This window comes from Centropristis striata, chromosome 2 (genome assembly GCF_030273125.1).
Source record: "Centropristis striata isolate RG_2023a ecotype Rhode Island chromosome 2, C.striata_1.0, whole genome shotgun sequence".
NCBI lineage: Eukaryota > Metazoa > Chordata > Actinopteri > Perciformes > Serranidae > Centropristis > Centropristis striata.
Genome location: NC_081518.1, coordinates 6,332,300 through 6,620,657, shown reverse-complemented (window position 1 = coordinate 6,620,657; position 288,358 = coordinate 6,332,300). Strand labels below are relative to the sequence as shown.

At 38.0% G+C, this 288,358-nt stretch overlaps 6 protein-coding genes and 1 long non-coding RNA gene across 11 annotated transcripts; 2 read left to right on the top strand and 5 right to left on the bottom strand.

Moving 5' to 3' along the window:
* Positions 1-38,070: 38,070 nt before the first annotated feature.
* On the top strand, positions 38,071-44,240 carry cilp (cartilage intermediate layer protein, nucleotide pyrophosphohydrolase). The gene is made up of 8 exons (XM_059358126.1): positions 38,071-38,137; positions 39,651-39,704; positions 39,794-40,063; positions 40,193-40,372; positions 40,588-40,893; positions 40,990-41,098; positions 41,217-41,365; positions 41,532-44,240. Exons 1-8 carry the CDS (start codon positions 38,071-38,073, stop codon positions 43,889-43,891), a joined length of 3,495 nt encoding a protein of 1,164 aa, XP_059214109.1. The 3' UTR covers positions 43,892-44,240.
* Positions 44,241-44,502: 262 nt separating this feature from the next.
* On the bottom strand, positions 44,503-50,481 carry eif3jb (eukaryotic translation initiation factor 3, subunit Jb). 2 transcript variants are annotated; one of them, XM_059358138.1, is made up of 8 exons: positions 50,363-50,481; positions 50,127-50,215; positions 48,284-48,347; positions 48,065-48,159; positions 47,859-47,955; positions 45,968-46,138; positions 45,792-45,865; positions 44,503-45,436 (listed from the first exon to the last, which is right to left on the bottom strand). In XM_059358138.1, the coding sequence occupies exons 1-8, from the start codon at positions 50,373-50,375 to the stop codon at positions 45,308-45,310; spliced, it is 732 nt and encodes a 243-aa protein (XP_059214121.1). In that variant the 5' UTR covers positions 50,376-50,481; the 3' UTR covers positions 44,503-45,307. The 2 variants fall into 2 exon arrangements, with proteins under 2 accessions (XP_059214121.1, XP_059214129.1); XM_059358146.1 differs by having other exon boundaries at positions 48,290-48,347.
* A 39-nt stretch (positions 50,482-50,520) lies between these two features.
* LOC131989897 (uncharacterized) lies at positions 50,521-57,706 on the top strand. The gene is made up of 3 exons (XR_009396000.1): positions 50,521-50,557; positions 56,340-56,418; positions 57,299-57,706. It is a non-coding gene; the product is annotated as an uncharacterized LOC131989897 (long non-coding RNA).
* strc1 (stereocilin 1) lies at positions 51,603-79,492 on the bottom strand. The gene is made up of 21 exons (XM_059355252.1): positions 79,252-79,492; positions 78,661-78,776; positions 77,588-77,717; positions 77,298-77,483; positions 75,606-75,644; positions 75,344-75,514; positions 74,292-74,432; positions 73,056-73,117; positions 72,253-72,388; positions 72,054-72,142; positions 71,110-71,245; positions 70,833-71,029; positions 68,425-68,515; positions 66,726-66,897; positions 65,017-65,192; positions 63,005-63,160; positions 59,033-59,175; positions 58,768-58,916; positions 57,285-57,382; positions 55,485-55,635; positions 51,603-52,384 (listed from the first exon to the last, which is right to left on the bottom strand). The coding sequence occupies exons 1-21, from the start codon at positions 79,405-79,407 to the stop codon at positions 52,278-52,280; spliced, it is 2,802 nt and encodes a 933-aa protein (XP_059211235.1). The 5' UTR covers positions 79,408-79,492; the 3' UTR covers positions 51,603-52,277.
* Positions 79,493-95,227: 15,735 nt separating this feature from the next.
* ctdspl2b (CTD (carboxy-terminal domain, RNA polymerase II, polypeptide A) small phosphatase like 2b) lies at positions 95,228-111,114 on the bottom strand. Its single transcript, XM_059354117.1, has 13 exons — positions 110,954-111,114; positions 106,072-106,262; positions 104,923-105,061; positions 104,679-104,828; positions 103,890-104,138; positions 103,275-103,371; positions 102,285-102,396; positions 102,071-102,157; positions 101,063-101,125; positions 100,886-100,965; positions 100,527-100,653; positions 99,255-99,350; positions 95,228-98,332 (listed from the first exon to the last, which is right to left on the bottom strand). The coding sequence occupies exons 2-13, from the start codon at positions 106,237-106,239 to the stop codon at positions 98,267-98,269; spliced, it is 1,434 nt and encodes a 477-aa protein (XP_059210100.1). The 5' UTR covers positions 106,240-106,262; positions 110,954-111,114; the 3' UTR covers positions 95,228-98,266.
* Positions 111,115-112,122: 1,008 nt separating this feature from the next.
* On the bottom strand, positions 112,123-128,317 carry golm2 (golgi membrane protein 2). 4 transcript variants are annotated; one of them, XM_059355856.1, is made up of 10 exons: positions 127,233-128,317; positions 122,195-122,249; positions 121,927-122,029; positions 121,491-121,581; positions 121,073-121,196; positions 119,887-119,970; positions 118,519-118,797; positions 117,108-117,245; positions 114,435-114,602; positions 112,123-113,186 (listed from the first exon to the last, which is right to left on the bottom strand). In XM_059355856.1, the coding sequence occupies exons 1-10, from the start codon at positions 127,557-127,559 to the stop codon at positions 113,110-113,112; spliced, it is 1,446 nt and encodes a 481-aa protein (XP_059211839.1). In that variant the 5' UTR covers positions 127,560-128,317; the 3' UTR covers positions 112,123-113,109. The 4 variants fall into 4 exon arrangements, with proteins under 4 accessions (XP_059211839.1, XP_059211847.1, XP_059211855.1 ...); XM_059355864.1 differs by having other exon boundaries at positions 119,887-119,967; XM_059355872.1 differs by lacking the exon at positions 114,435-114,602.
* A 1,280-nt stretch (positions 128,318-129,597) lies between these two features.
* fam189a1 (family with sequence similarity 189 member A1) lies at positions 129,598-288,097 on the bottom strand. Its single transcript, XM_059354913.1, has 12 exons — positions 287,193-288,097; positions 219,084-219,140; positions 164,268-164,378; positions 159,562-159,726; positions 146,060-146,167; positions 143,064-143,224; positions 140,623-140,758; positions 136,568-136,646; positions 134,807-135,577; positions 134,287-134,358; positions 133,339-133,661; positions 129,598-130,446 (listed from the first exon to the last, which is right to left on the bottom strand). The coding sequence occupies exons 1-12, from the start codon at positions 287,496-287,498 to the stop codon at positions 130,249-130,251; spliced, it is 2,487 nt and encodes an 828-aa protein (XP_059210896.1). The 5' UTR covers positions 287,499-288,097; the 3' UTR covers positions 129,598-130,248.
* Between the last annotated feature and the right edge of the window lie 261 nt (positions 288,098-288,358).

Below are 288,358 nucleotides of genomic sequence, written 5' to 3'. Positions count from 1 at the left end.
AAATTTAAACCAAGCGGCAACCTCCGGGTCTGAGCAGGGAGGCAAACCAGGAAGTGCCTTAAGCTGTATTCTACTGAAAATTCCAGCGGGGGCGCTCAGTGTGGCTGCAAAAACATTTCTGTCCATTCATTTCAATGCAAAATGAGAAAACTTCTCACTTGATTTATTACCTCAGAATTTTTCTTTAGGTGGTTTTTAGGTTTTTTATGGTCTCAATCGCTAGTAAAAAATCTTTTTCAGGACAATTTCATGTTAAAAGTTTGAATAATGGCCCCATTTAGAAGAAAATAGAAGATAAAGAATTGTATGATTTTGGGCGCGGCTAGCTTTGATTGACAGGTCACTAACAAGACGAGCTGAAATATTTCTTTGTTTCTTGGTTGTTTATTGACCAACCTTTAACAGTGGATAGTTCTATTACTTCCTACAGAGCAGTATGTAGTTTCTGGGGCTCGGGGATTTTTTTTTATTTTTTTTTTAAATACTAGTAATAAGTAATTTAACTCTTTGGAGGTTTTGGCTAATTTTTGAGTACTTTTCATTCTGTCTGTAAATACCACTTAAATATGTTTTTACCATTCCGTTGGTATCATTGTTTTCAGCAAAACCTCGTCTATATGACCTGATCATTATTATTTCACTTTGACTTACTTACTGGATCAGAAAACCGAAAACAATCATTTTGAATTTCTAATAGCTTTTCACTTGCTAAACATGATCATGCTCAATGAAGAATTTTAAATGTTGCAAATGTGAACACGGGTCACAAATACAACATGTAAGAGGTGAAATGAGGATAACATGTAGTTTTACATTTGCATCTCAATAAATTAGAATATCATAGAAAAGTTTATTCATGTCAGTAATTCAATTCAAAAAGTGGACATAACACATTATATAGATCATTTCATGTGTTAATTTATTTCATTTCTTCTAATTATAATGATTATGCTTACATTTAATGAAGACCTAAAATTCAGTGTCTCAAAAAAATGTGAATATTACAAAAGAATTTTAAATCAAAATTTTAAAAAGTATGTTTAATATGGAAATGTTGTCCGACTCAATACTTGGTTGGGGCTGTTTGACTTGAACTACTGGAAATGGACTTTTCCATCATATTTAAATTTATTGAGATGCAGCTGTATATTTTTATACTAAATCTATTTTACCTTATCTCCGTTTTACTCGGCCTATCATCATCCATTTAAAACTTGCATGGAGTTCAAAGCCAGTGCTTTAGAGGGCAAGGCTCGACGATGCTTAATTTTTTATGTTGTGACGTCAAGAAGAAGTAATGCGATTTGATCTTGCAGGCGTAATTGGTGGCTCCAGAGGGTTAAGGTAAAGGCCATTCAGTGGGTCAATACTTAACTCTCTAGATAGTGGATGTCAATGGGACAGTTTCCAATGCTAAAATTAGGTCATAGACTGCTGGGAATCATTGTCTTTGGCAGTGATGGAAAGTAACATTTACTCAAGCACTGTACTCGTGTAATTTTGAGGTACTTGTACTTTACTTGAGTATTTCCATTTTATTTAACTTTATACTTGGACTCCACTACACATTCAAAAATTCAAACACTGCCTACATAAAGGCATAAATCATAATAATGCAATAATATATTTGGAATATATGAAACAGTCCGAGTGGGTTCTTTCTGCATAATGAGTACGTGAGTATAAGTTTTACTTTTGATACTTTAAGTACATTTTGATGCTGATACTTTTGTACTTTTGCTTCAGGACTTTTACTTGTAGTGGAGTAATTCCACAGTGTGGTATTAGTACTTTTACTGAAGTATGGGATCTGAATACTTCTTCCACCACTGGTCTTAGGCAATCAGGACACGAAAATGATCTTATCTTTTCACTTTGTATTTAGCAATATGTGAGTTCCTACCATCGACAGTTCAGAAGCAGGTTATCTAGCTATAAAGCAAGAAGCATCTGTGTGTGTGTGTGTGTGTGTGTGTCTAGGGCATATTTCGCTGACCGTTAGTCAGACTAACCTCAGATTTCGTATGTGTCTTGCGCATGGCACGAAGGTGTGCATCCTCAATTTTGAAGATTTTTGAATTCATTTTTCGAAAATATCCGCATTATTTACATAGGACGTGGTGCAGCATTACACTTTTTCTGACCGGACGCCGTTTAGGGGAGCTCCGCCCCCTTTTAGTGGAGCTCCGCCCCATTGTGTGATAGACCTACACCTGGTCAGTAACACAATTCACTCTGGATTTCCACCCTGACTCATCTCATCTGTAAGTCTATTTAGCCTACCTATCTTTAGGAGTTTTAAAGTGCGCTACAAGGTTCAATTTTCCAATAATATTCAAATAGTTTCCAGCGAATATCAATGTTCAATGTGTATGTGCTGGATAGTGTGCGTACCTTATGAAAAGTAAGTGTTTTATGGGGTGGCAGACGTTGTAGTGGTCCACAATGTAATGTGCAAATTCTGTTATTCGCGATTAGCATGCTAATCGGAGATTTAGCTTTATTCACTTCTTATGTTGCATTACTATGTAATTCAGGGATGACATTCATGTTGCTTAGCGTAATGCCCATAATCATTTGGTATGAGACACTTACATGCAATATACTATATCAGCTAATTAGGTTTGTATATTAACACTATGCAAGAGTATTCCATCCCACTTTCATACACAACCTTATTTGGCCATAATTGAAAAATGTACTTAATCTCCCACTATACGAATACATACTGTACCGTACTGGTGGTTCTTATCGTCTCCAGTGTGTCCATTCTGGATGATCTGTCGCCTTTTTTTACAGTCTGTCCCCGGGAGACGTTCCCCTCCTGTCCTGCACCCCCTGCGTCTCTCACTGTGGGAGACGTTAAGGTCAACACAAGTGTCACCGTATAACAAGAAACCTTTTTCCACATGCATATCTCCACCTGCTCCCCCTCTCTTTCTGTCAGGCAGCACAATCACACAAGACACTGCCTCACTTCCTTTACTGCGCTTAAATGCAATTAAATGATGGCACATACAAACATGTCGCCACCAATGTGACTAAGCATACATCGTGCACGTTGTGTGTGTGTTTGTAAGGGTTCATGTGTGCATTCAAAAATGAAGTGACGTGATTTTCAATAACGAGCACATGGATATGTTGGGTTGCGCTACAAAGAGCAGTTGTCCCTCCCCTCACATCAGTTACAATCACGCTGAAGGTCCTCCACCTTTATTCAAATCAAATCATAACTATCTCCTATAATTTACATACACACACACCTTGAATAATTCATTATGCATAACACCGGCAGAACTGTTCATATGGAGATGGAGAAAAATTCAAAGCCTTTTCTCACTCGACTCTACTTGTTAATTCACGGCGCGCATAATTACATATGCTTCTACGGCGCAGAACAAAGAGCAGCAGGTCCTGCATCCACATTCAAATGCCCCAAGCAATTTTAGTTTCCGACAAAAATGTTGAATGATTGAAGTCGTTTGAGTACAAATAACGTGACAGCAAAACCGTACAGGTAATTACTGTGTTCTCATTTAGCACTGTGTTAAAACGAGTGTGCTGTCACGTATTTTAGAAAAGATGAATTCATCTCCAGAGGATTGTGTGTGTCCCTTAAATCTCTCTTGCTTTGACCTCATCATCCCAATGTTTGCTCTCGTTTCTCCTTCATGTTCTGCCGCTTCTTGTTTCCACCCCCCTCCCTGTCATCAAATGCAATTATGAAAATATGTGGACAGTTTTGGTGAAATTGAATTGAATGTAGTAGAGAGGTGTTGTCTGCTGATTTAGATCACATCGCTGATCCTCTGGGCGGAACACAGTAGGATATCACGCTGTCCTCTGCCCCTCAGCTTTAATATGAGAAATATGCTGATGTTTGCCACCCCTGTAGTGTTTTTCACATTAGCATTTCAATAGCTGAAGGTGCCACATGTAGTTTCGGGAGAGATAATGCCTGTCAAGCACATGGCAATAACAGTGAATGAGGGAGTCTTTCCTCTTCTGGTTATTCGCTCTGGTTCTGAATGGAGACACTTGACTGCCAGAGTCGATTCCACGGCTGGAGACACATCCAGGGATTGTCTTCTGCTGCTCAGTATGTATGAGTATTCATAATTACCAAGTCTTCAATTAGTCACTAATGCTTCACGGTCGGGCTGAGCATTGATTTGAATATGCCTGAGGAATGAGACATGTGTGTGTGCATGTGTGTGAGTGTGTGTGTGTGTGTGCATTTTCTTGAGAGCTTCATTGTCTTTCAGAGAATATTGTTCCAACGCCTCCATCTCTGTCCGTCTCCTAATTTTAAGGCTCAAAACACCAAACCTTACTGCTCCCAGGTTGATTTTTTTGTGGGTATGTTTTGGGTCTTTTTGTACCGTTTGCTTGTAGGAACGTGATAAAAGTTTGCACCCTGAGTCCTGTGTATGAACATGTTTGGGCAAAGAAAACAGTACAGGTTTGTTAATCCTTATTAACCCCCTTTTCTTCAGGGGGGTGGGGGACAGCGGATGTTCAGGGGAAGATAAAAAGTCAACAGCTGGAAACCTGAAGATTAATTTGTGATGCTCAGAGCTTAGCACTGTTTGTTAAGTCTTTCTACAGGAGAACATTATGACTGGAGTATATGTTGGTCATTCTCTATGCTCAGTTGAGTCTCATAAATTGTTGCAGCAATGTTCAGGTTGATTCCACTTGTTAAACAGATTTGGTTTGCAACATTTTACCATTATTGACAACTTGAATATTTATAAAAATGGTCAAAAATCCCTCTATAAAACAACATTAAGACACCAACACCTTGAGGAACACCCATAGACTGTATAAATACTGGATGTATTGATTCATGTTAGCATTAACTGAGATGTTAGATATGGCAAAAAGAAAAACAAAATGTATGTTACTTACCTCAGAAAACTGAACAGCGACTCCTTGGAGTGTCTGTTAGTCCAACCAAACGCTGAACAAGACATTTTTTAATTAACAAAATGTTCAAATAAACTGTCATTAAGTGAAAATACAGTGAAAGGGTCAAAGTTATGAGACCAAACCGCTAAACGTCCTTTTTTATATGTATATAACTGCAGCCACCCCCTACTGGAATTTTTGGTAGAATGCAGCTTAAGGCACTTCCTGGTTTGCCTGCCTGCTCAGATTGCCGCCTGGGAACACCAAAGAAAAAATCCATGCTTTAATTTGGTTTCAAAAACCTTTGACATGTCAGAGTTTTCTGCAAGAACTGCAATTTGGATGGCGATTGGATGCAGTGCACTTCTACTCTGGAAACCGCCTTAATGTGAACATACCTAGGAAAGCAAAACATCCTCTGAATCCTCTAGGTTTGTCTCTAGTTTGTGGTTGAAAAGTTTCATCGGGCTGTGATTATGTGAGAGGTCACAGCAGTTCATTTCATACAGTGAAGTTTCAAAAAATGGTCTCACTGCAATGAAATGGCAACATGAGAGTGCTATCTTTCCATCTAACTCTCTGCAAAACAAAAGAAAAAGCATATTTCCCAAAATGTCAAACCTTTCTTTTCTTTTATATTAATCATTTCTTAATCAAAGGAAATGTATTTCCCATGAGTTATTTGCTGTTGCAGCTTGTATAAAAATTAGGGCCGGGACTTTAACGCGTTAATTAAGATCAATTAATTAATTACACAAAAATGAACGCGTTAAAAAAATTGACGCATTTTAATCGCACTTAATTTTGCACCGCGGAACGTTTCTCACTGGATGAGTTTCAGGCGGACCGATTATACTGGAGCACCAACTAGTGTTCATGAATTCAGACAACAACAAACCACAGTGAACATGAAGGAAGAAGCTGATGAGACGCTTTGGTTGGCCCCGTGGATGATGGGACATTACTAAAGTTACTAAAAACCAACGGATGGAAACGTCGATAAGAGCATGGTTGTGTTGCTAGGCAACAAGGAATTCACATATCACCGCAGCACATCGAGCCTCAAGTATCACCTCAATGCAAAACATATAGCAGCTAGCGGCTAGTGTGGTAGCTAGCGTGGATTGTGTTTAACTTAAAAAACCGAAGTATTATAGTTTACAGAAGGTCGACCTACCTATAGGCTACCTGGATTTCTGAAATGTACTATATTTCTAAATATGCTATTGCTACACTTAATGGCAAAATTGCACTGGTCTGTTGGACTTGAACAAAAATAAACAATATTTTTGTTGCTTAAGCTTATGTATTCAGTCATTATTCAATGGTATACTAAAAATCCATGTGAAAAAAATTACTTCTCACTGTTCTCAGGTCAAATATTTATATTAGATTCATTTTTTTAATCGAGTCCCGGCCCTAATAAAAATGTAATTTCAAGGGGACATGCTTACCATCAAGGCCTTGAAAAGGAGAAACGGATTTAATTGTGCACTTCTTCACATGGTCACAGCCGTGAGTGTGTGAAGAGAAGATGTGAGGAGAGCTTGCAGCGCTGGAGGAGCAGAAGGAGGCGTGGCACTCAGGTTATTATTGTCTGTCGAAGGTCTGCTGAAGGTCAGAGCGTGGCTCAGCAACAGATCTATTCTCCCTCTTTCTCTCCCCTCCCTCCCCTCCCCCCGTCGCCTCAGAGTGATGTCGTTCAGTCTCCAGCGTCTCTGCCGACGGACAGGCTGTCCCCTCCTGACTTCCATCAAATGGCTGAGCTGCTGCCTATGAACAGGACACCGCTCGGCTCAGATCAATTCACCTCCAGCCCTTCATGTGAACCACTCAGGGGCTAATCAAAGAAGAGGCGGAGCCTGGTCATCAGCCACTGTACAGGATCTGGTCTATTTTACGAGGTGCTCAGACGCCCAAGTGCCATTTATCAAATCAAAACATTGGACGATTTAATTTGACTTCTCAGAATATGAAGCACAAATATTGCCGTCTCTTTTAATGAGGTGTCAGGGATATTCTTCAACGTATGCTGCTTTAATGGAGCGCCTGGGACCAATTACACTGTCACTGTCACAGCCCATCATTCACTCATCATTTTTCAGTGGCATCAGATTTCCTCTTACTCTCACAGGGTCTTGATAAAAATGGCTATCAGTGTCAATTTACAAGCTCATTCTTTTTAAAACAAGATTTTCTGAGCAATAAAACTGATGAAACATTTATTCCCCAATATTAAATAGCCCGTTGCTGTGTGTGTATAGTGTAAAAAATCTTTATTCCTGATGGTATCTTCAAGGCCAACAAAGGTCATTCTTTCAGTCTCTAAGGTAATAAAGGAGGATCTTACAAACTGTGGCCTCTGACAATTGGAAATCCATCATGATTAATTGATCAATACGGTCCAGGGAATTTAACCTTGTCGTGGAATCAATTGGCCCGGGCCAGAGACGGACAGGCATTGACCAAACTAATTTTGGCCACTTCGACTGCTGAGTTGCAAAATCTTCTGAAAATCAATAGAAAAATTAAAAGCCAACTAAACAAAGGCAATAAGGCCATACAGATTAATTATGTTCTCAGTTTCCATAGCTGTCTGTTATGTCAGGTCAGTCAGGATCCTCGTTAAGTAATCACAGGACCTGATTACCTGACACATGCACCTGATGATGGACCGATTTATCCGTCCACACAGCCGCGAGGAATAGTCTTCTAATGGGCTTCCTGAGAGGAGGATCCATCTGAGGAGCCCTGCTGATGGATGGACAGATGGCCTGAAAAACTGGGGCGAACAGATTGGAGGAGATGAAATGTGCGAAAAGAAAGGAGGAAAAGGTAAAAGACAAGACAAGGGAGGAAAAGGCAAAGTAAAGGGGAAATAAATTATAGAAAATGAAGAACAGGAAGTAAGTGGGAAAGAAAAATTGGAAAAGAAAATTAAGGAAGGTACGACAGAGTATTAGGGCCACATTTAAAAAAAGAAAAAAAAAGCTAAATAATTAAAAAAAGTCGTAAATATTGAATTAATTACGAGAATAACGTTTTTTTTTTTAACATTTAACTAATTAATCAATTATATACGACTTTATTCTTGTAACAGATTAAATATTTTTGACTTTATCCTCGGATCTAATTCAATATTTTTTACTTTATTCTCAGAATTAGTTCAATATTTACGACTTTATTCTTGTAATTAATTAAATATTTTTAACTTTATTCTCGGATTTAATTCAATATTTTCAACTTAAATCTCGTAACTAATTTAAAAAAAAATAATGTGGCCCTTATACTCTGTTGTAGCAAGGAAAGGAAATGAGAGAAAGGAAATAAAAGGACATTAAAGACAAGTTTAATAACACTGTACCGTACTGTATATAAATGGATGACAACAAAGTCTCTTTTTTATTGGTTTACCCTTGAATTAGCCTTTGGCTACGGTTAACAGAAGGCTGAGGAATCAGGCTTTTACTCCCTTCAGGTGCTCGATTTTCTAAATCCTGAAAACAGGCAAGAGGAGGTGCAAGATTCGAGGTTTCTCTCAGACCACTTGAACTGCAATATGCTGAAAGGTTATGGTAAATATAAATAAACATCCTACCCCAGCTTTAATTGGCCTGCTGTGACAATGCAACAATTGATTTGGTTTTTCTTCATACATACAACTGTCTTGCTCTTGTGATTTGAGAGCCTGTGACCTCTACTGAAAGCAATTTGATCAAAAGACAAACTGCATTCAGAGAGTGGACATCTGCTTCAATGGAGGTTCAGACGGACAAAAACGAGAAACTAAAAGGCTGAAGGTCAGCGTCCGTGTGAGGAGGTGAACATGTAGTAGAAGGAGCACTTATGAAAGAGATAAAAAAAAAGAGAAAAGAAGAAGAAGAAGGGAGAATGAAGGTCAGACGGGTCGGACTGAGCGGGAATTAGAGGCTGTGGATGGTTGAGGCCGTTGTCCGCGCTGCATTCAGGTCAGACTTGTGGCTTCAGGGCACTCAATCAGTCCTTATAGTGCGTAGCCGATCCACAGGCACAAGGACAAAATGAAAAGCTTTGAAAGTAATCTAAGAGATAATAGACTCCTGCTCTATCCAGAGGTGGATCAATGCTGGACTGGACCGGGCAGGCTGGAAGAGAGACGTTTTCCTTCTTCATCTGCTAGAGATGGGGCCACTTGCGCTTTAACCTCGTCCATTATCGAGACGAACGCGGGGCGGTGTAGTCCAAAGGCTTCAATCTCTGTCTCCATGATATTACTGCGAGTCCGTACTTCATCCTTTCTCTCTACTGCACGCTGTGTCTCTCTGTTGCACGGCAAAGATAGATGGAAAGTGTATAAAACAGGGTCACCCTCTCCCTTATGAGAGTTCATTATCTTACACGCAGAGGGAGAGAGGTGTTCACCGGGGGGATCCCGTCCACGGCGGGGAATTTCTCCGAGCTCTGAAAGAAGGGCAGGAGGGATGCTGGTCCCAAAAAATGCAGGTCAAGAGTGTCAGACAGAAAACACAACACAGCATTCATAGCAGGCAGACACCTCCACAATGCCGGAGAGGAAAGAGAAGTGTACTTTATTGTACCAGCAACTGTTCCACTGTTATGGAAATGCACGTTTAAAAAGGTGAATTGTAAGTTTTGTGGAAGCTTTGTTATCCTCCCTGACACACACTTAAACTAAGCAGGAGCAAAGTTGATCTCTCCCTGTGTGTGTGTGTGTGATGAGTGTTACAGCATGGGTATCTGCGAGGAAATTGTGTGTCGGTGAATGTGCACAGACCGCTGTTTGTCCCCTATCGGTATGCTGCCAATTGTCAGACTGGAAGCTGGCTCTTTCAAACCGGCAACAAAAGGCTCTTTCCCAAATGTTCGCTCTCTGCAGATACACTGCTTTCCTCTTGAATGAAGCAAAGCCAGTAGTGCAAAGACAAAGCGTGAATAAACGAGAGCAGACAAAAAAGGATTTATCAACTCATGTAAGCATAGCTATCTCAAGAGGTGTGAAGAAAGAGTGAGATCCAGAGAGAGGTGGGAGGGGATGGGGGGTACAGAAGAAAGAGCGCCACTGTAAGTAGAGAGGGGAAATGTTCCCATAGTCGCTGCCGTTATTTCTTCCCACCCGGACGGTTATTATGGTTTGGAGAGGAGTTCTGGCTGCATCCCGTGTGGTCGCTGCTACAGTGTGACCCAGTCCAGATGGCCTCTTCTCTTTCTCCTCTGTGTCTGCAACACACTGCTGGGACTGTGACAGACGCACAGCATAGCTAACGGCCCACAGGGAGGATAGAAAAACAGACAGACAGACAGACAAGAGGTGTTTCAAACCAGCAAGCAACTGATGCATTTACAGACAACGAAAAACCCTGAATAAATGAGAGGACAAACATAACAAACAAGCATGTTTTCATGTGGAGTATGACAATAAGAGCTACATGTGCTGTGGCCTTCAAAATCTCTCCATTTAAATGTACTTCAGTATGTATGACTGCTCATACTGCCACATTGTTCAGTGCTGAACACAAGGTTAATTAAAGCACATGGTTAAGTGTACAAAAGATACTTTTAAAAGTACATTAAATACATATAACTGTCTGAAGTGAGGTCGTTACAATGGTGACCTACAGCATGTTGCACGAAAGTTACGTTAGCCCCTTTCATAGTGCTGCTTCATGCCGGGACATTTACGGCTCTGTGACGTCTCGCCTCCACTATGAATGCGCCCGAAACGAGATGCTGGGATCAGATGATCCCAACAATTTTCCGCCTCCAGAGGTTGTCACAGAGGTGGAAAATTGATGGGACTGTTGGAAGCGGGACCACTATGAACGGGACATCCCGGCAAGGCGGAACATCGTGGGACATCAAGGACGTCGCACGTGACGTCTAACACACACCTCCCACTTTGTCCAACAGTCATCGAATCACTGTTTATTATTTATTCTTTTATTTATTCGTTTATATAACAGGGACAGTGCATGGCTCTCAGCTGTACCAGGGTTAGCTACTAGCTAAATTTCATCTGTAGTCCCTGGGCAGGAACAAATAACACAAACAAACAAGCCTTTCAAACAGCAACAACAAAGTTTCACACTCTAAAAACACAATATAACACAGGACAACAGCAAGAGTAAAGTCACAGTATTAAGCGCTGATCCGCTGATCATAAACAAACCACCGCCGAGTGTCCGATGCTTGTTGTAAACAAACAGAGGTCGCTAACTGAATGCACATACTGCTGCAGCACATACATACTGTACTGCTACAGAGCTAACTGTGTAGCCTATTAGCATTGTGCTACTGCACGAAGCCGGACTGCACTATGAAAGGGGATATCAAGCCTTCGCGGGATCACTATCACAGATCTTTCTGGCAATATAGCGGGACATTTGCGGGAAGGCACTATGAAAGGGGCTGTTGTTTTATATAATTTTCTTTATTTTTGGTTTCACACAGCACAGAAACATTAAAGGTCTACTGGATGAAAAACCACCTGCCCGCCCTTATTGGAGCTTGTCCTTCTTTATACTTCATATCCTTTCTTCTCCCTTTGCTATTACCTTCCATAACATCACTTCTGTCTCGGCATCCTCCCTTTATAATTACTATGGTCACCAGAGGGCGCTGCTTATTACAAACTAACTACTGAACATCACACTTCACTGTTTCCTCTTCATTTCAGCTTCTTCACTTATCCATTGGCTGAAATAACTCCAGAATCAACTAAGGTTTCATACTGAACACCTCACACTTTACACATTTAATGTCTGCAGTAATGAACAGCGTGTAATTATTACATGTATCTATAATATTGTACCTAACAATGAGAAATAATCTTAGACATTTAAACAGGGACTCCACAGGGTTCTGTCCTTAGCCCACTTCTTTTCATTGTGGATGGGTCAACAAAACATGAGACTTTGATACATCAGAAAACTGATCGATTCACATTTCCAACCAATAGCAAAGAGGTGTGTGTAGTTGATCACACTTGGCTGTCATAGGCGGGAGATTTCTTTAGTGAGGTAGGAAGGAGGAGACATTGATTTTTGCTGTGATTTTTCAGCCCCTCTTCTTCTTCTTCTTCTTCTTCTTCTTCTTCTTCTTCAACAACAACACCAGAATCTTTCTATGCTCTTTTGACATTTTACATTCATACGTCGACCTCAACAAGTCAAGATGTCTTATGGTCAGATATGTGACCACCTACTTACTAGATGCATTTCCTTACTACAAACTAAATTACATTCTAGAAATCAGCGAAAATCAGGCAAAGTGTACCCAAAGTGTTTTACAGAAATCATCTTTAAAACGTCAACATCTGGTGAGACAAAACCTGAATAACTAAGTCCAATTACAGAAACATAACAAAAACAGATGGTTCCACATTTTCATGTTTTATGATTAAATAGTTTGATAACCAGTGTGCTGTTAAAACGTATAGTGTAGAACAACTTTTACATCACCCAACATCATTTTTCTTGTGGCCTTAATGGACGACCCTGATGAAGGATATATAAAGTTGCCTTACATTGTTGCTGGAGTTTTGCCCTCTGCTGAATAATTTACTGAATCAGAAGACGCTGTCAACCCCTTCGGCAGAGTTGGGAGTAGAGATGTTGTGACTTACTGCAGCACTTCATGTTGGATTTCTCTTTAATTTGCTCCCACGGCTCCTTCAGCTTCTGTCCTCACTGTTGTGTTAAAAGGATGCCACCCACATCTCGTCAAGCCTGAAATGATCAAACTGACACGGTGAGCTTCATCATTACAACCTCTGACCGTCTGACCGTGAACCGCGGTCTGCCAGCTGCTCCTCTCAGCTGCACAGGTGCATCCGTCCAGTCTATCTAACCCCTGAACACCTCGGCCCTCCTGCAGACCATCCCCGCCCCGCAAGTCCCAGCTCATCTATTAACACTGACTGACAGGCACCACACTTCACTTCACAGCTGGTAACAAGCTCTCAACAACACGTGGGATCTCCTCAGTCCCTCAGACACTTCAGTGCTTTGTTGTTACCTTTATAAGCCAAGCTCCACCACTGATGCACTTTCTATTTCACCACACAGATATATATTTTCCATTTTCTTTATCAGCCACACTTTACTGTTTCCTCTCCATTTCAGCTGAAGAAGTTCTTTCTTCGCTGATCCATATCTTCTCTCGGCTGAAATAACTCCTGTTTACTGAGGTTTCATACTAAACACGTCACACTTCACACATGTAATATCTGCAGCAATGTACAGTGTGTAATTATTACAGTTATCTGCAATAATTAAGACTTAATACCCAGCAAAGAGAAATAATCTAGTACATAGAAAGTAAAACAGGGACTCCACAGGGTTCTGTCCTTAGCCCACTTCTCTTCATTATGGACTGGTCAAAAAAGAAGAAGACTTAAACAGATCAGAAAACTAGACGATCCCTGTTTCCAAACAATGGTAAATAATGTTTGTTTTTAAGCATGATTGTGATCTTTCCATAACTATAACCATGTAATCATGATGACGGAGGTCTCATGTTGAGAAAAAAGTAGTCATTTTGACCCCACCCAAGATCTTTCCCTAAATGTTATGCATACTTTCACAAAATAAGTAAATGTATTTGTACACAGTGGTTTACAGTGGCTTTAGAAGGCATAGACAAATGATGAAATGTCTCACTGATCTCACTTTAGAAAAAGCTTCTCTGTGCAAAGTGTAGGACAAACAATGTATTTTGCTGTTTAATTTGGAGGACTTGTTGGTTGTGGTACAGTGTTTCAGATATATTGGGACGATACTGTTAAAAGGCGAGGTTACACCTCGTTATTGATAACATGAGTCATATTATTGTTGCATTTGGCTTCATATTCATTAACTACAATGTTGAATTACCTGTGTTGTTGTTCACTTGGCACATTCTAGCATCTACCAAATAAAACCTTCTCCGCCGCAGCAGGCTGTAGATGTTGGCTTTGGATAGCAGGGGGCGCCTCTCAGAGCAGTGTGCTGGTTCAAAGGTCAGAGGTCACCGGTCAAATACAGGAAATACAACTATCTTGCTGCTAATGGCAGTTGCTGTTAATGGTAAGAAATTATATGAATAACCTCATGTTAGTTATCACAGTACAGCAATGTATTGGTTCAAATGTGTCTGTTTAAAATCCACATTTTATAAAAAAATTTGATTATTTGTGATTTTGGTACTTTTATTTCTATTGTATTTATCAGTGTCGACATGCTTTGTTTTATTTGTAAAGAGAAGCAGACTCTATGTTCAATAGGTTAACATGAGTACTGTATGCTTATTTTACAGGGCATGGTTATAAATGTTTTTTTCTGTATTTATTGGTGCTGTATTTGTGCAGTACGTCTTTTTATTTGAACAGTATCTGTTTGTTTTGTCAATTGAAAACCATTTTCCTCAGGTCAAAGCCAAACTTTATTGACTTTTATTTCAAGGTTTACAGTGAGCTCCGACAGGGTTGTTTTCCACCACACAAAGATGCTTTTTTCAGTGAACAAACGCTCTAAAGCTACTGTACATTACCTGGTCAGCACCAAAGCTTATTTGTTCTCTTAATATGTGCTTTTTTGCACATGTGTTTGACATTTGTGTATTTAAAGGCCCATATACTGTAGGTACATGCATTACAAATTATCATGCTGCAGTGTGGCATTAGCCCATGCTATATACATCAAAATAAAACAAAAATGAAAGTATTGATGTCCTTTAAAAAACAATTCTTTCATCTGGCAGAAATCTTCAGGAAACCGAGATAGTTTTTTGAAAGCTTTATCGAACCTACATGCCGGCGTTTTGTGTGCAATCCACATTGTGCTGCTTTTTCTTCTCGTTCATGTTTCTGTGCTGTAAACACTTCAGCATATAAGTGCTGAAAGGACCTCATACTGTCAAGCTAAAGCAGAAGACAATAAGGAAAAACAAATCTGCCACATAAGCTTTAATTGGGTAATTAGGAAAAGCGCGATGAGACATTAAGTGCCCCTGCTGGGAGGAGAATTGCCCATTACCCGGTGATTTTTCTCGAGCATGACTATTACTTATAGTATGTAAAGACTTTATGCTACAGTGACCAGTTAATTACATCCATTATCCAGGACTGGGCGAGTTCACACCTGGAGAAACACACACACACACACACACACACACACACACACACACACACACAGGCAGGAGAACATACGATCACATTTACTCACACGTGAACGCACACATAGAGGGGTAAACATGTGTTTACAGCAGGTTGGGCTGTTCCCAGTCGCTTCTTATTTCCCACAGCTGCACACACTGATTATTGCAGCCGTTTTTGGAACAGAATGATTGATTCCATAAGCTGACGGAGGGAAACCATTTTTTGGTTGAATGTTTAAAGAAACAAAGCCATTTCTTCCTCTGGAAACATTTCCACTCACAGGATATGCCAGTTTTGACCTTTACAGTCGCACATGCTAACCTTTAAAAGCCATCATGTATTAATGTGAATCCTAACAGAACAGCTGGCTGACTGTGTGGATTCACAGCCTTTTGTTTCAGCACCGCTCTCTGCTGGGAGAGATTTCTCTGCTTGAGTGATGGATCTCATATGAACTCTCATTTGTCATTTAGTAGGTGATGGAGTGAGTCATGTTGGTGAAATCTACTGCCGAACAGCGACACCTACTGGCTGAATGAATAATAAATCATGTTGAGAGGAATGGCACCTGAAAAACACCCTGTTGCAGAAAAATAGTTTATTTTTAATTGATTAATTTAGATTAGACAGAATCTAAAGAAGACACTGACACTTTTCTTGGTGCAAAAAAAGTCATCATATTAAGAAGATAACTATAAACTACTCAATATATAATCTACTCAAAACTCAGTTCAGTTCAGCTTTTTTATTTCAAACATGTGCGAGTAACACAACAAAGCAAACTCAAAAAACAAACAGATCCAATGAGAATAATCAAAACAAAAAATAGCTATAGTCAAAACAAAAGCTATAATGTGAACGCAACATGTCCGAAAAGGAGTAGGATGAAGCATATGCTTATTTAAACCTACGCCTTCTCCACTACTCAATTAACACATTTTTTTTCTCCTCAACATACATATTTACATAATACATATTTACAAAAAAATAGAAAATAAATAGATGAAATAAACAAATACATGAATAATTTATCATTTATTTAAAACTCACCTCTTTAGAACTACTTTTGATGTGTGATCAATTATTTTAACTGCATTTTTTAAACTTTATTTTAACTTTAAAGTGTCTTTGAGTACCCTGAAAAGAACAATAATTAAATAAAATGTATTATTATTATTAATATTATTGTTGTTGTTGTTGTTATTATTATTGTTGTTATATGTTGGTGTTGGTGGCCTTGAAATAAAGAAATAAAAAAATGTAATAATAAAAAGTACTTTATACTGACTTTACTCTTTCTAGATAATCAATCAAGATTGATCAAAAACTAGGATGCTTAGTTAAAGGCTAAAAATCAGGAGAAACCAAAAACCGTTTCACAGAAAAAAAAATATATATATGTATATATATATTTACATAAAACACTTAAAGCGAAAATCAGTCAGCAGCAGCTTCCAACCTGCAGCAGCAACATGCCTGCAGCTACAAACATGGAAGACCAGTAATTGCTAAGCAGTTAATTACCTCCTGACAGAGGAAATAACATGTGTGACTAATACGTGATCAATTCTTCGGATGTTTTTAGAGTGTGGAGACTAAAACCAGGCCGCCACCAGGGAGCAGCAGTGCCTTGAGTGATCTTGGGTTTAGGTTTAGGTTTGAATTCTAACAAAACCTTGAATTAAATAAAGTTACATGTTAACAACCTTTACATTCACTTACAGAAGTTGTGCTTCAGATTACAACCCACATAAAGAGAGAATTAATGAGAAAAACAGCAAGTAAAAAGGAAAATGATTTTTGCAAACAAGCTGCACACAATTATTAAATTTGTTGTTTGAATTTGTTTATCAAGTAATTATTTAAAAAATATGTGTAATTACTTGGTAAACAAATTCAAACAACAAATGTAATCATTTTGTGCCGCTTCTTTGCAAAAATAATTTTCCTTTTTATTTGCTGTATTTCTCATTTATTCTCTCTTCATGTGGGTTGTAATTAAAAAATATGTGATTTATATGTGTGGTTGTTCATACATGCTGTCAGAAGTTGCTGATGTGGACAGACGAGGATCTTTGTGTGTGTCTGTGTCTGTGTGTGTGTGTGTGTGTGTGTGTGTGTGTGTGTGTGTGTGTACGCCTGATGTCTTTCCCAGCCTGCAGCTTTTCCTGCCTGCAAGAGGAAGCTTTTAGCGTTTGGCTCTACATAGACAGGTCTTGAATTTTTTTTTTTTTTCAATGAATAATGGAGTGCTCAGGAATTAATATCTAGCATATTCACACATCTGATACAAATCAATCCTCATTACACACTGATGATAATCTAAACATCGGTAACCCTGATTAAATTATATTTTAATGTTATAAAACAGAGTAAATCAGGCCATATTAAAAAACTACAATGTTTCAATTTTAAATAAACATTATTACAGACTGAATATAGTAAATGAACTGCAGGAAATTGTTTGTCAGAAGATAAATAATGGCTAAATAGATGACTAAAGGATGACCGCATGTTTTGGGTCCTGGGTTTTTCTTTTGGCTCCACGGTTTACAGTTGGAGGATAGATTATGCGGAAAAGTTTGGGAAAAAAGAGACCGGAATGAGGCCACATCCTCTCATGTCAGAGTTTTATAACTTTCTCCTACAAGCCAAACTACAGTACGACAACTGATAGAATTAAATGTTTGTAAAACACATGCAGATATACTTGAGTTTAAAGGTTTTGTCTGCATGAAGAACATTTTCCTCATATTGCCTTCATAAAATCAGACAAAATGATAAAACTGTGTTCACTTCCCAGCCTTGTTAGAACTATTTTTTTTTTGTCTGAATGTAAAAAACACACGCTTCACTGTCCGGTAGCCAAGATTGTTTCTCAGATTGCAAACAGATGTTGATTCAAAGACGTAACAATAGACGTTATCTCTGCAGCCTGATGTTTTTACATTGGAGATTAGCACCATGCTGCAGCAACACTTAGATAATCTTTTGTGAATGCTCACGCACATCAGCATGCCAATATTATGGCGTACAATTTTCCAAAAGACCTCTAATTCAAAGCAGTAATTACAAGCAGAAAATAGTGAAACATTTTATCAGAGAATAATATGCCCTCACTTAGAGAGATGAAAGACTTAACTATCACCAGGTCCCAAACATTTCAGGCTACTTTTGGGAAACTAAAGCACCTCAAAGTTTGACTTGTTGTTTGTGTTGTGAGAGTGAATAATAATCACTGTCCGACGGGAGTATCAGTTTCCCGCCGCGGCTGTTCCTGGCTTGATAAGTAGTGAGTGTGATGAGGGAAGGAGCTCCTAGACAGTGATGTCATGCATTTCAGAAAGAAAAAAAACATGCACCGGAGGCGATTGCACAATCTCTTTTCCTCTGACTTTGTGTGGCACTGGCTGCTTATTGTGCTGCATTTCACCAATGAAGTCTGGTTGTGCAGGATGTTTATATAATGCAATACAGTAATGAAAGAATGGCTCAGTTTGATCAATAATCTTGTATTATATCATGTGTGCATTTACTTTATATGAAATATCATTACTCTGAATTACCTTTAAGTGATTGAGCTGCAACATTTATAGACATTAAAGTTAGACTGTTAGAATTCACTGTAGCAGATATTGACTTTTTACGTTAATCAAAATTACTTGTGTTTGATTTATAAAGTAACATTTCTTGTTTATTGTTTTACCTTTTAAACAGGTTTCTAGTTTTAATCCACCAAGTAAACATGTTTAAAATATTATGTTTTAATGTTTGATGCATGGTCTGATTGCTGTTTTAATCAATTGATATAAAGCACCACAGCATATTTGTATTGTTTTCTGCTTTTCCTCTTTTAATACAGACCATTTCGACATGGTGTTGATGGTTGTTTCATTGGCATAAACAGCTGAAGAACACTGCAGAAGTAATACTTTATTTCAGTAAAGGTTCTCAGGGTGACTGTGTCCTTACAGAGCCAAGATTAGAGGCTTCATGCTCTGTTGTTCTTGGCTGGAACAGTTTTTTTTTACAACCTGCAACAGTTTTCCTCATTATGCAATGCTGACATCCTGTACAGTATAATTACTGTTCTTTCATGCCATGATGATGAGCTCTGTGGCTCCTGTTCCTTTTTCTTCTCTCTCACTAATGTCAGGTGATACTGTCGCCGGGCACGGAGCCAAGATGTGTAGAGTGGTTACTGCACTTCGCATGTTGGACAGCATCATTAGCTTCCTTGCCAGGGAGACTTGTCACAAAAGTGGAATTAAATTGACAGGATAAAAGATACTGGGTGGTTCTGTCTGGAGGGTATACTGTATGCATCAAGGCAGAAATAAACAAGTAAGAGAACAAAAGGAGCAAAACATTCAACATTTTAACTATCTGGATGAAGTAATGTTTACAACACCAGTGTCATTTTTAATTTACACCATCTTTGACAAACATTATTATGTTTATAGTTACAGACAGACAGTGAAATATATTCAGCCGGCCTTACTGTCTATTATTAGCTGTATGGAAAATAATGTGCAAATGTGTAGCAAACCATATGTGATATGCTCATGAAACAAGAATAAGATGTTCTAAATATCAACATCAGCATGCTAAATGGGATGCAAGAACATAGAGTTGAGGGAACATAGAGCTAAGTGAACATAATATTAAAGGAACTTGAGGGAACATCATGTTGAGGGAACATAGTGTTGATGGAACATAGAGCTGAGGGAACATGTGAGGCAACATATCCTGAGGGAACATTGAGCTACGGGAACATAGGGCTGAGGGAACATGGTGTTCAGGGAACATAGAGTTGAGGGAACATAGAGCTGAGCAAGTCTAGAGCTCAAGGAACATAGAGCTAAGGGAACTTGGAGCTGAGGGAACATATGGTCGGGGGAACATATAGTTGAGGGAACGTTAACCTGAGGGAACATTTGAGGGAACATTAACCTGAGGGAACACTGAGCTATGGGAACACAGGGCTGAGGGAACATGGTGTTCAGGGAACATAGAGTTGAGGGAACATAGAGCTGAGCAAGTCTAGAGCTCAAGGAACATAGAGCTAAGGGAACTTGGAGCTGAGGGAACATATGGTCGGGGGAACATATAGTTGAGGGAACATTAACCTGAGGGAACATTTGAGGGAACATTAACCTGAGGGAACATTGAGCTATGGGAACACAAGGCTTAGGGAACATGGTGTTGAGGGAACATAGAGCTGAGGGAACATAGAGCTGAAGGAGCATAGGACTAAAGAACGTAGGCTTACGCCTGGATTCCACTGGATGCGTAACGGCTGCAGATCCGTCGTCGGAGCCGTTACGCATCCATTATAATCAATGTGTGAGATTCCACCGACTGCAGATCCGCTGCGTAATGAGTCCGACAACGCAGGGCCATCCGACAGCCCTCGCAACACTTGCGCAGAGCTTCTATTTTTGTCGGACGACGGAGCACTACGCATAAATTCAGCACAGAACAGATCGTTCGGGACAGGAAGTCGTGCACAGACACAAAATAAAACATCCGGTATATTTTCAAAATAAAGTACCTCGGGTTCACGGCGGATCGTATTTCATAACTTGAAGACCTGAAATCAACAGGTTAGAGGTTGTCTCTGCTGTCCGCAACAGCTCCGACACAGACGGATCCGGTGGGTGTTGACGGACTGTGTAGATACGCAGCCGTTGCGGACGGACCACTTTCGGAGTCGTTACGCATCCAGTGGATTCCTGGCGTTAGGGAACCTAGACATTTTCTAAGTTGAAAAAGTGACCTGATGGTGGTGTTAGAGGAAAAGGTAGGGAACCAGAAAAGTCATTAGGGTACCTTGTCTGGGTGCCACAGATATCACATTTCGTTCTAATCCAACCAACAGTTATTAAGATATTTCTTTAAAAGCTAAAAATATAACAGGACACACAAGAGTTACAGGACTTCCCACATCATTATATTTACAAATGTTCAGTCCAATCATTGATGAGAAACATTAGTATGGACCAAAGTTGCTGACTAAGCAACATTCCATGGTTAAAATCAGCACAAATGCTTTGTGTGGCGAAGATTAAATACCGTCCAGCCCGGAACAGAGCTAGTTTTCCTATCATTGTTCTTCTTCCTGGAGAGCTCGTCCAGTCAGAGCCAACAAGGGAGATTTTAAAACAGAGTTGTCAGTTACTGCAGGACAGGAGATAAACCAGACAGAGAGACACTGTGATGGACATAAATCTGACAGATTGATCATGCACAGAGTTTTGTGACTCAGGGTTCTCATATTTTCTCAAAGCTTTCATGTGGAGTTATTTTCCATCTTTCTTGCCTGGATCTCACAAGAACTTTCTGCCTTTGAGTGAGTCATCTGATCGGGGAATAGTTCATTGTGCAACTTCTCCCGTTAAACTACAGCTGAATACAGCCAGGCTTTAAATGGCTCATGAAAACTCATGATCTTGTGCGTTTCTTCCAGCTGTTGAGTTTCCTGTCTTTTATCGTGGGACTGAAAGCACGAATAACTGATTATCTTCACATAAATGTTCTCCTTCTTGATCTGGATCAAAGTCTGTAATTCCTCATATTGTTATTCCACATGAATTTTATCCTCTGTAAAGAAAATCAATCCAATCTTCTTGAACATTCGTCTTCATTCATGCCAAAGACATTTCAAGAGGATTTTGCATTAAGCCATATGTGACAAGTGTGAACAGTAACGGATCAGTCTGGAGGATATTTGATATTTTTGTTATTATCAACAAATCTAATGGAAATACCAAAACCAACAAACAACAAATAGTTAATCTGTTATCACTTTCTGACTCACCCAACCTGTCTGTAGTTCTTGACCCATTTTCTCAGATTAAAACTAGAATGACACTCATAAACCTCCGCCAAGGCCAATTCATGTTCAACTTGGCTGGTCCCATTTCCCGAGTTGGGAAGTTATTTCTCCGACATCAGTGTGTTCTTTTACTCATAATGTGGAAACAACGTCATCACTACAAAGAAGACCTGCTGTATTTTATTGCTCAGAGTGTTTATACGACATGTTGACAGCTGTTTGCAGAATTTGCGTGACAAGGAAGAGCCATGGAAACAGACCAGGTGAAATATGATTGGCAGACTCCCTTTTCCAATTATTCCGACACCACATGAATCTTGCAATGTTAATGACAATTAAAAAACAACTTCTGCGTCTGCCCCGTGATTCAGATACACCCCAACATCTAATGCGTTTTCCCTTTGCTCATGTCACCGAGTTTTTCCAAAAACAAATAGAGAAGCCCTGCTTAGGTGGAGAAAAGTAAATGCTTTTATGTTTGAAAAAGGATATTTTCTTAAACAGCTGAGCACTGTTGTTAGAAGGTGTCACTCAAACAGGACTAAGTAAAAAGTGCATGTGTTGGAAAATATTTCAGGCACAGATCTACAGAAGTAGCAAATATTAAAGACAAGATACACCTTTATTGATTTCCAACAGTAGACAATGTAACTCAGGGCCGGCTCTAGAGATAGGCGACATAGGCGGTCGCCTAGAGCGCCATCTGCTGGAGCGGCGCTGGCAGTCACCCTCGAGGGAGAAAAAAAACAAAAAAACAAATATAATTTTCGATGACCATTGTCACCCTCCCTTCGTGTTATGTCTTGAAAATAATAAATATTAACAAAATAAAGAAACAGATAAACAATCACATTTTGACACTTGTGGTGCTGAGTCACATGACGTGTGGTCATTGCCTTGCCCCCATTTAGACGGTCAGATCGCTGTCACAGAGGTCAGGTCACGTCAAGTGACAGACACGTTATGTTTTGATATATCTTGCAAGTTGAAACGGCCGTCAAAGCTCTCTGGTGAGCAGTATCGAAAGAGAAGAAAAGAGGAGGAGGAGAAGAAGTCCCAATATAAAGGTAACGTTATGTCGTCTTTTTTTAAATGCCGTTTTGTGTGAAGATGTTTCATTTGTATTACCTTGCTAGCTAGGTTGAAATAAAGCAACGATAGCTTAACACAGCTAAGCACATTTTTCGTGGGGTTTGCACTTTCATTGTCTCTCCTGTCTCTAACTTTGTTAGCGGTCTCCAGCTGTGCTTCTTTGCAAATTTACTTGTAAGTTAATAATTATATAGACAGACAGTTGTACGGCCCTAATGTAACTACTAGAATTCAGTTAATTAAAATATCACAACATGACCTCCACACAACACACAACAACTGCAGTGACAGCAGGATAGTGGTGTAGTGGTTAACACTCTTGCCTCACAGCAAAAGAGTCTCCGGTTCGACTCCAGCCTGCAGCTTTGCATGTTCTCCCCGCATGTTGTAAGTGCATGTTCTCATGGGTGGGTTCTCTCCAGGTTCCTCCCACAGTCCAAAAACATGCAGGTTTAGCTTAGATTTGATTGGTGAATGAGAGTGTGACTGTCTGTCTCTATGTGTCAGCCCTGTGATAGTCTGGTGACCTGGCCCAATGTCAGCTGGGATCGGCTCCAGCCCCCAGAGTGTGGATAAGCAGTTAAAGATAATGAATGAATGAACACACATTTTAAGATTTAAGAACTCTGCCGTCATGTCAGACCCTGTTGTCCCCCTCCTGTCCAGCAGTGGCCCTCAGTCAGCTGATCTCTACCTGCCAGCACACCTGTCCCTCATACCTCATAATCAGCCAGTCAGTATGTTTACCTTCCCACTACCACTGACCCTCTGTTTGTCAGTCTGTTGTCTCATCATACTGCTTTAGTCCTTCCTGCCAACTTTTTAGGATTGTTTGCTTCTGCTGACTGCACGCCATGTTGTGGACTTCTACAATGAATCAAGTAAACCTCATTTTATTCTTTATCCTGTCTGCTGTTGAGTTCAAACATCACCTGAAACAGAAACTGCAATACAAAAACAGACAAAAGAATAGGAAGAAGCAGCTATAAAATCACTGGCTGTGGGGATTTGTGAAGCTTGTTTCCAGCTTACAAACTTTACTGAAGATTTACGGAACTCTTCGTTTTGCAGACATGAGGCTGTGATTTAAGGTCTTTTTTTAATTATTATAAAGTGCACTTTTAGGGTAAAACAATGTGAAAACAAGAACTTTTTTCCTCCCCTAAGTCAGATCTTCTCCTCCTCCAGACCTCTAGTACTCGGGTCTCCAGAGGTCTCCAGACTACGATCCGGGAGGAAAATGGACGACCTTGTTGCACACATAACATCCGTCTTCCAGGTCAGCCCCACATGTTTCCAATCTAGCTCTTAATTCTGCATGTCTTCATGCTTTACTGAGCTGGAGCCGGCCAGAAAACATGAAGGAGGTGCTGTAACCTTTACATGTGCTCTCCATAATGTGTCAGCAGAAAAACACATGTCCTCTGCTTGTAGCCAGGTTAACGTGCAGAATCTTTACAGTCATGTAAGTGGAAATATGTTTGCACTCTGGTCAGGTTTGATAATGGTAATGATAGCTGTTAACTCTGTCCTGCTTTTCTCTGTGACTGAGGATCGTTGAGTTGGGCCCCGTTTACACGAAGGGAAAATGCAGATATTTCCATGCAGTTTGGCCTCTCATTTACACGAAAATCCCGTTTTATCACAGAAAACGATTATTTATAAAAACTCCGGGCAAAGTGGAGAATTTGGAAAACTCTGGTTATGTGTTGTCGTGCCAACTGGGAGAAACAGGGTTTTAGGTTTTCACGCTCATTGTTTTGAGAGGAACAGGAAGTCACTCGTGTTATTCGTTGTTGTTGATTTTGAGGATTCAGATTGGCTTGCATGGCTTTATCCTTCTCCCTACACTGCCGCCCATATAATAGGTTTGGCATATATATTGGCATATAATGACGCTCGACAGCGTATTTATGCGGGTTGATGTAAATGACAACTTTTTTGAAAACGGAGGGGAGAAATATTTGTTTCTCAAAATACCAAGCTATGTATAAACGTGGCCTTAATCATCAGAGATTTGTTACAGCAGCGGTGATGTTATTTGCACAAATGCCAGATCAGCTTTGTGTACAGTAAACCTGCTTTTCTGTCCCCAAACAAGACATATGGTCATTAGTGGAGCTTTCATGATCATCCAGCTTTATCATCTTCTGCACAAGTAACTTTTAGCAGCTTTTACCACCATTCAGTAGCTAAAAAGTCAGGTTGTTCCTTCAGAAGTTGGTGGAGACCAAAAACAGAGCTAAAAGGCTTACTTATTATGAGATTAAAATCATCTGTCGATCAGAAACGGGACTGTCCATAAATTATTTTGCTCCGTAACTGCTGGATTTTTAAATAACAAACTTACTACTTCAGTGTTGTGTTCACACCTTATTTCTATCAATCTTGAGCAGCCAAAATAATCCGATACAGCAGATTTAGGATCTGAGCCTATTTGCCCTTTATATACCACATTATATTTACTATACCTATGTTTGGTATTTGGTATTTTCTCAGCACAACTTCAACTTGATCTGTCATTTTTTATTTTTTATTTAAACCCACTTTATTAACACACTCAGCCCCAAAATACACAAAATTCATAAAATCTGAAATAAAATTATGCTATTTATGACAATAAAAAACACAAATATGCTCAATGAACTGTTTCAGACCTGAAAAATGTAAACATATGTTGCAAATATGAACATATAAAGGTAAAATTCAAATATAATAAAACTATACATACATTTACCATAAAAACATGTGTATTTATAAGAACCGTGTTAGATGATTAGAGCCCTTTTTTCCATTTTTACAAAATGCCACGCCTGCCTCATCCCATCCTACTTTTTAAATATTTTTGTACTATCAAATTAAAACGATCATATCTTTGGTTTTACGTGACCTCGGAATGTCAAACAAAAAAATTGAGAAAGTTTCAAGTCTGTAATTTGGAGTGAAGTCGACAGCAGCGCTCCACGTCACCTCGTTTTTCTGTTACGGCGCTTTGAAAAAAAAAAATGTTATCATAGACCCCAGAGGGTTAAAGCTACCTTTGTTGAGATTTATTTGTAGCTCATCTTTCTTTTTCTTTCGTTTATCTGGAAAATTGCCACACTTAAAGAAACACTAAGTGGAAAGGCTACATGGTTTGTAATGCCTATTTATGTGCTTAGGTTGTAACAACATAACAATTTGTCCATTTATTGTAGCTCTTGGAAATTGGAATTGGAAAAAGCGTTCCTAATGCATCTGTGCTTGCCTACGACCTGACACCAGTTATAAAACACTAAGTAATTGATGGCTATTACTAACAAATAGAGTATATAGTAGCGAACATAAATACCTGTTTAATGTTTTGGTAGAGGGCTTCTACAGGAAATGAACTCAAATCCCCTCAGTCATCAGGTGAACATGTATAAGTACTGTTCAACCTTTACGTCAATAAAATACAGCTTTTATCCTGAAACGTTTCAATCAGGAGTCCGTCAAGCCACAAGTGTTGCAGACTTCCCCTGTGGTTTTTCTACTCATCCTTTAAATGAGGTTATAGCCCATAAGATCATCTTTAATCTCCAGTAACATTTCCTTCACTGAGACGCTGACAATCAATTTTATTTCATTGCATTTGATTGTGAGCAACACACCCTCGTCTCATAATGAGATAAATTACAACCAAATCTATTTCTAGACGGTGTTCTGAAACAAAAAGTGTTATTCTGACCCAGAGTACACTCTATTTCAGGGATAGGCAACTGGAGGCCCGGGGGCCGCATACGGCCCACACCCTCACTTAAAGTGGCCGTCAGTACAACTACATGCATTTGAGCATGAAAGCTTAAGTGCAGTGTAAAAATGCACAAAATTACCTCTTGCATTAATGTTGGTCTGCTGTTCTTGCACTGAAAAAAAAAAAAGAAATCACAGTAAGTGGTTATTTTTTATTTGCTTCAAATCTTTTGTATTCCTTTTTATACTGTTATACATGCATTTGAGCATGAAATGTGTTAAGTTACTGCACTGTTGACATATTTAAAATTAGATTAGATTAGATTTATTGTCTCCATCAATGTACATTCAACAGATAACACAGACGCTCAACATTAACATCACACAACACATGGCATAGAAACATTACATGGCAAATAAACATTCATCGTGCACTTTTGTTTAGAGCAAAAGAGCGCAATGAATGTTTATTTGCAGTTTCATCATATCTGGTTAAGTAGTGTCCATGAAAAATTGTGGCCCCCTCCAGCATTTAAGTTGCCCATCCCTGCTCTATTTATAGGTGATGCAACATTGACATGATGCTTAAAAAATACATTGTTGGGGGAAAAAACAGCTGTTTACAAGTTAAAGGATTTGTAAGCATTTTGTTGACTTAAAATTATTTTGTACTAGATTTACAACTAGATCACTTAGTTTTCACAACTCTGACAGCTGAAGACTCATATTTAGCTGAACTGTGTGTGACCAACAACTCTTGAATATTGTTTTTAATATGAATGTATCCTTTAATCTGTAGAGCTGAGGAGCAGAAATACAAGGAGCATTCAGCAGCTGAGTGTAGTGATGACTGACTGCTGGGCTTGAACAGAGGAGACTCTTGTAGCTGAGACAGTTTCATGAAATGTTTTCAGGACAGAGAGGAGACAGAGGTTAGGCAGAGAGCACTGGGGGGTTGGTGTTGGTCCTTTTAATGACTCTACCAGTGAAAGTATGCAGAGCAACTTCTGCTTCTGTCATTAGGGGCCCGGCATCACACAGAGGGAGAGAGAGATCTGCTTCCTTTAGGTAAGTTCAGGGGGAGAAGAAGTCATTCAGATTCGAGGAAATTGCAGAGACATTTAGAAGTCAACACGTTTGACTTTTGGAGAAGGACGTCATTTTTGTGAATGAGAGTCCTGTATTCAAGATTTTACACAGAACACCAAAAGCAAGTCATCATTATGCAGTTCATATTTCAGATATCTCTTTTCACTGATTTTGAAAGTTTCAGGGCATTTGAAAATGTTATGACTTTTCCCCAAAAAATTTCGACATGCTATAGTATGACCTTTTTTATTTTTTTTTATTTTGGACATCTCAAAATATGGTGTTTTTCTGTTATTTCTGGAAAAATATACCACTATGTGTATCAGCAGAGTATAATAAGACCACTATGAAAGTTTCAAGGCATTACATTTTTATGACTTTTTCACAAAAAATGTTGACTTAGTATGCCTTTTTTTTCAAATTTTGGACATCTCAAAATATGTCTTATTTCTGGGAAAAACTATACCACTAAGTGTATCAATAGACTATAATAAGACCATTTTGAAAGTTCCGGGGCATTTAAAAATTGCATGACTTTTCCACGAAAAATTTCGACATGCTATAGATGACTTTTTTCAAATTTTGGACATTTCAAAATATGTTTTATTTCTGTAATTTCAGGGGGAAACTATACACTGCGTGTATCAACAGAGTATAATAAGACCATTTTGAAAGTTTTGGGGCATTTAAAAATTGTATGACTTTTCCACGAAAAATTTCGACATGCATTTTTATGACTTTTTCACAAAAAATGTTGTGTTTTTCTGTTATTTCTGGAAAAAAATATTCCACTACATGTATACTTATATACAATAAGACCAAGTTTTGAGACATTTAAAATTTTTATGACTTTTTGCCGAAACATTTCGACATGCTATAGTATTTATTTATTTATTTTTAAATCTTGGACATCTCAAAATATGGTGTTTATTTGCTATGTCTGGAAAAAAAATATACCACTACATGTATCAAAAGAGTATGATAAGATCATTTTAAAAGTTTCGGGGCATTTAAAAATATTATGAATTTTTGCCGAAAGATTTCGACATGCTATAGCATGACAATAATATGGTGTTTTTCTGTTATTTATGGAAAAATATATACATTTTAGTATGTTCAAAATGCCTAATGCTTTTATGCCTAAAAATGCTTTAGAGTAGTGTGTTTATCATGGTAATAGTATAACATGACATGTACAAACAAGTCATTTGGATGATGGCAGGTTGAACCCTGAAGCTCTTGTGGAGATCATGTGACCTGCTGTTCTAGCTGCAGCAGACATCCGTCGGTGTGATCACATCTTGTTGTGGTTGTAGTTCAGCAGTGTTTGTTCTGTTTCTGGTTTTCCAGCCTCTCTCCTGGGACTCCAGCTTGGTAATTGATGGCGTGCCAGGTCAGCATGTTGCTTTTATTTTTGTTTTTGTTCTGAGCTCATGTAACAATGGTGTGGACCCACAGAATAAGAACCAACACATTTATTATCATGAAAGACGCCTGCTTGCTCCCCCGTTAATGTGATTGGCAGGTATCCTCCACATGTGATAAAACACTCTGCTGTGACCACAAATATGACAGGAATCTGTGCTGTTATTCTCAATGACAGTACCATGATAATGTACATTTTTTCCTATTTGTATCCCTTTATTTACTTGCTAAAAGTAGCGATATATTATAAAAATAATAATATAAAAAATATAAAATACTCTATGACAAGTAAAAGTGCTAAATTATAAACAAACAGTAAAAGAACAGTATTGTTGTTTGATAAATATATGACATATAAATGTAGTCATAGTATCAACAGTTGAATTGTTCATTAAGCAGCAGGATGTATTATTATATATTTTATGACTTTGGATTAAAACATGTAGCAACATTTAAATGTTTTTTTTTCCAGATCTTTATTGACAATGAAGGAAATACAGGCATTCAGTATATAAACAAGACTTACAAAGAAACATGTCAATAATAGTATCCGTAGAACAGAATATATACACAAAAACAAAACAACAATAGGCACAGAGGGTACAAGGTGCTTCTCCCCATATCACTCTGGGGGTTTCTGAAAACAAGTTTCCAAAGTACAGCAGAGTGCATTCACATTTCCCATTTGACAACTCCAGAGTCTCAATATTAAATTTCAATTCTCTTGTGAAAACACTAAAGTATGGAGATATATATATATATATATATATATATATATATATATATATATATATATATATATATATATATATATATATATATATATATATATATATATATATATATATATATATATATATGTAGTATAGGATTTGGAAAACTTTGTCTTGTGGATTTCAAACTTACCCATCAGAAGCATACGATTTGTTATAAAGCATACTGTTTTGTTATTAGATTCAAATTTTGAGATATCTTTAGGTTAAAAAAGTCTTATCGGGTACAAAGTTTTCCATATCCCTCAAAAATATAGATGACAATAGGCAAATATAAAATAAGTGTAAAGTTGTCTCTGGCTCATCTCCACAAAAAATGGGCACATCTCGCTTACATCAGCAAACCTGGAAATGGATTTATTACATGGGAATAATATTATGCAAAATTTTATAATGAACCTCTGATCCTATTTGAGAGACAGAATTGGAAGGGACACTACCATGCTCTATGCCAGTTTATTCTGTTCAATTGTGAATCCCAAAAGAAATGAGCAAAAAAAAGACACAAAATGACCACAGAGACAGAAAACCACAAATATTTTATAACGACCACATTGGCAAAACAACAACAAAGAAGAGGAAAAACCACCACCACAAGTCTGTCTTCTCATAATCCGCTCATAACTCTATTTAGTTACTTTCATCACTTCAAAATACTGCTGCAGCTGAAATGAAACATAAACTGGGAGACCAAAACAAACAGACAAACCAGTGAAACATGTTTTTATTTGTGGTATAAAGTAATTACTGTTGATGACAGTTGAGTGAATACCAGCCTGACGACAAATTTTCTGCATGATGCTTGTTCAAATGAATCAAATCTCTTATTAGATGTAATTCCACAGACTTTGCCCAACATAATTTACCTGTCTGCAACCCATTAGTTTGAAAGTAGGTCGAGTCTTCTCCTGTTGCCCAGAGACCAAACTTTGTGTGTTTGTGTGTCCAAAGTCTCACTTCTCTCACTTTCCTGTCCTCACATCACCACCCACCACCTCCGTCCTCCTCACTTACAGAAAGACATAAAGTCCTTTGAGGAGCTTTAAAATGCCGTAAAGTTGTCCTCACTATACGGCTTGTAAACGCTGTAGAAAACTGCTGCTGCTGTCCTCTCTGGAAGTGATGACAAGAATCCAACATCTGGAGTGGATAAGCTAGTGGATGCATGTTAATCTATGTTAATATTTGTAATATTGTGGGTTTTGCAAAGAATTTATTTGAAGAACAATACAAATCTGCTTTTCTGAGGAGGATGTTATACTGCTGCTAGTTACTGCATTGCTGTAAAAGGTTCTAATAGTAATGAAAAACCAGAGTGCAGTAACTATAATGTTGTCTTCTTTCAGATTTTAGATTTTGTTTTCAGTGAATAAACATTTTTAAATAGATTTTGTTATGAGTGTATTTAAAAGTGTAAAGATGTGTGTATTTTAGACCTAATATTAGAAAGTTGTATTATATCTTAGTCTTGATATAATTTTATCTCACTTTTTTACTTAATCACTATCTAGATAATAATTTCCCCATCAAATAACCTTAATAATAATTTCAATATACTAATAATTTTTATTATTCTTGTCTTCATTATTCAACACAATGAAGAAATACATACGACCGTCTGCTTTGGTTTTATGTTTAAATTTGTATAAATAAATAAAAAAAGACTGTGGTAAGTGCAATTACTGCGGTCTGCTTTGGTTTTGAGTTGGATTTTGTAGTTACTGCAATTTTTAAATCATTATTTTTCTGAATTTAGTGCAGTTCAGCTTTGTAGGGCAGTATAGTATGCAGATTTTTGTCAAGAATAGTTAGAATTTTAAAATGCCTAAACTTGCTAAAAATTACTTTATTATAGTCTGTTGATACATATCAGAGCAGAGTTTCTCCATAAATTACAGAATAACACCATATTATGGGATGTCCAAAAATTGGACAAAAAAAAAGTCATACTATAGTATGTAATTTTTTTGGTCAAAAATGGTCAAATTTGAAATAGCCAAAAATGACTTTATTTTAGAGATTGTCCAAAAATGCCTAAAAATGTTTTGAAGCGTTTAAGCAGAAAAAAAAGTGAAGAAAAAAAGGTCATAGTATAGTATGTCGAAAAATAAAGTGAAAAAAAAAACATCATAGTATAGCATGTCAAAAAATAAATTGAAGAAAAAAAATTTCAAAGTATAGTATGTAAAAAAAAAAAAAGTAAAGAGAAAAAATCATAGTATGGTATGTGGAAAAAAGCGAAGAAAAAAATGTCAATGTAGTATGTCAAAAAAGTAAAGAGAAAATGTCATAGTATAGTATGCTGAAAAGTGAATTTAAAAAATCATAGTATGGTGTGTGGAAAAAAGTGAAGAAGAAAGGCAAAAGAAATATAGTATAGTTTGTCAAAAAAGTCAAGAAAAAAAAGTCATAGTATAGTATATCGGGAAAAAAAGTCATAATATATGTTGAAAAGTGAAGAAAAAAAGTCATAGCATAATGTTGAAAAAATGTAAAGAAAAAAACGTTATAGTAGGAAGTATATAAAAAAAAAGTGAAAAAAAATATTGTGTAGTTTGACCAAAAAAATGCCTAAAAACACTTAAGGATAGTATGTAGATAATGATAATGAAATACTAGTTCCAAAAATGTAAAAAAAAAAAAAAAATGTAAAAAATGCCACATTATAGGTCAGAAAACGGAGGAAAAAATCTTCATAGTATAGTATGTCTAAAACGTAATATGAAAGCAGCAGTAGAGGCGAGTGTTTTTCCATCAGTTCTCCTCCTGTACTGAGGAATAAAATGAGTGAGTTGAGGATGTGGAGCAGTGATTTCCCCGGAGCATCGCTTTGGTCCGTTAACTGCCTCCTGATTTGACCGCACCGACACTTCTATCATCTCACCACACCAAAGCACCTCTGCTGAGGAGACGCAGTAATTGATGGGAGGAAAACATGAAGTGGGACGGTGGACTTTATGTAACCTTTGCTGCAGACGCCCGTCATCTGTCCCCTCACCTGTCCTGGGAACTGAGACAACGTGGACAGACAGACGGACGGAGCAGGTTCTGGGTGTTCTGTGCCTTGTAATGACAGGATGAGGTCAGCTAATAAACGTTGTGTGGAAAAACAACAGATACTGGAGACTTTACAGGATCCCTCACAGACATGACTGACACCAGAGTATTTTTAGAACCTGCTGCTCCACATCCTCTCCCTGTCTCTGAGACACAGACGGAGACAGACGGAGACAATGTAACTGACATACTTTGAGGTACACTCTAGTACTGCTACTTTAACCCATTGGAGTTTTGGGCTGTTTTCTCCGTTTTTTTATTACAAATTTAGAATAATTTTTCCACTTAAAAACCGTTTACCATGCAGTCTTGGTATCATTTTTTTCAGCACAACCTCACCTATATGACCAGATAATTATTTATTCATTTTGGCTTACTGGATTAACATTTTAGCCCCAAAAGAAACTAAAGTCTGATTTACAAAACTGTTGTTTTTTTTAACCTTCAAAACACAACCATGCTCAATGAAGAATTTTAAATGTTGGAAATGTGCACACAGGTTGAAAATATTACATAAAAGAGGTAAAAAGGGGAAGTTGACAACAGGGCTCAACGTTGCTTTGTTTTTACGTCGTGACATCATGAAGAAATAATCCGCTGGTGCTTTCATGGACTCCAGAGGATTAACATAAGTAAAATAACTGAATAATACTTATTTTTCTATAATATCAAGTAGACAAAATAATACAAACCAGCAGGGTTAAAACACAAAGATTTGGTTAAAGCACCCAACAACGGCCACAAATCACAAAACTTTCCAGATTTTGTCAACTTCATTGTGAATAATGCTGAGTTTCAAAACAGTAACACAAAGGAGGGACAGTTAGACCGCCTCGTGTTGTTTGTGGTCTTTGGGTTCAGCTGTTGGTCGAAAACTATCTGAATGTATAAACTAGTTTTCTTCTTCTTCTCCTCCTCCTCTTCCACTTTTTTCTTCTCTACTTCTCTCTTTTTTACTTCTTCCACTTCTTTTTTTTCTCTTCCTCCTCCTCCACCACCTTCTTCTCCTCCTTTCCTTCTCCTCCTCCTCCTTCTTCTCCTCCATCTTTTTCTTCTCTCCTCCTTCTTCTCCTCCTCTTCCTCCACCACCACCTTCTGCTTCTTCTCCTTCTTCTCCTCCTCCTCCTTCACATTCTCCTCCTTCTTTTCTCCTTCTTCTTCTCCTCCTCCTCCACCTTCTTCTCCTCCTTCACACTCTTCTCCTCCCTCCCTCTTCTCCTCCTTTTCTCTTCATTTTTCCTCTCTCCTCCTCCTTATTTTTTATTTAATATAACCTGTAGTTCATGTAATATTATCTCAAAGAGCTAATTCTACTATTTACCACTGAAGTAAACTCAAGTGTTCCCTGTGCAGCTTCTTGGCAGATGTTCAACATGAAAGAATCAGAAGCAAAAAAAAAAGCACAGCTGTACTTTAGTCTGAGCTCTTTGACCTTCCTAAAGAAAAGACTGACAGTTAACAACAGTTTCAGGACAGACGTGCAGTAACAGTTTACTGATAATTATCATCCAACCTAAAATGATCAGACTTTGCAAAGGTGATCTTTTTTTTTTTTTAAGTTCAAACATGAGAACATTAGTTTCATCACCTTGTGAAGGTTTAGTGAAACCTAATTTACTGATTTTAAGCTCCCACAATAACACTTTAGTGTAACTTCTCACTAACTTATTTATACTGACAAAAGTAAATTATTAAGATAACAATCTCACCCAGTTCTCCATCTGTGTCTCTGTTACCACTAAAACACTGCTGCATGTACATATTTACATAATGAGGCTATGAAAGGTTTTCTGAAATTGGTGTAAGTAGCATAAATCAGTGTCAAATTTCCTCTGTGTGATTGCAGACGATGAGAAAGGCCTCTAAGCAAACTAACAGACAGATTGTACTGGTCTGTTCACATTACATAACAAGGTATAGATATATAGTCAGATGCTCGCAAGACGATAATTTTTCAAGATGTTTTTCTGCATTTTTGGACATTGAAAAACTTGCTATTACACATCTGTCCTACAAGTCCTGGGGTCGGATTCACAAAGCATCTTTCTTAACTATGCTCTTAAGACAAAATGTAAGAAGATTTGGTATTCATGAAGAGATTCTTATCTTTTCTTTAGTCTTTTCTTAACTTTCTTCTTAAGTTTTTTTTCCCCTAAGATACAACTTGAGAACAAATGAGATTCTTGAAAACAAATTTCTTCACAACTTTAAGAGAAGCCCTCACCAGTCTTAAAACAGCTACAGTGATATGGATTTACTTGAACAAATTAGTTTGACATTCATTTGATTTCTTCTATGACTATGACAAAAATTATATGAAATGAGTTATTTCTTTTCATTTTAATGTTTCATATTTCAATAGTGTAGGCCCAGAGCAATTTGTATTCTTCAATTGAAAAAACATGTATTTCTGGCATTATATATATATAGGGTTAGTTATTAGTTTATTCTAATCATGAGATGAGAAAGCTTTTGGCAAAATAAAATTCAATAAATTGTTTTTTCAGCTCTCATGTATATATATATATATATATATAAACTGACAATTCTCCATTGTCAGCTGTTTAAGGTGCGAGCTCCCTTGTTTTGTTTTTTTGACAGCATTCACATTTCTTCTTTTGATTCCAAATGTCCTGAGATATTTCTTGTCTTGTCCAGCCTCTCATAGGCACTTGGTTCCTCGCTGAATTCTGACAAAATCATATTAATAAATGCTCATAATGACCCATTAGTAATGTTGGTAAGCTAATTTAGACTTAATAGGCTGTTTTATTTCATTGTGAGGTTCAAAATAAGGTTTGTGGCTCCATTCCAACATTTTTTATCTTTTTTTCGTAGACAATGGCTCTTCCATAAATAAAGGTTGCCGACCCCTGCCCTAGAAAATTTGTTAACAAATTTTGCTTATTGAAGTTGGTTGTATTATTTTCTGTGTGTGAATGTATCACATGACGCTTATTTTGGCAGTTGACATATAATTGAAAAGTCCTTTCAGTTTGTGTGACATGTAGCCTTGTTCCCGAATTACACTATAATGTTCTGTTATTGTCACCCAAGTTAAAAATTGTCCTAAGTGAGAAAACTAAGAAGTTCCTTAGACATACGACAATTCTTTAAAAAATGGTGAATAGCCTTTAAGAACATTCTAAGGAAAATCTTATTTTTTGCTTTAGTTTTATCTTAAGAACACTTTTGTGAATCCGGCCCCTGATTTGCTGCCACAAATGTACACTTTGCATACAATATTAGTATCGCACTCCGGAGCCCTGTTTTAATTCAGGCTGTCCATTCTGCATGCAAAGTACACAGAGAGAGCGACGGAGAGGACAAATGCCCAGTTTGACTCAATCACCATTGATCTTGGACATGCGGGGGGTCGATTTTTATTAACACCAACATTTGTTACTCAGACCCCCCGACTGTCCTGCTTTCATACAAAGCACTATCTAATAACCACTGGGTGTCATGGTCGTACAATGAAGGTGATAAATTAAAGGATAATAGTGCAATCAAAAGACACTGTGGCACGCTGCCGAGAGAGGAGGGAGGGAGGGCTGCTGGAGGCTGAGAGGTATAAAAGAGACAGTGAAGGAGTGAGCTGAACCAGAGTGAAGAACAGAGGAGAGAGAGAGAAATATAAAGAGAGGGAAAGACTAAAGGAGAACAGTCCTACACAGAAAGTACCAGGATAGTGTACTCAACAACAAGGTAAGAAAAGAAACTTATTATTAAAGATGTTCATGTGCCAATCAATCAGTCTGCTAATGATGCATTTTAAATAATTTAGATAGGAATTTCACAATGTAAATGCAACTTATGTATATGATTAAAAGTGTAATCAGAAAGTCCTTTGTTTAATGCTTTAAAATCAGTTAAAATATAAGAGTTTATTAGGATTTCTGAACGTGTAATTTGAATAATTGCATGTACAATACATCAGCCTTTACTTTGGATAGCTGGTAGTATATCTACTAATAGCTTTAATTGTATTTACTGCACTCCCATCTATTGCATGTAACCCACTCAGCCCAGTGCTTATTAATTTATCAATATCCTTTCTGCTCTTTCAACTTTAATTTTTCTGTGTCAAGGCCCCCCTTGAAAACAAACTCTCAAGGGATTTATCCCTCCAATAAATGTCTAAACAGAAGCAACGGTGACAAATTAACCTGTCATGCATAATTTTGCTAGGGATTTTTTTTTTACTTAAAGTGTACAAATGCAAACCCTGTGAGTGTGTGAGTGTGTGGGTGTTTGGATTGTGTAGCCAGAGTTTCGTCAGTGGATGCAGAAATGTTTGAGTGTTCCAGTGACAAATGGTGATGGCTAACACAGATGTGTAATCTGAGTGGGGGGTTTCGCTCCCGCCATGTTTTTTCACCCAAACAGACAAAGTTGGTGGAATCTATCCTTAAAGAAAAAGTTGTTCCAGATGTGAGCAATTGGTTTACTCACGCTTTAAGGTTTTTTTATAACATGTAACTGTCAAATTGACTCATATCTACAGTCACGTTTCTTTAATTTCTTGTTCATTTTAATGCCTGGGACAACTAAAGGTACATTTATTTGGACAAATATAATGATACCATCAAAAAATAGCTCATAAGAGTTTAATTTAGGAGCTGATATCTTGACATTTTCCATGGTTTTCTTGATCATAACCAAAATCATTCTCAAGAAAACATGGAACATGTCTAGATATCAGCTCCTTAATTAAACTCTTATGAGCTATTTTTGTTGTTATCATTAAATTTGTCCAAACAAATGTACCTTTAGTTGTTCCAGGCATTAAAATGGACAGGAAATCAATTATAATTAGAGGGTGGTCTAATAATTTTTTCCATAACTCTACATGTGTGTGATGTGTGTATTGTGTTGCATAAAGAACAATTAAATGCAACATTGAGCATTGGTTTCACCATTTCGTATCTTCATTTTCTCACCAGTGAGACTCAGCTTCTTCTTCGGAGTTGCGGGTGTGAAACGCACATTAGGAGAGGTGAAAGTTCAAAGGTCAGACGTAGCGGCAGTGTGAGAGAATGTCGGGGAGGCCTCTTCTTCTTCTTCTCATCCTGGGAATCACCACAGCCGCTGTTACAGCTCAAGGTGGGACAACCACTGTTATCCAGCCTTGTTATTGTTACATAGGTGCTGAAAAACACACAAAACACACCACACACGTTTTAAATAACAGATGGGGACACTTGAAAACATAGATACACAGTATAATTTGAGAGGCAGCCTGATAAAACAATTTACAATCAAAGGAAAACCCATCCGGGGCATGTTTAATTATCCAAAAGCTACTCGCCTCCTCAACTCAACATAAGTGATGCACTAACTTTTAACTGCTCTTAATTGTCTTTTTCATTTCTTATTCTATGTTTTAACTGCATTCTCAACTGCTGTATGTTTTTAATGAAATTCTCTATCTTTACGGTGAGCCGAAGGCAAATTGCCACCATGGTGGATAATAAAGATTTATTGTATTGTTTTGTAAGTGTCAAAAACCAAAAAATCCCTATAAGCAGTTTATATTTAAGTATTAACTCAATTACTTACAATTTCAATCAATATTTAGAACAATGGTGCTCTTTATCTCTCACAGATCATGGTTCAATGAGGATATTTCACTCGGTTTTCATTTTTAAAAATGCATGTTAAACTTTTTTATGTACATTTGAAAGACCTACATAATACAAAAAAAATACTTTTATCTATTTTTTTAAATATATTTTTAAACTTTGAAAAAGGTCAATTAGACCCACAACATAACAGGAGGGTTAATTTGTATACTCAAACTGTTTGTTTGCAATCATGTTTTTTCAATCAGTGTTACCAGTTACTGTCTTTTTCCATGATCCTAACCAAGTGTTCTCAGTCAGTATCAACACTGGTTTACCTTCAAAACTGTGTCAGACAACTACAACTGAAGTGCAGCTTGCAGCTTTTACAGATACACACAAATGGAGCGACCCCTATGAGCTCATTCAAGCAGGCAACTCGAGCCGCTCTGCTAAATACACATGACATGCCTCACTCCTCATACATCCTCGAGCAAAGCTTACCCTCCCAATTTGGTGGTCTATTTAAGCTGTGAAAATCCCCCAGCTCTCCCTGCCCTGTATCTGTATTGCCGACAGCTCTCTCAGCCCCACCACCACCCAGCATCCACCTGCAGACTCAGACAGAGGGAATATACATATAAATCAACATTTTAACATGAGTTGTCTGACTGAACTGCAGTCATGTGCAATGAATGATGTCTTCCCAACATGATTTTTCATGTTTAATAGTTTAATTTCATGGTTTAGTTTAATACTTCTCACTAACTTTGAAGAAGTGATAACTACAGTACTTTGTCAGTACCTAAATCATGTGGAATACAGCAAAGAAATCTGTCACATATTCTCTCACATATTTCTCTGAAGACCCAGCTCTTCAGAGAGCATCTTCTTTCCTAGCACCACACGATAATTCTACTCCTTATTGATGCACTGATAGCTTTTATTTCACTATACCTTGATTGTTTGCTTTTATTCTTCTTGTAAGTCGCTTTGGATAAAAGCATCTGCTAAATGACTAAATGTTAATGTTAATTTGAATTTATCTCTTGCAGGATTATGGAGAAGAGACAACAGGGATTCAGTCACAGGCGTGCACCACTCTGATGGTAACTTTAAATCCAAATTTTACCAAATGTGAAGTCCTGCGGAGGCCGTTTTGAGTCAAATTTCTAACAGGTTTCTGTGCTCTGTGCAGAAAACTATGACTGGACCACATGGTTCAATGTTGATCACCCTGGAGGCCGTGGAGACTATGAGCAGCTGGAAGCCATTCGCTTCTACTACCGTTCCAGAGTGTGTGAGACTCCCCGGGCAATCGAAGCCAGAACCACTGACTGGATTCCTGCTCGTGAAACTGGGGAGACGGTCCATGCAGACCCCACTGTGGGCTTCTGGTGCCTCAATGAGGAGCAGGGTCCGGACCGCAACTGCTCCAACTATGCAGTTCGTTTCCTCTGTCCTAAAGGTTCAGTCTCATATCTTTGATATTCATTCAATCACCAAAGTTGACTCGTGGCTTAAAAACCTGACTTCTCACTTTGCTTTTCTTCTTTTTTTGGTGATTATTTGACTGTCACTTGCACTTTTCCAACAGATATCAGTGTGAGTATTCAGGGTAGCTGGGGTCCATGGTCAGACTGGAGCCCATGCCCTGTGGCCTGTGGTGAGGTGGGAGTCCAGCTGCGCTCCAGAACCTGCCAATCTCACTCCATGCCTTGCAGTGGGCCAAAAGTAGAAGAGAGAGCATGTAATGGACCTGAGTGCCCGAAAACAGGTGAGCGAGCACTGGTTTAGTCAGACAGACCCTTCTCTTACAATTCTACTTTTGTTACCTCCGCCAAGAGGTTATGTTTTTAGTTCGGTTTATCTGTTTGTCAGCAGGATTATGGAAAAACTACTGATTTTCCATGGAAAATGTATGTAGCACTGTCCAAGGTTGATGGGGTTCCATTTACATAATGGCTAACCTTGCTTTATTCTCCTCTTCAGATTGCTCTCTGCAGTGCGTGATGGGGAAGGTGAATGCGGAGTGTGATGCATGCATGTGTAAAGAACACATCCTGCTGGGTTCTGTTCGGGGCGCTGGGGGTCTCACTGCTGAAGGGGCTGCCATCCTTCGTTCTGGCAGACTCCTTACCCTTACCGACCATAACGGGCATTTCCGAATCCCTGGTGTCTGCCCCGATGGCAACACGACCCTGACAGTCAGCCTGCAGGGCCATGCCCCCCTCAGCGTTGCTGTGCCCCTCAGTGCTGAACGCACCTCTGTCCTCAGTATCCAGCTGAAAAGAACAGGTACAGTGGATTTCTGTGGATTACAACAAAAACATTTGTTTGGAAAGCATGTCAGGAGCTAACAGCTGTATTCTATCTCCAATTGTGATTTGTCAGAGAAGCTTCATGTAGTGAACAATCCTGAGAGCAAGGTGAGGAGGGAGGGACAAACTGCTGCCTTCTGCTGCAAAGTGGCAGGATCACCACAACCAGAGGAGTACCAATGGTAGGGTTTGTAATAAAAATATAGTCCACAATTGTTACAGAGTCATATGGATGCATTCTAATGTCTGATTAATACAGTAAGTCAGTGACTTATCTTTTTCTTCTGCGTGAATCAACAGGTTTCATAACAACAGTCTCCTGGAGCAGCAGTCTGACAGCACCTTGGTCCTAAAGAATCTGCATGCTCAGCAGACTGGGGAGTATTACTGCAGAGCAAGTGGTCCCTCTGGGGCTATCAAGACCAAACCAGCTTCACTCAAAGTCTTAGGTGTGCTCTCTTAAAATATTATATACACATGAATATGAAAAAATACACTTTGTGAGCGTTGAGTATATTCTAAGATAACTAAGGGGTTGATCCTGTGTTTTACTTTAGAAAGATGGCAGTATGACATCACTAAATCCACATTTTGATTTCTACATCTCATACACAGGTAAAGGTGAACATTCATGCAATCCTGAGCCTGAATCCCACCTCATCCGTCTTCCACATGACTGCTACCAAAACAGCACAGACTCTTTCTACTACGATGTGGGCAAGTGCCCCCCAAGCACATGTGCTGGACAGCTGGACAATGCTATCAGGTGCAAAGACAAAGTGGCTTACTGTTGTGGGGTCAAAAAGATGGAGAAGAGGCAGCTAACATGCCAGGGCTACCAACTGCCCACCATGGTGGTGACGGAGTGCGGCTGCCAGAAGTGTGTGGACACCAAGGCCACTGTGCACGGTAGGGCCATTGCTGCAGACAATGGTGAGCCAATGAGATTTGGCCATGTCTTTATGAATGGAGTCCGAATCAGCCGCACAGGCTACAAAGGTACATTCTCCATCCAGATTCCTTCAGACACAGAGAGGCTCGTCCTGACTTTTGTGGACAACATGCAGAAATTTGTCAACACCACGAAGGTCCTTCCATTCAACACAAAGGGAGGGGCTGTTTACCATGAGATCAAACTTCTAAGAAAGAAAGCCCCTGTGACCATCAGCGCTACAGAAACCAACACTCTGGAGCTTGGGGAGGTAGAGGGCCAGGAGTCAATGGTTCAAATCCAGATTCCTCCCAATTCCTTTTATACGGAAAAAGGAGAAGTCTTCACTGGTAACGTAAATGCTAGCGTGACGTTCCTCGACCCCAGAGACGTCTCCACAGCTGCTGCAGCTCAAAGTGATCTAAACTTTGTAGGAGATGAAGGAGACACCCTGCCACTGAGGACCTACGGGATGTTCTCAGTTGACTTTAGGGGTGAGGAAAACAATGAGCCCCTCAACGCAGGCGAAGTGAAGGTGTTCCTGGATTCTGCCCAGGTGAAGATGTCTGAGCACCTCAGTACCATGAAGCTGTGGTCACTGAACCCTGATACTGGCCTTTGGGAGGAGGAAGGAAGTCTACAGGTGGAGAAGAAAAGAAGAGGTAAAAGGGAGGAGAGAACCTTTCTGATTGGTAACATGGAGATCAGAGAGAGACGTCTTTTTAACCTGGACGTCCCAGAGAACCGCAGGTGTTATGTGAAAGTGAGGGCCTTCCGCAGCGAACGCTTCATGCCCAGTGAGCAGGTGGAGGGAGTCGTGGTGAGTCTTATAAACATGGAGCCCACAGCTGGCTACTCCACTAACCCACGTGCCTGGGGTCGTTTTGATAGTGTCGTCACCGGCTCCAATGGCGCATGTCTTCCCGCCTTCTGTGATGAACAAAAAGCTGATGCCTACTCTGCCTATGTCATGGCTAATCTTGGAGGAGAGGAGCTAGAAGCCGTTGCATCTTCTCCCAAGCTCAATCCCAACCTCATTGGAGTGCCCCAGCCTTATCTTGATAAGATGAACTACAGGCGGACTGACCATGAAGACCCCAGAGTGAAGAAGACGGCATTCAGCATCAATGTGGCAAAACCAAGTCCCAACACAGCCGAGGAAAGCAATGGCCCAGTGTACGCATTTGAGAGCTTGAAAGACTGTGAAGAGGCCCCATTCAGTGCGGCACACTTCCGTTTCTCAAGAGTAGAAGGAGATCGATACGATTACAACACAGTGCCGTTCAATGAAGATGACCCAATGAGCTGGACAGAGGACTATCTGAGCTGGTGGCCCAAGCCCATGGAGTACCGGGCTTGCTACATCAAAGTAAAAATAAACAGCCCACATGAGCTCAATGTGCGGTCCCGCAACATGGGCGGCACCCACCCGAAGACGGTCGGCCAGCTGTACGGCCTCCGAGACACTCGCAGCATCCGGGACATGGACCAGGCAACTATTTCAGCTGTGTGCCTGGAGTTCAAGTGCAGTGGGATGCTGTACGATCAGGAACGTGTAGATCGAACCCTGGTGAAGGTGATTCCACAAGGAAGCTGCAAGAGAGATCACGTCAACGCAATGCTTCAAGAGTATCTGGTCAACCATCTGCCCCTAGCTGTCAACAATGACACCAATGAGTTCACAATGCTTGCACCTCTTGACCCCCTGGGCCACAACTATGGAATCTATACGGTGACAGACCAGGATCCCCGCACAGCCAAAGAGATTGCACTTGGACGCTGCTTCGATGGCACTTCTGATGGTACATCTCGAGTCATGAAGAGCAACGACGGCGTAGCGCTGTCGTTCACCTGTGGAGATCGTGAGGCAAATTCCCAGAATGTCTTCCAGGCCCTGCAGAATTCTCAACGTCAGACAATAACGAGCGTGGTGAGAGGAGAAGGCAGGCAGAACCGGCGCCGGCAGAGGGCCAATGCACCTCGCAGCAGCCGGAGACGCAGCACCAGAAATCCTGCATTAAAGCGCATAAAGACCACGAACTAAACGACAACACTGAAGGCAAAATCAACACCTGCAATAAAAGTGGAAGTGAATAGATTTAACCTTGTGTTTTGATACATTTTATATTGACCTGTCTTTCAAATTAAGTAAATATGTAACTAAAGAAAGCTAGGCTTATTTCTTGCAGCTTCTCTGCAAGGAATATTTTTGTTTCTCTTTTTGATTTTAAATGTACTGTGGTAAATATTTACTTGAAATTGTAAATAGAGTATTTATTACACGTGCCTTAAAAATTAGCAAATCAGGGTGCTGTGTTGTTGCATCTAAGTTTCTATCATTGAGGTTGTAAACAAGAACAGGAACACAGCGTATCCTTTTGACCAGTGATTTATTAAATTAGATGCTTACAAAACACTGCAGATGCTGTATCTTCAATATTGTGTGTATCCAATTGTCCATGTAACGTTGAAACTGGTCAATTGCTCAAAAAGAAAAGGAGAAATACGCCCCTTTGAACTAACTGTAGCCCATATGAAGACATGGTGGGGTGAAGCCCATAAGCCCCCGCTCCTCATTACACTTGATACAAGCCTGCAGAAGCAATGATTAGGAGACCAGTCATAGCAAGCTAATCCACTTGCCTGATCCATACCTTTTCTGCATTAGTAGAAATCAAATTAGTAAATTACATTTGTCATGCACAAAAAATACCTATAAGTACTCTTTGCTCCCTATTTTCAAGGATATTCCAGAGATGTATCAAGAGAATGGCTGTGAGGTTTTAAAGTCACATTTATACTTTCTATCCCTTTTACCTTACAGTGAATGTCATGTGCTCTCTGTAAAATTACAACTACTACTTACATGTTGCATCAGTCCCAAAAACCATCCACAATGCAACCTTTCCAGAGATAAAGATGAGTAATGTAATGAATAATTGTTCTGAATTTGGCAACCAAAGTTATAGATACTATATACCTTCCTGTAAGAGAACCCTCCATAGGTAAGTGAGACCTATAATATATACATGACATTCTGGTTAAAGAATTTGCATAGAACCTTGTGTTTCTATGTCCTTTTACTTATAACTGCAATACTGTATCTGCCATTTTGACAGGAGCAACATTTAATAAAGAATGACCCCTGCAAAACTCAGACAACAGCAGTTACAATGTATTCTCTATTGAAGCTTGGTCACCCAACAGATAATACATGATGATGATGATGATGTGTGTGAGTCGAGGCTGAATGAGACAGAGAAAAGGCAATTCCATATGTATGAACATAAGAGTTGGTGAGACTTGATGCTCCCTGGTATAGTCCCTCTGGTCATTGAAGCAAAATGAAGGGGGCAACACATAGTTCAGATTTTCCAGGATGGCACTGGACAGCATGAGAGGGTACAGCTGCATTTCTGAGGGTCGGGAGGGGGAAAGGGCAGTAGTGATGGAGCCAGTGTCACATGAAGTCCTCATAGTCTTGGGCGTAACCACCATCAAACTCTGCATAGTCAAGGTCATCTCTCATCTGTGCTTTCAATCCGCCTCCGGGTACGATTCCTTTCTTCTTCTTCTTTCCTTTGTTTTGCTGAAAAGGCAAATCAGTCACTTTAAAAGATCTGGTTTATACATGACTACACACTTACAAACATTTTTTCTAATTTGATCTGGGAGTTATCTGGTTAAACTGTGCAACAAACTAAATAATTTATTTATCCAGCTGGTAAACTGACATGTTACATATTACACTTGAATTAACAAATGTATGACTTTTAGTGTCTCCATGCAAAAACCCATGAATGTTTAACAACAGACCAGGCACACAACAACTGATTCCTGCTATAAGCACACATTAGTAGGTTGTGATAGGTGAAGAGCTCCCCCTTCTGAATATAAACTGTACATCAGAATTTATGAGGAAAAAATAACATGCATTCACTCACTTTTTCTTGTTTCTGTTTTTCACTAAGTAGGACTGTCAGGGAATTACTGACTTTCTTCAAGTCCTCTACTTCCACTATAAAAGAGAGAAAAGGGTATTAGTTAAGTCTTCTTCAATATAAATATAAGGCACTAATATATCAGTATTCAGTAAGATTATAAAAGATGCTGGGCTTACATGAAATACAGAGTTCCCGAAACAAGGAATCCAAGAAATTTGAATAATGCACAGATTTTTCAAACTGGCATATCTTTTCTTTCAGCAATTTTTCAAACTCTGTGAAGTCTTCTTTGGAAGATGGACACATGGCGTCAATCCCAGTGACACTGTTTGAAGTGCTGCTGACACCTGAAAAAGTTATAAAAGAAAAAAAAGGGGTTAGACAGTTTCAGGTCTCTTTAGAAACGGCATACAGAGTCACAGATGAAAAGCTATACTTGTACATGAACTTTATTAGGACCTCCAGTGTTTTACTCAGGCATCACAAAATGGCAGAGCATGTCCAGACCCAGACTGAGTGACAGTTCTATCAAGACCTGTCACCACCATCTCATAAATTAATGAGAATAAATAATTATCTTAGTGTTAATGCGCAGCTATAGACCGTGGACTCTGCTTATCCAGTTGATACGCCAATAGTGTCAGTCAGTCAATTGAGCCAATCAAAGTTTGCTAAAGAGAACAGCGTAAGAGAGATGTAAAAGAGATGACAGTAGCTATTGTTTGCCTACAGACTGTTTGAGATGGTTTTCCCTGGTCTAACCAAAATATCATTACACAGTCATCTTTCTCTGCTTTGAAACATTGTTAAAACTAAATATTGTTTCAGGCTCATCAGAGAGCACCTACACATATATAAGAATGTCACAAAGTTCATTCAAGCCAAGATTCAAATTGCATTGTGCAAGGACTAATTTTACTTATGGTAAAGATAGCCATTTGTTTTCTATACATATTTAATGTGCATGTTAAATTTACAACCCCAAGTAAAAAAAAGTTGGGGCGAAAATAAAAACAAAATGCATATGATTGGTTATCTTGCCTTTGTAATGTATTTGATTGAATGTAGGTCGCAAGAATTTGCAAATCATTGCATAGCTTCACAACTTCACATTTTTTTTAAATTGACCTGAGATGGCGATGTTATCAACTATGGAATACATTCTACAATGTATAATCATGTTAGATATGCTTAAAGAAAGTAGCAGTGCAACATTCCTGCAAAATACAAAAGGAAAAAAAGAAGCCATTTTCATTCCAGCTCAAAAATTCACTGTATCAGCCAAATCTATAATTGGTGAGTTTTTTTAACCTCTAAGATTGATATTGGCAGCATGCAATATACTAGGACCCTGACATCAAAAGCAGCTAAATGGAATACAGCCATCCTAAATGCGATTATTTACACCTGTGCTTTTCCTACTGCGACATGTTTGAATATCTTGTGAAAAATGCCCTTTATATAGTTTGTCCACCAGGGTGCACTGGCAAGCTGCTCAGTATGTCTCTTGATAATAAGTCATAAAAAAAGGGGGGCAGGGGAGACAAAATCTTAGGGATCCACTTAATATATTAATAATAACATAAAGCTTTTTTTTTTTTTTTTTTTAAATCACAAAAATCCAATATCAGTCTTTTTTGGAGATCCTGAACACAACCCGAGTCTACACACATATATATATATATATATATATATATATATATATATATATATATATATATATATATATATATATATATATATATATATATATATATATATATATATATATATATATATATATATGACTTAGCTAAACACAAGTACATGACCCAATTCTAATGTAAAAAGTAAAAGCGAGAAAGGGGGCAATCATGCAAAGACTTAAGCAATCAAAGCCCAAATGAAACCTTAAATATTATTATAAACTAAATACTCTCTAGAGGGATAGTTGTACAGTTTCATTTATACAAAAAAGGAAGTGTGTGTGTGAATTTATGGTGGAAGCCAAATACAGTTGTTTTAAAAAGGAACAAGGAGTTTTTAAAATCAGATTTTTTTGTGTTCTGAAGGACAATCATGTCTTACCAAAAGCATCTTTTGCTAGCTCCAAGTCTGCGTCTTCCTGTAATTTCTGCACTCTCAGCTTCTCTGCGGCTTGATCTTCAGGACTGAGCTCTTCATCCTATAATAACAGATGTCAAAGTGAAAATGAAAACAATGAAAGAGGGGAACAGTTTAAAAAATGATAAAGAACTGTTAATATGCCTTAAGGGGAAAAAAAACTCATTTACCTCCAACTCCTTTTTCATCTGTTGTTTTTGCTTTAACCGGTTTTCTTTCTCTTTGATCTTCTCACTCAACTTTTTCTTTTCAGAAACCTTTGCCTCTGGAAAATTTAAATAAATGAAATAACATATGAATTTGCAGTAAAAGCAGAATACTTTACCATTCCTTAACATACAACACAATGTATTATGTTCTTGTGAAACAGACAGAAGTTAAAGACATACCGGTACCTGCTTTTTTCATCTCTGCCTTTTTCTCGCCGTCTTCCTCTTCATCATCCCAGTTGTCCTGGAAATAAAAAAGGTGAGATAAATGTCATTTTATTATTCAGGTCACACAGAAATAGAGATAAGACCCCAAAAACAATTTGAAACGAATGTCAGTTAATGTTCCAAAATAAATGGGAATGTGAATACGGAGGAAAGAAAAAATTAAAATGTAACACATAAACAGTACATAACTTACATACTTTGATAAATCAGACATATACAGGGGATACACAATAGTTCACTAGCCCAGTAAATTATATGTCATTGAAATCAGATAATGATGTTTTTATTGTCATATAAATGAATCTTAGCAAGCATTAATCCAAACTAAACCAAATAAAGTTTTTGTTGGCCACCTTCAAAGAATTTTCAATTGTGTCTCATGTAATTTAACAAGGGATCATTTGAACATCAATGTGATTATTTTTTGTGTGTGACTTCATGTGTTTTTTATTGTGATCTGTAAATATAAATGCTAATACTGAATTTACCAAGATACCAACCATACTTGACAATGCCTCAAGAAAGAGTTACTAGTACTGCTCATTCAATATCTAAAAAGGTGCTTCCACAAATGTTTCTTATCTGCCAAATAAAATAGCTTATAAGCTGTAAAAAGAATAACTAGCTCGACTTTACAAACATTATTTAATGAGCTTGAACAAGCAAGATGTCGTGTTTGAGCATATTGTAAATACAATTCACTTGAGATTACAAATAAATCTATTTTGTGTGTGATTAGGTGTGTTAAACTCGGTTTTGTCACAAACATTTTACCCTGCTTGCTGAATAAGACCACAGTATGTACTATGGAGAACATGAAATCATCAGTTTCTTTAGTTTCGGCACCATATGGGACCGAAAACTGAACAATTGAAGAGGCCTCTACCAGCACTTTCCCCAGAGTGAAATAACCCGAGGTTTCTGGACAGCAACCATGTCAACACTAATAACCACCTGTACTGCAGTTTAATCTAAGCACCAGTTTCCTACTAACTAACTAACAAGCCTGTTTAAGTCCAGAAGGTTCTAGGCCTCGTGCTGAGCTGGAGTTGAGTCATCGACCCACATGATGATTTCATCTGATTGTAACTGAAGTTGGTTAGCGAGCTGACGCCGCCTCATGTTGAACGTAACTCAAGCTGAGGGAATCCAGGGCAGGACACAAATGCTAATCTCCTATAATCATTTAATACAACAAACTGTGGGCAATGATGGGATAACCGTGTAGATTAACAGCACAATATCCACACAGGAACTCCAAACCACTTAACGGCGCCATCGTCGACGTTACCCGACATTAAAGCTTTAGTTTTCAGATACGGGAGCTAGCGAGTTTAGCTAGCTAAGTGGCCCGGTAAGAGAGTTAGCTTCAAGCTACGTTATCCAAAAGCGGCCCGGCTATCCACAAGAAATACATCGATAATTGTCAGCTCTAAAATAAAAACAAACATTGTCATCCAGATATCAACTTTAATCCACAGCCGTTAGCTGACATGCTAGCGGTCGCTGTGGTAACGGTTGGTTTCGCCAGTTGAAAACCGTTGAAGCCTAAACTGGAGTTGGTACACGTTTGCCTGGTGGAGCCACATGAGTTAGCCTAGCCGCTAGTTAGCACAAAGCTAACCCGGAGCTCGGAGGGATTGACAGGCAGACTGTAGCCGCGCTGGAGCATGGCACCACCGCGGGGGCGACAAAGCCTCAACCCGCTGTTAGCCTGACACGAACCGGCCCCAGCTAACACCCCGACTTTAAACCCCGACACACGACGGCTAACCCCAACCCGAGCGACAGTTACCTTAACCTCTTCATCCTCGTCTTCGCCTTCCCATTTGTCCATCGCTGCCGCCTTTTTAATCGGCTCCTCCGGCTCGAAGGTCTCAGCGTCTGTAAAAACGACAACATGAAATGTGTTAGGCCAATCCACATCTAACGAGCGAGTTTGACAATAACGAGAGTGTTAGGCTCGTTAAACAATGACTGTGACAAGCGAATGATGTACAGATAGAGATCCTTCCCAACTTAGTTTCTCACCCCAGTCCGCCATGTTGGCTGTGTTGGTTGTGTTTGACAGGCTCGCAGTAAGTCAGTGCTGCAGCCCGTTGGCCACGTTCAGGAGCAGCTCCCACCTTCTGGACGTCACTGTGTCTCTGGTGACATGACTCCTTCTCTGGGCCACTTCAGGCTACACGACCGGCTCTTTTTATTGAATTCAATAGTACACATAAGGTGGGTGGTGTGGGTGATGTTTCTTTACACTTGTGGCAACATTTTTTGGTAATTTTACAAAATTATGAGCTAGGAAGTAAGTACAAACTAATTTATTTTATTTTATCTTTATAGTACAATTAAGAGAAAACATAACAATGGACATACAATGGAGTTAACAACAAAACTTTACTGTAAACCAGTTACAGAATATTTTGTATTTCGTCACCCTAATAAAATAATCGCCTAATTATTTTTTTCAAGTTTTGCAGGAAACACAAAAAACTTCACCAAAAGTGTAACATATGACATTTATTGATCATTTCACTCAAAAAGGATGTAACAAAGGATGGCTATTGGCATAGTAATAACACTGTGTGTAAATTATGTAACTTAAGAGAAATAAATGGCAATTTTTTTTAACATGCCTTTGTGACTTAAGCAAGATATGGTAACACTTTATTTTGAAGGTGTCTACATAAGAGTCACACAAGCCTGTCAGAAACATGACATGACAAGTATCATGAGCATTAATGTTACTTGAGTGTCATTAATGTTCATGACACATCCCATGTCATGTTTATGACACGCTCATGTCACTCTTATGTAGACACCTTCAAAATAAAGTGTTACCATATCTTGCTTAAGTCACAAAGGCATGTTCAAAAAATTGCTTAAGTCACATTTTATTTTGACTTAGGCATAATAAATCCGCTTAAGTCACACACTTGACATATCTTAAAGGGGTAAAATCACATGATCTGTTCAACTGAGGATGAAGGCGATTTTACCATAGGTGGTCGGCGTCATGAGGAGATGATTTAGGCAAAAAAAAAAACAATTTTGACAAAAAATGACTTAGGCGATTATTTTAACAGTGTGACTTTATATTTATTTATAGGCAAGGCACGTTTATTTATAGCCTAACGCAATAAAATATATATATAAAAATAAATATTATTATTCCAATTTTTTTTTACTGCAGATGTGACTTATTGATGAGAGTTATGAGAAAATACATGTTCAGATGTTTAACTCCACTGTGCTATTTTTTTAAAAAGAAAGAAAGTAACAGAGTCAATCAGAGGCAGATTGTTTCAGTTTAATAATTTCTGACAACATTTATCACACTAGAAAATGTGCACAACAATACGAAACTCACAGCAAAAATAGACTGAAGTTGATCAACATTAATACAATCAGGCATCGCTGAGCCTTGTCGAGATAACTCACAATAGATATATAAATGTAGCAACCTGCTCTGACAAAAATATTTTATAATTTCACAAAAATATATAACTTTGTAGATTTGCAACAACATCTTTGATTTGGTCTTAATAACTGTATAATAACTATATTTAAATATTTAAATGTTTTGGGTTTTTTTTATGGGTATGGCGTCACATCCCTGAGAAGGATATATCGGGACATTTTGTACAGGTTTATCAAAAAATAAATAAATACATTTATTGAAAATAATTCTGTGGGTGCGTTAGACTTGATTTAATGATCATACTGTGAAAATGTGGTGTTTTTTTTCTTGCTTTTGAATTCAACTAATCACCTACAGTGCTGAATGTTGATAGTTACACAAAATAAATTACAATCTCATTAAATACAATATAAAGAAATCCTGAAGTGCAGCTTATTTCAAAGAGGTATGGTATTGCACAGATACATTTAGATCATCTTGGTTAGGTGGGTGTGAGGGTGTTTCCTGATCCAGCAGGGGTGAGTGGGGTCATGTACCGGGGCAGATCAGGTCAGAGCAGGGCAGGACCAGCAGCATCAGCAGTCCCAGTATGAGACACAGAGGACTGTGGCTCAGTGCCAGCCCCAGCGACCTCCCTACAGCAACACAGGGACACCAGAACCAGAGCAGAGTCATGCAATATACACTTTAAAAAATTGGAGTGACATTTACTTTAACCTCCTGTGACCCTGCGTCCTCATATGTGGACATTTCATTTTAGGTTTTATGGACCTTATACTAAATTCTGCTTTACTACTTTACTATACAACCTGGTCTCACAGAAATCCGTGAAATAGCCACGGATTTCGCTTAACTCAAAATCCGTGGAATAGGCACGGAATCGCTCAAATTTCCGTGAAACTGACACGGATTTCGCTACAATGCAAGTTAATGACAGTCATATCCCGTGGCTATTGGTTTGTTCCAAGTCACGTGACTTTCAAGGTTCCGGCAGTCAGAACAAAAAACATGGCGGACAGTTCTCTCATTTTTAGTGAAAAAATTAATATTTTGACTTTGTTTCTGCATAAAAATGGATTTTGATCACATTTCTAGCGAGAAATATATGTTTTATTTTCTAAATATTCACTCAGTGAATGTAGATAATCACTTTGTGGTGAAGATCTCGCCAGAATTCTCATTAACTTGCATTGTAGCGAAATCCGTGTCAGTTTCACAGAAATTTGAGCGATTCCGTGGCTATTTCACGGATTTCTGTGAGATCATGTTGTTACTATAACATGTTGTCCTCAGTAGTACACACACTTGAAAAAGCACAATACATCAATTAGTCTAAAAACCAGATGGCAGCACCTTGCTAAAGTCAATCAACAGCTTATCCCTAGACAAAAGTGGACCAAGTACAAAATCTGATCACATTTATGGTTAAAACTTGTTCATTTGTGCTTAATAATGTTTGTAGCTTGATATTCTGTGCAAGTTTGACTAGTTTTAGCAATAGCAACAAGCTATGACTCTGCTAATCAGGAAGTACTCATTGAGAACGAATAGACTTTTACTATCGTTCTTCCAAAGAGAGGGAGTAAATGTAAGGAAATAAAAGTTTTATACACTGTGAATTAATAATGTTATACAGTAAAATTAACCGATTTGTTTTTTTTTTAAAAACTACTTCCTGTTCAAAGACATTGCTTAGTTTTTGTACCTACAAATCCAAAAGCTTGGGTCTCAGGAGGTTAAAAAAAAGCTAGGAAAGTGTTTGTAATCTTTATTTAATAGAACCACTTTTTGAAAAAAAAATGAAAATACACAAGTAAATTGCAGATTCATTGATGTCCCTCAATTACATTTTACTTGGAAATATCAACTAATTAAGCCAATGAACTGGTTTAGTGGATATTACTTGGAACGAATGATTCAATTTACATACAAAACTGAGGACACATAATAACAAACAATCACTAAGTAATGCACTACATGAAAAACTGCTATTTTAAAGTGAAAGCACTGAATTGGTTTTTCTTTGTAGAATTTATATAGATGATTGAAATAATTATTACAGGGCCAAAAAATTTTTTTTTTTCAGTGTATGTCCATCTTTGTAAGAATTAATTAAATCTTTATTTTGAACATGCACATATATACAGTAATTGAAAAATTATTGGACCAATGTTTTCTTCAATTTCTTGTTCATTTTAATGCCTGGTACAACTAAAGTTACATTTGTTTCGACAAATATAATGATAACAACAAAAATAGGTCATAAGAGTTTAATTTAAGAGGTGATATCTCGTCATTTTTCATGGTTTTCTTCATAATAACCGAAATCATTATCAAGAAAACCATGGAAAATCAGCTCTTAAATTAATTTCTTATGAGCTATTTTTGTTGTTATAATTATATTTGTCCAAACAAATGTACCTTTAGTTGTACCAGGCATTAAATAAACAAGAAAGCAAGGAGAAAACAAGTGATATTTTTTTTCCATGACTGTATTTAGTACTGTTATAAATAATTATATGTGTTATATTAATTTAAGTATGTATACTCTTCCCACTTACCCCTCACCATACATATCTATATATTTACACACACACACATATCTATATATATATAGATATAGATATAGATATAGATATAGATATAGATATATAGATATATAGATATATATTCATATATATACATATATACATGAGAGCTGAAAAAACAATTTATTGAATTTTGTTTTGCCAAAAGCTTTCTAATGTCATGATTAGAATGATGTTTGTTAGGGCTGAAAAAAATATCTAATTGTGATTTATTTTTTCTCATATTGCCAATGTAATAAGATTTGGCATATTGGAGAGATTAATCATCATTGCTTTTATTTTCATTAGAAAGTATATATTCTATTCTTTTACATCTTTGTAGCACCACCATAGTAAGTTGAGGATGGTATTTTTAACAAATATTGCATCTCATAATATAGATTATATATTATTATTGTGATGAGTGCACATGTTGTATGATTTCCACTTTATGCAATCATTGAGTATTATATATTTGACTTTTAAGACACCATATTAACCCTTAATAGGGCACTCATTGAAATACTTGCAAATTCCAAATTTCAACCTTGGAGGATATTACATACTGCCAGAATTGTTAAAAAAAAAAAACATACCAACCCGAGATTAAAGTGGCAAATCTACGGGAAAAAATTGCAGATTTATGAGATTTAAAGTGGCGAATCTGTGAGAAAAATTTTCTCGTAAATCTGTGACTTTTTTCGTGCAGATTTGCCATTTTAAATCTCTTAAATCTGCACTTTTTTTCTTTCTTGTAGATTTGCCACTTTGATCGAGCAAATTTGCAAAGTCATTGAAGAATGTTTGTACGACTGTTTCTTGCAGATTTTTTTCAAAATTTATATTAATATTATTATATTATTATCATACTGATTGGTCAGATGTCATGGTGTCACTGTCTGTGACGTAGCCTGATTTTGGCTGATTAGCTGGAAGAAATCCATGTGGTTCTACGACCAAACAGAGAAATATGAGGACCTCATTTAGATATCCACTGAAGTTACCAAATATAGTTCTTGGCCTGATAAAGGGTTAAGGATATTAGTTTATAACATAACGTTGTGTATAGTATTGGTATGGAATAGGGACACAACTTCAGTTAGACCGTTCATGTTCACCACATAAATACAATATTAGGTAATGATGCTTCACAGATTTCGTGGTTTACCTCTGAAGTCTACAGGCCTGTCCTCCCACGGCGTCAGCACCATAGCCAGAGCTGTTTTCTGAACATCTGACAGAGCAGAGAGCTGCTCTTTGGTTACTGCTGCCCCCTGCTCGTAGGAGAACCAGCTGATCTGGCTCTGGTGAAACACAACCTTTGAAGAGAAACAGACAGATAGACACAGAGGAACAGAGGAGCACATTGGCACAGACAAGACAAGAACTGTTAGAATAAATGCACCAGCAGGAACACATAGAGACATTTTGCACTCCAGAGGAAGAACTTCCCCCTGTTTTTTTTTTAGAAATCACCAAAAATACGCGTTTAATCATAGAAAGAAAGTGTGAAAACAGACATTGTTGTCAACATTTGCACTTTGCATTTGGACTTTGAATGGATTATAGGCTACAAAAGTTCCCATTAGAAAAAGTGACCAAAATAAAGGTTATAATAGTGATATTTCTATTTATTCTACATGTCTCATTTAATAATAAATTGTTAAGGATAAATATATTATGTAAAAAAGATTAAATTCTGCGCTCCTCAATACAACGAGGAAGCCATTATTGATTCTGCTGAGAGGAATATTCACTGAAAATGACAGAACTACAGGCTGTTTACACAGAGCTGAGAGGAGAGGACAGGATAGATTGTAAGTACAGGTTATAAAAATGCATATAGTTCAATATGTATACTATGTGGAGACCTGATTTTTTTTTGCTCTTTTTTTCATAGAGTGTTGTATAAAAAATGTTTTTATTCCAATTTTTTTGTTGTTGTAGTATAACTGTGATATTCTGCACAAAAGACATGTTTGAGTTGTTTCCACTTTTAACAATGATTGTGCTGATTCCACAGAGCTGAAGGACTTACAGATTGCAGTGATGAAAAAAAAAAGAAGCAAAAAAACGCCCTGAAACAGCCTGGTGCTCAGAGGGTTAGTAAAAAAAACTGAAATTATGCTATGAATATCAGTTTATTCTTTTATTAACCCTTTGATGCACAACATGGGTCTAATGTGACCTGACTAAGTTTTATTTTCTATATTTTTGCAATAAATTAATTTCATCATTCAGTATTACAGGTTTTCCTCAATTAATTTATTTTTGGGTCATCATACATCCTATTTTTTAAGTTTAATTTCTTACTTTTTGACTAAAACCCCTTTTTTTATCACTACGCTTCTAATGCACAAGGTCATTTTTGACCCAAGTCGTGCTTTAGAAGGTGTTTATAGGATGTCACCAATTTAAAACCTGACAAAGAAGATACAAATATAAACTATCCTATTTTGTTAAATTGGTGTTTTTCCAATGGAAATTATTATTTGGTGGCTCTAATAAGTATGTTAAAATATGTGATTTTCCAATGTAATCTGGTGGTTCTAACAACTTGTTTAAAGTAAAAATAAGACAAACATAGTTACACATATGCTCAAATTGTTAATTTAGTGCATCACTTTTTGTATCACTACGCTTCTAATGAACAAGGTCATTTTTGACCATGTGTGTAAACTTGATGTAATAATACAAAAAACATTTTTCTTCATAAAGTATGAAAGGAAAAATGGATAAAATTAGATTAGATTAGATTAGATTCGATTAGATTAGATTAGATAAAACTTTATTGATCCCTTGGGATGGCTTCCTCAGGGAAATGATCTGTTGTAATAAAAAAAAAAGATATTCAAACAAACAGCCAGCATGAAATAACATGGGAAATTAATGAGGGTAATTTTTGACCCATGTTGTGCATTAGAAGGTGTTTATATGTTGTGCATCAAAGGGTTAAATGTTGACTTACTTTAAACTTTTCAGGTGGTGTCGCTGCGAGCGCCTCAGGTTTGAATCCTTCTATTTGTTCTTTCACCAAAGCTGACATGGCCATGTCCGGGAGACCAGCTGTCAAAAGGGAAAAATGTTTCAAAGAGAGCACAAAGGTCGTCTGAGTCAAAAACACACAGGATGCAGCAATAAAAGAAAAAGGATACATTTTGAAAAACAAGTAATACAACCAGATGGCTTCATTTTAAGGTTATGAGCACATTGACAGATATTAAACCTAATGTCCAATTAACACTAGTGAGTACTGACACGTTTTTCCTTGCACAATGTAATTTAGTTCAGATGTCTGCAGTGCAACTAGCTACAGAATGAACATAACAAATAAACTCATGCAAGAACATTTTCAAATTGTTATCTTAAATTTCTCTTCCTTTTTATTTGCTCCCCATTATGTAGAGGCAGCCCACCAAATAACATTTAATAGTGTTGGTCATTTGCATTACTGAAGTTTTGCACTAATTTTCTGGTTGTTTTTTTTTTACTGATTTTCCTATTGTTATTATTATTATTATTATTATTACTACATGATCATGATCATCATCTACTTATTTACTCAACCATTCAGCTTTTTTTTCTTTTCTTTTTCTGCCTTTCAATTGTAACGTTTACTCTGTAGATTTTATTAATGTTTTTATCTGTGTGTTTTTATCTGTGCTTTTTATTATTTTATTTTATTTTTGAAGCACTTTGAGCTGCATTTTTTATGATGGTAATAAAGTTGTAATAAGTATTATTATTATTATTATTATTGTTATTATTACCATCATCATCATTATTATCATTATTGTTATTATTATTAACAAGAATATTGTTATTATTATTATTATCATTATTATTTTATTATTAAACTTTTTTATTATTATTATTATTATTATTATTATTACTACTACGATCATTCATATCATGTATATATCATTTATACCTATAGTATTTGTTTAATTTTTTTTCTATTTAATTTGAAATAAAAATTCCATTTATCTTTTTATTAGTGTTCTTATTCCGTTCTACCTAAAGTAGTGAATTATCCAACCATTAGTGAAAAACTGTACGTAACTCCTAAAACAGGTTTACAATTTAAAACAAAAATCAATTGAAGACTTATTATTATTATTATTATTATTATTATTATTATTGTTATTATTATTATTATCATCATCATCATAATTATTGTTATCATTATTATTAACAATACTGTTATTATTGTTATTATTATTATTATTATCATTATCATTATCATTATTGTTATCATTATTATTAACAATACTGTTATTATTGTTATTATTATTGTTGTTATTATTATTACTATTAATAAACTGCCAATGTGTCAAAGAAAACATTCAAGATATGAATGCAGCAAGTTCTCCTACATTACTAGTACAAGCCACTTAAGAATAAAAATATTGAAAATAGGTTAAATCCATAAAGTAAAGAATGCACAATACCTGCTATAATTCCAATCTCAATGAAGACATCAGTCCCCCAAGAACTTATGGCTCCAAAAGCGAGACTGTGGTCCAGCAGCCCAACGAAGGCCAGCAGCTGCTCCTCTGAGCAGGAGAGCCGGAGCTGGCCGAGCCACAGCACCGCCTTACTGCAGCCAGCAGGGAGAGACGCAGCACAGGGAGAGGAGGACGTTACTGAGGCTCAATATTCACCAGCAGAGGAGGAAAGTCAGAGAAAAGAGTCTGTTTGTCTCACTCTGCTTACCTGAACTCTACGGCATTGAAAGAATTAATCTCTGTGGTTTTCGCTCCACACACGATGTGTCCCATCGCTACCAGTGTGCTGGAGTCCAGCTGGCTCGGACTCTGCTGGGTGGAGTTTAACACGGTGGTGAACAGTGCAGAGAGCTGGGATGAAGACAAGAGTTATGATTAGGTGAGTACAGGGGTGTGCCATGTCGTATCGTTCACAATAATATCGGTATATTTTTTTTATGGTTAAAAAAAATGCATATCATGATATTGGCAACATTCCTACTTCTTGATGTAGTGGTTAAAGTTGTTTTAATCACAAAAATCTACTTACTCCCTGTCGCTAAACACATGCAGCTTTCAAAATAAGAGCACGGTGTGTTAACAGAATCCACCACAGAACTTACAAGAAGACTGTCAAAATAAGATGCCTTAAATAAAACAAACAAGAACCTTTGTTCACCTTTACAAAATGTCATTAAAATATGCCCCCGAAACCCCTAAATGGTTATTTTTTATTATTTGCTCATACTCAAGAGTCAAGAGTAAACGTTTTTGTATTTGGCAACTGTTGAGATTTGCACTTCACACTACATTTTAGATTTTTATTTATTTATACAGACATAAAAACATATTTTCTATATCTTTTTAAGTATTTCGTAATATCGTGAAGAATAATCGTTATCGCAAAAATAGCCTGAAATATCGTGATATTCTTTTCGGGCCATATCGCCCAGCCCTAGGTGAGTATCGAAATGTTGTATCCGGATACAATACTCATTTTCAAAAGTATCGATACCGCCAAAATATGATGCCAAGTCCCCAGAAGCTATGGAAATAAACAGAGCTGTGGCAGAGTACATATGTATGGATCAGGTTCCTATTTACATCGTGGAGAAACCTGGGTTCCAACAACTTTTTAAGCAGCTAAACCAAAGGTATGCTCTTGCCTAATATTGTGCACAGCATATAACCTCAAAATATTGTTCTAATTGTTATTGTTTATTGTATTTATTTATTCTTTGCACTACCTCAGACCTGAAGCTTGTTGTCATAGTTGCAGTTTCTTTTAGCTGTTTTTTATTATAAATATTTAACCTGTGGTTCTGTTCATTTTTACATGTTGCATTTTTCTTGTTAATAAAAATATTTCAGTTAAATTTTAGGGTCTTTGTTTTTATCCTGGTGGTATCGAAAATGGTATCGAGTATCAAATATTTTCCTGAGTATCGGTATCGAGTTGAAAATTTTAGTATCGTGACAACCCTAGTTATGATTAAAGCATATGCTTGATTTAAAAAATAGGACGTATGTATTAGACTGCATTAATTTGTACTGCAGTCCAATACAAAAGTCCTACTATCATGGTGTTTTTTTTGTTTAGTGTTTTCTGTTAGGGGGCTTTTTTGTGATCCTGCATAGTAATAAATAAAATAAAACTAAATAAAATAAAACAAAACTCTGTACTTTCTACAATGCATGTTTTTGAGTAATGCAATACTTTAAAGAAGAGGGCTTTAATTTGTCACATGACCTCCAGGAGGCCATTTTGAGACCCTATTTTGCAGACTTTTCCAAAGGAAACAGCTTTGCCAATTTGCGCCACAAAAAATCCCTCAAAACATAATTTCCTGGCCCTTTTTCATCTGGAAAAAAAAAATATTCCTACTGATAGGTGAGTAAACCTTCATTTTTGATAGTTTTATACACATAGATCAGGGATGGGCAACTGGAGGCTTGGGGGCCGCATACGGCCCGCACCCTCACTTGAAGTGGCCCTCAGTACAACTACATGCATTTGAGCATGAAATCTTAAAAGTGCAGTGTAAAAATGCACAAAATTACTTCTTGCAATTAATGTTGGTCTGCTGTTCTTGCACTGAAAAAAAAGAAATCACAGTAAGTAATTATTTTTTTTATTTGCTTCAAACCTTTTGTATTCATATTTATACTGTTATACATGCATTTGAGCATGAAATATGTTAAGTTACTGCACTGTAAACATATTTATAATTGCAATTTCATCATATCTGGTTAAGTGTACGGTCCTATATGTGGCCCTGTGGTAGTGTCCATGAAAAACTGTGGCCCCCTCCAGCATTTAAGTTGCCCATCCCTGACTTAGACTGTTGAAGACATTCATTTCAATGGGTCGTTGGTTCAATGCTACAATGTTGCCTACAGGCAACATTCAGACAAGAAACCAGTTAAAAAAAATCCTTTTATAATGTTTTTGTAAAAGGATGTATAAATGTTTTTACACATGTTTATTAAATAAATTATGTTAAAATTAATTTTAAAATTTTCACTTGTGCACCGTTATGGTACAATGCCTACAGGCAACAAACCCCAAAAACTTCTAAAGAAAAGAAAAAAAGAATTATAAAATTTCTTCAGATTATGTTTATTTAGTCTATTTTAAGACATAATGCATATTAAGAGGATTAACATCTGCACTGTCAGAACTTGAGTTGCTTCTGTGTTGACAGACTGATTGTGAAAGGATGAATTCTCGTTATGACTTTAAGGAACCTTCAGTGTACTGAAATAGATAAAAAGCACTGACCACGACTATATAAGACCCTCTCCTGGATGCATTCATTCATTCATTCATTCATTCTGGTGCATGCAAGAACTGAATCTGAGCTTGTGTGCATTAAATGTGCATTGAACTTCTCAACCACTTCCCCACTTCAAGACCTTTTTAGAGTTGATTGAAGTTAATGACTATTTAAAAAGCTCTAGTTTGTTGTGCTGTTGTTTGTATTGGGTTATACTTAGTATTTATAATATTTATTTCTGCTTTTGTCTAAATAGGATCGACACAATGTCCCTGTAATCCAAGACAACTGTGGATCATCAGTTGTTTAGTATTATCCTGCTCATACAATTGTCACAGTTATTTACATATATGACATTTGGAATAAAATTAGAGTTTGATTTAATATAGCACAATAATATAATGTTATTATATTTATATAATGATAAAAGGGCTACTTCTGGTCCTTGGTTATGATTGGCTGAGCTGGTAAAGTGCTCTATAAACACACACCAATGACTGCATTACAACAGTGTTACTGCACCAAACAAATCAGATTTTGTTGTGAATTTGTTGTTATGAGGATAGAGGAGAAAGATATAAAAAGGAAGAAAGAAAAAATACACACAACAATTTTCAAACCGTGTTAATAATAACCTCAATCTTTAAGCATGCTTTCGCTGCATCTCTGTGTTGCTTAGCAACCATTCTGCTAAATATGGCTGAAAAACAACAGTGCCTGGCAAGAATGATTATTTGTCATCAATAAATTATTGCATTGTTTTGTCTCTGAGTCTTTATTTGTGAAATATTCTCTCTGCACTGCCTTTATTCTAAAAATCACTCGAAACTGCCTCCTCTTCAGGCAGCTTGCTTTATTTTACACACTGCATTCTCAAAAAAAAGCATAATTTTTAAGTATGTGCAATACTTAATGAGGGTATTAAATAGTAAATATACACTCACCAGCCACTTTATTAGGTGCACCTCAACTACTTGTAACGCAAATATCTAATCAGCCAATCACATGGCAGCAACTCAATGCATTTAGTCATGTAGACATGGTGAAGACGAGCTGCTGGAGTTCAAACGGAGCATGAGAATGAGGAAGAAAGGGGATTTAAGTGACTTTAAACGTGGCATGGTTGTTGGAGCCAGACGGGCTGATCTGAGTATTTCATAAACTGCTGATCTAACAACCATCTCTAGGGTTTACAGAGAAAATGCCAAAATGCCTTGTTGATGCCAGAAATCAGAGGATTTAAGACTGGTTCAAGATGTTAAAAAAAATCAACAGTAACTCAAATAACCACTCGTTACAATCAAGGTATGCAGAAGACCATCTCTTGAAGCAGCAGAAGACAACGCTGCCACTTTATTAGGTACACCTTGCTAGCTAATAACGTGTCCAGTGAGTGTATGTGATGTGTTAACTTCTGCAGCTACCTGTCTGTTGTTCCAGGCACTGACAGCCCCCAGAGCAGCGATGCTCCTCCGCTCAGTCAGTCTCAGGCTGCTCAGCTCCGCTAGTGACAGCTCTAATGATATTCTACCCAGCTGAGAGATCACGGACTGGGAGAAGTTCGAGGCAGGGCCGTAGATCTATACACATATAAAGACAGAGCAGACACAAACAAACATCAAACATAATTACCACATAAAACATACAGTATATCAGTAAACTTGATAACCTAAGAGAAAATAAAAAAGGGTCTTGTGGGTTTTGTGTCTTGTTTAGTTTTGATGTGTTAAGGTTCTTGTTTTTTATTGTGGTTGTATTTATTTATTTGGGTTGGTTTTGTGATTTTGTTGTTGTTGTATTTTTTTGTTCTGTTTTTGTTTTTCTCTCTGTGTTTGTTCATTGGTGATTTGTGTTGTGTTTTGTCTAAATTAATAAAAAAATAAAAATAAAAAAATAAAAAAAAGACAGAGCAGACATGCAGTATTAACATTTGGACTGGGGAAAAAATGATCCTACAATACCTATAATGGCCCTAATACGCCATCATAGAAACCTCCCTGAATTAAACACATCATACATGCAAACCTTCAGTGACAGGAGTCACAAGAACTATCTCCTACTGAACACCTCAAAGACTCAGGAAATGAGATTTCAGCAGGTTCAAGCCCCCCTTCAGCCAGTGAATACCTGTGGGGTGGACATCGAGGTGGTGCCAAGTTCTAAGTATCTAGGTGTATACCTGGATAATAGGTTGGACTGGTCCCTAAAACACAGACGCTCTCTACAAAAAGGGGCAGAGTCGCCTCTTTTTCTTCTTGAAGCTCAGATCTCTGAACATCTATAGTAAGATGCTGCAGATGTTTTATCAGTCTGTGGTGGTAGTGTGTTGTTTTATGCTGCAGTCTGCTGGGGAGGCAGCATCACACACAGAGATGATCAGACTGGTCTACAGAGCTGGTTCTGGTCTAAAGAGCTGGTTCTTTGGTTGGAGCCAAGTTGGACACACTGGAGGAGGTGGTGGAGAGATGAAATGTCAAGATGTTCCAGGCCATCCTGAAATACCCAGATCATCTGCTACACAAAACCTTTTTGGACCAAAAAAACAGCCGTGGACGGCTCCTCTCTCTCCGTTTCAGGACGGAGAGATACAAAAGATCCTTCTCTCCTACAGCCATCAGGCTGTATCGTTCTAACAAGAGCTAATTGCCCCTCTGGGATAAATAAATGAATTTCAGGCCCTGTTTACACGAGGACGCTCGCGGGTAAAAACGTCAAAATATTCTATTGGAAGTGCCTTTCGTTTAGACTGTGACGGCGTTTTTGGGGCTTAAAGACGCAAAAATCTGAAACCCCCTTCCAAAGTGGAAAAGTTAAATACGCTCCGCCGTATCGTGTCCGTCTACACTGACAAGACGCAAAACTCTGCTCACGTCACGTATGTGTTTACGTCACATACATGCTCCAGTACAGGAAAATAAACAAACGTGGGATTATTTCCATGCGTCGGACCTTCAAGCTGCTCTGGCAGCTCTAATAAACTTACAGGAGCCTTTCCACCAAATGTACAGGATATGTACAGATAGTATTAGTGAACAGAGAAGGATCTGTAATTACCTCTATCACATTCTGGATGCAGCAATTGGTCGGAGGCGAGCCAGACGGCTTTGGAGGAGACCTGGGAGATCTAGTGATGGTGGATAACTTTGTGGAAGGAGTAGCTGATGAAAATGTGTGGCGGGAAAACTTCTGCATGCCCAAAGATGCTCTTATCGCTTTAAGTGATGCCGCCTGGCTGCATACAATCGAATTTCACACACTTTTGCGTCACAGTATGCAAGCAGATTTCCTCCCGAAAACGCTCGTCTAAACGAGGAATAAAAAGTGAAGACGCGACGCCACTTTCGCGTCTTCTGTTCAGACCGTCCTCGTGTGAACGGGGCCTCAATTGAATTGAATTTGAATACCTGCACTGAGGTGGACTGCAGAAGAATCTCACCTGTCTGACTTTCCGGAGCACCTCCCTGCGCTGGTAGGACTCCAGGAACGGGTCATGGCCCATCAGCTCCAGACAGTTTTTGAAGGCCGATGTAGACATGCTGGTCAGGCTGTCGGGGGTCCAGGCAGCGGGAGCAGTGGTATGCAGAATCTCACAGGTAGGAACCATCGGAGCCGCTGGTGGAGGGCACAGACACAAATACAGTCATGGAAAAATTATTAGACCACCCTTTTTCTTCTATATCTTGTTCATTTTAATGTGTGGTACAACTAAAGATACATTTGTTTGGACACACATAATAACAAACAATCACTAAGTAATGCACTACATGAAAAATTGCTATTTTAAAGTGAAAGCACTGAATTCGTATTTCTTTGTAGAATTTATATAGATGATTGAAATAATTATTACAGGGCCAAAAAATATATTTTTTTCAGTGTACGTCCATCTTTGTAAGAATTAATTAAATCTTTATTTTGAACATGCACATATATACAGTAATTGAAAAATTATTAGACCAATGTTTTCTTCAATTTCTTGTTCATTTTAATGTGTGGTACAACTAAAGATACATTTGTTTGGACAAATATAATGATAACAACAAAAATAGCTCATAAGAGTTTAATTTAAGAGCTGATTTATATTCATTTTCCATGGTTTTCTTGTCATTATATTATTCTATTCTATTATGTTATTTTATCAATATTTTATATATTTTAGTATTTGTATTATGTATGTTTCTTATCATTTTAGTATCATGTATTTAATTTTATTTGCTTTATCTATAATTGAATGTTTGTGGTTTTCTTTCAACTAATGAGAAAGGTACCAGGGTTATGTAATAATAATGGATAAATATAACGTGTTTATTGTTGCATAAAGCATAGAAAATCCAATTCCATCAATTCCAACCAGGACTTTTAATCATTTCACACATTTACACCTAAATTATTTTAATGTCACCTGCTTACTTGTGCAATAATAGTTTTTTTAAGTCTGTATATTTGTTGAAATTTGTACATTTTCTCAAGTCTGTATATGTTGCTTTTTTTTCTACAATATACATCATTTTAATGCCTGGTACAACTAAATGTACATTTGGTTTAATTTAAGAGCTGATATCTGGACATTTTCATGGTTTTCTTGTTAATGATTTTGGTTATTATCAAGAAAACCATGGTAAATGTCTAGATATCAGCTCTTAAATTAAACCTATGAGATATTTTTGTTGTTATCATTATATTTGACCAAACAAATGTACCTTAAGTTGTAGCAGGCATTAAAATTAACAAAACATCTGAGAAAAAAAGGGTGGTCTAATAATGTTTTCCTGTATGTGATCAATTTTTTCTCTCCCTCTACACTCTGAGCGATGACATCACACACTCTGACACGAACATTCCGTGCAATACACACCCATTATAATCTCAGAATTTCTCCCAAAATGATCATGGTCATTGAACAGGGATTGATAAAAAACTATATGACCTATCGAAACGTGGATTAATACACCGATACACAAGACTTGTGTCTACTGTTTGAAGTTTAAATGGAGTCTCTAGGTGAAATTATGCCGTAGAAGTAGATGTTTGAAAATCTCCAATTATTGTTCTTTTTCGCTAATTTTTTTTCGGCCGTCCCATTCACTTCAATGCAAAAGTTTGGGCAGTGTGTCAGGAGGAGATTTTAGGAATCAAAGTGACGCTCACGTGATTGAGGAGTTATTTTGAGGAAGCCCAGGAAGAACTGAAGAAAATACTGCTGCTTTTCAAAAAATGTCTTCTTCTCGTCCTCTTCTAAGCAGTGGAGGCCCACGTCCCCACGCTCCCACCGCCGCTGGCTCATGAACAGCTTCTCTAGACGGCCCACAGTCATCAGCGCCTGAGGGACACAAACAGCAACACATGTACATTTGTACATTTGTACATTTAGTCATTTAGCAGACGCTTTTATCCAAAGCGACTTACAGGAAGAGTAAAAAGCAAACAATCAAGGTATAGTGCAATAAGAGCTATTAGTGCTAGTGACAATTCTTTGAGGAGTAGACTTATCATGTGGTCTAGGAGAGAAGATGCTCTCTGAAGAGCTGGGTCTTCAGGAGTTTTTTAAAGGTAGAGAGGGACGCCCCTGCTCTGGTAGGAACTGGTAGTGTGTTCCACCAGCGGGGAACAAGAAGTGCAAAGAGTCTGGATTGCCTTGGACTAACGGGGGGCAGAGCCAGGCGCCGTTCATTGGAAGAGCGCAGCGGTCGTGAGGTAGCATATGTCTGAATCAGGGCGTTCAGGTAGGTAGGAGCAGTACCGGAGACAACTTTGTAGGCAGCATTAGAGATTTGAATTTGATGCATGTAGGGACACACACTGATGGTTGACAGGAAAACAGGAACTCCACCACCTGATCCTGACACCTCCAGGAGATGTGACACCTGAGGGATTTATTTACAGCCTTGGTCGGCCTAACCTGCCACGGGATCAAGTAACAATCCCAACGCCTCACTACGGATTTCTGGACATCGAGTGAATCCCTTACAGCAGCTGGCCCAAATTCCTGATTTTCTATGAGTGGCCAAAAGTAAATCTGGATGGACGGCTGGAGGACAAAAATATATTTTAATGTTTTAATTCCATTAAAATGTATTACATTTTATATAAATTAAACATCTGAAGTCCAGGAGATTTTGGTTCAAATTTGTCAACTTCCTATGCATTAATTTCTGTCTCTGTTCAGCATCTTTCAGTCTGTCCTTACATCACATGCATGGCTCCTTTTTCTCCACACAAACTTGGCTATCAGTCTGATTTTTCATTTTATTTTAATTAACAAAGTATAAAGCTGCCAGGAACCCAAAATACAAACAAAAGACACAGGCTTCTATGGAAATGTACCTTCTTTTCTTTTCTTTTCTTTTTTCTTTTTTTTTTTTTACCATTTATAAACACAAAAACAGCAGAAAAATAATAAATTATAAAACTACAAAACAGTCAATTTGCATGTACATTAAAAACAGTAATAGTTTTCATTGTAGAAGGAAAATTCACAATTTAAAAATGGTCTAGAAACATAAATGGCACACTGTGAAAGCTCCTATGATGCACTTTCAACTGGCTTTCTCAGCTTGTCTACGTATCATATATAAATAAAGTTACTACTGTAAATAAAACATGTATATTTTCAATAAATAGATGGACTCCAGAGGGTTAAAAGGAAAGCCATGTTTCTGACAGAACAAACAATGCAACTGAAGGTGCTTTAGCAGCTATAATGCCTTTGTAATCAAGAGTGGAAATTTGAGAAGACATTTTAAAACTTGTTCCTTGTAAGGCTTACAGGAACCAATTAAACAATTTCCTCATTCTTAGGAGCTGAAGATGTAAAACCAAAAAAATAAGAATTCAGCTGTGAACTCACCAGAGGAATCTCCTGCAGCTTGTCTTTGGGCAGGAAGAAGAGAAACCGGTCCACCTGGCTGAGTGTTGTCTGTTTCCAGCTGCTGACTGGGCTGTGAGGAAACAAAAGGATAATTCATCAGCTTTTCTCTTTTGAAACCTCCTCCAGTTAATGCTTATAATTTCCTTGTTTTTCCCCTTAACTATAAACTTACATATCTCACTGCATAGGTTATGGAATCCCATAAACACACTGTCAAAACCCTACTTAATAAAGTCTTAATGTACGTTATTAAAAAGCTGATTTCTTAACAAAAGTTTATAACCCTGTGGTGAACGCTTATGTGTATTATTCAATGTGACAGAAAGTTTGAATATGACCTCATGTTTGTGTTGTGAAAATAAAAATAATAAAGTATAAAAAAAAATAAAAAGCTGATTTCTTAAGTTTGCTTAATTGGATTTCCTCCCAAAAGAAACCAGAAAATGTGCTGATGAACTAATAAAACTCCCATAATATCAAAATATCATGAACATAAAGTCAAATTCACAAAACAATGAATAGAGAATCAGCATTTGCCTCTATTGTGACGGAACAGCAGATTTAATTTATTTATATTATTTTATTATTTGTTTTATATTTTAGTATTTGTATTATGTATGTTTATTATAATTTTAGTATCATGTATTTAATTTTATTTGCTTTATCTATAATTGAATTTTTGTGGTTTTCTTTCGACTAACGATAAAGGTGCCATACTGTAGTTATGTAATAATAATAATGGATAAATATAATGTGTTTATTGTTGCATAAAGCATAGAAAATTAAATTCCATCAATTCCATCCAGGACTTTTAATCATGTTTGCACATTTAAACCTCACACTTTATGATTGTCACCTGCTTACTTGTGCAATAATAGGTTTTTCAAGTTAAAGTTAAAGTTTGTATATTTTCTCAAGTCTGTATATGTTGCTATTTTTCTAAAGTATACAGACATGGAAAAAATGATGAGACCACCCATTGTTTTCTTCTATTTCTTGTTAATTTTAATGCCTGGGACAACTAACGGTTAATTTGTTTGGACAAATATAATGATAACAAGACAAATAGCTCATAAGACTCTAATTTAAGAGCTGATATCCAGACATTTTCAATGGTTTTCTTGATAACGATTTTGGTTATTGTCAAGAAAACAGCTAGAAAATGGCTAGATATCAGCTCTTAAATGGAAAACAATGGGTGGTCTAAGAATTTTTTCCATGACTGTATACTGTATTTACATGGTCGCCCATAAAGTTGGAATAATTTTGTTTTCAGGCACAATCATCTGTTAATTGTGGTTTTATTTTTTTAGTGATTGATTACTAAAGTTTTGAGAATATAGAGACTTTATCCGTCAAAAATAAATCACATTATCACAATCATTTCATGGAAAGAGGTAAAAAACAAAAAAATTAATTTTTTGGCCAAATTGTGATATCTGCCTAACTTTACTACATACAAACCAAACTACATTATTTATATGTAAGAGAAAAAATTGCCTTAGTCAGGGCATATTCTGCCTAAGTCACTTTTATCTGTTATGAAATCGATGTGTTTAATTTTTTATGCAAACTTGTTCACACTTCTATTGGAACTTACTGTTACAATATCAATTAAGAATACCAATGGGCTTGCTAAAAATTGTGTTTTTTCTTGTTTCCCGAAAACGTTCAAATATGACTTAGGCAAATATGCTATGAGGCTAACGATATATATACACTACCGGTCAAAAGTTTTAGAACACCACAATTTTTTTTTTTTTATTGAAATTCATGCAGTTCAAGTCAAATGAACAGCTTGAAAGGGTACGAAGGTAAGTGGTGAACTGCCAGAGGTAAATAAAAAAAGGTAAAGTTAACCAGAACTGAAAAATGATGTACATTTCAGAATTATACAAGTAGGCCTTTTTCAGGGAACAAGAAATGGGTTAACAACTTAACTCTATGGAGTCTTGGGCTATTTTGTCCATTTTTTAATTCTTTTCATGTCTTTGTAAGTCATTTTGTGTCTTTTTTTGGTCATTTTGTCTTTTTTTTAGTAATTTTGTGTCTTTTGGTGTTTTTTTGTCATTTTGTGTCTTTTTTTAGTCTTTTAGTCCAACATAAAATGTGATTTTGAATCTTTTTTTTACTTTCAAAACACTATCATGCTCAATCAAGAATTTTAAATGTTGCAAATGTGCATTAATTTCAGAGTACACTGAGACATTAAACTGCATAATTTTCAATTAAATTCTGGAAAAGTTGGTGTGTTCTAAAACTTTTGACCAGTAGTGTATATATATATATATATATATATATATATATATATATATATTATTCCAACTTTAAGGGCGACCGTGGTTATACATTTAAAGTGTTTCTGAATCTGATTCTGATAACTTTACCCAAAGACGGCGGGTTCCTGCAGGATATGAGCCACGATGTCCATCTTTCCGATGCTGTAGCAGAGCTCCTGGAGGGAATCCAGATTGTCGATGAAGAAGCTGCGGTCCAGCTGAACGAAAACCTCGTCCACCACAAACGGCGCCATGATGCCCAGAGAACGAAACTCCTCCTCAGTGAACACACCTGTGTACATGCCCTGCAGAGAAAGAGTCCACAAAACACACGATAAACCTTCTTTTCTATAAAAGAAAGAAGGATCAGTGTGGCTCTACTGACCAACTTCTGCGCCATTTTGTCCACCAGCAGCTTCTGTTTTACTCTCGGCAGTAGCAGGAAGTGGTGAGGGTCCTGCACGATCACCTTCCTCAAAGTGTGCATTATATCTGTGGGAAACTTCTTAATGGTGCTCACCCTGCAAGAGACAACACACAGACACAACATATATAGTCAATAAATCATGCATCTAGTGCTACAGTCCCCTCTGAAACTATTGGAACACTGAGCCAATTTCCTTTATTTTTGCTGTATACTGAACACTTAAGGTTTGACATAAAAAAATACTCATATATGACAAAAGATCAATATTTCAGCTTCTATTTCCAGGTATTTACATCTAAATCTATTAAAAGAAATTAGAAGAGAGCCCCTTCTGTTTGAAGCAACTAAATATTAAGTATAATAACTTTAATCCATTTTAAGTCTACTTTTGCTCACCCAAAAACGCGTCATTTAGCGGTGCCATTTAACAGACGTGAATACCTGGAAATAAAAGATCTGAAATGCTGATCTCTTCTTTCACACTCAGGTGTTGCAGTAATTTAAATAAAAAAAATTAAAAATGGGTGGGTACAAACAGAAGGTAGTATCTTCTTAGATTTTTAAATAGATTTAGATGTAAATAATATGGTAATAAGCTGAAATGCTGATCTCCCAAATGTTTTTAGTGAGCATTAAAAATAAAGGAAATTGCCTCATTGTTCCCATAGTTTTGAAGGGGGGGACTGTATTTTATTTCCAAATGGAAGGATTAGCCCTTTTACCTTCAATATTATTACAGTGTACTTTACTTTATAAGCTGTCAAACATGACAAGTACACAAGGGTTTCCTAAATCTGATATTTCAGGTGAAGGTTTTAGGCATTTCATTCTTATCCAGTCATGAGAAGATGATCATTTTCCTGTATATCAAGTGGAGCGATAAATGTCAACTTGTGACTTACGACATGGACAGGGCGATCTCAGCGCCGAGATCTTTGAGCAGCTCACTGACGAAATCAAACTGAATCACCTTGTCGATCACACACTCTTTCTGAAAAAGACACATGAAAACGGGCTTAAATTTCATATGTTTTAGACAAAAATATTGTTTAATGAAGGCAGATATCTCAGAGACATTAGAATCATTCCAACATGTTTTACCAGCGAGGTGTGCAGAGGACCAGGCTGCTGCCGGAGGAAGGCCAGGATCCTTCTGACTGAAGACGGCGAGGAATCAGAGTGGAGACGCTCCTGTAGGACCTTACAGCTAACACCCTGACCCAGTGTCCCCAGGGTCCTGATTAGATAAAGACAAGTGTCAATTGTTGTGAGAAAATATTATAAAACAATGTATGCATTTAATCCAATAGAGTGTGTGATTAATAAGGCAAAAAGCAGAAATGATAATTCTTGACTGTGTGTCACAATGAGAGCTGTAACCTAGGATACAGTGAGTAATCACTTTGATGACCAGACTGAAGATAGAACTAATGTCAGAGAACATTAAGGTAAGATCTTGATATGTGTTGAAAGACTTGTAGAAGGATGTTTTTGAAGGTTATAATAATTAAAAGTGTGATGATTCTTAAGAAAAAGCTGAAAAAAAATTATACCGACACAACATTGTAAACATTTTTAAGTTGTATATACAGGCAGCGGAGAAAAGCGGAGAAAATAGGCCAAGACTCCAAAAGGTTAAACTAAGAACTTGGACGTCTCCTGCTCATTATTCCCCATGAAACGATCGGCGCAGAGAAATAGGTGAGGATTTTGTGTTGGAGTCAGATAATCTAATTTTAAAGGTTTCCTATATATATTTTCCAACACCGTCGCATCTGACCTTGGGGCTTTGAGCTGTCTTAATTTGCCACTACACAACAGATGTATAGCTGCAGACTGTACCAGCAGCTAAAAGCTAAAAGAGAGCGCCAACAGTATTCATGAAAGAAATGAGTTGTACTTACAGAAGATCTTGCTCAATCAGGTGTGGTCTTGTATCAAGCACCTCTTTGAAAAGTGCTTTAGCCTGGGGAAGAAATGGAGAAAATGTTGTTAGGTGTTTTGTTGCTGGTTTATGTATTTTCTATGCTGCTACTCTCCCAGTTTTCATGGCCAGAGGTGACGGCAATCTGATATCAATAGTTTATATTCACAGGTGAGTCCATTCACAGTGTCGGTGATGATGACGTCTTTGCTTTTGCTTCTCCACTTTAATAATTCAGCACTTAATCAAGATACTGTCATACACACCTTCCCATGACAAACAGAGGAAGCATATTTAATCAGAGGAAGCACAAAGAGATCATAACACAAAGTACAAGTCACAGGCTCATATTTAACTGTACACGTGTTTGGGAGCTGACTTCAGACTCGATGGCCTGTTCTCTCCCTGTTAATCCCTACACATACACCTTTCTTTATCTTTTTTTGTGTGCAAACCTTAAAAATGTTACCATTAAAGTTACATAACTGGTACCATTAATTTCCAGATTAATAATTTAATTTTGTAGAACATTGCTTTAGTTGCCCCCTTCTGTTTGAAACACTGAGTACTTTTAAGAATGTGAAGCTTCTCTGATATTTGGCAAAACAAAACAACTTGACAAGTAAAAAATAACTTGTTGATGCTTCATCTTTGGGAGCATGGTGCAGAATATTTGTAATGGAAGAAATCACTTTCTACCTGAAGCTTCAAGTAAATATATTTGAGGAAATATGGCCAAAATGGAAAGTTTATATTTCCACAAAACTTTTTTACCATGTGTATGCAAGTTTAGTAGTATATATACAGTACTGTGCAAAAGTCTTAGGCAGGTGGGCAAAAGGCTGTGAAATAAGAATGCTTTCAAAAATAGAAATGTTTATAGTTTACTTTTTATCAATTAACAACATGCAAGTGAGTGAACAGAAAAATAATCTAAATCAAGTCAATATTTGCCTTCAAACCAGCATCAATTCTTCTAGGCATTTTTCACACCTGCCTTTTGCACAGTATAAACCTTTAAACCTTTAAAAACACAACAACCCACGTTCCAATTTTTATTAAAATTATGTTGTAAAAAGCTGACTAAAAATGAAGAATAAATAATAAAATTAAATAACAACTTTGGCTGTTAACCTCTATGCAGCCTGTGATGATGTGTCACATTTATGAAGCGGCACTAAGCATACATAAAGCTTCTAGGATGTTTGTGTGATACCTGCTGTGTGTTCCAGGGTTTTGTGAATGCAGAGTTGGTGTTGTTGACCAGCTGAGGGATCCTGGACATGACGCTGAGCAGCGGCGTGGCGTACAGCAGAGGCTCCACATCGTCCTGCCAATCAACCACTTCTGGGAAACCCTGGTCAGAAAAGAGAGGAGATTTAGTTTTAAAACTCACACAACTCTAAACGTCTTTCACTGAAAGCTTATGATCAAATATCAAATCTACTAAGATAAGCTCTGATTGCAATATATTTAATACCCTCTCTTTAAAGTTGAAATCATATTTCATATGTACATGGTAGCTGGAGAGAATAGCTGTGTTTCTGTTGCGACTAGGGGGGGAAAGCGGCCACCAGGAAAGTCACAGGCCGCACCCTCTCAAAAGTCCGCTCACTCTGCATGTTTCGACTACAAGTTAGCCCCCAGAGGTATTTAGAGACTCTGGAGGTGACGTATGGTTTTCACCGTCGCTAACTGTGCACAACGTCAGCAGCTGAAAGCAGCATGGCTAATTATGCACAGAGTCTCCGCTGATCATGAACATAGTGATTGTGAATTAACCGGCATCACTAACTGTGCACAGAGTGTCCGGTGCTTGTTGTAAACAATCAGAGATCGCTAAGTGAACACCTCCTGCAGCAGCAGCACATACACACTGTACTGCTACAGAGCTAACTGTAGCTAACTGCCGCTAACGGCGGCTCTTCTTAACAAGCCGACCTCCGGCTCCTTAGCGGCTCGTTAAGAAGAGTAAGAAGGAGTTGCTGGATTTGTCTCCAGTCGCTTTCTTGAAAAATAGTCGCTAAGGGGGTCTGAAAAGTCGCTAAATTTAGCAGTCGTTAAGTTGGGAACACTGCTTTGCCGGCTTTTACAAATGTGTGAGACCACAGAGAATGTACGGTTACATTGTAACCTTGGTTCTCTGAGTGAAGAAACCACAGAGAAAGTCTTTTCACTCAGAGAAGCAAGGTTGCAATGTTACTGTAACCTGTGTGTGTGTGTGTGTGTGTGTGTGTGTGTGTGTGTTTGTGTGTGTGTGTGTTGTACCCATAGTCTAGTGGAGAGAGCATTGGCCTGTGGCGGGCTGAAGCCTGGTGTGTGTTGGGCCATGGCGGGCAGAGACGACAGCAGCAGGTCAGAGGTCAGGGTCAACAAGGTCTCCGTCTTCATCCCCATGACGAGCGGGCCGAGCTCCTGCAGCCGGCCCGGAGCCGTCAGCTGGACACAGGAGAGGACGGTGTGAGGTTCAGGGTGCAGAGGGCATCTCAATACTAAATTCACATGATGGTGTATTTAAAAAATCACTCACGGTGCTACTTGAAGACATCTTGTCTACAATCAGGTAAGCCTGAAAAACACAGAATGACAGGAAATTAATAAAAAACAAATTACTTTTAAACTGGTCATTGACTGTTACGTCTGTATTTGCTCCAGCTCTGTTTCACTTGGTGGAATATTTAAACCAATCAGAGTTTGGTATTAGTAGAACATATTCTGCATTATGAATTGCTTTTCTAATGTTATCTGACCCAATCATGGTTGCATATTTTTTATCTATCCGTATTGCATGAAATCTGTTGTCTATCAAAGTTACTCCTCTCAGGTTGCCAGTTTCTGTCTCTCTCCATGCCTAGTTTCTGTGCGTGGAAGAAACAATCCCACTGGCTGAAAGGAATCATTTTTCACTTTTCTCTTATTTCTTCTTCTTTCAGGAAAGATAAGCTATTTTTAAAAAAACAAGCTTAATATTTTGGAATTTTTTGGAATGTTTTTTACAGCTTCCTGTAGGTTACAATACAAATGATTGATGAATGATTTAATGATCTGACTGCAGATAGGGCTGCATTAAAAAAAATATATATATTTTATTTTAATTACATATTTATTTATTTTTATTAGTAGTAGAAGTAATATTTAATTTACATAGTATTTTTGTTTCTTTTTACTTCTATGTGTTAATAACAATATTGTAATGCAATTTTTACATCACATGTACACTCAGTATCACCTTAAACTGTAAATGAGAGAAGAAGGGAAAAAATCTGTGGAAATGGTTCATGGCATGAAGGTGTGCATCCCCGATTTTTAATATTTCTGAATTTTTTTTTCAAAATATCATTATTTACGTAGGACGTGTTGCAGCATTGCACTGTTTCCGATCGGACGCCTTTTAGTGGAGCTCCGCCCCATTGTGTGATAGGCCTACACCTGGTCAGTAACACAATTCACTCTGGATTTACACCCTGACTCATCTCATCTGGAAGTCTATTTAGCCTACCTATCTTTAGGAGTTTTAAAGTGCGCTACAAGGTTTAATTTTCCAATAATATTCAATTGTTTCCAGCGAATATCAATGTTCAATGTGTATGTGCTGGATGATGTGTGTATCTTATGAAAAATAAGTGTTTTATGGAGTTGCAGACGTTGTAGTTTATATCTCAATGTACATACATGTATTACCCAATATACACTTTGTATATTAACACTATGCAAGAAAAAAATCTACTTAATCTCCCACTATACCAATACATACTTCCTACGGGCACTGCCCTAGTTATTCTAATTTGTATTCAAGTAACTGACAATATTTCAAAGTAACCTGACCCAACCCTGTCCAAGATGCTGCCTTCACCATTTACCAGAAAATAAAGTTCTATGTGCCTGAACGGCACTCTGTAGGTTTGAAGAGGTTAATCCTCTTGAGACATGTGGAAGCAAGACAGCAGCTGTGAGGCGGAGGTAAAAGTAAAAGGCTCCAGTTCAGATGATAGCTGATGGTGAAGTAAAGCTCAGGTCTTTGCCTCATGAGCTGCTTCACCTCAGGGGTCAGAGTGCCTGTCAGCTGCTCCTCCAGCCTACCAGCTCCACCAGCTGCTGGGAAACCAACCATGTACGACCAACAGGGGCTGATGCAGTGAAAGGGGAGCGACTACTCAAACCCCTGATAGTTATAATTATGTATGTTAAATCTTCCACCGTACATTCCAGGCTGCTCCTCTACCTGAGCGGGGCTGAAGGAGTCGAGGGCGGCGAGGGCCGGCTGGGCGTCCAGCAGCTGTGACGGCGTGACGGCCTGCAGGAAGGTGACGCCCAGCGAGGGCAGCAGGTGGCCCAGCTCCGCCAGCCGGCCGGGACTCAGAGAGGAGGGCACCTTTAGGTCTCCGCTGGTCAGCAACAAGCTGGAAATCTGGACGTGAGATTCAGAAAAAGGCACAAAGTCAGTTTGTTAAATGAAAGCACACGTGTTAAAAACACTAAATAAATAAAGCAGATAGTAACTTGTGTTCCTACCAGGTGACTCGGCAGACTGAGGCCCTGACGAGTGCAGTTCATCACGCTGTCCTGGATCACTCTGAACACCTCCGTGTCTTTGTACACAAGCAGGTCCTCCAGGTCGGCCAGGCACAAGACGTTACCCAGCCTGGAAGTACAAACACTCTTTAAACAACAGATTTCCTGCCAAAAATCTTTTTTCTTTTAAAAAGATTAATTAATGAATTATTGCCAACAATACATACCGGTATATATATATATATATGACCATGATATATCTGTAAAATCTTGAATTATCTATCTATCTATCTATCTATCTATCTATCTATCTATCTATCTATCTATATATATATATATATATATATATATATATATATTACATTTTTTACATTATGATTATATTTTGATATTTGTGTATAATTTTTTTAATTACATTTTTTTCATTTAATTATTCTTTTTTTAAAAAATATAAAAAAAATATAATAAATTTTATAAGTTTTTTAAAAATTAAAAAAATAATATATATTTTTTAATTCATTTTGTTTTTATTTTTCTTTTGCTGACCATGTTGTTTAATTTGAAAGGAATGCTTTTTGAATGTTTATTTTTTTTAAATGTGTTTTGTTTGTTTGTTGAAAATTAGCTAAATGTTTCAATAAATATACTTTTGAAAAAATACAATTGTTATATTGTCATATTATTATATTATTTCACATATTCACATGTTACCTTTTGAGTAGATGTTTGTGCTGCATCTCCAGATGAAACATTTGTGTAATTTTATTTTTAATTAAACATGTTTTCTGGTTTGTATCCGTCAATTACAGACAATTATAAGTTGTGCACTAGCCATCTTGTTTTTTTCTGTATTCATTTTTACAGATATTTCATCACTGAGATGATCTGTCTATGAGACATTTTGCATTTCAGGGGTTCAAAATGAACGAGAAAAATAAAACTAACTTAACCAAACTAAATATCAATGTGTTTTTTCCAGGTTTTATCTAAGGTTAAAACTAATAAGATCCTGTCAGTTAAATAGTTTACATGGAGAGAAAGGTTGGAGGAGCCTCCGTTCAGTCTTCCCCCACCTGGTGAAGTCCTGAGCTGTCAGGTTCCTGTAGGTGCCGATGAGGCTGTGAGCGATGAACTCCTGCTTCAGAGGAGTCAGAGTGTTCCTCTGCAACACATCCAGCCCGTCCAGCAGCTGTGGAGATACATGAAAAACAGTCACAGCATCTCTGTCTGACATGAAATGTTTCATTCTGTGTGTAATGGATCTATATAATGTATTATTTCCACTTTTTGAATTTAATTATGACATAAATTAACTTTACTTTGATATTCTAATTCATTGAATACACCTGTATTTCCCCTCAAACTTCATATTTAAAAAAATAATTCAAAATGTCAAATAATCCCTTTAAAGCATTTTTAAAGTTGTGGCTGGGCACTGAAAGGTCAGCGACCCTTTTATCTTCAGGTCATTCTTAATTCATGCGTCCTTCCTTTACTTATTGAACATTAGCTACAGGCCTGTACAGAGACAGAAGAGTCTGTCTGAGCTTTCCTTTGACCAGAATGTGACAAGAAGCTGCGCTGCGCCCCGAGGCTAATCGAAGTGACTGAGTCCAGGCGTGTCAGGTTTCTGAGCCAGGTGTCAGAGCTCAGAGGGCTGTTACCTGAGCGGAGGAGAGGTGTTGGAAGTTGTGGAAGGGCAGGTAGGCGATCAGGTTTCCTGTGTCCCTGATGAGTGACTGATGACCTCTGATGATGACGGAGGGGGGCATAACTTTACTGTACCACGCGCCAAAAGCCTGCCGCTGCTCCACAGTCATGTGATCCAGGTGTCTGTTGATGGTCTCCCTCCTGGAGAAATAAATCAGATTTAACCCTTAAGAATCCAGACCCAGTTATCCTTAACCTCCTGAGACCCCAGCTTTTGTTTGGTATGTATAGTTAGTTTCTCCTAGATATTTTAGATTTGTAGGACCTGATAAGTACAAAAACTAAGCATTGTCTTTGAAGAGGAAGCAGTTTTTGAAAAAAATAATGGGTTAATTTTACTGTATAACACAATTAATTCATCAGTCTATAAAACGTTTTATTTCCTAAAAATAGTCAAACTTGCACAGCATATCAAACTACAAACATTATTAAGCACAAATAAACAAGTTTTAACCATAAAATGAGATCAGATTTTGTACCTGGTCCACTTTCGTCTGGGGATAAGCTGTTGATTGACTTAACCAAGATGCTGCCATCTGATTTTTACACTTAATTTCTTTCAGCACAACCTCAACTATAAGACCTGATAATTATTTTATTTAAAGGAACTTTATGGGGGATATACCACAGACCAAGTGGACCACATAGAACACATTTATGATGTGTTTTTTTTTTTCAAATACTACCCCTAAATGTAAAAAAATCTGTGATGTGACATATATACGTTACATTGAGAGTTTATGGAAGTTATATTTAGGATGGGTTAAATGCAGAGGTTGAATTTCCCCATTGTGGGATTAATAAAGTAATCTTCTTCTTCTTCTTCTTCTTCTTCTTCTTCTAAAAAAGACACAAAATGAGCAAAAAAAGACACAAAATAACTAAAAAAAAGACACAACAAAAGACACAATATGACCAAAAAAAGAAAAAAAAATGACCAAAAAAGACACAAAATTACTTACAAAGACACAAAATCACAAAAAAATTCACAAAATGACAAAAATTGTTACGCTTAACACAAAAGACACAAATAAAAAAGAGTCCCACTAGAATAAAAACCAGAGTTGGATGACAGGATCACACACAATCACAAGATCACATTTATGTTGGTTTTTCTTTGTTTCTTTTTGGTTCAAAATGTTGATCCAGTAAGTCTGAATAAAAAATAAATTATTATTAGTTCATATAGGTGAGGTTGTGCTGAAAAAATATACCAACATGGTATTTAAAAATTTTTAAAGTGGTGAATACAGGCAGGATGAAAATGATTCAAAAATGGACAAAATAGCCCCAGACTCCAGAGGGTTAAATGTGCTCTATAAATAAACTTTTGACTTTGACTTTGACATTTGTGGAAATACACTTGAACACAAGAAGATTAGATGGATTAACTCTCTCTGTTAGGTATGAATCTAAAGCCAGGAAGGAGTAAACCGAGCTCAGCATAAAGACTGGAAACTGGGCAAACAGCTTGCCATCTAAACATCATCCCTCACTTTTCCAGGCCATGCGTAATATAAACTAACACCATAAGTGATTGGTAAGAGCTATCTCCGCAGTTCAAATTGCAAAAGAGGGATCAATGTTTCAAATGCAGTTTGAATGGTAAAAAATCTCTTCGCTCACTGTGGGGACAGAAACATCCAAACTCAAGAAAATGCCTGCAAATTTGAGGACATTAATTAATTAATTTTTATGAGTAGTGATTTTGATATGAACGTACCGTAGATTTAAATGTAATTTAAAACATTTAGAGGGTAGCTATAAACTTGCTTGATTTCGGTACACTGCAAAAAAGGGGTGTCTAAAAACAAGATAAAAACACTAAATCTGAGGGAAATTATCTTGCTGCATGGACAGATAATTTCACTTGACACGATTTCTTGAATTAAGATTGTTAAATCTAGAATTAAGCATGTTGCACTTAAACACTTAGAAGAAAGAAATTAACTCTTAAAACAAGATAAATTATCTAACACTTCTAAATCTTTTTTTTTTTTTTTTATCTTGGTAAGAACCAAATAATTTGCAGTGTAGGTTCCAACATATGAACTCCCATCAGAGGATATAACTCATGACTTGAATTTACAGTAGTTACATGCTGTTTTACGTTTAAAGTCTCATTGGATCAACAGTAAATACCTTCACACACATTTAAAGCCCTTTCTAGATTGAAATCTAGTCAGTCAACTAGTTTCCTTTACTTTCTATGTATAATGCATGTTCCTGGCAGCTCGGGCCGCAATGACACATCACTTCTTGCAGCCTGACACCTGTGCTGTGTCCAGTTGGAAGCATGTTGCATGTAGGAAAAGTGAGATTGCACGATTGAAATAAATCCAGGTGTTCTTTACAAACTTAGTTTAGGATCTATTTTGCAGCTGTGAGTGTCTTAAACTTGAAAATGTGATTATTTTCATTCAGTCTTAATCTCAACGTTGCATTTTTTATAAAACCTGGATGTAATCCCGCTGTTTGAATAAACTAAATCCACTGTTATGTTATGGTCTCAACTTTAAAAGGAGCATGACAAATCCTGCCAGAAGTGTCCTTTTAAAAATGCAAAAGTTTGCTACATCCTGTCAGCAAGATATACATCTAAGAATAATGTGAGTCGAAGTCGATGAAATGTACTGTATTGTTTTACAGGGTTTATCTTGTTTTTTGTGTGCAATTGCCATTAAAACATTTTTATTACAAATATTAACCATCAAATAAAAGTTTAAATCTGAAAAGTAATATAATGGGACATTATGGTTTTTTTTAAACAGTATTGTTTAGTTGCTTAATGGCCTTGAATGTTAAATTATAGTGATTTGTATGTAGAAATACAAAAAATGCACATCATATTGTTGAATGTAAAATGAAGGCAACTTTCTGTTTCTTACGATAAAACTGTAAATGTTATGTAAAAAAAACTGTAAAAAGAAACTGTGAAAAAAAAAACAGTAAAAAGTCAGCAAAAGTTATAATAATAGGACTAAACGTTGTTGTTTTTTTACAGTAAAACTTAAAAATAAACGTAGAGGTATAGTGTATTATTTGAAATACTTTAAATAATTGGTAACATTCAAAGTACAGTAAATTAAGGTATTATTTTGAACTAAATTTCAGATAAACTGTGTTAATCTAACTTGTTTACTGGATTGGAAACACTTCAATTACAATATTTGGGTGCAACTAAGTGAATTCATTATTTTAAGTTGGTTAACAATTAATTGTCTTTGGTCAGTGAGTCCTCATCATTAAGTGCACCAGAGAAATATTACTCTGCTATTTATGTGGAATGTTTAATACTCGGGAATGTCCTTTGTGTGAGGGAAAGCACATGGAATGATAATTTTCCTGCTTTTTTATTAATTCAACATTATCTAGATGTGTTTCATGATTTGCACACAACTTGTTTTACTCCTATATATGTTTCTTTGAGAGTGCAGTCATTGTGTGAGTAAATGCACCTTTTCATAATGAATATGAGGCTCATTAGAAATGATTATGTGACACCATCACTTACACGTTGATGTTGTTCTGCAGTGAGGGCAGAGCCTGGATGTCAGCAGGGCTGGCTGCAGCCAGCAGCGGAGCCAGCTCAGGGAAGAGGCCGCCGTCTCTCACCAGGTGTCTCTGGAAGAGCACCGTCACCATGACGGACAGGTACTTATCGGACAACTGGCAAACAAGAGCAAAGAGATACAGCAGTGAAACAGAGAGCTGAGAATTCCTGGAAGAGGCAGAAAAAGACTAAAGCTAAAAGTGTCCAGTGTAGGTTTCACATGGTTGTGTAACGGAGAGCTCAGTCACCTGCAGCGTGTCCTTGTTCCTGCTGTAGTACTGGAGGATCAGTCTGATGGTGGAGATGTGAGCTGCACCCAGCACTGCGCTCAGGCTGCTCAGCGGTATACGGAAATACTCCTGGACACGGAAACACAGCAGGAAACTAGTTCAAATAAACATAAAGCTGAACACATATAATGAATGAAAGACTAAGAATCTACTGCCATGTTTGAAGCTGTGTGACTCTGCACCTGTTCCTATTCCTGCAATGTTTTATTTCCCAGTTAAAGTCCAATTCCTGTGCAAATGTTTAATATTATAACTAGGGCCGGGACTTTAACGCGTTAATTAAGATGAATCAATTACACAAAAAATAACGCGTTAAAAAAATTGGCACATTTTAATCGCACTTATTTTTGCACCGCGGAACGTTTCTCACTGGATGAGTTTCAGGCGGACCGATTATACTGGAGCACCAACTAGCGTTCATGAGTTCAGACAGCAACAAACCACAGTGAACATGAAGGAAGAAGCTGATGAGACCTTTGGTTGGCCCCGTGGATGATGGAACATTTAGTTACTAAAAACCAACGGATGGAAGCGTCCATAAGAGCACGGTTGTGTTGCTATGCAACAAGGAATTCACATACCACCACAGCACATCGAGCCTCAAGTATCACCTCAATGCTAAACATATAGCAGCTAGCGGCTAGTGTGGTAGCTAGCGTGGATTGTGTTTTACTTATAAAACCAAAGTATTCTAGTTTACAGAAGGTCTACCTACCTATAGGCTACCTGGATTTATGAAATGTACTATATTTCTAAATATGCTATTGCTACACTTAATGGAAAAAATTGCACTGGTCTGTTGGACTTGAGCAAAAATAAACAATATTTTTGTTGCTTAAGCATATGTATTCAGTCATTATTCAATGGTATGCTAAAAATCCATGTGAAAAAAAATAACTTCTCACTGTTCTCAGGTCAAATATTTATATGCGATTAAAATGCGATTAATTTCGATTAATTAATTACAAAGCCTCTAATTAATTAGATTCATTTTTTTAATCGAGTCCCGGTCCTAATTTTAACCAAGATTTTAATTTAAATTCAGATTTATCATAGGTTAATTATTTTTAGGTTAAGTCTGTCTGTCTGTCTGTCTGTCGGTCTGCACAGAATTTCATGAAATAATTGTTGTGATATTCTGATAGACTCTAAGCAGGTATCACAGAGAAAAGCATTAACATTGTAATAAATCACCTTAATGACGTAGAATTCATCACTGGTCACGTCTCGTGCCGTCTGCATCAAGCTGGTTAAAACTCTCTGCACAAACACAAACATACACATCATTAATGGGGATTAATGTCACAACAGAATCTGGGCGTCTGTTTTAACACATTATTGTAAGTGTCAAATCAAGTGTGAGCCATTAGAGATTACACCTGGGAGGAAGAGATTCATTATGCACATATCGATGACAGCGGTGTAACCGTACACCAGCTGTAGGCTGCAGGTCAGCTGACGGTAACTTATATGGATGAACGGTTAGATAAACTATAAAGTCAATGAATTGTTCTGCACAGACACAGACAGAGCCGACCTGAATAAAAGATGAGGGAGAATCCCGCGTCACACTATTCTCTGATTAACCTAGAGAATCCAAGAAAGTGCCTAAATATAATTCATTAGACATCCATACAGTCACATTGTGTATGTATATATATACAGAATGTGCAAAAGGCACAAAATTTTGGCTTTTAGGGCAAAAATTCATGCCCCCCCCTACTCGGTTCAAAGGCATGGAGTGGAAAAAATAACTCATTGAGTTGAAATAATTTGCTGACAGCTTCGTCCCCCCTAGTTCAAAAATCCCATCTGCGCCCCTGATGCGGTAGCCAGATCAAGATCTTTATGATACGAGGCGGTGATGCTGATGGAAACACTACCACTTTTGTCCACAGGGGGCGCCAAAATAAACACAAAATGCCTTATATTTGCTTTAAGTGAAACATTCTTTTAACAGCAGACTTTTAACTGTTAGATTTAAATATCCGAATACTTCATTCACCACTACAGCAAAATCAAAGTACCTACCCCGAAGCACTGCAGCAGCACCCTCTTTTGGTCAAAGTTGTTTTCCTTCTCCAGGTAGCGAGCCACAGACGCCAACACACTCAGTCGTACGTTCTCGGAGACGTACAGCGAGGTGTTCTGGACCTCCTCCAGGGCCAACAGGATCACCACAGTAGTGCTGACAGCCTGCTCCAGCACTGTGGCCACGGGAGGAGTCATCAGGTCCTCCACTCTGGACCTCAGACTCTCCACCCAGCAGCGCACCATCATCTGCAGGGCCATGTTCTGATCGGCGCCGGGCCGGCAGGCTGAGGTGAAATCAGCCGAGCAGCTCCAGTTGAACTGCCTCACCAGGCTCCTGGCCAGGCAGAAATCAGGCTCAGGGGTGGTGGTGATGCTACTGTTGGCGTTGGTGGTAGTCGTGGTGGTGTAGTTGGTGTAGGTGGTACACATGCTGCCCACCCACATGCTGGATGGCTCCTGGGACAGCAGAAAGAGAAGACCCGCATCAGGGCAGATGGAGGAGACAAAACTGGTCTGGTCGTGCTCCCAGCAGAGAGTGATGAGTGCTGCGTCTGGGATGGATATGATCCAGCTGGAGTACTGGCACTGCTCCGCGGGGTCGAATCCAGTCAGGCCTCCGCCTGGTTCCCCATCTCCACCGGGGGAAACCACTGGGTTTGAGTGGTTGGCGCAGTGCTGCAGTAACCAGGTGTTGTCCTGGTTGGCCAACAGGTTCTGCAGCACGGTGTCATTGGCGCAGACTTTGGAGGTGAAGTTGAGAGGGTCGTTCTCAGCGCAGAGAGCCAGCTCCGTCATGTCCACGATGATGGGACGGGTCCACTCCGAGTACCTGCACACCTGAAGTACAGATGGTTGTGAATACAACATGAGAACACACACACATTCTCTACTAATGACCTGTTTTAAAATAACATTTTAACTTGTTTTCTGTAACTGTTTGCTGTCCATCTAGATATTAACCAATACTCTTTTTTTTTTATAAACACAATTTTTCCTTCTAGTTCATTTGACAGAATTTTCAATGTTGTATCAAGCTCCAAGTTCCAACTTTCAAGTTTTGAATTTCAGTGTAAATTGAACACACCATAAGGCGTTACGGTAAGGTGTTAGACTCGCCTTTAAAATAAAAGCAAACACATGTAGCTTTCAAAATAAGAGCACATGGATGTGTTAGCAGAGTACACCACAGACTGTCAAAATATGATGCCTTAGATAAAACATAACCCTTATTCTCCTTTACAATAATTCATTAAAATATGCAATGATTAAGATGGAATAGTGGCATTAGAATGTGCGAGAGGCACCAAATTTAGGCTTTTAGGGCAAAAATGTATCCAGAGGAGAATGGCCCTGAGATGTTGAGGAGAGATGTTTTTGGGTCCTTCATTGAGTCAGCTTCAAGTCAGTAAATTTGTTTGGCTGCACTGGGAATTTCATGTACAAACTTATTTTTATTTATGTAACTATGCTCGTTGTTGTTTACACCTCAGCTCATTTAAAAATGTTTAAATAAAACCTATTTTGGTTAAGGCATGGAGTGGAAAAATAACTATTTGAGTTGAAATCATTTGCTGACAGCTTCGTCCCCCCTAGTTCAAAAATCCCATCTGCGCCCCTGGATACACAGATCCACCCGTCCAGGTGAAACACCCACCTGTGGTAACACTCCTGTTGCCTCTATTTCCTTCATGTCGGTGCAGACTGACGTCAGCCATTCGTTCTGAGGGTCCTCCAGCAGCTTTTCAAACACAGACGCTTTACAGCAGACATTCTTCTGAAAGGCGAGCTGATCGTGCTGCCAACAGAGGCCGACCACCGACACGTCCACGTGGCGCTCTGCCCACGTGTGGTAGTCGCACCAGCCTCCGATGCTGAAGGCCGTGGTCGGCTCGGGGGAGGGGACGGTGAAGGAGGTGTCGCAGTGACCCTCCAGCCAGGCATTTTCTCTATTTTGCAGCAGAGTGTTAAGAAAAGTTTTGTTGGCGCAAACCTGCTGAGTGAAACCACTTTGATCGATGGTGATGCACTGTGACAGAACTTCAAATGTGATTTGCGTCACATCGTGCCACTCTGAGTAACGACAAGACTCCAACAGAGAATCCATGCCCCAGGGGAAGGACGGTGCAGGGGCCACGTTTGTGCAGTTCGGCATGAATCGCCCGTTCTGAGGGTTGGAGAAGAGAAGCAGGAAGAACCCGGTGTGCTGACAGATGAGTGTGGTCAGTCTGGGGCCGTCCAGGGTCATGCAGAACTCCAGCAGGGACGGGTCCACCAGGAAGGACGGCTGGTTGATCCAGAGATCGTAGACGCAGAAGAGACTCACCAGGTACACGGGGTCTGCAGACGAGTTGGCACAGTATCCGTAGAGCCAGCTGTTCATGGGATCTGAGAGCAGCTTCGTCATCAGAGAAGCATTGTTGCACACGTTCCTCACAAACTCCTGGCGTTCGTTATCGCTGCACAGAGACACCAGCACGGCGTCCACCGCCTCGTCGCCCAGCCAGGTGTTGTACTCACAGGCCAGCTGTTTGAGGTTGGAGGCTTCTCTGACGAACCGACGAGGCGCCAAGGACTGAGGGAGGGGGAGGGTCTCCGGGGGCGGGGGGGAGACGTCCTGCGTGTCCTCGACGCTGCAGTCAGACGACCTGCTGAGCAGCGGAGACACCAGCGTCTGGATGACGTAACACATGTTGCTCCACACCTGCTCGATCTGCCGAGGGCTGAGGGAGCTGAGCGCCTGGCAGAAGGTGAGCACGGTGGCAGAGGACGCCACCCTCGACCCCGCCAGGAGGTCAGCACACAGCGTGTCGTTGAGCCGGGCCAGGTCGTGGCGGTCACATCTTAGCAGGATGTCGTGGCTGTTGTCGGTGTCGTCTTTCGAGGCGCTTCGCCCGAAGGGAGGGTTCTGGCACTCGGGCCCGGGATACGTACACACAGTCTGTTCTGGAGTCAGGAAGATCTCCATCAGGATGTCGATGATGGAGTAGCCAAAGGACCAGCTCACGTTGTGGTTTATTCCCCTGAAGAAAACAGATCAATCAAATCAATCTATCAATCAAATAGCCTTTATTGTCATCATATAGTCAATTATCTATCTATAAAAGCAAGAAGCGTGTGTGTGTGCGTGTGTGTGTGTGTGTGTGTCTAGTTCATATTTCACTGACTGATAGTCAGATTGACCTCAGATTTCATATGTGGCTTGTGCATGGCACAAAGGTGTGCATCCTCGATTTTGAAGATTTTTTAATTCATTTTTCAAAATAACATTATTTACGTAGGACGTGTTGCAGCATTGCACTGTTACCGATCGGACGCCTTTTGGTGGAGCTCTGCCCCATTGTGTGATAGGCCTACACCTGGTGCAGGTACCCCAATTCACAATGAAATTGAGAGTGCCACTGCTTAAGGTGCATAGTTAAAGCAATCATAACACAAAACAAACATGAGTTAAACTTGTTAAAATATGTTAGAACACTGAGCTAAAACAGGGACAAAAACAAGGACAAGGACGTGTGATGTAATAAATAAATATAAAAATGAATAAATGACCACTGAAAATGCTATAAAAGTTATAGACGAGGTAGATAGTATGTCTTGCACACATTGACTGTATTTCACATGTCAGTTTTATTGCACATTTTAATTAATTTATCCTGTGTGGGTGTTCAGAGAAATGTAATAATTGTTACAAATTCTTTCAATAACTCAATAGTAGTAATGCTGTATACCCACGAGTGCAACATTCCTGAAACAACGATCAGGCTTTATATAAAAATAAATCAACAATCTTGAAGAGTAGTACAGGTGCATCTCTATAAAATAGAAGGGTTAAAACCTGTTAGCATTCCTGTTGGCTGCATATGAATATTTCTGCATACTGGAGTCACTAATCAGCCCGTAAATTGCATGAATTGGGTATCACTGGAAAACTGAGACTCTTGTGGATAAATTGGGCCAAATTTGATTGAAGACAGATTATGTAAGTCCCCATAGTAGCCATTTCATTGCAGTGACCGCATTTCTTGAAATTTGACCTCACTGTATCCAATGATCTGCTGTGACCTCCAGAATAGTCACAGCCTCACGAAACTTTACAACCACAAACTGGAAACCTAGAGCGTTCAGAGGATGTGTAGCTTCACTATGTAGATTAAAACAATAAGGGGGTTTCTCAGCAGTTTAGAGAACAGAAGTGCTCGCCATGCAATCGCAGAAAATACCGAAATCTCTGAAGAAATGTTGAACGTATTTGAAGCCAAATCACAGCATGGATTTTCTGTGTTGTTCCAAAAGGTCTTGGTGCATTGATGTAATATTCTGGAGGGTTTCAGCACTAAATGTGTGAAACAAATAAACACAAACATTGCTGCGACACCCTATGGTACGTAGTTGGAAATGGACTTTAGAAAGCCAAACATTAATGTTTTGAACCACGGGTCTCAAACTCGTGGCCCGCGGGCCAATTGCGGCCCTCGTGACGATATTTTGTGGCCCCCACCTTGATATGAAAGTTTAATGTGAGTTTTATATGAATGGCACTTTACCGTGTTGTGTGTGGAAGGTCCCTTTAATTACTTTTTATTGGTAATTTTGTCTTTGTCTTTTTTAAAATAATTTTGTCTTTTAAAAAAAATAATTTTGTGTCTTTTTTTGGTAATTTTGTGTCTTTTTTTTTTAGTAATCTTGTGTCTTTTTTGTAATTTCGCTCTTTTTTGGTCATTTTGTTTCTTTTTTTTTAATTTTGTGTCTTTTTTGGGTCATTTTGATACTGCCTCCAGCAATTTGAGTTTGAGCCCCCTTTTCTGAACCATTCTACACCTTAATTAATTGATTAATTAAAGTCATTTTTATTGGAGATTTATGACCAAAACCACTTAACACAAAGCGCTGAGCTGAATTTCAAATGAATCTACAGATATGTTATTGTTGACCTGCTATCTCCCCCTAAATATCCACTGCCCACAACCCCCAATTCTCAACGAAAGGGGGCAGAATAATAATTAAGGGCTGGAAAAAGAGATTATGTGACTTACCACATAATGAGCTGCTTGAGATCTCCTGCAAAATAAGCGGGAAAAGAGTTAAATTAGAAAAAAAAAATATAGACAGCGTATAACAGCGTAGGTCTAAAATGTTTCTCCTGATAAAAAATGACGTTTTACCTTCCTCACAGGTTTCTGTTCCGTCTAAAGATGGAATCCTGATTCCAAACTGTAAAGCTATGTTGATGTAGTCCATCGGTATCTGGAGCAGCGTAGCGATGAACTGGGAGACGTACGTCACGGCTGCATCCACCAGGTTGCTCACAGCGTTCATCAAGTTCCCAGAGAGAGGGAGACTCGACAGGATGCTTATCACTGTTTGCTGAAAACCGTTTAAAACCGCCGACGTGGACTCCCCCATCCTGACGTAGGCCCTCAGGAAGCCGCTCCACTCTCCACCATCGCTGCTGCTGCTGCTGCTGCTGGGTAAAGGGCAGGTCTGAGACCTCAGGGACGACACGAACCCCAGCAGGGGCTTCACTAACTCCAGACTCACGGTCTTAGTGAGGTCTGCCTCCAGCCCACAGTCCTGCCTCCCAGACAGAATACACACTAGAGTTTTGGGGAGGTCATCGAAGAACCGTTCTCTCAGCAGAGGTTGAAAAACAGCGTACAGGTTACTCAGAGCATCGTAATATGCATTTAGGTCGAAACTGTCTCCTGAGGAAGGGAAGTTGAAGCTGCGTGCTTTTCCTTTTTTTCCAGACAAAGAGTGGATTTGATTAATAACTTTCTGCATGTCTTCCTCCAGTTTGGCGCTATCGTCTGAAGTCTGCTCAGGCGTTCTTCGGATTAATTTGGGTTGTGAGTGCACTTGCTTGGCATCACATATGATCCCTGAAGATATTAAGAACACAAAAAAAGGTCAATATTATTTTATATTGGCCCACAGTGACAAATTCTCTTGAAAGTCACAACATATAAAGAATAGTGAAACTTATTTTTAATTGTTATTTAACCAGGTACTTCCCATTAACCCTCTGGAGTCTCCAAAAGCACCAAATCCAGACTTCTTCATCACATCCAGACTAGAAAACAATGCAGCATGGAGCCCTACTGTAAATTTACCTCTAACCTTTATGTTGGACTAAAGGACTAAAAAAGACACAAAATGACTAAAAAAGACACAAAATGACTAAAAAAAAGACACAAAATGATCAAAAAAACACACAAAAATGACAAAAAAAAAAAAACACAAAACACACACACAAAAAGACACAAAATGACCAAAAAAAGACACAAGATGACTAGAAGACACAAAATGACCAAAAAAGACACAAAATGAGAGGGCAGAATGACCAACACAAAATGATAAAAAAAAAAGACACAAAAATGACACAAACGTACACAAAAAGACACAAAATGACCAAAAAAAGACACAAGATGACTAGAAAAGACACAAAAAGGCCCAAAAAATACACAAAATGACCAAATAAATACACAAAAAATACAGAAAAAGACACAAAACAAGAAGACAGAATGACCAAAAAACAACAACACAGGAAACACAAAATGACCAAAAAAGACACAAAAAGACACAAATGACCAAAAAAGACACAACATGACTTACAAAGACACAAAAAGACATGAAAAGGATTCAAAAATGGACAACATAGTCCAAGACTCCAGAGGGTTGAGGTTGAAATATTTTTAGCAGATATATAAATAATAATAATACAGTTTATTTATAGAGCGCTTTACATGGTACTCAAAGAGGCTTTACAGTTAAAACACAGTAACAATCAACAGCATTGGTCATACATTAAAAGCAGTTCTGAGGTGGTTTTGACAGGTTTTTTGAAGGTGGGTGGATCCGAGCAGATGTTTTTTGATGACAAAAATAATATTTATGATATATATATACTTATATTTTTTGTTTGGTTTACAGGCTTACTTCTTGTGAGAAAAAAGAATAGACACATATTAGGTCAGCTACATTTACATTTACATTAACTGAAGGCATTTATCAACTTAGAACCAGCACTTCTCTCTCATAATTAAGTTAATAAAGCTATATGAACAACTTATAATTTAAATTTGCTTATCAAATATTGCTCACATAATATTACAATCAGGTCAAGTCAAATTAAAGCACTTTTCAAACATTTTTCAAGCTTTTCCAGCAAATAACAGCTATGAAAAACTACATATTTATATAGGGTATACTATTTAACTTTATCGCATTAAAGTAGATATTTTTTTTACATAGTTCTACAGAAATGGCGACAAATTAAAACAAAGTTTCACAAATTAAGAATGTGTCACCTGTTTGTAAAAATTGTAAAATGTTTGAAAAGTATCATCCTAAAAAACATCTAAATGTCAAGCAGTTTATTTAAAATACAGTTTCCAGCAGCTGTAGACAACCCTGCATTAAGCAAACTGCATTTATATTGTAGGTTATGCTGTGTAAGTGTTCAAACAAGAAATGATCTCTTGTAATCAAGTTAATAAGGCTTTTAAAAAAAGTTTTTTAAAAAGTTTATACTGATGATTTTGCTTTGCTGGTCAAATGCTGCTTACATAATATTCTATCTAATATTTTAATTCTAATATCTATCTAATATTCTATGCAATCTCAGTAAAGAAAATTCTACACATTGGTGTTTATGTTACTATAACCTGAAAGCTTTCTGAAATACTTTTAAAAATATAATTAATTTTTTAGTTTTTTTTAATCACATATAAAACATGTTAAAATATACATTTAAAAATGGAAAAAAAGAGGAAAAATAACACACAACTTAAATAAATTTGCCTACATTAGTGTGCAGCACCATTATGTTATTAAAGTTATTAATAAGTTTATATACAGTATATAAATACATTTGTACATAAAGAATGTGCAAAGGGGCTGCAAGTATTTTGTCCATGGTATGTTCTTCATATAAAGATCCCTGAAATCTTATTTTTTACTCACCAAACAGGATGCACACCATGTACGCAGCTGGTGTTGACCACATTGTGAGCACAACCACTGCAGATAATAATGATAATAAAATAAAAAGAAATCCACTTTGTTTTATCCTGTTGCTGCAGCAGAGATATTCATCTGATGCTTCATGTTGGTGAACAGTTCAGAGTCGCTCATCCTCCAAACTCCATCTCCCTCTGAGCCGTTACCTTCCCTCTGCTCTCTGAGCTGCAGCTCCTCTGCTCCGCTTCCACCTGCAACTCTACACCTGCTCTGAAAGCAGCGTAATTAAGGACACCGGTAAAGGGGGAAAAGTAGGTGCGAAATGAGGGCTGTGAAACGCAGAAGGGATTTCAGCAACAAGCCCGGCCATCGCTGCTGAATTATTAATGGAGTGTGTTGATTAACTCCTGCGTCTGAAACCCGAGTCGTGTCAGAGGAGCCTGAAGACACCAGACTGACTGCTGGAGGATTTAGTAGACATCTGCTGATAAAACAACTAACAACTCCCCCCGCGCTCCTCTGCACACACAAGAGTCTTTATTCAAGACAGAGGGCATCCACACCAAACATAATGGAAATTATCTAAATTAGGTTAAAATTAAGTTAATAATTGTAACATAGCAACTTTAGGGCAGTTTAGTGTGGGTATCCTACATTGTTTAAATGGAGTTTTAACAAATAACATTAAAAGCTAAAATATTTTTTAAAAATTATATATATTTTAATCCATTTTAAATCACAAATTCAGGGGTGACTGTAATGTTTTTCTTCCTTAAAATCCCCCTAAACAAAAGAGTCTAAAGTCAAATTTTAAACCAAATCATTATTTGAAAAAGCTGCTTTTTTAATGGTTTCCTACATTTTAAGGCATTTTAGTGTGGGTATCATGCATTGTTTAAATGGAGTTTTAACAAATAACATTGAAACATAAATTAATTTTTTAAAATTATGTTTTAATCCCTTTTAAGTATAAAAAAAATTCAGGGGTGACTGTAATGTTTTTCTTCCTTAAAATCCCTCTAAACAAAAGAGTCTAAAATCTAATTTTAAACAAAACCATTATTAGAAAAGGCTGCTTTTTTAATGGTTTCCTACATTTAAGGCATTTTAGTGTGGGTATTCTACATTGTTTCAATTGAGAAGTTTTATCAAATAACATTAAAAATATATATATTTTAATCCCTTGTAAGTCACAAATTCAGGGGTGATTTTAATGTTTTTCTTCCTTAATATCCCCCTAAACAAAAGGAGAATATCATTTGAATATAGTCAATTTATAGACATCTTAAAATCTAATTTTAAACAAAATCAGTATTAGAAAAAGTTAATGCTTTTTAATGGTTTTCCTACAAAATACGGCCTTTTAATGGGGGTATCCTACATTGTTTAAATGTAAATGATTTAACAAATAATTATTTTTGAATCCCTTTTAAGTCACAAATTCAGCTCTAACTTTAATGTTTACCTTCTTTAAAATCTCCTAAACAGCAAATCATATTTAAATACAACCAATTTATAGACATCCAACTTTAAACAAAATTGTTATTAATAGAAAAAGTTGATGCTATAGGAGTTAAAGTAACAAACTACTCTTTTATAGGCATCTGGAGAAGGGATCAAAATTAAATGTTTACTATGTCCTCTATGATTATTTGGCAAAAAAAACCATTAAAAATTTAAATTACACTTTACCACTAGAATATAAAATCAATCCAAAAGAGTTTGTCTCAATTATTTTAGGCAAAATTAGGAAATACAGACATGGAAAAATTGAAGAAAAGATCAAGCTCAAATGCTTCTATGCAACGAGGCTGAAAATGATATGAATAAAATGCTAATAAATAAAACATGTAAGATGCTCTCCCCCATCCAAATGATATAGCAAACTTTCATCTTCAAACCTATTTAGTGCTTTCAATGATTGTGTCTTTTACTGTTTAATTTTCTTTTTATCTGCTGTACTCAGATATTAAGAGCATGAATGTGATAATTCCTTCACCGTTACACCTCAACACTCCTTTTTTCTTTTCTCCCATAAATTGTCCCACATCTTCAGACAGTCGAGAGAAATAAAAACAAAGGGCATGCAAGAGGTTTTTAACTTTAAAACTTTGTTTCAGAAATTCAATGTAACTGTATATACACTTTACAATAGCATATAGCCTGACGGCTAACAAAGATGTCTTAAAACATTTTTAAATACATCTTCAGCACAAATAGCAATTCTTGCAAGTAAAATGGCTTAACGGATATTGGAGGAGAAAAAAAAATTCATTAACACGATTGCTCTTTTCTGCTGAAAAAGTGCCATGATTTAAAATTTAATTCAGGACTTTCCCACAAAAGCAAGCGGTATTTTCTACATGCTAAGTTTAACAGTTCAGTGACATTGCGCTAAACTAAACATACAGATATTTGTAAGAAAAAAAACACTCCATCTGATGTAAAGTTAAATCTTCATTAATACATTTAAAAAGTAGATATGACATGCCTTTTGAAATCAAAAATACAAAAGATTTTTTTCCTTACTTTAAGGATTTTTTTTAAAACATGAAGCTGCATGTATTGTACGACACTCGAGTGTACAATAAACTGGTAATGCACATTAAAAATGAGCTGGATGAGAAGTATCAAATGCCTCCCACCGATCCTTCAGAAAAACAAGCCGTGCACGATTTTTACACGTGATCACGCTGAGGGGACGAGCACACCCGGGCTCCACATGAGGCTTGCATACTGAACGATGGCAGTCAGGATGGTGGGAGGTCATGGGGGGTGGGGAGAGGGGCTACCATGGTGGGACCTCAAGTCAAGTCTCCTCCTCCTCAACATGCAGACACAAGCTGCTTCTTGTTCTAGTTGATGAGGAGCGAACCCAAACGAGGGATTCGGAAAGACGCTTAAGACTTCACACCATGTACAATTTACATTCATAGTCTGGACATGTGCACTCTCGACATTATGTCTGAGTAAACACCATTGTGCCCTGTAACAATTTAATTGAATACAAACTACCGGTTATTCTAATTTCTGGAGAGCTCCTAACTTCAGGTAGAAATGTAAAGAAAAATTTAAAAAAAGGCAAAGACAGGCTGAGCAGATGGAAGCCATCTTTGAGAGCAGAGCCTGCGTTAAGAGAGCAGCAGGGATTGTTTGGGCAGCAGGAGTTACCTGGCAAATCTACTCATCTACTCGTATGGGAGGTGGGGGAGGGGTACAACTCAATGGAACCACAGTACACAACACATACAGCACACGGAAAAGTAAAAAAAAATTAAAATCAGGGGAAAGGCTGGGTGTCTCCAGGTTCAGTTTCTGCAGAGCTTTTGAGGTCTGATTGTCTCTTTTTCCATCTAAACGTTTTGGGGGCGAGAGCAGGAGATGCCATAGTAGGAGGAGGCGGGTTTGTAAAGGGGGAGGGGGTCGTATGGCACTGTACAGGCAACCTAGACAAATCCAAACACTCACATTTGCTTAAACATAAAATGCACTTTGATTGGAACAAGAACTAAAAAAAAAAGGTTCAACAACGCATGCCAAATTGTCACGGAGATTCAAGTTAACTCGTTTCATCTTCCCGTCTTTACCTCCCAGGTTTAGGCTTGTAAGGATGCCAACGAAACATCTACATTTCTGCCTACTGTTGAATAAATTACGTTGAAACAACAGAGGAGTAAAAAAAAATGTCAGTTTGGCTTGAGTGTCCAGGCTGATGTCGGGCATAAACACATTCATATAGTTACCATTCTTAAACACAATGCATTAAACTGCACTAAAAAAGAAGAAAAAAACAATAAAAGCTTTAAAAGTACAAAGTAAAAAAAATATGAAACAGGTAGACGAGCAGTCAGCGAGGCTGACTGTGAAAACAGTATGTTGCTGGTGCCAGATATGGCTGGTACATGGTCTGGTCATAGGTTTTATGACGCACTGGCAGAGATGTGCTACATTAGTCATGATGCTACTCATATAGCCATCAAATTACACATTACAACTAAAAGAAACTGATTTCAGCCAGAATACTTGATTAGGAGGAAAAGACAATACTGATTATAGACAAATGACAAATCAAATACTATTATTAAAGAAAGGCTGACACATTATCACTTTGAAAATGAATGCCCTCAAACCTTTTACAATGTGACAGATTTACAGTTAAGGATATCCTTAATCCTAACATTTAATTAAGGAGCCATGTTGTGTCCACAGTGAAGCCAACACGTCGGTTTAAACCTCTATTTGTTAGAATGAGAAGAAACTAAACTTAAAGTCCTGGATTAATCGCATTCTGTGTGACTATGCAGTGGACTGTCATTAATATGCACCCATGTTCTCCTCGATAGGAAAAAAAAAGGCTTACAATAAAAACTTACACGACCCCTTTTAAAACATCGTATCTTACAAACAGAAGTAAAACATTTTGAAACGCTATCTTTTTTTCTTTTTTTTTTTAAACAATGAAACACCAGTTTTACCAGAAAAAAACTGCAACCAACAATAGAAACTTGACTCAGCTACGGAGGAATGCATATGATTTTTAAAGGCTACAGATTGTAGGTTTGCGAAAACACCAAATCAGTGTGTGTGTATGTGTGTGTGGCTAGGAGTAAACATACACACATGCACAGATTGATTTACAGGCCAGTCATTCCTGCTGAAAATGGTCTGTAGCCACAGAGTGTGGTTATTCGTCAGCGTCAACAGCGTGAGCACCAGCGGTTGGTTTGGGTTCAGGGACTCAGTCGGGGAGGAGTTCCTCTTTTATAGATCCACCAAACCAGCACCAAGACTTCAGGATTTAGTGTGGAGGAAATATCCGGCTCCACGTCTGGAGAGTCACTCAAAAAGAGGAGTTTACCTGGACTTGTTCATAGCGCGTGTCATTTCACCTATACATTTGGAGCTTTAGAAAAATTTCGCCCAGATCTTTAAAAATGTTTTTCTGTTCAAGTTTTTTTTTTTTTTTTAAAAAGCAACGGTGGATTTAAAAACAATAAAAGAAAGAGAAAAAAAAGGCTAATTTTTTTTTTAACAATGGCAATGTTGTAGTTTGTAATCCAAAGAGGGGCTTTTTACACGCACGTTGTTTTCAGTCTTTTCATGTTGTCCCGTTCTGAGAGACTGCGGTCAAGTTCAATCAGGAGGCAACAGGTCGTGAAGCCGGAACCTCTCCCGGACGTGTGGCCGCACATCCTCGTTCTGACGGGTTCAGCAGGCGGGAGGACCATGAAAAGAGGAGATTAAAGAACAAATGAGTCACTGAAGTGGTAAAATATTACTGATGTAGCTGTAGAAATAGCAGAGTTTATACAGGCTTTTTTGGAGAAAAACATAAGCACTTTCCAGGCAGGTAACTTAACAAAAAAAACTTTTCAAAGCCTTTTTATCACATTTAAATTGTTAATTGTTAAAAAATCGATATATCGATTCATGGCGGCCAAGTATCGATTTTTTATCACATCAATGGAAAATCTGAAGTGAATTCTATGGTACTTGGAAGAAGTAAGGCTTCATGTTTAATTCAAATTTAAAGTACCGGTAACTTAATTCAACATTTTCTAGTAGCTGAAGGAGCTGCACATTTAACTTTGCAAAAGTTGCAACTTGCATTGTTAAAATGCTGCAGTTGTTGTCATCCAAACATGTTTTACATCAGTTCAGTTCAGTTTGACCGAATACTTTGTTGGTCAGTCTGTGGGTTTGACTCTAATTGTGGAGAAATAAAAAGACTGAAGTGAGATGAATAGACTGAGAATTTTCTCTTATTGGACAAAACAATTCTTGACTGAACGGACACAAAATGCTGTTAAACTGTTAAATTGCAATATATATTGTATCACAATAGTCACCATATTGCGAAATACTTTAAAAACCTGATAATATTGTATAGTATTGTGACTCAAGTATTGAGATAAAATCGTATCGTGGAGCCTCTGCTGATTCACACCTCAAACGACAGGATTGTTTTTGGTTTAAATGAGAGACTATGTGGCTGTGACAGCAGATTTTGTTTATCACAAAGCATTTTTTTCAAGGATGATTGAAATTTAAACAACGTATGCTTTTTTTCCGAACCCTGTAATAGGTGTCGCAATAGCTATCGAACGGTAGGAAATCTTACCATCTCAACCAACTTCTCCAAGAAGGGCACCAGCTTCAGCAGCTCATTGTCATTCTTGTCCATGAACCAGCTCTCTATGGGAATCCCATTGGACAACTGGAACAACAACAACAAACAAACATGTTAAATGCATTCAAACAAGTAGCGTCTTTGTATTCTGTAAATGACCTCATAAATGTTTCTCTCAAATGAAAAAGAGAACTAAATTCAAAACACTTGTGGGTTTCCCCGCACTAATGTGGCAAGACATTGTTACGCTGTAATGAAATTGAATATTAAACTTCAGGGAAAACGAGCCGAGAAGCTGCCACATGTCTCATGAGTGAGGTTATTGTTTATAGTCATCTGGTAAATAAACTGATCGTGAGATGTGTCAGAATATCATTCAGCGGGCCAACGATTAATCATCTACGTCCTGCGTTTGCTTTGTGGTAATTAATCAGAGCAGCACATGGAAATGTCGGGTTTTTCCAATGAGGAAACAGTCGGTCACAAACAGGTTAGCGTGTGAGAGAAAAACACTTTTTCCCCCAGTCGGAATTTAGTTTGATAATCACCAACTGCGCACACATTTACAAAATAAGAATCTGTATTTAAATGAAGGTGGTTTGCTGTGACTCGTGATGGGAACTGAAACTTCGTTGCAAAAACCCCAATAATTCCAAAATAATTGGGATGCTAAAAAGGGAATGCATTAATTCAGAGTTTCAGTTTGTTTTTTAACAAAAGTTAAACTACCGTTATACAGTTTAATTGGATACAAGATAAGATAACCCCTTATTGATCCCCATGGGGGGAATTTGGGTGTTGCAGCGGCAGAGTACAGAGCAAAACAGATGAAGATAATAAATAAAAATAGAACTATAAGACTACTGTACCGTGCAAAAGTCTAAGGCAGGTGGGAAAAATGGTTAGAAGAATTGATGCTGGTTTGAAAGCAAAAAGGGTCACACCAAATATTTATTTGATTTAGACTTTCTTCTGTTTACTCACTTTGCATTTTGTAAATTGAGAAAAATAAACTATTAACATTTCTATTTTTAAGGCATTCTTATTTTACAGCATTACTGTATTTTAAAATCGAACCAAACCCAAAATGCTGAGTTGTTTAGAGATATATTCAGAGACAAAACCCTAAAAGCAGCTGAAAAGGAATTTTGTGGGTAATTATCTAAAAAAAAAAAAAAAAGTTTCCTTTGGTCACAATTACGATACCTTTTGAAAACCAGGCGACATGAAAGCCCCAGTGTTATGTTTTGTTTAGGTGTTCACCTGATATGCAAAGGCTTGCGGTGAATTGTCGATGATGATGGTCTTTGACAGATCTCTGCCCAAGATGTTGAGGTCCTTGATGTAGTTTCCCTGGACACAGACACAATGCTCACGGAACAACCTGTGTCTACAGTTACAGCAGGGAGTGAAAGAACAGGGGGAGGAGAGAAAAAGAAAATCAATCAGTGACAAGGTCAGAGCGATCAATAATTCAGAAAAACCACAACACCGACACCTCAGCAGCACCACATGCCAACGCAGGTGCTTTTAGAGCTCGACCTCTTTTTCATTGAGGCTCACAGCAGCTTTTTAGGTTGTTATGCAATTACAACAACTGACAGATAGAAAACACAGCGTACCTCACTAGCTGCTTTTTAGGATCCAAGATGTTCAGCAGTTTGTCTGCATACACCTTTTTAGAGGCTGTAAAAAGGATGATCTAGAAAGGAGGGAGAAAATTTTAAAAAAAGGTAAGGTTTTATCTAAATGGATTCATTTATAGGATTAATTAACTTGAGTACAAAGGTTATATTTACCTCATAAATTTGAGACATGCGTTCCAGAAACTCTCTAAAGAACGGCCTCAGGCGCACGTACACCTGCAAGACAACAGAATACAAATAAGCAAACACTTATGATCAACACAGAATATGTTTACTTTTTAAAAATAGTAAACATTCAGGTTTGTCTGTTCAAATGGACAGTTCTTTACTGTATGACAAGTTTGTCCATTTTTTCGCGTACCCATAAGAACCCATAGTGACACACGTGTAGCAAACCCCTTAAATCTTCTAAAATCTCCCATATTCAGCTTTATGCTTCACATTAACTCATTAAATCCCTAAAGTGACACATACTCAATACCCTGGTGTGGTGGTCATGTGACTTTCACAAGAAGTGACTTCTCCAAAATGTGGCTGACTGGAAACAGAAATGTGAAAAAAGTAGCTAATTTCAAGAAGCTTATTTTTTGCTATGAGGCTAAGTTTAAACCAATTTAACAATTCTAATCCATTAATAGGGTGTCCTGTATTGCATTTACCCTGTTCAGACCATATTTCCTGAACAAATTAAAGTCACAACTTTGCTATATGTTATCGAGATGCAAAGAAAAAGGCAAATGGTTATTTGCTTTTATTTATTATTATTTTGTTACTGAAAGACAAATCTGAAAAATATTGATAAATGTTTTGGAGATGAAAAAAAAAGGCAAAATTGTGTTTCTGTAAGCAGAAAAGGTGTCTAGTTTTTTATTATTATTTTAAAATAAGAAATATCATAAACATAAATACCTTAAATGCCCATTGTAAGGTGTATGTCACATCTCAGATCTTTGACATTTAGGGGTAGTATTTTTGAAAAAAACATCATAAATGTGATCTATGTGGTCCACTTGGTCTGTGGTATATCCCCCATAATTTTGCTTTAAGTATAACTGGGTCTGGGTTCCTTTGGGTTAAAGTAAGGCTTTTATGACACTTTATCCCCCTCTAGTGGCATCATGAAATAAACTGATGGACAGATTCCTGTCAGACAGCACCTACCTGGTAAATGACATCTTGAAAGAGGACAGGGAAGGTAAGTGCTGCGTCCTCCAGCTCGTTTAAACTGCAGTGAACCAACGTCTCATCCTAACGAACACAACAGAGACAACACTGTGAAAATATTCTCAATCTTATGAGATCATGCACAATTTCAAAAGATATTCAATCATCAAAAAACAAAAAAATGAACTTGGTGTTGTATACTATAACTGACCAGGTCTAGGACCAGAGAGAACTCGGGCGTGCTGCGTGTCTTCAGTGGCAGAGCCGGCTTACGAGTGAGCTGCTCTTCTGTCAGCGGAGGGACGTGCTTGATGAAGAAATACCTACAAATCAAAACATCAGTTATTTTTAGCCAATTAAAACACCAGGGGCTTTAGATTTAAAATATCAGCTGTGCTCCTAGCTGTTGATCTGTTGTCATGGTTAATCCCCCACTTCCTGCAGCCTTTAGCTCTGACTGGTTAAATTAAAAAACATCACTCTCAGTGCACTGACACCACAATTGCAGTATACTGTGAAATGCAGAGTGATTTCCCTGGTAGTAATAATCTTGATCAGCATTGTGTGAACTCATTTGGCAAGAGCATGCATGCGTCAGACGTTCATTTATATGTAAAAGTGCCTCGCTCAAGCTTTAACTTTGGTTTTGACTTGATCAAATCACATGTTTGGCTGTGTAACAAACTGCATTTCATTTGTATTTATTTATCTATTTAACTAACAGGGACAGTGCATGGCTCTCAGCCGTACCAGAATTAGCTACTACCTAATTTCATCTGTAGTCCCTGGGCAGGAACAAATAACATAAATCTAACACAAACAAACAAGCCTTTCAAATAGCAACAACAAAGTTTCACAGTCTTAACACACAATACAACACAGGACAAGAGCAAGAGTAAAGTCACAGTATTAAGACACAACACAAAACAATGTTAAATTACAACACTAAAGAGATTAGTAGGTGCATGATTTAGTGGATTTAAGCCATGATTTTATTTTAGATTTAAAACCAACGAATGTGCTGATATCATTTGGTACTGAGTTCCAATAATTAGTGGCTCTACAATGTGCTGATTTGCAGAGGTAACTTCTGTCCCTCTACTGCATGCTTTTCAAATATTGACATTCTGTTGATTGTTTTTGTAATTTTTGTTCAACACGGTCCGTCTGCTGGACTAAGAGTTTTATGACTGCCACTCACGGGTCAAAGACTTCCCAGTCTTCCTCATAGGTTGCCTCTGGTGGTACTGCGGCGGGAGGAGAGTCCACATAGGCCATTTCTGGACTGGAGCCTGGAGCTTGGAACACAACATGGAGAAAACAGGGTTTGTACACTTTAGCAGTGGTCAAATTCAATTCAAATTTTCAAGCTTTTCCAGTATCTTACATCTGTTGTAAATTGCATGTTTTAGATGAGTACTTGCATTCTAAAAGGGGGAATTTTCACTTAACCATACCAACAGCGATGGTTTTACACTTTTAGGAGGAACGGTCTTCATTTCAGATAGGCTACTCATTATTTTTTCATTGAACATGTGATTATCTATAGTCTATAGATGGATATAGTCAGATTGCAAGAGATATACGCTAAGAATTTCAAGCATTTACAAGCACTTTATCCAAAATCCAAGCACTTTTTAAACCTTGAAAATACAACATTTAAATTTAAGCATTTTCAAGGATTTCAAGCACCCGTACGAACCCTAAGAGAATATATATATTTTAAATACAAGATGAGAAACAGGAATGCAAAATAGCAATTATAACTTCAACATGAATGAAACCTGGATCAGGTGTTTTTAGCTGTGAGATCTACCTGTGAGGGGTGGAAGGTCAGCATCAGTGCAGAGCTCTCCCTCCCTCGCTGTGGGAGATTCCTCGAGGGTGTGAGGAGGCCGCATAGGTGGCAGCTGTGATACACTAGAGTAGAAGTTAGTGGTGGCACACAGTTCCTGTGTGGATGTGGCTGTGCTGGTGGGCGTCTCCACTGCTTGCTCTATGTCCAGCTGCTTGACTATCTCCTCGGCCTCCAATGCCTGGTCTGGTGAGTCTGAGCCAGAGGAGGCTGAAAGAAAAAGGAGAAAGAAAATGCACTTTAGCTTTATCCTGATGTAACGGACACAAAATACCTACAATAACACATGATACAGGGTTCGTTCACTTTAGCACTGGTCACATTCAAGCATTTTTCAAGGACTTTCAGGGTAAATTTTCAAGCTTTTCCAGTATCTTACACCTGTTGTAAATTGCATGTTTTAGATGAGTACTTACATACTAAAAGAGGGAGATTTCACTGAACCATACCAACAGTGATGGTATTACACTTTGAGGAGGAACGGTCTTCATTTCAGATAGGCTACTCATTATTTTTTACATTGAACATGCAATTATCTATAGTCTATAGATGGATATAGTCAGATTGCATTTACAAGCACTTTATCCAAAATCCAAGCTCTTTTTAAACCTTGAAAATACAACATTTAAATTTAAGCATTTTCAAGGATTTCAAGCAACTGTACGAACCCTGATGATATATACAGCTATTCTACAAGTATGACCATGATTCTAGCCATGACTCAAACAGGCTGCCTCAGGGACTGCTTACCATTTTTAGCTGGTGAGAAGAAGTTGAAAACAGGGGAGAAGATGGTCCCAAGAAGGGTGGTCCTGGGAGGGCTGGTGGGCACCTCAACAGCCGTCGTCTCCTCCAGGCTGCCATTGGGCTTCTCCTTACTTCTGTCGTGATTGGTTGCCTCTGCAGAAGAGATGTAACAGGTATAAGAAAGGTAACAGATACAAGTGGAAACTAAAGGACTAGTGATTAGTGTTTTCCTTTGAGTGCCACTCACGTCCATTGAGGGAACCTCTCCTGCCAACCCTGCCGATAGTCCTGCGTGGGGTGTTGGTGTCCGGGGTTGTAGAGGTGATCAGGTTGTTGTCCACATCACAGTGGAGGCGTGTCTTCTTGGCTGGGCTCTCCGGCTGCACCTTAAGGAGCAGGAAAATAATTGTATTTTTAAAACGGTCAGGGCAGATGAGAGTTGGGGTTGATTTTCATAGATGAATCATAATTCTCTCTGGGAAGATGCAGATCTTGATGCAGAAAAGTAATTAAAAGAAATTTAAAACCAAACTCTCAACATTATAGTCACCCAGGAACAGGCTTTATGTTCTTCGTAGCAGTGGTTAAGATTTAATACGACATCCTTTTACTAATAGAAAATTCACATTTGATGACTAAATTCTCACAGTATAACTGCTGCTATAACGTAGGCATGGATCAACCCATCAGACCACACTGGCTTTGAGCAGCACCATCAATTATGCCAGATTTAGTTTTTTCTCTCTCTTTTCTGCATTTTCAAAACTTAAGACTGGTACTTTTCACTTTTACATTTCCCATTTTCATACAGTTGTCATCCTGTATAGAAGCTGTGAGATATCAATAATCAATAGGGGAGAAATAAAAGTAAAATATTCATTTTTTTTCTCTCACTCAGCTTGTTAGGGAACTAAACAACAGATAAAGACAGGCAAGAAAACAATAATGAGGAAATGCGGGGAGGACCATGACATCACAATATCGCGTAAAAACATCAAAAAGTCCCCGTCTGTTTCCAGAGGAAAAGCCTCTTTTAGCCGAGTTGACTTTTCCACTTGTTACTGCCTCCTGTTCCTGCACACCATCTCTGAGCCAGGAGCTAAAATTAGAACCAAGTCCGAGTTCTCAGACAAGCTGCTGCATTCCTCCAGACATTTCTTGGGAAACATGACACTCTGCACCAAGAAACACTGTATTTAACTAAGCAGCCTGGAGAGCACAGTGTGAAATACAGTTTTAAAACTGGTTAGTCCCAAAAAAACTCAAGTAGCACCATTAAATCTAACACACAGAGAGGAGAAGGCCTGTTTTCCAACGCCCCCCAGAAGGGGCACTACACTCATACTTGACTCTGATTCAAAGCAGGGTCATTTGATGTGATCAATGAGGTCGTTACCTTAACAGCATTTCCTCTGATGAACTTCTTGATGGTGGAGAACAATCCCCTCCCTCCGCTTGAAGGAGTGTCCTCTTCTACTTCTGAATGCCTCCGCTTGGTACGGGATGGGCGGCTTGCCAGACTGGGGTTCGGCTGCTGAGACGCCTTACGCATTCTCAGCCTCATTGTTTTAGCAGTCACATGTAAGGCTGTTTAAAAAAATGACAGAGAGAGGAAATCAATATGACTGTACAGAGCAGGAAAAACGTTTAGGCAAATACTCACGTGTTAAGGCGGACGAACAGGTTGTAACCGTTTTCACTTTTAAAATGTCTGAGGAGTGTATCTATCTGTAGTGGGGTAATACTGGTGCATTTTCTGCAAACATCTGGATGCATTCAAGATCCCATTTCCCTTACATCACAGTGGATCACAGCAGCCACAGATGGCTTTACTTCCACTCGTACAGTTACAAAAAAAAAAAAAACATTGCCCAGGATCTTACTATACACACTCATTATTAGCTTTTTGAGTGGAAAAACTGCAAAGTTTATTTAAATGTACCCATTCTGAGCTGAAAGCTATCAGAAAGACACACACTCCTTGTTCTCTAAAGCTAAAGGGATTTAATTGGTCAGCGTTGTCCTCCAGTATACACAGGGAAACTCAAAAACTATTCACAGAGAACATGAATTGTCTGTCAGTCAAGCATGCCAGCCCCTTGTGCTTATGTAACAGCAGCTGGCTGAAAATGTGTCTGAACATATCCACAACCTGTCAGGAACCCTACACATACAATAGCACCCTCTCTATACATACTGTAAATCTCACATACTGTAAATGCCCTTCACTACATCTGCTTTACATTTGCGCGGGAGTGTAACCATGAACACACCAGAGGTGTACATGCTGTTGCTCAATCCTGAACATACAAAAACACCACCAGGTACTTAAACAGCTTCAGAGTACATTCAAAACATTAAAGTAACAGACAGGCAGAAAAGTAGGACAAGCCTGAAAGTGAATTTATATGAATGTCAATGCACTACTTTTAGAAGAATATACTAGCTGATAGTATGGCATCCGACAATGCTATCACATAAAAAGTGTTTCTGATTGAGGGGGTGGGGTGCAATTGACAAACATCAGCTACGCTAAAAAATCTATTAGGTTATTTTAGAATACAACTACAAGTTGAAAATGATGATTTAAATTCAAGGTTATCTGAGATTGTTTTGGAAAATACAGTATGTGTACTTCAGATAGTTAAAAAAGCTGATTTAGCCAGAGTTTACCCCTGAGCTTTGATCCATCTGGAAACGTCTTGGTTTTAGATTTACAGACAGAAATCACTCATTGTTATTCTATTTTTTGCCATGACAATAAATAAAAGGTGGCAAAACTAATTGCCAATGTTAAACAATGCATTAAATGTTCCAAATTTAATTTTGGATACTTTTTTAAGTTCAATTAATAATTTGGATATAGACATTAGAGCACTGACATGGCCCTTTATAAATAAGGTTTGACTCCATGTGTCCAATCCTTAATTGGTTCAAAACTAACTTGAATGACTACCTAGACTACTGCCCTACTAAATCTCTACTTGCTACCCATATGATGTACAATACAGGAAAATAAAGCCTAGTACCATTTCCAAAATATATCCTCAGTTTTAAACACTTCTCCATCACATTACTTAGTTTTTTGTAACTGTTGCATCAAAAATTTAAGCTGTAATTATCTAGACTTTTGTGCCAATTCACTAATCTAAAACCTCAAGAGGAAAAAAAAGCCAAATGTTGCAAAAAAGCCTCCCCCCTGACTCTCTACTACTGTATTAGATTGTACATGTATTGTGATTAACTTAAGTCTATCATAGACCATATTTTTAACAGAGGTCGTACCTGGAAATACAACAGCAATATCAGCACACTGTTAAAATAATCGCCTAAGTCATTTTTTGTCAATTTTTTTTTTGCCTAAATCATCTCCTCATGACGCCAGCCACCTATGGTAAAATCGCCTACATCCTCAGTTGATCAGATCATGTGATTTTACCCCTTTAAGATGATCACTTCTTTGACAATTTGCCACTTTCATCGGGATCAGATAAGAACCAGCAAAGAAGAGCTAGAGGGAGATTGTTTAGTTATCAGTTTTTTTATTGTCGACACCAATATTGGTAACACTTTACTCTAAGGCGTCTACATAAGAGTGACATGAGCGTGTCATAAACATGACATGGGATGTGTCATGAACATTAATGACACTTTGAAGTAACATTAATGCTCATGATACTTGTCATGTCATGTTTCTGACAGGCTTGTGTGACTCTTATGTAGACACCTTCAAAATAAAGTGTTACTATATCTTGCTTAAGTCACAAAGGCATGTTCAAAAAATTGCCTAAGTCATTTATTTCTCTTAAGTTACATAATTTACACACAGTGTTATTACTATGCCAATAGCCATCCTTTTTGAGTGAAATGATCAATAAATGTCATATGTTACACTTTTGGTGAAGTTTTTTGTGTTTCTTGCAAAACTTGAAAAAATGAGTTAGGTGATTATTTTAACAGGGTGACGAAGTGCCCAATATTTGTCCCTAATGCTACTATTTTTTTTTGTCTTTCCTTCCCTGCTCGAATACAGTAGTTTCTGTCTTCCTTTTCCTGCTCGACTACATTGCACATGTTGGTATGTGCATCACATAATGATTTCCTGGTTCTGCTGAATAAAAATAAAAATGAAGTGCCAGCTATAGTGACTATGTGATTAAATCTCACCACAGTTTGCATGGCAACAACGACATCGCTGCTAAACATCCACCTCTGTGGGAAATCCCCCACTAACCAAGGATCATGCACACACACAGCTAGGTACGAGCAAGTGAGCGGGAAATAAGAACATGCATGCTGCTGAGACTGTATGAGCGAGCTAGCAGTTGCTAGCCGTGCAAACAGCGGAGAAACAAGCAAGGCCTCGCTTGTTTGACAACCCGCTCCCTGTGCAAAAAATACTCCGAGGCTAGGGTCTGTCAGCCGGCTTAAGAAGTGACCATTGCTCTTATCCTTACTGAAAATAATCATGCAGATGACACATGTGGTCCAGCTGCTGCCCTCATGACCGAATCAACGTGTGTCGAAGTTACACTATATCATAAAGCTCCTAAACTCCTGCAGAGCAGCTCTTCAGGGAGCATCTTCTCTACTAGCACCACATGACAACTCTACTCCTTAAATAATAATCACTAGCACTTATTGCTGCACTAATGCCTCTTATGCACTATACTTTGATTGTTCCCCTTATTCCTGTAAGTCGCTTTGGATAAAAGCGTCTGCTAAATGACTAAATGTAAAGCTTTCCGGCTAATCGAGCAGCTAAGCTAACGCTACATAAACGAAATTAAGAGGTCCTGTGTTATAAATCACCACTCATGATGAAGGCGGGCAGCATAGCTTGGTATGAGCACAGTTTCTTTAAATATTGTCACATTAAAAATGAGCTTATGAGTCACGTTAACTACGTTAAGGCTATATAGTGGGTTTTTGTTTTCTTGTTTGTTTGCCTTTCTTGATTTTTTTTGTTTTGATCTGTCCTGTCTTGTGCGGCTGTTGGGCATGAGTCTGGTAAATAAACTGAATTGAATTAGATTGAAAATTGAATTGAATATACTGTAAATACATCTCAGTAGCATCTGAACAAGACGAGCCCAAACAGGCTAACATTGACTTACCCTTAGCAAGCAAGTGCGGCATCGTAAATTGAACCAAATAACGCCGAGATTGTAAATTAAAATAAGGACTTTAGTTGGGTAGATGGCGTTAGGTTTGCTGAATGGATCGACTTGACTGTCTCCTCGAATACATGGCTAATATTTGAGTTATTTGGCAGTGAAACTCGCCAAATATCGGCAATCAAAACAGCTACAGCGTTAGCCAAGACAGTAACGTTATCCACATTATTACATTACGATCTCTTTAGGTGACATTAATGAATTGTGGTGGGAGACTCAGTCTAGATCAGAGCCCATAAGTAGGATCTTTAAAACTAAAAAAGACCGCCGTGTTAGCTCGCTAATGTAAATATATCCTTCATTTAACCAGATAAAAGTCTCGTTGAGATTAAAAAAATCTCTTTTCCAAGAGAGATCTGGCCAAGAAAGCAGCATAACAAGTGACAAGTTACATTTAAACACAGTTAACATAAACAATTAAATACAAATCCAGCCATCACAACAACACTGAAGGAGCCTCAGTGGAGACTTAAAAGGAGCAGTCACACTGACCAAGATACATTATTTCTTTATCCTTTAGAAATCGATTTAAATTCACCGATTGTGATCAACTCAGACAGTTTTAATTCATGCATGTAAATCTAGTTAGCAAAGTTCAGTTGCGGAATGCTAATTTGGACTCCGTTAACCTAGCATAGCTTCAGAGGAAGCTAGCTAAGCTAACATCAACTTCACGGCAACCATTCATTGTTTTAACAGTGTAAACAGTTGCACTTTATGTGATTAATATTTCAGCGAGTATTTGTTGAATAGTTTAGTTACAATCTATGGAACCAAAATCAACTAAGATCTCAACCACCAGCAATTAGCCAGGTCCGTGGTAGCGTAAGGCCGTGCTTTAGTTAGCGTTGAGCTATGTAACGTAGCTTAGCACCGTTAGCTTAGCGCAGCTAGCTTAGCGCCGTTAGCTTAGCGCAGCTAGCTTAGCACCGTTAGCTTAGCGCAGCTAGCTTAGCACCGTTAACCCGACCTAGCCTTCGTGAAAACCTGCTTCAGGCTAACAGATGTTGCTCAGGCAGGGAAGGAGAATATTTATCCAACATTACAGAAACCAACAGACAAATAAACGAACCAGGTGTATTAACTGGTGAACCGACTTACTTTACAGTGATCCGCAGTGTCTGACGATACCGACTCAACACCGACGAACCATCACAGCAGAGGTTGGTAGTTGTTTTCTGTGTATCTACTCAGGGCCATCTCCGGAACGACACATCGCTGTGTTACCAGGCGCCATTTCCCGCCTCTGCTCGGTCTCTGCGAGCCAGATACCCGGATGAACACAGACACACCCCCTCACCTCCCAACAACACCAGCCACAAGCTGCAGCGGACAACAACACTTGTATTTTTCTTCTCGCAGCTTTAAGGAGGAAGACTGTCCTTCTTTTATTAGTAGTACATTAATTAACACATAAGAACCCAGACCCAGTAATCCTTAAAGGAAAATTATAGGGGATATACCACAGACCAAGTGGACCACATAGAACACATTTATGTTTTAAAAACAAATCCACCCCTAAATGTCATGTTTATATTTCTCATTTTAAAATTTAAAGAAACTAGACACCATTTTCTACTTACAGACACAAATTTGCCTTTTTCTTTGCATCTCCACAACATACATAAAAATTGTGACATTAATAGTGATGTTTAACAATAAATTATTTTCCAGATATTTAAAAAACAAATAACCCATTTGCCTTTTTGTTTGCATCTCCATAACATATATCAAAATTGTGACTTTAATTTGTTCAGGAAATGTGGTCAGAAGAAGTTAAATGCAATACAGGACACTCTATTAACGGATTAGAATTGTTAAATGGGTTTAAACTTTAAGCCTCCAAACAAAAAATAAGCTTTTTGAAATTAGCTACTTTTTCACATTTTGGAGAAGTCACTTCTTGTCACAGTCACATGACCACCACACCAGGGTGTTGAGGGATTTAGTGAGTTAATGTAAAGCTGAATATAGGAGATTCTAGAAGATTTAAAGTGTTTGTTACACGGGTGTCACCATGGGTTCTTATGGGTTAATATGGAAAAGGTCAAAATTCTTGCTGAATATACTCAACATGTGTTTCATCATCATGTAAAAATAAAAATGCCGGTCATTACAGTTATGAACAAAGGATATTCAGGTGTTAAACATCTTATCACATTTGTGATGATAACACATAGAAAATAAACCATTTAAAAGCTGTCACACCTGAGTAATCCACTCACTACTGATGACACACATCTACATTGAGCACTATCACAACTGACAGATTACATGAAGCATCACCTTTAATAAAATTAAATTACATTCAATGTGCCTTTCCATGAGAAATCAATTTTCCTGGCTGCACAAACAAACTGATTTCATGTTAACAGATTTCCCTAAAAGTTGAGGAATAGGATTTCCTCCGTACAAATGGTAACAGTTCAACTACATTATGTACAAGAGTCCTCATTCATGGAAGCATGTGTACAGTAAGTCAGTTTCTATGTGTGCTTGGTTAATCTTTGCACACTGGAGGATACTAACACCACTCTAAGTATTGCTTAAGCATCAATATTTTGCTCAGTTTGATAATTAATAAAAAAGTTTTAAATGCATGCAATGGCATCATTGAAACAAAAAAAAAAAAAACAAAGAGGAGCACTTTGGAGTGTCTGTCACAAAGAAAATAAACCGATTTAAGAGTCTATAAGCAAAGTCCTTGGCGTTTTCAATGCATTCCCACTCCTGTAAACAAAAAAAAGGTCTTCCATGTACGTCCCACAATTATGTTAGAAAAGGCAGAGTGCCGAATTAGTCTCTTTGATAAACATCTCAGATGAAGAGTTTGTTTATGTTAAGCAACAGCAACCTGAAAAGAAAAAGTAGCAAAAAGAAAACACAGTTTGAGCTTTCAGTTCAGCTGTGAGTCAACAGGGCTCTTCCTCCCTTAAGAACTGATGCAGTTATCAAATAACATAACTCAACAGTCAGTGTACAGTATATCATCTCTACTGCCATAACTTAGAACCATTAGCAAATCAACAGCAGCTCAGGACAATGCCATGATGTTTTTTTCTTTGTATTATGGTACATTATTCAGAATTAATTTCATTAGTTGCAACGTCCGTTTGTCAAACAAGTCCATGACATTGAGGATGCACCCTATAAATTCTTAAACATGTTGATGTTCAAACTATTTTCTCGAGAAAAGACCTCGGTTGGAGAGGAAGGTCTGAATATTTTTAATAAGTTACGGCTGCACGAGCTCCCATTCAAAGAATGTCAATGGCTTGATGTCTTTTCCCGTAATCCACAGCCCGGTCTCCCTGCATGTCTCGATCATCGTCATCTGGAGAGAAAAAAACAGCAACACAAAAATTAGAGATTCAATAATAAACAATATGAAGTGCTGTAACCATACTCCATTATCAGATAAGAACATTTATATTTTTCAATAAAGTTATGTGAATTATATCAACTACGGCTACCCTATAGGTCCAATCACACCACTGGCCTGATTCCAAACTGTTATCGTGTTCATCCCTTAAATAAATGGTCACATATAGTGAATTTATGTTTTTCATTGTTTTAGATTTACTTCAGAACACTGGATTTGAATTAAACAATGAATCCAGGTTAAAGTGCTGATTTACAGCTTTAAATTCAAGTCCATCTTGTGTGAACAATGTCAGATTCGCTTTTTTTTTTTTTTTTTTTTTTTTTACATAGTTCCCCTGATTTTACAATGATGTATTAATCTAGACAAAAAAAATTGAGATGACACATCTCATTTTGGGGGATGTGTCATATGTTGTACATCTATAAAGCAGGTTACTAGCTTCCTTGTTGGTCATGATAATAACAAGTACATCCTAAATTTTTATTGAGTCTATACGAGCTGAACAGTTTAACACACACACATATAAACATATAAAAATGACAAATCACAGCCATAAAACAAAAGCAGCACCCTCCAAATGTTACAAAATGTTACACTTTATGAAATATTAAAATTCTAATCCGACAGGCATTTAGGAAGTTATGGCAGGAAACAACAAAGGAAAAAAAAAAAAAAAAACGTGGACATGCAATTCAATATTTCAAGGAGAACACAGACACATTCACAAACACAGTGAGCTATATTTATCTAGTGGTCTAGATGTGGGTCAGATGTTTGGTGGGCACAGACAGGTGGTATAGCTAAAAGGACGCACAGGCAGCAGAGAAAACACTACATGGCAACTGGATTACTCTCACAGAACCGTAAGTTCCTGGGTCAAGTTTTCCCCCATATATGGGAGAATAAGGATTGTTACTGTGCCTAGACAGTAAATGATGCAATGACACAGTTCAGTTACTCATCCTGAACTGCATGCACAGCAGTCCCGGTTTGACCCTGAAGGTTGTTTTGGTAATAATTCTTAATAATCGGATGGATTCCAGGACTAAACTCAGGGTACTGTGAGTTACTCTAACTATGTGGACAAATGCAGGGGGGGAGGGGGGGCGGCAGCAGGACAGGGGTGGAGGGAGGGAGCAAGGGAGGAATGGTGGATACACATCTGGACAGGCAGTCCAGTCCCCCGGCCTGGCTCACCTTGGACGTCTTCCTCCCCACCATCACCATCCTCTTCCTCATTGTAGGCCAGCTCGGCCTGCTTGTCGGCCTCATACTCACCCACGTTCCCATCATCCCCATTGTAGTCCGCTAGCTTAGAGCCGTGTTGCGGATCTACTGGGGACTCGTTCTCATCAAAGAACCGGCCTGCAGGAGGCAGAGAAGGGCCTCATCAGGAAGGGAGGGAAGCGGAGGCAGTTGTAGGAAGACAGGGAGGAACGGGTGAAATACTGCATAATGGATGCACGAAGCAATAGATGGTGGCATGAAGAGGGTGACAAGAGATGATGAGGTGAACGGATACACAGTGGCAGATTGTAATTAGGAGACAAGTGTTTTTGAAGAGTAGAGGAGAGTTAATCATGGACTTGAAACCGGAGAGCCGAGTGGAAACAAATGTAGTTCCCTTTATAATGAGGGGAAAGTCTGGAGAGCACTGAGAGCTAATTGAGTTACTGGTTTAATCATCTTTACAATCCAATCAATCAAATACAATAGCCCTGCCGTAAATCCTATCTCACGTTTGGTTTTTGTTAGTACTGTGAGAAGTGTTGATTCAACCAAAGCCATTTCAGGCCATAGAAAGAGTCAAGTAGGCTGTTATATTAAACTGCATTTCAAGTGTTTCTAACACCATCTCCATTAAGTAAAGAGGACATATTATATTAAACACCTCGAGTCTGTGCAGCTTCAGATACACAGCTCTGTTTGGTATCAGCCATTCTGACTAACTGTTGGAAAACGATAAGATATTATAAATCAATAGCTGATGTGTTCAAATATAATATGTTTAAAAACAAAAGCAAGTAGTTGGTGTATTTTACTGGATATTATGGATATGAGCAAATACTGTGGGAACAATCTTTTTCCAATAATAAAATTTTCAAAAATGTTTAAATTCATAATTACTTGATCAGAAAAACCGTATCAGAAAAAGTTTACTAAAAATAAATACTGAAGAATTGATAATGAATATATATAACAGTTTAAATACTTATTTTCCACAAAATGAACACTCATGTACCAGCTGCTCTTTCTGCTCCCTCTTCTCTCCAACAGCAAATTGATACACAGAATCAAAAAATTATTGGAAGTAAAGCGTAAATAAAACAGCGTGATAATTGAAGTATAAACTGATGTAAATATACACTGAATTTGATGTGTTCTTATTTGTTCTCATGTGCAGTTTTGTTACTACTGGGACACTAAGGGTCAGTGACAAATGAGGATTGGCAAGATGTCAAATGGTGTAACCACAAATAAATGATAAATATTACATAGTTTATTCACCTACATTGTATTTAAGTGGACTTATACATATAATTACTTCATTTAAAAAAAAATCAAAACTTGTTTTTAATCATTTCTACATTTACACAGTTTTGTCAGTATTGAGCAGAACATATTCTAAATACAACCATTTTTTTCTAAAGTTTTAACAAATTATGTAAAATTTGTTATATACCATAATGTTGCAATGTAAACGTGGATTGTATTTTTTTCTTTTCTCATTTTAGTTCACATTTATTTCCCTGTATATAATCAGATTTTTATCGGGAAAAAATTACTGGTTACACCAACTGACACTGGGTTAGATGATGTCATAGACCCTTAAACGTATTTTTTATTTTATTACTTATCTGATTATTGTAATTTTACTGGCACAAGAATTTCCTTCTGGATCAATAAAGTTATATCTTAACCTATCCTGATATTTATGTTTTACACATTATCCCAATTTTTTTGGAATGGGGGATGTATTAAGTATAATACATGAATAAATGTATAAACTCTATGGATCTATAATGGCTGCCCTGTCTCTATCACACAGGATCTGAGGCTGTTTATGTTCCAGTCTGATTTCAGATGGTACTACAGGACTGGGTGGGCTCTGAGCTTCTCTGAGCCAGGCACCGTCTTTGAGCTGCAAGTGTCTAGTGAGCACCAGGCAGACTCTGCCAAAAACAAGACATCTGGTGGGTGTAGGGTGTTAATTTGCCGTAATAGGATGCAAGTATAATGAAATCAGAGGCAGAAGATTAGAAGAAAAACAAAATGAGGACGTGAAGTGAATGCAGTCAGTGTTTGGAGCAGCAAAGCTGCAGGGGGTGAGGTGGATGTGTAAAAGAGATGAAAGAACAGAACATATGAGAACAGAGGAGGAGGAGGAGGAGGAGGAGGAGGAGGAGGGAGGAAGGCAGCAGAGCAGAGCACAAGCCAGGCAGCAGGAAAGGATCATCTGGGAGCCAGGTGTGTGTCATTTGTCTCCTCTCCTCTGCAACTGAGCCCTCCCTCTCCTCCCTGCCAGCGCTCCAAGCCATATTCAGACATGACTTACATTGAAATAACTTTCGTGAATATGTGTTATGTGGAAGTTAGTAATGGGGAGAATTCACACAGATGGCATGACTCCAAATTGTAATTTGTAAATTTTTCTCTCTGCGTTGCCACACGTCACAGAGAGCCGGGAGGCAGCAGCTAAGCACAAAGGCAAAGCTAACAAGAATTGTTGTTTTTCAAGGTAACACCCCCCCCCCAACAAAATCAATCAGAAAATAACAAGTTAGTTAAAAAAAACAACAACACCCTTCCAACCAAAACCTCCCTTGCAAATTACAGTATTCTCGTTCAAAGTGTTGTGGAGAAACTCACTTTGACGGTGGTGCACTGGTTCTGCTGCGACTTGGTCTTTGGCGTGGTGAAGCTGGATGGGGTTGGGCACCTGGGCGGGGTTGGGGGGCAGAGGGATCCCCTTCAAGTGTTCGTTGTCACCTTTGACATTATCTGGAGCTGCGATTAGAAAGAGGGTTAGCCTCTGTTGAAAATCTCTTGAAAACCACCTCCCAACATGCTATAACTACAGGTACATGTAAAAAAATTAGAATATCATGGAAAAGTTCAATATTTTTTGTCAATCATTTCAGAAAGTGAAACTCCTACATAATATAGATTCATTACAAGTAGAGTGAAATATTTCAAGCCTGTTTTTCTTGTAATTTTGATGATTCTGGCTTAGAGATACTAAAAACCCAAATCTCAGAACATTATAATATTGTGAAGAAGTGTTATCTGCTGGTCCTGGGTCAGTGGTGGTTTGGGGCCATGTCCTCTGCTGCTGTTGCTCCACTGTGTTTTCTGAAGTCCACAGTCAACATAGCAGCCATCTAGCAGGACATTTTAGAGTCTTCATGCTTCCACAAGCTCTTTGGAGATGCTGCTTTCATTTTCCAGCAGGACTTGGCACCTGCCCACACTGGCAAAGCTACCAAAAGCTGCTTCAATGACCATGGTGTTACTGGGCTGGACTGGCCAGCAAACTGGGCTGAGCTCAACCCCATAGGAGTCTATGGGCTGTTGTCAAGAGGAAGGTGAGAGACACCAGATGAGCTGAAGGCTGCTATAAAAGCAACATGGTGCTGTAGGCTGATCTCCTCCATGCCACCAAGTATTAATGCACTAATTCATGCAAAAGGAGCCCAAAAAAGTACTGAGCGTATAGAAATGAACAGACTTTTCAGAAGCCTGACATTTATGTTTAAAATATTTCCTTTTCCTTATTGATCTTATGTAATATTCAAATTTTCTGAGACACTGAGTTTTGTGTTTTCATTATCTCTAAGCAAGAATCATCAAAATTACAAGAAATACAGGCTTGAAATGTGTGTAATGAATCTATATAATATACGAGTTTCACTTTCTGAAATAACTGACAAAAAATATTGAACTTTTTCACAATATTCAATTTTTTTGAGATGTACCTGTCAATCTCCTGAATTACTACCCAACTACTTATCAAGAACATTTACGTTTGTGTTCTTTAATACAGCGCCTGAAGTTTTGAAAGGTGTTACATTAGACTAAGAACACTCATAAAAAAATCTACCAAGATAACAGTTTCTACCATCCATACACTAAACCTATTCAGTGAAATAAATGCACTGAAAGTAATTAAATCAGTAAAGTGAAGTTTCAATGAAGCCTGAGAATGACACAAAACATGCCTAAAGCTCAAAAGACTAATAATTAATACTTAATTAATAATTGGATGTGGTGCTTTCTTTACCTCTCAGTTGTCTTTGCTGCTCTCCCAGCTCGTCTGCCTTGATACCTGCCTTGTTGTCCTCTTCGAACACTATGGGTTTGTCTGCCTGTTTGATGATGCCTGGAGCTGCCACCACGGCGGCTCGGGCGTCCACTCTGTCCTGCTGGAGCCTGGGCTGGTCCAGGGACAGGCCCAGACCCCCGGGGCCATCAGCTGCCCCGACTCCAGGTCCAGCACCACCTCCCACAATCACATCAGGGGCGTCATCGTGCTTCTGAGTGATGGCTGGTTTCTTCAAGGCTGGAGATACATTGAGTGGCAAAGTGAGAAAAGCTTGGAAAGAAAGATTTTTTTGTGTTTTATTTGCCACAAGGACAGAAAATACAAGATTTAAGACGTCACATTGAGTAACATACAAGGATTGAACCCTGTTTTCTCCTTCTTGGCTGTTTGTAATCCCATCAACAAGTCACAGATTCTAAATCATAAGGTAGTAAATTAATCCACATTTAAAATCTAACCCATCTCTACACCAGCACTGGTATCTGCTTTGTTAGGTAACACTTTACAATAACCATCATTTATAAATGGTAAACATGTTAAATCATCATTTATAAACCATATATAGGCCATTTAGAATGGTAAATTTGGTAATTGGTAATTTATTAATGTTTATAAATGGCAAATAGATGGTATATTAATGTAAGTTTATAGTTACTTGACCATTAACAAACAATTAAATATAATTAATAGTTCATTAATAGTTTTAGTTGCACTCATTTTTAACATTTTAAACACCATATTAAGTATGTTAATGATTTTGAAATGATTCATATACCTTTAAGAAATTGGTTGAAAACATTTAAAGATTAAATTTGTATAGCACTTTGTAAATGGTTAATAATTGGTTTATAAACCATCTATAAACATCACTTAGTTGTTATTGTAAAGTGTTACCGTTTGTTATTGTTTACTTGCCCTTGAAATTGAAGCACATTTACAGCAATAAAAGATAAAACACATAAGATGAAAAGTGTGATGAAAAATTCAAGTCGTTATATTGAGAAACTTTCGCAAAATGTCAGTGTAAACTTGCAAAGTTGGATTGTATAATAAAATGACTCAGTATCCCAAAATAACGAAAAAACCTTCTGAAATGCTGACTCACTTATCTCAAAGTAATGACTTAGTATCTCAGAATAATGAGAAACTTCTTCAATAGATACTAACTCATTATTTCGGCGAAGGTTTCTCATTATTTTGCTATACAAAGTTGTTATTGTGTGGAAGTTTCTCATTATAACGACCTAAAGAGCTCTTTTCTTTTTTCCGCTTCCGTAGGTTTGCCAGCCCAACAATTACTCTTGAAAGTTCAGGACCACTGCTTACCAAATTGCACATCGTCAATTTTTCCCACCTCGCTGTCTTCAATACCAGGCATACCAGCATCACTGCCAGGCTTACCCATCTCTTCTGTAACAGAGCAGAAGAAACTTAGTTGCCACAGTTACATATGTGGGAATAACATACAAAGGACACTAAGAGTATATATATATATATATATCTATAAAAGCAAGAAGCCTGTGTGTGTGTGTATGTGTGTGTGTGTGTGTGTGTGTGTGTGTGTGTCTAGTTCATATCTCGCTGATCGTTAGTCAGACTGACCTCAGATTTCGTATGTGCCTTGCGCATGCCATGAAGGTGTGCATCCTCGATTTTGAAGATTTTTGAATTCATTTTTCAAAATATCATTATTTACGTAGGACGTGTTGCAGCATTGCACTGTTTCTGATTGGACGCCTTTTAGGGGAGCTCCGCCCCATTGTGTGATAGGCCTACACCTGGTCAGTAACACAATTCACTCTGGATTTCCACCCTGACTCATCTCATCTGGAAGTCTATTTAGCCTACCTATCTTTAGGAGTTTTAAAGTGCGCTACAAGGTTCGATTTTCCAATAATATTCGAATAGTTTCCAGCGAATATCAATGTTCAGTGTGTATGTGCTGGATAGTGTGGTACCTTATGAAAAGTAAGTGTTTTATGGAGTTCAGACGTTGTAGTGGTCTGCATGTAATGTGCAAATTCTGTTATTTGCGATTAGCATGCTAAGCGGAGATTTAGCTTCATTCACTTCTTATGTTGCATTACTATGTAATTCAGGGATGACATTCATGTTGCTTAGCGTAATGCACATAATCATTTGATATGAGATACTTACATGCAATATAGTATATCAGCTAATTGGGTTCATGTTAATGTACTTTTAGTGCAGCATACTGCTTAATGTGCTATCTCACGATTAGCATGCTAAGTGTAGATTTAAGCCCTTTCTTCTGCATCAGTTTGATCCATTGAAAACCGTAAAACCAAAACTTTATTAACTGACAGCTAAGCATAATACGGACGGAGGATACTTCCTACGGACACTGCACTCGTATTATGAAATCAAAGAATGGGAACTTATGAACAAATTGTGCATTTTCTACTACATTTAGCATGTAGGTGTATAGCAGTTTGAGGAAGAACAATGAAGACAGTATCAGCATTAGTTGACACAATCACATCCACTGTACCTTTTAAATCTGGACTGTCATGCCGGTGAGTGGCCACAGTATGGCGCTCTCCAGCCAGCTCCACCCCGGCTGCTCCCTCTGCATGTCGACCAGCCGCTGCACCCTTCTGGCCGTCCATTACACTCTGAAGAATATAGAGTTGAATCAGAGAAAGGAGCATATGGAAAATGTAGAGAAGAATAAACTCTGTATGTTTAATAGAGGAGCGTTAACAAGACTTTAACAAGACTTTTCTCAGAGACACAGAGGAGAATAAATTGAGTTTGGCTGCTATAGTTATTACATTTTTGTTAAAATCTGAGTGTAATGAATTAATGCTTCAGTGCTCAGGAAAAGCAGCACGTACAGAGAGAATCATATAGTGAAGAGTGACGCCATCGATCTCTATCTTGTTTGTTGGAATTTGATCAATACTAACCTGTCTGAGCTTCAGTGTTTCTTCCTCCAGAGTCTTTTTTGTTTCTTCATACTCGTCTTTCAGTTGTGCGATCTGACGTCCACACTGTAAACTAGTGAACACATACTCCTCATTAGTTTCACACACATAATCTCAATAAAAGTAAGTATAAATCTATTCTAAAAAAACATTATGGCATCTAATATAAGTGAAACATCACAGAGATAACACCATCCTTTTAAATAAACAAGTACATGGAAAATTAAGATTACCAATGACCAAATATCACAGATTTTTTTAGTGAATACATCATTAAAATACAAATAACATGACACAATGGCTGATTAGATCACAAATTTGCATTTTGATAAGTTTTAGACATCATGTCATAGATCCTTGAAGTTGAAAAACCCCCAAGGGCAATCACAAAGGCTGAGAATTTTTTTTTTTTACATACCTCTCATACTCCAGTTTTCTTTCCAAGGTAGTGCTGTTTTTCTTCACTTCTCTTAGCTGCTCTTCTTGTTTCATGAACTCCTGCTTCAGCTCCTTTAGCTGCTCTGTTTGCAACAACACAGACACATATACATCATTTTAGAGAGGTGTAGTTCTTGATTGTTAAATGTATACATTTCCAGAGAGGCTTATTATTATTACAGAGCGTCTATTGAGGGATTTTGTGTTGGAGAGTGCCCTCTGCTGGCCAGACAGGGCTACAGTCCTACCTTTCAGCCTCTGGATTTCTGTCATCTGGGCTGTGACATCACCCTGCACCTTCATCTGTGCAGAAGAGAGAGAAGAAACAGATTCAGAAATCTTATCATCTGAAGGACAGCATGCATTTATAACACAGTTCCAGCTCAAGCCATAGAAGACTAAACTGGAACAAGTTGTCTCATTAGTAGAAAGTGTCACTGTTAAAGTGAGGAAAACAAGGAACAGGTTTATCTGGTCTTTCTGTGTAATGAGGACGCTCAGCACAACAGATGGCACCCACGCTGACATTTAAAGTAGCTACTGCTACAAAGCAATACATTTCCGCCTATCAAAGCCAGCACGGGGAAAGTGATGCTAACCAAAGGCCCGATCGCTCATTCCATAATCAAGGTTCATACACTTTTTGAGTGGTCAAATTCAAGCACTTTTCAAGGTCCACTTTCAAGTTTTTCCAGGACCTTTCAACGGTTGTAGGTTGCATGTTTTAGATGAGTACTTACATGCTAAAAGGGGTAATTTCACTCAACCTAACAACAGCGATGGTTTTACACTTTTAACAACCAAAAGTACAGTTTATTGTTGTTTATTTATTGTATTGCTAATCTCAATATTTAGGTTTTTTTTCATTGAACATGTGATTATCTATAGTCAGATTGCACGAGAAATACAGTAAGAATTTCAAGCATTTTCAAGCACTTTATCCAAAATCCAAGCACTTTTCAAACCTTGAAAATACAACATTTAAATTTAAGCATTTTCAAGGATTTCAAGCACCAGTACGAACCCTGAATAATGTTTAAGGATTTATAAGGGTGATTGAAAAAGTATCTCACAACATCCTTTATAAGCAAAGTGCAGAAGTTCTCAGACATAACTGACAATACAAGAGAACAAATACAACAGCTCTGTAACAAGCAGTACTGATGTGAAACTGAAGTAGGGAGCAAGCAAACAAGCAGAGAGCCAGGAAACTTGGTCCTTGAACTTTAAAGTGATACTTGAAATCTACCTTTTGAGTATCAAACACTTGATCCCTGTGGGCGTGAAACCTGGCTGATAAACTGTTATTTCGTCCCTCACAAAAACACTTGTATGATACAAAAGTGACAAGTTTAGAAGCAGACGAATACTTTCAAAAAACGCCCACAAAAGAATGTGACCTCAAAAAATGATTGTTCTGTCAAAATACAGATGAAGACAGATAGAATTCGGGCAGAGCTTTGGGAGGGTGCATACCACAGAAAAGACAAAATAACTCAATAATGACTGTCTGTAACATGCTGTAAATATCAATAGACAGCATTGAAGTGAATTGTACCACAGAAGAGGTTTGAGAAATCTCAATGAATAGACTTTTTTTTTCCTTTACAGAAAAATATGTTGGACTCTATTGTAGTTGTCTGACTTATTGAATGAGTTATAATCGGCTGAGAAAGAAGGCAGCGAGGAAAGAGTGGACAGGAAATACAGCATTAATGTCAAATGTTGAACAGACTTAAGCTTCATTCTGTCACTCCCTGGCATGTGGTTATCGACTTCTTTCACAGTCTGCTGACACCGGACATATAGACGACAACTTAACCACACTGTTTACAGACTGTATGAGGAACTATAAGCTAGCACGAGTCATTATGGCACCTAATGGGTACAAGACTGTATGTACTGCACTGTGAGGAAGCCGTTAGAGTGGCAATATTGCATTGCAGGCCTCTCACTGTATGCAACCAGGATCTCTTGAAACAGGGTTAGGCTGTTTACAAAAGAAAGGAGTGGAACAACTGCTATTCAACACCTGAGCTAATCTTAAATAAGGAAGTAGGGAGCCGGATACTGAAGTTACAACCAGGAATTAAGGGAGCACGTGGGTGACTCTCATGAAGCCAGTCTAAGTTCTGTCTGTGAAGATTATAAGGACATACTTTATTAAACTAAATATATTTCACTTTTATATGAATGAATATAGCCATAATGAGGCACAATTCATTGTTTTGTGTTAAAATAATATTTTCTATATTTTTAAACATATTTTTGATTCACGAATTCATTAGTCCAGATAATAATGTCATGGTTTCCCCACACTTGTATACAATAAATATTTAATAAACTTTATCAAAATAAATATACATTTGTTTAAAAATGTATAACTTAACAGAATATAATCAAACATAATGGTTTTTAACAATGTATAAAGACCAAAATCTGAATGAAAATTGATGAGAGAAAATGGTTAAATGTTACAGTAATGATGGAATTGTTTGCATTAAAATATGTGTATATTTTATATTTTATTTAAAATACACGTTGGTGATGCCAGCTACCCTTGATCATATTTAAGTGCTTGCTAAAGATTAAAATAAATAAATAAAAAAACGTCCATTGTTTTTCTTTTAATTTAAGAATGTGTTACGGTAATGAATTTTGCTCACAGTGTCTCTAAAAATGAAAATATGTATTCACTGCTCTTGGATTTTTGCTATGAGCTGTACCATGTTCATGAGAATCACCCATAGACTCCTCTTTATTGCACACTTTGCAATTCATACTAACCTCAACAACAATAAAAAGTTTAACATCTGACTCCTTTTTTTAACCACTGCAAGAGTGTCACAAAATGTAGCTGCTGAAAGAGTTTTTAGCTCCACAACTAATGAATACAGATTTGGAAACAAACCTTAAAATGGTAAATGAAACATGGCAGCTTGTAGAAGATTAGACTGCCAGCATAACAAGCAACTAAACAGAAGGCTAACTGTTACAGGGCCATTGTTTTGCTATGATTTGGCCACAGAATATTGGATCTGGCTCACAAACACAGTGTGTGCTGGTCAGCAGGAGACCCGATTCTGAATGAAAATGTTCCTTATTAGGCCGACCGCTGACTCTCTCTTTATTTATGCAGCCAACATTATTTTTCATACTAATGGGTGTTCATTTTTTAAGAGCAATGGCTGATTTTAATTTCACAGCTTGTTTGCTGAGAATTTAAAACCATTACGTATGTATGTATATATGTATGTATGTATGTATGTATATATGTATGCACAGCCCATTATAAGCAGCATTATCTTCATGGTCACAAAGTAACTAACTCCACTCAGAAGAGAAAAGGTTTGATGTAATGTGGTAAAGGACAGCTTGTCAGCAAATTCTGAGCAAAACAAGTTGCTACTCATGGCTGTCGTCCAACCTGATATTCCTGCAGATTCCCCTGCAAATACACTTAAGTCCTTTAGTCTACAAGTCATTCATTATCAATGGGTAGTGATAAGTTTGCCTATGCAGGATCTGACCTTTTCCTACAATAAGGCTGCCAGAGATCTTGCAGCCAGACATAAAGTCGACTTCTGCTTCTAGTCAAATTAATGCGTCCTGTTTAGTTCCACTGGTTGGACATTGCAGACCAACAGTGGTTTCGCTATGACACAATACATCAGATAGGATCACCATTTAAAAAACAAATGTATGCCTGTCCATGAGAAATAAGCATGCCAGACTGAATGCAAATTACAGGAAAACCTCCCCCTCCATCTGTTGTCTAATTGTCTCCTAGGGCAGCTGGACACACACTGTTCAGAGGGTGCTGGGACACAAATAACAGTGAATTGCTGGCTGGGCTACTGTGCAGGGCAAGAGGTGGGAATAGCTTTGTGGGGCATAGAGCCGGGCCACTCTTAAATACATTATAAGTGGCTTAGAGAGGCATAGACACAGGGAAACAACACAATTTCACGTTTCTCCTAAAAAAAAACTAAAGGATTAATACACTTGAGGACCAAGAGCTCTGATTTTCCAAATGAATAAATAAATAAAATGTTGGTGGAGCAGGCTCTGAGGTGGACAAATGAGTTCCCAGCCAAGGACGAATTGCATCTGCTACTTGGTACAATAGACTATTTGAGACAAACCATTGCGTTCGTCATAATGACTCCATAACAGTGCCTCTTAATTAAAAAAATATCCCTCCATTATGAGTTGCCCAAGTTTTATATGCTTCATCTGGTAGTAATGTGGAATTAATGACTAAGTGGGTAAAAGCAAATAATAACACAGAGAGAGCATTGTGGTGATTTCAGAAAATTACATCACATTACAGTATTACTGCCTTTAAAACCAGGAAAAGACAACATCACAATATCCAAAATCTAAGACAATATCTTGTCTCATATCAGAATATTGCCACAATACAAATAGCCTTAAATAAGGTTATTGTAATGTTTTGCTGCAAAGGAAATGTTGCCTTTTCCTAGTTCCGTTACAGTGAAGTGATTCTAATTTAAACTTAGCTGACTAGCTTAGTGAAGTTAACAATAAAGCTGCTTTGTCTTAATTTTTCCATTACTATTTGCTCTATCAGAGAATGTGGCACCCACCCCTTGATTAAATATTGTATGAGCAAGGACCGCAGTATCCAAACGGACACAGACCGGATCCAGATATTATACATTTGTTGTGTCACCTGCTTTACATGTCAGAGGGTTTAAACTAGGGATGCACAATATTATCGGCACGTATCGTTATCGGCCGATATTGGCTTGAAAATGAACTATCGGACATTGGTCAACACTGATATAATAAAGTGATAAAATAATGTGGTGCACATCACCTCTCTGTTGCACCTTGTTTGTAGCTCATAGAATTGTGCAGTGTAGTCTGAGTCCACCTATTTATTTATGTTCTGATTAAGGACTGAAGCTGATTACATTTTTTGTACTTTTTGTGATTTTGTTTGCACAGTGCATGTTCCCAGTGAACACAGGTTATGTTTACTTATTATGTCACTTGGGAAATTGGCCAAATTTGCCCTGATTGTGGGTATTAGTTGTGCGGGAAAAAAATATCGGTATCAGTAATCGGCTAAATGAGTTGCGAAAAAAATCGGCAAATAAGACATCGGCAAAAAAAATCCAATATCGTGCATCCCTAGTTTAAACCATGTTGAGAAAACTTTGGTCACCTGTTTCTGCATGTATTCTCTGATCATCTCTCCTACTGCTAGATCTCAGTAATTAAAAATAAACCGGGGTGGGGATCATTCACTGGCCATACCTTTTCATCATTACACTTTTTGATGAGCGCCTCCCGGGCCTGCAGCTTGCCCTCCAGGACGCTGTAGTCTCCATCCTTCTGGTCGATCTGCTTCCTGTGCGTGTCCACCTGCACCATCAGCTCCGAGTTCCGCTTCTCCAGCCGGCTCCGCGCCGCGTCCGTCCGCTTCACCTGCGTCTGCACCTCCGCCATCTCATCCAGCAGGCGGCCGTGCTTGTTGGACACTGTCCAGTAGTTGAAAGACAGTATGGCGATGATCACCATCAAGAAGATGAGGATGAAGGACGGGAGGCGGCCTCCCCTTCGGTTTGCACCAAACCCAACCATTTCAACAACACAAAGTGTAACGTTACTTCAGGTCGTTACCGCAACCTACAGAGGCTCGATGGGAGTAAAACACATCCGTCTACGTGACATGCCGTGGATATGCGGCAACTGTTCGGAAAAGCAAACACTACAGTACACGGGCAGACAGTCATGAATGTTCAAGACTTTTCACATTTCTACTGAGCTTTACTCTCCGTCCTCCTTCCGCACACTAGGCATCTTCTCTGCAACCCGTCCAATGTCAGTGGGTTAGATGAAACCCGCCCGCAGGGACGTGGCCTAGCTCAGCTGGCAACGTTAAATACAGCAGGCGAGACTAGACGTGGACAGCTCACGTTACACGGCACCGTGGCAGTGGGGACTGCAAACACAAACCATACAGATAGCTATATAACGCTAGCCTCCAGCTAAGTCCTTTTCACGGTCCCCCTGCAAGCCCTGCAGGGCTGCACACACTCTCCTCTGGAGCTCCTTTTAGCCGCCGTCAGTCGACACCACTGATGATTTTCGATCCCGACTGATGTTAATGTTAGCTCCTATTGACGCTGTTAACGCTGCCCAGCTAACACTTCACACTAGCTGCTAGCGACAAACGGGTTAAATGCGAGAACACAATTAGCGACTCTCTGACAGAAAGTATCGTCTCTACGTGCGGAGGACGGACGTAATCCTTGCAATAAAACAAACCAAGTCCCAACAGACACTAAAGGACACAGGCTTTGTATCACTCCACCTTTCGCTGCCTACCAAACCTGATTTCTGCGCTGCTGCGTGAAGCTAACTGCAAACTGTCTGCACCACTTCCGCCCCGAAGCGCAAATGACAATTTCAAAATAAAAGTCAGAAGTGAGTTATTAGCAGCCCACAAAAGCGTGTGATAAGCGGTTGTGGTTGGCGTAAATAAGGTTTACGGCTTAGGCTACACGTATTTCTTTAAAAATGGAAGAAGGTTATTGGAAATACAGTGAAAGGCGACAATCATATATTAAAACGTGACATTTTATATCGCGAGCAGTGGCCGAAGACCGGAAGTACATTGCTCACTGAAAGACAACTTTACACTGATAACTGATATAATGACATAAGGGTCCAGATTTGAGATATTATTAAGTGTTGGCGTGTCAGTCTTGAAAACAAAAGCCTACAACTGCAGACAGTATTTGAAATATGTTTATTTAGTCCATTTAAACCTAGTTTGCATACCTTATTTCTCAATAACATGATAAACCCTTAGTTTAGAAAAAACAGGTGTGTAAACTCAAACTCTCTTGTGGAGAAAATTTGTTTTCCCTTAAAGAAAATAACATAATTTTAAATGGAAATGCAGCAAGAGAAAGCAATTTTGGGGGGGCTGTAATCTACTGTAAATCTAACCCTAAACCTGTCTTAATGCAATTTTGTTTAATAAACTTGCAGATTCATTGCAGCCTGACTTTTGGCTTGTAATATTAACACTATTCCTCAGATTAGTGTCAACAACCGCCTAGAGGCATTCTGTGAATTGACTAACTTGAAAGACCGGTGCTGAATACCAATGCTATGCAAACACCCGGTTAATTACGAGGACTATCTGTTCTTTCAACCTCTCTGAATGACCTTGAAACTTATCTGAGAATAAAATGTTGTAAAACATTTATTAAAGCCTATGATTAAAGGTCACATATTGTTACAATTGGTATTCATCAACTCACTTACAGTAATTCTCTGGTTTTGTAGCCTTCATCAAGTGGTTGTTGTTAGAATTTCTAGAGCTTCAATTATAAGCAAATTTAGGTAATTCTGCAAGGGGGAAATCATGTTGATCTGGCATGAAAAACAGTGGTCACAAAAAGATTCTTACCAATACTGACTAAAAGAAAAATCACTGGGTATAATTAGATACTTCCAATCAACTGCAAAATCACTTGAATGAAACAAACACCAAATTTATATTTATGGAAGTGCTATTGTTTTGTACAGTGTTTCGATAAGTCGTTCAAATGTAAACTGACATACATGATCCAGAAACATTGATTGAAAAAAGAATACAAACCAAGAGATACAAACTCATATTTTATTGTAACACTGATAAGAATTGTAACACAATGAGGTAAGTTAAATAATCCACATCTGTGATGTTCTTGAACCAGCGGCACCACAAAATATTCACCACCCTATCAGTAACAGTTCCACAAAGTCTGCAAACAATGGCTAGTAATGCCCAGTCCGTTCAGTTCACAGTTTAATACAAACATATTTCTTTCCGCTTCTTATGAGAACAAGAGGATTTCTGATAGACACAATCTCCTTTGTCTTTTAGTCACAGATCCAAACTTACCAGTTGTGTGTTTGTTTTTGTTTTTTTTGAGAGGTGAAACTGAGTAGAAAAGATCCCCTGAGGGAGAAACATTCTTTTTGTTTTTCTGATGAGAAAGAAGCCACTACAGACACTGGCAGGCTCAGTCTGAGTTTGCTACCATTTCTGCTGATGACTTGGCACGGTCTCACAGGGCACTAGGAGATACAGTATGAGACCATTTCAGTGTGTCTGTGCTGCAGTCACACTGTGAAAATAAATGATCTTTCAGTGCTGGAAGAGTTATCCATTACTCTACAGACATCTGCTGCAAAACACAGCACAGCGTGGCTGCAGCACCGGCACTCTGAAATGCCCTCAGAGTTCTGATCCGAGTCCTCGTTGGGAGAGTGGTCAGAGAATAGTTTCTTTGCACTCAAGGCTTTGTTCAGAGGAGGGGGAGTCCAGTGGGTTGGTGGAGGCGCTGGTTGTCTGTGGGAGGTGTTTTGGACGGCGCATGGAAGGGGACGAACTCAAAGCACCGCAGCTCTGAAGGTGAAGATCCTCGTGGCCGCGCTTCCTGGGGCTGCCGATAATACGCTGAGTCATCACCTGAACAACAAAACACAACAAAGAATGAAAGAGAGATACACTTACTCCAGGGATGGGCAACTGGAGGCCCGGGGGCCACATACGGCCCACACCCTCACTTGAAGTGGCCCTCAGTACAACTATGCATTTGAGCATGAAATCTTAAAAGTGCAGTGTAAAAATGCACAAAATTACTTCTTGCAATTAATGTTGCTGCTGTTGTTGCACTGAAAAAGAATCACAGTAAGTGGTTATTTCGTATTTGCTTCAAACCTTTTGTATTCCTATTTATACTGTTATACATGCATTTGAGCATGAAATATGTTAAGTGTGCACTGTAAACATATTTAAAATAGCAGTTTTATCATATCTGGTTATGTGATCACATTCCTTGTGTTATTTTGTCTTTTGTTGGTCTTTTATGCCTTTTTGGTCTTTTTGTGTCATTTTATGTCTTTTTTTTGGTCATTTTATGCCTTTTGTCTGTCTTTTATGACTTTGTTTTGGTAATTTTGTGTCTTCTTTGGTAATTTGTGTTTTTTGTGTGGTCATTTTACAGAATGTATTGGTAGTTTTGTGTCTTTTCTTGGAAATTGTATTTCTCTTTTAGTCTTTTTGTGTCTTTTTGTGTTATTTTATGTCTTTTTTACAAAAAAATAAAATATGGAATTTATCTACAATTTAATCCACTTTAATCCACTTGCAATTGCATCATAGCCTCCTCCATAGCCTCCTCCAATTGCATCATAGCCTTTGATCATCTGGCTCTTCACCATTTATATTCTTCTATACATTTTTGCCAAAACTAGCTACAACAGAAAAGACAGATTTTACATTCACTGCCAGTGCTTCACGCTGAGTGATTTGCTTGATTTGCAGTGAGAAATTGGCAAATTACTTTCATTGTAAGGCTCAAAGATGTGGCTCCAGAGGGATTTTTCTTTCTGTTTTTTGGCCAAAAATGTCTCTTTTCATGGGAAAGGTTGCCGACCCTGTTCTCGTCTCAGGACATCAGATAAACAGGCTGTTATGTATGCTGTAACATCTTATTCATAGGAATGACTGCCGTGGGAATAAAACTGTTTTTGTATCGATTTGTTTGACATTTTGGAAACTTGAACCTCCGTCCAGAGGGAGGGTGCTGAACTTCACAGTGTAGAGGATGTGAGACGTCATTCATATTGGATGAAGTTAACCGCTGTACCTGTCTGGTGTGCAGGGACTCCAAGTGTCTCACCAATTAGCTTACTGACCCTTCTGACAATCTGGTTCAAGGAGTTTTTGTTTTTCAAAGACAAATTCCCAAACCATGACACCAAAGAAAAGGATCAAAGTGACTCAATAAAAGCATAATAAAATATGGTCACCATGGTTTGTCGATTTTAAAAGTTAACAGTTTCCTTATGCCATGGGTCTTAAACTTGCGGGCCGCGGGCCAATTGCGGCCCTCGTGATGATATTTTGTGGCCCCCACCTTGATATGAAAGTTTAATGTGAGTTTTATATGAATGGCACTTTACAGTGTTGTGTGTGGAAGGTCCCTTTATTGCTCCAGCTGGAGCTTTGTTTTACTTGTTTCTATGACGATGTTAACAAAAAGAAAGGCAGCTGCTACCGGACCGTTTATTATCTGCCGTGTTGTTGTTACCGGAAGAAGTGGAAATGTTATGTAATGTAATTTTTGTGTCTTTGTTTGGTTATTTTGTGTCTTTTAAAAAAAAAAAAGTTGTCTTTTTTTGGTAATTTTGTGTATTTTTTTTGGTAATTTTGTGGGGGTTTTTTTTGTAATTTTGTGTCTTTTTTTGGTCATTTTGTGTCTTTTTATATAATTTTGTGTCTTTTAAAAGTAATTTTGTGTCTTTTAAAAGTAATTTTGTGTCTTTTCTTGGTAATTTTGATACTGCCTCCAGCGGCCCCCAGGTAATTTGAGTTTGAGACCCCTGCCTTAAGCGGTGCAAGACTTCTTTCTAAAATCAATGGTATTATTATTTTGTTTTGGACATGTTTAGCTGCAGGTAAGATTCCTCAGACCTGTCACGTCACTACTGACTGGTCCATGACTGCTCTCATAATCTTTGATCAGACTCACTATGACTAGATGAACTTATAGTCTTGTATGCTGAGTCCAGTTTTAGTCTATATTCCAGTCTCAAGACCACAGTCTTGCACTTGCGTCAAGGTGATCCTGGCTGCTGGTTTGGGATCGTTTTGACAGAACATTACCTGATTGGCTGATTCCACTGGTTTGATGCATTGGATCAGTTTTAGAAGATAAATCAATCTTGTTTATAGATGACAGTACAGGACTCGATTAGACTTGACTAGACCTGGTCTTGGACTTCACTTAGGCCACGTTTATACATAGCAGGATATTTAGAGAAACTAATATTCTCCCCCTCCGTTTTAAAAAATAACATTGTGCACATAACATTGTTTTCAAAAAAGTTGTCATTTGCATCAACCCGCATAAATACGCCATCGATCGCCATTATAAGTATGCCAAACCTATTATATGGGCGGCGGTGTAGGGAGAAGGATGAAGCCATGCAAGCCAATCAGAATCCTCAGAATCAACAACAACGAATAACACAAGCAACTTCCTGTTCCTTTCAAAACAACTAGATAGAATGAGAGTGAGAACCTAAAACCCCGTTTCTCCCAGTTGACATGACCGGAGATTTCCAAATTCTCCACTTTGCCCGGAGTTTTTAGAAATAATGGTTTTCTTTGATAAAAACTGGGTTTTCATGTAAATGAGAGGCCAAACCACATGCAAATATCTGCGTTTTCCCTTTGTGTAAACTGGGCCTTAGACTTGATGGCTGCTGCTCAACAACAAAACGAGAAACGTGCCAACAAACTGCTTGTTTGCATGACACTATCTGGAATTTTCACACTGTTTAATTCAGTTACCTGATCTATGACATTGGCACTAAAAATGGCCTCCTCCATGTGTTTCTCATCCGATTTGATGACACACTTGATGTTGTTGACAACCTGCTGGACTTCAGGAGGTAGACTGCAGCTGGAATGCTCCAGGAACTTGGCCACCAGTACTTTGGTGTCTTTGTACATCTTAAAGTCAGCCAGGGAGTGAGGGCGTTCGTTGGAGGAGTGTGTGTGCAGGGCGCGGGGCTTAAGCTGGATGTCAACTTTCCTGCCTTCCTTTTGCTGCTTCCTGACACTTAAGTGACCAGGTTTAGCTCCAACTACACCTGTTGTAACATCTGTTGGCTCTGAAGATAAAACAGAGAAGAGAAACACGTGGAATCACACATAATTCTTAATATCAAGGCTAATACCTGTGGATTAAGTGCTTTGAGTGAAGTGAAATCACAGTTTTCTCAGTCACTGACGTAACACATTTTCATTATCAGCTCAGTTATAATTGTTTTAGAGCTAATGCATTTTTTTTTAGATAATCCAGTGGGCCCAATGAGGTTTCAAATGGTTTATTTAAGGAATATTAAATCCTTCAGTTTAGTTGAAAAATGAAAGGTGCACTATCTGACTCTGGAGAAAGATATCAATTTTTTAAATCTTGTTCCCAGGTCATCAAATATTAGCTCTACAAACAGATTGTCAGATTGTCCCTCAGGTCTAATGAAAACAAATAAAAGCCATTATGAATAAACTAAGGACATATTCATTGTTTTTCCTTGATTGCAGAGTAAATATACACATTCAAGGTATATAATAATAATAATAATAATAAATATATATATATATTATTGAAACTACCCAACAGCTTTTTCATTGATTAGGCCATGGATTGCAAAAATAAAAACAGTATTATCTGTTTTTTTCAAATTAAATCTAATATTGTTTTACAAAATAAGATAAGAGTTTCTTTGATGGTACCTTGCTCTGGAGATGTATGAGTTGAATCTTCAGCAGCAGGGTGGTTCGCAGAGGCGCAGCCACTATTTTCTCCTGCAGAGGGAGACAAGAAACTTAGTGTGGGCAACGAGGCAGAAAGGAGCTGATGCTGGTTAGTGATTCACCATTGCTTATTGACAAGGGAAGGCTGTAGGGCTGCCACTAATGATTACTTTCATTATCACTTAGCCTGCTGATTATGTTCTTGTTTAATCAGCTATTAATGACTAAACATTAGTCAATAAAATCACAAGTTCTCAGAGTTTTTAAAGGTCTTACTTTGACCGCTCAACATTTAAAAACCCAGTGATGGTCTTTTTTTCCTACAATCTAATTAAACAGAGAAAAAGCACTGAATGCTCACATTGAAAATCTGGAACCAGAGAATGATTTGCACTTTTTGCATGAAAAATGATGGATTAGTTGACTAATCATTTCAGCTCTAAAAGGCTCACCACTCATGTAATATTCAAATGTATGGTATAAAACCTGCCGCACTCACTTCCTGTAGTAGAGGAGCAGGAGATAGGGTCACTGGTGGAACGGACTATGCGTGCCAGTTTGCGGTACCTCCTGGCTGCTCGGAGCCCCCGAGGCCTCTCTGAGGGCAAATAGCCACTTTGGGCTGAGGTAGAGGGGGGCTGCGATGCAGAGGAGGGTGACCAAACACTGAAACACAGCCTGGGGCCGCGCGGCCTGCTGGGAGGGGAAGGGGAAAGAGAAGGAGCCATAGGACTGATGGCAGAAGTCCCACCAGAGGAGGCCACGGAGGTGGGGGAGCAGGGCTGCGGCGGCGGGGGGATGGTGACGGGGAGCGTCAGCTTCCGGCTCATCATTCGGGCTTTAATGAGGGAGTGTGTTGGCGCTTTAGGTGGCTCCTCTGGTAAATGTTTGGCTGATGCGAGCTCGTCACAAATGTGCATTGAAGCCCTGAGTTCCTCACACGGGTGTGTGTTGTCTGCAGAATCCTCCTGGTCCAGATTGCTAAAGTTTTCCGAGGACCAGTCCGGAGAGCGCTCCAGAGACTCCTGGGTGTGCGAGGACTCGCTGTAGCCCGTGTCACTGGGGCGAGCGTCAGTGTTCGGCCGGCCTCGATGGTCACGAGTGCAAAGTTCCAGGCTGTTGCAGCTTCCGTCGATGGGGGCGGTGTGGGGCGTGCCATAGGGGGAGGAGTCAGAGCCTTGGACCTCCAGGGAGCACAAGTCCTCCGAGGAGCAAGTCTGGTCCTGATCAGCCACCTCAGACACCATCAGGGAGGCACTGTCCACCGAGGCTGAGAACAACAACAACAACAACAACATGACCACTAGTGGTAATTCTGTTCTCTAACACAAACAAGGCCTACAGAATTTCTTATTTAAACCCAACTGGGTCATAGTTTAATGAAAACCTCCGGCAGCAACTCTGTTACTCTCAGCTGCATCACTCAAAACAGTCCATGTTCAGTGGCGGTTCTACACAGGAGCTAACAGGGGCCACTGCCCCTGTGAAGAAGCCTTTGGCCCCTGTTGTGGCCCCTGTGTCAAATTAATAATAAAATGATCAATTTATAATGATGAACAATGGAACAATTCTAACCTTTTTTTTGTTCAAACAATATTTCATTGTACACAAGAGGAACCCAGAATGTGTCCATTGTATAATAGTTTAAATGTGCAATAAAATATTGTGTGTGTGTGTGTGTGTGTGTGTGTGTGTGTGTCTATATATATATATATATATATATATATATATATATATATATATATATATATATATATATATATATATATATATATATATACATATATATATATAGGACTATATATACTACATATAAGATCATTCTGACTGTACTGCAATTTCAAAATAAAAAAGTGATTGTGCACAAAAATGAGAAATGCCATTGTCATACAAAAAAAAACTGTTATTGTTGATGAGTCTCATTATTTAAATCAATGTATTTGTATATTCCAAATATACTTAAATCAGATGTTTAAATAAGCAAAAATAAAGATTTTGAATGCTTAAATATCATCTTTGCCATTTGTTAATTTGCTAATGTGCCCCTCTGATTAAACATTGGCCCCTCCTTGGCCCCCACAGTAAAATTGGTCTAGTACCGCCACTGCATGTTTCAACAACATATTTTGGTTTATCAGCTCTGCTGCACCATAAACAATGGTTCCTAGGGAACATATAACTTAACAATAATTCCTATTGTTACAACTAGAAGACAAAGACATCTGCCTGTGATGTTGACTGCAGTCTTGTCCGTCCTTACCCTGCGTGCTGAGTCCTGCAGTCGTGTTTCTCTCACACAGACTGGATCCAGTAGCCTGCTGCTCTATGCTAGTCGTGACCTGCGAAGAGGAAATTATTATTGAAGACAGGCAACATAAAAGCACTATGTGCATAGAATAAATTGAGCGGATGCTGAATATTTTGCATATACTGTGATGCATAAAAGTAGCAGTGTGGCTTCAACACCACAGTTGGTCTGTAGAGGGCTCTATAAGACCACGGCACACCCACAGAAATGTCTCACTTTAAAGGAAGATACTGTGTCATGTAGTGTTGAATAAGAAGCTTTAATTAGATTCACTGGGGTACAGTATGTGACACATATACGCTCATATAACTTCACATCATGCAGATCTTTAGTCTGAAATCGTCGGCTGAGTTTATTCTGCTCACTGACTGTTCTCGAACTGAATAAATCAATCACTGCCCGCTTCCCTTAGTTATTTACAGCAACTCCTGCTAATCTATTGCAGGCTGGAAAACCTTCTGCTTATTCCTTTTTGAAGGACACTATGAAGAGAACCATGGATTAACATGTATAATGGAAACAGGGGATTGAAAGCCTAAGGTGTTAAACGATGCTGAGAATATAATGGAAGATAAAGGGATTTGCTTGCACATTAGACAGTTATTTTTAGCTGTGAACAATGAGATGCAGCAAAGCCTCAGCATGAAAAAACTGCGATCGGTTCAACATGACTGTCAAGGGAGACCGCCTCAGTAAATCTGAAACAGCAGATAAATAATCGGATGAAATTGACAGGCAACTTCTCACAATACAGACAGAAGATGAATACAGTAGCAAAACCATTAAGATGCCAAGAACATCTGACAAGTTGATTGGGTTGATTAGATACACTGAGATGTCTGGTCTATAATATTGTATTATTCATTTTTTAGACTTTCAAGTCACTTTGGCTTAACCTTTAAATCCCCTTGTTTTGAAGGCTGTCTTATCAAAATTTAAAAGGCTTCAATTTTTGATAAAACGACTTCATTTTTATGCAATTCACTTATGATCATCTAACCATCATAAGGTGCACAGAAAACTGTTTAAAGAATATTTAGTCCATAATGTGTCATTGTTTGAAGGATTATTTGCTGGATGTTTTATCTCCCCCCTCTCTCTGTCAACCTAAACTGTAAAATAATGGCGAAAACATTAAATTTGTTGGTTTTTTTTCTGGTTTCATGCAGGAACTGCTGCTGTGTTGGTCTGTCAATTGGTCCAGAAATATCTAACCACCACTGGATGGATTGCCATGAAAGTTTGCAGAGACGTTTATGGTCCCCAGAGGATGAACCCTAATGACTTTGATGATCCCTGACTTTCCTGTTGCACAACAAGCAGGTCAAAATATCCACTTATCGTATGAAATATCTCAACATCTACTACATGCGTGGGCAACAGTAACTCTTGGTTCTCGGACTATCAATCCGAATGACTTTGATCTTCTAACTTTTCTTGAACAGAACCATAAAGTTGACATTTAAGGTTTCAGGTGAAATACCTTCACAGCTATTGGATGGATGGTCATGAAATTTGGTACAGACATTTATGTTCCCCAAGGGATGAAGTGTAATCACGTTGGTGATGCTCTGACTTTTCATCTGGTGCCATCATCAGGTCAAATTTTCCATTTCTCCACTACTTCGGTTTATAGCGAAACATCTCACATATTTCACATAAAATGTTTCACAACATTAAATAGAACGGTCGTATATTTCATAGGATAACACAGCAACCCGTTCATGAGGATCCACTGCATCATGCTGATGTTAGTATTCAGCTCACAGCGTTGATGTGCCAATAAGTCCAGTCTGACAGAGCTAGAGCTACTATAAATGTATTCATGTTTATTTAACCCTCCTGTTATGTTGCGGGTCAAATTGACCCATTTCAAAGTTTAAAAAAAAAAAAAAAAATCGTTAAAAGTATTTTTTCATAAAAATAAAAATTTAAAAAATATAAGTCATGTAAAACTATTGTATTGTATATGTTGTCATTGTCTTTCCAATGTACATAAAAAAAAAGCTTTAACATGCATTTTTATGAAAAATGAGTGAATTATCCTCATTGAACCATGATCTGTGAGAGGTAAAGAAAACTATTGTACTAAATATGGATTGGAAAGTTCAGTAATGGAGTTATTAATGAAATATAAACAATGCTTATTGGAATTTTTTAACAGGATTATAAACCACATCTTTTCCCCCGGAGGCTGTAGCGGGCTCAATTTTAGGATTATACTAAATATAATGATATCATATGAAACTAGAAGATCTAAGGAATCTAACGCTGCAAAGTTATGCTATTTTGGCGATTTTCAAAGCAGTCATGTGACCTCTGACGTCATGCTATCTCAATGAAAATAGTCTCTCTGTGTTCCCACAAGTCTCCTCTTTACATACATGCTGATAACATGCAGTTAAAGGCTAAAACCACATAGTTTTTCTCATGTAGCACAAATTTGCCATTTCCGCCTACTGTATTTGAATATTTGTGCATACTGAGGTCTCTGAACAGGCTTTAAATTATATAAAATGGGTATCAGTGGAAAGCTGAGACTCTTGTGGAGGAGCAGTTTTCTTCATGTGGGATGATGTGAGTCATCAGTAGTAGCCAGTTCATTGCAGTGAGGACATTTCTTGAGTCTCGACCTCTCTGTATAAAATGAGCTGCTGTGACCTGGAGGATAATCACAGCCTCATGAACTTTACAACCACAAACTAGAGACCTGGGGCATTCAGAGGATGTATAGCTTTCCTACGTATATTGACAATAAGAGGGTTTCTCAGCAGTTCTCAGCAGAACAGAAGTGCTCATCATCCAATCGCTTAAAATACAGAAATCTCCAAAATGACCAAAGTTTTTGAACCCAAATCTCAGCATGGATTCTTCTATGTTGTTCCATGGGTCTTTATATATTGATGTAATATTCTGGAGGTTTTCTCTGAGCATTTTTGTCCATTCCCGCTATGAAAAAAATTGCATTATTGAGCACCAAATGTGTGTAGCAAATGGTATCAACCTAAAATTGCTGCAGCAACTTCTGGGACACAGTTGAACCTGGACTGGACTTTAGAAAGTGTACTCTAATGTTATGACCCTTTATTCACCATAATAGGCTTCAATAAATAAATAATTACGTCATTTTTATTAGATATTTTTGACCAGAACGACTGGACACACAGTGCTGAGCTGCATCTCAAATTAATCTTCAGGTTTCAGCTTTCAGATGATGTTCACAACTTCTATGTAGCATTTATTGTTGAACCACCAACAACCACCAAAAAGGTATTTGAACAGTAAGAGGTTAAAGAAGATAGCTGAAATGAACTGAATACCTTCACTCTTGATCTACACCAGGGATGGGCAACCTAAATGCTGGAGGGGGCCACAATTGTTCATTGACACTACCACAGGGCCACACATAGGACCGTGCACTTAACCAGATATGATGAAACTGCAATTTTAAATATGTTTACAGTGCAGTAACTTAACATATTTAATGCTCAAATGCATGTATAACAGTATAAATAGGAATACAAAAGGTTTGAAGCAAATCAAAAATAACCAGTTACTGTGATTTATTTTTTTATCAGTGCAAGAACAGCAGACCAACATTAATTGTAGTAATTTTGTTCGTTTTTACACTGCACTTTTAAGATTTCATGCTCAAATGCATGTAGTTGTACTGAGGGCCACTTCAAGTGAGGGTGCGGGCCTTATGCGGCCCCCGGGCCTCCAGTTGCCCATCCCTGATCTACACTGACGACTACGACAAGTATCACACTGACCGCTCTAGCGACCTATAAAGCACTTGTGTCCTAATGGACTAGAACTCAACCCACGGCTCTGACTCTTGCTATTTTTCTTGACTTCATCCTCGCTTATGTTGTATTACTCTCATTAGTACGTCGCTTTGGATAAAAGCGCTGTCTGCTAAATGACATTGTAGAATTGTAGGATTGTAGCTGACCCATGATTGGCCTCATCCCTTTTTGGAAGCAAACAAATGAGACAGCTCTCACCTGGCTGGCGGGAGTCTGTCCCACCACAGACTCGTACGGCGGAGGCAGGTCAGTTGGGTACAGAGTCCCTGGGCTGTTGATGGGCACTCCATAGATGGCACTGAAGGGAGAGTGGGGGAAGTCCAGGTGCAGACCTCTGTCAGGGGCAGAACAGCAGAGATTCAATCAAACAATAAAAAACAAAATAAACATCCAAATCACATCTCAAATAGCTGGAATATAAAGAGTGGTGAGAAGAGAAAAAAAGAGCTCCTCATGCAGTTTATAAAGACTGACACAGCATGTCTGAACGGTCTAAATCAATCCCGTCCAAGTGAAAATGACACTATATTGTCTAATAAAAATGTGTAGAAAGAAAGGATGAAAAATATCCTCTTGTGCCCAACACTCCAATCCAGACGATATATATTCGAGTAGTGTTTTATTCTATGAGCACCACCTCTGTTTCATGTGGTGCCAATTAAGAATAAGCAGCCATGCGTGCAGTCATATCTTTTAATTACAACCCCATTCTCCTCTAAAGTGGCAGAGCATGAAATACAACCTGAGAGTTTCCACCAATCATCCGAGGCATGATGATGTCATGACACATCCCTGGCCCTGGGCAGGGACGCCATAAATGCTTCCTCTGCCTTGTTTATATTTATGGCGTAATTGACAAACAGATGTGGCTTCCTGCCAAATGGCTACAGCGGCAGCGTTTTCTCTGGCAAGGTTGAGAAAATGAAGGTAGTGATGAGGGAGGGGTGGACCCATCTTCCACAGCAGCTGAGAATCAGGGATGTCGCAGCTGCTTAATGGGGGGAAATGCTGCGAGCTGACCATGGATGATAAGACCATATGTGATGGTCACAGTCCGAGAGTAAACAGACACATGCCACTGCTGCTTCATGTGATGGATTTGGGGGTTTGTCTTTGGAGGCAAATGTTGCTCTTGGCATCTGAATATTCACCATTTTGTACAGTCACCAGCCACTTTATTAGGTACACCTGTTCAACTGCTTGTTTTACGCAAATATCTAATCAGCCAATTACATGGCAGCAACTCAATGCATTTAGGCCGAAGACATGGTGAAGACGAGCTGCTGAAGTTCAAACTGAGCATCATAATGGGGAAGAAAGATGATTTAAGTGACTTTGAACGAGGCATGGTTATTGGTGCCAGACGGACTGGTCTGAGTATTTCACTTACTGCTGATCTAACAACCAGCTCTAGGGTTTCCAGAGAATGGTCTTAAAAAGAGAAAATGTCTAGTGAGCTGCAGTTCTCTGGGACAAAATGCCTTGTTGATGCCAGAGGTCAGAGGAGAATAGATAGACTGGTTCGAGATGATAAAGTAACTCAAATAACCACTCGTTATAACCAAGGTATGCAGAAGAACATCTCTGAACCATAGGCAGTATAAATAATGGACACAGTGACCGACGGTGACGTCACCCATTGTTTTGTGGACTCCATGGAGTGTCTATTAGTCCAACTAAACACTGAACAAGACATTTTAAATGAACAAAACATGTCATTCAGTGAAAATACAGTGAAAGGGTCAATGTTATGAGACCAAAGCGGTAAACTTTTTTATATGTATATACCGTTATATATAACTTTATTGACACGTTGCCGTGGATACGCATTGTTCTGCTTCTCTCCTGATGACTGCTCGCCTTGTTAGTGACCTGTCAATCGAAGGTAGCCCCGCCCCAAATCATACGATTCTTTATCTTCTATTTTCTTCTAAATGGGGCCTTTTTTTGATCTATTAACATCAAATTGTCTTGAAGAAGATTTTTTACTAGTGATTGAGACTATAGTGTTGTCCTAAAAAATATTTCTAAGGTAATAAATCAAGTGAGAAATTTTCTCATTTTGCATTGAAATCAATGGACAGAAATGCTTTTGCAGCCACACTTAGCGCCCCCTGCTGGAATTTTTGGTAGAATGCAGCTTAAGGCACTTCCTGGTTTGCCTCCCTGCTCAGACCCGGAAGTTGCCGCCTGCTCTGAACGCACAACATTACCAACTTTGAAGCAGCAGACCACACCGCCACTTTATTAGGTACACCTTGCTTGCTAATAGAGTGGCTGGTGAGTGCAGTTCATTCATTCTAATTGTCTAATAAAGGTTTAGTAATAGCTGTGGCTATCCACTCAGTAGAAGACATTATACTTTAATGTTGTCATTGGAAAACAAAGAGTTTTCTGAGCTTCTCTCTAACAAGAGTATTTTGAGCTACAAGGCATTTTTCATTTCCAAAGGGAGTTCCTATTTTCAAATAGACTCATGTGTGTAATTGCAAAACTTTGGACTATATTTATAAAAAAAAATTACAACTTTTATTGTGTCTTCCCTGAAAGGAATCCAAAAATCAGAGTTTGTGGAGCACAGAGCACTTTGTGTTACTGAGCGAAGATGTGATGCTGATGAGTCGTGCTGTGCCTCTCACCTCTGTCCGTCCATTGAGGGGGTGCAGGTGTACTCCGGGGGGTAGTAGGGTGGTGGGGGGATGGGAGGAATAAACTCATCAAAGTCCAGTGTTTGGTGCAGGATGGTTCCATGGGGGGTCATACAGTCAGCGTTTAGGGCGCGCGCTCTGTGTGGCATAAACTGAAAAACAACATAAAAACAACCATTATCAGACTTTTATTACAGTTCTTAGTTGTTTATTCATTATTTTTGGACCATACTTCATCCAGGGAGGCATGACTGAGCTCCTCTCCGGTGTTTTTTATTCCCATCTGTGCTTGTTGGCCACTGAACGAGCTTCACTGCAGCAACTGTGAGTCAAGTGCCTTGCCCAGGGACACCTCGACAGCAGCGCTGCTCATTTACTTTCTTCGCTCAGACGTTTCTAAGTGGGACAACTTTCCAGTCACAGCCAGCCTGCTTCTCTAATCTCCAGGCTGCCACTGCTGCTATTGACTCGGCTAAATTTACTGAGCTAAATAAAAGGTTAACACCTCTTGTGGTAAATGGGAAAACTGGGCCACTCTCGGAAACTCTCCCAGACTGTTAGAGATAAGACACACTGCTTTTATCCTTTATCTTTTACTTATTCTACTGTTGGATTTGTCTTATTCTATTTTACTGTATCTTCCTATTTTGTTTTGCTCTTTTTTTCAATCCTATTTATATGTCTTTTTATATTACCTTGTGTTTCTTTCATATAGTTTCTTAATGTTTTTCTGAGTTATTTGAAGCCTTTTGAATTGCCTTGTTGTTGAAAGGTGCTACATAAATAAATGTTATTTGCCTTTTCTCTCTGTGTGAAGCAATATTAAAAGGCACCACCATGTTCAGCCACTTCAGTTTTTTAGAGTGTTTTTTCAGCTTTTTCTGTCTTCTTAGGTGTTTTCCCTTATCAAATACTGTAACTTTCTACTTTGATACATTCAGGTCATGTCTTTAAGACATGTAATTACAGATAAACAAAAAAAACTGCTCTCACTGATCATTCACATTAATTATTAATTCATTAATTAACACCAAAATGCATAAATATCTACGGTTATCCACAGGTCTAGACAGTAAGAGCACTAAGAACGACTTGTCTGCAGCTTCATCATCTAAAATTGGGCCACTGAAGCAGAAACCACTGGGAATTAAATGAGGTGATGTAGTGTAAAGAGATGGGTCAAACAATGTCCAATGTTTGCGTCCTGCCCCAGACTATTGAACTTTAATAGTTTAACAAACAAACCGTGATCTTTTCCAAAACCTAACCAAGGAATTTTGTTTAAATGTGTTCTTCACTGTTGGGGCTTATACAGGTGCAGTGATTGCTCATGTTGGACATTCATAGGATAATGATGAAATAATGGAGCTAACTCTCCAAATATATCATATAAACTGAAACATGACAATGGTTTGACGCTCCTTCTAACTCTGTTTTGGTCTCCACCAACTGCTGGGGGAAACATTTAGCTGTTTAGGTTTATTTGCACAGTTATAATTACATAAAATGACAAAGATAACATACAGTGTAAAGTACAGGGAGAGGCAGAAAACCCAGATGGGCTTATTTAAAGCCTCCACCTAAAATGTCATAGTTATAAGAAAGTAATAAACTGATAATAGAAATAACATATGTATGACATCAACAACAAGTTATAATGACAATAACAAAAATAATTTAAAAACAAAAATGAACATGATATAATGTGTATTTGTGTGTGAATTAGAATTTTAAAACAGCAGTTAAATGGGCTTTTAGACATCTTTTGAAACATTTTATAGAGATGGAGTTCTTTGTCAGATGGGAAAAAGGATTCCATAAATTAGTCCCTAAATTTAACAGTAAATTGACCTCTGCATAATGCTCCAATGTGTTCACCAGCGAGGCTCTAACTTTGTTTGAGTGCTGTTTGGTGCAGAGCAGGTAAAAAAATATAGGTATTTTTCTAAGAAAACAGCCAACTCAGGCTAAACTGATGAGAGCAGTGAGAGAAAACTTAATTTGTGGTCTTGAAAACCAAAAGAATGAGCTGAAACCTTTGCAAAAAAAGCTCCATAGAGCTGAGGGAAACTGGTGATAATATTCTGCAGGCTCATCACCATGACTGATTCCTTTCACATGCATACATGCGCTGATACAAAAATATTAATTAAAGCATGTCAGATTTACATTTGAATCTTTGTTTTGACTTGTGAGCCACATGGAAATGAAACTAATGTAACGCTGCACTCTGAGTTCAACTTTATTGATTTTACTAGCTGCTATATAGCCGAGATTACTGCTGATTTCCTGCCACATCAACCTGTTTATGAACGAGCTTCACATTCAGCCAAGAGCACCAGTTTTAATACCCAGACTAGTTTCAGCATGCACAAAATTTACAACAGAGCTCATAAAATGTGTAAAAGGCTCTTGAATCAAATATTACTGCAAAGCCATTTCATATGTGGGATGGAGTTGGCAGTGTGGCTCTACCTTTCCAGTTGCTGATGTGTTTAGAGGCATGAAATAACTATTGTTGGTGTGGAACACAAAGGGAGCTTGGCCATGCTAATTTCCCTCATGACTGAAAGCATTTAGCTTTCGGTAATAGTTTCATTGTTCCACATAAAATGACAAAAGAGGGTCACAATGAGGACGCTGTCCCTTTGAGGAGAAAATCCAATGAGATGTTGAGCTGTTTTCTTCAAATTCAACATATTATTGAGATGCAGGCGGACACTGAGAGAGGCCCCGTGGCAATTGACCTTCACTGTGTATGTTTGTATTCACTTGTATTTACCAAGCAGGATGACTCAACCAAAACTCAAACATTATTCTCCACTATCTCAAGACAGATAAAGCTGGGCGCATCATTCCTGAGCTGCTTCTGTTTATCTGACCTGATGATCTTCAGACTAAAAAATGATTTTTATTTTTGGCAGGATGGCCACTGAAAGGAAAATAAAGTCGGCCATTGTTGTCGTGTGCGCGTCCATCACACTCACCATCTGCAGCACATCAGTCGAGACCATCTGCATGCAGCACATGGCGGTGGCCAGAGCACACACAATGGTGGAGATGACGTTCAGGGCACATACGCTGAACAGCAGCTCCTAAAGGAGAACAGGGAGAGGAGGAGACTGTTAAAGGGACAAAAGGAGAGGAGGAAGAGTGTGAAAAATACGAGGAATGACGAAGAGAAGGTGAAGAGAGGAAGAGAAGACTGTTAATCAATATGTGCTGTGTGTGAGTCTGAGTGTGTGTTTGTGTGCGTGCGTGTCTATGTGTGTGTGTGTGTGTGTGTGTGTGTGTGTGTGTGTACATACAGATGTGTATGTGGGGATGGGAGGGGTGGGTTTTGTCATTTTTATTGTCTGTTTTTATTCTTATTTTTTGTAAAGCACTTTGTGTTTCATTTCTATGTATGAAAAGCGCAATATAAATAAAGTTTGATTGATTGATTGAAGATTATGAACGTTAAGGTGCACCTGTTTCAAATGTTACCAGCCCATTAAATTGCCATTATTAGTTGTTATTACCACATGCAAATGGCTCAGCAGGTGCAGATGGTCGTCATAATGGATGTATTATAAGAACTGCTCAGCCCATAGACTTAACATTACAATGATGTCACAGATTTAAAAATAGTTTTCTCGGCTCAAGGAACATTTTACAAACATAAAACCTTCATGGATAAAAAGTTCATGATATAAAAAGTCATAATGTATGCATTTCAAGGTTTCCTGTCTAGATGTGTCTTTTACTATTGTGGTCAATGGAGAAAATCCTTTTAGGGCCATAGAGGGATTTTGTTGCAAGTGGCCACTTTTTGTGGGCTGCCTATCAGAAAGATTCAGATTCAAATTCAGATTTGGCTCCCCTTCCTAAATTACGTGCAGGGTCATTATAATATACCGCCCCCATATCTGAGTATCTCCACCCACAGCTTGAGAGCTACATTTGCAAATATGCGTCATATTTTTGTTGTAAGCCACCAAAGCAGACTGGGAATACAGGTCTATTCACACAGACAGTATGAGAAAACCAATATATTTTTTGAACATTAAAGCGTGTTCTAGTCAAAACCCAAAATACAAGTATGAACCTGTATGTAATCTGTAGCAGCCCATTTAATAGGCTGATAACATCCTTCTCCCTTCAAGATAAGAGGGAGTCGGAGGAGATAACGCAGAAACAAAGATGAATAAGTGGCAGAGACTTTGACTTCAGATGTTTTAATTTAAATGTCTCAAAATAAAAGGAAGTAAATTCTCCAGCTGATGCAGCTGCAACCACAGACATACTGTACAAAAGCACAAATATAATATTAAACAGAGCTGCCCCAAAATATATATGAATATAACAATAAAATATTGATTTTCAACCCTTAATAATAATAATAATAATAATAATAATAATAATAATAATTATAATTATAATTATTATTATTATTTTTAATTTTTTATTTTTTTTATTTTATTATTATTATCATTATCATTATCATTTATTATTATTATTATTATTATTATTATTATTATTATTATTTTAATTTAAATTAATTAATTATTTTATTTATCTTTTTTATTTTGTGTGTGTTTTTTTTTTTACTGTATTTATCGATCTATTTTTACTGGTATTCTTGAGATTTTACTAACAGCATTATTATTTTTTATTATTACTTTACTTAATTAATCTAATTGTTTTTTTAATAGGGTGACATCACCCTTCTCAACATCCTAGAAGGTGCAGCTTCCAATCTGTACCATGAGGCTGTTAACACTGGTTTAAAAAGGTGTAAAAGGAGAACAAAAATAGGTGACAGCGGAACAAAAGGAGACGACACGTATAGGACTGAAGGTGACACAAACATCCTTGACGTCACCAGTAAGGCAAACAGTTCTAGAAAGCACAGCTGGGAGACAATGCAGAGAGAGAACAGTTGTACAAACATCTGGTTCAGAAAGAAAACCACACAGAGTCTAATTTACATTGTTAACATTTCTAGAAGAAAATTCAAAAGGTTAAAGATTGATAAAAGAGAATTATGATGTCTGTGTAAGTGGGGGCCTCACAAACAAATTCAATAACAGGGAAAACAACCTCATAAACATCCAAGGTTAAGCACGGGCATATCCACATTCACACATGAGAGGGGACAAACCAGTATTGAACCTGTCAGCAGAAATAAATGTGCATGCTGGTGAAATACTATCCCAGCACCCTGAATCAGAGAAATTATGTATGCCTGCAGTCCCATCAGGCTGCAGATTGTGCCGTTCTTCTAAAAGGTATAAAAATAATCATCTTAAAGTGGCTTCATTTTAAACCATATCGAGTTTTGTACATCCTAACAAATGAACCTATAATAACTGTACTGTGTGAATTAATTTCCTGAAGAAGAGAGCCGGAGCTGTTATACCACCTGCATGGTAATTGGCTCTGGGAATAGCAACTGTCTGGCACACAGAGCATGTAGAGATGATGTTAGCAGTTTATAGTGCTGCTTCAAAATGAGAGAAACAAAAAATATAATTTATATTTGTGTATATGATGTGCAGTCCTCTCGGATGTTTGAATACAACCGTTAACTGTGCTCTTTTATAAAGTTCACAGGGACACATCTGTCACAACAAACTCCCTCTCATAACCACTGTGATAACACTATTATCAGGGCTACTGTTGTTGAACAGTGTTGAGCTGTGAAACGATGAGAGGGAGTCGCAGGAGATAACGCAGGAACACGTGTGAATATGTGGCGGAGACTTTGACTTCAGATGTTTTAATTTAAATGTCTCAAGACCAAAGGAAGTTGATTCTCCAGCTCATGTAGCTGTGACCACAGACATCTATCTATAAAAGCAAGAAGCGTGTGTGTGTGTGTGTGTGTGTGTGTGTGTGTGTGCACTTCATCTTAAAATGAAACGTAGAAGAAGTTATCTTCTTCCATTTTTCCAACCTGTGTTATGATGACGGGGTTGTTTTAGCTCCTCGCTCATTCAAACTTGCTGCAACTTTTGTTCAACGTGGCTCAAAATATTATAACATTTTCCCAACTTATCTGCTTTCTGCCCCTGATCCTGAGCCTGTCATCATCCTCTTTGCTCTCAAAAGTGAAAGCTTGCACATAACTTTGTTGCATTATATTGAAACTGTGTTCAGATGAATTCAAATGCAAGAGTGCATTGTTGTGATTATGATTATTTTATTATATGTGTGTTCTGGTTATTTAAACATGATTAAACATGCCGCCTTTAATATGGCTATGAAAAAGCTTATTGCATTTTTTTTTTGAAGGTGTGGGGGATTGGGGGTGCGGTTGGGACATAGAAAGGGGTGCGCGGCTAAAAAAGTTTCGGAACCGCTGCTGGTCTAGGGCATATCTCGCTGACCGTTAGTCAGACTGACCTAAGATTTCGTATGTGGCTTGTGCATGGCACGAAGGTGTCATTATTTACGTAAGACGTGTTGCGGCATTGCACTGTTTTCGATCGGACGCCTTTTAGTTTAGCTCCGCCCCATTGTGTGATAGGCCTACACCTGGTCAGTAACACAATTCACTCTGGATTTACACCCTGACTCATCTCATCTGTAAGTCTAGTTAGCCTACCTAGCTTTAGGAGTTTTAAAGTGCGCTACAAGGTTCAAATTTCCAATAATATTCAAATAGTTTCCAGCGAATATCAATGTTCAATGTGTATGTGCTGGATGGTGTGGTACCTTATGAAAAGTAAGTGTTTTATGGAGTTGCAGACGTTGTAGTTTGGCATGTAATGTATGAATACATACTTCCTACAGGCACTGCACTAGTATTATAACAGAGCTGCCCCAAAATATATAAAAATATAACAATAAAATATATAAGAATAGCTGAAAAAACCTTTAATTATTATTATTATTATTTAATTTTAATTAATCAATTATGTATATATATATATTGTTTGTTTTGTAGGAGTGATTTTTATAAAAAAATTTTTTACTGTATTTATTTTGTTTATATTCACTGGTATTATTAAGATTTTACTAATAGGATTATTATTTTTATTATTACTTTACTTAATTAATTTAATTATTTTTTTCTCTTAGTTTGTAGTTTCCCAGGAGGGGGTGGGTGGGATGCAGAGTTTTGCATGTTTTGTACATTCTTTGATGTTCATTGCAGATTTTTTACTTTCTTAAAACTCAACAAACATATTTGAACAACAACAACAACATAATTCTTTACAGACAACCGCAGCAGAGCCTTGCAGCGCTGGAATGAAAACCTCACTACACACAAAGTGTTTTCCAGCCTGTCACAGAGATTATTCACCACATTTAGGAGGGACATAATAACCAGTGACATTACAAACCCCCCTCTTGTATTAGGCTGCTGCTGATCTGCAGAGAGGACAGCCACGTCCCCCTCTGAGATCAACAGGTTTGTTGTCTGGATGCAGGTAGCCTGACTTTACTTCTCCCATAAAATTACATTTTATGTCAGTTTTTTTATATCAGTTCCTCACCCTGTGTTGCCTTGAATGGAGGATCCCCCAAAATTTGATGAATTGAAGTAAACAGATGCAGGTTTAACAACTATAACAACTCATTCATAATATTTTTAACGTTCTTTTACATTTGTTAAATTGTATTATTATTATTATTATTATTATGGTCACTTCTTAAAATATTTTATTGGATTTTCTGTATATGGTGTTCTTTTCACTTTGCCTTGTTCTCAATGATTCACAATCTTTGCATATGTAGTGTATGATATTATATTTTGTGAAGTGTCTTGCAGCTGTGGTGTGATTTTAAAAAGGCACTATATAAATAAAATAAATAAATAATACAATGTGAATATTTAGCTGTGAGCTGGACGTTGTGGCTGGGGAGTGGGGGCGCCTGGAATGCCCTGCTTAACCTGCTGCCCCCGCGACCCGGCCCCGGATAAGCGGACAAGAATGGATGAATGGATGGAAACACACCATTTACTTCAATTCATGAAGGATTTACTGTGTTATTGGATCCTCCGTTCACTCGGGAGGCATGCGAGTCAAACAAAGTTTTCTTCAACAAATCAATGTAACACAGGGAGAGAAATTGATAAACAAATGGTCACAAACGGAGGTTCAGCCTAGGTGTTTATAGCAGGCGGCGACTTTTGCCAACCGGATCCCGTGACTCACTTCGATACCCTTTGAAGTTTGTGCTATAAAATGGATCCGCTGCCAGCCCTGCAACTGTTTTTCAAACATGTTTGATATCCAGTAACTAGTTGCCAAAAGATCACGTCTGTGTGAGCCGAGACTTAAAGCAGAGAGGATGCCAGTTGGAACCGGAGAAGTTGAAACTGTGCGGTGCCAACTATGAAATACAACAAATGCATGTTTTTCTTGGAAACTAACAGTTTTGGAGCACGTTTTGTGTCGGAGGAGAACTGAGCACAAGTCAGTCTGACATTTGAAACATGACAAATCACAAATCACACCTAATTTAAACTAAGTGTTAATTAAAGGAGTTTACATGGTTTAAAGTTTTGATGTTTGGAGTCTAAAGAACTTCTCATTTATTACATAAAGCAGAGATAAATTATGTTAAATGTCCAAGAGTTAGAGGTTAACACCACTGTTTTTATCCCCATTTACTTAAAATTACCTTCACTTTAATTCACCGCTGAACAGATTAGAAGAAAAGATTACATTTTTTATCATTTGAAATTCAATCCCGATTCCAAATAAAGTTGTGACACTATAAAAACACTCATTATGAATTTGATGCATTCTGGTTTTATTCATGTTTTGCCCCAACTTTCCTGGTACTAGGCTTGTACTGTATTTGTATTGAATTGTTGGTAACACAACAAGGGTACATTAACTAGAAGTAGAAGTGATTTGCATGAACAAACAGTTAATTAATGTGTCTACTAATTATCAATAAACAGTGTTCATGTTAACTAGGGCAACAATTTTCCACATGATTCTACTGAAACGATTACAAGAATTAACTAATGTTTATTTAATATAATAATTAACAAATGACTCCTGTTTATTATGGTTTACATGTTTATAAAGGTACTAATATTTGTACATTGTTGAATATGTTAATAAACATGTACGTCAGAAAGTTCAACCCAGGTCATTAAGATAAAATATTTTTGTTTTTTTAAATGTTTATTAAAGGGTTTGCTTGTTCCTGTACCCTAAGTTATAGACTAACCTATACAATATGGTGATCTTGTTATTATTGTGCATGTTATAAAAGCATGATTTCATCATAAATTGGCCATTTATTAATTAATGCTTGCTGTGACCCTTCTTGTAAAGGTGAAACATGGAACTTGTTAATAGAATCTTTATAAAGTATTGTAAATAATGTATAAATTAATACTTTATGAAGACATATAGTAAATGGTTTATAGATGGATTAATTGCCTGTTAATTAAGTGTTAGTTAGTGATTATTATAGTGAATGCACCCTCTACCCTTTAGTGTTACCGTCTTGGGAAATTGACTAAAGGTAAAATATGTGAAGGTACATTGAAGAAGAGTTATGCCACTCTTTAATAACCAGGCAGCAATAAGAACAAAAGTGATCGATCCCAGAAAACAGAACGTGTGGTTCAGTAGGAGCACAATCACATAACTCTGATCTTAATAAAATAGTCAATAGTAAAAGCAGTTTGCTGTAATGAATTACCCAAACAAGTCGATTTTTAGACCACTTTGGAAAACTTTACGCCTTCAGCTAAAAATCCATGTTATGCTTTAACCCTTTGTTGCACAATATATAAACACCTTCTAATGCACAACATGGGTCAAAAATAACCCGCATTAATTCCCCATGTTATTTCATGCTGGCTGTGTGTTTGAATATCTTTTTTTTTCATTACAACAGATCATTATATCCATTTTTCCTTTCATACTTTATGAAGACAAATATTTTTTGTATTATTACATCAAGTTTACACACATGGTTCAAAATGACCTTGTGCATTAGAAGCGTAGTGATACAAAAAGTGATACAATAAATTAATAATTTGAGTATATGAGTAAACTATATTTGTCTTATTTTTAAGGTTTTACTTTAAAAGAGTTGTTAGAACCACCAGATTAACTTGGAAAATCACATATATTAACATTTGAGACTTATTAGAGCCACCAAATAATAATTTACATTGGAAAAACACCAATTAAACAGAATAGGATAGTTCATATTTGTGTTTTCTTTGTGAGGTTTTAAATTGGTGAAAACATATAAACACCTTCTAATGCACAACATGGGTCAAAAATGACCTTGTGCAAAATGTTTTTTATTCAAAAACTAAGAAATGAAAACAAAAAATGAGGACGTATGATGATCAAAAACAAGCTATTTGAGGAAAACCTGCAATACTGAATGATATAATTAATTTATTGCAAAGATATAGAATATAAAAACTTAGTCGGGTCACTTTAGACCCATGTTGTGCATCAAAGGGTTAAATAAAAGTCGACATTTACGTCAAACATGTGACTGAAAAAAAACTGGTTTGATCATTTCATCCCACAAAAACGGTTGAAGACAACTATTGCCTCCACGCATGAGTTGCACCTGGAAAGTGACACCTGCTGCCTCGTCTGACCACGTCCTTATGGAGACAGATTGCGCGGCACTCTGAGCCTCACAGGGGGCTTAATTGGGTTTTCACATCACTGATACTCAACTGTTGCCTCTCGGACCGTGAACATCTTGTCCACACACAAACTACACACACGCCTGCACGATCTGCTCCCTCTGAAGTATGACAGGCTCGCAGTAGCAAAGGGCAGCACCCTGCTTTTCTCCAGCCAGCGAAGAGTTTCTGGTGATAGTCTTGACCTCGGCTGTCTGTTGCACCCCCGAGCAGCTCTTTACAGCTTCTGGCAGAAAACCCAGCACTTCCCCCAGGAAGCCCTGCAGCGATTTCAGGGACGTCGGTCCAGACTGCTGGAAAAGCCCTTCAGAGATTTTCTAACCTCCAATGACAGGGAGCAGCAGATGTTGAAGCTCTGTGATGCCATTTCTAATAAATGCACACACTCTGGAGTCAAGGAAAAGCTTTTCTAATACCCTCACGAGTTCATCTCCGGCCTGCAGAGCTTAAATTATCCTATCACAGAACATGCAAACACTCTTTTCTGGAGCTGGAGAGATTGTGCTCTGCAGTGGATAGCACCGTGTCTGAAAACTGAACCACAACTCATCCATTGATGCACTAATCAAAAGAAATATTTCTTATGAAAGGCTAATACTTTCTTAAAGGTTGGGACCCATCCTCTCTGACTCCGGTTTACAGTTTAATCAGTCTTTCTGGGCTGTTACACACTGTCCAACCTCACAACTACAGCCAACAGAGACAGACTCGATCCTCATGTTAAGTTGAACGTTTTGAATACGCAGCAAAGACTAATGCTGCATTCGATTGCACTCGGAACTCGGAAAGATCCGACCTCCGAGTCGGAAAAGTGCAATAGAACGGCCTTTGAACTCGGGATTCCGACTCGGGAATTTGGGTAGGATCCAAGCAGCCCGAGTAGTGTGTGGCGCCACACACCGTGAGAGGTAAACAGTCACTTTATCTTCAACATTTTGTCTGTTATGGGTCGTTTAATTTAGCATTTGTGTTACTAAAAGTGTAGGATTACTTTGTAGTGGTATCTGCACTCCCACTCTGTTAATTAAAGAGTTTGTGTGAGGGTAGTAGGGACGAAAAAGCATTCCTATAACTGCAAATTATTTGGTTCTTAAGATAAAACAAACTCAGATTTAGAAGTGTTAGATAATTTATCTTGTTTTAAGAGTTAATTTCTTATTTTAAGTGTTCAACATGTTTATTTAATAATCTTAATTTAAGAAATCTTGTCAAGTGAAATTATCTGTCCATGCAGCAAGATCATTTCCCTCAGATTTAGTGTTTTTAATCTGTTTTAGACACACCTTTTTTGCAGTGGACAAGCATTTGAGCATGAAATATGTTAAGTTACAGCACTGTAAAACATTTAAAATTGCAGTTTCATCATATCTGGTTAAGTGCTCGGTCCTATATGTGGCCCTGTGGTAGTGTCCATGAAAAATTGTGGCCCCCTGCAGCATTTAAGTTGCCCATCCCTGATCTATGAACATGGGCTGATGTTGTCCGTGGTCATGCTTGTGGGAACAGTGAGGCAAAGGACAAAAATGAGCAGAAAATCCAATAAATTGGGGAAATTACCAATTCTCGAGGCGGAATAACCAGTAACATATTTTTCTTTATCAGATTCAACAAATTCAATTGCTGATTTTGAGAGAAAACAGTGCCAAACACATCACAAAACCTACAGGTGACTAATAGCAAGTCCACTGGTGAGAGGTCTGTGCACTGTGTGTCCCTGCAGGGAGAGAGTGGAGGTTTATTACAGTAAATACTTTCCCCAAGTCGAACTGCAAGCATCTTGTAACACAAGAAATATTTATGATGGCTTCATCTGAGCTAATTTTTGTGATGGCAAGGCATCTGCCGTGCAGATGTGAGCCGGTGCATTTCTGTGATTTCCCTTGTGACCACAATGTACATAATGACATAATAACTCCTGCCAGGCAAAGAAATCTAATAACACCTCTAAAGAAGTGTTTAACATGCCCGCTCACCAGATATTTAACCTCTACAGATACCTTGCCTCGAGCCAAACAGGTTAGTGAGTTCCACGGCAAGGTTACACATCCGCCCTCCTCACAGGAAATCACAAATTATCTCAGTACACCCTCCCACTGATGATTTACAGCCCCAGGCGTTATAATGAAAAGAAAAAATGGGCTAGAAATTAAATGTGTCTGCAAAGAGTGAATGGCACATATTACCTGCAGCGTGGAGAATGTTTTTTTTCTTAAATAAAACTTTTCAACAGAGAACTACTCCTGAGAAATGAATGTATAACAAACTTAAAAGTGGTTTAATACAAAGCATACAGAATGGATTACAATTCTAGATCCAACCCAATTGAAGTTGGTAAAGGAAATAAGAAACTTATTGGCCATTTTCACAAAATATTTTTGGATATGAATTCAAATGAAACTCATTCAATTACAACTCATTTAGCCGATTACCGATACCGATATTTTTTTCCAGCACAACTAATACCCACAATCAGGGCAAATTTGGCCAATTTCCCAATTGACATAATAAGTAAACATAACCTGTGTTCACTGGGAACATGTGAAAAATGCACCTCTACAGCAATCAAACCCAAATTGAATAAAACTACATGTACCTTACAGACTGCTGCTTAAATTCAATATATATATATATATATATATATATATATATATATATATATATATATATATATATATATATATATATATATATATATATACTGATATTACTGATTTCAGCTATTAAATCTATTACTGTTAAATGGTTAAAACCCGACCCTCCAACATACAATATGTGGACTTAGAAGGTCTGGGAAATCTCACATCACATGGAACAAATAATTTACTCCTTAAGGCTTCAAAAAGATATAATTGTTAACAGATGAGACCTGCCATGACCATACTAATGCAATAAAAGTCCCGTTATCTTTATTTTATTTTACTTTATTTCACTTCATTTAATTTTATTTATTTCCATTTACACATTTTATTATTTAATTACTTATTGTTTGTTTGTGTTACTTTTGTTTAACCATATAATTTATGCACATTTGACCTGATGCATATACTTCAATGCTGTATTAAGCAGATCACAAATGAAAAACAGCAGACCAAATGTGAATTTCTATATATATGTCTGTATAAGCTGCAAAAATTGAAACAAAATTTAAATAAAAAAGTGGTTTAATGTTCAGTGTACCTGCTTCCCTCCATCACCTAGTGACGGAGGGACTATATGGCAGCTGCATCATGAGTTCATTAGGATCAGCGACAGCCTAACAGCCACCTGAAATGGCTGCAGACTCTGGAGACTCGGGCACGACGGCCCGCTTAGACATAATTCAACACATCTGACTTCTTTGGCACTTAATAAAGGTTTACGGCACCAATTCCCATATCTGTTTTAATGAGTTATGATCAAAAAGACGAATGTGCTTGATCTTTCCTCTTTTCATAAGCGTGCTTCATCCTGAGAAGTCTTTTATTTGGTTATCAATGTTTTATAATCAATCAGGGTCATAAAATAAATGGATATGATTGTCGTTATCCAATAAAGGCACGGTAGCGCATACTGTATATCATTCCTGCAGACACTCCGAGTCAAGATAATCTACTGAGATCATGCACTCGCAAACTACAGCCAGCCCAGGCTGGATACACACTGCATACTAAGAGGTCTGCCTCGTGGGGAAAGACGAATGCTGTTGCCATTCTTCGCTTCCTTTCCAATTAATCTGAGACTGAACGCTTTCAGAGTTTTGTATTTCACGTCATTCGGGTGTTCTCACACGCGATGTGTGGGGGAACTTGGAAATATCAGTTCAGACTTGATGATTTTAGCAATTTAAAGACAATTGCTGTTCAAACACCTATTGACTGTTACTCGAGTGAATGTTATAGTTCTGTTAGAGAAGCGATAATGAGACTGGAGCTGAAGAGTCTGCAGCTGTGATAGTGGCTCTGTGAGGCTGTTTTTAAATGGATGTAAATACTTAAATGCTCACAACGAACATGCTTAACAGGTTTTATGTTTACCTTGTTAATCACCTTTATTTAGTGTGTTATGTTGTGCCTGAACTGGACCACAAAACAGGTGCAAGAACCCAAATGCAGCAGTATATTCACCTATATCTTGGTAATATATCCCACTTCAATAGTATTTCTGTGTGTATTTCATTACAAACAGTAGGACTACATACAGTGGTGGAAAAAGTATTCAGATCTCTTACTTCAGTAAAAGTACTAATACCACACTGTGAAATGACTCCACTACAAGTAAAAGTCCTGCATTCAAAAGACGGTGACATGTCAATTTAGAATCAGAATCACACTGCAAAAGTTTTAACAAGAAATCAAACCAACCTGTTAACCCTTTGATGCACAACATGGGTCTAAAGTGACCCGACAGCGTTTTTATGTTCTATATCTTTGCAATAAATTATTTTCATCATTCAGTATTCCAGGTTTTCCTCAATTAGTTTGTTTATGATCATCATACATCCTAATTTTATGGTTTCCTTTATTCATTTTTGAATAAAATCCCTTTTTGTGCAACTACTCTTCTAATGCACAACACGGGTCAAAAACGACTCATATCCACTTTTTAGCTAAGTAGCTTGCTAAGCTAACTACTTAGCTAACTTCTTGGCTAAGTATTTAGCTAAGTAGCTTGCTAAGCTAACTACTTAGCTAACTTCTTGGCTAAGTAGTTAGCTTAGTAGTTAGCTTAGCAAGTAGTCAGCTATGAAATAATACAAAAACCTTTTTTCTTCATAAAGTATGAGAGGCAAAATGGAAATAATGATCTTTTGTTATCAAAAGATACAGATTTTGTTATCACAAGATATTTGAAGAATACTTGGAATATTCAATCATAAAATAAGTTGAGATCAAAATAAAATAAAATTAAATTAAATAACATGGGAAATGAATGCAGGTAATTTTTGACCCGTGTTGTGCATTAGAAGGGGTGTCAATATGTTGTGCATCAAAGGGTTAATGAGACCATATTTGGAATTGAAACAAAGTGAAAATACTTTAAGATTAGATGTAATTCATCCTTAGGGGAAAATTTATGTCTGACTGAAATTTCACAGCAACCCAACTTATTTTAGATTAAGGTATTTCACAGAAAACACGAGTCGGCCTCCTGTTGGTGCAAGACGGAGAGTTAGTAGAATTCATCATCTGGGGACCATAAATGTTTTTATAAAATCCCTCCAACAGCTGTTGAGATAATTCAGTCTGGACCAAAGTTGTGGACTAACGCTGCCATCTGTAGAGCCATGCAGAGAGCTCGGCCAAAAATGGAGAAGTAAAATCTTGAACGGTAAATGTTTGCAGATAAAAATGAAGCAGCTTGATGTTAGGGCCAAATCCATTTGTTTCTACACATCTCCTCTTTCATCTCTGGGATTGCAAAAAAACAAAAACAAATAAGTAAATAAATAAATACACAAAATTCAATTTTTGCAAACCAGATTTAAATTAGATTAGATTTGTTGTTTGCTGTTAGAATAAAATTGATTTCCTGGAGTTGTTGTCTTTCAGTGTGGCCACTCAAATGAATTTAAAACAATCGTATGCAATGGTGACATCATTGTTTAAGCCTTCTACCATTCTCGTCAGAGGATGTGACAGAAAATGTTATACAGCGATGAAACACTTCCAAGTTGTGAAAAACAAGAGAATACATTTCCATTATTTTCATTTAAATTGGAAAACCACATATAGAAGACATTGTTACCATCGCTCCCAGCACATTTCTACACTTCTAAAGACTGGATTTCACAGATTTATTCAACTTACCTGCAGTTTGAACACAGTAGGATTTACACTTTACATACGAAAACGCCACCAGCACAGTACAAACACTCACCTTGAGACGGAGGCGTATGGTGTTGCAGTCCCTCAGTGGATTCAGCTTCAGCGTCTCTCCCAGGTTGTTGCAGCTCGAACTCTGATGCTGCATCTCGCAGCACACACACACACCGTCGCTGTCAAACTTGAGCTGGGGGGGAGGAGGGGAGAACACACATCCACACTCATGCATGCACGCCACATACACAAAGACATACACACACAGACACACATGCAGACGCGCACACAAGAGGACACACACAGAAAGATGCACAAATCAGACCTGAGCTTGGTGCTCTGATGGGTTATTCTAAAATGTGATGCAGTTGACCAACTACACTACAGGCCAAAAGTTTGGAAGCAACAGCAATTTTCTGTTTACAATGGCTTTCTTAACCCTCTGGGGTCTAAGCATATTTTCCCTTTATATACAACATAAAAAATGTTTACTATACCCATGTTTGGTATCCATTTTTTCAGCACAACTTCACCATGATCTGACTTTTTTTCCACTTTAACCTACTTTATTAACATATTGAGCCCAAAAATACATAAAAATAATGAAATCTGAAATAAAATTATACTATTTATTCCAATAAAAACCACAAATATGCTCAATGAACTGTTTCGGACCTGTTCATGTAAACGTAGGTTGCAAATATGAACATATAAAGATGAAATTCAAATATAATACAACTATATACAATAAATTTCCATAAAACATGTATATTTAGAGGAATAGTGTTAGCTGATCCAACCACTTTTTCCATTTTGTAAAGTTTTTCGTACTTTTACGTTTGAATAAATATTTTTGTACTATCAGATTTAAACTATCATATCTTTGGTTTTACATGACCGAGGAGCAGCAAACAAAAAGTTGATGAAAGTTTCAAGTCTGTTATTTGGAGTGAAGTTGACAACAGTGTCCTCAGTTTTTTTTTTATGGTGCTTTGAAAACTTTGCATGATCTGATCACGCCAGTGCGATCAAAGACCCCAGAGGATTAAAAGCCAGTATGGATTTTTTGGATTTTTGATGTGTGTACTGCATCATCAGACTTTACTTTTATTGAACTGAACCATTTTCCTCAATTTAGCTTTAGGTATACATTGATGTTACCAGACTATTGCTGAATAAATGTTAAGAAAAGAAAAGATGGGCTTAGTTTTATGGTTGAGCAGATTTGGAAGAATCATAACTTCAGTGCAAAAGTAAAAAACCAATCACAGTTTGCATTATTCACTTTTGCTCTTTGGCTTTTGAGAGTTTGGATACAAAAATCCCAATAAATCTCAACTGTGTTCATATCTCTGACAAACTACCACAGAAATGGCTAAAATTGAAGCAGCTGAGTAAAGAAACAAGAGTTCAGATTTATACATTAACCCTTTGATGCACAACATGGGTCAAAAATGGCCCTCATTCACCCATGTTATTTAATGCTTGCTGTGTGTTTCTGTGCTCTATCTTTTGATATCAACTTATTTTATGATTGAATATTCAAAGTATTCTTTAAATATCTGGCTATATCTTTTTTTATAACAACAGATCATTATTTCCATTTTGATTCTCATACTTTATGAAGAAAAAAAGTTTTTGTATTATTACAAAGCTAACTACTAGGCTAAGTAGCTTGCCAAGCTAACTACTTAGCCAAGAAGTTAGCTAAATAGTTAGCTTAGCAAGCTACTTAGCTAACTACTTAGCCAAGAAGTTAGCTAAGTAGTTAGCTTAGCAAGCTACTTAGCTAACTACTTAGCTAAGAAGTTAGCTAAGTAGTTAGCTTATATAGCTACTTAGCTAAATACTTAGCCAAGAAGTTAGCTAAGTAGTTAGCTTATCAAGCTAAAATAGATATGGGTCATTTTTGACCCATGTTGTGCATTAGAAGTTTTTTAATTATAGTAAAAATGTGTTCTAATAAGTGACTCTTTCACATCACATTTATTTTGTTGCAAAGTATAGCAATGAAACTGATCGTTTTTGTACAAACCTTTGGCCTGTAGTGTATATTTTAAGAGAGATATACGGAATATAAACTATATTGTGACTGAGCTACACATGGCTGAAGTGTACAACAAAAGAAGAGAGGCTGTGACAAATGTGGAGCTACCCAGGGAGGGATGGAGGTAGAGCATACCTCTGCTATGTGTCCCAGATTGAGAGAAAGCAGGACATGAACCCAACAAGTATGGGTTAATTACATTGGGGAGAGGAGACGAGGAACGCTAGCATTACAGTCACGACTGGGGGAGGGTCTCCGGGGAGCCACATAAAGCAGCGAAGTTGGTCGACTCGGCTGGTCCCACTTTTGTGAGGAGAAAAGCTGCTTCTAATGTGGAAACGGTCGGGTTAGTGGGCTGGGTGCTGGGTGAATCACAAGGGGCTTCTTCAGTCATGAAAGAGATACAAGACCCTGGCGCTATAAATTAAGCTTAAAAAAAAAATCTGCTTAAAAAATCAGCTTAGCATCTCATTATGAAAATGTGAGTGTTCGGTGTCCAACTGCTTCTGATCAGCAGCTGCACGCAGGAAAAGCTTAATACACTTGTTTTGAAGTGTGCTCTCTCGCTGAAAATGCCGAATGTAGAGAGAGCTTGTATCTTCCTGCCACCAGATTCACACAGGTGACGTCTGCTCAGGTTGTATAATGCCTTTTGAGGCTCTACCACATCTGAAAAAACAACCCAATTGATGTCATCTTGACTGTACTCGCTGTACAAAGTGCACACATCTGAAACAGAAAGCCTGATGAAATTGGGGTTATGAAGTTTGAAATACTGTAGCAATAACAAGGAAACAGGCCGTATTGGTTGCATTTTGGGAATGAAGGATCCAGGATTTTTGTAGAATATAGGAACTAATGTGACAATTTTAGGAACATCAGTTTCACAGACTGAACACTTAAATAGCCCTTATTTAAATTATTAGATCCCTACATTTTTCATAATCACAAATAACTGCATTCTGGATTTTTTCCATCTTCTGTTCATGTGAAGTGGGCCAAGACGGAGCAGCTGGGAGGCGGAACCAAAGAAAACACTATAGACCCCACACTGCGGAAACATATGCGCAAGATTCTGGTAATTTTAAATGCAGAAGAAGATATTTTTTGTCTTTTTTTGTCTGTATCCAGTTTCCTGTTTACATCTATGCTCAGTAAAGCTCTGTAAGGACTGTAGTGGAGTATAGCAGTGGCACCTTTATCATCAAAACCAAACAAAAGCATCCAAACCAAAAACTACACAATCGAACATGTTGCAGTATGAACATGATCCAAAATGGGGAAGAAATGAACATTATAGGCCACCAAGATTACAGGTTTTCCTGGCGTTATTATGCAGCTTTATGGAGTAATGTATGTAATGTAAACAGAAATCTGTCATGAGCTTTTGTCAGTTCGATCAAAGAAAAAATAGTTTGTGTTCAGGATGGTCAGGTTATTGCTCACAGGGATAAATTTAACATACATTTACCTCATTATTTGAGGCCTTGAGCACCTTTTATATGAACATTCACCTCTGTAATGTTGATTTAAGTATTTGATAGAGAAGCTTCAGATTTCTAGAGCTGTTTGTCCATACAGGACTTCTTACGGAGTATTCTGGCCCCTTTTGATGCATCTGTACGAGTTAAAGTGAGGATATCTCTGCCTCTGTTGATTAAACTCTTTCTTTGTAGTCTCCAAACTTTATGGCAAAGTGGTACTTAATCACTGCAGCACTCCATTAAAGTTGTTTATCTGCATTTTAGCTATTTTTTCATTCTGGCAAAGATGGATGTGATAATCAGCAGCCATTAGTCACTAATAGACAAATAGTTGACTTCACTTTTGATGTTGACTCAGTTCTGCAGCCTGCTCAGAGCAGAAGTGCCGCCTGTTAGCCCGCTCTGTGTCGACATTCATGAATTTAAATGTGGACTCATAAGCAGACAACAACCAACACATGCCTTTCATCTGATCATGTGATATGAAGCCATGTTAGGCTACTCAGAAACACTCATCTGATACTTCAGTGTTTCAGGAATATACGAATTACAGTCATGGAAAGAATTATTACACCATTGTTCTCTTCAATTTCTTGTTTGTTTTAATGCCTGGTACAACTAAAGGTGCATTTGTTTGGACAAATATAATAATGACAACAAAAATAGCTGATAAGAGTTTAATTTAAGAGCTGATATCTAGACATTTTCCATGGTTTTCTTGATAATAACCAAAATCATTATCAAGAAAACCATGGAAAATGTCTAGATATCAGCCTTTAAATTAAACTCTTACGTTGTTATCATTATATTTGTCCATATATGTACTTTTAGTTGTACCAGGCATTAAAATGAACAAAAAATTTAAGAAAACAAGGATGGTGTAATAATTTTTTCTATGACTGTATGTTAAAGGTGCACTTTAAGCCTTAATAGTGTTAAATAATTGTTCTTTTTCTTGTTTTTTATACTTTATTTCACTACATTTTGGCACCAGGAAGAGTAAGGTGGATTGCATCATGACTCGGAGAAAAGGGCGTGATTTTTTGATGCATATTTCATCAATCAGGTTCTGAAACTTGAGCCAAGAAAATGTATATAAAGAGCCGACTGCATCACTTTTTTCCCCCGTCAGAGAGATAGAGGAAAAGTTTTGTCTCAAAAGTTGAAACCCAGATGAAATGACTTGTAAACATCTTTTTGTCTGGAGTGTATGAGTTGAGGTCCAGTTGGTCTCACCAGCTGACAGTCCTCCAGAGAGTTGACCAGCTGAGCGTTCTGGCAGGAGAGGATGGAGCCGGCCAGGTTGAGCATCACACACACAGCTGACAGCAGCATGAAGAACGTGATCTGTGACGGAGAGAGAGGAAAGAAGGACGACATAATAAGTCACAATGTTGCTGCTCGCTAATGCTACCTATACATCAGAAGACTTCGAAAAGATTTGGAAAAGACTCCCGGAAACTATCAGCTCACAGCTGCTCACATCTAAAGACAAGTGTTTAGAGTTTTTAGTCTCACACTGAGATTTTAGACAGACTGTGAATCTTGCAGGGAAACTATTTACAAGACTACAACTAGATTCTTTTAGCATTTTTTTCCTAGCATGCAATTTTTTTCCCATCATGCTCTCAGTAGAAACTTACTAAATGGAGGAGAAGCAGTTTTTGGCTCCAGCTGCTCTAGTGTGTGCAGTGGTTTGTGTTAAAAAACAAAAAAAACAACAACAAAAAGGAGAAGACGCCACAAAATGCCCCCTCACAAAGCTGGAAAAGGGTTTCTGTTTTTCTGACATGAAAAGTTGACTATTTTACAGTAAAACCAGATATAAGGAAGAATAAAGGAAAGGAACATTTTGAAATGAATTCATGATATACATTTATGTCCTATTTAATTATAATTTGTTTAATTGAATAATTATATTTATCAGCTCTATCAACTTACATTTAGTTAATCACACATTCATCATCGATTATTTATTACTTATTTATGTATACATTTATTTATGAATTTCAACTGGGTCTCCTTACTGTTCTCTTTACTAAGAAACATCTAAATATATGACATCACTATATTTTTTATTTAGGACTGAGCTTACTAGCATTACTGTGATGTTCCTTTTTCCTGTGGAAGTGGTTTAACACGGATTCAACACTTCTACCTTGGGGCAGTGTACTTTCCCAATAGCTCGTCACTCACAGCAATTTCGACAGAGGGGGAAAATTAGCACTGATGTCAAGAGAAATCAATAACCTGTTTCTCCTCCAGAGTCTGAGGTGAGAGAAATCATAATCACAGAGAAGAAGGTGAGCTAATCATGCGTGAAGGCACTAGGGAGGGGGGGATATGTCCCCCCAGATTCATAGTGATCCTGATCCGTCCCCCCCACTTTCTGCAACAAACATCACCGGTAAAACAGAGGATTAATGTTCAGTTAGTAAGACTAATTTATATTGCAGGACACAGAGTCCAGCGGCTAATGGTGCGTTCAAGGTCCACACGAATGTTAGAATTTTCGACGTTGTTCCGAGCTTTAAGTTCCGACTTTTAGTATTAATATAACACATCATAAGGCGTTACGGTCAGAAAGTGTTAGACCCGCCTCCAAAATAAAAGCAAACACATGTAGCTTTCAAAATAAGAGCACATGGATGTGTTAGCAGAGTCCACCACATAATTTACAAGAAGACTGTCAAAATATGACGCCTTAAATAAAACATATAAGAACCCTTATTATCCTTTACAATAACTCATAAAAAATATTCAATGATTAAGATGGAATAGTTGCATTAGAATGTGATAGAGGCACCAAATTTAGGCTTTTAGGGCAAAAATGTTCTCCGGGGGAGCAAGCTCCTGGACCCCCAGACTTTGATTCAAAATAAAACACATTTTGGTTAAGGCATAGAGTGGAAAAATAACTCATCGAGTTAAAATCATTTGGTGAGCTTCGTCCCCCCCAGTTCAAAAATCAAATCAGCGCCCCTGGATCTAATCCTGTCTTCGACATCTGGACAGTTGTGTTGTAGCTGATGTCTTTCAGTCAGTACAAAACACATCCAGACACTGTAACACAAGTCTCAACAGAGCTAATATTTCTCTACGCTGCAACCTGATAGAGCTGGCAGTTTAGTTCTAATGTGCTGCCTTTTCCTCAGGGTAAAGGCTCTCTTTTATTCCCTGGCTGACAGCCTCGTGGATATCTATCCCGTTAGCAGAAATATGTCCACCATTTCTGGTACCTTAAATTACAGGTCAAGCGGAACGAAGAGCTTTAAAATTGACAACCAGCCCTCTCTTTCCAGGAAAAAGACACCAGCGTTTTCTTCACCGACTCTTGGTTTTTGTGGGGACATGATGACTGACTTTCACAAGCCCATAAATGATGAATTTAATTAAAAAGCACAATCATAGCCTATTTTGGTTTTATAAAGGAGAAAAAAGGGAGGAGAAAAAAAAGCCCTGGAACAGTGTTGGTGGAGGACATAAAGGGCAAGAGCAGGAGGAGTTCGACTGCTATAAACGTTGTTGAGAACACACATACACAGATGGAGAGGAGGAGAGAAGGAGACCAGGGGGTGGGGAGGGGAAGGAACCGGAGGTGGCATGTAATAAACAGATGGAGCGATAAGTTTAAGTGCTTTTCACCATGCCAGAAAATTGAAAGATTGAGAGGCTGATGGGCGAGCCTGAGGAGCACCTTATTTTGGATGGAATATCAGAAGAAAATAAGTGATGGGAAATGAGAACATTGAAAACAAAAGGAAAGAGACATTCATTAATACACAGAGAGGAGAAGAGAAGACAGACTCTGAGTCCCATGCTTCAATCTGATTAATTAGCATTCGAATGTCTAAATCTCTGGTTGATCAGCTGCAGGAGAATTAAATTAAAAAGTCTCTGGGAAGAGCACTGGTGGGTTTTTTCTTACAGAGGTCACATGGCGCAGTTTTGTGGCTTGAGGCTCCTAAAAGACTGCAGACTGTTTTTGGGGACCGAGTGAGACTTTTTTTTCTTTCTTTTCTTTTTTTTTTTTAACGTTTTGACTTTGGCTCTGTTTTATTCAAGTGCTCCAGAGAGAGTGACAGCGAGAAAGCCTGCCAGGGCCCTGAAATCAAAGTAGCCTAATGGAATTCACCCATCATTAATTTTATTATTTACATCTGTGCTTTTCCTGCTTTGCAAAGTGAAAACGTCTGCTGGCCCATGATGGATGACATTTTGAAAAACGTCATCCAAAATGAGATTTTTAACTGGCACGACTTTACATGAAATCACCCTGTTTTCTCAAACTGAATCACAGAATGAGGACCGCGATCGCCAGGAAACCAGTCAAATCTGCTGACCTCGTGTGTTATTTCCTCTGGCAGATGCATTTGGTCCCAGTTCACATTCAGACGGAAATCAAGTTGGTCAATCACAAGAGTTCATCTCATCTCCGTTTGATAAGATAACTGACGTCCGGCGCAACTCATAAAGCTCAGATCCAACTGTCAAACTCGCTCAGATTCAAATCAATCATGTTGATGTGACATGAAAGTATTGAATCTTGAATATTATTTACCCTCTATGGTACGGTGTTGCCCTCAGGCAATATACCCATTTTTGGCCTGTCAAATTTCTATAATGCATGTTTTTGAGTGATGCGATACTTTGAAAAAAGAGGGAAGAGTTTAGGGAACCACTAGCAACTTAATAGGCTTCTCCAAAGGAAACAGCTTTGCCATTTTGCACCACAAAAAATCACTTAAAATGTCATTTCCTGGCCCTTTTCCATCAGGGAAAAAATATATTCCTACTGATAGGTGAGTAAACCTTCATTTTTTAGTCCAAGTATTCAGTATAAGTACAGTACAAATTATTATTTTTATAGTATTAGGTCATTTAATTTTCAATCAAATTTGGATAAATGGGTCATTTTTGTGTGTAAACTTGATGTAATAATACAAAAACTATGCTTCTTCATAAAGTATGACAGGAAAAATGGATAATGATCTGTTGTAATAAAAAAAACATATTCAAATAGTTCTTGGACTATTCAATCATAAAATATATTGATTAAAAAAAATAGAGCAAAGAAACACACAGCAGCATTAAATAACATGGGAAATGCAGGTCATTTTTGACCCATGTTGTGCATTAGAAGGGGTGTCAATATGTTGTGCATCAAAGGGTTAATTACGTACACCTGATCAACTGCTTGTTAATGCAAATATCTAATCAGCCAATCACATGGCAGCAACTCAATGCATTTAGTCACGTAGACATGGTGAAGACGAGCTGCTGGAGTTCAAACGGAGCATCAGAATGAGGAAGAAAGGCGATTTAAGTGTCTTTGAACGAGGCGTGGTTATTGGTGCCGGACGAGTATTTCACAAACTGCTGGACTTCTATTGGAATTTTAATACTCAGCCATCTCTGGGGTTTACAGAGAATGGTCCGAAAAATAGGAAATATCCAGTGAGCGACAGTTCTCTGAGTGAAAATGCCTTGTTGATGCCAGAGGTCACAGGAGAATGGCCAGACTGGTTGGAGATGATAGAAAGGAAACAGTAATTCAAATAACCACTTGTTACAACCAAGGTGTGCAGAAGAGCATCTCTGAATGCACAACACATCCAACATTGAAGCAGAAGACCACACTGCCACTTTATTAGGTACACCTGATAGCTAATAAAGTGGCCGGTGAGTGTATAGTTTACATAAAAGCTTACAGTTTTAGCATAATTCTGCCATAAAACAGTGGATCAAATGCTGCTGGCTGAAATGAAGGCAAATATGAAAAAGATATTGCTCCGTACAGTATGTCACAAACATTACGGACTCCCTTTAGTCAAGGAAATTTAATTTGCATGTGAAAACAGAAGCACAGTAGGAAATACCTCGTCACCTTGACAGAACATTAGCTTAGATTAGATGCTGCTGTAAGTAACAGATGTGACTGATTTTCTCTACACTGTTTTTGAGTTTCTCACTCAGACTGATGGGATCTGCCTGTTGCTGAGGGAAAACCTAACAGAGATGTGCCCATTTAAATAAATGAACAGTGTTTCTCTTCATTCAAAGTGATGAGTGCTTTTGAAACTCCCCAAGATTTATGAGAAACAACAAGTAGAGCGATGGGGCAATATTTCCACGAGTGGGAACCTCTAATGTGTCAGCAAAGGCAGAGAGGAAAAAGACTGCTATGGTAACAATGGATTAAAAAATGCAATATTTAAACTGCATTCATTTGTAAGAGATTAAGGATTCTCATGATGGATTTTGGGGAATACTGACTCCAAACAGAAACTCCAAAGGGCAAAAGTTCAGGGAGAAATATGCTTGTTCGCTGTCTAGCAGAGAGGTAAATAAGAGGATTGATGCCACTTTATCCGTTTAATATAAGGCCAGCAGGTGAACCGACGTCTTTACATGCAGGTATTTGTTTGGATTTAACAAACAAGTGATAACATTTTAATTTGTGAGCTTTAGAGGAGCGTTTTGTAATCTTTGGACGGAGCCATGGGAGCCGTTTCCTCTCTGCTTCCAGTCTGTGTTCGGTTAAGACAACCACCTGCTGACTGGAGCTTCTATAAGACACGAGGGTGGCATCAATCGTCTCATCCCACTGCTGCCAGAAATATCCAAAAAGTTGTCTTTCCGCCTTCATTCATGGTGATGACGAGTGTTTCTGAAACTTCCTGAGATTTATGAGAAGCAGAAATATTACAATGCAAGGATGTCTTCACACCAGTGGATTTTTTTGCTGATTCTTTTCTTTCAGAGGCTCGAGAGAGATCAATTTTAAGGCTACAGAGAAGATACTGATATCATATGAAACTAGAAGATCTGAGGAACCCACCACTGGTCCCAACCACAGTGGTTTCTCAGCAGTTTAGAGAACAGAAGTGCTCATCATCCAATAACCGAAAATACAGAAATCTCCAAAATACCTGAAGTTTTTGTAACCAAATCCCAGCATGGATTTTTCTACGTTGTTACAAAGGTCTTTTGAATTATTATTTTTTGATTGATTGAGAATTTATTTGAACATTTATTTGTGTTCAAAAGGAGTGGGAAGAAGCCAAAGCTTATTAAATCCCACCCCTTCTCCCTATGTTAATTTACAATATTCAGTTATATAACAACAATAATATTTATATATATGTATGTATAACACATAGTAATGTTGTACGTAAACTTGTTATTACCATTATTAACATACATAACTTGTTATTAACTTACAAACTCATAAGTACACATCTTTGTCGTCTTGGTGTATTGTTGTAATATTCTGGAGGGTTTTTGACCAATTTTATCCATTCTTGAATTAAAGAAAATTGCATTATTGCACCAAATGTGTGCAACAAAAAAACAACCCTAAAATGTTCTAAATACGTTAACTTAATTGATTAATTAATCAATCAATCTTTTTTGTTAGATATTTATGACCAGATCTTCATATCCCCAGCTTTCAGATGATGTACACCTCTTCTATGTGGCATTTATTGTTGACCTAGTATCTCCCCCTAAAAATCCACTGCCCACAACCACTAATTCTCAATGGAAGGGGGCAGAATAATAATAAGGGGGTTTGTATTGTTCACACAAGTTTCTACTGCAAATTTGAATCCTAAATGCGAAAATGAGTTTGGTATTGCACAGAAATATCATAAATGCTGCTTCGGCAACATCCAGGGAGAGAGACACTCTCATCATTATGTCCACACCGGCTCAGTATTGATGTGACAGTCGTAGTAAGTAACTATTCCAGAGTGATGTTGTGCAGAAGAGAACAACAAGCTGAAAGCATCTTCATCAGTTCACATGGGAGTGCAGGAGCATTTAACTTTAATGGTGCTACGACAATAACCTAATGCACGGAGCAGTGACAGTAAAAGCTCTGTCTCTGACACACGGGCCATAACTTGTATTTTAATGAAACCTCTGTGGGGTTTGCATCGCTGCCGGCTGAACCGGTCGGATAAAACGCTGCTCCTCAAACAATAACCAGCTGCAGTTCCAACTGAGGAGGAAACAAATCTCTCTTTATCAAAGCTCCAGTGACTGCTGCCACAATATCACGCCGCTTTAAAAGGATATATCTGTTGTGCAAATTTGCATAAACGTCATAGAAATCGGAGTCAAATCTTCCAATTACTTTTTATTGTAATCTGCAATAGAAACCATGAAACAACCGAGATGATGCCTCTACTGCCCTGCTGATTCAGACGCTGACTGGATTGTGTGTTTTTAATGGAACAATGGTGGAAAAAGTCCCCCACGAAATCCTTTTGATACCCAAACAGTGTCTGTCTCTGCAGGCCGGTGTGACCCAGGTGTCACCTGTGTGTCCCCCACGGTTTCTCTCTGCTGAGCTGATTGTCACGCCTGGCCCCACACCAATGCCTTCTCATTACCATGTAGGATCACATAGCACCATTTAGCAGCTAGTCATTAATTACTGCTGCGCTGCCCTCTGCATGTCAAAGAGGTAAATGCACACACACACACACACAGGAGAAGCCACGCACACGTTCGCTATAACAGCCGCAGCAGATTTACGCTGCGTGTCATCATCACATCGTTTAGCGATCACTGCGGAGGACAATACACGCCACAATATAATCACCATTCATCTCCATGACACACACTCATAGATTACGATATAAGACCCAAGGTTCAGGTGTATCACTGTAATTCTCCATAACTGTCACTGAGGTGGAAATAATTTGGCTTCAGCTTTGCCTCCTCCCTTCATCCTTCATCCAGCCGCATGGACGATGCTTTATTGCAGCAAAATTATTCATTTTAATATATAGAAAGGAAAGAAACAAGACTATGTCACAAGTATAGTTGAATTGGATTTTGCAATTTTATGGGCATGTGTTACATAACATTACATAACATGTCATTTGGCTAACGCTTTGTCCAAAGCAACTTACAATAAGTGCATTTAACCTGATGCTACAAGTCTTAGACCACAGGAATCAAGTAAGTACATAACTTCTAAGAGCCAACTGTAATTGCTACAGGAGTGCTATATGTTAAAGAAGAAGAGCATTTTTATTTTTTTATGGGTTTTTTTAGGTCTTTTAAGTGACCATGACTTAACCGAGGTATTGTTGGAAGAGATAGGTCTTCAGCCTGCGGTAGAAGATGTCCAGGCTGTCATCATTTGGTTGCCAAGACAGAGAAAAGTCTGGAAGAGGTTTTGAGGCAAGTTGACCCACGCAGGGTGGGGTTGCCAGCTGTTTGGCTGATGCAGATTGGAGAGGACGGGCAGGGGTGTAGAGTTTGACAAGGCCCTGGATGTAAGTAGGACCTGAACCATTAGCAGCAGAGTACGCCAGAGCTAGAGTCTTGAAGCGTATCTGCGCAGCCACTGGTAACCAGTGGAGGGTTACCGGGAATAGTGTACAGGAATAATGTTTGTGTCTAGATGTCTATAGGCGTGTTTCACTGAGTACTTTTTGAGTACTTTTGGAAAGTGGCTGAGTGTTTTGGCTCCGCCCACTAGTTAGTTCCCCTCAGCCTCTGTTCCCATACAGGTACTTTTGAAGCGGCTAACCAACGGAGTTCGAAAGTGACATAAAAAATTCTATGACACTCACGTGATTATTCAGCAACAGTTTTGACTGTGATGTCAGTGACACGACGCTGACAACAGACCAACGCAGCCAAACAGTCGAGACATCAACATCATCTTCTTTGGTGTCTTGTTCTAGATTCTGTCTTCTTGGTCTGCTCTGCTGATTTCTTTTTAAAAATGGCGCTGTTACGTTCAGGCTTACCCGAGGCAGGTACTTTCTGAGCTGCTACCTGAGTCACTAGATGGTGAAGTTGGACGATTCTTGGGCGGATCCTCTCTCCCAAGTCACACCCATAGCAGCTCACGAGAGGAAAAAGTACCTAATGGACCTTATGATGTGAATATTTTGGACACTAGTTGTTAGTATGCTTTTTTCTCAGTAACACAAACTACTACTTGGACTATTTTATTGCATAATATGTTTGTATATGTGTTTCGACTCTTCTTAACATTACTTAGTTGGTTATCTAAGTAACAGTTTTTACAGTGAATGCTGCATGTGCATTGGTGCATTTAGTCACGCAGGCATCTGTTTCAAAGAGAACGGCAGAGCAAATGAAGGAGGCATTCACACCTGAGCTGTTTGGTCCTCTTGAAACAAACTCTGGTGCAATTTGTCAGATACGTTTGGTTTTTACTGCTCAAATAAACTGTGGTCTAGAAAAAAGAAAAGTACCAGAGTTCGGTTCGCTGCAGGTGAGAATGCAGTCCAAACCAAATGAAGGAAGCAAACCAAAAAGCAGCACATTCTGGGTTGAATCTGGGTAGAATTTTGATAATCGTGCACAGATGTGGTCTAATGATGAAATAAAGGCTCTTCAATCGCCCAGCGGATCAATGCTGCATGAAAGTGAAAAAACTCTGCCAACAATTCATCAAAGTCTGCTCTCTCCCTCACATACTCTGTCCAATCCTTATTGGCCTCATAAGGACAGAGCTTTTACTTCACCCATTTCATTTCAAAGGTAATTATTAGGGCCTAAGCACTGAGCGGTGCTAAAGTACTATTGTTCCTCTAAGGTTTGTTATATTGTTAAGGCTAAGAATGAATAGAAGAATAAACTTGGTAACACTTTACAATAACCATCATTTATAAATGGTAAACACATAGTTTATTAATGTTCAATCATCATTTATAAACCGTATATAGGCCATTTAGAATGGTAAATACATAATTTATTAATGTTTAACTAACTAAATCGTTTATAAATGGCTAATAAATGGTATATTAATGTAAGTTTATAGTTTATTTACCATCAACAAACATGTTAATGTGTTAATGATTTTGAAATGATTCATATACCTTTAAGAAATTGGTTGAAAACATTTAACAATTAAATATGTATAGCACTTTGTAAATGGTTAATAATTGGTCTATAGACCATCTATAAACATCACTTAGTTGGTTATTGTAAAGTGTTACCAGTACTTTTACTTAAGTAAGAGATCGGAATAGTTTTTTTCACCATTTTCACCAAGTCCTTTTACAGTGTCGTCTGGTTCCTGTTCTCACTGTAACTCAGTATTTGAATATCATTATTGCAAAAGATTTGACTTATCTTGGGGTGCACATTTTTCTTTGCTGTCCCTTTTCTTACATGATTAAAAGTTGCCACAGATGACAAACAAAGGCCAGTTTCTCAAAATGGTTGCCAGAGCCAACCTGGCAACCGTTACTGTGGAGCACGGCATGAAAAACAAACAAACAAACACAAAGCACCAGCTCAGATTCATACACTCACTACCAGAGGTTTCAATGATTATATGCAATGGGACAAATCAAAGAAACCCTGCAGCATGATGGCACAGACACCAGGCTCTGCACAGAATTGGTCTGTTTTTGAATTTAATACAAATGAAAGGTTACAAACAGCACTTTCCGTCAGCCTTTAGTTGTTTTTATTAATCCACTGCAATGTTCTTTCTCACAGCAAGCGTAAGAATACAAAATTATTGTTTTTTTTATGTTACATATCTGCTCGGGAGGCTCGGGATGAGGGACACTGGGTCTATCTCCAGTTCCAAAACTCAATATTTTTCCTATTTCAGCTTGTATTTGCAGCTTACGGAACAACCAGAGACAATGAATTAAAGTACCAATTTCTGTCCTGTTTGCAAGGAAGAGCAGGGCTGAATTCATGTCTGCGATTGGGGGAAATATGCATTCTGTGTAGTGTTCTAAAATGTATTACTTTGATAACAGAGTGAAATTGATTTGGCCTGTTTATCCTTTAGCTGTTTCATCATCGATTGTGACAGATAGCTGGAAGAGATGATGTTTAAATGAACTGTGCGGTGAAAAAAATCAAACTGGTGACAGGTTGTTCTTGTTCGTAAGTTGCATCTAAAGGAGTATACTGACCCTAGTAGCGCTATAGGCCATTGTTTTTTTTTATTTTTTTTTTTATAGTGAGCACTCATTTTCTTTATTCTCATGCACAAGGTTGACCCGACACACATTAATTACTGTCACCAGCTTCACATTATTCCACAAAGAAAAATGCAGCAATTTGTCAAAAAATACAGGTTAGAACTGCAGGTTTTAAAACAGCTTTGTAAATGTTTTATTATAAAGATCTACATTCAACACTTTTGTTAGACCTTGGGGATCCACATGATGGATTTTAGGTAAACACAAACTTTCTTTATTTACACGAAAACTCCAAAGGGCAAAAGTTCGACATTTTGTGAAATACGGTTATTCTCTCTCTGGCAGAAGATTGATGCCTCTTTATCTTTAAGGCCAGCAGGTGAGCTGGTGTTTTTACATTTGGGTATGTGTGCGGAATAAACAAACTGGGTATAACATTTTAATTCAAGAGCTTTAGAAGTGCATTTTATATTCTTTAGATGGAGCCGGGGAGCTGATTCCCCTGTTTTTAGTTTTTGTGTTCAGTTAAGTCAACCACCTGCTGCTGTAGACTTAAATCTATGTAACAGACAGATATGAGAGTATCAATCTTCTCATCTAACCAGAATATTTAAGACCCCTTGAGCTCAATGTTTAGTTTTATGATCGATGAAAGAGTGCTTCAGTGTAACCTTATTAAGGGTCCATTTAATACAGAAGTGTCGATATTTGACGATTTCGGGTTGAGACTCAACTTTAAACTATCCTTCTCGCATACCGCACCTCAAGCCCTCTGGAGTCACCCATCCCGCCAGTGTGATCAACTCACATGACTACTTAACCCTCTGGAGTCCATCTATTTATTGAAAATACACGTTTCATTTACAGTAATAACTTTATTTATATCTGATATGTAGACAAGCTGAGATAGCCAGTTGAAAGTGCATCATAGGAGCTTTCACAGTGTGCCATTTATGTTTCTAGACCGTTTTTAAAATGTGAATTTTCTTTCTACAATGAAAACTATTACTATTTTGAATGTATATGCAAATAGACTGTTTTTCTGCAGTTTTTGTGTGTATAAATAGTAAAAAATAATAATAATAAGGGGAAAAAGGTACATTTCCATAGACACCTGTGTCTTTTGTTTGTATTTTCAGTTCCTGGCAGCTTTATACTTTGTTAATTAAAATAAAATGAAAAATCTGACTGATAGGCAAGTTTGTGTCGCAATAAAGGAGCCCTGCATGTGAAGGACAGACTGAAAGATGACAGAGACAGAAATGAATACACAGGAAGTTGACAAATTTGAACCAAAATCTCCTGGACTTAAGAGGTTAAAGTGGTTTATACAGGCAGAATGAAAAATATTCAAAAGCAGACAAAAGGGTCCAAAGGGTTCAGTCTTGGCAGCCTGTGTCTCCTGTTTGATGGTAACAATTCCTATTCACTGTTCAGGACATGGATGTAATGTAGCATTTCACTGTATTCTCTGTAAAATATCTGTAAATCTCTGTAAAATAAGTTCAAATCAAAAATGAACACAAACTCTAAACATCAGCGTTTATATTTTGCTACACAATCAGAAGTCTCGGGCGACAAAAAGATCCTAACGATGGCAGTAAATCAAAAATCATCAGGTGTTTGTATTGTAAAGCTCTCCTCATCTATCTGCATCACCACCACCAACAACAACAACAACAACAAAAACCTGAGCTCATTCATCACCTCTGTTTATTTGAAAGAATCAGAGATAAGATAAACATCTCAGTGTGGAAACTGGACCGATGCATCGGCAAACAACAATCCCATTGTTTCATCATCAGCCGACTAATAAGAAATACAAAAGCTATTTAATAGAAATAAGACCGGAGGAAAGTGGAGGCTCATATATCATCAGCTGACAATTTCAGCAGTATTTTAAGCAGCAAAGTATGAATATTTTATTATGAGTATATGCCCTGAAGCTTGCACATATATATGCACAAAACTGTGGATGTAAAATAGGTTATAACAAGACGCCATACACATTCATGTAAATCTACTGAGCATACAGGTGCAGAATGAGCATCACTAGTGGTTTACCTTGTTAAACACAAATGTGGCACAAATCTGATAATGTGCAAATTCATGTGCAAATTTGTCTGATAGTACTATGGAGTAAAATACAGATGCATTAAAAAACCTTGTGCATAATAACCTTCACACATTTATTAGTTTTACTGCTTTTCTGCTTTTCATGAAGGCAGATGATGAAATTCCAACATTATAAAAGCTTAAGAGTTCATCTACTCTTTCTGAGAAAACCACATAGCTTCAAGAGTGAATGTGCATTTCTAGCATTTGTGACAACCAGAAGAAATATATCAGCTAAATTAATATTATACGCCATAAAACCTGTCTCCTATATCATGTGTGTTCTGAGCTGTATGGAGGTACTAAAGATAGAGTGTGCAGTACAGATCATAAGGCTCTCTGAGACAAACTCATGATTTCAGCTGCATTGTTCATTCAAGCTGTTTGTGCTCATGAATCATGTATTGTTTTAGAAAGTGAATTTTCACCATGTGGACAAGAGGAGGACAAAATCCAAATATTCTCTGGACTGAGAAGTTGAAACTGCTTTTTGCATTTGCATTTTACATTTTGGTTTTGGACCGTTGACTGACAATTTAACCCTCTGGAGACATTCGTTCTGCTAAAGTTTTGTTGACTTTCTATGTATTATTTTTTTCTATGCATTATTTTTTGGTGAAAGTGTAAACCTGCTAGGGAAAAATGACACATGCCTTTAAAAATGTCTTCAGTAATAATCACTCAGAATATCACTATAGTTGCCATGGTAGTGTTCAAGGTTATACAGACTGCATTTATACACACAAATACAGCAGAAAAATGCAGGAAATAAAACTACAATACGATCTATTTACATGCAAAGTGATTTAATCCCAACTGTTTTACTGAAGATCTACTGCAAATGCCTGGAATATTGATCATATAAAGTTTTAAAGATCTACACCAGGGATGGGCAACTGGAGGCCCGGGGGCCACATACGGCCCGCACCCTCACTTTAAGTGGCCCTCAGTACAACTACATGCATTTGAGCATGAAATCTTAAAATTGCTGTGTAAAAATGCACAAAACTACTTCTTGCAATTAATGTTGGTCTGCTGTTCTTGCACTGATAAAAAAGAAATCGCAGTAAGTGGTTATTTTTGATTTGCTTCAAACCTTTTGTATTCCTATTTATACTGTTATACATGCATTTGAGCAGGAAATATGTTAAGTTACTGCACTAAAAACATTTAAAATTGCAGTTTCATCATATCTGGTTAAGTGCACGGTCCTATGTGGCCCTGTGGTAGTCTTGATGAGAAATTGTGGCCCCCTCCAGTATTTAAGTTGCCCATCCCTGCTATATACACTGATACTGATATCAGTGTATGTGGTTTCAGTCAAATATCTACCGATATATCTGTCGAGCTCTACTACACTAAATTAAATATTGTGTGAAAGCACTTTCAACTGTTTCTCTCAGACTGTCTCCACATGTTATAAATTAAGTATTACTATGTATAAAACATGCTTAGTGTATTACCCAATCACAGACAGACTACAGAGGATCAAGAAATCATTTGCAGATGAATCAATAATGAAAAGCATCGTTCGTCACATTTAACTGCTCTCCTCTGAGGCTCGGGACCAGCAGCTTTTTGGTTTCTTCCCTCTCAAACCTGGTGTCAGACCTTTGAGTCACACAGGTGCAGACCCGATTGTCAGAATAACTGAATAAACGAGGGAGAGAAACTCCTCTGAACCCTGGCACTCCACGACCACCGCAGTGGACAATGCTAATGCGGTACGACAAAGAGATATGCGCTCTGACTGTAGAGCAGTAAACAGCGACCACACTATGTGATACTACATTTATTGCAGCCTCTTTAAAAAGACATAATGATTTACAGTTGAGGTTTAACCCTGTGGAGGTGCCTCGGGGCAAGGTAATTAACGACTGGGCAGTTCTGATCAGGTGGGAATTTTATAAGAGGAGAGTTTGAAACCCTGTTAACATCCTTTGACTGCAGCACAAATTAGTATTTAGTCTGCAGCAGCACTGCGACACAACGCTATTTATTTTAAATTATCCCTGAGCCATGAGAGTTGGAGGCGATGTTGTTTTTTCTCTTGCTCCCGCTCAGAAGATCACAAGCCCTCTGATTCAGTTTCCCTCTGACACTTTATATCAATCCTCAGACCCTGCAGAGCGCAGAAACATCTGCGAACAAAGGACACTGGAGAGACGCTGCAGGTGAATATTGTAGCATTTTAACTAACAGATATCACCATGAAACTCCCCCAGCTGATTGCTTACATTAAGATATTTGTATGTCTTAATATGCATGATGCGTTATCTTATCAAACATGTGCTGTTTACATACATTTCCAGAACATGAATCTGGAAATTGCATAAAACAAGGTTCAAAATTCTTGTTCCCTTTTCTCCACATGTTAAAGTTACATTTTTTTTTACATAGGGAAGGTTGGATATCTCTTTTTTATCACACATAAATCAGAAAAATACTGTCAAAAGCCATAAAAATCTATGTTTTTAGGCTTCTTATATTTCATGCTTTAAATGAAAAAAATGTACAAGTCTCCAGTGATAATCATTCAGAATTTCAATATAGTTGCCATGGTAATGTTCAAGGTTATACAAACTACATTTATACACACAAATACAGCAGAAAAATGTAGGAGATAAAACTACAATTATATATACTGCATAAATGCAGTCTATTTACATGCAAAGTGATTTTATTTCAACTGTTTAACTGAAAATCTACCGCAAATGTCTGGAATATGGATCATTTAAAGTTTTAAAGATCTACAGACTAGAACCCAACTGATATTGGATTTTTGAGATTGATGTCGGTACTGATATTGGAGGTTTGATTCATTTATTGTTGAGCTGGAATGAAAATAGACCTTTTAATGTGGATTTTTCACCACTGCAAATGTAACCAGAGAGCTACTTTCTTCAACAAAAACTTTATAAATAATATTTAACGATGTTATACATTATACGAATAATGTATTACATTGTCAGCCAATTCTATCAATGCTAACTGAGAAAATAAATAATAAATAGGAATAAAATGAATGGCTAAATAAGCATTCATTACTGTTCAGGTTCAGTCAATTGCTGGCTATTAAAAAATTAAAAGCTAACACCATGAATCTGGAAATTGCATAAAACAAAGTTCAAAACTTTCCTTTCCTCGACATATTAAAGTTACATTTTGTTTTACAGAGGGAAGGTTAGATATCTCTTTTTTATCACACATAAATCAGAAAATACTGTCAACAGCCATAAAAAATCTATGTTTTGAGGATTCCAATATTTCATGCTTTAAATTATTTATGACAAGAACGAAACCCTCTGCAGAAACCTTCAGAATATATAAAAGCAAGAAGGTAAAAGGTTTGGCTTCTGAAGTGGAGATTTCTGACTCAAGTTTAAGAGAAAAAGTTATTTTGAGATGAAACAAGGTAAAGAAATAACCTCATAGATATCACCACGGAACTTTGCCAGTTGATCACTTCCATTAAGGCAATTCTTCAAATTTTTGTTTCAATATGCAAATGACCCATTAGTGAACGTTAACTTTTGGTGTATTTAGGAGATCGACAAAGTGTAGTAAAATTAACCCTCTGGAGTCCATGAAAGCGCCAGAGCACGACTTCTTCATGACGTCAAAAAAAGACACAAAAATGACCAAAAAAGACACAAAATGACTGAAAAAAGACACAAAATGACTAGAAAAAAAGAAACAAAATAACCAAAAAAGACACAAAATGACAAAAAAGAAACAAAATGACAATAAAAAAGACACAAAATAACTAAAAAAGACACAACAACAGACACAAAATGACCAAAAAAGAAACACAAAAAAGACAGAAAAAAGACACAAAATAACTAAAAAAAGACACAACTGACACAAAAAATTCACAACAGACACAAAATGACCAAAAAAGACACAAAAAAGGACACAAAATGACAAAAAGACACAAATAGACAACAACAGACACAAAATGACCAAAAAAGACACAAAAAAGACATGAAAAGGTTTTCATAAAGGGACAAAATAGTCCAAGACTCCATAGAGTTAACACCTACATGTACAGTTCTTAACACATTTATTAGACCACCGGTTTATGGCAGAGCTGCCCTAAAATTAACAGCATTAGTAATTACCAAAATCATTTTTATGTTTCTGTAATGGTTAATACAGCAGCAAGTAGAAGCTCTTTAACCGAAATGATATTTTTAATGCTAAAATATAATTATTATTTTTATCCATGAATTTTCAAATTTAATGTTTTCCAAAAAGACTGTAAAATAGTAAAGGACATTATTATTTCTTGATTAAGATGTTATTTACTTGCATTCCTGAACATAAAAAAAGAGTTTTAGTGGTTGAATGTTATGATTGATTAATTTCTGACTTTCTGCCCAGTGAGCCGGCTCAAATTTGGGTATAAAAAACTAATTCAGTTTATTATTTTCCAAATAAAAAACAATAACATTTTAGTTTCAAACAAGCTTCTGAAAGATTTCTAAAATATTAATGTTTTCCTTGTTTTTACAACAGGTGGTCTAATACATTTATGAATGTTTTCTTTCCACTTGGCTGAAAAACAAGACATGTTATGGAAGCAAAATATCCCTAAAATCGAAAAAAATCGACCAGTACCACGAAAAACCAATGTTTTTGCCCGTATCTCGCCTTAAGGACAATAAGAGCTCATCAATGAATATTGATCAAGAGGAAACAGTGTCACATATTGGCCTTAGGAACTTCCAGATCTTGAAGTAAAGTCCATTATACCCACAACCTGAGGGGCGAAGCCACAATCAGTAAAGAAAACAATGTATTTCTGCTGGTTTCCCCTCGACTGACTTTATAAACACATGAGAGAAAACCAACCTCGGGCTGCAACAGCTGCTTCTCATTGGTTCCCACTGCTAACTGAAATTACTTTCCACTTTCACAGAGGGGCCGCGGTGTATACTCTTATATGTGTGTGTGTGTGTGTGTGTGTGTGTGTGTGTGTGTTCTTGTATTTCCTACATAGTGAGGACAAGAACACGTTTTTAACCAACAGAGTGAGGACATTTTTGCAAAGTGAGGACATTTTGGCCGGTCCTCACTTCTTTAAAGGCTCTTTTGAGATTTCAGACTTTGTTTTAAGGGTTAAAGGTTACATGATAATGACAATTAATTGAAACTGTATTGTGTGGTTAAAGAACTACTACTAACTAACTAAAATTATAGTGAAAATGTCCTTCATTTTCGTCTTTGTCAAATTTTTTTTATACATAATGATGATGGATAAAGCAAAGGAAATAAAGGAAAAATTTACTGTGACCTCTTTTAATCTCCCACCCAACAAATACCCCCATTACAAAAAACTAAAACTAATAAAAACTCAGCTAAAACTAAAGCATTTCAAAAATAAATAAATACTAAACAAAAACTAGCAAACTCACTCTAAAAACTCATTAAAACTAATTAAATTTCAAAACAAAATTCACAACCCAATTAAAACTAAAACTAATGAAAAATTCAAAACTATTATAATCTTAATAGGGAATTCACTGTTACAATGAGGGCCCTCACAAAGATAGAAGTACAAGAATGTGTGTGTGTGTGTGTGTGTGTGTGTGTGTGTGTGTGTGTGCATTTAGACCACATCACCAGGATTAGTTGTGATAGGAGTTGAGTGACCCCGAGTTCAGTGGCGGTCCAAATAAACAGTGGAGGTGTTGACACTAACTCTCAGCAGCAGAACCCAGGGGACGTCACACTAAACTAGACGTAACGACTTCCACAGACTCCTAATGCTGCTGGGGAATAGCTTCATCACTGAGCACACATCACGTTAAACCCCCATTCATGTAAGTATATGTGCTTAGAGGTACCTGAGCACACATGCGTTTGTAAAATCTCCGACACTGATGGGAATCGGAGGTTTTACCAGTAAGTACAGAGAGCAGAAAAACAGATTCAGCTAAAATATAAACGCAGTTAAAACACATTTACATATTTCCCATATTACTTTAAAGCGCACAGCAGGACCGCCTGAAGATTAACTTCACTGGGAAGTGGCATTTTAAGAGCATCATGTACCAGCAAGTTGATGTATTTTGCATTAAACAGGACTCTGAATATATGGAGTGCATTATAAAAGTTGCACTAAATAGTTTCACAATAAAGTAAAGTAAGTTTGCATGAGCATCAGCAATAAGAAGTGGTGTTTTGACTCTTATTAAAGATCAACCCAGTCACCAAAATAAACAATAAAACATATTGACAATGTCACACATGTATAATGATGTTAAACATGCTTTCAGAAAGTTATTTGTCTAAGAAAACAGCCTTCAGAGCGTCTTTGCAGAGTCATATCGGTGCAAAATACACCAAAAAAAGCTAAAAAAATCCACTTCAGGGGCATTCCCGGTGGCACACCTGGTAGAGTGCGTACCACAGAGGCTCAGTCCTCGTAAGCGGGCAGCCTGGGTTCGAATCCAGCTCGGAGCCCTTTCCCGCATGTCTTCCCCTCTGTCTCCCCCTTTCACTCTCAATATCTCTCTCTCTCTCTCTCTCTCTCTCTCAATAAAGCTACAAAAATGCCCCCAAAAATATCTTAAAAAAAAAATAAAATCCACTTCATTGGCCACCATATCGGTTATCTATAAAAAAAAAATTCCACTCTAAACTCAGTATCAGAGGTTGTCCCAGTGGCTCACTGGTAGAACACACACCAGTAAGTGAGTCCTTGTCGCAGCAGACCCGGGTTTATGGCGTCATATTTGAGTCAAAAGTCGCGCGAGCGATAACACATCTGCACGCGCATTTATTTCGTGTCACGTGCGCAGTTGAAATCTCAACTGATGATGATGTTGATTTCAACTGCGCGCGCACTTTTTTGATCTTCGCGCACATATTCAGCAACCGCGTGAAGCAGATTCTCCCCCGTGCTCGCTCGCGGTGGAGCTCTGCTCGCGCGGAGTGAGGAGTTTTTACACATTGGGGGCGGGGCCAACGCTGACCCCGGGCCTCTTATGGGTTCGATTCAAGCCCCCCATGTCTCCCCCTTTAATTCTCTTGCTGTCGTTATTGAATAAAGCATAAAAAATGGCACTATATATGATGTTCATTTTATAAATCATAGTCCTATTTAGAGTAAAAAAACAACTTGGTTGCTTTAAGGCACCAACACTACTTGGTTAAGGTTAGAAAAAAAGAGAAAAGGGGTTAAAGGAGTTAAAAAGAAACAAAAAATACGTGTGTGTGACGTATTTGCAAATGTGAATGTTAATTTACAGGTAAACTAAAAATAACAATAGTGATTTTGGTTTTAACGCGGGTTAACAAACAGGTCGGTCTCTGGGGTGAATGTCCGGCATCTGTTTCTCTCATCAATCCAGCCGATCCTCCTCCGCCCTCAGAGGACTGACACTCATTACACTATGTCACCAGCCTGAGGCTTATCACACAGACGCTCGGGTGCCGAAAACATTTCAAATCAACTGGGGTGTCACGACTCGGTGAGACTTCTGGTTTTAAGGTCACGATTCTATTCAGTTTCTTTGTTTTTAATTTCAGCTCTGAAAGCTGTACCACTGTCACCGACTGTGGAGTCCTGAGTCGTTATGATCAACAGATTATTGACTCTGTGAACTGAAAACTGTCATTTATGAAATTGTTCTTTAAAAAGACAGGCTGTGGTATCAAGTGTGATTTAACTGCACCACACTAAGGTCAGATTTGAATTTTTCTTTTGGTTTTGAAGATTGAAAAAAGCTCATTTCTATTGCTGCATTGCAGAAACACAATACCATAAAATGTTATCCAATAAAGCATGAAAATGAAAAAAAAAAACCATAAAATAACAATAATTTTAAATTAGGTCTGGCTCTAGTTTTAACATTGTAAATAAATAGGGACCACAGTGGAAATAAGCCTTAGGGCTTTATTGTGTCATCTCTGACAATTTTTTATTTGTTTATATAACGTATGGCACAGGTTGCTGTTTCATATTTTTATATCAAGAATGGTCACATAAAATCAATCAATCAATCAATCAATCAATCAATCAATCAATAAAACAAAAAAACAACTTGGTTACTTTAAGGCACCAACACTACTTGGTTAAGGTTAGAAAAAAGAGAAAAGGGGATGAGTTAGAAACAAAACAAAAACAATTATTCCATTCATAACTACCAAAGATTTGGAAAAAAAAGAAAAACTCATGGACCAATTTATATAAAGCATCATGCAGAATGTGACATAAATGTTAATTAACAGGTAAACTAAAAATAACAACAGTGATTTTTGTTTTCACGCAGTTTTTTACAGCATTAAAATGAAGCTTTTCTTTGTTGTTGTTTTTTAATATATTTCTGTATTTGCTGGCTGTAAGAGTTTAAAAAAACAACCAAAAAAAAAAAAGAAAGAAAAGAAAACCTGCCTGTTGACTTTGTAGGCTTTGATGTGCAGTCGTGTTGACAGCATGTCAGACTGCATCTCCACAGGATGTGATGGATTAGTTCCTGTGGTCACAGCCATCATGTGGAAGTTGCAGCCCAACACCTTTCATTGGCAGATGAGCCGTGAAACCTACATCTGGTGGGCTGATCTACATCCTACATGCTGGAGTACACTGTAAGTCATTTCATTTTACTTAGTATATTTGATAAAATGTATTAAATCCTAAATCAGCGTCCTTGATTTTGAGGCAGTTGTTTAAGTAACTTAAATATAAAAATGTTTGAGATAGAATCTACTTATTTTGACCACATTAAATATAATCTTTATGTGTATCTAATTCTAAATCAAGAGAATTTTGAATGAATCCAACACAACAGAACTACGTTTTTAATTGACAGGCACTTCCTGTTAAGTTGTTATTAACTCAACTTGTAACATTGTTAGATTTAATTAATAATATTGCGTCCAATCTGTTGCCTCATTTTTATTGAGTAGCTATTGTTAATCTTTTTTTACAGTGTTGTCATTTCATTTTACTTTATATATTTGATAAAATGTATTAAATATAAATGCGTCCTTGATTTTGAGGCAGTTGTTTAAGTAACTTTAATATAAAAATGTTTGAGATAGAATCTACTTATTTTGATCACATTAAATATAATCTTTATGTGTATGTAATTCTAAATCAAGAGAATTTTGAATGAATCCAACACAATAGAATTAGTCCGTTTATAATTGACAGGCACTTCCTGTTAAGTCAACTTGTAACGTAGTTAGATTTAATTAATACTATTGCGTCCAATCTGTTGCCTCAATTTTATTGAGTAGCTATTGTTTATCTTTTTGAATTTAACCTCTCGCCGTTTTAATAATGGGAATCTTACCGTATAGCCCTCTACCGCCAAACAGGAGAGGGTAGATAATAGATAATCAGACAGGCAGGTACTTGGGTGTATAAGGGAAGTCGGGGTTCTCGGTATAAGGAGTTCATCTGTGCCAGTGCTCACACTTATTGATTAAAACAGACCATGAAAGACAGCCTCACCCCGAGGGTCAGTAGCTGATTAACCTCCACTTCTCAACATTTTAATCAACCACTGACCTCTAAAGAGCTAAAACAAGGAGGCTCTGCCTTGCCTGCTCCCCTCCAGGCTCCTGGTGGGGGGGCTGCTGTAATGAGTCGGGCCTATAATGAACCTGGTCCCCGCAGACGCTCACACCACACGGAGGTACGACAGGAACTTTGTTCAAGATGCTGCTTGCTTGCTTGCTTGAGGCGGTTCATTGTAAATTAAGGATGACACCTCAATAAGTGAGTGATAGGATATTAAACACTGTCAAATATGTGACATTACACTCAAGACATTACAGGCTGGGATGAGGAGTTTTTACTCTTTGTGTGGCCTTGTTTTTCACTTCAATCTGTAAGTCCTGCACCTCTGTGGAATCAGCACAACCACAGTGACAAGTAGGGACAATTTAAAAAAACTTTTGTGCAGAAAAACACAGTTATAATGACACATATCGCTAAATAAAAGGAAAAAACTAAGGTTGAGTTTCTCTGATGAATTATTTATTTTAAATGGAATAAAAATGAATTTAAAACTCCCAAAACTTTTGTGCAGAATAACACAGTTATAATGACACATATCGTTAAATAAAAGGAGAAAAAAAAACTAAGGTCGAGTTTCTCTGATAAATTATTTTTTTTAAATGGAATAAAAATGAATTTATATATAAAACACTTTTCCAAAAAGAGAGAGAGAGAAAATGGGTATCAACATGCTATAAATATTAAACTATTTGCATTTTTAAGACCTTTTCTGCCCTCTCCTCTTGGGTCTGTGTAAACAGCCTGCAGTTCTGCCTGATTTTCAGTGTCATTTTTCATGTGACTGTTCGTCTCAGCAGAATCAATTATGGCTTCACAGCATCTCTGAGGAGCAGAATTTAATGTTTTTCACAGGATCTGGTTATAAACACTTCATTTTGGCAACATTTTAAATGAAACATTCAGTGTAAAGTGATTTTGACAGAAATATCACAATTTTAAGCTTTTTTTGGTTACTTGTTCTAATGGAAACTTTTGTAGCCTAGGTAGCAGTTCAAGGACCTTTTTTTCTAAAAGTAAATAATATAAAAGTTGTTTCTTTGGCGATCTTTAAAAGAAAACATACGTTTCAGAAGGTTAAACACATTAGGAAGAACATAACATGTTACTGATTAGTGCTTTTCAAGGAAAGTTATGTCTCTTTATAAGATATTATTAACTAATTTGTACATTTTAAATGGATTGCCATGACATTTTGTAGAGACTTTCATAGTCTAGTGACTTAAGTGGCCTCCTGACTTGTCCTCTCATGTCGCCAGCAAGTTGACATTTGTGGTTTTGAGTGATGTTTCTCCAATAAGTGGATGAGTTGCCATGACATATGTCACAGACGTACAGGTTAGTCACCCTCAGGATGAACTGAAATACCTCTATGAACTCTTCATTCACCATCAGGTCACAATTTAAATTGGTCCAATACTTTAGTTTATGACTAAATACCAAGCAGCAACCTCCGGGTCGGAAAAGTGAAACAAATGCGAAGTGCTTAAAACCTGCATTCTTTCTAATGGCCAGCAGGGGGCGACTCCACTGGTTGCAAAAAGAAGCCTGATTGTACAGAAGTCAATGGGAAAGTGGCTCAATTCTCACTTGATCTATTACCTCAGTAAACATTTTGAGATTGAATTTATGGTCGTTAGTTTCAAGTCTTCTTCAATACAGTATGGTGTTCATTTTATAAATTTTGGTCCCATTTCGAATAAAATGGACATTAAAGTAGGGTATGCCATCACTGCACTGTGTTTTTGTCTTAGAACTTTGACCATTTCAAATTGTGTCTTCACTTCATCAAAGGTAAATTTAACATTTTAGTCGCCTATAAATGTCTTTTTCAGAGTTCAGTTGGACTAAAAGATACTCTAAGGTTAATTCTGAACTACAGATGCACCTATTCTATGTTGCCATGTTAACATGATGACATTAGCAGCATATCTAGAGGTGCATAAACACACCAGTGCTGGTATCGCTGTAGTCTGTTAAGCAAAAGTGACATTTAAAGAAAGTTTAATAAGCATCGGAGCCAGTGTTATATATACCAGCTGCTGCAGCACCAGTACGATGTACATTAGCTGCCTCCTTACCGTCTGTGGCATTTCTTGCTAAATATTAATTAAAGGGCAAGAGACCTCCTGAGACCCCCCTAGATATTTTCCACATTTATTTTGAGCAGTACAAACAGCCACTCACTGAAATACAGGTTTTTATATTCAGGTCTTAAACATTTTTTTGTGTTTTTCCCTCATAAATATGAAGAATCTATATTTGTATGTTTAAAAAAAGTATAATTATGCAATAAAGAAAGGTATTAAATAACTCCTTTGCCCTTTATTTTAGGCTGAAAGTGCTCATTATGACTGCAGGAGAGCAACGTGACCTGAGCTGTGACTATTTGCTCAAACACCTCTAATGCTGCTGCAGCTGCCTGGATCATGCCGCTCTCGCTCCTATGAGCCATCAGATAAGGTGGTCTATCTAATTCATATTCTAATTAATATGGAGCCACACTTCCTGCTTCTCGGGGCCTTAGGGGAGGACATCATTCATCGGGCATTATCTCGAGTCGAAAGGCTCCTGTTCACCCAGCCAACCGTTCTCTTTCACAGGGTTTCTCTCACTCTCTGCTCATCCCTTTGTCCGATCCCTTACCTGTCACTTCCTGTCATTTTACACACAATAAGAGCGTGTGGAAGACAGAAATAAAGAGTCAAAAATGGTTACAATAGGTGTGTGCTTTCATATGCTGAGAGAAGCAATGTTATATAAATGCAAAGGAGAGAAATCAGGAGGAAAAAGGGAGACAGCGGGGTTCAAAAAGCTTCCTAAATTGCCTCAAGGGAGACATCTTTTAGTCTATGTGGGAAACAGCAGAGTGGATCATCAGTCTCTTTTCGCAGTGTGGAGAAAACCACATCTCATATTGTTTCCTTTTATTCATATTCAATTCAGCTCCTTTCATGTCATTGCATGAGTAGAATAAAATGAATTTCAGCAGCTTGACTCCGATGCACAATGTAATAAACACAAAACAAAGTTAAAGCAGAGTGATGAGATGCATTTAATCATTTCCACACACAAAATAGCTTGCTTTTTTAAAAATCCAATCAATTCAGTCTATCTGTGTGCTTACAACACACCGGTAATTGGATTTGTAAATGAGTTAGAGTCATTGGGCGTTCACAGCCTCATGTATCTGCCTTACACACCTCCACATTTACTCTTTCGGCTCTTAACAAAAGAAAAGACGGTGTTCTGCCTCTCGTGCCTCCAGGAAATTCACAGGGAAGTTAGGAGGGTTTAGGGATTGGTTTGAAGTTGCACCATGCAGTGCCCCCCTGCAGTGAAACCTGCACACACTAATCTACAAGAATTTAAATAGTCTAGGGCATGTGATGCAAAAACAAGAAGTAGTCATACTTGGTCTAACAAAACAAAATATGCAAATCAGAGTGGAAATGTTGTGTCTGAGCACCCGTGAAGATGATATTTGCACATAAAAAATGCATTAATTTAAAGACAGTATGTCCTCAGTGAGTTAAGACAATGTGAGCAAAATGCAAAATGCTAATTAAGGGAGGAAACCAGTGTAAATACTTAAATTCTCCTTTGATAACACAGTTTGTATACAACTGAAAACGCTGCCAAAGACGGAAACATGACATTAGCTGCTTTACAGATACTGTAAACCTGGAACAGACAACAGATGTTGTTTCTTTTATGATAAAGAGTGTCAAGATTCAACAAATCCATGATTACATTAGACTTTTAAATGTAAGGTCATGATTCCATTCAATTCAATTCCATTTTTTCTTTTATTTACACCTTTCTTTTTTGTCAGCGGTGAATGCTTTGCCAAAGATCAACAAATCACTGATAATTGTCATTTACATTTCAAAATGATTCTCTGAAGATAAAAGCTACATGGCATCAAGTGTGATATATGACCATATATAGACATCCTGCAGTATTTATGGTATACTGCATTTCCACATACTATGTATTGTTGCCTTTTTCTGCCACACTAAATAGTTTGGTAGGATGAATATTGTAATACGAAGGAAAACAAACAGCAGTGTCCCATAGAGACAGAGCAAACTTAAGCCCCGCCCCCACCAGAGGGGAAAACAACCCATCTCTCTCCGTTGACTTTGTACTGAATGAAGGAGCCTCCTTGACAATTCTGTCTGTTAGCAAACAACAGAAAAATGTCTAAAAGCTGCTGTGTGGTGAAATGTACTACCAACGGGGTAGAGAACCAGAACTACGTTTTCTAAAATCTGACAAACTAAAGAGGACAAAAGTGAATACAAACATATGCAGACAAGAGACTTCAGCTGTTACAGTGAGGGGAAAACTGTCCTATCCTGAAACTCAGTATCTTTAACGTTAACTAACATATGCATGCATGTATCCACAGTCAGTTTTAGTCTTACCACATTTCTGTAAATTAAGTTAAAACATTTGACATGATGTAACTTGTGTTGTAGTAGAATGTTGATAATTCAGCTTGTTAACAGCCAACCTGTCCTCTATGGTAGACATAGTGCTAAAATAATCATATCACATGCATAAATGCAATAGTTTTAGATAGAAACAGACATTTTGTTAGCGTTTCAGCTCATGGTTATGTATTGTGGCACCGATAGTTTTCCCCTCTGGTGGGCGTGGTATACATAAAATGACACATCCTGGCAAACCAGGAAGTGCCTTAAGCTGCATTCTACTGAAAATTCCAGAAGGGGGCGCTAAGTTTAGCTGCAGAAAGATTTCTATCCATTAATTTCAATGCAAAATGAGAAAACTTCTCACTTGATTTATTACCTCAGAAATTTTTTTCAGGACAACACTATGGTCTTAATCACTAGTAAAAAATTTTCTTCAAGACAATTTGATGTTAATAGTTCTAATAATGGCCCCATTTAGAAGAAAATAGAAGATAAACAATCGTATGATTTGGGGCGTGGCTACCTTTGATTGACAGGTCACTAACAAGGCGAGCAGTCAGCAGGAGAGAAGCAGAACAATGCGTATCCACGGCAACGTGTCAATAAAGTTATATATAACGTTATATAGATATAAAAAAGGACATTTAGCGGTTTGGTCTCATAACTTTGACCCTTTCACTGTATTTTCACTTAATGACAGTTTATCTGAACGTTTTGTTCATAAATGTCTTGTTCAGCGTTTAGTTGGACTAACAGACACTCCAAGGAGTCGCTGCTCAGTTTTCTGAGGTAAGTAACGTACATTTAGTTTTCGTTTTATAACTAAATGAACATCCCAGTTAATACTCCAACTAATGCTAACATGAATTAGCAGCAGCTTCTCTCAGTCAGGTTGAGGTGTAGAGAGGCTGTAGTCAGTGATCAGATCCCTCTCCTCCTCCACAGTCCAGATATGGGCTGCTCCCCGTATCGGAAACAAGATGGCGACACAAGATGGCGACGATAGTAACGCTGAACTCGATACCTCAAACGGGCCACAAACCAACAGGTGACATCACTGTCACTATGTCCATCGTTTATACAGTCTATGCACATGACGCTCTGTCTCTAATCAGAGTTGCAACTGCAGCAGCTTTACTCTACACTCAGACATAAAAGGTAAGGAACAATAAAATGGACAAAGTAAAACCAAAAAAGTTAGAAATTCCTGCAGCTGTTCAGTACCTTGTGAATACCCCGCTGAGCGCCTCGGAGCAACGATCAAAACGAGACATTACAGGAGGTACAGTAACGATGCAGCGCAGCAGCAGCAGCACATCGCCGGAGGCTCAGACACTTAGCTGACACAGTTCACACACTACAAACTACTGGGGGGGTGGTGTGAACAAAGAAACTTCCTTAATCGCCTGCTTCTTCCTTCTTTCAGCTGTTAAGAGTGAAGTCGGTCGGGAGAGCAGAGATGCTCCGGCTCTGATGTGAATGCCTTCTTGGCAGATACACAGTGTGAGAGGAGAGGAGGTGATCTGAGGAGCAGTGGGAGACGCAGAGTGGCAGTGCTAATGCAAACTGACCAGAGGTGACAGGAAAACTGTGACCAGACCAGAGAGAAAACACTCCTGAAGCGCACACACACACACACACACACACACACACATCCTTGTGCTCTCTCTTTCAGCTTGCCGGGTGTATAAAGAAATAGCACACACTCTTTATTTGGGCTGGCAGCGAGGTGGCTTTAGAGAGGCCACTCTTCAACAGGAGGACTCAGGGTGAAGCCTCCATGTTGGCAGACCTCCAGCCTGCTTAAGTGTCCCTGAGCAAGACACTTCTGCTCTGTGCAGCAGGTTAAAACAGCACACATTAACAGCTTTTACTGCTGATCTTGCATGTGATTGGTTAGAAACCCCCTATAAGAGTTAATAATTATGCCTCTGAACACCTGAAATATATGTTTTCTTCAAAATAGCGCCAAAAATACACCATTTATGGAATTTAACCATATAAACAGGCATTATCGTCAAAATTTCAACTTTCCGACAGTCCTTGAATGGATCATAGGTTATGAAATTTTCCATCAGAAAAAGTAATCAAAATGAAGCGTTAAATTGTGATATTTCTGTCAAAATCACTTTATTACATGGCTTTAAACAGTTTTGAATAACTAGATCCTGTTAAAAAGATTAAATTCTGCTCCTCAGCAACACTGTGAAGCCATTATTGATTCTGCTGAGACAACTGGTCACATGACAAATATTCACTGAAAATCTAACATAACTGCAGGCTGTTTACACAGACCAGAGAGGAGAGGACAGGAGAGGTTGCAAGTAGAGGTTGTTAAAATGCAAACAGTTCAATACTTATAGCATGTGGAGACCCAATTTATTTCCTAATATTCGTGACACATGTGGGCATTTGGAAAAGTGTATTCAGAATTTCAATTGTATTCAAATTTGAAATAATTTATCAGAAAAAATTAACTTTTCGTAAACGTTTCCTGTTTTTGATGATTTATGAATGTGTTATTCTGCAAAAAATACATTTTTGAGTCATTACATTCACTGAAATGGCTGACAAAAACAGCACTTGTACTTCAACAAGGTCTTTTTTTACTTTTTTTCCACACTTAATTAGCCAAATTCATAGAAATGTTGCTCACTTCACTACGCTTTCGCTGGGACAAAGAAAAAATCAGATAACATTTAGATTTATTGTTATGAAAACTAAATGCTCCTCTCACTTCGAGCATTTCTGTCACTAAAAACACAACAGAATCACAGTTGGAGTTAGATGAATCTGAACACGTTCAGATTAGCGTCCACACTGAGCCAAAAATGAACTTTAAGATTTAACAAAGGATGCTGGAAATATGCAAAAGGATGTTGCCTAGCAACGGGGAAATATTTTTTTTCTTGGCAGAGGACCAAAGAAAATTTATCAAAACAAACCCAAAGCTTCTGCCTCTGCCTTTGTCTCGTGCCTGTGGCCACATCACAGCATACAGCCACTATCTCGAGGCATAGATCTCATTCTTATGTGTTTACTCTTTATGTTTCTAAACCGATTATATTGTGACAGAGGCAGAAATACATGGAAGCGCCAGAAACTCCAATTACACAGTTCTGTGTGAGGTTGCTGGTGAAACTCAAGTGAAATATCAGATTCATGAGGAGGGAGGTGAGTGTGAGGTCTTTATACAGTAAATTATTCTGTATGTATCAATTTAAATCAGCTGGTTGATTGTATATACAGTCATGGAAAAATGATTAGACCATTGTTTTCTTCATTTTCATGTTAATTCTAATGCCTGGTACAACTAAAGGTACATTTGTTTGGAGTTTAATTTAAGAGCTGATATCTAGACATTTTCCATGGTGTCCTTGATAATAACTAAAATCATTATCAAGGAAACTATGGAAAATGTCTAGATATCAGCTCTTAAAATAAACTCTTATGAGCTATTTTTGTTGTTATCATTATATTTGTCCATACAAATGTACCTTTAGTTGTACCAGGCATTAAAATGAACATCTTTTGCCAAGGATGTTGTATTATTGGGAGGGATTGTTTTTTGATTTTTGTTTTGTTTTGTTGTTGTTGTTGTTGTTGTTGTTGTTGTTGTTCATAAATGTTTGTTGAAAAAAAAAAAGTTATTCCACTGTGATGTTGGTTAAATATATTGAAATATGTTGTTTTCAGTTTGATTTTAAGTAGAAAATCAGAGTTTTAAATCATGTAAAGAAATAATGAAAACTATTTACAGAGTGAAAATATTCAGTTTTTTATGTTAAGAATTATGCGTCTGATCTGTCACTGGGTGTATTTTCTGTTTCCGCAGATGCAGAACCTTCACAGTCAGCTAGATTCAACTTTTTGAAAAGCTGCTGATCAACAAAATCCCTGATGAAACATGACAGGTAGTTGTTGTTGCATAAGTGTGTCAACCAGAAAAACATCTCCTGTGAGTTTGAGTCATGAGTAACAGATATAGACTGCAATGCAGAGCATTAGTAATTTGAATCAAGTCTGACAACATCAATTAATCTAAACCCACTTTCATATTTTAGAATATAAATGTAAGGGGAACAAAAAATACAAATAAAAAGAATTCATGTCTGCAGCTCGACAGGGATTTCTATCTTGTTTTAGTTCATCGTTTTGTTTTTATGGCCTTCACATTTAATGTCTGCAGGTTTCGTACGGGTGCTTGAAATCTTTGAAAATGCTTGAATTTAAATGTTGTATTTTCAAGGTTTAAAAAGTGCTTGGATAAAATGCTTGTAAATGCTTGAAATTCTTACTGTATTTCTCTTGCAATCTGACTATATCCATCTATAGACTATAGATAATCACATGTTCAATGTAAAAAATAATGAGTAGCCTATCTGAAATGAAGACCGTTCCTCCTAAAAGTGTAACATCATCGCTGTTGGTATGGTTACGTGAAATCTCCCCCTTTTAGTATGTAAGTACTCATCTAAAAAATGCAATTTACAACAGGTGTAAGATACTGGAAAAGCTTGAAAATTGACCTTGAAATCCTTGAAAAATGCTTGAATTTGACCACTGAAAGAGTGTACGAACCCTGTGTCTGGTTAGTTTTCAGTAGCTTTCATCAACTCCTGAAGGCTACTGTGTCCAACAAAAAACTCCAATAAAACCACTGTGTGCTTAGTAACGTGGTCAAGAATCAACAAGACAAGAACCAGAGTTTGTGGAGACCAAATCAGAGCTAAATAGAGAGCAATTACTGGATAATTGACTCCAAATAAACCTTAATATTGCTCTGTGACTCCTGATACATTTTCAATTAATCAACATTGTGCACAAAACTATGTGATGTAATGTTGTGTTTAATTTGCCTTGCTTCAAAATGTGAAACATAGTGTGATTACATGCATGGTTAACTACTGTGATATTGACACAAAGTGAATCTTTAAGGGCTAAATGGAGGCAAAGCATCGCTGCAGTGGCAAAGAAAAGACGTGCATTTTTATTTATCTGCTTCCAGTGTGACGACTGAAGCTCCGGGCCTGATATTTCTGAGGTGTAGCAGATATCTGGATAACGTTTCTATCTGTGCCAAGACTTCTTCTTCCGTGCTCAAGTCACTGTTTACAGTCTGATGAGGTCAGAGACAACGTCTAAGATAAAATAAAATAAGAAGAGATCGTCTGTGGAGGTCTGCTCTTGTTATCCTCGTTAGTTTTAAATTGCTGCCATGACACTTCGCTCTTGTTACTTTTATGGACTGTGTTCTGTTTTCTCTTTGTGTGAATGTCCTGTTCCATGTTACTGTGTGTTGTTTTGCTGTTGTATGTTAATCAGCTCCCTCTTGAGAATATACTAATGAGATTAAGATTGTGAGATTGAGAATGAAATTACCTGTATACAGAAGAGGATTAGAGCCACGCAAGAAAAAATATTTGAGTTCTGACTTTATTCTCAGAATTCTGACTTTTTTTGTCAGAATTCTGAGAATAAAGTCAGAATTCTGGGACAATAAAGTCAGAACTCAAATATTTTTTTCTTGTGTGGCTCTAATCCTCTTCCGTACCTGTATGAATAAAGGTAAAAAAAAGAAAAGAAGCTAAATAGGCGTCAGATGACAGCTGATTGGTTCTGAGGTTTCATTTTGAACGTCTTATCGCACTACGTGGAATTTTTCACCTGCAGTTGACTAAAGCTACTCAATACTACTTAATTTTCAATTTATGGGTTGAAATGACAAAAATGGAAAGAAATATTGCAAAAATGTTTGGCTTCGGACGAAAATTCTATGTCTTAACAAAAGTAAAACGTGACAAAGTGTATGGAGACAGATGTGGATTTTTCACCTGCTTTTGACTAAAAAACGCTCAAACATAACACTCAATACTCAATACAACTTAATTTTCAATGTGTGGATTAAAGACATGTAGTTGAAATGTAAAAAGGTAAAAAAAAAAAAAAAAAAAGCACAAAATATTGCAAAAATGTTTGTCTTTGGACGAAAAATATGTGTCTTGATAAAAACAAAAAGTGACAAAGTTTAATAGAGACAGACGTGGCCAATTAATGATGACATATATGAAACATGTGACTTAAACATCCACTGAAGAAACAAAAAATGGCGACAGACTAAAACATCAGATCTGTGTGCAGCTATCAGCTATAATATATCAATCATATATTGCATATTTTTATCATGTTTTAGTCAGTTTCTCTCACCTACTGAAGTTTGTCTGGTGCTTTTCCAATTACATCATCTAATTTGTACAACATCTGCATGTGAATGTGTGCAGGGACAGCTCCATTCTCTCTTTTATGTCTCTGCATCAATTCCGTTGAACTGTTTACCTGAAATAAAAGAGGCAGGCGTCTCTCTACAGGTGTGCTGTGACGCCAGTGAGCTCCCCCTTGTTTTTTGTGTGCCCGTCCCTGAGTACAAAAGAAATACAGTTTCATAATATCGCCCCTCAGGCTAGCTCTCATTTCGGGGGCTTCTCCTCCTCTTGGTCCCCTGCCAGCTCCGCAAAATAACTCAAAAGAACAAAAACATCTCACCATAAAATCAGAAAATCCTACAGAGAACATGTGAATGAGAGTAATCCCCTCCCAAAGCTATTTTGGAGTGTTTTCTGTTTGTTTGAAGTCGTGCAAACGTTTCCTGCACATTTGTTCTTTGTGCACCCCAAAACGCCACCTTCCACTCGCTCTTCCTCGGCTCACACATTCGCACACGTATGCCCTTTTGCTTTCATCTCTCTCTCTCTTTCTCTCTCTCTCTCTCTCTCCGTCTGTCCGTCTGACACACACACTTCCTGTCTCTCTGTTTTCCTTTAGCGGCTCCTGACAGGTGGTCCTGCGGGGCCCATCTCAGTTGGCAGTAGACTATATCTCCCACAAAAGCCTCTCCATCTGGGTCAAGTCAGAGAATAACAGGCCTCTGAGGAAGAGCGAGACAGAAGATACGCACACACGAAATGCAAACACTGGACTTGTGTGTGCCAGTCATCTGTGCATCATGGCATTTGAGTGCTGGTTTTATGTCTCTGGCTGCACTGTACGCCTGCATGTGTGTATTTGTGGGTCTACATGAGCACTTCCAGTTGTAATAAAAACCTAAAGCCTAAAGCAACAACAGAGTCTTTTCACAGCTTCCTAATTACACAGAATGGCAGACGGGAGAGGCTTGTATTAACAGAGCTGTGTTGATGCTCCACAGTACAAACTGGAGAACAGTATCAGAAAAACTGTTGCTGGACCGTTTCCAATCATTTAATGAATCGTCGTTATTTCATAAATAGAAAAATGTAAGATGAGGAAAATGTTTTCTCGCCTAGTATGTGAATCCTGTGAACTATTTCTCCTCCCGTTAGTCCCCTCAAGGATTTTAGGAGAATAAATGTTGAGTCTTTTTCTCCTTCCTGAGTGCATTTAAATTTTGGTTTAATTAAATTAAGATTGAAAAAGTGGAAATCTTTTTAAATTGAATTGCTGTTTTGTTCACATTTTCTACTTTTCTTTGGGGGGTCATATGATTGAGACATAGGTAATTACAAGGAAAAGTCCATTTATAAAATAAATTCCTCCTGATAACTGTCATGTAACTTTTATTTTGAAGAGATAACTTTTATTTTGGTGACTCTCAGGTCTCCTTACTGTCCTTAGGAGTCCTGTTTTGTTATCCGGAAGAGCAACAATCCTCATCCTTCTTTTACTATTGTGGCATTGCCAGTGAGTATGTTTATTTGTATTTGTATACTTGTTTAGGAGGATTTATATATGTAAGTTATATTTGACTTTTGCACAAAGTTAATATCAGGGGTCTCAAACTCAAATTACCTGGGGGCCGCTGGAGGCAGTATCAAAATGACCATCAAAAGACACAAAATGACCAAAAAAAGACACAAAATGGCCAAAAAATACACAAAATTACAAAAAAGACACAAAATGACTAAATAAACACCAAATTACTTTAAAAAGACACAAAATGACAAAAAATACACAGAATTACCAAAAAAAGACACAAAATTATTTAAAAAAGACACAAAATGACCCAAAAGACACAAAATGACAGAAAAAAACTGCCATTCATATAAAACTCACATTAAACTCATATCAAGGTGAGGGCCACAAAATATCGTCACGAGGGCCGCAATTGGCCCACGGGCTGCGACTTTGAGACCCCTGGTTAATATTGTCTGTATTATTTGTGTATTTTCAGTTTTACCTTTTCTTCATTAAAATCCTGCCAAGTACTTCACACGGCCTGATCATTGGAGGAGATTTTTGGAGAGATGAGTTTAGCTGAGTGTTTCATAACTCAGATGAGAACAAGAACCAAATTAAATGTAATACCTGGACTTCTGGCTCAAAACGTACACGAAGAACTTCTTGAAGCAAATCTCTGTTTGAGGATGTTTTACGACACTATGTGGTCTCTACTCTGCTATACGTTAAGTCAGTATATCTCTTAAGTTATACATCATAATGATATACTGTACATTGCATCATCTTTTTCGGGAAATATTTATGAGTTGCTCTGATATCTCTGTACACTTTAACTTGTCAGAAGGGATCATGGGAGTCAGGATTGTGTGCAGCTTTGCTTGTCTACTTTATTCTTACCACTCTCACGGGAGCACTTCTTTATTCATCCAGAATAATCAATTCATGCAAGATAAAAACAAACTTGAGCTCTAATATTTATTCACATATTCAGCCCTCTTTTCCTCCTGCCAATGATAGAGAGCCAGTGAAAATCCATGTTGCTAATCATAGCTGCCCTCCCGGAGCAGCAGTATAGTTTCTTTCTAAATTTCTGTCTTTATGTCTACTTTGAGATATCCAACGCTCTGAAGCTAAATGTTCCTCTGAGTCTGACCTGCTGCTGTAGCTGCAGAATAATGTAGCCTGGTGCTCTCAAACAGTGACTCAGCCATCCATACATTCACAACAAGTCGTGCAGACGTGTAAGCATGAACTCTGCATGCACGCGTTTGTGAGCAGAGTCATGTGCACACACTTCACTCAACACAACACACACAGTTACTCTCTTCATCTACTGTCTCAACCTAATAGAGATGCCAGGGAAGCTGAATCCCCTGCAACTGGGTTTTACAGGAATATGCCAGCATAAAAGATTTACAGTGTTGTTGTGTTTTTCCAAAAATTACCACATCTCCATGGTGAGTTATGCGCCGCTGCTTTTATAAAAACTGAATAGCGGCCAAATTCAGCCAGAATCAGTGAAATATTCAGGTTTAATCCACTTTGTGGCTTTTTTTTTTGCTAAATCGTGGAGATTCAACCTTAAAGCATCTTCTTCCATTTCTACAAATATATAACAGAATGCTGATGCCAAAGACACATCCATGTCGTGAACATGTTTTAAAATTGCGGCGCTGAATTTAAGCAGGACGTCCAATTACGCAATGACGCACACCTGCACACTGCACGGAAGGCTGTTCCATTGTGCGTTATCACAGTGAAAGGAGGGACTCTGGTCTCTGGAGGACCCGACTCCAAAAGAAGGATCCCACCAAGGAAGGATCCTTGACTTTGGGATAGAGCCATAGTTTACAGTGGGACTTGGGATGTAAGAATGGAGTTCAGAGACAATGTCAAAGCTAAATCACTGTCAGATGACAGACGACTGGCTCTGAGGTTTCATTTTGGTCTACATGTTCCACGTCTTGTGGTCACTAAGTGGATTTTTCACCTGCAGTCGACTAAAGCCCGCTCAAACAAAACACTCAATACTACTTCATTTTCAACAAGTCCTGCAGACATGCATGAACGGGCATGAACTCTGCATGCACGCGTTTGTGAGCAGAGTCATGTGCACACACTTCACTCAACACAGCACACACAGCTACTTTCTTCATCTACATCAGGGATGGGCAGCTTAAATGCTGGAGGGGGCCACAGTTTTTCATCGACACTTCCCCAGGGCCACATATAGGACCATGCGCTTAACCAGATATGATGAAATTGCAATTTTAAATATTTTTACAGTGCAGTAACTTAACATGCATTTGAGCATGAAATGCTCAAATGCATGTATAACAGTATAAATAGGAATACAAAAGGTTTGAAGCAAATCAAAAATAACCACTTACTGTGATTTCTTTTTTATCAGTGCAAGAACAGCAGACAAACATTAATTGCAAGAAGTAATTTTGTGCATTTTTACACTGCACTTTTAAGATTTCATGCTCAAATGCATGTCGTTGTACTGAGGGCCACTTCAAGTGAGGGTGTGGGCTGTATGCGGCCCCCGGGCCTCCAGTTGCCCATCCCTGTTCTACTGTTTCAACCTTATAGAGATGCCAGGGAAGCTGAATCCCCTGCAACTGGGTTTTACAGGAATATGCCAGCATAAAAGATTCATAGTGTTGTTGTGTTTCTCCAAAAACTGCCACAATATACACAATCATCTTTTTTCCAATAATGAAGTTACTTATTTGGCAGAAAAGATGCACATGCATCAGCCTTGTGGTTGTCTGCCAGAAGTTGACATAAATTGACTTTTTATCAAGTTGTGACCCACATTTTTATGAAACACTTTATAGATCTTGCCAGTTTTGAATAATATAATATAAGGATGGAGGTTTTTCATCATCTGGCGCCTGGATCTTTTCAGTTATCAGAGAAAGAAGCTTAGCAAATGTTAGTGGCAGCTGGGTTCTATAGCCTCTCCGCCGACATGCTGAACAATGTAAGAGAAACACAGCTTTTTATGCCAAACTGTTTTATTCAGTGTTTTTTCCGGTTTTAATCAGTGAGTCAGGTTGTTTTGGAGTGCATTAGACCTCTGGGGATAATTCGGCTCCCAGGAAAACCTCCTGAAAGAGGAAAAATTGACTGCAATTAAGGCCTTTTCTTATTGTTGTGATTGACCCCTAGCAGCAGAAAATTACATCTCTTAATTGCATGTGTAACAGTAAGTAGTGCATTTGCTGTTTTTTATTTTTATTTTGGCCATTTATGATGTCAGTACAAAGAAAGAGGCTCACGTTCATAACCATTTCAGGTTATTGTGATTCAGACTCTTATTGTGAAAGGCACGCTGCTGGTAATATACACTGTAAAAAAGAATCCTTATAATTTACGGTAAAATACCGGCAGCTGTGGTTGCCAGAACTTCAACATAAAAAAAACAGTGATAGGGTTTTCTACTGTAAATTTAAATGCAAATATCAGCAAAATCTGTAACTTAGACTGAGTAGTCCCTTTATTTTAGGGTAATTCTACATGAAAAAAGTATTTTCTACAGTTTAAAAGTTTTGTACTATTCCTTGATTTACGGTAATTAAAAGCATCTACACCATGGGTCTCAAACTTGCGGCCTGTGGGCTAATTGCAGCCCTCATGACGATATTTTGTGGGCTCCACCTTGATATGAAAATTTATTTATGAGTTTTATGTCTTTTTTGGTAATTTTTTGGTAATTCTGTGTCTTTATTTGGTAATTTTGTCTTTTTTTTGGTAATTTTGTCTTTTTTTAAATCATTTTGTGTCCTTTTTTTTGTAATTTTGTGTCTTTTTTTAAATAATTTTGTGTCTTTTTTGGTAATTCTCTGTATTTTTTGGTCATTTTGTGTCTTTTTTTAGTCATTTTGTGTCTTTTTTTGGTCATTTTGTGTCTTTTTTTGGTCATTTTGACACTGCCTCCAGCGGCGCCCAGGTAATCTGAGTTTGAGACCCCTGATCTACACGGTGATATTCAATTTTTTATTTAACGCCCTATTTCTGATGCAATTTGACAGTGTTTTACTCTAATTTCCACAAACGTTTTTTACAGTGTAGCATTCATGTTCTAACAGAGACACATAGTTGCATAATATACTGTCGCAGCCCTCACTTCATTCATGTGTTTCCTCCTGACATTAAAGGTCACAATGTGCAAAGTGGTTCCCAGTATCCCGCCACCAAGTCCTGGTCCTGAGTCTCCAGCAGCCAGAAGCCTACCAGGGCTGTAAAGTAGTGGCTGCAGTCATGCTGCAGTATCAACCCACTCAGCTGTGAAATATAGCTGACATGATTGTGTGCAAACCACAATTACGTCTCGAGTCCCTGACAAGTGACCACAGAGCACTAGTTGTTCAGTCAACTGTGGAAAATAAACTGGTGGACCCTGCCTCTAATGCCTCTATTTGCCCAAAACACAATCACTGCAATGTCACACACAGTTCCAACCGTTTGCTATAGAGAGAGATTGGCACCAATGTGACAGGAGGGAGAAGAGAGTGGAGCCCATTTGTGCTGCTTAACAATAGCTGACAGAAGAGCACAAGCATCATTTTGTATGTGTGCTTGTGGCATTTAAAAATTTGGGGGAGTTATATTCTAGACTGACTAGTTTAACAATGTGCAGGGGAAAAAAACTCCTTTCATCCTTTTCTTCTTCAGTTTTATTCAGCTCATGAATTCCTTTATGTGAGTTTGTGTGTCGAACAAAATGGATGTTTTAGGAAGCGATGAGATGTTCTGGCAGAGAAGTGACACATAATGTGTACAAAGGCATCTTGTTGCTGGTGGGACTTGGATTTAACCTGCTGTAATGATTTCAGGATACAAGATTCTGTCACTCTGTTAGTTTAATGGTCATCTTCACATCACTGCTGCAGGTACAGGCCATACCAACCACAAAGAGAGTCAGAATGACCACAAAAAAACAGAAAATCATTATAAAGACACAGAAAATCTCTACAAATTAAGCCTGGGCCATGTGACAATATACTGTATATTGTTGAAACAATATAAAAAAGGTTTAGTATATATATATTTATATTGTTTCTATCTATCAAGAGCCAGGGCTGGACAGCATTCCTGCAGTATTTACGTAAGGAAAACAAACAAACACAAAAAAACATATATATTTCAATAATAAATGTCAAATAGGAAAAAATATTTTCTGTGTTTTCCATCTGTATCTATATCTGTAAATCTGTAAATTTCCCCATTGCGGGACAAATAAAGTCATATTTTATCTTATCTTATCTTATCTTTACGCTGTGATGCTCTGATGCTTGTTTTACTTGAAGTATACAGAAATAAGAGTTATCATGTGGTTATTTGATATAGACTATTTATTGATTGAATTATCATAAAATGTGATCTAACGTGACATACAGTATATATGGTTATTGAGATATTAAATTAACTTTATTGTGATGGAAAATCTTTGCTCATATCACCCAGGTCTACTACAAAAACACCAAAACAGCTGCAAAAACACACAAAGAGACTCACAATGTCTATGAAAAGATGCAAAATAACCACAAAGAGACACAAATCAACTGCAAAGAGACAAAAAAAAGCCCAGGTAGACTCAGGGGAGGGGCTGAGGGGGGGCAGTTAACCCCCTTGGTGCCACCATGTTTTAAGAAAAGCACAGTAAAGCTGCCCTCCTGGGTGCCCCTCTGGTAGTTAAAACATGATAAAGTGCCCTCTCGGGTGCTCTATCAGATGAGGAAATGTGATGAATTCCTACAGAGGGGCCTTAAAATTAAGGAGAGCCCACGCAGTTGCAGCTGATGCCCCTTTTTAATTTTTTCGCCCCTGCTGCCCAAGACAGCCTGAGTCCTCCTCTGCCAAAAACAGACAATAAAAAAAAACTACAGAGAGATGCAATTTGACTACAAACAAAAAGACAAAAATGATAACAAAAAGACCAAAACAATTTCAGGTGCATCTCAATAAATTAGTATATCGTAGAAAAGTTTGTTTATGTCAGTAATTCAATTCAAAAAGTGGAAAAAAGTGAAACATTTCATGTCTTAATTTATTTAATTTCTTCTAATTATATTGATTATGGCTTAAATTTGATGAAGACCTAAAATTCAGTATCTAAAAAAAAATTTAATATTAAAAAATACCAATTTTAGTATGTTTAATATGTAAATGTTGGCCTCTGAAAAGTATGTCCATCTATATGCACTCAATACTTGGTTGGTGCAATTTGACTTGAACTACTGGAAATGGACTTTTCCATCATATTCTAATGTATTAAGATGCATCTGTAAATAGCGACACAAAAAACTACAAAGAGATTTTTAAAAATGCAGCAAAAAGACAAAAACAACATCAAAAAGAAGATAAAGAGCCATAAAGTCTGTGTGTCTTGCTTCTTTTTTAGGAGAGGTGGCATGACGATTCTGTTTAGATTTAATTATAAACAGAAATTCATGTTATATACACTGTGGCAGATTTACTACTCCACATTAGCACTTATTTTTGGAAACAATGGTTTCAGACAAAAGCAGCCTCATTTGTAACCGGCATTAACATTTTCTTTGAGCTAATATTTACTAATATGTAGGATGTAAAACGAGTACTTGTTCGCTTTATGTTCAGGGAGAAAAAACCCCTACAATAATTACACTTCTACATGTGCAGCAAATAAAAAATACTGCTGCAAACTAATTTTCACACATGTGCACAGCCATACAGTCGTGCAACCACCCACCTCTGCATTCATATTTACAGCCTCCTATGAACATGCTCACTATAAATAAACTGCCGTGGGATCATTATGATCAAAAGACAAGCAAACCACTGAAGACTAAAAGCTGCAGTTTCTCATCATTGTGCTTCTGTTTCTTATAAGCTATTCATGAATTAAAGATTTAATACGAGCCTCAGAGGGCATGATAGTGGTGGGTGTACTATAAACCACAGAACATCCATTGTTTATGTTCTCAAACATCCAAGCGAGATAGATTAAATTTAAAATACTCCCTGACGTCATAAAGCTCGCGTCTCACTGTTTACTCCGAGCACGACGTCCCACAGCTGTGATTTGGTTTTCTGTGAGATTTCTAGAAGTCACAAAAGATTTAATTGACTTTGTGCTTTTCATGGAAATAGCTCGACAGGACATCAAAATGATTTAGGATTAAGAAGGAGCCAATCATTGTCTGTCTGGGGCCAAAAACCAGGGGCCCAAAGCAATAAGTTAAACCACTTACAGCTCAGAAAAAGAGAAGCACACACACCAATCTGCTGGCCACAGAGGCGGGTACAGAGGCTGCTAATGGGCAACTTTCACTCCTAATTAGGGGATTAATTTGTCCATTTAGGTCTGTATGAAAAATGCTCAACTATTGGAGGGCAAAACTGGGTTGGACAGACTCTCCGTCTCCGCCTCCACTGCTCTGATAGACAGGCCTTTTAATCATTCCATTAATTGAATGATAAAAAATGGCACTCGCCAAACTGTGTCGTTTTGATTTTTTGTTGTTGTAATGTCGGACTATAAATCTTCATTCTGCCGGCGTGGAGATATCTGTTTCCTGGTCGCAATCAGTCAGCGCGCCATCTTTCTCTCTCTCTCTCTCTCTCCTCCCTTTTTCATCAGCTGCAGTAATATTTACAGCCTGTCGGGGTCACGGCTGTCACAGAGAGCACCCCATAAACCCCTTTCACCGGCGTCCTGCTGGCCCTGCTGCAGTTATGTGATCGAAGGTCCACGGTTATCTGCTGTCGGTGATTTGTGCATCGTTAGCGAGATATTTGTGTGACTATACGTGTCTCTTGGTTGTTAAAAAAGAGGGAAGCTGCTGCCCTCTTGACCGAGCTGTGGGCACAGGCTGCATGTGTGTGGGTGAGTGTGTGTTCTTGTACTTCCTACATTGTGAGGACCAGAACACGTTTTTAAGGACATTTTTGCAAAGTGAGGACATCCTCACTTCTTTAAAGACTTTTTTTTCAGATTTCAGACTTTGTTTTAAGGGTTAAAGGTTACACGATAATGATAATTAACTGAAAATGTATTGTGTGGTTACAAAACTAACTAATATAATGGTGAAAATGTCCTTCGTTTTCATCTTTGTCCACTTTTTTCATACATAATGAAGATGGATCAGACAAAGGAAATAAAGGCAAAATTTACTGTGACCTCTTTTAATCTCCCACCCAACAAATACCCCATTACAAAAAACTAAAACTAATAAAAACTAAACTAAAACTAAAGCATTTCAAAAAAATAGATACTTAACTAAAACTAGCAAACTCACTCTAAAAACTCACTAAAACTAACTGAAAACAAAAATTCACAACAAAATTAAAACTAAAACTAATGAAAAATCCAAAACTATTATAACCTTGCAAGGGAATTCACTGTTCCAATGGGGGACCTCACAAAGATAGACGTACAAGAATATGTGTGTGTGTGTGTGTGTGTGTGTGTTATAAGCAGGCAGCAGCGTTTACAGCTGGACAGATGTGCTCCGGACTCAGATTTATCCCCAGGAAATCTTCAGCCACTAGAATGGTTCTGTAAATTACACACACACTCCTTCTGCATCCGAAGATAAACAAGCACACACATTCGTCAAATGAAGCTGTAGAGGAAGTTCAGGCAGGAGGGCCAACACGTCCTGGCAATCGTCACACACACTCTTAATATTTCATCACAGTTATATTCACAATCTCCCAGCGATGAATAGCTTCTCTACAGAATGAGTCTTTTATGTGTTTTTGAACATATTTCTCTGATCATTTCACTTCTTTCTGTGAGAAATGTGTCGCAGGATGTAGCTCACATTTGAATTAAAGTACAGTATCTCCTGCTCCTTTCTCAAGCTGTGAGTTTCACTGTAAGATCCAGGCACTATTTTGGGATGCCTCACACTTTCAAGCAAAACTGTTTGTCTGTGTGCCTAACGCTTTGCCTCAGGGTTGCCTTGGCGACGATACGAGCTGCTGCCTGACACACGCTGCAGCAGCATTGAGGTAGAAATACATTTCAGAGCCACAAAATACCCCTGTGCATGCAAACTTAGAGGAAATATACTCTTAAAAATACTCTGTTTTCACAAACACTTGTAAAAGACTGGATTGTTATGAGACTGGCAGGGAATTGATGTTACTTACTGACTTTTTAGTGATTAAATGTGCATAATTGTGTTGTAAATAGAGGTTAAAATGATGTTTTAACACTCTTTGATAGAAAGGTACACTGTAAAAAAAAAGTCTGTTGATTTTAAAACTGCTAAACCATGACAGTAAAAGACTGTAAAATGATAAATGGGTTAATTCAGTTTCAGTAAAAAATGAAACACCTTAAATGTATATATCAGCCAAAACAGTTAAAAAAAAAAAAAAAACATTACTCCACTGTAAAATACACTTATACTGTAATATTTACTGGTAAAATCTTTCATTTATGCAGCATTTTAAAGTATTTTCTTGTCAATTATATGGTAGAACAGCATTTCTTTTGACAGAAAAACTTTTTATTTTCTTATGGTAAAATATGGAATAAGATGGCAATCTTAAATGTGAAATCAACAGTGCTAATATTCTTTTACCGTAATATTAGAAAAAGTTGCACCATATTTATTACGGTAAAGTTCAACCACAGCTCCAGTTTTTTACTGTAAAAACAACAGGGTTTTTTTCTTTTTTTTTTTTACAGTGTAACTGAACATACAGAGAGTTAAGATCCTGAAATAAGCCTCTATTGTAAAATAAACACCATCTGGTGTAACTACAGTATGCAGCCAGGCCCATAAACTCAAAAAAAGCCACAGAAGAAATACAAAAGGACATAATCTCCATGTCCTCATTGTTTTCTACAGGCCTGTATGCACAACATGTTCATGTTTATGTATCCAGTAGGAGATGACATTGATAAATGGCATCAGAAATATGGGGGTGGCAGAACATCATGACAGCCTGTAATCTTTGCAGATCCAACATGAATGATTGTTTTAGTGTCTCAGGCAGCAGAGGGATGAGCATATCCCTGGGATCAGAGCAGAAACATGCTCCAGGTCCAACCTGTCACTCCGACAGTCACACCACAGCGAGGTGATGAAACGTTTGCCCTCTCTGACTACCGGACTTGTTTCAGCCAGCAGCTCTCAGTTCAAGAAGTGGCGGTCATGGCTATGGCAATAATTAAAGTATTCTCGAGAAGTCCGCGGCGTTAAGGGAGCTGAAAACACGCTTGGCTTGAAGCACCATTGGCAACGTTCAACACTGTCTCATTTCCACTGAAAACAATGAGCAGCAGAGGCCAGCGCTGAGAGGAGATTTCCCCAGCAGAGATGCAGCTTTAATATTCTCGGGGCGTACGGGATGGGTCGAGCACTCGCCGGCGTCGAGATAAACCTTTGTAGCTCGGCTGATTAATGCATTATAGTGGGAAGGCAAGCGCAGCCATGAACTTGAATTCATTTTCTGACAGTAATGCAAAGCAAAATGAAACACTTCTACAGGGTTATAGAGAGCACAGCAAAAACTGTTTCCTCTGCTTGTTCCACAAGCTCTAACCAGCTGGTGGGCCGGCCTTCAGCGCCTCATACATTTACATGGCCTGCAATATTCCAAAATTACAATAAATATAAAAATGCAATGCAAACAGAGATTACATTTACATTTGCTTTGGTTTCTGGCCTTTTTCCGACAAAGACTAAATTGCCACTAAGCTGTTAACATGGCTAAAAAAGTGAATACTCCACTAAAATATTCCCATCACACGAAGTCATGCACACTCCAATTAACAATTGGCTTCCTCTGCTGTGTATGACGGGTTGATGCCGTATAATGTGGTTTATCGTGTGTAACAGCTGGAGCTGCTTGTGCCATTTTGCATTTTTATAACAAAATAGGATTTTTTCAGACTTGTTCGACTGTATGAACTGGCTCCCTCTTTCATTCCTTCAACCCCCCTCCTGAAAAAGTTGATATTTGCATATATCCAAAACCCTGCTGATATCCATCTATAAAAGCAAGACGCACGTGTGTGTGTGTGTGTGCGTGTGGATGTGCATCTCGGGCATACATTTCGCTGACCGTTAGTCAGACTGACCTCAGATTTCGTATGTGGCTTGCACATGGCACGAAGGTGTGCATCCTCGATTTTGTAGATTTTGAATTAATTTTTCAAAATATCATCATTATTTACATAGGATTTCCACCCCGACTCATCTCATCTGTAAGTCCATTTGGCCTACCTATCTTTCGGAGTTTTAAAGTGCGCTACAAGGTTCGATTTTCCATTAATATTCGAATAGTTTCCAGCGAATATCAATGTTCAATGTGTATGTGCTGGATGATGTGCATACCTTATGAAGAGTAAGTTTTTTATGGAGTTGCAGACGTAGTGGTCTGCATGTAATGTGCAAATTCTGTTATTCGCGATTAGCATGCTAAGCAGAGATTTAGCTTTATTCACTTCTTTTGTTGTATCTCCCACTATACAAATACATACTTCCTACGGGCACTGCACTAGTCCAAGTAATGTTGGAAAGTAGGTTCATCTCTAGGTCAGCCTTGTAAACTGTTAAAGGCGAGGTCTACATGTCCAAGGAATGCTCCAAAAATCTGAAGATTAGCATCACATCCCTCATGTCTTAATCATAAATTCACTCATATCATATTAGTAGCATATTGTCAACATGTTCTCATGATCCCAAACAAGGCCAGGCAGTTTAGGTATAATGAAAGTGAAACCTTAGTCAAACTAAAAGACTGTGATTTTTCACAGCATTCTGCAGCAAATCCATAAAATAATCTGTTGCCTGTCGAGGCTGTCAAAGCAGAAGTTAAAGCTAAATGCTAACGTCAGGATACTAACATGCAATGACAAGGCACAGGAGTAAAAGTCAGTAAGCTTCATCTGCAGGTCTGCACCAAATGTCACAGCAAACCATGCAATAGCTGCTGAGATATTCCAGTCTGGAACCAAAAGATTGTCTCACAGCCTGTGTCTGACTATGCATTTCAAAACACATTCTTCAAAAACGGCATGATGAGTAAACCAAAGCAGCACAGAAGCAACAGCATCTTTAATCATTAATTTCCTCCATAAACAGGGATACAGTTCTGTTGGATCAGAAATGTCGTCCTTTTCTGAATACGCTCAGCAGTCTCAGTCTGTGCAAACAGAGTCAGCGGTGCAGAGAAGCGCTGTGTGACATTCAGACCGTGTTTCAGCCGCACAGCCCTGCTCCAACACTAAAGGACAACTTGCTCTCACATCCCTGTGGAAACATGAATGTGAAGTAGCTGCTCGTGTTCGGCTCTCTCGCTGCCTGACACCTCACGAGTGCAGTGACCGTTTCACCTCAAGTCTGCTGTGCCTCTCCATTATTTAAATCTCTCCACGCTACACTCCAGTCAAGAGAGGCATCAGGTCAGTCCAGAGTAAACATCACTTCTTCTTTTTTATGAATGAAACAGACACAAATATATATACATAGATTAAAGCTACTCTCTTAAAGGAATAGTTCAGCATTGTTTTAAGATTCCTAACACAGCCATGTTTGTGCATTACTAGAACTAGAGCTACAATAAGAGTGGATGAAATAGCAATTTACTATATCGTGCACTACATCTACTTTCCTTTAACGTGATCATGCATTTCATAGATGCAGAAATTACAGTAATAAAACCACCTGATGATGATTCATGTGTGCAAAAAAAAAAAATCACAGCACTGCTCATTATAAAATAAACTACTGAGTGGTAAACAGGGAGTGGTGAAAAAAAAAGAGGTACTGATTGCAGCTCTCGTACTGGTATAACTGTGAGGTTGCCAGGCAACCAGCAGAGGCTCCAGGAGGTGATTGAACCTTTCGACTGTTCCCCGAGAAGTAACCAGAGACCGCTCACAACAAGTCGTTTCCTGGATTTGTGTCATGTGGGTTTCCTTTAGACCAGATTATGACCCATTCTGAAGTGAACATTGTACCCATTTTTTTTTTCAAAAGCCACATATCCTCCCAACATTGTGACACTAAAATGACATTTTTCAGACAGACAAATCAGAATAAAACTAACAGCAAGGCACAGACTGCTTCAGCCGAACTGTGTCAGCATTTCAAGCTAATGTCAACTAACTACCAAAACTAATTTTTGTTGTGTTAAAAATGTCTGTTAGCTGTGGAAATATCTAACATCAGCAAAAGACAATATAAATACATTATGCTTGACATTAGCTACACTTCCAAAAATTGTGGAAGATCCGGTGGAAAGAGAAGGAAGTGTCACGATTTAATTTCATTGGTGCATCTTTTGTTCCAGAGCATCTTTTGACATAACTAAAAACAAAAACTTGTTGACATTTCTGTTTGTGTGAAGAGCTAAGCTAAACACAAATGCGCTCTTATTGTCACTGCATTATCATTGCAGCTGGGAAATTATTATAACAGCAATGTTGCAGATGAATCTGGGGAAGCAACTGGAAGTCATCAAGTCGCCATCACTGCCGCGTTGCCACGATGAATGCAAGCTGTGCTAAGGACTGAAGGGTTTCCTACTTTCATGTTTACTTTATGTGTAGCTAACTGCCTCTCCACACACACACACACACACACACAGGTGATTGACTAGATACCTGTTATATTGATCTCCACATGTAACTCTCGGCATAAAGACAACACATTGTACTAAAATAACACAAGTCGAGAAAATGCAAATGCAAAAGTGTTGCATTGGATTAGACCTTTCTCACAGCAGACATTTCAGATTGTCACAGGTAATGGGTGACCAGATCCCAACAAACACAATGTGGGACATGTTACTAATGGTGGAAGGAAGTTTAAAGTTTTAAATATGTTTATCTAATTTAAGAAATAAACATTTCTACTATGGATGCTTTCCTGTGACCAAAAGCCATCTCAGAGTCAAACTTCAAGCTTATCCTACCCCAGTCTGTCGATCTGTAAGATTGGGAGTTCTGCACAGTTCGGTAAATGCAACATGTAGCTATTTTAACTGCTGTTACTTTATCTGTCTGGCAATCATCTTTGGGTTTCAGTAGGAATGTATGCATGATTCTGCACATCATATCGCGAAAAACCCCAAAAGTTTAGAGAATCGTCTTCCACCAGCTGCTACCAGTTTCCAAATATGGGACCTCGTCTCAGTATGTGGGCCATGGGAGAAGGAATATAAATGCTGAGCAGTCCCACATATAGTGGGATACCATTTCTATTTCGGTGAGATGGTTCCACACTGTCATGACTCACTGGGACACTTAATGGACCTGAACTGTTGTCAGCACAAAAAAAAAGTTTCACCTCTGTTTTTCCTCCAATGACGAGTCAAAATGTCTGCCATAAGAAGAGTTTATTGCATAGAATAAGATAGAATTAGGCCTATAAATATATATATAGAGGTATGTAAATTAATGTGTTGTTTGTACGGTACATACAACAACAAAGCGACAGCAGTTGAAGCTTCCTGAGACAAATACTCTGCACTGCAGACTATCTCCGTCTTGTTCCCCGACAGGGCAAACAAGGACTTAATGCCCTCTAACTCTCTCTCTGTCTTTCTGTCTCTCTCCAAACACATAATCCATCACAGTCGCAGACAGCAGAGCAGGAGACCGCAGGTAGTCTTGTCTTTCTTCTGCCTCCGAGTGATATGGAGTAAATCTGCCGCGGCATTAATGCAGCAGACTTGACTGGATAAAAAAAAACCTACAATGTTTATTAGCTTTTTCAGATAAGGTGCAAGAGGAGGATTTCCTTCAAACATGGACACAGTCTGTTTTCTCATTCCACCAAGCACAATATATCAATATGTCTTTGATGTGGAGTTTACACGGAAAGTATTGGGCTAGACTGAATTTCATATTCAACACATCTTCTCTCCGAACAATAGTTTTTTCCACTCACACATAAAAACATCCATCCCACAATCCAAACATCGAACTCGCCGACTTGACTACAATGTGTCAGAACCAAAGCCAGTCTCGCCTTTTCTATTTATATCTGCCTCTCTAATACTTTAGTATACATAGAAAGAATAGTTTTATTATCCCCAAATAACTTTATAATGAGAAGAAACCAATTGTTCTAGGACTTGTAGTATGTGGAGTTTGCACCCGAGTTTGTATAAATGGTTAAGGATAATGAATTAAGGAAGTGGGTGGTGCATTTGACAACAGCAAAACTATATTAAAACATTTGTTTACAAACTAATAATAGCAACCAACATCTCATTAATCCAGTCATATTCTCAGTACTGTCAAAACATTTCACTTTCACAGAAATCGTCTTATATAAAGGAACACTGCTCATCCATAAAAGTCCTCATTTGGCCCTTTTTTACTTTAATTCATCAAGAATTTTCTAAATTTTTACGATTTTCTATTCAAGACATGCAAAAAAATATTCACAAAGTCAAGGTAAAAGTAGTGAATAACTGATACAAGGCTGCAACTAATGACTATTTTTGTTATTTATTTTATCAGTTAATCCTCCAGTCTTTAATTAAATCAAATCATGAAAAAACATGCTGATCACAATTTAAGAAAGAAAAGAAAAACTATAAATCAAGTTTCTTTTCACTATGAAGAAAACGCCAACAGCAGGTTAGCGTAGCTTAGCATAATGACTGGGGTCTTGCCATCAACCATTGGTGACTCCAAGAAGTCACTGCCAAGAAACCGTCTGACACATTACACCCACAACGTGTTGTTGTTTTTACACTTACACAAACAAACAAACAAACAACACAAAACATGTTAATTAGTGAGCTTTAATTGTGCAGATTTCTGTCACTTAAGGGCCGAGCCAGGCTAACTGCTTCCCTTTGTTTCCAGTCTTTGAGCTAAGCTAAGCTAACTGGCTCCAGCTACATGTTTAACAGACAGGTCTGAGAGTGGTTTACTTTATTTTGTGTGCAACTGTGTAAAAGAAACAATAAAAATATTTTCTAAAATGTCTCACTATCCCTTTAAAGGATTTTTTTTACACCCAGAATGATCATTTATCTTCATTGATCAGGAGAATAGAAATTGGGGCTGCATTTGACAGCAAAACTATATCAAAACATCCATTAACAAACTTGTCCAGTACAATCTAAGTCTCATTAATCCAGTCCTATTCCCAAATACATGCATTCTCACTAATATCGTACTATTTAAAAGGCATACTACTCATCAATACAAGTCCACATTTGGCCCTTTTAATCAAGAATTTTCTCCATTTTTGGATTTTTCTTGCGAGACATGCAAAAAAAAATTTCTTCACTCATTCAATTTAAAATGGGGCAAATAACTGACACACAAATGATCATTTCACAGGTTTTCCTTAAAAATATCCCTTTGATTTGCTTTTTTCTGTCGAACCATCTGTTTAAACCAAAATATAATTAATGCAATAATAATATTAAGTAATCACAGAGCCATTAAGAAAAACAATAGCACTATCTCGCACACTTCAAAAACATCAGATACTTGGCATTTTTGCTTGATAACAACAACTAATCCTCTATCGACTGTCTAATTGAGTAATTATCTAATTATCTGTCAGCGCTAAATTGGTTAGCAGAGTAAAACCCCAAACCGCCCCAGATCATATGATTAGCCCCTGGTATTTTGTTTTATTACTTAAGAGACCAATGTTGTATAAGTCAGCAGAGAAAACCAAGTCTTTAACACACATACTTAAACGGTTTGGATAAACTCCAGTTATTACGAATCACGATGCAGAGCATGACCACCCACAGTTGGCAGATGGGTCGCTGCAGCGTTGCCAGGCCTGAAAGCGTCCAGCCGGTGTATTAGTCACCTGCCAGTCAGCGCTGGGTCGAGGCCAGAAATGGAAAAGCTTGACTGTACGGACTGAACATTACATGCTACAGTCACAAAAAGCACACCAGACATTACCTTTTAGACCCCTCTACAGACAGGAAGCAGCGGACAGGCTGACATCTCTGTATTCAAGCAGTCACAGACTATTCTCAGAAATTAGACATGCTTTTTAAGGAAAAAGAGGTAAGAGGATTTAACTCTTTTACAGAGCACAATGTGTGACCAATTTCCACTCACACCTTCAATGATGGGATATTTCCTTTGATCCACAAGAGCAGAAATGATTCTGATCTCTTTCTTTGGTGTAACGTAACACAAAAGGCAAAGGCAGGAGGGGGAAGGGGAATAAAAACTGTGCAGGGAGAGGATGCAGTGTAGCAGAGAAGCAAGGTGATAAAACTAGAGGGAGCGAGACAAGTGGTGTGCAGTGAGAGGGGAGGGGGGAGGGGGGGAGGGGGGGGGCAACCATGATGTGGTGAAGCAGCAGAAATGAGATGAGATTATTTACGGCATTAAGACAGCATGAAATAGAATCAGGCAGGGGCTTGTTTGTGCCGTAGCCCCCAATCCTGATCTTCTGAAAGATGTCGTCTAGATCATCTCCTGTCACAAACAAACCCTAATGCATCTGTGTGTCTTTTCTGTAGTTCAAAGGATTGAAGGAAGAACGGTTTATGTTACATAATGTAGCACACATGCAGGTAAGCAGAGTGTGGGCTACAACCTGATCTACATGACAGTCAATTAAAGATTTTCTGGCTCTAATACAGCAGAGAAAAGACTCCCTGGAAGTGGAAGAAACATTTCACCACTCAGATGTAAAAGAATAGTGCAAGATCAGTGGCCCATTTATCCAAAAAACCTCTCTAGTTATTTATCAAAAGTAAAAATCCTTCACTTCACTTGACAAATTAAAGGAGTAAGCTGTTTATCAGATTTCTTATGACCTCTTAAATCTAAAAGAGGTCTCTTAAGTTAGTTAATAGTTGGTCCTGGGTGTCTGCAGTGCAGAAACGGAGCTGAACAGACACCTTCTGAGACTTGTCTGATGAATAATACATCAGCCAGTGCAATGTATGATTCACAATCGTCTATTATTTGCATTTCATGTGAACATTTCACAGGATGTTTTTCTTGTTTCTTTTGTGCAAACAACAAGAGCAGTCATTTTCCATCTAGCTCCACTTTCCAGCGTGTCAGTGTGGTACTAAACTCTGCTTATTACTGGTTGATGATGATTTACAGCAGCAGCAGCAGCACTATTTCTCAAAACTGGAGCAGGAAAAGAAATGCATAATGCATATATTTGTACATTATGAATATAATTCATTTATAAATGGTTTAATGGATTTGGTTAATACCACATGTTAATTGCTGTTTATCACTTAAAGGGGACCCTAGGGCTAGTGGTTGTATTTTGGGTTTTTACTGTACATGAGTCAAAAAGCACTATTTTTCTCTTACTGTCTGCCTGAATACATCTGACCTCACTCTCTGCCTGAAAGGCTCCGTTTTAGTGCCTCTGTTTTTAAGCCCTCCCGAAAAAGCCCAGTCTGCTTTGACTTTATGTGAAACATTAGTTTTACTTTATGTGAAATGTACCTTTATTTTAAGTGAAATGTTAGGTTTACTTTAAGTAAAACGTTACTTTTACTGTATGTGAAACGTTACTTTTACTCCATGTGAAACATAACTTTAACTGTATGTGAAACGTTATTTTATGTGAAATGTTACTTTTACTATATGTGAAATGTTACTTTTATTGTATGGACAATGTAACTTTTACTGCATGTCAAACGTTACTTTTGACGCTTTCTATGAGTAGTTTCACCATGTTTGGCTGCTAAGGACTGTTTCTGTAGCCAACACTGGCTATGGCATTTTTAGTTACCTGAAGGCTGTTAACTGTAGGTTCTCCAACATGCTTGGAAAGGGAGGGGTGAGTAGAGGGGTGTTCAGTTGGCTACAATCTGCAACCTTTCCTCTAGACGCCACTAAATCCAACACACTGCCATTCGAACACTGATATAAAATGTATGATATATATGTCTAAACATTAAATGACATGGAAACATGAAGAAACTAAACCAGTCTGCTGGTAGAAAAGAAACACCAGATAAATCATACATATGGAGAATTTAGTACCAAGTTCCAAATGAACGTCATCTTTTTTCTTGTTGTTTGCATTGATGATGATAATAAAAAATGGTGCAACATCCTATCTGAAGTGAAATGCAAATAGTGAGCTAAAACTATCCTATCCTGAATTAGTAACACAGCTGAAGGGTTTTTAATCTCTGCAGGCAGAGACAAGAAAAGTGAAAAAACTGCAAAGGTTTCTAACCGACTTTGGTCCTTTAGTTTCCAGTCCAGCGGCTGTGAAAACATCCCACACTGGAGCTGTGATCCGGGGATTTTAACACAACCTGAACATGCCCCAAAGTTGAAACTGCGTTCACACAGTTACAATTTCTACAGCTGCTGAATCACACGTGTGACCAGCAACAAGGTTTTCAGCACCCTGTCAACGTTGCATCAACAAACTGAGATGACAGCTTGACGTCTATTTATAGGTTTACTGCATTCATTCTGTAGGACTTCAAATTCTCATTTGTTTCTCAAGGTGCGGAATCAGAATCATGTTCCTCTTTAAATACTTTTAAGACCAAGCTCAAAAAATCCCTATAGATGTTTTACACCTTTGTATTATTGTTTTGTTTATATTTTGTTTGTATTTCTTATTTTCATCTAGCTATGTAATTTAAGTATAGTTATTTATAGGTTTAAGAGGGAGGGTCGCGTATAAGCACTTGTACTGTTCTTTCTTTATGATTGCATGTTTTTTTAAGTGCAAACATCAATAAATAAAAAATATAAATAAAATTTCAAAATCAATGACATATTTTAATAGGTAAGTTATAAATGATTGGGTAACGCTTTATATTAAGGTCCTTGTAATAACCATTAATTAACAAGTAATAAGGCCCTTGTAAGTCCTTACAAGATGCTTATTAACATTATTGTGTGTTTATAAGATTATATAAGTGTTAATAATGGCATTACAAACACCCATGACCCACCCATTATGTCTTTGCCATGCCTTTATTCATCTTATTTTGTTTGCTTATTGATATTAAAATATACTTTATTGCTCATCTATTATAAGTTAACTATAAGTTAACTATGCTTTTTGCAACTACCGGATCTAAAGCGAGAACAATGCCTTATTACTTGTTAATTAATGGTTATTAAGGACCTTATTATAAAGCGTTACCAATGATTGCCGTTATAAAGCCGTTAATGATGTCTTCTGCTGCGTCATGATTGGTATTCTAATCTACATGTGGTGATCCTAACAGCAACAGAAACAAAGCATCTGTTTCAGTATGTAAGTATGCATCTCGTCACATCTCCCTCTTGGGTATTACTGCTGTGTTCAGATTAGCAGCTGAGTGTGGGCGTTCATAGGACACTCACCACCAGAGAGAGCGGCCTCTTCCATGACACCACTCCAATCAGCCCAGAGAGCAGCACCTGCGAGAGAAGACCCAGAACAGATGCTGTTAGAGGTGATTGATACCGACAAGCACGCGGAAACAAAGACGGATGTACTGTATCTGCATTAAAGAGAAATTTATATCCATAGTAATAACATTTTAATGACCAGGATAATTACTGGGATCGGGGAAATGAGGTGATATCACTAAAAACAAGTTTGATGGTGGCAGTCAGATGATCTTACAGGTTTTAAATCTTTTGTGATAATGATGAGTGATTTTGTTACAGTTACTCACTTGGATATTATCTACTGGGAACGCCCACCCTTGGACCCATAACTTTTAAATCATGTTCAACCTATTATCTAATGACAAATGTACACCTACTCTAACTGGACGATGTGCAGCACTGTGCAGAAGTCTTAGGCAGGTGGGAAAAAATGCTGTAAAATAAGAGTGGTTTCAAAAAATAGAAATGTTAATAGTTTATTTTTATCAATTAACATGCAAAGTGAGCAAACAGAAGAAACAAATAAAATAAATATATATTTGGTGTGACCACCTTTTGCCTTCAAACCAGCATCAATTCTTTGAGGCAGTTTTTCACACCTGCCTAAGACTTTTGCACAGTACTGTATGTTCCTTTTTATTTTTAGAATTGCAATGTCAATCTATAAGCCAGCCAGTCCACCACTTGGATCTGAAATATCTCAACAACTCTTGGATCCATTGCCATAAAATGTTTTACAGACAATCGGCCCCAGAGATTGAGCGCTACAGACTTTGTTTATTCCATCACTTTTCACCTATAGCACCAATGTCTGGTGATAAAGTTTTTCTGTCTAGTATATCAAATCATATCAAACTTTATTTATATAGCACTTTTCATACATATCAATGCAACACAAAGTGCTTTACAAATAATAAGAATAAAAACAGACAATAAACATGACAAAACCCACCCCTCCCATTCCCACATACACATCTGTATGTACACATACACATACATGCACACACACACACACACACACACACATACACGCACGCACACAAACACACACTCAGACTCACACACAGCACATATTGATTGACAGTGTATATATCATGCTAACAAAATGAACTAAGACGGTAAAAGCAGTCAGCATTATACCTGCTAAACATCTGCATGATCGCTTTGTCACTGTAAGCATGTTGCTACGTTAGCATGTAGCTCAAAGCAATGCTGTAAGCTTAGACTGTATATAGAACAGTGATTGTTAACTGGCAGTTAACAATCGCTAACAAACACTTTAAAAACATTATTAAAAACCTATTTATTCTCCTTGACATTCAGTCCCAGCTAGGCAAGAATCCTTGGCTTTTTTATTTTTACTTTTATTTTGTTTTTAAACTCTAGCTCTGTTTTTAGATTGAGCTTATTTTACTATTTTATTGTTTTATGTTTTTAGTATTTTATTGTTTTCATTGTTTTTATTTATTACTATATTTGTGTATGATTTTTATTGTAGTTTAATAACTGTACAGCACTTTGGTCAACTGAGGTTGTTTTTAAATGTGCTCTTTAAATAAACTTTGACTTGACTTGACTTGACTTGACTTGACTCGACTTGGCAGGCTTCGGGCCATATACGCCAGCAGAGTAATAATGAATTCAGAAAATGTGCGGAGGAAAAAATGTGTTCTGGTATTTCGCATATTTAGCTTGTTTTTGTTTTTGGAACTAACTCACAAAACAATTGAGATGGAAAAAACAAGTATTTTCTAGTTTAGTATCTAGTTATCATTATGGATTTATCATGTTTTTTAGGAGTCTGTTGACACTGATATAGGGAAATATAAATAGTATTAATTTACTAAAAATGTGAAAATATGATGATAGGCTAAATAGGCATAAATGCATTACATTTTCTTTATTTGAAATCGGGCAGCCACAGTGCAGTGTCTGCCTCGAAAAAATCTGGCCATTGGACAAATGTAGTAGATGACCCCTGATACAGAAGGACATCATGACATTTTGACAAAACTGAAGCCAAAATCACTCCTGATGGCTGGCTGCAGTAAAGGTAATAAACTCCACCCCATCTAAACCATTTTTTAAAATCTGATTTATGTGCTGTGTTTGTTCATGTGTTCAAGTGTCTTTTCTGATAAGTTTGGTTTTTATGAGTTACTTTATAAAACAGGCGTGTAACAGACAGCTGTGACTGCATGCGGGACACTTTGGCTTCATTTTTGGACAGCTGGAGGAAGTGGAGACACGTCGTCCATCATAAGTCTGTGGTTCAAACACCTTTTTCAACTGATCCCACTTTTTTGAACAAGTAAAAAAGGCAAAAAGGAAAATTATTACCCAACTTTCTGATATAGGGGTCAGTGACAAATAAGGATTGGCAAGATGTCAAATGGTGTAACCACAAAAGAATGATAAATATAAAATACTTTATCCACCTACATTGTATTTAAGCACACTTATAAATATAATTACTTCATTTAAAAAAAAACATTTTTCTGAGTATTTTTACATTTGCACATTTCATCAATATTGAGCAGAACATATTCTAAAAACAATGTGTAGTTATGTAAAATGTTTTATATACCATAATGTTGCAATGTAAACATGGATTGTATTTTTTTCTCATTTAAGTTCACATTTATTTTCCTGTATATAATCAGGTTTTTATGGGAAAAAAAATTACTGGTTACACCAATTGACACTGTGTTAGATCACGTTATTGAACTTGCTGAACAACTTCCTGACTTTTACCTAGACTGTAAACAATTGTCTTGTAAATTAACACTAAAATACAGTCAGCAGGGTTGCCACCATTCTACTGTTAATTCTACAGTTCCTCTACTGTTATCTACTTTAAAAACCACATAGAAAATCCTGCATTTCATTGATTTTTACAGTAGACTAAAACACAGTATAGTGCTGAAGCTAGTTGCAATAGTGTTGCAGTATACAATGCAGTCATTTTTTGTAAATAGAGCATATTACAGTCTGAAAGCCAATTACTACGAATTAAGCGCTGTGTTCACTGTAACCTCAGTAATTTTAATAAACCGTATACTGAATGAGCTAGTTAAGTTAAATACAGCCTTTAAAAATGTGGACAAAAAGAGATTTAGAAAATATCATATATATATATCATATATTTTATGGGAAATAGCAAGCTACCTACAATTATTGCCCAGAATGCATTGTTTTCTACAGTATAATACCTTTTTAATGGAAAACAGTATGTAACTGTCACAATTTGGCTGTTTTCTTACAGCAATCTGTTACAGCGTACTCGCTTTCTGTTTGCATAATACAACTAATCTGTTGGCTTGTTTACAGCCTATATGATTATCTGACCACTTCTTTCTTTATTGTAGCATTGCTGCCACATTCACAGATTTAAATTGACTTTTTGGAAGGACAACAACAATATAAAAATGAACTAAAAACGACAGCAAAACGTATGAAAATGAAACTAAAGTTGTATAAACAGGCTGTCAATATGGGATTCACTTCTGTGGTGTTTCTGACAGACACGCTGTGATTGGAAAGATCATCTTCTACATGATGGGCTGAGTAATACACAGATCAGGTGGGAGCTGTCGCGCTTGTTTGGCAATTCTGTGCCCATCTGCTGTCACATTCGTCACCCGTATTTCAGTGTAGATGTGGATTTCTTTGTCAACTGCTCATCATGTATTCGCCGGCTCACTCTGCTACAGACTCTTTTCCCTTCAGGCGGGAACAAGTGAACAACACAATCCTGTAGTTTGAGGTGGTTATAGGAAACTGAACACAGTGAGCTCTTCTGGAGTGGAATGTGCGCTGCTGCAGTGTCATATCTCTTCACAGTCGGTTAGGCTTTTAAAAGCTATTATAATGTTTTCCAGCTTCTTACAGGTGTGATTCACTCCCTACACAGCCAGATACAACACACAGGAAACCGTACGCACACTTCTTAGTTCATTTGACTGCTGCCTGCCACCAAAAAGTAGTTAAAATGCTGAAAGTTGATCATGTGATCCCAGTGTTGACTGATATTCTGCACTGATCTATTTGTTTGATGTGATGGAAGTCACAGCACAGTTTGCAAATATAACATATAAGGGGTAAAATAAGGATAACATCTAGTTCTATTAAGTATATTTGACCTTATCTCTAGTTTTACTTGGACTATCATTATCAAACAAAAACTGTCAGGAAGTTTAAACCCAGTTCTTCAGAGGGAAGTTGACAGCAGAGCTCGATGTTGCTCTGTTTTTGTCATTCAGAAGTAATCTGGCGACTCCAGAGGGATAAAAAGAATTTACGATGTTGACTAAATCATCAATCAATCAATATCCTTTATTTAACCAGGTGAAAAAACTAATTGAGATAAAAAAAAAAACCTCTTTTCCAAGAGTGACCTGACCAAGACGGCAGCACAAAAGCCAAAAATGGTTAAAATACAGTCACACTACAAGAAGAGAGAGTTGGATGACATGATTACAGAGCAATCACAAGATCCAATTGAGCTTATTTCCCTGTCTTTTAAAATTGGCAGGAAGTTTAAACCCAGTTCTTCAGAGGGAAGTTGATAGCAGAGCTCGATGTTGCTCTGTACTTGTGTTTTTCCCTACTTTTCTGATTTCCTGCCTGTCACCATTGCTGATGTTTTTTGATTTCCTTAGGCTCTAAAAAGGGTTAACTCCCTCATGTTCACACTGTATGAGACATAGTTTCTACTTGTGTTTGTTCACATTGTTCCCACTTCCTTTACATGCAGCGATATAATTGCTGGAGTGAGTTTTTGGATGAATCAGAAACAGCAAAGTGCCCTGAGTCAGAGGAGAGAGCTGGAGGCTGAAAGAGAAGAAGAGACGGGCCAGGCCGTTGTGTCGTGTTGCAGATATTTTTCCTGCTGTGAAGTGTTGCCACATCATACAACTAATTTATTTTTCAACAGGGATCTGTAACAATAAACAGGAAGGCCATCCAGGCACTCTAAAATATTAGAAAAACATAATCAAGGAAGGGAATATTAATCCTTTTGAGTCTTGGGTGGTTTCGGCCACCTTTGAATTCTTTTCATTCTACCTGTAGATACCACTTAAAAATGTTTATTGTGCCATCCTGCTATTATTTTTAGAGCACAATGTCACCTAAATGTCCTGATAATTATTTTTTCACTTTGGCTTACTATATTAACATTTTGAACACAGAAAACCCCCAAAAATAAACATAAAATAATGTTTTTTAAGTATGAAGAAAAACTAAGATAAGATTAAGATTTCCTTTATTAGTCCCAAAAGAGGGAAATTTCAAGAATTACAGCAGCAAAGTGGCTACCAAAAAACAATAAATAGTAAACGGCAGTGTAAACTAAAAATATAAGAGGTATTAGCAAATAAAAAAGTAAAAAATATAAAGTATTAGCATTTTACGGTATAAACGAGTATAAATATAAAAAGTATTAACAATTTAAACAAAAATAAAATCAAAATTTATGAACATTATATACAATGTAGACAGTCAGCAGTTGGATATGGATCATGTTTTTAGATATATTGCACATATAAATTAAATTATCAAAATATTGTTCAGTGTTTATAGTGATTGTCGATGTCTGAATGAACACTCAATGAAAAATAATATTAAATGTTGCAACACAGGTTGCAAATATAACATAAGGGGTAAAATGAGGATAACATCTAGTTCTATTAAGTATATTTGACCTCATCTCCAGTTCTTCAGAGGGAAGTTGACAGCAGAGCTCGATGTTGCTCTGTTTTTGTCACTCAGAAGTAATCTGGTGACTCCAGAGGGTAAAAAAAGGCTTTATTATGGTGAATAAATCATCAATCAATCAATATACTTTATTTAACCAGGTGAAAAAAACCTCATTGAGATTAAAAACCTCTTTTCATAGAGTGACCTGGCCAAGACGGCAGTACAAAAGCCAAAAATGGTTAAAATACAGTCACACTACAAGAAGAGAGAGTTGGATGACATGATTACAGAGCAATCACAAGATCCAACTGAGCTTATTTCTCTGTCTTTTAAAATTCACTTTAATTCCCCCAGAGTTACAAGATGTGTCAATTTCAAGTCGTTCTGCACATCGAGAGCAGAGAATTTAAAAGCCTTTTGTCCAGTTCAGTTCTGACTCTTAGGACCTGCATCTGTATCAAGTCCTGAGAACTCAGGTCATGTTGGCTGACGTTTTTACACATGTGTAAACACAAGTATGTAGGCAGAAGTCCAAGAATAGATTTATAAATAAATGTCAAGCAGTGAGAGAGTCTACGGACATACAAAGATGGACAATGTGTTACAGCATATAAGGAACAGTGATGTACACGATAGCTGCAACCAGTAATAAGACGCAAAGCACAGTGGTATAAAGGATCTAATTTCTTTAAAAACTGATCAGGAGCATTCATAAAAAGCAGCTCTCCATAGTCCAATAATTGTAAGAAAGTTTTGGTAATCAGATGTTTTCTTACTTGCAATGAAAAACATGATTTATTTCTAAAAAGAAGCCCAATTTCAGTTTAGAAAAAGTTTATCAATGTGGAGTTTAAATCATTAACCCTTTGATGCACAACATGAGTCTAAAGTGACCCGACTAAGTTTTTATATTCTATATCTTTGCAATAAATTAATTTCATCATTCAGTATTGCAGGTTTCCCTCAAATAACTTGTTTTTGATCATCATATATCCTAATTTTTTTGTTTTCATTTCTTACTTTTTGAATGAATCCCCCTTTTCTTATCATTACGCTTCTAATGCACAAGGTCATTTTTGACCCATGTAGAAGGTGTTTATATGTTGTCACCAATTTAAAACCTGACAAAGAAGACACAAATATTAAATACCCTATTATGTTAAATTGGTGTTTTTCCAATGGAAATTTTTATTTGGTGGCTCTAATAAGTCTCAAATGTTAAAATATGTGATTTTCCAATGTAATCTGGTGGTTCTAACAACTCTTATAAAGTTAAACCTTAAAAATAAGACAAACATAGTTACACGAATACTCAAATTGTTAATTTAGTGTAACACTTTTTGTATCACTACTCTTCTAATGCACAAGGTCACTTTTGACCCATGTGTGTAAATTTGATGCAAAAAAAAACTATTTTTCTTCTAAAAGTGTGAAAGGAAAAATGGATATAATGATCTGTTGTAATAATAAAAAAAACATATTCAAACACATGGCCAGCCTGAAATAACATGGGAAACGAATGAGAGTCATTTTTGACCCATGTTGTGCATTAGAAGGTATTTATATATTGTGCATCAAAGTGTTAAAAAAGCCCGCGTTTTGACCATCGTAGGTCTTATATTCTCAGTGATTTGTTACAGTTTTCAGAGTCAGAGACAAATGATGCTGTCCTGTTAATCGGGGCAGCAGATCTAAATGGCACTTACAAACAACAAGTATTTTGTAGTTTAATGTGGACGACTTGTGTTTTACCAAGGTGACTGCATCAGACTGTCTCTCAGGACTTATTGGTGCTCCAGGTTTTTCCATTAGTGCTGATTTGCTTTTAGATTTTGTGCTCCATCTACCTGGAACCAGTTACCCCGCAGCTTGATGCTCGGGCTGAAATGAAACAATCGGAGCTATCTGGACCCATCTCGCCGTGATGTCTGCGGCTCCCTCCAACACTGATTCCTCCCATCCTGTTATTGAGCCGTCCGTCTGATTTAAACTGTCGGTTTGTCTTTTGTAACGACATCACAATAAACAGCAGATGTTTTTTTAAACGAGACGACAGATTAAATTAAATTTAAATGAGAGGAAAAAAAACAAACAGCCTATTGATTCGCTCAGCATACTTCACTCTGGGTGTGGTGTTGCATTATTACAGTGTCTGCTACTGTTGGTGTGAATGCACGCATCATCGAAATGTGTGTGAACAAAGGGTACTCATAGCCTCCAGCACTCTATTCCTCCATGGTCTCTCTCTGTGCCTTTCACCCTTCTTCACCCTCCATTAAACACCAACATGCTCTCCCCATCTCCCCAAATCTCCCTCTCCTCCTCCCCTTCTCTTCACTTTTCTTGATATCTCCTCTCTCTCTCTCTCTCTCCCAGTTTTGCCATCTTTCCTTTTCCAATTTCTCCCTGAATCACACTCTATCTCGTGTATTTCTTGCTCCTGCTCTGCGCCCACACACCACACAATCACACTCACACACTCACTTTACTCTATCCAGCCTTCTCATTTCTATTTCCCTCTCCATCTTGTTCCACTCTCAAGTCAATCTTCCACATCTTCCACTCACCTTGATACCCACAGGAATCTGGCAAATGGGATGTCAATATTTCATTTGAGCGCACACACGAGTCAGATGAATAGAATTAGACACCTGGATTGAAGGATAAGCCTTTTTATCTTTTTTATTTTTATCAATAAAAATCAGAAGCCACAAGAATGACTCCAGCAAGTATCTCTCAACTCATTAAAACACTAAATCTGTGCAGTGTTTTGGTCTTTTAACTCAGATTTAATGCCAATAAAAGGCTGAAATAACAAAAAAAGTAACATTTAATTACACAAATTTGATAGATAAGGGTATAAATAAGTTGCTGTTCCCGATGGTTTAATTCTTAAGTTTTTTTTTTACACCCAATTTGTTATTCTGAACTCTTTGATTTTCATATCTTTACAGTTGCAGTCAAATCCACAGTCGTGCTTACAGCAGATAGCACCAGAATAAAGCCTGAAATGTCCACCGGGTGCAATTATGTTGCTGTCCGGCTCAGTTTAAACTGCCAGAGACAATCTGTAGCAATTCTGGCAGATGTGCCGATGTCTGCTGTCTCTTATTATTACACTATATCTACAGGCTGGGTCTATTTTAGCATAAAAAATACTTTTTTGAAAATAAATTGTTTTGTCACTTCTCCAAGGTCTGTGAAGGCGGAGGAGCATTATAGAAACTATTTATTAAGAATAGATGCAAAATGGAAAATAGCAGTTAACCAAAACAAGTAAAGAGCTGCAACAGTACAGGAGTGAGCTGCAGCAGGCAGCAGGAGACAGAGGCTCCTGTTTTACTGAAGGTAACTTTCACCCTCTCCGTGCACTGCGACAAACAGTCCAGAGATGTGTCACCGTTTCAAGCCTCTCTCTCCGCTTTGTGCTGCTCCTGGCAGCAGAGAGCAAATGCAGTGCACAGTAAAAAACAAAAAAAAATCAAGGTTGAACTGAGCTCCTATCATAATGCAGATGCTTGTTACGTATCCAACTATTTCAGTCTCAACAGAGATTTCCATAATTATGCAACTTGAGGTATAACTCAAGTCGTTTTATTCTTTTTAGGAATCCAGAAGCTGCAGAGCAGATGGTATCAGATGACTGAGAGGGAGTGATGCAGGACGTCCCGAGAGTTTGCTGCAAATGAGTTTATGTACCATGTATTCCACAATCTGTGCACAAATAACATGACTTTACACTTTCAAATTATGTGCAATGCATACGCCATAAACACATTTTGCATGCATATGATGCACACAGGAGCATTTCTAAAAATAGCGACTCTTTCATTGTATTTATGCTACAAAAAAATCATTTCTCTAGGTTTAGGGCAAAAAAATCCTAGTTAGGTGATATAAAAGATAGTTTAAAAAGTGTTTAAATGCATGTATATGCCACAAGTGATGTCACGTGACAACTGGAAGTGACATAGTTACATAAAAATGTGATGCACGTAAGTCATCTTTACTTTTGTTTTCACATGGGACGCAAACCCAGTTCTCCAGGGTGGAAGTCCAGAACCCCTTCCCAATGTCCCTAAGTGCAACTTCTGTGCTTTATACTTCGGTGTCACTGTAATAACTACAGCTGATGGAGGTAACCAATAACTCCATATGTAAACATGGTGATGGGTTGGCGTACCATATGCATGCAAAGTTGGATTGTTGTGCATGTATTGCACATCATTTTAAGGTCTAAAGTCATGTTATTTGTAGACAGATTGAAGAGATTGGGCTGGTTTATATGGTTGGTGATGAAGTGGGAATACGACAAAGATCACAAGACTGTAAGCAAGTCTAGAGAGGCAGCTCACAATCTGTAAATGTAAGTTTAGTTTACAGAGTTTACATACTGTACTTTTAAGTTTAAGGTCAAATATTTAAAACAAGGTCCTTTTTCAAGCCCAAAGTGATCACTTCTTCCTCTTTTATTCCGTTATTTATGCCTCTGCACTGGTGAGAGCTGTGGGCGGTAGCGTTATGATTTTCGGGTTATTTGTCTCTCTGTCTCATTCTCGTGAACCCTTTTATATCAAGAATGCCAAAAAGTTTCAGTCTCAACATCCACTTGGACTCAAGAATGAACTGATTATATTTTAGATGCCAAAGGTCAAGAACACTGTAACTTCAGAAGTTTAAGAACACATCACACAAGATTTGTTTCACTCTTTTCAACAAAATTTCACACAAATGTCTCGTAGGCTAAAATGATAAAGTGCCATTTTTTATCCAAAACCTCAAAGTTCAACTTCACTTTAACATCATCAACAAAAGCCGTGATTCAACACCATAACTCAGGAAAAAAGGGGAAGCATTTGGTCTGAAGCTGAAGACTAATAATGTGTTTTTCTGGTCATTGTATTGATCTTTTGTGCTGCCGGGATGAAGAAGTGTATGAAGCGTCCACATTAAGCAAAAAAACCCACAATATTTGTATTGAATTCCGTCAAAATCTACTGTAAACTGCAGCCTTTATGGTTGAGGGATACGACTTCTACTTATGTCATAATTCATGTGTGACATGAGTTCTTGCAATAAACTGATTTCACATTCAGCCATGTCATATTGTTGTAGATATCAAGGGTGCAATCAAACACACAACACACACACACTGATGGTTCAATAATTAAAATCTGGGGAAGCTGTTTCTCTCTTCCTCTCACTCAGACTTTCTCTCATGCTGTCCTTCTCGTCCCTCCGCTGTGCAGTGCATGTCTGTGCATATATACATGTGTGAAGGGCCGTGTGTGTCTTTGTGCTTCTGTGGTTTGAGGGCAGACATGATGTGAGAGCAGGAGCCATGTGATAGCTTTGCTGGTTGTCAGTCACTGGAGGCTTTTCCCCTTGGCTGCTCCCAGAACAGGATTAGCACAAAATACTTAGCAGCATTAGTCACTGAAACCTGGGCAGCACACGTCCACTAACATACTGGAAAAACGCTGAAGCATCTTTAAATATGTTAGAATGTTCCCTGATGTTCTATCAGAATGTATAAAGTGTTTCATAGTGATTAAAACGTTAAGAAAAACAACAGAAACAGGTGAAAAAGGCGCTCTGATCTGATCCGATACTAAAGGCACAGGCACTTCCATAAATCATTTTGAGCCTGCACGATAAAACAACTTTCAGTCAGTCGATGTGAGACGTGTTGGTGCAGTGCAGTATAAGGAGTTAAAATATGCTGCAAACTGTAATAAAAGCATATTTGAATTAAATCTGCACAGTTTAAACACATCAGAACGGAGGTGAAATGCTCTCTGCACTTATTATTCGTTGCATTCAAGATGAGTCGGTAATTTCAAGTTGTTACATCTTGAAACATGGAAAAATGGAATAGCTATAAACAAATCTGGAGGAGATGAAGGTTTCGATAATTGGATTTGGTTTATTTTTTTAGGAAAACCTTGAACTAACTTTGTAAATATTTCAAAGCAGAAGGTTTTTTTATGTTAACAATGAAAGGCTCCCGGAAAAAAACGAACAAAAAAAACATGAGAAATGTGTTCAGGAACAGCAACCAGAGTCTTAATTTCAGAGTTGGATTAACATTTAAAGAGATCTAATGATTGATGGCAGTTCGTCAGCAGAGCAGGATGTTCATATCATTAAGCATATCAGCTTAAGTGACATAGAACTTTAAAGATGGCAGATTATTTGATGAAGTGAGCATAAAAAAATGAGTTAAAAAAAAACTGCAACACTTTTTGACTAATATGAAACAAAAAAATGATGTTCTGTTTGACTCTGATACACACACACAACACACTCACATACACACGCACAAGGACACACACACACACACACACACACGCATAAAGAGTACTGACAAGTGTAAATGGAACAGAGAGATAAAAGCGAGGCTTTGGCTTTTCACAGGCCTGGATGGAGGCAGAGTCACAGCCATGAAAGAATGCATTACTCTGATACTCTGACAGAGACAACACACACACACACACACACACACACACACACACACAGAGGTGACATGTCATTTAAGGCCCACCACAAAGCAAACATTTAAAAACACAACAGCATTAAAAGTCCCTTTTTACAGCTCAGTGCTTCAGTGTGAAAGGGTTTAAAGTCAAACTGCTTTATGACAGAAAAAAAGGCATGTGAGCCTTGTTGGATCCCTGCATGAGAGGAGAGAAACCCAGTGATGAGGCTGTGGAGCTGGCCCAGCAAATTCCAGCCACACACACACACACACACACACACACACACAAAGAATGCACATTCACAAGCCAGAACACGACTCAGTACAATAAAACCTGCATAAAAATGTGGAAAAAGGAAAAGAACTACATGAAAGAATGATTCAATATTTGTTATGGACAATAATACAAGTTATTTCTGGGTTATTTCTGTTTTAGACATTAAGTTTTGTGTGCGACTACAATGAAAAAGTAGTTCCTGGTTATAACACTTCTGTTTAAAGATGTTTTCTGAGTATATATGTTCACATACTTGCAGACTAATTTCTCTCAACCGTTACCTCTGATGTGCAGTGTGATTATGTGACTTATAGTCAAGTGTGTCATGATCAAGATGATGATAAGCACCTCATAGTTCTCCAAAGAAAAGTTTTACGCATCTACGTATTATCAATGTATCATCATCAACGTATTAAAAGTATACTAGGCAGGATTCTGAGACTGCCCTCCCCCAAAATACGACACTGTAAAAAGGTGTTTGTACAACAACAACAACCTTATAGACATATTATTTGTACACAAATATTAACAATCTACGCGCATGCCGGTTGCAAAAAAACGTACCGCCAAAACTATGATCACAAAGACAACTAACGGGCAAAAAAGATAAACTTTTTCTCAATTTCACTGTTGAAATGCTGTCTCGATATAAAAACTTGTCACTCTGGGATAGGCAAGTATAAAATATGTTAATGTTAAGGTAAAAAAACACTTTTATTAGTACCTTATTCAGTTTTGGCAGCCCATTGCACAACACGAAATGTTCAAAACAGATTAAACTCTTCCTGTGAGTAAAGTTTTCTCATGTATTTGAGCCGATTTCTGATTCCTTCTGCAACCGACGATAGAGTGAAGGGTTCGGATTAGAGCCATATTTAAGTTTGTAGCTAGTGGCGCCCTCTAGGAAGCAGCCTCAACCGCCGCCTCTATTAATTATGAATGACGGTTAGGGGCATAGGACAGGAACAAATAAATGTAAAATGGTTGGGAGGCCTTGGTGACTCATAGAAACGAATCCTTCTCAATAAAGAGGTGTCTATATCTGCAGAGCCTTCTACCTGTATGTCTTCTTTTCTTTTCTTTTTGCTCTGTTCTGGACATTTCTGGGCATCTGCTCCAGGGCATGAAGCTATGAAAATAACAGACACTGTTGAAAGAACTAAAATATAGCCAGGGAAAAAGGTTGTTGAAGAGAATAAATCTGGAGGACGGGCCAAGTTTGAATCTTGAGTTTAAGCGACTAAAGGACTGACTAAAGATCAGGAGATTGACCTGAGTGGATCTGCACAACAGACTCTCACTGTCTAGTTCAATCTGTGACTAAATCAGAGACTGACAGAATGCGCTGTGTTTATGTTTGTTTAGAGTGAGGAGCTCTGTGGTTTAGAAGGAGCTGATGTTGGAGCTTTGAGAGGAGCCACTTCAGGTGGTTCAGACTCAGCTCCAGCTGCTTCCTGGACTCTCTGAATGTGTCCTGCTGACAGCGAGGAGACCCCGGGGGAGATTCAGGGCACAGAGGAGTGCTTGCAGCTGGCCTGGTGACTTCTAATAGTGGGAAACCCCTGGGAGGAGGAGAAAGACGTCTGGGTGTCTCTGCTCTGCCATTATTATTATTGTGACCTTGACACTGATAAGAGGAAAGATGACCGAATTTCAGGTCTGCTTTTCTGTTTGTTAATGGTTTTAATTTACACTGTGAAAATTATTTTTTATAGAAATATACTTTTTTACAAGGTTTTTCTTGATTTTGGATATGCCATTAAAATTGAAAAATAATTTTATTAAAAATACTAAAATAAAAGTTTAAATCTGTAAATGAATATAATTAACATTAACATGTTTTTACAGTATTATTTAATTGCTTGATTGTCTTAAATGTTAAAAAAAACCCAACAACAAACAAATCATACTAATTTTAATCTAAATTATATTTATATATAATAGATTTTTTTTAATCAGTACAAAGTCTGGCAGCAAAGGTTGCCAAACACTTACTGTCATATTAAAAAAAAAAAAACATTTGTTATTTATGTCATGGACCAAAAAAAACATTTTTTTTACAAAGATTTTACAAGGTTTTTCTTGATTTTCTACATTAAGTGCATATGCCATTAAAATGAAAAAAATACTTTTATAAAAAATATTAACCCTAAAATAAAAGTTGAAATCTGTAAATTAATATAATTAGCATTAAAGTTTTTTTTTATTTTACCTTATCTAAATTATCTTTTAAATTATTATTTAAGTCTGGCAGCAAAAGTTGCTAAACACTTACTGTCATATTAAGAATAAAATAAAAAAATTAAAAAAATAAAAACTTTTGTTATTTATGTCATGGACCAAAATAAAAGGGACTAATATCTTTATGATTAATAGGTACTTCACTTCACTCGGTCTGTAGAAGTTATTTTCTCTCTTTTAAACATAGTTTATCTCTATTTACATTAAGGCAGTAATATAGTTCATCTATTGGTATTAAAGTCAATAATTAGTGCTGATGTAAAAACGGATTATTTTGTCTTGTTTTGTTCCTCTTTCTGTTTTCTCATATAATAAAGTTGCACCGTATTCAGTAAAGAATTGCTCATGATTTATTTTTATTAATACAAAAGACACAGATACTAAATTCAGCGCTGCAGCTACAGAAAGCTCATTACAGTATTCTTTGGTTTACTGCAAAGGAGAGATGAAAACAACAAGTGGTATAATTAGTAATTTTTATCATATTTCACAGCTCACCACCTGCTGGAAGGAGAGACTCGATAATTAACAGAAGTAAAACAAAAGAGCTAGTGTGGTTGTTATCACTCAATATTTAACTGCTGTGGTGCTATTTCGGTTAAAAACCACCCTGTGAAGATAGTCGATAAATTTATTTGCTTAGGAATTATTTTTGATTATTGAAAATAAAAAGTAATATCCTTCTGTATCTCTGGTAGAACTTGTCCTTATTTCAGTTTAGAGGTTTTTTTTCTCTCAGTTTGTCAGTGGACACTTGGGAGCCAATAACAAAGCCAAACAAAGCCAGAACAACAAACATATCGAGCTTAATTAGAGAAAGAAATACCAAATTTACACAGACAATATAACCACCTGTGCATTTTAATGCAACCTGACGAAAACCAAGAGCCTAAATCTTTGTTGAAAGTGAATCAAAGAGGAATTATTTTAGCTTTGAGGTCACGGTTTGTGTTTCTCGTCCATAAACTGCAATAAAGTGGAAAAAAATACCAGAATCTTTTGATATGATGTAATCACACACAACAAATGTGCAGCCTCAAAACAAAACACAAAAACAGCAAAAGTATAACTCAAAGATCACATTTTATATTGCAGAATTGCTGTATTGCTTTGAATTACATCATACAGGTGGTACATTTTTGGCCACTGTGTCTATATAAAATAAAAATCAAATGGAATTATTTCTTATACTGAGACTGAACTACTGTGTAAAGGCCAGTCATTTTAATTTATAAAGCCTCACAAAAAATATGTTTTTCTTACAATATGGAAAGCACACAATGTCCTCTAGGCTCGATTTGGATAAAGAAAAACTCACAAAAAAGGTAAAAGGTTAAAAGAAAAAGCATCAGAGAATGGATCCCTCTTCCAGACATGCAATAGATGTTGAGTATAGTATGACCAAAATAGCAAAACAGCATGAAAACCACTTTTGAGGATCAATTTCTGTTCTGTTCTTCATTCTATGCTATACTTTCTTGTTTAAATCTATTTTACATGTTTTACTATTAGAGCCAGACAGATATGGGATTTTTAAGCCCGATGCTGATACTGATTTTACAGGGAGAAAATTCATTAATAACTGATATCTTGGCCGATAGAGTCATTTTTTTTAAGCTGGAAAGAAAACAGACCTTTTTTATGTGGATTGTGTAACGATTTTTCACCACTCTGCAACTGTACCCAGGGAGCTACTTTCTCAAACATAAAACTGTTAAATAATATTTAGCAGTATAATTCATTATACAAACAATGTATTAGATTGTCAGCCAATTCTATAAATGATAACGGAGAAAATAAATGATAAATAGGAATAGACTCTTCTCCTCTGTGGTACCCCTCTTTACTGATCATCTGCACACATTATCGACACACCTAACAATAATATATGTATATATATATATGTATATATATATATATATATATATATATATATATATATATATATATATATTCTTTATTTTTACACTACATTTCATTTAAAAATGCTTAAATAAAACATATCTGGCACATATCAGACAGCATATACACCGATACAACAGACCTTTGATAGGCTGTTTAATATCTGTCAACTGATATATCTGTCGGGCTCTAGTGTTAAGTCAAGTAAAGTCATTAAAGTCATTTATAAAGCCTCACAATGCATGCATTTTTGTTACAACCTAGAGTACTAGGCTCTAGGTTGTTAGTGCTCTAGTGCTCTAGAGGTTAAACCTCTAGAGCACCAGAGAAGGGATCCCTCTTCCAGACATACAGAAATACAATAGATGTTGTGTACAGAATGGCCAAACTATAAAAATTACAGCATGAAAACCACTTTCGACCATCAATTTCTGTCTTGTTATCGTTTTTATGCTATACTTTCTATTTTATACATTTCATTATGAGTCCCTTCTTCTGAAAAATCCATTTCCGAGTGAGTGGATAAATAAACAAACTCTCCCTCCTAATACCCAAAGTAAAGACGTCCATAATAACCAGACGTCGGCGGAGGTGTTTGCGACTCCGCGCTGCTCATTAGAGAGACGGATATGCGAGTGCTGAGGCTGCTATGGATTCTACCTAAATCACAGTCTTGACCTATTCTTATTCATTTATGCACGGCGCCAATCAAAGAAGCCATTACTGAGAGTGAGGGTTTAGAAAGCAGGCCGTTTCTCAAACATCATCACTGCCAAGATGGATGGAGCCACTGCGGTTGCCCCGGTAACCACCAACTGGCCGTTTGCCAGGATCCATAATGATTTCCCATCAGCTGCTGTGCTGACGGGGGCAGGGACCCTCGCTGGCTCAGACAGGCTGCACGTGAATCCCCCACATCACACACAACACTCTGACAGATATGTTGTAGAAACGCTGTCATACGTGGTAAAACTTAACACTGGAGCCAAAATAAGCAGCACACACACACTGATAGATACACACACACACATGGTGCACACACTGCCTGCTCCTCTCCCGCTGTTCTCTTTCAAGTGAAACAGCCTCTTTTATTTCCTCTCACTTCTGCTTGATGCTGGTCAAAAAAGAAGAAAGTCTTCTCCACAGAGTCAGAGTGCTCTGAAGCCTTTTAGCACAGAGTAATCTGACACAGAGTGCATGTGTGAAAGTGTGTGCACGGCTTTGTGTCCGTGCATGTGTGTGTTTCTGGCTACAAGTGCAGGCATGTGTTAAATCTGCAGAGTAAGGGCAGAGCAGAATGTGTCCGGGTAAACTCGCCATCCTGGCCTTTAATGAAATGAAGAGCGGCTGATTAAATGGACGTCTATAAGGGAACGTCTAAGTCTTCTCAGAGTTTCTCTACACGTCAGCGAACAACACTGCTCTTATAATTAACCTCCTGCTCACACAGCTTAGCTTTTATTCCAAAGTGTCTTCCCTTCACATTAATAATTGTCTGATAATCACTTTCATACATCAATCAGCTTCATGGAGGTGATTTTAACCCGAGTGCCTCATTTAAAAAGAAGTTGCACTGATGTCCTTATAGGAGGACAAACGTCTCTACATAAAGAGACATTAAATTATAAAATAATATTAATTTCTTTAAACCAACACCAGTCCTTATCATGACTATCAAATATTAATTAATTTCCAGAAATGTAACCCTTTAAATGGAAGTTAAATTTAGATGGCACAATGGCACTGTTATTAAAATAAAATTGAATACATTTAAATGTAATAAAATTAAATAAATATTTAAATATTTAAATAAGAATAAAAAAAATCATCATCATAATAATAACCATTATAATAATAATAATAATAATAATAATAATAATAATAGTAATAATAATAATAATAATAATGTATATATATTTGATACTAAATGGTAAGGATATTTTTTATTTTTATGCTTCAATGATTAGGAATTATGTTGATTTTGATGTTTTTTTTTTAAATTACACAATACAGCAGCAATAACTAAAGTGGAAATCAGAAAAACCAAGTGTATTTGCTCCAATCATGAAACAGAAAATTCTCAATCTGGTGGTAAATGGTAAAAACTACAGCTGTGAAGACAGGGCTCTAGACTGAAAGCTGGATATAATAAAATGCATGATTTTTATGCTGTAATTGGGACATTTTTGTGTTTTGGCTTCACGCTTTAACTGAGGTTCAACCTCTAAAATTAACAAAAATAAATAAATACAAAAAACTCCCTCGCCAAAATATATGCCATGTGGGAAAAGATTAAAAAAAAAGAAAAAGAAAATGATTAGGACAAAAATGGGTTAAGTAGGTCTGTCGGTCCAGACTGAAATATCTCAACAGCTTTAAGATGCTTGGCATGAAATGATGTTTCTCAGATTGTGAACGGCATCATATTTAAATATAAATGTTTCCAATACTGTCCACCCTCCTGTCTCCTGTTCTAGTCTGTAAACATTCATATAATAACACTCATCCGTCTCTCGCCTTGCCTCTCATTTGTCTCTGATGTGTCCGCTGGGTTCAGCTGTACTCTCTACAGATTTATATTATTGCTCTCCCTGATGAATCCTGCAACGCTGCTTAGATTAATTGAGATGAGCACCTAATAAAGTGTATAATTATTTGTGCTTTAAATCCCCTCAGAGCCTCACACACTCATTGAAACTGGGAAAAAAACACCCATTTATAGAAAGAATGGCATTAGGAATATCAATCAATGCATCTATGTTGGGTTTTTTAGTTTTCAATACATGTCTACATTCATTTTTTTAATCTTCAGCTGAAGAACTTTGTGTTTTTCTACAGTTTTAGTAGATGTAGTGGTAGTACACAAAATTATTTGGTTCTTACTAAAATAAAAAAAACCCTGAGATTTAGAAGTGTTAATTTCTTATTTTAAGTGTTCAACATGCTTATTTCTAGATTTAACAATCTTAATTTAAGAAATCTTGTCAAGTGAAATTATCTGTCCATGCAGCAAGATAATTTCCCTCAGAATGTTTTTATCTTGTTTTTAGACACACCTTTTTTGCAGTGTATTTACCACCTTTTTGTTTCCTCTTTATTGTATGAGTTTTACTATTTGGCATATTTTGAAACTTTTAAATACCACATTTAATAAAAAAAAAAAAACCTGCATAAAAACAACTTTAATGATATTCTGATATCAAAGCAACAATTTCAAAGGAGGAAAAAGAATGAAGCCCTCAAATATGAGGAATCACCTTGTGTTTCACCTTGAAGAACATTTTTCTGTGTGTGTGTGTGTGTGTGTGTGTGTGTGTGTGTGTGTGTGTTCTTGTACTTCCTACATAGTGAGGACCAGAACACGTTTTTAACCAACAGAGTGAGGACATTTTTGCAAAGTGAGGACATTTCGGCCGGTCCTCAGTTCTTCAAAGGCTTTTTTGAGATTTCAGACTTTGTTTCGAGGGTTAAGGTTACTAAAACTAACTAAAATCATAGTGAAAATGTCACTTGATTTTCCTCTTTATCAACTTTTTTCATACATAATGAAGATGGATCAGACAAAGGAAATAAAGGCAAAATTTACTGTGACCTCTTTTAATCTCCCACCCAACAAATACCCCATTACAAAAAACTAAAACAACAAAATACTAACCTAAGACCAGCAAACTCACTCTAAAAACGAATTAGAACTAACTGAATTTGGAAAAAAATCACAATGAAATTAAAACTAAAACTAATGAAAAATCCAAAACTATTATAACCTTGCAAGGGAATTCACTGTTCCAATGAGGGCCCTCACAAAGATAGACGTACAAGAATATGTGTGTGTGTGTGTGAGAGAGAGAGACAGAGAGAGAGAGAGAGAGAGGATGTCCCCAAATGAAAGACAAATGAAGGTGAGCCGTAGCATCAGGGGAGTTGAACTCCTAACGTTTGTGTGACAGTTTTGGCTTCCAGTAACCTTCATGTAACCGCTACTCGCCACCAATGAGCGCCACAACATGTGTGTGTGTGTGTATGTGTATGTGTGTACATTAACGTATACGCCCCGTGTGAGCCTCACAGAGCATGTGAGATGTGATGATGGGATGTTTGATGCTGCTGCACTGCAGCCTCTAACTGGCGCTGGTGCTGACAAAGCTAACAGACGTGTGCGTTTGTCCTCCTCGTGTTCCCGCTGTTTCAACAGCAGCAGCAGTTTTCTTCCCCCAACATCCGTTTCCTACAGTATTCCCTTTTCTCTCCACCCACCTGCTCCTCCTCCCTGACACCCCTCCCCTCCCCCCCGCGTCTTGTATATCATCGCCTCGCTTTTAGAGCTCAGCAGCACCTCGCCGACGTTGCCATGGAAACAGTGGAACAACAGCAGGTTGGCTGCCGCTGCTGCCGCCCGGGGGCGTGGCATCTCAACCCCCCCTTTTGCTCCTCTCACTCTCACTCATGGAGGTCTGGAGCACCTCCGCTGAATCCATGAATCAAGACTGAAACGTGAATGTGAGTCACAGCAACGTTAATGTGTATTGTGGTTATGAGCAGCGGGGAGCTGCAGCCTTCGGGTCAACATGGCGTGAACTAGTACAGAGTCTGATAATGCTCCTATACAATATTAACAAGGTTCCATTAAAAAATGATACGCATATTAAATGGAAATGTAGCGTTTTGTTTGGCCAGTAAACGATAAGTTCCTGGTTGAAACATACATGCCTGCTTGCTGCTTTCTGCTCAAGGTGCAGTCATAAAGCCTTACACTATAATATGCAATTACATATATTCAATTCATAAGCATGCATGCCAGCGTCGGGTGAAAAGGACCAATTACAAGGTTCACACTCCAGCTGAACCTGTGAGGAGGCACACACACACACATACGTATATCTGCATCCTTTAACCACGTCATCCTCATCATCACACACCTCGTCTGCTCAGAATACTGTATGTTTTACTTCAGTACCTACAGCAATTATGTATCCTACGTAGATATGGTGTAACTACAATGCAAAAAAGCCAACTTGTATTTTTTTGGCCTAAAACAGTGATTTAAGTTGGGAAACCTTGGAAATATAAATTACTGACATTTAGGTCAATAATGTCAGTTAGCACAACAAAGGAAGCCAGTTGTCTGCTCAAAAACAAGTTTGTGAGTTGTTGGTACTTATATCTTTAAGTTGGGGTTCACAACAAGGGACAATAGTTCTGATAACTCTTATTTCTTTGTTGTGAAATGTGGGAAAGCGGTGAAATTCGGTCATTAGCAAAAGCTAGCGGTTAACTGATGCTAGCGGCTAACTGATGCTAGCGGCGCTGCTTGTTACAGCTTCAAGAGTAGCCATTAGCGTATCAATGCTAACTCAATATTGTGGTCGCAACATTAGCTGACATTTCATAGCAGCGTTACAATCGTGCCAATTCAGCACATTGCAGAAGTTAGCAGAAGTAAGGATTAAAAGTTATTACAATGTAAAATTATAAGTTAGTACAACTTACAGTTGAGTTGACAAAAATCTGAATTCAGAATTGAGCAAACTCAAAAACAAAACTTAAAATTTTTAGTTTAATTGTCCAACTTAAAATTTTATCGAAGTTTGTTGCCCTGAAATTTTGAGTTCACCCAACTTTTCTTTTTTTGCAGTGTATAAGGAGGGCTGGAGCCTCTTACATGCTCCACTGTGTGTGTTTTTGTGTTGTTGTTTTTTTGTTTTAACAGCAGGGAGAGGACAGGGAATAAGGAAGCAGAGAGGGCAAGACGTGAAACAAAAGTCCCCAGCCTGACTCAAAGCATGCTGTGATAACATAAGGTGTTTTTGTTTCCGGTAGAACGTAGTTTCAAGATCCCCCAATGCAAGAACATAGTTCTTAAGCATAGTTTTGAGGGACTTTTTCAGCTCCTTTTCAGAGGAGGCACAAGAGGAACCGTGAGTGACACGGTGTGTGTGTGTGTGTGTACGTCTCTACGTGTGATATGTTTCACACAGCAACTGACATTTTTAAAACCCTGTTAGCCGTGTAAACAAAAGACAACAAAAATGTGTAAGAAAACACAGACATATGGACCAAAAGTGAGGTCCAGGCTTTACAAAGAACATATGCAACAGTGGAAATACAACAGCTAACGTCACTTTTTTTGGTTTCTATTGGTGGTGCGGATACAAACAGAAGAGGAGCACTTTGAGGTATGTATAGGTCTCGGGAGAATTTCCTATGGTCTCTAAAACTGAACAACAACAGAACATCCCCTGATGGAATCTAGAAGAAAAACTAATTTATGTTGCATTAACAATAAAGTGACCCTCTTACATGTAGTTGTGCAAAGGGAGATACATCAGTGTGTATGCTCTGATCTGCCCCTAATGTAGTTTTTTCCTCTTCCAGGTAGAGCAGCAATAATTATGCAAAAAGTGTCAGGATTTCCTGCTTTTCTCTGTTTTGTTGTCGTATTAACCTGAATATCGTTGGATTAGGAATGACGAATCAAGACATTTATAGACATCAGCTTTTGATGGACATTTTTCACTTTTTTCTGAAATTTTATAGACCACACGATTAACCGATAAAACAACTGGAAGATTAATTGATAGTGAAAATAATCATTTGTTGTACTTCCAGGTTCAAATACAATGTTAACCCTCCTCTTATGTTGCGAGTCTAATTGACCCATTTCAGTTTAAAAATCTAAAAAAAAAAATAGCTAAAAGTATTTTTTCATTAAAAAAAAAATTGTTTTTAAATTGTAAAATACATTTTTTTTAAATCAATGTCATGTAAAAACATTGTATTTTGTATGTAGGTATTTCCAATGTACATAAAAAAGTTTTAACATGCATTTTTTATTTAAAAAAGGAGTGATTTATCCTCATTGAACCACGATTTTTTTTAGTTTCTGACACTTTTGGATGACGAAACATGCCCTGGGTTAGTGCTGTTCCTGAAAAAACAGACATAACAGGAGGGTTAACCAATGTCACTTGTCAATGGAAACACCCCACTTAAAGTCTGTATACCATGAGCCCATAAGCTACAATATGATGCTTTGTTTCTGAGGAGAGATCCTTGTGCTTCCCTGTTTGCTCAGTCTGTCCAAGCAAAACCTTCATTTCAGACAAAGTGACTGAAGCGAGAAAGGAGCGCCTGGTGAGGATGAAAAACCCTTGACCTGTTTCTGTGCATCGTGAGAACGCCGCAGATCTGATTGGTTGCGAGCGAGCCGAGAGAAAGAAAGAGAGACAAAAGAGAGGAGAGGCTGCTCGGTGGCTTCTCTTCCTGATTTAGATCGCCATCAGACTCACAGGCCCGTCACACATGCACGAGCACAAACACACAGTCACACATGGTCTGCCACTTCTCGTTGCACCAAGAGCTTCTTTGATGCTGCAACAAATGAATATGGAGTATGAAAAAAGTCTTCCTTTCAATTATCCAGCTATGTTTGCACTGTGGGACCCAACTGGCTGCATCACTGGAATGAAAATCCACGCATGACAGAATCTGTGTTACGTTCGCTTGTTAAATCCTCATGGCAGAGAAAATTAAGTCGAAGTCACAACACATTTACTCACTACTTCACTACAAAATATCTGCATGGTGGACAGAAGACGGAGCTCTAATTTCCCTCTCTGCTCAGCTGCAGACAGATGTTTATAATCGATACTTCACCTTAAATGCCAGATATGAGAACGTTTTTTGTAGGGCCGGGACTTTAACGCGTTAATTAAGATTAATTAATTACACAAAAATGAACACGTTTAAAAAATTGAGGCATTTTAATCGCACTTATTTTTGCACCGCGGAACGTTTCTCACTGGATGAGTTTCAGGCGGACCGATTATACTGGAGCACCAACTAGCGTTGATGAGTTCAGACAACAACAAACCACAGTGAACATGAAGGAAGAAGCTGATGAGACGCTTTGGTTGGCCCCGTGGATGATGGGACATTTAGTTACTAAAAACCAACGGATGGAAGCGTCGATAAGAGCATGGTTGTGTTGCTATGCAACAAGGAATTCACATATCACCGCAGCACATTGAGCCTCAAGTATCACCTCAATGCAAAACATATAGCAGCTAGCGGCTAGTGTGGTAGCTAGTGTGGATTGTGTTTTACTTAAAAAACAAAGTATTATAGTTTAGAGAAGGTCTACCTACCTATAGGCTACCTGAATTTCTGAAATGTACTATATTTCTAAATATGCTATTGCTACACTTAATGGCAAAAATTGCACTGGTCTGTTGGACTTGAACAAAAATAAACAATATTTTTGTTGCTTAAGCTTATGTATTCAGTCATTATTCAATGTATACTAAAAATCCATGTGAAAAAAAATCACTTCTCACTGTTCTCAGGTCAAATATTTAAATGCGATTAAAATGCGATTAATTTCGATTAATTAATTACAAAGCCTCTAATTAATTAGATTAAGTCCCGACCCTAGTTTTTTGCTATATTTCTCCATCCAGGTAGTGTGTTTGTTTCATGCTTTAATATTAGGCTGCTATAATATGCAGAACTTGCTTTTCCTTTAGTTTCCTTGAGGTAAAGTTGTTGTGACAGTTGCTGTTGGAAATGACCCGCCACACTGGGGTCACAAGCTCCAGCAGCCTTCACTCACTCACAGGAAGAGACAGAAAGTAAGACAGGAGTTACTGATTCACCTGGACGTGACACTTAGTAACTCTAAACTTCTGCACAAAGTTCTGGCAGGGCACTTTTTTTGGGGCCCTCCGCGGTCATAATTCAGGAGTAAAGGGCTGCGGCTTTCAGCACGGTGCAGCACTGAGCCAGCTATGTATCCATCCAGGATACAGCTGCAGTGACACCAACAGCTGAATCAGGCTTTCAGTCCTGTGCTGACAGGATAATCTCGCCCCGCAGCCAACCAGATTTGAAAGGAGAGAGAGAGAGAAAGGGAGAGTGAGAGGGAGTGTTGAGTTGTGGTTTGGTGGGTGTGCAGATTGGATTCTCTCATCTGCATCAGCCTGGCTCACGATCTGAACTATCTTGTCTAAATATTTCTAACTGTTCTTGCTGTATTTTGAGAAGTTTTGTCTCACTGTGGCAGCTGCACTTCTCTGTAAACCTTTAGCTGATGAAAGCTGGGCTTTTAGTTAGTTTTTATAATAATGAAAATGATAACTTTTACTCATACAGGATGTCTCATCACCAGTGATGGGCAGTAACGCGTTAGAACTAGTAACGTTACTGTAAAATAAAATCCTGTAAGACAGGATTTTGTTGTTATTTTGGCTTTAGTCCACCCCTAAGTCGAAGAATATATATGTATTCACTGAAGTTATTATTGTAAATAAATATTAACTGTTCTTGAAACCAGCTATTCTCAACCTTGGGGTCACGACCCCAATTGGGGTCGTGAGATGATTTCTGGGGGTCGCCAAATCATTTTGGAAGTCAGCTCTGTCTCCACTGTGTTAAAGTGTTCATGTGTTAATGTGTTTTAGTCTTTTTGGTCATTTCATGTCTTTTTTTGGTCTTTTTTTGTCATTTTGTTTCTTTTTTGGGCTATTTTGTGTCTTTTCTTGTAATTTTGTGTCTTTTTTGGTAATTTCATGTCTTATTTGGGTCATTTTGTGACTTTTTTGTCAATTTGTGTCTTTTTGTGGTCATTTTTTGTAATTTTGTGGTAAATTTGAGTCCTTTTTATGTACTTTTTTGGTAATTTTGTTAAAAGTAACAATAAAATATAAAAAATATATAAATGCACAGACAGAGAGATGTTTTAGTTCATTATTTGTCCAAAAGTCATCGTATCAACTGAGTTTGTATGATCTGAACTGTGCGTGTGAAATTCTGTTATCAGGGGTCACGGACAACATGCATGTTAAATTGGGGGTCGCGACTCAAAAAGGTTGAGAACTACTGATTTAAACTAATCTTTGTTGGTGGCTACTTGGGAGATGGGGTTAGATGGGGCCTTTTCATGTTGTGTTCTAGGCCCCCTAGACTGTCTGGGGCATAACAGAGTGTCTCAAGACAATCACGTCTGAGTGGTCCGACGTCAGTGGTAACAAACACGTGTGTCAACAAGAGATGGAGCACGCAGCGTTTAATGCCTGGAAGTACCGGCATTACTTTGAGCTTGACTCGGTAAAAAGTGACAAAAACATTAGCCTCCGCTGTACACTCTGCATGGGAAGACATTTTTTTTTATCTACAGCGAAAAATTCCACCTCAAATCTGAGCAAGCACCTAGTAAGCCGGCACAGGAATGTGAAACTGATTGAGACACCCCAGATCACCCCACTGACATGACCGCTGCAGCTACCACATCCAATTCAACCGGGCAAACCTCCGACAGGCCCTAAAACTCCTGATGAACAGGTCAAAATAGACTTAAGAGCGACAGGATTTAAACTGAAGAAGCTCGTCGATGGCTATATTGTCAAGGACATATTACCCATTTTAACTGTAGACTGAATCATCCCGATGCATCATAGAAAATAAAATCTAAACCGACCAAAAGCGGTGTCAAGCTGCTGCAGAGAAAATCATTCAGAATACCTTGAGAGAGAATACGGCTCTTTCATTTGATTCAATTTTATATGACGGAAAATGCAGAAAGAAAAGAATTAAGCTGAAAGGTCTATAGGTTAATAGTGTATTGGTTGTGCATCATGTTTTTGAAAAGTAACTTGAAAAGTAAAGTAATTAAAATAGCTAATTACTTTTGAAAATACGTAATCAGTAAAGTAACTGGATTACTTTCTTGGAGAAGTAATCAGTAATCAGTAACTAATTACTATTTCTAAGTAACTAGGGAGAAATGAGTGAATAAGACGTCATGTAGACGATGTAAATAAAGTTTTTGCTCACTTATATTCAAACACACTCTTCCTATAATACTGCTCTGCTCGCTACTATGAACCATGAGCTGGAAAATGCACTTCTTATTTCACTCAGCGGGAATGAGCCTCATTGAGATTAAGATTAAGATTCCCTTATTAGTCCCACAGTGGGGAAATTCAACCTCAGCATTTAACCCATCCTTTTAACACACCGTGCAGGAACCACTGGCACAAACAGATTTGTTCTTAAATGGTTTGTTCAAGTGATTCAGGAGACCTTACCACTTTCACCAAACTTCTTGTATTTAAAATTTTCTCTTTGGCACAAACACACTCTACAAAAACATTGTATATTTCATTTCTTTGGAGCAAATTTGTGTTTGACAATTCAAATAAATAAAAAAGAAAGTTAAGAGTATGGAAATGTCCTTGGAAGAGCCCCACTGTTTATTTTTCTTTTCATTTTTCACTGTTCAATTTGGAGATTTTAAGATATTTCCTCCTTAACAAGTGGAAAGAAAACATCCGAAATACAAACATACAGGTGCATCTCAATACATTAGAAAATGATGGAAAAGTCCATTTCCAGTAGTTCAAGTCAAACAGCCACAACCAAGTCTTGAGTCATATAGATGGACATACTTTTCAGAGGCAACATTTCCATATTAAACATACCTTTTAAAATTGGTCTTTTGTAATATTACACTGAATTTTAGGTCTTCATTAAATGTAAGCCATAATCATTATAATTAAAGAGAAAATAAAATAAATTTGGACATGAAATGTTTCATTCTGTGTGTAATGGATCTATATGTCTTATTTCCACTTTTTGAATTGAATTACTGACATAAATACTCTTCTATGATATTCTAATTTAATGAGATGCATCTATAGATGTTTATTTTACTACAATTTGTCTATTTGTGTCTATAAATTTCTCCTAAATTCGCCAAAAGTTAGAATTACATCATGCTTTATTTGCATTTTTAAATAGAAGACTTCAGAAAACTTGTAATACAAAAAATACCTGTCTTAATGTAAGTAATCAACTGGGAGAGTTTTACTGTGAAATCTATTAGTTTAAAGTTTTTCCTTATTCACTTGTATGTCTCACCTCAAAAAGAAGATACTGACTCACAGCAGGGAGTTCAAGGGAGGTAATGATTTTTCACCTGAATTTTTTAAGAGGAAAGAATCGATTGGAAACGGATTTTCACCTTGTTCTTATCCCACCAACTCGATATGTTTCTGCTGCAGGACAACTCTGTTCGTTGCAGTTTTTTAGAAGAACATAGGCGTATATATTCCCAGATTTTAAAAAACTATAACTTCAAACAGAAGATGCTCAGTTTGTTTCTGTGTTCTGTAGGATCTGAAGGCGTTTTCTATCTGCTGCAAATTCTTTAATGACATCGTCTCATCTGATATACTTGAAGCTTAAAGTCTCCTCGGGCACAAAAACTCTGCAAACTGTCATTCACGGGGAGGCAGCTGAGCGACACTTTCAAGTCAAGAAGCAATTAACGCTGAGAAAGGCCTCTGTGAGCAATTACGACCACCAGCTTCATTCAGTGCCTCTTAATGATGATGACAGATCTCCCTGAAACACAGACACGAGTTCTCCGTGACTTGTCTGAAGCTCATTGAACCAGGTTTACTGTCTCGAGTGTCACCAGCCACGATGTGAGGCGGAAATTAATCTGGGTGACACTTAAAGGATGCTTCTCTTTTCTGGGTACAATATTCCCACTACAAAGCAAACACGTCTAAATAGTGATGACTGTACTGAGCCGAGGCAGCTGGCATCCGCTGGTTTGTATAACCATGATTAAAGCTGCGGGCTTTACTGCCACTGTGACTGCGCTTTAATCAGTTAATCAGGCCTTACGAGCACACATGTGGCATGGTGGTTACACTACATTAAAGGGAAATCAACTATAAACTCTGGGCACATAATCTTGAGGTGTAATAACCGGTAATTGCTCATGTTATATCGCAGCTTTTTCCCTGCCGTTTTCTATTCTATTCACACATACAAGAACAGTTCAGGATGCATGACACTTATTTAAAACTACATTTTTATTAGGAATGGACGTTTGGAGGAAACCTGCCAACTCCAGCATCTATATCGTTAGCGATATTTTTACACATACTCCAGTATGTATAAAAAACATGCATACATGGGTAATATATATTATGGCATGCCGTTCAGGAAATTATTATATATATGGATTAAAACCCTGAGAATATGAATATATATATATATATATATATATATATATATATATATATATAAACCTGAGAATATCTATTAAAACCTGAGAATATATATATATTAAAACCTGAGAATATATATATATTGAAGTCTGAGAATATATATTGAAACCTGAGAATATATATCAAAACCTGAGAATATATATTGAAACCTGAGAATATATATTAAAAGTCTGAGAATATATATAGATATAGAATATATATATGCAAAAGTCTGTTTTGATAACAGATGCTTTTATTTTGAAAGGACAAAAAGAGACTTCCTGTCGATCGTAATACTAAATCAAGTGAGATTAAACTGTAAAGAGAACTTAATGAATTAACTTAATGTTTTAGACTCCGAAGAGGCATGAGGTTAGTTTTCACAGTAATCTTGTATGTTTAAATGTGTTTGGTGTTTAAATACCTTGAGGATAAAATTAAATCTAGTAATTCATGCTAGCAAGGTTTGATACAGTAAGCTAGTTTTGCTCAAATTAATACTCTTGTATTTCTCGGTGTTTTATAATTGTTGTTGCAACTTTCAGTTTGCAAACTGTAGCTTTATTGAACTTAATTCTCAGCTCATTGGCTGATTGACGTACGGCCACAGAACTGAACGCTCGGCGTGTTTCAGTTCAGTGATACTGATTCTATCATGTCTGCTCTAAATTAGAAACAGGAGGTGCTACACAAGTCGGTGGAGATGATTCACATCGTATAAAAACTTACGTAACATATAAAAAAATATCTTTTATCTCCTGTTATTAGAAAATTTAAAGTGCAACAATTTGTAGTATCGACCGAGCAGCCTTTAAAAATTAATACGGAAGAACATTTAGTGTAATAAAAGTACAATAAGAATCAATCACAAAAAGGGAAAAAAATAAACTTAATTGGAAACAGATTTTCACCTTCATCTTATCTCACCAACTCGATGTGTTTCTGCTGCAGGATGACGCTGCTCACTGCAGCTTTTTTTTTTTAGAAGAGCATAGGCCTTTATATTCCAGGATTTAATAACTATAATTCAAACAGTCGTAACTGTGTTTTGCAGGATCTGAAATAATTTTCTATCTCCTGCAAAGACACAAGTTTCGACGATGCAGCATTCAAAATAAAGACAGAAATACATTTTAATTAAAAGAAAAAGCAAGGCAAGTGGTATAAAAATCAATCACAAAGGGGGAAAATAATAATAATAATAATAATTATAGACTGAAATGAAAAAGGTGACTAGATTTTGGCTTCGTTTGGATTTTCTTTTATGATAAAGACATTGGTTATCCTCTCTTTCTGCTGTAATATACTGCAGGGAAGCAAAATTCTCAATAAAAAAAAGCAAAAAATCTTTCCGAATATCATCAAGTATGCCTTTTTCTTCTTGATAAAACTGAGATTTCATGGCAGTTTCAATATTTCCCCTGTAGTCTTGTCCCTCTATGCAGGCCTGCCGCTGGGTAATCTTCTCAGTTACATATCAGCCCGGCGCTGTGGCCTGAGGTGAGAGCAGTTCATACGATACGACCTTACACAAGGTTTGAAGAGAGTGGAAGAGACAGGCAGCAGCACCCACAAGGACCTTACTGTACTGCCTCCTCTCTCTGCAGGAGCAAAGACAGTGATTTAAAGCTCTACTATCTTTTCTCAAACACTCATTCTCTGCAGGCATGACAGAGAACGTAAAAAGTTTATAGTGCCCTCCTTTATGGACGACATGCCAGCTGCGGTGGGCTTAAATACATGTTAGTTATGGCATGAAAACATCCACAGAAAACCTCCCAAACCAGCCTGCTGCTCACTGGATCATAAATAGCTGCTATGAGCCTTCATGTCTCATTCATGGCTTCTTTAAAGCTCCACAGCTCTGCCAGAAGACGTGTTCTCAGTCATATGTCTGTGCAATAGTTGTAGGTTGTTAATCTTATTTGCATATTCGAGAAAAACCTAAATGGAAGAAGCAGGAAGAAAAATATTCTCGTGTCTGTCTGGTGCATAAAAAGGAGAAAAAGGATCTTTGTATACATGATAACTTCTGCCTCTGCTTCTTGACTAATATTCAGCAGTTTTGCTGCATTGCTGCACAAAGCCCCCAAAAACAAAACATAAATAATGAAAGTGGTAGCGCTCAGAATCACAATATGAGTCGACTGAGAAAACAAATTAATTGAGGAAAGTAAGTTATATTGGTAAATCTTTACTTTGAGGCAGCTATAACCGATATTTTATGAAAACTATATGAGATAACAGGGAATAATCACCTGAATCTGAAGTTTAGCTCCCCAGCCTGTGATGTTAGACTGACTCTCTCCTATCTCAGAGCATTGTTTCCAGCCTGTTTTCAGTGAAAAAGCTCTAAAAACATGCTTTAGATTACCTGCTCAGCACCAAATCACAGACAGACACAATAGGCGACTCACTGGTGAACATATGAGCATTTAGCAGATAATGAGCCAAACACTTTGCTCAGAAATTGGTGGAGACAAAAGGTGTAAATAACACATTATATAGATCCATTACACACAGAATGAAACATTTCATGTCTTCATTTATTTAATTTATTCTAATTATAATGATTATGGCTTACATTTAATGAAGACCTAAAATTCAGTGTCTCAAAAAAAAATCTAATTTTACAAAAGACCAATTTTAAAAAGTATGTTTAATATGGAAATGTTGGCCTCTGAAAAGTATGTCCATCTATATGACTCAATACTTGGTTGGGGCTATTTGACCTTTACTACTGGAAATTGACTTTTCCATCATATTCTAATTCATTGAGAGGCACCTGTAGTATGTCCCAATTATATACATACTGCATGCAAGTGCATGCATATAGATACTTTGTTACAACTATAAATAAATAAAATAAATATAAGAGTTGATGATGAGTCAGTGCTGTGTTAAAAACTTGCAAATACCATTAAAAATCAGGCATTGCAGGTTTGAGTTTTAGTGGGAAAAAAGCTCCTGCTTGCTTCTCCTTCTTTAAAACAATCACAACTGTCTTTTGCAGCATGAAGCCCAGTATGCAGTGAATGTGCTCCTGCAAAATAGATAGTGGAGATTTTTGCCTGAATCCTTAAAGTCCACATGTGATGAGTCATATAGGTCCCTCTATCCAACATTTATAAGCAGTACACATCACTGTTGGCAGTTGACAAGCAGCTCCATTGTTTATGCACATAACAGAGAAATCCTGACATGGTGAGATGACTCACACAACTAATTTCTTTTAGTTTTTATGGCTTCAAATGTTCTGAAAAGTTTAGTGCAGTCGACATCTGAAAAATAACACAAAGACATGCAGCAACTAAAGACAATGCCGCCTTTATACAGAATTATTTACAGTGGAGTCTTCTTTGTCTGTCAGAGAGGAGAGAGACAGAGAAGAACCACCCTGAACTCTCTACATGACTTGACTCTGTTATTTTAAAGTTATGGAGGATTTGAGAGGATGTTGGGTTTGGTTTCTGGAAATGCCAAACCATAAATTGTGATGATCTTTAGGCTCCAGATCTTAATGTGGAATTACTGTCATCTAATTGAACCTAATTTAGTTTATTTACACAAACAGAATCATGCAGCAATTCTGCGCTAACCCTGCATACTTCCCAGAACAAATCCAACATCAATCTGTCGTTTTTATCATCGCAATTAGACACACAATCAGCCAGCTCTGCCCGTGTGGTTTGTGAGATGTTTCTCCAGCTCACTACCAGAATAATTGCACGACAACGCCCAAGAAAAGCTCGCAGCACGCTAATGAACGCACTCAGCTTCATGTGGCCGCGGCTCTCCAAACAGCACATTCATCACTTCATCAAGAAAACATAAACACAAGATCGAGGCTGACTCCCAACTCGCAGTGTGACCGAGAGCAATTATCACACAGGAACACTAATTACTCTTTATATGTGATTATGCAGAGTTACACACACCTCTAAAGAAACGCTAAAAAAAAGAAAACAATTGAAACCAAATTCACAGTGAAAGCACCGTGCTGCCTTTTGTGGCTTCATTAATTTTCTGTGTTTAATCCACTGGGATGTTTAGGTGTGAGTGTGTGTCTTAAATGTCCTCTGAGACAAACTGTTTCTATTTTACCGTCATGGTAAAGGTCTCAGTTTTACAAAGAAATACATCCCTTAAAAATCTGCTACATCATTTTGATTTGAGAACGCCCCGAGGGCAAAAATCCCTCGCCAAGCAATCTGACTTATGGTTTCTGCTCAGGCCCAGTTTTTATAGAGATGTAGGAAATAAAAATCCATTTTGGCATACTCTCTCCATTTGTACTGCTGATAAAACTTCTGGTTACAGCCCGCAAAGTGAAGTGTGATTATTCAGTATATACGGACATCAACAAAATGCTTACTGGGTACAATAATGTGCCAGTAAAGAGGGAAAAGACAAGAGGTCAGGGAATAACGGAGCAGTGAAAATATGGTGAAATCATTACTGGATAACATGAAAACACAACAAGAGGAGCTGAAATGATAAGTCGATCGACAGAAAGAATAAATGGCAACTTTTTTTAATTCTAGTTATGTACCGCGGTTTAACTCTATGGAGTCTTGGGCCATTTTGGCCATTTTTGAATCCTTTGTCTTTTCATGTCTTTGTAAGTCATTTTGTGTGTTTTTTGGTAATTTGTGTCTTTTTGTGTCTTTTTTAGTTATTTTGTGTCTTTTTTGTCATTTTGGGTCTTCTGTGGGGTTTCTTTTGTTGTTATTCTGTCTTCTCATTTTGTGTCTTTTTTGGTCATTTTGTGTCTTTTTTTTGGTCATTTCGTGTATTTTTTTGGTCTGCTTTGTTTTTACGTCTGGATGTGATGAAGAAGCCATGCTTTGGCGCTTTTGGAGACTCCAGAGGGTTCAGTTCTGATTTCGTGACAACCTTACCTGCTGTTAAATACCCAGTTTATACTGTGACTGTAAGTGATGTAAAGTATGTATCCGTTTCCTCTCTCTCTCTCTCTCTCTCTCTGCGCAGCTCACCTTCCACCTCTGCAGGTTTTAGTTAGATCCAGCAGATTAGTTGTTTTGTTTGTTGATGCAGTGCGGTGCTTTGTGTTGAGTCAGCATTGTGTTCTACTGCCGGCTCTGTGCAGTTGTGCTTTGTTTGCCCTCATTTTTAATTTCACGGCTGTGTGATTAACTTTCAAGGGCATTTCTGCCCCAATTAATTCCTGTCCAAACCACAATGTTGTCTGCAAAACACCTGAATAAAGCACTACTGAATGCACAAGGTAAATGTCAGCTGACTCGCACACACACACTCTGCATTTGAGAGTATTTTAATCTCGTCAACACCTCCCCGCTAATGGAGAGAAAAAGCAGTTGGCTGCAGCTACACTGGGGATAAAATATATCCCGCCGACCTACAGGAGCGCCGACTGATCACACAAAGTGCAAAGAAGACATTTTTTTTGTTCTCCTGCTGCTTTGAATTATGAACGGCATGTTGCTAACTGTCAAATTAATGCACCAATGAGCCCCCACAATTTCATAAATATTAATAGAGCTTTTCACCCACACACTTATCATTAGCATATGAAAATAATTGATTAACAGCCAAGTATCTTTTCAGAGAGGACGTCCTCTCTTTTTTAGGTGGTCAAAAGTTTTAGAGTACAATAACTGAAAAAGATTAAAAGGGAAACTTGGGTATTCTTTCAACCCTGGATGCTTTTTTAAAATCATGTCTTGGTGAAACAAGCTGCAATGTGACTCATAGGGCATTTGTGTAAGTCCACTTATAACCTTTTCGACCAATGTGAGCCTAGTTGTTTTACTGGAGCACGAACCGTCTCAGAACCTGTTTGCTTTTCCACATTGTCATTACTTCACTACATCGTCTCTCTACAAATGTTGAGCAATACTTGAGAAGTGGGATAAACAGAGGAGATCTCATAGTTGTATGCCCCTGATCTCAATTATGTCTCGGTTATTTTGAAGGAGAACTGAATTGAATTCTCAAGTATTACTCAAATGGTTTTCTCAACTCAACCTACTTTGTCTTCGTGATGTCTTGTCTCTTTTTAGCTTATCTCTTGCTCCTAAGGGTCCCTTCGGAGGAGTAATTCAGAAACAAATGATCGCAGAATGATACGAATATGAGAAGCTCAAACTGATCTCAAGAGACGAGATAGAGCAACACAAGAGCAACTTATTTTTCCTACGGGCAGTTTTCCTGGCAGTGAGCCGCTTCTTTGGCAGTCAAAAAGCAAAGAACTGGTTCACGATTAGGCGCCGGCTCCAAACCGGCCCAGGAACCGCCTCGGTTGGAAAGGGGTATAAAAGTGCTTGTATTTGTCACTGACAGACTCAGATTTTTAATATTATAATATTTAACATTTCAAAATAACCCCCACAGAAGAATGAAACCTTTTTCTTTGCCTTTCATTGATCCGGTCTGTTTATGTAAGTCTCTCTCACTCCTGTTTTCATCGTGTTCTTCTAGCAACAAATCACCTTGAAAGATTTTCAGACTTTGACACGATAACAAACAGACCGGATCAGGCGAAAGGTAAAGAAAAATGTTTCCATAATGTTGTCAGACCCAAGTTGAGCCTGCAAATACCAGCACTTTAAGTGGACATACATTGACAGTTCACATTGCAGCCGGGTCTCGCTCAATACTGGACATTCTTCAGAAATTGTTGTCCCCATTAGTCTCTCAGACACAAAAACATGGGAAAACAGTGTCCAGGTGGAAATACACAAAAGTTTCCCTTCAAATACAAAGTTTTTATGATCTAGGTGGCTGTTTAAAGTGCTTTAAAGCGGGTTAGAGTTGTAGACTGATCCATAGGCATCAATTCAAAGCCTCACTTACACAACAGAGAGGGAACCGAGCACTGTGCAACGGACCAACACGAAACCTAAAACCCCCTCAATTTATCAAAGTGGCCACACAAATCAATGTGGATTACTTTGGGAGAAAGCATTGCTCATGTGGCAGTGCATTTCCATTACCACACAACAATATTGGCCTTTGGGGAGGCTGCGGTAATTTTGTCTATTGATCAAATCACAGGCAAAGATCATATAACCGTGTCTTCGTTTAGGCAATAACTCAAATACGGAGAAAAGGCAGAACCATCATCTCTGTGTGGAAATAGCATTAACACACACATACACACACACACACACACTATGCACACTGCACACAAACACCCTGATCACACAATCACATCACTGCAGAGGTCAGAGCAGACTCAGGTAACATATTGTCAAATAATAAAGGGATTATCCCTGTAATCCAAATGGTGAACATCTCCACCACAGCGGTGGGTGTGACCTTGTCTGATGTCAGTGCAGCCGTCACTCCGCACAAAACTTCAAACCATCTGTGAAATTCAGATAAGCCGAGCGATTCAAACATATACAGTTAAAGCCTTGAAGGAATAGTTGTGGGGAAATATGCTCATTCGCTTTCTGTTGAATAAGAAGATTGATATCACTCTCGAAGCTGAAGCCAGTTAACTTAGAAACAAGAGAGACAGCTGACCTGAGTTAGAGGACACTATCTGTATCTGTATCTGTATCTGTATTTGTTTCTGTATCTGTTCTACCAACGAAGTTATCGGTCTCTGTGTCTGCATTCAGAGAAATGGGTGTGGTGTATACCAGAAGTCCTGCTGCAAATCCTCCTTCTGTAGTTTTTATCATTTAAAAAACTAAAACAAATCCATACACAGATATCCTGTGTATCATTCTTGTGATAAATAAACACAACAAAAAAATGTAGATTTTGACAGCAAGATTGACCTCCTAAGTGGCTTGGAAGATATATTGGTTCTCATAGACCTTATATGGCTGCCATCTCCGATCCGCAATCTTGAAGAAGTGGCTCCTACCAAAAATTGAAACCTATGGTGATAGAGAGCATGTGGAAAAAATGTGGTGCTTTTGTCCGGCGTGTCTCCTTTCTTCTTAAATCTGGTCCTAAGCCGCCTGACTATGATGGAGGTCCAAAAGGTCATTGAAATGTTTCTTTCTTTGGACAAACAGATAAATACATATTAATAACAGTGCAAACCCCTAAAACAAGACTTATATTGATCTCTTTGTTTCTTTGTTTCTTACACAAACTTGATTTTTGAGCCTCTCCTGCTCTGAAGGAGAAAATCCAGTGTTAATCACATTAAAGCCCAAAGTCATCTTGAGTACACTCTACTCAAATATTCTCCACCTTGATATTTCATTCCCGAGCACAAACAACACAAGCTTAAATCATGCGGGAGCGCCTGCCTGGTGCTAAACTCAATTAAAAACTGAGGAGGGCTGGTTCTGTGAAACCACAGCGCAGCCTTGGATGGAACGAGTCAATGCCACATGAAGAGAATCGATGCATCGAGCAGTCGTGTTTGAAACCTGCTGCTCTTCATTTACTCCTCAGACTGAGGCCGGGCAGAGAGAAAAGGCAGCCGTGTTGCTCGCCGGAGAGCAAATTTCAAAATGTTGTTGCTCGACAGAAACAGAGAGCTACTGGGAATTCAAGAAACGCTGCTGTGGTGTGTGTGTGTGTGTGTGTGGATGCAAACATCAGCTGACCTTGGAAAGGGACACAGCGGGGGGCCAGAGCCTCCGACACACACTGCGAGGGGGAGGCTGCTAATAATGGGAGTCCTGTCAACACGTCTTACACTCTGTTATTCATCTCACACATTAACACACATTTGCTCCTCTCCGCTTAAAAGTCGGATACAGTTTTAATGAGGAATATGCACGATGGATGGAGCCACAGGGTGTATTAAAGAGGAGCAGAGGAGCAACAGGATGTTGCCAGAAGAGAAACACTTTGAGTTTCGCTTCCTTGTTTCATCTACAAATGTAAAAAAAAACAAGGATGTTTTTTTAATTTTACAGATTTAAGGATGTGCTCAGAATCTGTTTTTCCAGATGTGAGATTTGTCTCCTCTGCATCGGCATCAAAAAAAAAAAAAAACTGCAGATAAATGATATAAATAATTTGTCAGTAGAGGGGCTGGTGTCTCCTGGGTCAGCTCAGCCTGCCAGTGTCACTTCCCATCTTTTCTTTCTTCTATTACAAAAAAAAACATGCTGTATAACTTTCATATTCCAAGAAAGAAGGAGGAAACATGAGGCTCAAACATAAGTACCCACCAGCCAACACAAGAACCTGTGAGACACGTATAAACAAACAATGCAGCAACAACAAGTCTAAGATCCCTGGTTTTTATCTGCTGGGACCGAGCTGAGCTCTGGGTGTTGCTCCAGAGTAGAGACACACAATAGCTCCAGCTGGAAGTTTTGTTTAGTAATTTGTCCTGTTGGAAGAAACAGGAACACTGCAGGGCTGCACAGACAGACGGACGGACAGACAGACAGACAGACAGACAGACAGACAGACAGACAGACAGACAGACAGACAGACAGACAGACAGACAGAGCTCTGATTAAACATTAAGCTTTAACTCTGTGTTCTGCAGCAGAAGTAAGACAAGGCGAGATATCAAACTCTAAGCTCTTATGCCATGAACTAAATCAAATCCAGTATTAACACAATTACAATCAATTCATGTAATCCTGCAGAAGCAGTGTATCTGTTTCTATCCGGTTTCTCTTGTTAACAAGCTGCTACATAAACCTAACAGCAGAAGTAACTAATAAAGGCTTTTTTTAAAGGGGGTGAGACTCAAGCAAGTCAAGTCCCTGCTATAAGTCCAGCAAGTCCCGGTTTCCACAATTAAATCAGCTAAAAGAAAAGTAAAAGTTTCCTGTTTGCACTTTATAAATCTTACTGATATTTGACATCTTCAATCAATAAAGGGCCTTCTAAATGAAACACATTGGAGAGTGAGGCTCTGATATTATAATAGCTTTTTCGGCTCATGTATAACCATCCAACTAGCTAATTAATTGGCTAAAAAGACACATTCACATCCCTTTATTTGAGGGTTTTGTTGTAACAGATGAAGCTGGATGTTATGTCGGTCATGTCATTGATTTCTGAGCTGCAGACCTGCATACTGATGTTCTTCTTTTTACTACCGTCATCAAAAACCGTCTCTGTTGGTCTGACACATTATTATATTGCCAGATTTGGGTGAATTCTAGGGATTTCATGATCATGTTAAAAAACAAAATGTGACTTTTTAATATCCAGAAACATTTACATATTCAATTAAAGAAGTCCTTTTGAGTCATTTGCCTCACATCAAAGTCAAGACTGAGTCAAAGTCAGCCTCAGTAGCCTCTATTGTTTTACAGCGAGGAGATGAAAGTGTCCGATTTGGGATACAGTTAGCACACGGCTAATTCACCGGCGTTAGCGTCCTTTTGCCGAATCTCATAAACCCTAGCCTAATGTACACGCTTAAAACAATATGCAGTCTAAAAGATAAGAAGTTAGACTCTAGTTTCACACTTAATTAATGAATTGGAAACATAACATGCTTATTTATATTAGTAATTAATGTGAAATTTTGATAGAATGTTAGCCAAAAGCTGTCGGATGTGGAATACAGTGACGTTATATTAAGTTCTAAATGCTGGATATTTTAATGAAATCTTAAAAAATAGTGCATCTATAATGTTAACTGAAAACTACATTTTCAATAGATGTATAACAGATGCACAATGGCCTCATACAACATGCATCATTTTTATCCAGTTTGAAAGTCTAAATAAAAATGTGCACTGATACTATTAAAGGGTAGTTTGTTGATTTAAGGGCCGGGGTTGGTGCAGCACTGCAGACACGGGGGTTCAATCCCGAGCAGCCTCATCAAACACAATTACTCTTGTTGACTGGTGAAGCTTGTGTTGCAGCACCAGCGACTTGTTCTGGTTGGTCTGTCTCTGCCCGCTGCTTCCGTCTCCACGAGATGAGAGCGGTGGGAGTTTGCAGCAACAGGGACCGCAGTGCAGACAGAAGTGATCACAGCAATGACAATGCAAAAAGGCAACATGCTTTTTTTCCACATTGATGCCTAATTATTATATAATTCTTTAGAGGTGCATGTTGCAGGAAGAGTCCTTTGCAGGCTACTGCAGCAGCAACATGCTCTTATACTGAAAGGGCTCTGCCTTTTTCTGACAGTGTGACATTTTGATCAGATCCTCACTTGTCATGTTTCAAAGGATTGCTGCCCCTCCATGTTTGAAGCCCACAGGTTCTCTGTTGTTTTATAACTCCAGCTGTTCAAAGACGCAGGCTGCATCATCCCCACATATACAGACTCATCAAACACGCTCTGAGGTCTCCTTTCATGTGTTCGGATCCACCCACTCGCCCGGCTCAACGCTGACGCCGAACGAAAAACCACAGAAAGGTTTTTATCTAATTATTTCCATATTATCTGCTAATGACAACTTCAATGAGGCAGAAGCTCTCCAACATGTTCTGTCACGCTCCGCTCTGGAAGTTGAAAACAAGTCATGGTCCTCATGTAAACCCAGTCATTCTTATCAACCATTAACACATCTGACACTTTCTTATTAATTAAAATAACACTTATGTTTCACTTTCTGTTGTGCAAATAAAAAAATTAAGTAAAAGCAGAGTATTAAGCATAGAAGACAGAAAGCGAGACCGGCTTTATCATATTTCAGATTTGACTGACGTCTTTGCTAAATGAGCATCACCTGTTTTTCCCGTCCTGCCTGTCAAAATGTCATCTGCTGCTCATGCTAACCTGAATACCGATCGCCTTCCCAGCATCACAGAAACCTTGTTTGAATATATTTTTCATGCATGACTGAGATCCTTTTAAATTCAGATGGACTCCACATTTTCTCTTCATTTACCAGTTTGATAAGCGAAGTTACGGTTAGCTCAGAGGCCGTGGGAATTATAAAACACATGGCAAATAGACAAAACATTAGCAAATTAAGAAAACCTAAATTTGGTGCTTTTGTCTGGCGAGTCCCCTTTAATTAGCTCAGCCTCCTGACTAAAAGCAGAAATGGTCATTTTAACAACTAAATATTAATTTAGTGATTCACAGGATTGCTAAATCCTAGAAACAAAACAGTTTGTACAAAATAGTTTTTAGGTTTGTAAAGTCAACGGCAGACTGCTATTTTTTTTAACACACCTCTTTCAACTAATTGCCTAATTGCACAGCCTTAAGAGCGTGCATATCACAAATGCTGGGTCTTGTTGGTTTTCTGAGAATCTACTGCACCTACTGGAACCTTGTTTGCCATGTAGCAATAAAAAAATATGCAAAAAACCTGCATTAATCTGGTTAGTCACATCGGACTGCTTTTATTTTGAACACTATTGTACATCTGATAATGAGTAAACCACTCAGAAACCTTTTGTTAGAATTTTTTTTACTGTTAAACCATATTTGCACCTGACCATTTCTTCATTTGCTCCTTTGAGTGTTGCAGAGAGATATCAGCCTTCTCTGGACTATAACGGAACCATACGACACTCTGCTAACGGAGCTCAAACCACACAAAAAAATACATCTGATAAACTGAACAGCAATGTCTCTTTCTGGAAATCACGACTCAGTTCCTCAAGATGATACACAGACCTTGTGTGCAATCTTATTTTTCAAAAATCTGCTCTCTCTACTAAACGACAGCCTCCATCATAACCCTGCAGATGGAGCAGTTCAGTTCTGCGAGCAGCTCGTCCCAGGAGGATGTAATTAATGTTTACATCTCACGCTGTCACAACCACCAGCCTCTCCTCCATAAACAGATGCATGCTTCATTTTGCGCATGATTGAGTTGGTGGCCGTCGTTCAGCAGGAAGAAAATAGTCCCGACATGAAGCTGCAGACAACAAGATCTGTGGATTACCTTCAGTAACGGGTCATAACCTCTGGAAAGAGACATTGGTGCATTGGAGTATTTTAACATTTTAGTTGATTTAAGCACCACAAGCAGAGTGCCATTTAGTTCCATTTTATTCAAATGGAATATGAAATATTAATATATTGAAATTAAAATGATTTTTTTTAATGTGGATTGTGCACCGATATTTCTCTGCAAATGTACCCAGGGAGTTACTTTCTTATACACACAACTTTTTTAAATAATAATAATAATACATTGTCATAAATTATTATACAAACAATCAGTTGTAGTACTGTACTTACAATTTTGAGATACTTGTACTTTACTTGAGTATTTCCCTTTTATGTAACTTTATACTTCTACTCTACTCCATTTTGAGGCAAATATTTTACTTTTTACTCAACTACATTATGCTGACAGCTTCAGTTACTTTACAGGTTGAGATTTAACATAAAACATGATTAATTAAAAAAAAAAAAAACAACAACATATTTTTTTAATTTAAACCACATAACAGTGTATTAAGTAGTGAAACCAGCAACGCTAACTTGACAATATTTACATTTTGCTGATATAAGACATAAATAATACTATTATTATTTTGTGTGTCTTTGTGATCTTTTGTTGCAATTTAATGTGCATTTTGTGTCTTTGTGGTGATTTCATGTACCTTTGGAGTTATTTTGTGTCATTTGGTGGTCTATTTATTGTTTTGTTTTTTTGTTTTTTGTGTTATTGTGTGGTTGTTTTGCATCAGTCTTTGTGGTCATTTATTGTGACTTATTTTTTGTGTCTTTTCAAAGTAATTTTGTGTATTTTCTGGTTTGCAGTATATAAAACAATCTGAGTGGGTCCATTCTGCATAACAAGTACTTTTACTTTTGATACTTTAAGTACATTTTGATGCTGATACCTTTGTACTTTTACTTTGTAAGTTTTGAATGCAGGACTTTTACTTGTAGTGGAGTAATTTCACAGTGTGGTATTAGTACTTTTACTTAAGTAAAGGATCTGAATACTTCTTCCACCACTTCAAACAATGTATAACATTGTCAGCCAATTCTATAAATGATGACTGAGAAAATAAAGAATAAATAGTAAAAAATAGCTAAACAAACACCATTACTGCTCAGTTTCAGTCAATTGCTGACTATTGAAAAAAAGAATAAAAAGATTAAAAGGAAAGACCATTTCTACATCACACCAAGCAACATTTTCTGCATTTTATATTGTGTAAAAAAAGTTTTCATAACAGCACAAACTAGCAGCATTTACACCGATACTGACATTACTTTTTTGCCAATATCAGCGATAATATCCGTCTTGCTCTAACTAAAACATTCTAAATGAATTAATAGCACTGCTGGTAAGAGTAAAAATGTGTATTTATAATTTGGGGGTGAACTGTCCCTTTAAGTCAAAGTGTTTGGAGCTCTGAGGGCCCATAAACTGCTGGTCTGTGACAGGATGGAAACCTCAGTCTCAGACATCAAAGTCACAGAATCACCCAGTGTCAAATCTTATTCCTCGAAGGACGTCTTTTTATGCAGCGTCTCACTTCCAACAAAATGTCTGATCATGTTGCTGGGGGCAACCAACAAGTCCCTCCCTAACGAGGACGGTGAATAAGCTGTAGAGGAGGAACATGATCAGCAAAGAAACAGATACGTACAAGACCTGGGAGAAGCACAGTGAGTCATAGAAACAAATGGAGAGAGAGATGGTGCAGAATGCAGACATGGCCTTCACACTTATTATCCTGTCAGGTCTAACTGCGGTCCAGGTTCTTGCAGAAAGTACACACAAACACACGTTTAAACCAGAGTTGTCAAAACAGTGTTTTTGTCCTCCAGTGCCGGCTAATGAGAGGGATACAGAGGCAGGAGACACGGCCAGACTCATTACTCCACAGAACCGCAGCTGTAATTGACTTCAACCAAAACATTTCACTCCCGCTCCTCGATCGGCTAATAGAAGTCACTCTTCTGAGGGCTTTGTTGTTCCTCTGCTTTCATTTTTCTTGTTCTCTCCCTCGCAGCCTGTCTGTCATCTCAGCCATGACGAGCCTCTCGACGCTTTGATCCTCATGTGCTACAAGCTCTTTCCCTTTCTTACACCTGCTTCTTCTTTCCCCTTAGAGCTCGTTTCAGCAGGTGACAGAGAGAGAGACACACACGCACACGCACACACACACACACACACACACATCTTTGTCCTTCTATCTTTGTAAGGACTCTGTATTCATCAAATGCATTCCCTAGACCCCTAACCTTTACCATCACAACTGAATGCCTAACCCCAACCCTTACCACCTAACCTAAACATAATTATAACCTGAACCTTAAAATCAAGTCTTAACCCTCAAACAGGCCTTTAAAGAAAAAATGTCCTCAGTTTGCTGGTTCAAGCCATGGTCCTCACTGTGTAGGCAGTACGAGAAGACACAAATACACATCTTTATACTTCTATCTTTTTGAGGACACATCATTAATGTAATGAATTTGTAGCCCCTGACTCTAAACCTAAACCTGAAACTAACCCTCCTAACTCCTAACCGTCAAACATTTTTAGGGCCTTTAAAGAAGTGAGGTCCACCTGAAATGTCCTCACTCAGTTAGTTAAGAACTTATTCTGTTCCTCACTATGATTGGAGTACAAGTACACGCAGATACACACACACACACACACACACACCCTTGTACTTCTATCTTTGTGAGGACCCTCATTGGAATAATGAATTTCCTAGCCCCTTACCCTAACCCTTAACCTAACCTTCACCATCACAACTAAATGCCCAGCCCTAACATAAACCTAATTGTAACCTTAACCCAAAAACAAAGTCTGAACTCTCAAACAAGCCTTAAAAGAAGTGAGGACCAGCCAAAATGTGTCCTCACTTCACAAAAATGTCCTCACTCTGTTGGTTAAAAATGTGTTCCGGTCCTCACTATGAAGGAAGTACAAGAACACACGCACGCACGCACGCACTCACACACACACAGAGCTCCTGATTCAAATGATGCTGACTGGTAAAGCCATAGTAACTGTCTCCACGGCTGCCATGGTAACGGATCATGACGAGGTCCTCATCAGAGTCGATATTGAATAAGATTACTGCTTCAGTTTTCACAGTTATAGATTGCTTGTCATCGTATCAAGATGCCTCCATTTCCAGCTGGGTCTTCGGCTCACAGTGTCCAGATGCAACAAGTGATTGTCGAGGTGTTGGGCCTCTTTGTCTGCTGATTGTTGTCTGCTCTTATTTTCTGCAGCAATAAAATGCTCTGTTGTGCAACTGTCATCTTCAGTGATTAGAAACGTTTCAGTCTCTTTGCTGAAAAGGCTTTTTTATATTGTCAGATGTCTTCATGACAGCTACTGAAACAACCCTCTGAACAGCACCATTGAAATGTATAGTTTCTTTTAAAGATCGGCAAAAACTACACTGTTTATCGTAGAAAGAAACTGTAAAAACTGTAAAAACAGAATTGATCTTTTTTTTAACTTCCTGAGAGTTCTTTGAACGGATCATAGGTCACAAAAGTTTCCGTAAGAAAAAGTAACCAAAACGATCCTTAAAACTGTGATATTTCTGTCAAAATCACTTTATTCTACATGTCTAATTTAAAATGCTAAAAATAAACTATTTGGAATAACGAGATCCTGTTAAAAACATTACATTTTGTGCTCTTCAGCCACACTGTGAAGCCATTGATTTTGCTGAGACGAACGGTCATGTGACAAATATTCAATGAATATCTGACAGAACTGCAGGCTGTTTACACAGACTAGAGAGGAGAGGACAGGAAAGGTTGTAAAAATGCAAATAGTTCAACATGTATAGCATGAGGAGACCACATCCCAATATTCATGATACTTGTGTCCACCAACAGTTTTTTTTTTTTTATGATTTATGTCATTATAAGGTACGAGTTATTCTGCACAAACGACATGTACGAGTTGTTCAGTTGTTGATTGTGCTGATTCCATACAGCTGCAGGACTTTTTAATTTTTTTAATACATTCTTTTATAAATAAATGTCATATGCTACAGTGAAATATAAGGTCACAGTGAGAAAAAAACGCTCTGAGGGTTTGATAACCTGCAAGCCAGAAAACTGTCAAACATCAACAACTTATTGAACAATAGCTATAATTAAAGTCACTCTGCAGAATAATAACTGAAATGTAACCCTACAGGAGATCATTTTTCACAACATTACATTTGTAATGTGCACTTTCACATCGTCTGTAAAACAATGGGCCTCATTCAGGAAGCAATATACAAACACATGTTATTTGTTGCCCTTATTTCTGTTTGCTCCCACTGATTGCTGGGATTCACCAGTGTTTTCTTATTATTGCTCTGCTCTTATGTAGCTCCAGAGTCTTTAAAGCTGCACAAGGCCAGCTTTTGTCTACAAGGACATTCATCTTATTAGACTAAATCACAGCTGCAGAAAGCATCCAATAAAACCTTCAGATGCTGCAGATTGCCTCCTCTTATAGAGTGTTTAGTGGTTGTTACCTATGCAAATAATCATCATTCAGCAAACCAGGGTCAGAGCAGATTTGAATGTTGTTGAGTTGACTTTTCTAACTTTAAGTCTTAACAGAAAATTGAGAGAGAAAACATGATTAATTTAAGAGAATGTTGCTGCATGAGGCCCAGAGTTTATCACGATTTTTATCAGCAGAAATGTAAAAAGATTTATTGCCAAACTTTGCACATCAGCACAGCTCCCTGGAATACTGTGTGCTCATTATGAAACATTTACTCGTTTCATTATCGTTAATCTCCTGATTATATTCTTGATGAATTGTTTACAAAATGTTTGGAAAATTACACATCACAGTTTATCACAGCCCGAGACGACAAATCGTTTGTTTTGTCTCACAAAATCAAAAGATACTCAGTTTCCAATGATGCAAAATGAGAAAAAGTATAAGAAAAGTAGCAAATCATCACAACAGAGGAGCAGGAACCGCTGACTTACGATTAAACAAATAGCAAAACAATAGCTGATTCTGCGGATCGGCTAATTTTTTTCAGCTATAAAAACACACACACCTTGTGTTTTCATGCAGTGGGGTCTCTGGCTCTGGTCCTCCCTTACTAAGCACAGATGGGGGGTATTGATAAGTGCAAAAAAAGCTTATATTCAGCATATTTTAGATTTTGCACTGCAGTGCTGTGGCTGTGATGGAGACCTGCGCTGAATAAGGACCGAAGAAAGTGGAAATGTTTTGCTGATGTGGCTTTTTTGTGTTTTTTCCAACACAATAAAATACAAATGCAAAGATTAAAGACGGCAGCTGGAAAATACAGAAAATTGTCAAAAAAACAGAAAATCAGAACTGGCTCACAGATGTACATGTTGAGAAGAGGAATGAAAACACATCCACACACAAAAGATCTCGCCTTCCAGGGAATTCAGAGGGAAACTAACCAAAAAAACACATTTCATGTTCCTATGACAGACGTGTGAACACTCCTGAAATCTGAAAATGCACTCCCAGAGGCGCTCGCTCTCCTGGAGCCACAGCTGAAACACGGATCCCACAGAGATGCAACCTCCTGGGACGAGAACAGGCAGCGAGTCGGATCAAAAGGAGTGTCGATTATGGGAGGGTGGGTGGGGGATGAGGCATGCTAACCAGGCTGAAGTGAAGCCAAAAGAAACACTCTGAGCTGCAGAGAAGGAAGAGGGAGCTGTAATATCAACCGGAGGGAGGAGCTGGTGGCCCGAGGGGCGGCTGGCCTCATTCATGCTGAGCAAACACCCCCAGATTCCCCCATCATCCCCTGCAGCACGGGATCCAAATCAGCAGCAATGTCCCTCTTACTTTCTCCTCCTCTCCTCCTCCTCCTCTCCTTCCTGCATAAATCTACTCCTTATTTAAGTATAATTCTTAAAATCCAAACAGCAAAGATAAAAGATAAATCTACTTGTGAATTAAGACAGAAAAAACAGCAACTCCCACAATCCACTCCAGCCCCAGGACAGCTTGAAAATATCATATCATAGGTCAGAAATGTTTCCGAAACAAAAAATAACCAAAATGATCCTTAAAATTGTGATATTTCTGTCCAAATCACTTACATGTCTCATTTAAAATGCTAAAAATAAACCATTTCAAATAACTAGATCCTGTTAAAAACATTACATTCTGTGCTGCTCATCAACACTTTGAAGCCATGATTGATTTTGCTGATATGAACGGTCACGTGACAAATAGTCACTGAATATCTGACAGAACTGCAGGCTGTTTACACAGACCAGAGAGGAGAGGACAGGAGAGGTTGTAAAAGCAAACACCCCCAGATTCCCCCATCATCCCCTGCAGCACGGGATCCAAATCAGCAGCAATGTCCCTCTTACTTTCTCCTCCTCCTCCTCTCCTTCCTGCATAAATCTTCTCCTTATTTAAGCATATTTCTTAAAATCCAAACAGCAAAAAAGAAGATAAATCTACTTGTGAATTAAGACAGAGAAAACAGCAACTCCCACAATCCACTCCAGCCCCAGGACAGCTTGAAAATATCATAGGTCAGAAATGTTTCCGTAAGAAAAAGTAACCAAAACGATCCTTAAAATTGTGATATTTCTGTCCAAATCACTTTATTCTACATGTCTCATTTAAAATGCTAAAAATAAACCATTTCGAATAACTAGATTATGTTAAAAACATTAAATTCTTCGCTGCTCATCAACACTTTGAAGCCATGATTGATTTTGCTGAGACGAATGTTCACGTGACAAATATTCACTCAATATCTGACAGAACTGCAGGCTGTTTACACAGACCAGAGAGGAGAGGACAGGAGGTTGTAAAAGCAAACACCCCCAGATTCCCCCATCATCCCCTGCAGCATGTCCCTCTTACTTTCTCCTCCTCTCCTTCCTGAATAAATCTACTCCTTATTTAAGCATATTTCTTAAAATCCAAACAGCAAAAAAGAAGATAAATCTACTTGTGAGTTAAGACAGAGAAAACAGCAACTCCCACAATCCACTCCAGCCCCAGGACAGCTTGAAAATAAATGAGTGTTTAGTGCTGTTCCCCTTTAGCAAGAAACAGTGAGGAAAAACTGATTTTTCTCTCCCATAAAGCTGCAAAGTCATTCCAACACACAGCAGCAGCAGCGACAGACAGCCTAACCTGTCAAGGACAGCACCTAATGACGGGATAGAGATGCATTTTCTTAATCTGAAACGGCAGTTTAGAGAAATTTAAAGGGTGCAGGGAGCGAGCGGTGAGATCCCCTCCTGTCTCTTCTGGAGGCTTTTGCACTTATTAAACACCCACTGAGGCTCTCTGAAGGCAGATGTGTTAGACTGTCGGATCAATCAGTCCTGCACTCTGTTGTCTCCGTCTCACACTCATATACACACGTGGAGGAACATGCAAATACACACAAAGTCCTTGATAAAGCGTCGGGAGATTAACTGTTGGGCCTGTCTCTCCGGTGCCAGTTCATCTGTATCGATGAAACAACGTGAAGAGCAGAGAAAACCACAGGAAATGCATCATTCAGGCCATTATCGATGAAAAATGACTTTAAGATGATGCTGCTGCTCTCCGCCGGGAGACAATGGCGACTACATTACAGGTGACAAATCTGATCAGTGCCAGGCGGTGAATGATTGTCTGTTTTTTCTACTGATGCGGTGACCTTTTGTACACCATTTACTGCTGTAAAGGTTTGACCTCCGACCTCCAGCATTTATTCTCATTTATCTAAACAAGACAGGCTTCTTTGTTCCCAGTTAACACTAGGAAATAGTTTTTTTTTCTTATACTGCTGTAGTTTTACTGTAATTGAGTTGATATACACTGTAAAAAATGAGAAAAAAGAGAAAAGTCTGGCAAAATTACTTTCAAATAACAGTAACAGTAATAAGTTATTTTACAGATAATTCCGTATTAATATACAGTAAATATCTGTATTTTATATTTATATATCTGTAGAATTTAAATTTTTGTATTATTTTTTACTTTAATATGCCGGTGTTATGTGCAAGACTTATTTTTATTGTTTGAAGATTTCTTTTGAATTTTTTTTAATTTTACATTTAAATTTGTAGTTAATTTTACATTTAGCAATGTGTGTATTTTTTTATTTTACATATAATTCACTGTAATTTAACATTCAAGACCATTAAGCAAGTGAATAATCCTGTAAAAAAATAAAAAGGAAAAAAATAAAAAATAAATAAAGTATCATTATATTAAATTACAAATTTCAACTTTTATTTTATGGTTAATATTTGTAATAAAAGTAATTTCCTTTTTTATGATATTTGCACTTAATAGTAGAAAAAAACAAGAAAAAACCCTGTAAGATAAAACAGTACATTTCTGGAACTTTTCTTCTATTTTTTTTAACAGTATAGAGAACTGAAGTCTTAAAGTTAGGGGTGTTCCTAAACTACCAAACTATTTAATATACCAGAAAAAAAATATTGTATTTCCCTGTAGACCACAATTGTGAAGGAGAGACCACTGTTAAACTGTTGAACTCCAAACAAGCTCAACTACTAACTGTCTCTTTCCATTGGAAATTCTGATCCACGAAGCATTAATGTTTGTAAAAACTTTCCTTAAACCAAGAGAAGTGATTTAATATATATATTTAGTGATTTCTGTGTTTGTCTCTGATGCTATTTTGTCCTTTTGTCATGTCTGGCTTTGTTTGTTGTTCTTTCTATCTGGGTCTCAATGAGATTACCTGATTAAATAAAGGTTGTTTACATAAATCAGTGAATATCTTGTGGAGGAATGATGGTAAGAAGCATATAGTTGGTCTGGAGGCTCCACACTACATATACATATATTATATACACATTATATACATACATTTCTGCTATTTGGTATTTTTTATTAATAATATATATTTTTTGTGTTGGTTTTCCTGAAAGTACTTTGCATTTTACAGATATTGCACATTGAAGAAAATATATTTTAACATGTTAAATAGGTTAAATAAGTTATTGCATGTAGTATGAACACCAATGAATAAATATGTATCATATATGAATTGTTGCTGTTTGAGCTTCAACACTTTATATGTTTAACTACAAATAAGGTGTTAGTATTCAGAAAATATCATCATCTTTCCAACTTTTTGATTCAAACTTTATTCTCTGCTGTCTAAAACTCTTTTTGTCTCTCTGTCCTACTATTGTTACAACATGTAATGAGTCCATTCCCCCGTCAGTTTGATGGAGATTTGTCTTAAAGACCTTAAACACTCATTTGAAAACATCCAGCGTCCCTGTCTAGACAGCCACAAACTGTTGAGCGAGGTTATGCTGAACCAATTTGCGTTTTTACAAATGCCAGTGTCATTTTCTTTACATTTGGAAGAGAAGTTGTTTATTTCTAAATGTTTTTCTGTTTGTGCTCGGAGGAAAAGTTCTTGTCAACCGTTAAGAGCTAAAAAAACAGCTCTCAGACTTGTGCTCAGTTTATTTTTCTCACCTCCTGATTAACCCTGGAAACAGCTTTCAGTGCAGCAGTCAGCAGCTTTCTACAGGAGCGCGAGACAAACAGAGAATAAGATAAAAACTATCTATAAAGCAAGAAGTGTGTGTGTGTGTGTGTGCGTGTCTAGGACTTATCACGCTGACCGTAACATTTCGTATGTGGCTTGTGCATTGCACGAAGGTGTGCATCCTCGTTTTTGAAGATTTTTTAATTAATTTTTCCAAATATCATTATTTACGTAGGACTTGTTGCAGCATTGCACTGTTTCTGATCGGACGCCTTTTAGGGGAGCTCCGCCCCATTGTGTGATAGGCCTACACCTGGTCAGTAACACAATTCACTCTGGATTTACACCCTGACTCATCTCATCTGTAAGTCTATTTAGCCTACTTATCTTTCAGAGTTTTAAAGTGCGCTACAAGGTTCGATTTTCCAATAATATTCTAATAGTTTGCAGCGAATATCAATGTTCAATGTGTATGTGCTGGATGGTGTGGTACCTTATGAAAAGTAAGTGTTTTATGGATTTGCAGACGTTGTTGTAGCGTGATTAGCATGCTAAGCAGAGATTTAGCTTTATTCACTTCTTATGTTGCATTACTATGTAATTCAGGGATGACATTCATGTTGCTTAGCGTACTGCCCATAATCATTTGATATGAGATACTTACATGCAGTATAGTACATCAGCTAATTGGGTTCATGTTAATGTACTTTTAGTGCAGCATACTGCGTTATGTGCTATCTCACGATTAGCATGCTAAGCGGAGATTTAAGCCCTTTCTTCCGCATCAGTTTGATCCATTGAAAACAGTAAAAACAAAACTTTATTAACTGACAGCTAAGCATACGAACGGAAAGATAGCGTTTCTGTGTTATTTAAGGTTACACTAGCAAGAGGCATTAGCATTACCTACAAAATACAATCTTGCACTATACGAATACATACTTCCTACGGACACTGCACTAGAAGGATAAAATATAGAATAAATGTAGCATGCTCTCTCTTTGTCTGCTCTCTGTATATCTGCAGCATGTAGCCTGAGTCTGTCTCCACACAACCACCTTGTTGCTCAGCGTTTTTTTCTAAGGTATGCGCCTTTATGTCTCCTGCAGCTCCACATACACAAATACATACAGACACCCACACCCCCCTGACCTGCCCTCCCACATGTGTACACACATAAAAGCACCATCCAACACAACACAGTTGCTAATCATAGAACAAAGGGAGGCTCCAGTCAGCAGGCTCTCCCATTGATCGGCTATAGAAAGCAGCAGGGAGGGACGGCAGTCAGCTTTGTTACACCGGGAGGAAGTAACGGCTCAATAGCAGGTAGAGGATGCAAGTCAAACATATCAACAAAGCTCCATCTGTCTGCCTGTCTGTGAGCGCTGATATCAGACCTGCACACTGATGATGGCCTGTCGCGGCACGCCACTGAAAAGCTCTTATTTAATAATAAAAAAAAAACCTCCAGGTCAAAGCAAGGAGAGATGCCTCTTCACTGAAAGCTCTCCATTCAGTTTGAATAAAAGAGGCTTCATAAAGCTTCTGTTTCCTGTTGGATTTGACACGAACAAAAAGGCAGAATAAACATAATCACAGGTGTTGTACAGTTGCAGCACCTGTGCGTTTTGAATGCAACACCTTCATCCTTCAGAATGACTAAAGCTCACGACAGATATTCGCCTCCAGTCGTCTTCTGTCTCCCCTCGGTGCTCTGTTGTCTCTGCTCTGGTTTCCCTCTCTCCCTCCCCGTGAGCTCAGTTCAACCCTGTTGGCCTTTTTCTATTCAACAGTCTGCAGGCAGACCTGCTGGCGGCCGGGTCGAGGCTGTTTGTAAAGAAGTGCAGCATCAAGCATTCTGTCAGACACGTCGCGGGCTGCGGGTCAGAACAACACGCGGACACACTACACACAAGAGCGAGCAGACGACAGAAAAGGAGGAGTTATGAGAGAGAGATCTGTGATGTATGCACATATAAATATATCACGCATTCAACAAATAAAACTCTTTCCCCAAACACATGACCCTGTCTCTCTCTCTCTTTGTGCAGGGTCACTTCAGGTCTGAAAACGTCCTGAAAAAAAGAAAACAGAAGAACTACAGCTTTCATCACACTTCAGCCGGCTTCAGTCTTCAAAGATCAAAATGATGCATAATGGAGGCTGCTTGTGTTTTATGTGCGTGTGCAAGCACATTTATGTGTTTTTATCATTCTGGGCTATTTTAAAGATCCCTTCCACATGTTTTAAGACATCTAAAAATGATCTGCTTCGAATCATAATTTGCGTTTGATGTGGGGGTTTTTCCAGAAAAAAAAAAACTTCAATTAACTCGTTAAATATTCTTTCACATCTGCTCCTTTTTCCTTACCGGAAAAAAAAATCCAGGATCTCTGACTTTGCAAATGTTCACTTCCAAAGTTTAAACTGCTGGACACAAGACGTCTCCATCTTCACTAAAGACGTTCATTTTCAATGTTTGTGCACTGGAGGATTCATGTTTCTACATCACAGCAGTGATGTCACATAATCATGTTTTCACATACAGAAGAAAGGGTTGCTTGATATTAGATATATCAGTTACTTGATTGATTGATGGTATCAATGTGAGAATGCCCCACTTTTTAAGTCTTAACATAATAGGAAATTGAAAATTTGGGGATTATTCTGGACTACTGTTCAGACAAAAACAGGATATCTGACATGTCATCCTGCTCCAGCACACAGAGATGAATCAAGGAAACCATCTATAATGAAAATAATCGTGAGTTACAGGTCTAATTTTGTCCTCTGTCTCAAAGACAAATGTGCACTTGCACCGTTTTGATCGTCCAGCACGGTACTTTGCAATCAGGATGGATTATATGTGATTTTTATTGAGGATTACAATAGAAAACACTCACAACAAGTTGGTGGTGAATTTCCATTATCGGGATAATCGTGAATATGCTCACAAGTGATGAGTAAAAAAGCTTTCTAACTTGCCTGTACTGTCTTATATTGATTTATTTTGAATTACCACAAGTGGCAGCTCGCATCTTTCCATCCATCCATTATCTTTAACCAATTATCCGAATTCCGATCCCAGCTGACACGGGGCAAGAGGCGGGGTACACCCTGGACAGCTCGGCAGACAACCATTCTGCTCTCATTCACTCCTACGGGCAATTTAGATTCACCTAAGATGCATGTTTTTGGACTGTGGGAGGAAGCTGGAGGACCCGGTAAGAACCCAAGCTGACACAGGGAGAATATGCAAACACTGTATGTTTAGAAATACTATGGATCCTAAACTAAATAAGACAGGAAGATGAGGTTCCCACCTTCAGATCAAAAAAAGCTGTCTGCCTAAAGGACCAGCACCTCCAACATCTCAACGTCAGGTATACGTTTTTGCTTAAACAGTTTCTTTTAATGTTGCAGCTGCAGCAGCTAAACTGTACGGGTCCACAAGAGTGTTCGGGTGTAGCTATGCTAATGTGTTGGTGCTAATGGAGATCCATTAAATACATCTCTAAAACCACCTAGCAAAATATAAAGTTAAGTGATTCCAGTATGTTTTCATGCAAGTTGTAAGCATGTATTATTAGGATAATGTTGTCAATTGCAATTCTTTTGCATTTTGGGGTTAATCATAACACATCACCCCGCCCAATGTGCAACATGGTGAAGCTGCAAAAGTTAAGTTGAACTTTTTTTACTCCCACTGTGTATCTTTTTCTCCTCTGCGTCAAGACGCCCGCTGTGTCACTGCAGATCTTCCACAGAAAGACAACCCCCAACATTCATCTTTTTTCTTTGCATTTCACCGATGACTGCTCTGCCAACCAGGCGTATAGTGCAATGCCAGGTTTTCAGCTAGGTTGCATCTTTGCTTCATTAGGTAATGTGTAGCAAAGACAGGAAAGGGGTAAAAAAAAAAGAAGAAAAAAAGAAGGGGACAGCTTGTAACAAAGAAACGAATGTTTTAACACGGCTCACGCAGAAGAAGCTCAGATCATCCTGTTCCTGGTGTTGAACACGGATCATAAAACAACCCAAAAATATCAGAGTACATGTGGAGGCACGAGATGAGGCAGAAAGTCTGGATGTGTCTCCAGCTTGTAGGAGCAAAGCAGAGCGAGACGGGGAATTAAATGAAGTCGACAAGTAGAAATATTAGAGGCTCTCTCAAACACTGTGTGGGTACGTGTGTGTACGTGTGTGTGTGTGTGTGTGTGTTTGTGTTGAAGTGGGAGCAGGGACAAACTGTTCTTTCCACCATTATGGTGCTTACTGGGAGCACTGGAGTGGGGGCAGCATGCACTGGAGGGTCCTCAGAGTAATGAGTAGCAGCAGGCTGAGTGCCTACTTACTTATTATGGAAAAGGTGCAGCAGGAAAGTGAATTACAGCTGCTCGGCGACACCTCGGCACGGACAGAGCGCTAAAACGACATGACATCATCACGCCACATAGCAGTTTAAACACCAGAGTGAGGTCACTGCAGAGAAAACCACCAAGACAAAATATGACAGCAAACAGCAGCGTGATGAACGATGGAATCCATCTAATTAGTTGATCAATATGGGATTGAAGACGGGACGGTCCGGCCCTGAGTGATCCGGTCTGAGAGCATGTGTGCTGACCGCACTCGCCATTTAATCCAAACTGACAAGATGAGTAAAGCAGCTGAGGAGCCACGGCCTCTATTGACAGCTGGGAGTTAGAGGCTGCATCCAAACAGAAAACAGCCCAGTGGAATAATGCTTTTATCACATTGTTTACAGCTGGACGGCCATCAGATCACAAGACACTGTCAAACCTGTGGTGCCATTTTATATCGTGACTTAAAGGTGCAGCTGTGCATGGCATTCACACCAGTTAATATATACATATATATATATATATATATATACACTGTAAAAATATATAATCCTAAAAAAAACGTCATGTCTGGCAGCACACACATACCATCAAATAACAGAAAAAGTTATTTTACAGGTAATTTCTTTAAATATAGAGATAACATACATTAAAAATCTGTATTTAAAAATATATGTGTAGAGGAACCATTTTTCCTTTAATATGACTCCATTTCATTATTATTCTTTTTTATTGTTTTTATAGGTGTATACTTATTTTCATATACTATGTATTTATTAGTCTACTGTTGAATAGGATTATGAAGGGAACATAAGTGTAAGTCTAAGTGTATTACTATTATAAGCATCTCCACCATGTCATATTTTATATTTACTGTCACTATATTTTACGTTGAATAAATAATACGTTTTTAAAAAATGACAATAAGTGTTCGCCATTTGCTGCCTTTTCATTTTTTTTTTATTATATTTTTTTTTACATGAAATTTAAAGTTTTACTGTAAAAAGATAATATTTAGTTATTTTACATTTAGCAATATGTGTATTTTTTATTTATTTTTATTTTTTTACATATAATTCACTGTAATTTAAAATTCAAGACCATTAAGCAATTGAATAATCCTGGGAAAAAATAAATAAATAAAGTCCCATTATATTAATTTACTGATTTCAACAGTTAATATTTTTAATAAAAGTAATTTACTTTTTTTCTTCCTGGTGTCACTTTTTAAACACATTGGGTACTCACATGCACGTGATACGGGATTGGCTTCAAAACAAAGAACAGAGAAGGCTGGTTTAAAACAATCAATCAATCAATCAACAATCATATCTTTACAAAGCATATACATGTTTCCTGCGTTATTTCTAAATATCTTGCACAGCACCTTTAAAGATGCAGTGTGCTACTGTGGATAAAGACGGCTGGTGACTGAGGCTCGTTGCTTTGTGTTGGTGTTCTGTACTGACTAACACCCCCGAGCTTCAGTATTTGACCTCCTGGAAATGAGACTCAACAATCACCCGTCTTCCTCCACAATCACAAACTGCACCTTTAAAATTTCACATTACAGAAACAAGCTTTCTTCTTCAGGTAAGAGAATGATTTCCTCTGAGCGTCTTCAACATATGATTGCTTGTGAAGGATCAGTTCACCCAAATAAAATAAAAAAACACCTTTTTTTAACACCTCTTTTCATCTCTTCTGCTATCTAGACATGCAGGTGGTTTTGGTTTTATTTGCCCAGTTTTCTCTCTGTTTGTCTTGCTGTTTGTGTATTCTGCTCTTGTTCTGTTGTTGTTTTTCCTGATGCGATTGTCTGCTCGCTACCTGCCCGACGCTTGTGTGCAAGACTGCACATCATCTATGCATGGCCGCCCATAACGGGGGGGAGCTCTCTGTGGGTGGTATATATTTAATATTTCTGGACCAAAATATTCAACATTACCTATCAAAACAACAAATATATGCATTGTAGTCTTTGTTGCTTTATTAAGATGTAGCCTGTTCCATTATAAAAACATCCTCTCCTCATCATTATTTTGTTTTTTTGCACCTAAAAAAGGCCACCTGACCTGAGATATTTAACCTTTTCAGGGGTGTAATGCTTGTTGTGAGTGCATGCAAGTTGTTTGAAGAGTTTGTGTGTTTGCTGCTGTGTTTTTAACATTCAACATTTCTTTGTAGCCCATTCATTGAAAAGACTTTGCCTTTGTATCAGGCCACTGTTGTACTTATGAATTTGTTTTTGACTGACCTGTCTGGCTTAATAAAAATATAAGATATCTGATATTCTACTGTTGACAATACAGCTCTGGACTGTCCCTGTAGCCAGGGCATTGTTACAGGAAAGATGCATTGATTTTGATTATTTTGTCACATTTCAATGCTGTGAGCAGCCATTTATCATGTTTTTTTTTATAATAACCAAAATCATTATCAAGAAATGCATGGAAAATGACTAGATATCAGCTCTTAAATTAAACTATTATGAGCTATTTTTGTTGTTATCATTATATTTGTCCAAACAAATGTACCTTTAGTTGTACCAGGTATTAAAATGAACAAGACATTGAAGAAAACAAAGGTGGTCTAATAATTTATTCCATGACTGTATGTTTAAATATCTAAAAACCTGGTAAAATAAAACTAAAGCCTTCTTCACAGTTATAGGTAGAGATTATCAAATGTGACAATAATTTTGACCAAATACCTCAAAATAAATACTGTGATGCTATTGTCGGGTTGTCTATTGGTACTTTTATTTATTTATAACATTTTAAATGATCATTTGTTATGTGGATATAATGAGTAAGTGGGTAGAACAGCTAGATAAATCTGGAAAATTCTGAAAATGACATCACTTTACCGTAATGCAGCCTTTAAAACGAGGAAAAGACGACATCAACAATATCCAAAATCAAAGATAATATCAAGTCAATATCAGGATGTTGATATAATATCAATATAATGTCCAGCCGACATGATTGGTTATTAAGACTGTGTATCGGCTATCGAGTTTTCTATCCAATGTTACAGAAATGTACATAATGTAAAGAACGCACCATCAGATGCATAAAATCTGAGTTATCAAAAAAGTTAAGAATTTTATGCAATCACAGCATTTCTTTCTGTGCAATCCGTCTTGTATGAATCTTTACATGTAAACTAATAAACATTGATGCAGAGTATTCGAGAATAGATGCAGTATCACAAAACATAATGTAACAATACTCAAACATCATATATAACTAAAACACACAGGAGGTTTTGGGTGAACTGCTCCTTTAATGCTTCCCTGTATCCTCATAAATATTTCATAAAGGTCTGAATTAATCCTCATCATGGATTTTAAAATAAAGTTGGGTTGATTAATAAATCCAGTAGCTTTTTTTTAAACACACAAATGCTGCACAGTAAAACAATATATTTATATTTGTTATGACTATAACTGCTTCCATTTTAATCTAAAAATTGCAGTACTTGTAACTTAATAATTCTCTCTGCCTCAAACCAACTGACTTGATAAGTTTTACAAGAAACAGTAAAATATTACAGAGCGGAAAATGAACTCTAGAAAGCAAAGCTCCACGAGTGTCACCAAAGGGACACAAATTACACAGAAATCAATGTGTTTCTAAGCTCAGTAATACACTGACTCACTAAATCCCACAGAACAAACACTCAAATTAATATTTGTTGGCCATTTGTGGACTAAATTACATTATTAGAAGTTTCACTGGATCTGAATTTATAACTCATATCGATCTTTTTGTAAAATAAGTCTTATAGAGAGCTTCACACTCACTTGACACTGTGGTGGAAGTATTGATATTCACTCTGAAGGCAGAGCGAGGCCACTGATTGAATCAGATGTAACATTTTGATGTTATGATTAAAAAAACCCTCAGAGTATCAGCATTCCTGACAACAACCACATCTGAATTTACTGCATTAAGTTAGAAAGTCTGTTTATCAAAATGATGACAGTTCTGAGCCAACGCTGCAGACACTTTGAAGTGTATGCATGTACACGTGTGTGTGTGTGTGTGTGTGTGTGTGTGTGTGTGCGTGCGTGTGTCTCTGTCTGTGTGTGTTTGTGTCTTAAGACCTGCTGCCAGGATACAAGCGAAACCTAATAAGCCAGTTAATGAATGATGATTCAGACTCCCCTGCTGCAGTAAGAGAAAAAAAGAAAAGAAGCAAAACCAAGCAACTAAACAATCAAATCAAAACATTCCATCTCTTTGTCTTTGCTGCTCCCCAATTTCTCACTCAAGAAACAACAAAAAGCATTTTCCAGCCACAACCAGATTAGATATAACCAAATCCAAAAGTCTTTCCACTGAAATGATTTCCTGTGAGAGGCCCAGCAGCACTGAACTTTATATAGCTGGCTTTCCAATCTCAAGACAGCACAAAACACACATGAGAAATTCTGATTTAGTTTTCTTATATAAAGCATAGACTGTATATAAAAGAAGTGGATGTAGAAGCCAATGCAAAAGTGCCTTAAATCTGCATTCTCTCTGATGGCCAGCAGGGGGCGACTCCACTGGTGGCGGAAAGAAGTCAAACTAACTTGATTTATTATTTCAGTAATCATTTTCCCAACAAGTTTATGGTCTCAGGTGTTGGTTTCAAGGCTTCTTTGATACAGCATGATGTTTATTCTATAAATTATGGTCCCATTTAGAGTAAAACAGACGATAAAGCAGGGCATGCTTTAGGGCGGGGCTAACTTGTGATTGACAGGTCACTACCACAGGAACCTGTCAATCAGGATAGAGGCATAGCAATGGCACTGTGTACATTTAAAAAGCCCTGAACTTGTTTTTGGGTGTTTTTGGGTGTTTTTCGTACAGTTTCACAGTGTTTTTTCATTTTATTAAAGTAAATTGTAACTATTTGTTCAACTAAAAATGTCCTATTTAGCATGTGGTTTGCAATAAGAGACACTATAAGGAGTTAGCTGTTCATTTTTTGTAGTAATTGGTTTTAAATCTGTTTTTGCTAGCAGATAGCTAGCCAGCGCTAGCGTTTCCATAGCGAACACTGAGTTACTTACTAACTGTTCCTGGCTGATATCATGTTTAACCTCAACCAGCTTCACCCTGTCGTTCAGATATAGTCACATTTTGCTCCAAAAAACCCACAATGCAAATGGGCAAAATGCCAAACATGAGAAATAGAAATGGTCCATAAACAAATGGGTGACGTCACAGCTGCTACATCCACTTCAAGACAGAAATGCCCCCAAAAATGAGCCTATATGAACTTACAGGAACAGCTGTGCTTTGAGCTAAATGCTAACATCTGCATGCTCACAATGGTAATGTAGCAGGTTTACTGTAACATTATGCTCAACATCTTAGTTTAGCATGTTAGCATGCTAATATTTGCTAACTAGCTCTAAACACAACATGCAGTTGTTGGGAATGTCCTTAGTTCTGAAGGTATTTTCTTATAGACCAGAAATAAACATGTCTAGGACCAATGAACGTACACATATTTCACAGGATATATGAAAACTTTGACCTCCTTGTGGCACTATATGAAAAGTCAGGAGAACACCAAAATGAGTAGGATTCATCCTCTGGGAAACATGATTTTTTTGTACAAATTTTCATGGTAATCCATCCAATGATAGTTGAAACATTTTGGTCTGGAACAAAGTAGAGACACAAGTCTAGCTACAAATAAGGCTGCTGCCAAATTCACTCCGATGTGGACTTTTGCCCTCCGTCCACACAGACAAACAAAGACAGTGAAAGCCTCCCAATATGCCCCCGCAACACAACAACCCCCTACAAAACACTTCGGAGCCGTCTATTCAAACACAAACACACACTCGGGCAGCTTAGTGCAGAATTTGCTGACGTTTGGTTCTGGAAATGCGGCAGAGAGAGCTGCCTCACAACAAACACCAAGAATACCGTCTTAAGCCTCCTTTGTTACAGCACAGTCTGTAGATTTGGGATGTTGGAGTGTTACTTTTGGAGCGACTGTGCACAAAATCAACATTCATCTTCTTCCACACAACTGAGAGGGCGGGGGAGGGAAAGTAAATCCCTCCCTGGAGAGGAGAGGAGAGGAGAGGAGAGGAGAGGAGAGGAGAGGAGAGGAGAGGAGAGAAGAGGAAGCATCAACATCTCATGTGACTTTGTAACTGATGCCTGCAGTAACTCCTTCTGATGGATTTACATATTCACATATTTTGTTTTGAGTGTCTTTATTCGCCCTGACAGGAAATGAGAAAGGAGAAGAGAGGCGGTTTGGACACTTGGATCAGTTCCGAGCTTTAATTCATGGAGATGCGAGGTGAACGGTAATTTGTTCTGCATGTCAGCCGCTGACAGCTGCAGAGGCCCTCTGGCTCGCTCGGCCACGTCGTTTCATTTATTGGGCCAAACACGGCAGGGGCGGCGTGATGCACCGCCAACAGGTAAAACCTGGAGGAGCGGCGAGGCCTCTGCAGCCTCCGAGTCTGCACTAGTTCGGCGTTTTCGTGGCTCTGCGTCATTTTTTTGTGCCACCAAAGTTGACATCTACAGGAAGCGACTGCGGGCTGGCTGCCTGTGTGCAGAGCTGAAGAGCTCCAGCAGGGCCGTGGGATGATTATGAGCGCAGGGTCGGGTGCGAGAAAGAGCAAAAGATATTCGTAGGATTAGTCTCCGTTGGGCAGGCGAGTGTGTGTGTGTGTGTGTGTGTGTGTGTGATATTATGCTGTCAGACACACGACTCTTAACATCAAAGCTGTAAAACATGTTTTTGTCCAGAGAGTGTGGAAATCAGGATGAGGGAGACAGATCCATTGATATGCACAACACTGAAGCATGTGTGTGTGTTTGTGTGTGTGCATGTGTGTGTGTGTGTGTGTGTGTGCATGTGTGTGTGTGTGTGTGTGTGTGTTTGTGCTCTACAGTGATTGCTCTGTGTAGGAAGTAAAGATTACGCGTTCTCTTGCTGTGACCGTGATGAAATCCCACAATGCCCGTCATCACACAGAGATCCTTAATGACGCCCCACAGTGACCACACACACACACACACACACACACAGTACACAAACAAACACACACACAGGGTTGAGGATTTGTTGTCACCTTCCTCATTAGCTGGGTTCACCAACGAGGCAGGAGGCTCAACATAAAGGCGTCAAGGTTCAATGCTTAACTGCATTTACAAGCTAAAAGAATGACGGCGGTGACGCTCGTCTGCAGGATAGAACAGGTTCGTGTAAACAACATGCACTAAAGCATTTATAACAGACCTTCACCGTACAATGACACACATGCAGCCGGAGATACAGAGCACTTTCCTTCTCTAAAACGAGGAATAGATTGCGCTCTAAATCTGTGTACAAATACACTCGTCTTATTAGACTAAATGAGAGAGCAGAGCTGCAGAAAGCATCAGATAACACCTACTTGAGAAGCTGCTGATTTTGTTTACTCAGATAAAAATTCTTGAGAACACAGACACAAAAGCCACTTTCCGGCGACAACCACAGATGATTCATAATCACTGTTATAAGTTGACATTTAAGACCAAATGCAATCTGTGCTGAAAAATATGTTTCCCGACCACGTTTTATATAAGAAGATCCTGTATGTAACAGAGCAGGAAGCCCTGCCAACCAACACATTTCCTTGTATTGTTTGTTCATATCCACAAATTTTGTTAGTGCCCAGTGATTTCTGAGAATCACCAGTGTTTTCTTACTTCTGCTCTTCTGTTAGGGAAGGGTAAGAGAGAAAACATCTTGTTTTCAGAGTGCATTAACTGTTTGTTTTGCACAAGGAAACACAAGTTTTACATTTGAGGAACATAAAAAACATGACTTTCACATAATCAAATATAGGTTATCATGTATTATAGATGTTTATCAATAATGAAATGACTAGAGGTTTCACAATAAAAGTCAGGGTAGTGAAGAGTTATCATTCTAAATATTAATTATCAAAACCGCGTTTTGAAAAGCTCACAGTAAATTCTGTCTAGCATCAACCAAAGTCAGCGTCCAGCCTCCCAGACAACCACTCACTTTGGTTTTTTTTGGAGGAAAGCAGTGACACAAACTGGTGAGAAAAACTTGATTAATGATACTGATAATCTTAAAAATGATTGTCTCTGTAATCATGATATACATTAGATTTTGGTGTGTTTTAGTTGGTTTTTGGACGTTCTGGATCATGACACTTACTTGACTTACATTGACTGTTTCACTTCTGCGCAAGTTCTTCAACTTACTTTCTGTATTTATATTATTGCACTATCTGTGTCGAAACATTTGTCAACTCTTATTAATAAACAACAGCCAAGAAGCTTAACGACAGAACTTAAAGCAGTGTTCATGACATGTTCAGAAATATTATAAATATTCAACATATTTGTGGCTCAAAAAGCATAGAGACTTAACATATCTTTTTTGCAGGAACGTGCAATGCCAACATTGATTCTAAGAGTCTGTTTCTGCAGGAGGCTCAGTGTTTTTTGCTGGTAAAAGCTCTTAACTTTACAAAGATCAGCTTCCGCTGTCTGATTGCTTGTGGGCAAATCACTTCCATCACCAGATGGAGACACATGATCCAGGTTCTGGCACCACTGTGGGCGAGGGTTCTTCCTCCAGGATGGTTGTTTTTCAGCATCTGACTCAGATTAAGTTACAAACCTGATGGTACGCAGTCTCCATCTGAGGAGCCTCTTCATAACAATTCATATCACTAACCGGCACAATTTGCATGCACACCTCTTCATTAGCGAGGTGAAACCTTTATTGTGTGCGATTAATTTATTTCTTAATTTGCGGTGTCTGTCGGTGCCGTCAAACATGATGTCTAATGAAAAACAACAACAGTTTTATTCGAAAGCAGATTTTAACCGCGAGTCAAAGTCAACGATCTATTAGTTCATCATCATTCGCCATGGAAACAGGCAGGTTAATGACCCCCCCAAAGATGAAATACTCTGTTTGTTATGTGATTTAAATGAGATTGAAGATGAGGTTCATGTCATGTTTTATTGCTCATTATATTAAAATTTAAACGATATGCTTTTCTGTGAAGTGTCCTTCATCTCTGGATGGATGATTTCTAATTAAGCTTGAACTGTGTTTAGAAAGGCAGGTTTTGTTTACAGGCCTTTCAGATTTTAACTTTCCAGGTTTTGTTTACAGACCTTTCAGATTTTAACTTTCCAACAGTCCTTGAATGGATCACAGGCTAAGAAAGTTTCCGTTAGAAAAAGTAACCAAAACAAAGCTTAAAATTGGGATATTTCTGTCAAAGTCACTTTATTCTACCCGTCTCATTTAAGTTGTTGACAAAAAATAAATCTGTTTTGAATAACTAGACCCTTTTAAAAACATTAAATTCTGCAACTGTGAAGCCTTAATTGATTCTCACGGTCAAATAGTCACTGAAAATCAAATAGAATTGCAGGCTGTTTACACAGAGCAGAGAGGAGAGGACAGGAGAGGGTGTAAGATGTAAATCATGGGTCTCAAACTCACTGGCCAATTGCGACCCTTGTGACGATATTTTGTGGCCCCCACCTTAATATGAAAGTTTAATGTGAGTTTTATACGAATTAACTTTTTTTTTGTAATTTTGTGTCTTTTTTTTTAAATAATTTTGTGTCTTTTTTAAAAATAATTTTGTGTCATTTTTCAATAATTTTGTGTCTTTTTTGGTAATTCTGTGTCTTTTTAAATAATTTTGTCTCTTTTTTTAGTAATTTTGTGGGTTTTTTTTGGCTCATTTTGTGTCTTTTTTAAAACAATTTTGTGTCTTTTTTTTGGTCATTTTGTGTCTTTTTTGGTCATTTTGATACTGCCTCAAGCAGCCCCCAGATAATTTGAGTTTGAGACCCCTGATGTAAATAGTTCAATACATATAGCATGTTGAGACCTTTTTCTCAATACTCATGACAATAATGTAACCTAATTTGCCGCAGTAGTAGTAGTAATGTTCTTGTCTGACAGATGTTTCCCCTCAGCAGTTGTAAATGTAGTGTTTAGTCCAGGTGTCCATGTGGGCTAAAAACTAGCATTTGCATGAGATAATAACTGACAACGAAGATGCACGAGGTTCTGGTTGCACACAGATAACTGCAGCACAACAGGCTGCCAGACCTCAAATCAGCCCGAGGCTCTGATGAAGAATGCACGTTGACCTTTGCCCTCTGACCCCTGTGGTCTTCTGACGATTCCCCTGTAACTATACACTCCCACACACTCCAACACATGTCCTCCGCTCCCTCCCCCTCACTCTTCTCCTTATCATACAAGAACATCCATCCATTGACACTTTATGTTTCCATCACTGCATTATGAAAAGCCACACACACACACACACACACACACACACACACACACACAGATGGCCTGTGTGCCACAGACCTCCCCTCACCCCTGCACTCTGCCCCGCTGCCTCTATAATTAATGGGGCAGCGCTGCTCCGGGTCTCTGGCAGGAAATCAGAGATGTGTGCATTCATAAATATTTACGGAAACCACCATGAAAATTTCACATGAAGAAGAAAAACACAACATATCCCACTGTACACTGTACACAGAGGAAGGAGCTCTGCACAGGGTTTAAAATACCCTCCTACTCCACTGTGTGTACTTGTACATTTATCTCTGTCGGAGACGATTTCAGTCTGAGGCGTTGAGAGCGAGGCCTGTTGAAGGTTCACACTTGGTTTTAGGGTTCAGGTTAGAAGCAGGTTTGGAGTAAGGGTCGGGGTAAGGTATTTAGTTGTAATGGTGAGGATTAAGGTAAGGGGCTGGAGAATGAGTCCTCACAAGTATAGGCTTTGCATTCTCACAACTGATTGGCTCAGATTGGCTCCAGAATGAATTCAGAAACCTAGTTTCCTTCAGGCCGGCCCCCTTTACTCGATTTGTCGACTAAGGCTGTTTTAGTCTTAGTCGACTGAGATTTGTTTAGTCCATTAGTCATTTTTATGCTTTTTTCATGCTGAATGGCTTATTTCAAGAATGCATGAGCACATCTCTGGATTTAACCTCTTAAAACCCACCTGCATCATCATTGCCCTATCTGTGTCGAAACATTTGGGAAAGCTCATTAATCAACAACAATCAAGAAGCATAGTGACAAAACTTAAAGCAGCGGTCATCACATATTATTAATATTCAACATATTTGTGGCTCAAAAAACGTAAAGATTCAACAAATGTGTTTTGCAGGAAGGTACAGTGCTAATATTTATTCTGCTGACTGGGCTGATCATATTGTATCGTGATAATATCGCATCATTGGGCCTGATGATTCACACCACACACAGGTCTTCTGTTATAGGGCCAGAGATTTGGCTCAAAACGTCTTTACCTTACCTGAGGACCGGTGAGTTTTAAGAGGTTAAAGTGGAGCTTTTGCATGATTCTTTGTGGAGAAACTCATGTCTAGATCTGTTCATTAAATCAACCAAGCCAATAGTTGACCAAGTTGTAAGTGTGTTAGCCCTAATTTCTGCTATTTGAAATCCAAAACTCACTAAATCAAGTTAGAATATCCCTTAAACACTGATTTTACAGCAATATAAACATTTTATGACATTTTGGCCTGCCAGTCAGCAGCCAATGAGACCAATGACAGGTGACAAAGAGCCCATAAATACATGATATTCATGCTCCTGCCATGCTGTTAGTGATGCTGCTACTACACCTTCTTTCTTCTTCTTTATGAGACAATAAAAACTTAGCATGTTGTGTGATTGGTGCCAGCAGCGTTGTGTAACTGTTGTACTCACAGAGAAACCAGCCCAGAAGGGACACGAGTGCCGGACTCTGGGTGACGTGGTGAGAGCCAGAGCCGCGAAGCTGACGGCCAGGATCAGGCTCCCCAGGACCATCTGAGAGACCCCCAGCGCCAGCATGATCCGGGTCCGGGTCCGGTACTCCCTGAGCCGGGACAGGCTGCGGGACAGCGACGCGGGGCTCAGGGAGCCCGGGCCGCCGAAGCCGTGGCTGCTGCCGCCGCCGCGGGGCAGCGCGTTCACCGGCATTGTCACTGAAGGGAAGGACACACAGATGGAGCAGATAGAGGACAATAACATCCACAGACAGCCGGGTCGGTGAGAGTCCGCCTGCAGCGCGCTGGATCACGGTGTAACTGCGAGTCAGAGTCCGGTGTGGCTGATCTCCATCAATTAAGACGCGCTGCTCCAATTAGAGATGCGGAAAAAGGTGAGAAAAGAGCGCACTGGACGAGGCACCAGATGTTTACCATAACAACACAATAAGTGGGAAGATTTTCAAGTCGAAATGCGCGAAATCAACCGCAGGAGTTTTCGGCGACTGCTCCGGCAAAGAGCCCATTCCTCAAAAGTCAAAAAAGGCAATAAGCAAAAAAACGCACCATCCTGCTGTCAGCCAGCCTTGCACCATTGTCATGCTGTCATGCTCGCCTCTGCAGCTCTCCAACTACTCTGAAGCGAGAGGGGAAGACGCGTGCAGGAGGAGGAGGAGGAGGAGGAGAAAAAAGGTGCTCTCCTTGAAGATTAAACAGAGAAAAAACGTTGAAATCACGTCGTTTCGTGTTCAATAGTGGCTGAATATCCGCAGTTGGGAACGAGCAGCACTTCCTGTGTATGTGTGTGTGTGTTTGTGTGTGTATGTGTGTGTGTGAGGCAGCAGCAGACGACAGCAGATCTAACAGCCAGGACAGGAGATGCACACTGCGTATTGGAGATGTGCCACTGTGCGCGTCTTCATGGCGGCGAGCTGCGCGGAGTGTGTTTTACTACGAGAGTGGAGGAGGGGAGGTGGGCTCTCTACTATCAGCCAGCATCAAGAAAACCTGCGCCTGATTTGTTACAGGCTGCTGGTGATGTAGTGCAGCACGATCATCATCATCATGAGCATATTAGCGCACCAACACATGAGCTGCAGCTTTAGTAAAGAGTGCACGTTTTGT

Coding starts and splice junctions, on each gene's coding strand:
- fam189a1 (XM_059354913.1), bottom strand. CDS start 287,498: ATGTTATTGTCCTCTATCTGCTCCATCTGTGTGTCCTTCCCTTCAGTG. Junction 135,578..136,567: donor TGCAGGACTCAGCACGCAGG/GTAAGGACGGAC, acceptor TGTTGTTCTCAG/CCTCGGTGGACAGTGCCTCC. Junction 133,662..134,286: donor TCATACATCTCCAGAGCAAG/GTACCATCAAAG, acceptor TTTTATCTTCAG/AGCCAACAGATGTTACAACA.
- eif3jb (XM_059358138.1), bottom strand. Junction 48,160..48,283: donor GATGAAAAAAGCAGGTACCG/GTATGTCTTTAA, acceptor TAAATTTTCCAG/AGGCAAAGGTTTCTGAAAAG. Junction 47,956..48,064: donor AGATGAAAAAGGAGTTGGAG/GTAAATGAGTTT, acceptor CTGTTATTATAG/GATGAAGAGCTCAGTCCTGA.
- golm2 (XM_059355856.1), bottom strand. CDS start 127,559: ATGGTTGGGTTTGGTGCAAACCGAAGGGGAGGCCGCCTCCCGTCCTTC. Junction 118,798..119,886: donor AATTGACGATGTGCAATTTG/GTAAGCAGTGGT, acceptor ATGTATCTCCAG/CCTTGAAGAAACCAGCCATC. Junction 114,603..117,107: donor ACCAGTGCACCACCGTCAAA/GTGAGTTTCTCC, acceptor TGCCTCCTGCAG/GCCGGTTCTTTGATGAGAAC.
- ctdspl2b (XM_059354117.1), bottom strand. CDS start 106,239: ATGAGGCTGAGAATGCGTAAGGCGTCTCAGCAGCCGAACCCCAGTCTG. Junction 105,062..106,071: donor TCAGAGGAAATGCTGTTAAG/GTAACGACCTCA, acceptor CTGCTCCTTAAG/GTGCAGCCGGAGAGCCCAGC. Junction 101,126..102,070: donor TTCAAGATGTCATTTACCAG/GTAGGTGCTGTC, acceptor GTTGTCTTGCAG/GTGTACGTGCGCCTGAGGCC.
- strc1 (XM_059355252.1), bottom strand. CDS start 79,407: ATGACTGTGGAGCAGCGGCAGGCTTTTGGCGCGTGGTACAGTAAAGTT. Junction 68,516..70,832: donor CAGGAACCCGCCGTCTTTGG/GTAAAGTTATCA, acceptor GTTTCCTCACAG/CCCAGTCAGCAGCTGGAAAC. Junction 66,898..68,424: donor AGCTGCAGGAGATTCCTCTG/GTGAGTTCACAG, acceptor TGTGTCCCTCAG/GCGCTGATGACTGTGGGCCG.
- cilp (XM_059358126.1), top strand. CDS start 38,071: ATGTCGGGGAGGCCTCTTCTTCTTCTTCTCATCCTGGGAATCACCACA. Junction 40,373..40,587: donor ACCTGAGTGCCCGAAAACAG/GTGAGCGAGCAC, acceptor TCTCCTCTTCAG/ATTGCTCTCTGCAGTGCGTG. Junction 41,366..41,531: donor AGCTTCACTCAAAGTCTTAG/GTGTGCTCTCTT, acceptor TCTCATACACAG/GTAAAGGTGAACATTCATGC.